Source organism: Ahaetulla prasina, chromosome 4, assembly GCF_028640845.1.
Source record: "Ahaetulla prasina isolate Xishuangbanna chromosome 4, ASM2864084v1, whole genome shotgun sequence".
Classification (NCBI taxonomy): Eukaryota; Metazoa; Chordata; class Lepidosauria; order Squamata; family Colubridae; genus Ahaetulla; species Ahaetulla prasina.
This window is the reverse complement of record NC_080542.1, coordinates 46,181,276-46,406,004: the sequence shown is the minus strand read 5'-3', so window position 1 is coordinate 46,406,004 and position 224,729 is coordinate 46,181,276. Positions and strand designations below refer to the sequence as shown.

Sequence of the window (224,729 nt, the reverse complement as noted above, 5' to 3'; positions counted from 1 at the left end):
ATACCTTAGTAGGCAACAGATAGAGCATCCTTGGTAAAAAGAAACATTTTGTTTCAAAGCCAATTAAAAGAAGGCCCCGGCTATTATCATTTGCTTTATGAGCCTTAATACCAGTCATATTCTGGGGGAGGGGGAACGGGTAGAGGAGCAGCACCAGGTTGAACAAATCACACAAGTTGACAATTCTTGGTCAGCAGCATTGCCCTTTTGATTTGCTGTAAAACATGATGTTCATCTGTGGTCCCACCATCCTTTTTCAGTACCAAGATAAAGTCAAGGGGAAATCTCTTGCTCCATCAATTCAAAGGAGGGCTGCAGTTTCCTGTTTTTTGTATGCTAATCAATCATCTGGATCATGTGAACAAAGTTTTGACAAACAGAACTTGTGGGATCTGAAGGGGAGAGTGGTTGGACAGAGTAATGGATAGCTTCTAGCTAAGAAGGTATAGCGTTCAAGTGGTGCTCAAGTGGAAGAGATGATTTTGCAGAGGATTCATCTGTACATCAACAGTCACTTTCCAGTCATTTATAAGCCTGTTGTTACCTCTGTAGTTAAGTTAGGATGGTAGGTTTATTCTTTTTAAAATCTAAAAATAATCAAAATTGGAAAATCCTTTCAATGCGAAGCTATGCACTATGCCATTGTGATTTCTTTTTGCTTGCGTTTGAGGACTTTCGGATGGAAAATCTTACAATAACCTTAGCACCTACTGTAGTAGTGTAAGCCTAAAAAACACTCCCATATTTGATAACTCTCTTCAGCATTCAACAGTGAAGAGCAATCATGCTCTACTTCTAGAAAGAGTATTGGTCCTTAAGTCCTTTTTCAGAAAAGTATGCCTTGCCTCCATTTACATATTTACTAGTGCTTAAATCGTCCTCTTTCCCAAGCATTGCACACATATTTAAGTGTTCTGAATTCTTTCATCTACCCTCTTTTAGCCATTTTCTTCGATCATAGGTCCCATTTCCCAACTGTATTTTGATTGACTTTGTGTCCTTCTAGGATTCCCAGACGTTTTCCCCCAGATGGTGAAGACCCATGGTGGTTCCAGACCAAAGCCATCTTAAACTGACTGGCTTATGTCTTGTCTTGGTATATAAATATACATATCTAGGGGTTTAAAAGTGTTAAAACATGACATACTGGTTTTGAAGTTCACAAAATGGGGCTTTATTACATAAATTTGCAAGTATAAAAAAGGGACAATGGAGTTTGGAAAACACCATAATTCCCTTTTAAAAGTTTTTTCAGAGATGGGGAAACTGGGAGGGGTGGGTGGGAAGGGCATGAGATCTCCGTATGGTCATCCTAGCTTAGCTACCTGTCTGTAACTGTCCATGTTGTATTTGTGTGTTTTAACAACTGGTTTACACTGACTGTTGCTGTAAAAGTGAATTTGGAAATAAAAAGTCATTATTACAATAATTAAATGTATTGTCTTTGTTGAAGAAAACTTCCCACACAGAAGCAGGGGCAAACTTCTTCCAAACTGCCATTAAGAAAAGCTCCCAGACTCAATGTAATCATCAGAATTAAGCCTGAAAAACTTTTCTTTTATTGAAAGGATGGGATGGTGCTCACGCCAGGCTGATTAAGGCAATTGTGGTTGTCTTTGCACCTTCCATCTTTTGCAGCACTAACTTGCCCATTCCATAAATGGCATTCATTTTCATTCAGATGCTTTACCTATCATAAAAAGTACAATTCTCAAAATCCTGGCTAAGTCACCTGTCTGAAAAAGTAGTATTTCTTTGAAATAGCATCAATAGTATCAATTAAAACTCATTTAAAGATTTTACAATCCAAAAATGAAAACCACTGTGTTTTCCGTTGAAATAGTTTCCGTAATTCTCTAAATGCCTTACAATGTATTTTCCCCACATTATTCCCCAATAAATTATAGCACTTTCCTTAACTTTTAAATTTTTTTAATTTTTTTTATAAGCACACATTGGTGCTTTGGCCAACAGAATCAAGACATTAAACAAAGATCAGCTTCTCTGAAGAAAAGCATTTCTATATAACAAGGACATTACACAGCTTGAAGCAGGAAAAGAAATATTTACAAAATACAAGGTGGGTTTTATTTTTATTTTTTGTAGATTTTTTTCCTTTTCAACGCTAAGATGGTTATTCAGAATTTTCAACTTTATAAATAGAAAAGCACTTAATGCAGAGGGATATAGTAGCATTGGGTTTTTCCTTTTTTCTTAAAAAAAAAAAAAACCAAAACAAAACCAAAAACTTTAGGTAATGTTGAAAATTGTGAAAAAACCCCAACCATTAAGCAGTTTAGCTACTATTTTGTTACGATTACAAAATGAGAAAAAAGTTTTTTTTTCCTTTTTTGGTGATGTGATTAATACAGAAGACAGGTGCAATGCTTAACAACAGGACAGGGACCAACAGCCACACCGCTAAGGTCAGGAAAACATTACAATGGATTGGTGTGCAAAATATGGGAGTGACTAGGGAAGTGAAGTGAGGACAGTGGCCTTAAATTAAATTAAAACTAAAATAAATTCAGATCTGTTCAACTTGGCAAAAATCAATCCAAGCCATTTTTAGGAGGGAAAAAAAAAAGACTTGAGATTTACTTCTCTCTCAAAACTGCTCTTTAAATTAAAACAAGAACAACAGATCATCATGGCAAAAGTCAGCCCAAGCCATTGTGTGTGTGTGTGTGGGGGGGGGAGGTTGGGGGACATGACAGATTCACTTCTCTCTCAAAAGTGCTCTTTAAATAAAAAAAAAATCAGATCTGTTCAACTTGGCAAAAGTCAGCCCAAGTCATTTTCAAAAGGGGGGGGGGCACATTTCTCAAATAAATAAATAAATAAAAATTCAGATCTGTTCGGCTTGGCAAAAGTCAATCTAAGCCATCTGCCGGAAAAAAAAAATGGGCAGATTCATTTCTCAAAATTGCCTCTTTAAATATAAAAAGAGTCAGATCTGTTTAGCTTGGCAAGATTCTGTCCAAACCATTTTCAGGGGGGAAAAAATAACTATGACTGAGATTCAGTTCTCTCAAATCTGCTCTTTAAATTAAACAAAGGAAGAAAAAAAAACAAAAAAACCCCACAGATCTGTTCAGCTTGGCAAGATTCTGTCCAAGCCATTTTTGGAGGGGGGGGGGGGAGGAACATGACTGAGATTCAATTCTCTCTCAAATCTGCTCTTTAAACTAAACTAAACAAAACAAAACCAGATCTGCTCAGCTTGGCAAGATTCAGTCCAAGCCAGTTTCAAGGGGAAAAAAAAAAACTATAACTGAGATTCAGTTCTCTCTCAAATCTGCTCTTTAAATTAAACAAAGGAAGAAAAAAAAAAACCCCCACAGATCTGTTCAGCTTGGCAAGATTCTGTCCAAGCCATTTTTTTTGGGGGGGGGGGAGGAGGAACATGACTGAGATTCAATTCTCTCTCAAATCTGCTCTTTAAATTAAACAAAACAAAAAACAAAACAAATTCAGATCTGTTCAGCTTGGCAAGATTCAGTCCAAGCCAGTTTCAAGGGGAAAAAAAAACTATAACTGAGATTCAGTTCTCTCTCAAATCTGCTCTTTAAATTAAACAAAGGAACAAAAAAACCAAAAAAACAAAAAACCCACAGATTTATTCAGCTTGGCAAGATTCTGTCCAAGCCATTTTCGGGGAGGGGGGGGGAACATGACTGAGATTCAATTCTCTCTCAAATCTGCTCTTTAAATTAAACAAAACAAAACAAAAAACAAATTCAGATCTGTTCAGCTTGGCAAGATTCAGTCCAAGCCAGTTTCCAAGGGAAAAAAAAAAACTATAACTGAGATTCAGTTCTCTCTCAAATCTCCTCTTTAAATTAAACAAAGGAACAAAAAAACAAAAAAAAAAAACCAAAAAAACCCCACACAGATCTGTTCAGCTTGGCAAGATTCTGTCCAAGCCATTTTACGAGGGGGGGGGGCATGACTGAGATTTAATTCTCTCTCAAATCTGCTCTTTAAATTAAACAAAACAAAAAACAAAACAAATTCAGATCTGTTCAGCTTGGCAAGATTCAGTCCAAGCCATTTTCAAGGGGGAAAATAAAACTATAACTGAGATTCAGTTCTCTCTCAAATCTGCTCTTTAAATTAAACAAAGGAACAAAAAACAAAACAAAACACCACAGATCTGTTCAGCTTGGCAAGATTCTGTCCAAGCCATTTTCGGGGGGGCGGGGGGGACATGACTGAGATTTAATTCTCTCTCAAATCTGCTCTTTAAATTAAACAAAACAAAAAACAAAACAAATTCAGATCTGTTCAGCTTGGCAAGATTCAGTCTAAGCCAGTTTCAAGGGGAAAAAAAAACTATAACTGAGATTCAGTTCTCTCTCAAATCTGCTCTTTAAATTAAACAAAGGAACAAAAAACAAAACACCACAGATCTGTTCAGCTTGGCAAGATTCTGTCCAAGCCATTTTCGGGGGGGCGGGGGAGACATGACTGAGATTCAATTCTCTCTCAAATCTGCTCTTTAAATTAAACAAAACAAAAAACAAAACAAATTCAGATCTGTTCAGCTTGGCAAGATTCAGTCTAAGCCAGTTTCAAGGGGAAAAAAAAACTATAACTAAGATTCAGTTCTCTCTCAAATCTGCTCTTTAAATTAAACAAAAGGAAAAAAAAAACCAAAAAACAACAACCAAAAAACCACCACAGATCTGTTCAGCTTGGCAAGATTCTGTCCAAGCCATTTTCGGGGGGGCGGGGGGGAGGGGGACATGACTGAGATTCAATTCTCTCTCAAATCTGCTCTTTAAATTAAACAAAACAAAAAACAAAACAAATTCAGATCTGTTCAGCTTGGCAAGATTCAGTCTAAGCCAGTTTCAAGGGAAAAAAAAACGATAACTGAGATTCAGTTCTCTCTCAAATCTGCTCTTTAAATTAAACAAAAGAAAAAAAAAACCAAAAAAAAAACAAAACCCACCACAGATCTGTTCAGCTTGGCAAGATTCTGTCCAAGCCATTTTCGGGGGGGCAGGGGGGGGGACATGACTGAGATTCAATTCTCTCTCAAATCTGCTCTTTAAATTAAACAAAACAAAAAACAAAACAAATTCAGATCTGTTCAGCTTGGCAAGATTCAGTCTAAGCCAGTTTCAAGGGAAAAAAAAAACTATAACTGAGATTCAGTTCTCTCTCAAATCTGCTCTTTAAATTAAACAAAAGGAAAAAAAAAACAAAAAACAAACAAACCAAAAAACCACCACAGATCTGTTCAGCTTGGCAAGATTCTGTCCAAGCCATTTTCGGGGGGGAGGGGGGGAGGGGGACATGACTGAGATTCAATTCTCTCTCAAATCTGCTCTTTAAATTAAACAAAACAAAAAACAAAACAAATTCAGATCTGTTCAGCTTGGCAAGATTCAGTCTAAGCCAGTTTCAAGGGAAAAAAAAACGATAACTGAGATTCAGTTCTCTCTCAAATCTGCTCTTTAAATTAAACAAAAGAAAAAAAAAACCAAAAAACAAAACAAAAAACCACCACAGATCTGTTCAGCTTGGCAAGATTCTGTCCAAGCCATTTTCGGGGGGGCAGGGGGGGAGACATGACTGAGATTCAATTCTCTCTCAAATCTGCTCTTTAAATTAAACAAAACAAAAAACAAAACAAATTCAGATCTGTTCAGCTTGGCAAGATTCAGTCTAAGCCAGTTTCAAGGGAAAAAAAAAACTATAACTGAGATTCAGTTCTCTCTCAAATCTGCTCTTTAAATTAAACAAAGGAAGAAAAAACAAAAAAACCCACAGATCTGTTCAGCTTGGCAAGATTCAGTCCAAGCCAGTTTCAAGGGGAAAAAAAAAACTATAACTGAGATTCAGTTCTCTCTCAAATCTGCTCTTTAAATTAAACAAAACAAAAAACAAAACAAATTCAGATCTGTTCAGCTTGGCAAGATTCAGTCTAAGCCAGTTTCAAGGGGAAAAAAAAACTATAACTGAGATTCAGTTCTCTCTCAAATCTGCTCTTTAAATTAAACAAAAGAACAAAAAAAAAAAAAACAACCAAAAAAAAAACCACCACAGATCTGTTCAGCTTGGCAAGATTCAGTCAAAGCCAGTTTCAAGGGGAAAAAAAAAAACTATAACTGAGATTCAGTTCTCTCTCAAATCTGCTCTTTAAAATAAACAAAGGAAGAAAAACAAAACAAAAAAACCCCACAGATTTATTCAGCTTGGCAAGATTCTGTCCAAGCCATTTTGGGGGGGGGGGGAAGAGGAACATGACTGAGATTCAATTCTCTCTCAAATCTGCTCTTTAAATTAAACAAAACAAAAAACAAAACAAATTCAGATCTGTTCAGCTTGGCAAGATTCAGTCTAAGCCAGTTTCAAGGGGAAAAAAAAACTATAACTGAGATTCAGTTCTCTCTCAAATCTGCTCTTTAAATTAAACAAAAGAACAAAAAAACAAAACAAAAAAAAAACAAAAAAACCACCACAGATCTGTTCAGCTTGGCAAGATTCAGTCCAAGCCAGTTTCAAGGGGAAAAAAAAAACTATAACTGAGATTCAGTTCTCTCTCAAATCTGCTCTTTAAATTAAACAAAACAAAAAACAAAACAAATTCAGATCTGTTCAGCTTGGCAAGATTCAGTCCAAGCCAGTTTCAAGGGGAAAAACTATAACTGAGATTCAGTTCTCTCAAATCTGCTCTTAAATTAAACAAAAGAACAAAAAACAAAAAACAAAACAAATTCAGATCTGTTCAGCTTGGCAAGATTCAGTCTAAGCCAGTTTCAAGGGGAAAAAAAACTATAACTGAGATTCAGTTCTCTCTCAAATCTGCTCTTTAAATTAAACAAAACAAAAAACAAAACAAATTCAGATCTGTTCAGCTTGGCAAGATTCAGTCCAAGCCAGTTTCAAGGGGAAAAAAAAACTATAACTGAGATTCAGTTCTCTCTCAAATCTGCTCTTTAAATTAAACAAAAGAACAAAAAAACAACAAAAAAAAAACAAAACCCACCACAGATCTGTTCAGCTTGGCAAGATTCTGTCCAAGCCATTTGGGGGAAGAGGAACATGACTGAGATTCAATTCTCTCTCAAATCTGCTCTTTAAATTAAACAAAACAAAAACAAAACAAATTCAGATTTATTCAGCTTGGCAAGATTCTGTCCAAGCCATTTGGGGGAAAAACATGACTGAGATTCAATTCTCTCAAATCTGCTCTTTAAATTAAACAAAAAAAAAAACAACAAAAACAAAACCAGATCTGTTCAGCTTGGCAAGATTCAGTCTAAGCCAGTTTCAAGGGAAAAAAACTATAACTGAGATTCAGTTCTCTCTCAAATCTGCTCTTTAAATTAAACAAAGGAAGAAAAACAAAAACAAAAAAAAAACCACCACAGATTTATTCAGCTTGGCAAGATTCTGTCCAAGCCATTTGGGGGAAAAAAACTATAACTGAGATTCAGTTCTCTCAAATCTGCTCTTTAAATTAAACAAAACAAAAACAAAACAAATTCAGATCTGTTCAGCTTGGCAAGATTCAGTCAAGCCAGTTTCAAGGGAAATAAAACTATAACTGAGATTCAGTTCTCTCTCAAATCTGCTCTTTAAATTAAACAAAGGAACAAAAAACAAAACAAAACACCACAGATCTGTTCAGCTTGGCAAGATTCTGTCCAAGTCATTTTCAAGGGGGGGGGGGAGACATGATTGAGATTCAATTCTCTCTCTAATCTGCTCTTTAAACTAAACTAAACAAAAAACAAAACAAATTCAGATCTGTTCTGCTTGGCAAGATTCAGTCCAAGCCAGTTTTAAGGGGAAAAAAAAACTATAACTGAGATTCAATTCTCTCTCAAATCTGCTCTTTAAATTAAACAAAGGAACAAAAAAAAAAAAAACAACCAAAAAAACAACAACCCCACAGATCTGTTCAGCTTGGCAAGATTCAGTCCAAGCCATTTTCAGGGGGGAAAAAAAACCATGACTGAGATTCAATTCTCTCTCAAATCTGCTCTTTAAACTCAACAAAACAAAAAACAAAACAAAACCAGATCTGTTCAGCTTGGCAAGATTCAGTCCAAGCCATTTTCAGGGGGGAAAAAAAACCATGACTGAGATTCAATTCTCTCTCAAATCTGCTCTTTAAACTCAACAAAACAAAAAACAAAACAAAACCAGATCTGTTCAGCTTGGCAAGATCCAATCCAAGCCATTTTCAGGGGGGGAAAAAAACCATGACTGAGATTCAATTCTCTCTCAAATCTGCTCTTTAAACTCAACAAAACAAAAAACAAAACAAAACCAGATCTGTTCAGCTTGGCAAGATCCAATCCAAGCCATTTTCGGGGGGGGGGGGAAACCATGACTGAGATTCAATTCTCTCTCAAATCTGCTCTTTAAACTAAACAAAACAAAAAGCAAAACAAAACCAGATCTGTTCAGCTTGGCAAGATCCAATCCAAGCCATTTTCAGGGGGGGAAAAAAACCATGACTGAGATTCAATTCCCTCTCAAATCTGCTCTTTAAACTAAACAAAACAAAAAACAAAACAAAACCAGATCTGTTCAGCTTGGCAAGATTCAGTCCAAGCCATTTTCAGGGGGGGAAAAAAACCATGACTGAGATTCAATTCCCTCTCAAATCTGCTCTTTAAACTAAACAAAACAAAAAACAAAACAAAACCAGATCTGTTCAGCTTGGCAAGATCCAGTCCAAGCCATTTTCAGGGGGGGAAAAAACAAACCATGACTGAGATTCAATTCTCTCTCAAATCTGCTCTTTAAACTAAACAAAAGAAAAAGCAAAACAAAACCAGATCTGTTCAGCTTGGCAAGATTCAGTCCAAGCCATTTTCAGGGGGGAAAAAACCATGACTGAGATTCAATTCTCTCTTAAAACTGCTCTTTAAATTAAAGAAAAGGAACAAAAAAACCACAGATCTGTTCAGCTTGGCTAAACTCAACCCAAGCCATTTTTCGGGGGGGGGGGGGGGAACATGACTGAGATTCAGTTCTCTTTCAAATCTGCTCTTTAAACAAAACAAAACAAAACAAAAACAAAAACCAAACAAACAAAAATCAGATCTGTTCAGCTTGGCAAATGTCAGCCCAAATCATTTTCAAGAAAAAAATAGGGGCAGATTCATTTCTCCAAATTGCCTCTTTAAATATATATATTAAAAAAGTCAGATCTCTTCGCTTGGTAAGAATCAGCCCAAGCCATTTTCTGGGGGTGGGTGGGTGGGGCACATGACTGAGATTCATTTCTGCCTCAAAACTTGTAAGTTGCAATTGAGATAAGTAAGAGGTAGAGGTGAAAAACAAAATCCAATTTTTCTCTGGAAAAAACAAATATTTTGGTACTCAAGACATATGTTCAAATTTAAATGCAATCTCAAACAATGCATAGACTACTTCTTTTAAATAGAGAGTGGAAGAAAAGGGAACAATGAGATTATACCACACTCATTATATGGCTTGTGGATCTGGGGTGGCAAATTGTTGAATCCTGTGACATCGCTCCCAGTACTTAAGGCTCAACACTACTGTATTGCAATCAATTAGCTGCAGATGTATAACCTACAGCTTTCAAACTAATGGACAGAATGCAAAATTAAAAGAAAACACAGAAGTGTTAGTAATTAACAGGGAAAGGAAAGAAAGTAACCCTAGATCACATCCAGAAAAAAAAAATGCATGGAAAAAAAGGTTCCTCTTGAAATGAATGGCTGTCAGCCTTCTCCCCACTAATCTGCCATTAAGAAACAAAACACGATATGAATAAAACATCCAAAACATATCCAGCCTGATTATGGAAAATTGCTTTTTCTCGCACAACTGAACTTTTTGTTTAATATGGAGAGACGGTCTCAGAAGCAGCAGAAAACCCCAGAACATATCAAAGGTTGCTGGAGAACAGCTTCTTGTTGGTAGTAGGTGCAATGGGTAGCTATCCCTTAAGGAACCAAGTGATCTTGAGTTTGCATTGCAAGTGCTTTCTAGTGCCAGTGGGCGGTGGGAGGGAGGGAAGGTCTCTTTAAGAAAACATCACTTGTTACCACTAATTTCACTTCACTAAACTTTTAAGGGTGAGGGAGGGCACCGTGATGTTGGCAGGTGAGGAAAACAGACATTAAACAGTAAAAGAAAAAAAACAAAACAAATGAAAAGTATTCTTTTACCAAAGAACTAATTCCAGGGTCAACCAGCCAGCTGCACTCTCCTTTCTGAGGAGTATACACCTACGTCAGGGAGGGAGTGGCAGGCTTTCTCTCCTCATCAGACCACAGCACTGGATAAGGTATGTGTGAGACAAAGAAACGTGGAAAGAAGGGGGGGGGGAGAAGGAGTGAAAGAAAGAAAACAGTTTCTAAACTCCTTAAATTCACTAAAAACTGTGAAAATTCCCGGCAGGATGTTTGAATATCAAACACAGATTTCAGAAACTTTTAATGCCAAGAGTTAATTTGGTGGATTTTTTTTCTTTTTGCTCCGCTTTCCTGTCCCTCTCTTATCTGTGGGCCGGCCGCTGAACTGTGGCTGTGGCCCCCGAATTCCGGCTCTTGAAGCAAGCAAGGGAAGGTGAGATGGAGGCAGTGTCTGGTTCTCGGGAGGGCTTGCTGCCTGATGTGCGCCGTGTGCAACGTGATGACCGGTCCTGTGGGTCTGACTGTTCCTCACACTCAGTCTTGGGATTGTAGGGCAGTGGGAAAGTGCGCCGTTCCCAGGGCTGCACAGTCTGGGAAGAAAAGGCAGAGTGGTTGATAGGCTTCATCACCTCTGTGTCCCATTGCACCTTATCTGGAAGCCCTTGTAATGAAAGACACTGAGCAACTACAGCAATGCTGCAGCGTATGAACACTCAAGACTAATACAAGACACAATCTGAAAACCAGAAATATTCTTTCGGAATAGAACTGCAACTAAAAGTAATTTTGCAGTCTGTATGCAGCTAGTATCCCCCAAATCTGGGGGCAGAAACCTAGAATACTTTCAATCTTTGTAGGTAAAAAGAAACAGGTCAAATTAACAGGAGCAATTCTCACCTACAAGGCCAACAGAGTCATAGATTTTTTCATTAAATGCCAGAAGAGATTCATTCACTCACCTGCTCATCAAGGCCAGAATCAGGTGTGGAACAACGGGTATCCTCTGTTGACAGATGCCGCATGGAGTCTCGAGACAAAGGGGTATGAGGACCAGAGAACAGGTCAGGACTGATGGGGCTGCGTGGAGAGTATAGATGGGAGAAATCTGAATGGGGGCAGCAGTTTCCAACATCAGGTGAGGCTGGCTGTGGAGTAGATGGGTTCCCCAACTGTGGGGTTGCCTGTCCATCTGTAGACCTGTATGACCTGAAATTAAAATAAATATAATACATAAGGATGGCAATTATTAATTAATACAATCTTTCCTCAATCTCCTATTACATTCTCCCATCTTAATCCAGACAAATCATAAGTGAAGCTTAGAAACAGTAAATGACACCAGGAAGTAAACAGTTACTTGCCAATGAAAAGTCCCCTATTCTAAAAAAACCTTGGCATGGTCCTTATCATTTCCCTCCTCTCTTGGATACATCTCTGGCCATGATGGTCATGGTCTCTTCACACAAGGTCCCCTTCTTTCAGAAAAGGCTTACTCTTTTTTTACACTTGAAACTCTCTCAAAACAGCTCTCTTATGTCCTCCCCGCCTTCTGAATCTATCCTTCATCCAAAAGTTTTTGACACAAACTCTATTTACCATTTCAAGAACTCAATTACAGTGGTGCTTTTAAAGTTTATGAACCTTTTCAAGTTCAGTATGTCTATATAAATATGACCTAGAATCTGAACTGTTCTCCACACTTTCTAAAAGTAGATAAAGAGAACCCAATTAAATGAATCAAAGACATTTTATGAAAATAATCCAAAGCTACATGTTTGAGCATGTGTGTGTGCAAATATGAAAAATTTTGCTTTTAATAACTGGTGTGCCTCCCTTAGGTAGCAGTAACTGTAACTGAACGTTTCCATTAACTATTGATCAGTCTGCAATCAGCCTGGAGAAATTTTACCCATCCCTCCTTTCAGAAAGCTTCAACTCAGGGATGTTGGTGGGCTTCAACAACATTTCTATAGGATCAAGATCAGGACTTAGACTTGGCAATTCCAAAACTTTCTTCTATTTTAACCATTCTTTGGTCATGCAACCTGTGTTTTGGGTCATCGTCTTGCTGCATGATGCAGTTGAGCTTTAGGGCACAGATGATAGCCTGAAATTTTTCTATAAAATTTGCTGGTTTAATTCAGAATAGTTCTTTCAACAATGGCAAGCTGTCCTGATCCAGAAATGGCAAAGCAAGCCTAAACCATAATCTGCCATGTTTCAAAGATGAGAACGTTTTCTCTTACTGGAAGGTAGGATTTGCCTTTTACTAAACATTAACACTTTTTATTCCAGTAAAATAAACGTAATTTTGGTATCCACAAAACATTCTTCTAATAGCCTTCAGGCTCATCCAGATAAGATTTTGTGAACTACACATGAACATTTTTTTTCTCTTTTCCCTTTTGGAAAGTACTACTGGCTTTCTCCTTGCAACCTTGCCAGGCACAGCATTGTTCTTCAGTTTCCTCCTGAGGATGGTTTTACGAATATTGGCATTCACCTATGAAAAATTGGCCTCTAGTTTCTTAGATGTTACCCTGGGGTTCTTTGATTTTATTGTGTTCTTGCTTGGCCAACTTCTCATGTGGAAAATAGCAAAAGCATACAAATGGAGGCAATTCAACACATCTGCCTGACAGTGGACTAGTGAAGTCCAAACTCTTTGAAAATAATATGAAAACCACTTCCAGACTACTGAGCATCAACAACTGTTTTTCAGAAGTCCTTAGAATCTTTAAGCCATGACACAATGACACACCTGTTGAGAAGATTGGACTTTGATAATGAATACCCGTAACTATGCTTCTTAAATAAAGCAGGATGTCTCACACTCAAACCTGATTGTCACCTCACTGATTGAAATAAAAAGGTACAGTAAAGTCCTTGTGGATTTTACTCTGCTAGTTTTTGCCAATTAAGAGGGAAGGGGCTCATCTCCGAGCCAGCACTACCAGAAGACATTTCTGTGATCATGAGGCCAGTATTAAGTCACAAAGTGCAGTTACCTTCCAACCAAAGTGATAACTATGTATCTACTCGCATTTGAACCGCTAAGTTGGCAGGAGCTGGGGTTAGGATGGGAGTTCATCCTGTCACGCGGTGCTTGGGTCTTGAACTTGCTGTAGCTTTTCCAGCCAACAAGCCCAGCATTTTAACCACTGAGCCACCGCACTGTTCCTCATTGACTGAAATACCAATTCCAATCTCTCCTTCAAACGAACTGATAATTTTAGAGATTTATATATTTCTGCCAAATACAAATATGTGGCTTTAGATTATTTTCCCTGATTAATAAACTGTTTTTGACTCCATGTTTAATTGGGTTCTCTTTATCTAAATTTAGGACTTATATGGAGAATGCATCTTGTTTTGAGATAGTACCTTTGCATTAATATTGAAAATTCAAGACATAAATTGTTAAAAAGTATCTTCACACATGAAATAAAAGTAGCTGAGAACTCTTTTCTTTATCCCAACTTCCATTTTCCATTCCCCACCCCCACCCCGGTTTCTGCTTCTCTGAAGTTCAAGCTCTAAACTTTTTGTAACAGGGATCTATCATATTATAGTTTGTAGCAGATGTGATTCCCAAGTCATGTAAGACTGTAAAGCTTCTGAACTCTTTCTGGAAAATAATGCCCCAGGTATCAGGAACACTCATACAAATAAAGATCAACTTCTTTTACTGAAGGAAATATTCTCACTAGTGCAAACAACTTTAGCTCCAGGAAATGCTTTTCCGCAAACACCCTCCCCACCATTCATTGGGGCATGAATGAGCTTTGTATCTCAACAGGGATATGGTATTTGCTACAATGCTGCTGAAAAGTTAACAGCAGGTGCTTATAACTGAAGTGCTGAGGTTGCTAAGCACTCTGCTTCTGAAGGAGCAGCCAGTCTTACCTGCTAGCTCGCCGTTGTGGTGGCAAACTTGTGCTCCACAGCCACCTGGCTCGCTCCATTTCCTCACACTTAGCATGGAGAGCAGCAAAGGCTGTATCAGACATATCCTCTATCTGAAAAAGCCATGAAAGAAGGTTAGGATTGGAATAGGACTGAAGCTTTACAAAACTTGTCCTACTGAAGCACTTCATAAAGGGGACAAACAGCTCTCTAAGAATAGTAGCTATTTTTTTCATCACAGGCCTACCTTATTCACTTCTTAAAATAGGTAACTGAAAAGACTCTAAATTATCCAGTTACCAATAAATTATTAAAAGACATAATTTATCTAGCCATAAAGCAAACTTTTCCCCCCTGTAGAATTAATGAAATACAGGGCAAAAAGACTCCTAGCCATATCCTGTGTCTGCTGATAGATGGTCCTTGACATATGACCACTACCAAGCCCAAAATTTGGGTAGTAAGTCATTGCAGTCATTAAGTGAGACACACCCATGACTGCCTTGCTCAACAACCACAATCCCAGCTTCACCTATTACAGTTATTAAGCCACTTGCAGAGGTGCTTCACGGGTGAGGAGGTCCAGGGAGGGCCAATGCAAACTGGTGCATGGAAATTTGTTATTGGCTGGGAGGTCTTAGTCAACAAGACCTGATGGCAGACAGGTCTCCCCAGCCCTTACTACTCATGAGTCTACTTATCTTTCCAATTCATGCAACTGTTGACAAGCCTGCCCAGTCAACAATGAGGTACAGCTTCCTCAGGAAGCTATTTAATGTGATGTTTCAAAAGAGCTTCAGAACACTGCAAGATATTCACCACCCTAGCAATGATTTAAGGTTGTTTCTATCTTTGGAAACTTCACACTGGCTATCTTTCTACAGTAACTGTGCCTTACTTTGATTAGGAATGCGTGTCAGCAGCTGCACTGAAAGAGAAGGTAAGCAGTTGGGTAGGAAGAAGGCCCAAGCCTTCTGGGTGTGATGAAGCAGGGGGAAAGCTGATGGGCCTAACTAGGAAATGCTTCCCTGCCTCTGATGAAGGGGACTTGAATCATTAAGGACAGATGTGCTGTCAAGCATCCCAATTTTTATTGAGACAGCAGGGATGCTGTAAAAGTGGAAACTTTGGGAGGGAGGGTGGTATGTTCTTTCGTTCAGCACCATCATATGTTTGAACGAACAGTGATTAGATCAAAGATTCCCTATATTATACACATGAATTTGCAATCCTGCTTTTACCTGGCACAGGTTACAACTACAAAACATTTTTTCAGGGCTGTGTAATCCTTTGGATTCAACCCAATAGGAATTTTTGCAGCATGCAGAGACATGTGTCTGCAACTTTCTCCAAGGAATTTTGCGATCATAGAAAAAGGCAATGCTGTTTTAAAAAAATGGAAACAGGAGCCACTTTTGTGCTCCCATATACTCTGAAGCATGTTATTTGGAATTTGGGAGTCTTTAAAGGAAGTGTTTCAGTGTATATCCCCTATGAATAACCACATCAAATTTCTTCTACATATATACTCTTTTTAGGTAGGATAGGATAACCAAATTCAGATTTTAGACTTCAATTCTCTATTAGCAGATTGAAAATTCAATCTGGATAAAATCAAACACCTAAGAGAACCCAAGGAGAAGATACTTTATACATTTTTGGTTCAAACATTTCCATGCAACTAGAGCAACCTTCTCCAACCTGGCACATCAACCTATATGGATTTTTAACCCCCATATATTTCAGTGATAGCCAATATGGTTGGGAATCAGTATAATTTCCTGAGGAAGATTCGATTTCTTAAGATGTGGATAAAACGAGTATCTGATGGTATATGAACTGTCAAAGAAAAATGGACACTTTTGTCATCATGATCCATCATGATCATCCTATTATCATACAATCAATTCAGTCACCTTTTGCTAGGGAAAAACTATCATTGTTTGAGAGTGGCTACTTCAGTTATAGTCTGAATTCCAGGTTTGTTTTTCTTCCATTCAATTGTGTCTGATTTTTGGAGACTGCCTGGAAAAAGTCTCTGCAATTTTCTTGGCAAGGTTTTTGAAGTGATTTGCCACTGTCTCCTTCCTAGGACTGAGAGAAAGCAACTGACCCAAGATCATCCAGCTGGTTTCATACCCAAGACAGGACTAGAAGTCACAGTATTCTGCTTTCTAGTCTAATGCCTTAACCCAGGGGTCACCAATCCCCAGCCCACTACTGGACCTTGGCATGTTCAAAACAGGGCCACAAAAGTGATGGGCAAGTGTGCGCAAAGCTCCACTCAAGCGGTGGGCAAGCATGCTCGCGTGAACCTCTACTCGCACAAACAGAGGGTGCTTAAATGGAGGGCGCTTGTGCTCATGAGCGAAGCTCCACTCTTATAAGCACTCTCCACTGATGCAAGTGGAGCTTTGTGTGCGAGAAAAAGCATCCTCCGCACATGACAGTGCAGCTCTGCACACAAGCACAAGTGCCCTCTGCTTGGACAGGTGCCTGCCACTGACACAAGTGCAGCCTTGCGCAAAAGCATTCTCTACTCACAAATGAAGCTCCACTTGCGCGGGTGGGGGATGTATGTGCCCGCCGCTTGGATTAATGGAGCTGAGTGCTCCTGCCACTCACCTGCCTCCCCCCCCCCGCACCGGGTTGCCAAGCTGGGAAGGTTGGAGACCACTGGCTTAACCACAATACCAAACTAGCTCTCCAAATTCCAACTATCTTCTAAGTCGGGGTGTGTAATTAATCTTCCCAAGGGGCCATATGAAAAACTGTGATTTTTGTGGAGGGCTGAACCAATGTATCCTGATTTTATGTCCTCAAAATTCTTTGTATCAGCTCCTCAAGTTGCTCCAGGTGAAGGGAGTACTGCACAGGAGTAGAAAAGCACCTCCTCCCCTCGTCCTCCTGAAGCCAACAGCTGACTAAAAGAGCAGACAGCAATTGTGTAAAGCTGGACCTAACTTGGCTTCTTCTTCTGTCCTCTGGAGCGTGCTTATCTATATTTGATTTCTAATTGCCAACTGTCCTCACATTGGCCCCACAGGTATAGCCAAAAGATCGATGTGACCCAGAGGCCTTAAAATGCCTGAGTTTTCTCTAAGTAATTTTGGAACCAGGATTTCTTCAATAGGGAAGACCCATTAAAATGTAGTAGCGCAAAAAGGGCAACTGGATAAGCTTCCTGAGATCAAGGCACACTACTCTTCAGTAGAAAAGAACAGAAACTTCACATGGAAAGGCTCTGACTACTTTCCCGCCATCTTGATCTAGAGAAGAACTTTCCATAGAATCAGAAGAGCAGATCACAACACAACTCTTAAGAATAGACTTCCTCATATTATTTCTATTTGTTGGAATGTGGAGAGTCTTTTATCTCTAACCTAGTAAGCAGGAATCTCCGATGGGCAATGCTAACTTAGCCTTAAAGATACTAAGTTCCAAAACTTGGGTCTGTCAATCCTTCTCATTAGCTACCTAGATACAGCTCAGTAACAGGCTGAAAAATCCTTCTTGGGGTAATTGATGCAGCAATTTTGTAAGTTTGCTCATTAACTGGAATAGAAAAATTGCCTGCGACAAGAGGATGAGCAAGGAAAAAAAAAACAGATCTCTTCATTGCTTAGCATAAGTAAGGAATCATTGATACATAGTGATCTCAGCTCGTTTGGATTTGTATAAATAAAGCAAATACCCCTTAATGTCACTGATCCATCAGCCTGGAGAATATAAAAATGCTGCTGGGCTCTAAATAAAGATTTCCCCTTCCAAGTGTGAGACTGCCTCCCACCTTGAGATAGTTACTGAGAGATACTGATACTGAGAGTTACTGAGGTGTTGCCTAGGAACCTACTAATATCTATAAAATAGGATGTAGCAGAGAATGAGATTTTCATTTAAAAGCATGGTGAGATGTAACATTAATTAGACAGTTCTTTTATTCTTGTGAATGCATGACAAGCAACAGCTTGTTGCCTTTTCCTTTGACGGTTAGTCCTCTCTCTCAACTCTGGCCTTAGCGGAGAGACAGCTAACATAGGCAAACACAGCATTTTGCTGATGCCACAATCCCGCTTTTGCAAGTATGCCTGGCTGCATGCCTCAGCCTATACAACTCTCTTCGGATAGTACTTTCCAAGAACACAACCATACTTTCTCCAAGCTAAATATTACAAAGTCCAGGGTCTCTCTGCCCTTCCCTCCCCATTGTCAAGCAAGGACTCTACTTTACCCTCTGTACTCCTGTGAGGAATGCCGGGCTGTAAAATGGGCAGAGATTTTGGGTTGGGGAGGGGAGGATAGGCTCTAGAATAAGGTGATTACTGACCCCAATCAAACAGTTATGAAATATTTATAATGTGTGACTGGACATATATATCTCTTTGTTTACTTTTTAAAAATATATATATATGTAAGCCTCCTGGAGGGAATTGAGTAGCCTTTAGTCAATCAGATGAATAATGAACTTTCACAAGGCAGTCTTCCTCAGCCTGAGCTAGCACCTTCTAAGGATATCTAGGCACAATTAGTAACATTGGCTAGGAATGGCAGTTCAGCACAATTACTGGGTGCTAGGCTGGGGAGAGAATCAGTAGGTACTCCAATTTTAGTTTCCTAGTAGTAATCACACTCACTGTGAATTGTAATTCTATTCTGCCCTCCAAAAATGCTCTGTGGGCAGACACTTCCATTTGTTTTTATCAGCCATTCAACAGATAACCAAGAAATGGCTCTAGATTGCTTCAAAAAGAATTCTTCCTTGGAAAAAGTCATGTGTTGATCATATCGTCATTTTAGAATGGAAAGAAAGCCACTCATGGGCAGGTTTTATCATTTTCTTCCAAATATATTTGGAAGTCAACATATGCCAATATTATAGTATCAGAATCTGCTCAGAATTCCATGCATGGAAATTAAGCAGACAACCAAGGAAAGCCATTACAATTACCTCTTCACTCTCTTCATCTGGATTCATCTTCACAGCACCAACATCCACAACACGCCAGCTGCAACAATTGGGTCAAAAAAGAAGAGTCAGTCGGGAAAATACACCCAATTGCCACCTGGATACAACAGCAAAGGGAATTCTGCTGCTTTTGCATTTGGCTTTTCCTCCATGGAGCTTAAGGAGATTTTCATTGATTGATCAAAGCAACTTAAGAATTCAACTTAAGCTGAAGATTGAACTTAATCCTTTCTTGGGAAAGTCAGAGCCATAACAGAGCCTGCGTTTCAGACTATCTGCCCCTTCTAAACCTCAGTACCACAAAAATTGCCTTTGATTTTCCAGCACACCTTTTCTAACTCTTTCCTCTCTCCAGGTAAAGCAAATAAGCTTCAAACATCTTTTTTTAAAGAGATCTCACAAACGTTCTTAACAGTCATATCTCAATCTGCCCTTTTAACATGCAGAGGCATAATTTCAAATCAGATATATTACCAGCTCACACCAACTCATGCCTTCAAGTCTCTGTACATACTAGGCTGCAATTCCAATCGCAATTTGCAAAATATCTTGTGAGATTTGCCATTTTAAAAAATATTTATTTGGAGAGTGTGAGCATTTTTGAAGGAAAATGCCTGTTGATTCCTATATAGCATATTCTATTAATTGCAATAATAACAATAAACGTATGTTGCTCTTGCAAGGATCAACTGGAAGTCTGGTGGAGTGCATTGGTGAGAATGATGAAACGGATCCAAGGGACAGAGCCAGAGATAGATAGCTATTCATCTCCACTATGTAATGTTATAGAGCCCCTAAAAGAGACTACTGTTGCCATGACAGCATGAAAAAGAACACAAAGAAGAAGGGGTGGGAAATATTTCACATTCGCTTTCCATGATTATCACACTCTTGCTCTAATTCAGCTGATATTTTTTCCTCTTCTAATTTCTAATGAAGCAGTAGAGATCATTTAAATTAGTGACTGATGCAGTGGATCTTTTCAATTAAAAGCATGATGAGCTATGACTCTTCCTAGAAAAGTACAGAGCCATGGCCCTGCAGTCACATGACTATGATTTATAATGCTTTTTCTGGAAACAGGTTATTTACTTTTGGTTTCCAGGAAAAAAAACAACACCCTGCTCATAGCAAAAAAAAAAAAAAAGTTTATTCTGCTTAATGATTATGATGAACACTTTATAACCACTGCAGCCCCCCAAAAAAGGGGGGGGATCTAGTCATGTGACTCACTTTACAACTGTCATGACTCAAAGCCAAAACTGTGGATTCAATTTCAGTCATAAGTCGAGTAACCACAGGTAAGAAGAAAGTTCCATCAAGGCCACAACTAAGACCCAGCATTTCTCCTTTCCATCTGTAATACTCTTAAAATCTACAATAAATAAAGTATTTTAGATCAAGCTACCAGAGCTAATGAAACTTCTCTCTCAATAGAAAGATGGCTTCTGTAACGGGAAAACAAAATTTTGTAAGAAGACCAGTGTAAGGAACATACTAACTACATTTCCCTTTCCTGGGAAATCCTTCACCTTCCTAAATTTAATTAGACACCTGTTCTGGAACACATTTAGCAAAATGTTTAACCTGATCTTAAGAAAATTGTTCTGCTTCTAGACAGTTGAGGGAGAAATGGTAGTCTTCTAAATACTATTTAACTTGTTTCAAGTATTTTTTACCACTGGGCATGCTAGCAGCTGAAAAATATAGATCAGCAATATCTTTGGGCTCAGAGGTTCACTCACACATGGATCCTTAGCTATGAAAGATTTTACGTAGTCTAAAAACCACTAGTGGCCTACAAGCTTCATTCAGGTGATCTGCAGAATGGAAAAAGCAAGATTCTAACTTCTTGTGGAACATTTATCAAGTAGTTCCCAGTAATTTTCTACAGAGGGAAGACTGAAAAAACTGAGATATTACATTATTCAACTAGTTTAGATGAACAGGAAGATTGTGGAAGTTTCAGATGCTAACTAAACCTCCAAACATACCTTGGTGTAAGAATTTCTTTGTACTGAAGTTTTTCTACCCTGGTTGTGGCAGCAACAGACATTGGTATGACGATGTTGTTAATGTCAAAAGAGCTTTCTCCTCTTCTCCTCCTTGGCGGTTGCTGCAAAATAATGCAGAAAACAACAGTGAAAATGAGGCAGGGATATGAAGAGGGAACAATTTCAAAACTAATCTACTGAAGAAAGAAATGACAAATGTTCTGGTCTTTTAGTCTAGTGATTAAAATACAATGGAAGTGGATTTATTTAAGTTCCAATTTGCTTATTCCAGGGAACCAACTACTAATGAAAAGATATCCTGATGTAAATTCCAAGTTAAGCAACCGTGTAACTAAAACTAAAGCAAAGCTACACTACCCATTGTATAGTGCAACTAGTTTGTAAAACATATATTCATTCATTGGAAAACCTTCTTCCTGACAGCCCATTTTCCTAAAAATTGCTAAAATGTGCAATATGTTGCTAGTTCTAACATTCATAGATACTCTGCGTATGTAACCCCACCAATATAACATTAAAACAAGTGCTTGTGGCTACTGACTTTTGCCTAAGCTTCTACCAAGCTCTTCATGAACATGGGATTTTTTTTTGACAATATCATCTCTGGCTCAGTGACTGCTATATTGTGTCAGATCTAACTTTTCCTTTTAGCTATTTTATAGTGGTTGTACACAAATTCCTAAATGCAATGTTTCTCAACCTTGGTAGCTTGAAGATGTGTGGATTCCAACTCCCAGGATCCCAGCTCCCAGAATGCTGGCTGGGGAATTCTGAGAATTGAAGTCCACAGATCTTCAAGCTGCTACAGTTAGGAAACCTTATCTTAAGGAGATTCTCAAGCCTCTGGCTCTGTTGACATAGCAATGTATACCAAATTATAATACCTATTTAAGACAGATATTCATTACTTCATTTTTATTGCAACTTTCATAATCAAGCTATTTTCTTTACTGCTTAAAATACTTGGTGCAGAATATACTTAGAACTTTTTTAGTGTCAACAAGCTTAGAAGAAATATTATAACTTATTAAGAGGCATTTAGAAAAAAATAGCTTACTTGGGGAAATTTGAAACTAACCTTATTACATTTCAAACTTTTAAAATGGTGGCCAACTTGGGAAACCTTGAAGTAGAGGAAACCAGACATGAAATATACCACAAACAATACTACCAAAAAATGTTTACAAAAACTGCTTATGATTTACCATTGTCTCAGTGTTCTCCTTTCCCCCCAGTATTAATAAAGAGGATAAAAACCAAGCACATGCATCTACTGCTGTTAAAACTGCACTTTAATCACAAGCTGAGACAAACAATTAGTCAAGAGCACTGCTACAGGGAGACAGACTCAATAGCCTCACTTCAGCTGTTAATGTTGGAAAATAGGATTGTTACACACATACAAATCTTGTCACTGATTGGCTAGCACAAGGCCCCTGTCCTGCATAAATGGACCTAGTATTAGTTAGTTACCTGAGAGGTTCAATGAAGTATGAACCAACAGGAGCTATTTGGGGCAGAGATGCAAATTTCGTGATTCAGTTCTTGCTTGCAAACTCATACAGAGGTACAGAGAGACCAAAGTTATATGTGAGAGATTCCATAAGTATCATAGTAACGCAAGCCAAAAAAGAAATGGAAAAGAAGACCCTCTTATTTGCCTCTGTTTGAATTAGTGACCTTAAAGTTATTCATGAACACATTTAGGTATTTATCCCCAAGATCAGCTTTTCCCAAATTGGTCCTGTAACAAGAGTAGTCAGTGATATTTTTCCCCCTACCCTATTCATCATTCTGGATGGGATTACATTCTCAGTAAAAGAGGATGGTTAGAATTTGGAAGGGCTCCTTGACATCTTCCGTTATCCCTGATTTTCAGGTGACATGAGTGGTAAGGTCAGGCAATTACATCAAATGTATCCCAGTTGCCTAGATCTAGCAATAATTAACTACTTGGTTATACTGCAATGTCAATGTAGTTTTACCCTTGAGGAGTGTATGAAGGCTTCAACTGGTATAAAATGCAAAAAACTAAGTTGCTAATTGGCAGACAATATCAGAAGCATACTTTGCCCATTTTGAAAAACGCAACCCATTGTTACTATCTTACAGACACAATTTTAGGTATTAGTTTTCATCTTTAAAGCCCTGAATGGCTTAGGACCTCACTATCTGATGGACCAGTTGATTAAATCATAAATCAGTAGAAGAGGCTCTTTTACAGGTATCTTCACTTGCTGAAGTCTGTCTACTAGATATCTAAGAGATGGCCTAGTTTCCAAGCTTTGGAGCACTCCCTGAAGAACCATAGTCTGTTCCCACTCTTTCTGCTTTCAGAAAATGGAGCAAAACCACCTTCTAAATTCAGCCCTTTTCTAATTGTGTTAGCTTAATAGTGGTTTTAACAATATTTAGTAAGATTTTTTTGCCACTTTGTAAGTGACCTTGTAGTGGTTGCTATATGTGCAGAAAGACACAAAAATAAATAACTGAAATTTCACCATAACCAACAAAAGCATAGCTACTGTTATGGTTGATGGAAGATGCAATCCAAAATCATCCAGAGAATTTAACTTGGTCCACAACTTCCAAAATAACATCCCAATATATTTGAAATGTTCTAGATAGGAACATGTTTTTATTGAATGTTTTTCTTTCTTTCTGCTCTCATCTACCCAACAAATAAAACATTCAACTAGATTATTTGCGATTACTTCTAATTGTAGGGCCCCCATTTTATGAGTGGAACTGGTTGACTGATCATGTTCCATTATGGCTATTATTAACTCATATTATTTGGCCTTTTCCAGGTGAATGAAATGAATTAACAATTATTATTCAAACTGTTTGTGAAATATTATTTCCCTATTCAACTCAAATTTGGCCAAGAAAGCATGCTTCTTAGACTGACATCCAGCTTTTGTACCGGCATTTAAGGAAATATATGCTATATCTTTTTCTTAAATTTATCCTTTCAATAATTACTCTTTAAGGAAATTAATGTGGCAGATGCAGTTTTATAGCTGAATATGGATTTCAATCCCTGATTTAGCTACTATCCTGCACTACTAAATGACGTTCAGCTGTCCTGATTGTGTCCAACCAAATAAGTATTCAGGTAAGAATTACAATGCTATTTTGAACATCATCTCTAGAGATGTCACTGAAATTCCACTTTTACCTGATACGTGCTACATGTCTTGAAATACTCAAGCTGAATAGCATATAAATTTAATAAATAAAATAAATGACTATTTCAAGCAAGTAAACTTGCTTGGCATAAAGAATGAATATGGGACTAGTGAATCAAAACACAGTGAACTTGTAGGGTGCTCTTAGTGTTCACATGCCAAGAAAATAAATCACAAGAAGGCTCCTGAAAAGTGTTTTCTAAAGTCTAGAAAACCAAATCCCACCAGATGAATAGAAAACCAAATCCCACCAGATGAAGCTTACCTATCACTAGCAATTGCTGAAATGTTTCAAACAAAATTAACTATTCATTACTTTGATTTCTAGAGTCCGGGCACACAAGGTCTTATTCCAATCATCCTATGTATAGGTTATTCCATACATAGGGTGGGAAGTTCTGGCCAGTGGTGCCTGGGTTAGAATATGCAGTTTTTGCCTGTGTCCAAATCATGCACTTTCCAAGCAGACGTGGGAAAGGAGAAAAATCAGAGATGGTAACATGAGGCAACAGCTAAAAGTATACAGAAGAGGAAGGGAGGGAGAGATAACTAATGCTGTTAGTTATGCACAAGGGGAACAGTGGTATGCAATTAAAGAGAAGTAAGGAGAAAGATGGCACAGGTTGGTTACGGAAGGTGGACATATATGTGGGCTGAGTTTCAAAGAGTGGCAGTATACAACTAAGGCAAACCAAACCATGGGAAGACTGAGAGAGGGGAGGGAGAGCAAGCTATATAGAGAGGAGGAAGTACACCAATTTTACCCTACTTTTTTTGTAAAGTCCTTGTCTGGGTCAAAAGAAAAAGAAAAAACTAGCAAGTTTCAATTCAGCTGGACTGAAAAGCCGTAAAGTTCTTTTCCATGCATGAAACTGAAGTTCATTTCTTAACTGCCACCTCTTGCCCCCAACTCTCTCACCCATTCTCCACTAGAATTCACAACTTCCTTGTTCCCAAACCCAGAATATATTGCTCCCCAACTTTTGAAACCTGCTTTTCTTCACTTTTCACTTTTTTCTTCCTCTGCTGCAGGTCTGAGACATTATAGCTAAATCTAATTATTCAGAAGATTAATGAGCATGAAAGCTAGAAATCATCTTTTTCATTGTATCTTTGATGCAATCCCTTGTATCCCATATTATACTCTATAATTGAAACGAAAGAGCACATGCATATCCTTCTGTTCATGTCATTCTTCCTTGCCCTAATTTTTCTTCTAAGTCAAGGTTAGCTCTCAAGCACCTTGAGACATGGAAAGACTGGGGTCATGCAACACACTGCATCCTGAAGCACTGGAGAAATTAAACTGTTGCTACTGTCAGGTAACACCCACCCACACCCACATCCAAAATACTTACAGTTGCACTGGAGCTTGCCAAGGAGCTTGTGGGGACAGGAGGGATGGAATTTTCAGAGGAAGTGGAGAGTTGCCTCATGAAGGAACTGTGAGACGTGGAGGCCATAGCACTCGACAAATAACTTGGCCCTGCCATCTCTGCATGATGCTTCAACACTATGCAAGGAAGAAAGAGAAGGAATAAGGTAGAGAATAATGAGTGAAAACAATGCCTGTATTACACCCACAAGCATTACACCAGACAGGCATCAAACAACTGACACAGAAGAACCAGAGCACATGTAAGCGACAGAAGCTTCCTCTGGCTGGATTGCTTCTCTAGAGGAGGAAGTTGTTAAAGCACACAAGAGAGAGCCCATGGCAGATGATACCACTGCCCCTTTTAAATCCCAGAAACAGAAAGCAATCATCTCGAAAGGGAGATGGGGAGCAGAATGCAGAGCCCAAGCTCCCCGCCCCGCCCCGACAGACCTGGCTGGGGCCAGCCTACCTTCATTTCTCTCGGAGGAGCTGTCCCGCAATCGCTTTCTCTCATGAACTGCCGTCAGGATAAGTGAGCGCTCTGGCGCTCTCTCGGCCTTGGGAGCAGCCCTCACATCGTTTAAGGACTGCCTGTATGCCTTGTCTGGCTCGATTTTGTGATGTGAGCAAGCTGAGGAGTGGAACAGAAAGAGAGCCATGAAAATGCCCTGCTTTCACCTCTCTTTCCTGCCTTTCAGGACCCAGCAGCCATACAAGCATGATTGCCAGAACAACATAAAGAGTCACTGGCAGCAACTGCCTTTGGGTGACAACCCTATTAATTTAGTGGTTGCGGTAAAAATCCATCCATCCATCCTGTTTGCAAGGCCTACTATAGTGCAGAACTTTTGAGCTGCACCCAGCCCTGCCAAGGCTTCTAACATGCTGGCTTCCATTCTGGCCCACATGTTTGTGTGAAATATATTCTGTAAAGAGAGCCAAGGGGCAATTACAGATGGTGCTAGTTGACCACTGCAGAACAATCTCAAAAATCAAGAGCAGCAGTACTTGTCTTTTGTTTTATTTCAAGTATTAAACCTACCTTTGCAGTTTATCAATTATATACTGTAGTGTTCATGATGCTCGAAGCAGACAATCCACTCAAAAAGTATGAATAAACATGTGTCCACGCATGCAAATATATTTTCTCTTGCTTATTTAGGAACATACAATCCATGTTTAATTGTTTTCAGTTCCAGAACAACACATACCATAACCATGAAGCATTCAAGAATGACTGCGTTCTACATATATCATTGTGGTTTTCCCACAGCAGTAGCCAATACTAAATAATCAGCTCCCTCACGCGCCAACACAATTTCCAAATTTCTTGAAAAAATGTTTCCTGGTCAAAGAGTCTATAACATTGTATTTCAGAAACTTAATCTGCTTCTATTTTGTAAGAAAAGGGAAAGGGAGGGGAGGTTGTTAAGCTCAATAGCAAAACTCATGCTTTGTATGCTCAGAATCATAGGTCAATCTTTGGCATCTCCAGATAAAAAAGGCTGTCAAACAGAAGTAGTGTTTTTCATGCCAGAATACACAAAACTCTAGGCTAGATGGAGCAATGACCTGGCTCAGAATAAGGGACACCCTTATCTCTTTAATATTAAACATTACTTTTATTATTCCTCTCTGCAACATAATTTTTCCAAAAGAGTTACATGTTTAATTCCTTCAGTTATTCACACTAGTTTTTTATTTTCAACTAATATGAAGTTAAGTCTTCCTTATCATTAACTCGCTTAGACACTGCAAAAATCAGGATGGAAACAAGAGCCTAAGTTTCATTTCAATAAGCATTGGTGGACCATGGGTACTTGCCTATTTTGTTTTCTTCACTGCTTAATTATTATTTGCACAAATGAATTTTTAGAAGTTTAAATACAAGCGGCTCTTCTTTGAAACTAACCCTCTTTTTTCCTTCTTAAAAGCTAAATTAAATTACTACTAAAAGAGAACTTACTGTTAGAAATTATACCTCCAAAGGGAGAAAGTAGAGCTGAGCCTCTAAGTGGCCTGTAATCCTGGAAGCTCTGCCTAAAGCCAGAGTTTGTGTATTATTATTATGGGAGGCCCAAATACTCAATGTATTCTCACAGGCAGTCTCTTATTTATTGTTTTCCTTTTCCAGGCTGAGCACTAGCATTAATCACATTTCAAAGTGGAATCCTGGTTCACTTTAAGCCATACACATAAATGACTCTGCAGGACCAAATGGATAATTCCTGCCAATTAAAGACTAAAATCAGTGAAGGCACTTACTGGCTGTTGCTAAAAAGGTATTAACCAGTTTGTGACGGTCTTTGCGCATGGAGTCAGACAGACTGCTGGCAGGCACGGTGGATCGGTGCTTCAATGTGAACTTTTTTGGAGGTTTGGTTTTCTCAGAGGGCTTGTACTGCAAGTGGGATTTTGTCATGCCCTGAAGGTGTAAGCCTACTTGCACATCTGCACAAAAACGAATACACACATAGACAAACACAAAACCAAAAGAAGGCATTTATCAGACATTATTCAAAATAAAGATGGCCTATTGTGAATGCAGAACAAAGTTCAAAATCTATCTAAACCTAAATTTGGAGATTTATAGTAACATGGATCAAAAATCCATCCATTAGAGGCAAAAAAGCAATATTTATGGAGTTCTTTATTTTCACCCAGTAATGAAATCACCAATATTTGCTTAACAGCAGCTATCCTAACACTGTGCCCTCCAGATTTCTTGAGTCAACTGGAATTCTGAACTAAGGTAGCCTTCAGCAACAATATATTAGGGGAACATGGGCCTTTACCCCACCTCCGGACAGGTACCAAAAGAAAAGCCACTGGATTATTACATTGTCTCTGTCAAATATTTTATAAAATATTATTCTCACATTCTTAGTTTTATGTTTTGTTCTTTTTATTTATAAACTGCTTAAAGGGATTTCCCATTAGAGACGGAAACAGTAGAAAATAAATACAGGTAATCCTCAGTTTACGATACAATTAATCCCAAAATTTCTGTTGTTAAGTGAGACATAATGTCTCACTGAGTTTTGCTCCGTTTTACAACCTGCCACAGTTGTTAAGTGAATCACTGCAGTTAATAATTTAGGAACATGGTTATTAAGTGAATCTGGCTTCCCCATTGATTTTGCTTGTCAAAAAGGTTGCAAAAGGTGATCAGATGACCCTGGGACAACAGCAATGGTCATAAATATGAAGCAGTTGCTAAGCATCTGAATTTTGATCACAAGATCATGGGGAAGCTACAAAGTCTAACTGAAAAAAAAAAGGCATGAGTCACTTTTTCAGTGCTATTGTAACTTTGAATGGTCAGTAAATGAATTGTTATAAGTCGAGGACTACCTGTAGAGAAAGGAAAAATAATCCTTCTCTTTGAGCCTGCTCCACCTCCAGTTAGGACACAACAGTTTTGTTTGTAGAGGCCCAACAACATCAGCAAAAGCAGCTACTCCAGCTCTCCAACTAAAACTGCTTTCTCTGGAAAAAATTCCAAAGTCCTAAATTTCTATCCCAAGTTGCATTTTACTTGAGAGCAATTAAAACGTTTTGTTAAAATCCAAAATAAGATTTGTTTCTTAAAATAAATAAATATTAAGTGCCCCTTAAATTAAAATGAGGATATTACTAAATAACATAAATGACAGTAAATTTGCCCTACAATAAAATTTTGAAGATGAATTAACATCTCTGAAGAAACAAGAAGTTAAAAGAGCATTTCCGCTTATATGAAGAATTCGATCACTTCTCAAATACAACACTGATTCATCATCTATCCAAACCAAGATCTTTATTTTCACCCAATACACACATAATCCTAGTCTATCCAGTAGCAACCTGAACATACTTCCAATTTGTAATTAGCGCTTTCCTTTTTGTTTGGTAATTTCTGTATGTGGGTAAAATGGACCGATCATGAACAGAGGCAGAAACCAGAAACATCACCTATGGCCTGGAGAAATGTGGCTGGTGGTGCAGGCAACTTGAAAGGCAAGGTATTAGAAAATGTGTGGTAAGTATGTAGGATCCCTTCAACAAGTAAAAGAAAGCATGAAAATGTATGAGTTGTATACACACGCGCACACGCGCACACACACCTAGTTAAAAGCAAAATGTGTACCTTTGTTTAGAGCATTTACACAACTGAAGGATGCATGACCACATCCTATCCACAGATAACCCCTAAACAAAAGCATTCTGAGCATTTCTTGCAGATTAGCTAACAGTGGTTTTTAACATGGTGAAAATTCCATAGTATATGTCTAGGCAGTAATTATGTTTAATGCTTTCTTATTGCAAATGTAAATGAAATAAAATTCATTTTAACTTTTTGCCCTGCCATTGCCTACCATGTTTAGAATGCATCCCTGGCATAATACTTCAAAGTCAAGGACAGTCACAGTATAGAAATAGTTGCAACTCTTGGGTTTGGAAAATAAGTTACCTGCCCAGAGTATTCCATAAATGGGCAACACACAAGTAAATAAAACTAGGAGCGGTGCTTAAGATAGGAAAGGTAGCTGGATACTGAGAAACAGCTGATGAAAGAGGATGAATCCAGATATTAATTAAAAAACAGCCTGGATAACAGGCTAAGAAGCTGAAAAGTAAAACACATTCAGTAGAAAAATTCAAATCAACCTGTCAAGCAAAAATCTCCTGCCTTTACTCTGGCAACTTCTAATATAGTACAAATGATGGAAACCATGAAAATGTATATAAGCTAAGAAGGCTGCACTGTAGTGGTAAAATAATGCTACCTGTGTGCATATATACCGAAGAGAGAAGTGCATTGTTGAAGAAACACGAGCAATTTTTCCATCTGACTACACCATCCAATTGATAATTCAGTTTACTTTTCCTCCTTCTTATTGCTAGCCAACAGCTGACTGCACCAAAACAGCATCGTGACCTGCCAAGACAGCCTTTTCCCTCCCTGACCAAATGCTTCGGAGCAGCAGCTTTCTCTCAAGAACCCCAGATGGCGCTATCTTAGCTGTTTTAAAGACCTGATTAATATCCTTTTCACCAAGGTTGTTATGACGTTATTACGTCATCTGGAAATTTCCAGTCACATATCAAATCATCCAGACGAGGGCAGAACATTCATTAACAACCTCACATATGGAAGCAGGATGAGGGCAAGGGAAAGGAGGGTGGGGGGAAGATGCCCAATTGTTGTTTAAATTCTATCTACTAGTCTCTAGCAGTGCATGTCAGGCAGCCCTTTAGATAATTAGGTCAGGGATGCCTAACATTAGTGCCAAAGTAGCTCTATACCTTAGGAGAGCCAAAGTAAATGCCTTTCCAGATCCTCTCTTATCCAAAATCGTTCAGCCTCTATTATCCCCCTGTGGCTGCCTATCTCTCTCTACGATCTAAGCAAAAAGAAAAAAAGATTTGGTTTCTGCTTCCAAAGGATCATCCTAAAGCCAGCATCCTATGTAAGACAGGATAAAAGTAGAGATCTTACTGTTGCCTAGATATGGCTTCTGAGCTAGCTTGGAATGAGAAGCTGACTTTTGTTTAGCTTCTTATTACTCACATCTGCTAATGGGGTCATTCTTACCATCTGAGAATGAAAGTACAGGGTGGATGCAGGAATCCAACTGTGAGAGACGCTCCATCAAAGGGGCTTCATACTGGATTTCTGAAGGCATTGAGCTTCGAGAGTCACAGAGAACACACAAAGAGTTCACATCACAACCACACCGCTGTGGTTTACGATAAACCTAGACATAGGATGAGATAGGGAAAAGTGCTAGAATCCATCAATCTAGAAGAAGGCATCAACTTGCAGTTTGTTTCAAACTGAGCACGTGGTCTTCAATCATTCACTATTTTCATTCTGTAGAATTACTTAAAGTTTCATGACATGGGCTATCAGGGGTGGTCAGAGACCAATGTTTTTGAGGTACTCTTGGCTGCCGAAAACATAAAACATGCTTAATTGCCACTGCTTGGTAAGGAAGGAAACCTCAGGATGGCTCTGGGTAGTCAGGAAAGGATTAGAGAAATTATCCAGTGAAAATTGAAATTGATTTCATTGTAGAATCAATGGAGTGGAAAGAGAAAGTATATGATTTGGGTTATTGTACATAGTGAACTATACAAAGCCTTCAAGATGAACTGATGGGAGTGGAAAAGGAACAGGATGGATGAGTGAGAGACTGACTCTGTGAATTTGCCTAAGAAGGTCAACTATAGGTATAAAGAATGGGAGGGTTGAGTTTTCTCTGCTGTTTGGGCAAACTATTTGTACTTCAGCTTTTGCAGTTGCCTCTCTTTTCACAGAATTTGTCCAGGATAGAAAACTATTATTTATAGATTATCTAATAACAGAATATTTGCTATTCACAAATTCCAAAGTGTCCACCGAAACATAATTATCAGTATTGGTACTTCATCCTACTAATGTTCCTATTAACAAAACAAAAAACAAGTAAACAAACCTTCTTCAATATCCATAATAATATAGCCTCAAAGTAAGATACGTAAAACTTTTGTTCTTAGGAAAAAAGTGCCTTTTTTCTGCATCAGAGAATTAGCACCATGACACTTTTGTCTTCAATACTGATGTAGCTTAGAGTGATTATATAAAAATTGGTTTTTTTTAGAGGTTTACATTTTGTGTACTGTGTCTTCTATTTAGGTGTACAAATTTAAATTTCTTGAGTATCAATAGCATATTTGCCCTAAACTGTTAGTCTACCAGACTATTCCACTGAAACAGATCAGTCTGGCTGAAAGTGCATATACTTCCTTAAATTCCTAGATTAGCCATTTTTTAAACTATGGGGGAGAGGAGAGGAACGAACAAAAGACCTTTTTAAAAACAACAGTTAATAACTGTAATTCATGAAATGAACTCAAACACAAAAGTTAGAACTGATTCTGAATTTAGCATACTGAACATTGTAGCCATTTAAACATTTTTAAACTAAGAAATCTAAAACTAAACTAAACTGAAATAAAAAGGAGTGTTTAAAAATGTGAATCTTTCCTCTCAAAGCAGTATGCATAGTGGAAGGGAAATTAAACCACCTTCCTCGGCCCACTTCTACAGCCAACTATTCAAGATTTAAAACATAGCTTTCTCCAAAGATTTAAAATGTAACTTTCTCAAGTCTTTCCTACTCAATGCCAAACTCATTTAATTGGGGGGGGGGGTTTCACTGACACGAAGACCAATAAATGCACTTTATTTGAGTATCAGAAAGACTCTAAGCAGATTTTATAATGCTATGTCGCAAAAGAACAATATGTAAAACAATTTGTTAGTAATCTCATATATGTGCAAGATTTCTCTTTCTCCATTTTTTTACTACCTTAACTTATTCATTGACAGACCTTTTTGGATAGTGGAATCAGATTGCTGGGTCGAATAAGCCTCCGCTTCTTGAAGCTGAGAAGAGGGCGTGTGCGAGCTGCCACACAGGTTCCATCAGGAATTGAAGAAATATTTAATCTCTGCTTTTTCCGCAACAGCTCCTCAGCATCTGAGCCATCTCCCTGAGTATGCTCTGTCAAGCCTGGCTGCAAACTGTCCAACAATGGAAATACAGCACATTAGGTATTTCTACTTCTCTATTATTAATCAGGGCCAGATTTTCACTTCCTAAAATCGGCAGCCCATTTGACCAGGCAAACTAATAAATCCATGCATATAATAAAGAGTTAAAACTAAGATTAGTACCCCCAAAATTCTTCTTTGATACCAGGTTAGGCTAGAGTCAGTAAACATAACTTGTCAGCAGCTCTCCAGCTTTTCATTATCTGAAAATGTCAGTTACTGTTTTTTCTTTGTCATTACAGTCTCTCACGTCTTCCTGGCTTACATTTTTCATCCACACTTTTTCCCTATTATTCTATCTCATTCTTCTGCACACAATGCCTGCTCCAGCTTTCCAGTAGATTCATTCCTGTTAACTTTCCATCACTTTTTACTTTCTCATCCCAATGGGTTTTCTAGATTAGCTGGTCTACAGCTTCCTGAGCCAGCTTGCTGAAAGTTATAATTATAGTCTAATACATCTAGAGAACAGCAGATTGAGAAAAGACCTTTCACTTATTTCTGCTCAGAAGTTTCTACATTTTGCTAAATTATTTATTTTTAAGATTTCTAGCAAAGATACAAGTGACATACTGAATAGATACTATCAGAGTTGGCTTGATTTATATACACTTATAAGCCTAAGTACTTTCAAGGGTGGCCATTCAGCAGTACCTTTCTAGAGGTTATATTTTCTTAAGAAGAGGTTTAACAAGGACCTTACGTGTTAATGACTCCGTTGACTGGTCTCGGCACTCCACAAGTTTTGGCAGTTAGAGATTCTTGAGTATTACTAATGGTTATATCAAGGTTCTCTGATGACTGGGAAATATGCACGTGTACCAATGAAAGAAATAGAAAGGGAAAGAAGCAGGGAGGAAAGAAAGAAAATTATTGTTAAATTATATAACTCTCTGATCAATATCTTCTTTTTCTTTAATATGACAAACTCTAAAATCACCAGCAGCATTTGGGAACCAAGAGTACTTCATAATACAAATTGTATGATAGCTGTAACTCAGCAACGAACAGTACAATAGGCTGGAACATAGCGAGATGATTTCAAAGATCCATTAACTCGGAGACAATTAAAGGAACAGCATTTTCTGTATCTTCACAGATGCTCTTCTGATCATCTACTTTAAAACAGTTTTTCCAACCTAGACATAATGATGGGCAAGCACATCTCGTTTTAAAATTCGGTTAAAATTCCATATTTTCATATGGAAATCAGTTTCCACTAGTGGGGACTTTTGTCTATGGAAAACCTTCAAATGTATAGACTGGTGCAGACAGAAATACCCAGACAATGCAAACATACTTTGTACGTTTTCTAAATAATTTACTAAACTTGATACAGAGGCTCTATATTCTTTTACTATTCTTATTCCATATTTAAATTTATACCATTGAAAGTTTATTGAAAGAGTTTTAAAAAAACAAAAACATTTTTCCCCCTTTTTTCCCCCTCCCTCCCAAAAACAAAACAAAACACCCCCCTCCCTCCCCCACCCCCCGGCTTCCCGGGTCAATCACAAGGTAAAGTTATACATAAACCAAACATAGAATAAAATTTTCCCTTCCAATCCAAATAACCACATCCAAAGCTTTTCGTCTCCCAACCCCCTCCCCATTACATAAAATAACTTTCTAATTATTCAAAGGCAATCTGATATTTCTTAATCTGATATCTATTTTGTAGATAATCAATCCATTTTTTCCATTCAATTAAATATCTTTCCTGCGTATATTTGGTATACCATTGAAAGTTTAGTCTTTTATAATTAATCCTAAAACCAAGTTTCTAGTTCTTATACCTGTGAAGAATGTTGAGAAGGGTCCAATAAAACTATCAATCGTAATAGAAAGGCTATTTGAAATACAGCACTGGTTTACACATTTATGATTAATAACATTGTAGCTTATCTTTAACTTTGAGTTAGTATTACAAGGATGTAATAAAAACATTTTATTCAACTCAAAACTCAAAATGAATACACTGAGGGAAGACTGGGGTTTTAAAAGAGACTTTTAGCCCTCCCCAAAAGCATTCTTTAAAGAGGAGAATTTAATTGGACCAAGAAAAAGAGCAAGTCATATTAGGTTCTGCATATAACAAAGAATCTACTGAGACTTTAAAGATGAATGCATTTATCACAAGCACCAATTATACTTTGCTTTATTATGAATTAAATGTTAAACCTGATAAAAATGAAGGGCATTTAAAGCAACTGAAAGCTTGAAAGTTTTAACAAAAACAAATCCGAAACACTCTAAGATGAGAAAAAACTTTTTCCGAGGAGAAGAAAAAGAACCATATGCAATCTACCAACTTATTTTCTATGAACTGAATCTGCTGTTATTTCCTACACAGTATAATGTTATATAGGGGCATTTAGAATGCCTTGCAAAGGCAAGTAAGGAGCAAAAACAAAATTTTGAATTCCTTTAGTGAGCTTTATCTTTTACAGTAATACTGCCAGTCGTAAATCAAATTATATGGCCAAAGGTAAAAGGGACAAGGGGGAAAGACACAGAATTAAGGGTAAATGGACACTGATCCTACCTTTCAGTTCGGTGGGACCAGCAGCCAGACCGCGCTTGCAATGGGAAATTCCCTCTAAGACAGATCTGAAGGGAAGCAGCAGCTCAGATAAAAGCGTCTGTCCCAGTCAGATCGAGTCTGAAAGCTGGGAAGCACCAGGAAGAGGAGGTGCTTAACAGCCGAGCAGACTCGATCCCATTAGTCACAGACAAAGTCAATCCCCACACTGCTGGTCCCACCCTGCTGGAGAAAGGGATGGACAGAGACATAATTTTAATCAAAGCTGTACTGCCCTCTGAGCGGTTTTCATGAACTGCAGACAAGCCTTTTCCTTTATACTCTGGAAAATCAAAACTGATGTCTCGAGACATTTCAGGTATAGACATCTACTACATGATTCATGAAGTATGTAACACAGAGGTGTACAAAACACCCACTACATCTATCGGATATAGATTATATCCAGCTCTCCCAACAAATACAAGTTTTTAGTATTTCCTGTGTGTATTTAGTATCTGTAGTATTTAGACTGGTACTTCAAATGGCAATTAACATGATCTTTCATCTTTAGTTTAGAACCTTTAATTTTGTGTCTTCCCTCTCAACACTTCCACCTTTGGCCCCGTAATTTAGTTCACTGCTGGCAATATCGCCACAAAAGATAAAGCTTTCTCAAGGAATTAAAAAATGAAAATTGGCAGTGTTTGATTAAGAAGCCCAGTCTGCTTTAAACAGAAGGTCTTAGAGCAGAAGGTGTTTTGTACACATCCAAGTGACATATCCAGGTCAGACTAAGGAAACTCTTATCTGAAAGTCTAGAAAGACAGTGCCGGTTCTGATCAAATAGGCCACATAAACAAGTAGGTTTCTGCTTTCCGATGAAAGAAATTTGTGAAAACAATTTTACATGACTGCAATCATGAAACTTGCCTAAATCAGAAGCAATTGACAGACATTATTATACCACCTAAAGCAATTGTAAAAGCTTTACAGAATCAGACCAATTGGGCAAGCATGCATTATCTTTATATGGCACTTACTTGCTTATTTTACTCAGACAGTATGTAACTATTTATTTACTGTTCATGCTTTCAAGTAAATGTCTGCTACCAAAGTAACCATGACTGAACTTGGGACCTTTTGTATGCAAAGCAAATACAGGCATTCCTTTAAAAATCACGAAGAATAACTTCTACTGTATTAACTTCCTAAGCCTTCCTGAGAGATATCAACTCATGAATAGAAAGGTCTCCAGTTCCTAGTCATCTATGAGTAAACCTTAGATGCCAGAACCTAAAAATATTGATATTTCAGTCCACACTAAAAGCACCTGGTGCCCTTGAATCTGAAATGTGGAATGCATTCACCTATGTTCTTCCAGAAATTATAGAGTGAACAACTGTATCTCATCCCTTACGCAATCATTTACTAGGTTTCTGCCAACTTCTAGATCTGGTATTTTCTCTATTCATCCACTTTTAAATTAATTCTGTCTGCAGACGCATCACAAGTACTTGTTTCACAATGTTTTGATTTTTTTTTTTAAAAAAAATTGAAAGTTGGTACTATATTTTGGCAGACCAGTATTTTTAAAAATAAAAATAATTATTTTATTCTAGTGCTCAGGAATTTTGAAACAACTTCTAATAAAGTACGACTCTATAGCCTTCAATAATATGCTATCTTAGAAACATGTCTCTGAGGATGCCAATTTAGGTAAATAGGTGACTTCTGGAAGCATCTACGGGGCAGAAAGCTAACCTTAACCTGGAATTCTTCAAATATTGGGACAAAAGGAAAAACAGCAACAGAAGGACAGTCTTCTTTCTTTATACAACTATGAAATCTGTAATATATAGATTATATTGCTGAATTTTATTTATTTCCTGGTTTCTCTGTACACACACAACTAGGAAATAAATAAAATAAATTCTAAATAAAATAAAATAAAATAAAATACAGCAATATAATATCAGCAGGAAAAGAGGCGATGATAAAAGAAAAGTACCCCAAGGAATACTCCCCCGACTCTTATTACTTACCAGTCTGTCAATTCCAGGTTCCATTTTGCGGTCAACGCTTGAATCACTTAATACAGAGTCAGAAGGCGGCACCTCACCAAGCTGTACCAGTCCCTGCACGGGAAATGGAAAAAGATGATTGCACTTTGTCAGGCCAAATTCTCTTTCAGACTATGCCAAGAATAAAATCTACCATTACATTTAATTCATTATATTTTGTTTCTTTGTACCTATCCTCCCTTTTCTCCTGTAAGATTCTTTCTGTTTTCTTTTCTACTAATTAGCAACTTTATCTTTACTGTGCTGCTTGACTTAAAATTCCTGTTCTGAAAAATTCAAATTAGTGAAGACATCCATTCTAGCATTAATCATATTCAAGAATTATACTGTACGATTGAGGACTGGAAAAGGGAAGGGAAGGAAAAATATAATACATACACCAGCTTGAAAATGTTAGAAAACTAACAGTTTTTGCTCTAACAGGTAATGTATTCCCTGCAAATTACGTGCATATATAGAAATGAATTCATCTATAGCACTAACTGTAAAAAACTTTTAAAAGAGGGATTGAGCTATTAATTTTATGAAAAGCAAGGTGATTCTGAAATCACTGCACATAATACTATTTCTACTACTACTAATAAAAAAATTAAAATGATTCCTTTGAGTAGAGCGTGATTCCATTACACAGATTCCCCCCTGTCATTTTCTTTCAAACAATGTTGTACAGAATTGGTTTGTCATTCCATTCTTCCAAAATATTTTTTTGTCTTCTGAATCCACAGCAGGCAACCTTAAGGTATTCTGATAGTCTCCCATTTAACCATACATAACTGGGATCAGCCTAGTGTACTTAATGCTGACACCTGCTAATAAAGTTAAAAGCCAAAGTCAATGGGATAAGAAAAAGATAATGACAGTCAATGTTTTTGGTCCCCTGGACTGCACCATTTTTCCACTACTTTTTTCAAAAGAGTTCAGCCTGCAAGGGCTGAAGAGGTAATGTCAAAAAGTGTTCCAGCTCCTATTTTCCTAAAACCTCTGATAACTTTGCAGAAATTCAATTCTGCTTTCATGTTGTATGCCTTGGGCTTAAAATATTAAAATTATCTTTTACTCCTCCCTTAAGACCCAGAAAAATGAGAAAATCCAGTTAATCCCAGACGCACCCAATATCTCATGGAAGAAATATAATGGTCTCCACCCAAGGAAAAATAGCCCATGCCTGAACAGATCTTTAGTTAATATATAATTTTCTGAAACTATTTTTGGGTTCTCCCTTACCCCATTTAATCTAGTTATACAGACATTATCAATTGCTTTTTACTATGTCACATTATGAAAACTTTTGGATCTCATTAATCACTTATAGTGTATGTGTGCATGTATATGTACAAAGAGACAAACTATGCACTATAACAACAAACAAATTTTAAACTAATATGCACTAAATATTAGTACTACAAACCTGAATATGAGACATTTTTACATCTCTCAAAAATGATCTTGTAACAATCCTCAGCATTCTAACATAGAAAAATCAAGTTACATGTTATGTAGAAGTTCTTTTACTAAATCTATAATAGTAAGTGCAAATTAAAAAGGATTATATACACATATGATAGCTATGGTAAACTGTAGGTTTGTAGGATGTACCGACTTTTAGATAACTTCTGTATCAAAATCAAATACTTTTGTTATCACAGAATACAAAATACAAAGCTATGGACAATGGCTTTAAAAAAAGTTTTTGTTTATTTTCCAAAAACATCCAAGTTACAGACTCTTCTCATTCAACTAAAGAAACACCATAATTTCTGGAGTACTTTGTAAAAAGTTCTAAACTACCAGTCTTCACCACCACTTCTAGTGCAAGTTTAAGTTTGTAAGTTTAAAGACCAAAAGAATTCAATTATTTATATTATTATTATTTATTAAATGTATTGATTGATGAATTTATTTATCAACTATATGGCAACTGTGGGTAGTTTATAATGTCAAAGCACAGCCTTTAAATACTTTGCATAATCTTTACCACTGTCAATGTGCCCATCCCTCAAAGTGAAAGTATAAGTTTGTTCTTTTTGCTTAGAAGTAGCAACTGCAATTTGGACTGGCAATTCAGTTGTTAAGTGGAAAATCATGTGACCTTGATGTAGGATTTTATGTTAGCTTTCTGTATTAACTCTGCTTGTCACAAGTTGGTTGTGAAGCAAGCAATGACCATGGGACATTGTGATGATCATAAATGCATGCCAGTTGTGAAGTGGCTAAATGGCAATCACATGACACAAGAACACTGTAACAGTCGTAAACATGGTTTTTTTTAAAAAAAGAACACTATTGTTAACTTCAAACCATTGCTAAATGAGACAATCTGTAAGCAAGGACTACCTGTACTTTTATTCTTATATAAAGGACACAAACAAGCAGTAACAATAGCAGTTTGTGGAGCCAGTAGTGGCTGTTTTGTCAAATTATGGGCTTTGCCAATGATGCCAACACCAGGAATCAGCCCTTCCCATTTTATGTATCAGAGGTTAAAAACATTCAGCTCATAAATCTAACTTCTAACTCATTTGCCTATTTGAAGGATAGAGAAATGGGAAACAGACTTTTTTCTCTGTTAATAAGAACAAAACTTTTGCAAGTATTATTCCTGGCAAAGTTCTCATCTACATAATTAAAATCTGTTTGCACTACCTCAGGATGTCATACAAAATGGCAACCAGATCATATGATGTATCTCTGTCTATAATAACTCATTATAGAGAAAGCCCAAATGCTCTACAATGTTCGGTAAACATCAGGATTCCTATCAATGACACTGCACTAGTATGACACTTACAATTTCAAAACAACCATTAATATCTCTAATGCCTGATGTCTCTGCTTATCACCAGCTAACAATGTCCATACATTTCTTTGAAAAATTTTAACACCTCATATCCCACCTTTGACAAATCCTGCTTCTGACCTACGATATATATTTTAGGCAGGATGTTTTGGCTTCAAAACATAAAGGACTTTCAGTGGTTTCATAAACATTTTGATTGGATCTGGAAACTAACTGGAATCCAGTGTACTTAACAAAGCCCAGTCATCATATAAACATTTTATCAGGTTCTGTATAAAACTTATTAACTGCACTTTAGATTAATCAAAACCTCCAAAGCATTTTGAAGGCAGCCCAAGATACAACACAATTTGATAAATTTGTATTAGAAGTTAACAGACCACAGGAAATTAATGCTTTCTAAATAGATTCATATATTAGCTACCACATTTAGCTAACAAAAAGCTTTCTTAATCATCTCCCAAGCAGCCATATGTGATTCCAGTGCCAAGAATGGATCCAGAAGCACTCCAAACTCTGTACCTGACCTTTCACTAGAGTGTTAACAGATGCAACTTACCTGCCCAGATATGCACTCTCTTATCTAGACTAAACAAAACCGATACAAATAAAGTTTGAAGAAAGCAAATTTCACTAAAAAAAATACCCGCCCAGGCCATTTATTACAAATATATGAATGTTTAACAAAGACTTCAAAAATTCTTCCATCCCTATTTTTTCTATGTTGAAATAAGTCTATACTTAATTTGGGACTACTCATATTGGGCTGACAAAAAATATTTTCCCAAAGCAAAAACTTCCAGCTTTTGTTCCATTCAAAGTTCCAGATCTTTTGCCAATCTAATAAAATAATGTAAACTGGAACAGAATCATCAACAGCTTGCAAACCATTTGCATTTGTGGAATTCAACTTCAACGGCACATAATGTATCAATGCCATAGCTACACTTTGGTATATATGGAGCATGTATATTAAAGCCACTATCATACCATTTGAAGGGGAAATGTTCTCTATCAACGCTATATAGTTAGCAGTCAACATGTCTGTTTGTCAATTATTTTTCATACTTGTGTGACCGGTTGACTAATGCCTTTTAATTTGTATAATGTATTGCCTAAAGTGGTGAATTTGGGTAAAGGAAACCCAGCTTCAAGTCCTCAATGATCTCACTAAATGTTTGTGGATCATCCATTTTTCCTCAGGCTAATTGTCCTTTGCTTGTGAAAAGTATGCCTTCCTGAACATTTAGAGAAAAGTTGAGATGTAAATACAATTAATGAGAAAAAAAGTATCATCTATGGGGCCATCACAATAATTAGTCTAAAATACAAAGGAAATCATACACTGGTTCAAATTAGAGATTTGTGAGGACTTAGATTTGGATGTGTGTGTGTGTGTGTAAAGTGCTTAGAAAGGGCTGTAAAACACTATGAAGCAGTAAATAAGTCTAAGTGCTACATTCCTAGATAAATTCCAGCAAAAGAGATGCAATTTCCATCAGCCAGGGTAATCTACAATCAGAATTTGAGATTTGCTTTTCCTGAATGTCTGTTAGTATAACATGTATTAAAATACACTATTGTAGCCTGAAAGATGTATATATTGAAAATAATTCTGGCTAAAATGCATACTGTGATGTATATTTTTACAAAATGTAAAAATTGTAATTCATTGTAAAACTAGGGCGGGTGTCGGCAATCCGCGGCTTCAGAGCCGCATGTGGCATTTTGGGCCCTCTGCTGTGGCTCCCTGTCCCATCACTGGTTGGCCTCACCCCCTGCCCCTTTTTTCTTTTATGGATATTTTTGGAAATCCAGGCTGGCTGAGGAATGATCACCAGCCATGGCAGAGGCTTCCTTTCGGGCGACCCTCCTCCTCCTCCTGAGCTGGGAGCATGCACATACACTGTAAGCCGCCCTGAGTCTTCGGAGAAGGGCGGGGTATAAATGTAAAACAATTAAAATTAAAATAAAAAATGCACGGGGAGACCCTCCTCAAGTCAGCACCAAAGCGCAGGAAAGGTGCATGCAGGGTGGGTGGCCATCGCTTAACAAGGGTTTCCCCACATGTGTGCACACTCCCGGCTCAGCCACAGCTGGTCAGGGGGTCACGAGAGGAAGAGGATTGCCAGAAAGTGCAGGAGCAAAGCGGCCCTGTACTTGCCTTCGTGCCACATTTGCGCATAAGGGAGCCTTTGCTTCCTGCCGCTTTGGGCTGGAGTTCGTACCATCTGTGCTCGGCCAAAAAGCTGCCAGGGGTAGGACAAGGCGATGGCTGGAGCCTCAGTGCAGGAGAGAAGCCGCATCCTGTTAAGACCTTCCTTAAGTGTGTGCGCCTTTGCTGTGCTTTGGCACTTGGTTGCAGAAGGTCTCCCCATGCGTGCGCACACTCCTGGCTCAGCCACAGCTGACCAAGGGGTCACAAGAGGAGAAGGAATGGGGTAACTAGGAGGACGGTTGCTCAAAGGGAAGCCTCCGCTGCTGCTGGTGATCTTTCCTCAGCCAGCCTGGATTTCCAAAAAGAAAAAATAAAAGGAGTAGCGAAGTGCCCCAAGAAGAACTTGCTGGCTTGGCCCAGCCACGGTTTTCCAAGACACACACACACACACACACACACGGGGGGGGGGGGAGACAGATATAGAGACATACATGGAGTGATACACAGAGGGGGAGAGAAAGAGACATGGAGATACACAGAGAGGTGGGAGAGAGACAGACACACACACACACAGAGTGACACACAGAGAGAGGGGAAGATAGGGAGAGGGACAGAGAGATATAGAAAGGGGGAGAGGGGGAAGAGAATGGTTTTATGGCTGGGTAGGCGTGGCTATGGGGTCATGTGACTGGGTGGGAGTGAGTTACATTGAGTTGGCTACACCCAGCCAAGTTTTGTGGCCCCGGTGTGTCTTTTTTTCTGTGGGAAACAGGTCCAAATGGCTCTTTGAGTGTTTAAGGTCGCAGACCCTTGAACTAGGGCATTGCTTAATATATGTCAAACCAGAAATGGACTGATTTGCTCACGCTCAATTCAATCCTATTTAGTGCAATTACACATTTGTCAATGACAGCTTCTTCACCATAAGATTCAAGTATGATCAAATGTAAGCAAACTTCTGAAATCTGGCACGTACTAGGTGTGTTGGGTTTCAATTACTTTCACCTTTAGTCTGATCAGTAGCTAGGAAATCTAACCAGACTGAACACATTTAGAAGACACTAAAGTAGCTAAGACCTAGATACAGATTTAACCTTATGCATACACGAAACAAAATAATGCATATGTCTTCTATAACCATGATGGCGAACCTATGGCACGCGCGCAATTGCCAGTTGCTCTTATGGTTTCCAGCGTGCACTTGTGCGCTGGCGAACTGATCTGAAAAACAGCCCCCAAAAAGGCATGCATGCACCAGCCAGCTGGTCTTCGGGTTTCCGGCGCTCCAGCATGCGCATATGCGCACACATTCCAGTTTGGGGTCTCGGTACTGAAAAGGTTCACCATCACATAAAATGTACATAGCAATTCCATTCACAATAAGACCTTGCTAAAAATTCTATTCTAAGACACATCTCAGAAACTCAACTTCAGACTGTACTATTTGCTTTTGAGTTAAATCTAAATTTTATTCAATACAACTAGGATTAGTAATTTACCTTCCTTTTCACTTACCATAAACATTGCAGTTTTACAAAATTAGCTGCTTGCCTGGTGCTGTTTATCTTTAACATATTCAGTCTCACTAATCTACACAATTACACATAGTCCTCAATTTATAAATATTCATTTAGAGATCATTCAAAGTGAAAAGGCGACTTATGACTGCTCTCCACATGTTGCAACATACCTATGGTTACGTGACCAAAAGACAGATGCTTAGCAACTAGCATGTATTTAAAACTGTTGCAGTGTCCAATGGTCATGTGGTCACCTTTTCTGATAAAAAAATCAATGGAGAAGTTAGATTCAGTTAACAACCATGTTACTAATTTAGTAACTGCACTGATCTTGTCCAGGAAAATACCTTGTAAGAGCTTGGAATGAAAACTCAGTTCATTGACTTCAATGGGCAGATGGTTCTTTATGGTATAAAATCAGTTTCAAGCAGTTATTTGTTGTGGCTACTGTATAAACTTGGCAAAGCAACTTCTTTGGTGGCTACAGCAGTGGTTTCAAAAAAAAAGAAAATGTCAGAGAGGGCAAATTTTCATAATAAAAAATAATTCTCATGTTTTTAAAGCTAACATATTTTTGTAATTTGAATAAACAATGCATAGATCCAACATCTATTTACATGTTTCATGTAAGCATGTGAATATGTAAGCATGTATATTGGGGGTTTTTGGTTTATTAGCCAAAAGACTGGATTACTCCCAGGACAACAACCATTAAAAACTGGAAGATGCCTTCTCAAAGTTTCCCAAAGCTAGATCCATGTGCAAGATTTAAAATGACCTGATTCTAAGAGACAGAAGTTTTGGGAAAGAGAGAGATCTTGCAGTTTACCTCCAACCACAGGACAAAGAGTCTTTGACAACTATAAGCCATGGAAAACTTAATCATCTAGAAAGATTTACAATGGACTGAGATTTATCAGCTAACAGTGACAAAGGAAACTGCATTACATGGAATCAGCTCGGTGGACCTATTAAATACCACTACTGCAGACACTGATGAATAGTCGCTCTCCAGAATTTTAGCCAGAAAATGTCCAGGGCCTGTGTGAAAATACAAGGACAAAACCTGGAACTTTTTATATGTAAAGCACTTGTTCTATGATTGAGTTCAAACTCTTTTTGATATCTGGATTTCAATTTAATATTCCTCCATTATAATACAATTAAAGATTCTGTTTATTCAACAAGAACTCTTCTGCTTGACAATTTTTCTCAAGTTGGGGAAGGATAACTCAGGATTAATGCAAATGAAAGCTACAAAGGTGGCTTAGAAGGTCACTGGTAAAGTACACCTTCTGAACTGGAGTTCTACAAAACTGAGGTGTTTGTTAAGAGGTCCCTAGGAGTTCCATGAGAAACTGGGATTAAAAAATAAATGAACATTGTTTTTTGAAATTTGAATGCTTTTTTTATGCATTACGACTCTTTGCTGCCGTAAAACATGGGCTGTATGTTAGAAATGAATTTTATTGTAAACTTCAGGGGGGAGGGTTGATTTTTATGCAGGGATTCAAATTATCTAAAAACTATTTTAAGGGTTCCTCTGAGGTATAAAGGTTCAGAATGGTATGTGGGCAGTCATTTTCTGTATTTGCTATTTTTTTATGGCACAGATTCATGATAATTTGAAGATATTTCAAGCTTGGTGTTCTGCAGACACATTTGATGTCAGTTCCTGTAACTCCAAGCCAGAAGAGCAAATAGTATTGGACTTCATCTCCCCAGGGCAACAGGTTGTGCAAGAGTGCTACTGCTAACTGTAATGAGTATGGAAGATTCAGACAATGGACAAAATTTCGCCTTAGCACTTTTTCCTACTGAATAGTGTCTGAATCCCATTTATACAGATCATCAGAGAAGTAGGAGAAACATATGTGATAAAGACTAATAAAACATTCTGAAATCAGAATGTTATGGCCTATTTGCGGTAGCTATGTCAGCAAAGATAAAATAATTCTTATCTACTAAGAATAGTCCAAAGGATAGATGTATATTTGTGCCCAACTCAAAACAATGTGATTTTGGCAACACGCAACAAAAATAAACATTAAATGAAAAAAAACAAAAACCTTTGTACAACTTTTAAAAACAACCCAGTATGTAAAACATAAAACAACAATCAAATGTAATAATTAAATAACCAAAACTGACTTTACTGAACTAGATCCAAATGCCTGTGGAAAAAGCTACATCTTAAATACTTATTCCAATGATTGCTATCACTACATCATCTATGCACTGATGCTTTGCAATACTGCTTTATCTTTTCTGAATAAAATTCTTTGCATTTACTTTAACTTGGCTGCCTTTTCTGTCAAAATCCACAGAAAAAACTTAACTTTTTTTATTGGTTGTTGTTAATCAAAGATATGGACAGAGTGCTTGGGTGTTATGTACCACCATATTAAATTGTCATTTTATATTATTATATCTGGCAAGGATTAGAAATAAATTAAATCTCATAATTAATAAATGTAAAAGAGAACAGTACTATTTTTGAAAGAACTGACTGCTAGGACATTTTCCAACAAAGTAAGAATGGTTCCAATTGTCTTATGGGCTAGGTTTAATTATTACATTTTGAGGCAATGTTTTGTTGGCTGAACTTGGTTTTTGGCACAAAAACCCTGTTTACTCTGAATGTCAACTTGTACCAGGGAAAGCAGCACCTGGTTCTCTTTAAATCAAGGGAGGCAACTTCACTATCGCTCATATGGGCTGCAATAGTCAGGAGCTGTAATTATAATTGTAGGAGTACAAGCCTCTTCATTTTATCTAGATTATGCTGCAACATCAGAAACCAGAAGTGCTATAATTCTCACCTTGGAAACCAGCCCATCTGCTCAGTCTCAAGGCCTTATTCCTAGGAGACTTCATAAACCTTGAAATCCAGCTGTTGTTACTTAATGCTAGATCATACTGTAATAAGGTTGCCTGGTCCTTAATCTGATTCTGGATGACAAGACTGACCTCGCATGGATTACCAAAACATGGTCAGGTGTCATGTTGACGCATACGTGAGCCTCCATGCTTGTTATGTATCATTTCTCTGAAATGTGCCCTTCCAAGTTTCAAGAGCAGATGAGTTAAGAGGGCTGCTTGTCTCTCTATGGTCCAGCTATTAAGTTTGCAGTGAAGTAGACCTAGTTTGATGGTCCTGGAGGATTTCAACTTGTTTTCTCTATGCCCATAATCAGAAACTGCTTGGGGGCTTTGACCACTGTGGCATCTATGAACCTCATCCAGATTCATGAGAAGACACCACAACAGAGGTTATATTTGGATCTGATTTTTGTCTTGGGGAAGTGGCAACATGATTTGGGGTTGGGGGATGTTAACAGTTCTACCTTTTGATCTTGCAGTGCTCTCTAACTGCTTTCTGTTACAGAGAAAAAGACCCTATTTGATTACTTAGATGACTGAGTGCCCAGTGGAATTATATTATAGATTCATTATTAATTATATTATAGTTAATATCCAAAGCTCTGATCATGGTTCAGAAGTCTTCATTATGACCTGGAACAACATAGAAGAGCCATGGATCAAATTGTACCCATATGGGATCTCTATGATCATTGATCCTACAGAGCTGTCTGGTCCAGGATATGAAGTGATGAAAAGGACACCTAGAGCACTGATGAAGAAAAACCAAGAACAAATTCAACTAAGCACAGGCAAAGAACCTTTATCAGGACTTTGTGATGATAAGAGTAATGAAGCTTATTTCTCTGTTTTTAATGTACTTGAAGACAGATAGATAGCAACCAACAGATAGTCACATGACCATAGGGATCAGGCTTTGAAACTGGGTTATAATGGACTTTGGGGAGGTCCATTGTAACTTGAAATAGTCACTAAGTTACCAGTCATAAGCTAAGGACTTCCTGTGTGTGTTTCTGCCCACACCGATACTTATTCCTAGTTTTATCTTTCAGTATCCAAAATCTTTCCTGATCCATCCCAATTTAGTGCCACAATCAGTAAGAACTGCTGATAGCAGCAAAATCATAAAAAAATTCACTAGGCTTAATACTATTACAACTCTGACAGCATCAGAACATCACTTTCTAAATGCTGGAAGATCTCCCCAAGTCATTAGGAAGATTGTTAACCTGGTTTTAAAAGAAGGAAATTATTCACAATATAATTTCCTGCCATCAGAAATCATTAGCTCTAACTCTTATTCCTAACATGAAAAAGGGAAACCACTAACCATTTCTGCTGGAATAATTGATAATTAATTCTGTAGCATTCTATAGTGCCATTCAAATGTACTGCCATTACACTATTCTATTTTAAGCAAACAAAAGCAAACCAAAAAATGTCCTAATTTTCTCCTTATATACAGTAATGGATTATGATAGAAATCATAAGTAAAATGGTTATACCCAAGTAAATGTCCAACAGATACAATGCATATAAATTAAATCTATCCTGATTCTTGAGAGGGGAATAATCCAGTATTAACAACTGCAAAGTACATTTTTTAATCAACTGATTTGCCACGAGTTATGTACTACCTTGAGACTTCTGTAGAATTCTTCATCAAGCAGGAAATGAGATGGAGAGACAATGTGATTGAATTAGTCATTTTTAAATACTGCATGTATCAAATTTTACCTAGCACATAGGACAAAGAAGCAAAGGTTGACCTCTGCATTTCTGGATATATACTTAATGATAGCTTAACTCAAATTTCCTTTTCTCTTGCCTTGAGAAAAGTAATTAAACACCTGGAAAGTCAGAGAGCAGAAATAAATGCACAATGATCATTATATTAGCAAGGCCAATGATTCAGGGCTGGTGTACCTGGAAAAAGTCAATTGAAGTCAAATTAATATCTGGTAATTGAAATGAACAGATTAAATTACAAATTAATCACTCAAATTACATGTTTTCCTAGTAGTAGCAAATTCCTATTTGGCCTAATTTGGGGATATTTATTATTTTCTAAGCTTTAAATGACACTTCAAACATAGATGACGCTAAAAGGTATATACTCCAACATGTTAACAAAAAATTAAATCAATTAAAATCAGTAATAAAAGTAGTGGGGTAATAACGAGGTGGGAATTCAACATTCTATGCATCTCCAAAAGCTTTCAAAAATAGTCAGGCTCAAGTGGCTTTACTAAATGCCAGCAGGGTTGGGTTGATCTAATCTCCCGATTTTACTTCTTTCCCTTTCTGTGCCACATATTCCGGGGAATTTGAAGTCTGGCAAGCTAGAGTTACTAATGAAAATAAACTACCAAGTTGCTCTGCAACTTCTGCTAAAATGTACTTCTAACACCATTCATGTTAGTTATATCTGGTGATAAAAATGCTAAGCCAAATGAAGCCATAAAATCCTGTCACCCTCCCAAAATATGCAATGCAAAACATACATGAAGGTATTTACAGTATAGGTTGTCCTCAACTTATGACCAAAATTGGGACCAAAATTTCCATAGCTAAACTAGGTGATTGTTAAATGAGTCACACCTGTTTTTATGACCTTTCTTGCCACAGTTGTTAAGTGAGTCACTACAGTTGCTAAATGAATCATGTGATTGTACATGGCAATCATCTGACTTCAGAATGCTGCAATTGTCAAAAAAATACATGCCAGTTGCCAAATGCCTAAGTTTTGATGAAGTAACCTTGGGGCTTTCTGTGATGGTTGTAGTGTTGAGTACTGGTTGGAAATTCAGTGCCATTGTAATCTGAACACTCACTAAACCAATAGTTGTAAGTTGAGGACTACCTATACTATAATAAATGGTAAAGATCCAAAAGAAGTAACTTTTGCTTTCTTACCTTGTGGGCTCGAATTTGTTTGTATATATCTGTTTGCTGCCGGATTCGGTACTCTAAATCTGAGACATGAGCTTGAAGCCAGTTCCAGCGACTGACAATAGCAGCTCTGTCTGCTGCCCACTGCCATTCTGACCGTCGCCTCCTAGAAAAAGAGAAATGGGCATTCTGTATTGATGACTGCACACATGCTGCCCCAATTTAAGAACCACCCGCCCCGACTGCTTTTGTCCTTTTTAAAAGCCTTTTTTAAAGAAGGGTGGTGGTATAATATTCAATTCTACAAATTTGGAATAAAAAATATGCAAAGAACCTTTAGAGATGAGCATCTAGATTTCTGCTTGATTGTATCCGGCTGAAGTACTCCTGATACATTTGCCTAACCTTTCTCATTAATCTCTAAGTTTGGCAACTTACTGACTCTAAAATATTAGGAGACTTTCCTGTTTCCTACACATATTCTTAAATAAAATAAAACTATAGTTGTTTTGATAAAAATTCTCAATAGAAATGTGATCATGTTGTCCTTGCCTCCTTTCAGCCTTATCAACCCTCTTTATCAATCCTGTATCTCTCCTCCAAAATGGAATGGAAATTTCCAAACTAGAAACATAGAAAAACATTATTCCAAATAAGGTATCATAATATCAAAGAAGAATATTTTTACTAGACAAGCCTTAGAAAGTAGCTAATACTGCTCTAAAACATCCTGGGCCTTTTGTGTAAATACTTTTTAAAAAAGACATCACATTGAAATTAGCTGATAAAAATGATGAAGTAGCTTCTTATTAATATTTTCCCAAACTGCATAATTGTATAGCTTTATCAACATAGGCAAAGAAGTGTTCACAACATTCCTCTTCAACTCTACATAGGACTATGTTTTCTCCTTTGGTATTATAAACATAAATTTAATTAGCTACACAAAGCCATCACTTGGCTACATAATCAGTAACTGACCGGAATAAAAAAATATGTTGTACGTATAGCCAAAAAAAAAAAAAAAAAGAGGTGGGGGGCGGGGAAGAGACTGGATTGTTAGCAGTCTCAAATATATTTCTAGGGAAAATCGGAAAATTCTCACAAAAGAATTTATGAACATATCAGAAGCAGTAATCCAAGTTTTTAAGTATGCAGAAATTATTTATATTTCAATTTCGATGTTCTTTTTGTCCAAAGACTTAAAAAGATATACTCTCTAACATACCAGTGATATACTATTCTCATTCCTAAATAAATTAATCTGTTAATTACTGTCTACTTTAGGATCTTCTATTAAAAAAATTCCCTAATAGAACAGCATCAAAAATAATTTATAGGAAAAGAAGGAGATACTAATTTGATTTTTTTAAAAATTAATAAACTTTCTGCCATATATTTTCAAATATTCACTGAAAATAGAGTAAACTTGTTTATATACAAATACTGCAGATCAGCATTAATCTGTCTTTTTCATTTTCTATCTAACTGTAAACATACATACACCACCCTTATTATAGTATATATCATAGATAAACACATTTCACCAGAGTTTGAAGGAGTCTCAACGATCAACTTACATTATTACCATAGTTTAGGGGTGTCAAACTCAATTTTATTGAGGGCTGCATCAGGGCTGTGGTTGAGGTGGGTGTGGTTGTGCCCAACTGGGTGGGCATGACCAGCTTGATGCCACTCCCCAACCAAGCACTTAAACCAAAATTAAGACTGACAAAAGGTTAAAATGATGCTATTACCTAGAGAGCTAAGAAGTTTCAAGTTATTCATACCAGATTATGTCAGAATTTCAGAGGGTTTCAGAGTTCTGGCTTTACCATCAATAAACCAGGAGGAATCATTAAACTAACTGCTGAGTCTCAGTTTGTGCTTTACAAATGAAATACAAATGACAAGTCCCAGTTCCTGGTTTGCATGTCACACAGCAAATACAGCATGAAAAGAGTACAATCTGTTTATACCGACAACAGAAGCCAACAATGATCACCCATCATGTTCTAACATGCTTTTCGTTAATGGTAAGCCAGAATTCTATAGAATTTCTAAGCAGTAAGTATCTAAAAATCAATCCTTCTGCACTAGAGTAGCAGGAGAATTTCTTACTTCATTCATAATACTGAGTCTCAATTCGATTTCCCCAAAACATCTGAACAATTTTTTGCAATATTGTTTTCTAAAGCCTGGTACTGGAATGAGAATGCTACAGAATGCAGCTGTAGATTTTTTGAGGGGTGGAGTGCCTTTGAGTCAAGTTTTTACTCCTGGCTACTGCCTGGAGGAGTCTTTGAAATTTCCTTGGAAAGATTTTCAGAAAAATCTGCCACTGCCTAGGGGCTGAGAGTGAGTGACTGGGCCAAAGTCATCCAGTCTTTGTTCCTAACAGGGGACTAGAACTCTCAGTCGCCAATTTTCTAGCCTGCTACCTTAACCACTACATCAAGCTGCTACATCAATCTAATTCCCTGTAGAATGGACAGATTATAAATAAGTAATCTGATTTTGAACATTCCCCCATCTTTAAGAACAAAAAGGAAAGCCTTCTCATAGAAAACCAACACATGCCTATCTTCCTAGTGTCCTGGGATGATAGCAGTTTTGTTTTACGTATGTAAATATTATTTCTCTAAACAAGTATTATAATAATTTAAATGCTATCCATTCTGCATTTCTGATATGGAAAGGTTTCATTCTACTACATACTGCATATAGAAACAGAACACAAAACTCCCTTGCAAGGAAAGGATTGTGGGGACGTAATAGGTTCCTGTAATATGACATATTGTTTAGTGGAAGCATACAAAAACAGCACAAAAGAATCTGATGCACTTTGAAAGTAGAACACTTGGATGGTAACAATCCCCTAGAGTAGGGTATTAGACAACAAGACCTCCAAGATCTTTTACAGCCCTATAGATTCTATAGTAAACATGTAAAAGAATTATGCCACAGTGGCCAGAAGTAGTGGATCTGTTACCAGTATGAAGTATAAAATGCCAAGGGAGATATTTCTCCTGAAGATTTCTTTTAAAGAAATTCTCTGAGTCACAATAAACATCTGATAACTCTTGATTTATATTTTGAAATTTTGTTATTTTTAGAACAATCTGAAGATTATTTTAATAGTTATGGCATTATGTATAATAATACTAAGCAAAACCAAGCTCCAAATTCCTGTCTTTATGGGTACTAAATCTTTACAGGTAGTTCTTCTTTAATGGCCGGTTGCTTAATGACTACTCAAAAGTTACAACACACTAAAAGTACTTACAACCCTTTCTCAAAACAATGACTGAGAAACACATGCACAGAAACAATTTTGGATGCTTGCAACTATCAGATATTCTTTAAAATAGTCATCTTAACTATTGTATAGACTCAATTACAGGGCAACCAATGGAAATATAGAAATAAATAAAAGGCAATGAGACATTTCACATGCAAAAAGCAAATGCAACTTCAGAGCAAGCTCTGAAATAAATCAAAGGCCACTTTTGCAGATATAATGGAAGTATGTAACATATGGAAGTATGGAGCAATGCTCTAGGAAAGCACAGGTCCTAAGGACAGTAAGAAATTGTCCTATGTATCTATTAAATATTAAATTCCACAAAATTCCACTTCTACCTTTTGAAAAAGTTAGGGCAATCTAGAAGAAAAAATATCTTGCAAATGTCCCTTATCTTTCTTAAAAGCAGTAAAAATTAGTAGCCTTCCCTTTTTAATATATTATTAATTATTTTAGGATATTTTACTAGCTTTCCTGAATGTGTTTTTATCCTATTAAGTTTTCCAACCAATTATTTAAAAATAAAATTAGTATTTTTCAATTATGTTTCCAAACATTTTCAATTCTATTTTGGCTACCAGCAACATTAGAAGTCCTTGTAAATATCCTTGTTTTTAGACCATTATTGTGAAAATTTAATTCACCTTTCTGTGAAATATTTTTTAAAGCCCTTGTTTACCTTCCCTTTCAATCTGCACAATTGTAGGAGGGAAAGGGTCATGCTGACAAAGTAAAAATCCTTGCAGGCTATGAAAGAAACATGGCATGTCAATTAACAGTTTGGTGACTACTGGCAATGCCTAAGCTGCTGCTGGTGAAGCCTGGAAGGAATTAGAAGCACTTTGCCCCCTCCCCCCATCCAATCTTCTGGTGTGATGGAGCAAATTTAACTCTTTAAAAAATACATGCATGCTTTGCAGATTACACGTGGCCCACAGACTGTATGCTATGCAGGCCTAATCTAAAGTAATTGTTTGTTTTACATAACGTAGTTCAACCTTTTTTACTAGGAAAGAGGGAAAAACTCTAAAAAATATTTGCCAACAGTTGGTCAGGAAGAGTATGAAGAAAACATGAACAAATAAGGAGATGGTACTGTAAGATTGCAAGCCAACTTTTCTAACCCTGAATCTTCAAGTGTACTGAACTGTAACTACCATCACCATCTTGATATTTGGAGTCTATTCCTGTCAGAAGGAATGTGTTTGTAGAAGACTAGCATAAATCTCAGTTAAGCCAATTCACTTACTACTAGGTGCACTTAGATATGACTGCATCTCCCAAACATGGGACCCAGGTGTAATCTTTAAAAAACTATTACAAAGTTGCCTAAAGTAAAATACAGCATGACATTTTATCAACATTTGAAATAAAGAGTTGATTAAGTAGGCAGGATCAAATCTTATTTGTTTTAAGAGATTTCTATGGCAGTCCATTTTAAGAATAAAACTTTGAGCATCTCACAACCATAAACACTAAGAATAATGCATCCAAGTCTTGTTCTATACTTGTTCATCCCACTTTCTTCTCTTCAACAATAATACATATAATAATTTAGAACTCTTGAAATAACCTTTCCCAAACTGGATGCTCTACAAATACGTTGCTATTACTGTTTATTCTATTTTAATTCTACCAGACTCCAAAAAACTTTACGTAACATACAAAATAAATAACATACAAATAAGTAAACTGAAATACAATAAAAAATAATCCAGAAAAGAGATCAAAGATAGATACAAAATGGCAATCCAGTTAACACATCAATCTCAATATCTCAAATTAGGTGTGAGGCAGTGGTGAAATGCTACCAGTTCGCATCGGTTCGGGTGAACTGGTAGTGAGAAAAACTACCAGTTCAGGGGAACTGGTAGTAAAAAAAGCTACCGGTTCCTCTGAACCGGTATTTCCGATGAATCTAAATCATGCAGCACAACTGTTCCCCCCCTTGCTGATCTACTTACCTTTCCAAGCCTCCTTTTTCTGCCTGCAGCGTGTGTTTGGTGCATACTGTGGATGCATAAATTGGCGCACACCGCACATGCGTAGGCAGCGAACCGGTGGCAAACAAGGAAAGATTTCACCACTGGTGTGAGCCATCTCCCAACCACCCTGTTCTAAGGCCTGGAAACAGTATCTGGAGCAGATTCACTCATCTGGATCATAAAATACTAGGCAGTAACCATTGAATATAGGTGGTCCCTCAAATAATTAGGCCAGCAATTCGCAAATGTGAGCTGTAAAACTTCTGCCAGTCTAACTTGTATGAATGAATTCAAGATTTCTAGTTTCTTTAGTAATGTCCATTAAGCAAGGATCTGAATGGTAATTTCTTCTATTGAAGGAAGGTGCTTATGTAGATATGTGCACAGTAGATCAGTTTTACACCATCATAAGATTTGTTTTATGTACATAAATAAAGGACATTATCATTTTTTTGCCTGGGTAATTTAAAATTCTTTCTACAAAAACAATTTCTCCTGTAACTTCAGGATAATGGGGAAAAAAAGGAAAAGGTGGACATCTTAGAATAAAATTGCCCGCATGGTACATATTTGCTGTCAGGGCCTCTGAAGTTTTAAATTTCAGGATGTGGGTGTGCTGCAACATCTATGAAGAAAATGCAGGCAAAACCAAAACAGCGCCAAAACATTTCCAGAGTTTAGAAATCTATTGGAGACCTTAATAAAATTAAAAGTAATCCCTTTTTATACTTCCCGTATGGATCATGTTCTAAAAAGTTGGGTTATTTCTTCAGCCACAAAACATAAGCTTGTTGGCATCTGAACACAGATCAGATTTTATGAGTGATCTTTTTTCACAACCAGGTTTTCTTTATCAGACCCAGAGTTAATACAACTTAATGTCCTTAGACCACAGACATTAGTGCAAGATACTAGAAGACCAAGGAAGCCGAATCAAATGTCAGGGATACTTTTATCACACCCACATCTGTGGTCCTTAGCCACGCCAGCATCACAGGCTCCTTGACTGACAAGGACAACCTCCTGTAAATTTAAGCAGATGGCACTTGTAAAAAGAAAACTGCATGCACATGAGTATAGGAGCTGGTAGTAACTGAAGTTTCACTCCACCTCCTTCTATAGATCAATGTCGCAGCACAGAAAGGAAGAAGGAGGGCAGCAGAGAGAGGAAATAAATAAATCCACGCTGGGAAGGTCTCTGTCCTTTATTTATTTAGAAAGAATGGGAGGATAGAGGGAAAAAAATAAAGAGGACAGAGGAGGAAGAGCCACCACGATGACTGGAATGTATGAGCTAAGCCTCTGAGTTATAAATACTGCAGCAACCAGGCAAGCTAAATAGGATGAACATATATTACTTCCTTTTGTTAAGGGATGGGCGGGCGGTGGTGGTAGGTTTCTTCCTTTCTTCCTCTCCTCTGAAGCACCGTTAGATTCATATATATGCCTCTATACAGAAAAGGTGGTTATTATGTTTTTAAAACCTCTAGAGGGTTAATATCAGTATAGTATGGAATGAAAATGAAAGAAGCAACAGTATCTAGGGCTTCTGCTTTAAGCAGATGCTGGAGTAGAATGTGTATACATGCATATTTAAATCTTCACATGAAAATGGCTAGGGGGGGGGAGAATGAGCATAAGCGCTTGTATTTTTTGCTTCCTGGTGGCAGTAATTAAGGCTTCCCTGTGAGAGAGGGTTGTGCCCTACCTAGCCTTTTAAGAAGGCTGTGGTCTGCTCTCATTTTAAGAAGCTATTGCTAGATTCCACCCTGTTAGATAATTTTTGACCTGTTTCCAATCTTTCTTTTGGGGGAAGGTTGTTGAGAAGATGGTTGTACGGCAGCTCCACAGGTTCCTAGATGAAATTCATTATCTAGACCCCTTCCAGTCAGGGTTCAGAGCCCTGGATATGGGATTAAAAAAAACCTGGTCACACTTTTTAATGATTTCTGGTGGGAGTGGGATGGTGTAGTGCGTCCATTCTTGCTCTATTTGACTTCTCAGCAGCCTTCGATACATTTAACTATGGTATCCTTCTGGAATGGCTTCTGGGGTTGGAATTGAGGGGTTCTTTTTGTCCTGTTCACTTCCTTCCTCAGGCCACTCTTAGTATTGACAGGAAGCAAGAGGGCTCGGTATTCTCCCTGTTTCTGTCTAACATGTTCATGAAACTGCTGAATAAGACCATCTGCCACCATGGACGGAGATACCATCAATACGCAGCTACATGTCTCAGCCCATGGTGAGTTAAGGAATGCTGAGAACTCCCTTTTCATAGTACTTGGGAGGCAGTTAAGAGTCATTAAAATGGGGACCAATGGGCTGAAACTGAACTCTGGCAAGACCAAATAGATCTGGTTTGGGTTCACAACCTAACCACCTCCTGCCTTGACTAGTACAATGGTACATGAAGCTGCCCACAAAAAGTATCAGAAGCTCCACCTGGTTCAAAATACAATGGCATGCCTGGTTTTGTGCAGACCCAGAGATGCTCATGTGTCACCTCTCCTGTGGGAGCTGCATTGGCTTTCACTTTGCTTCCAAGTAAAATTCAAGGTGCTGGTTGTCAAGCCCTACATAACCTGGGACCAAGTTATCAGAAGGATAATCTCTTCCCAGTTACATCCACCCAACCCACCAGAGCAGCAGAGGCAGGAATTGTTGCAGGTCCCACCTCCTATGGAGGTACATCTGGTGGGACCCAGAAGAAGGGATTTTTCTGTGGTGGATCCTTTCCTTTGGAACATCACCACTGTGGAGAATAGATGGGCCCCCACTTTGACACTCATTTACAAGACCTGAAGACCTGGTTTTGCCAACAGGTTTGGGGAATCCAGAATGGGCTGGAGCCCATCAAGTGGCATATCTGATTGTTGTTATCAGAGGGTGGGGGATAATATTATTACTATTTATATATTGGGATTTTTATTTTCTGTAAGCAGCCCAGTGCTACTGAGAGTGAGTGGGTGGCCATATAAATTCTCTTCATAAATAAATGAATATGATATATTCATTATCCTAATAATTTTAGTGGATTATTTTACTTAAAACTCACTTTTTACTTTGAATGAAAAAGTGATTTGTTTTGTAACAGCTCTATGGGGATTGTGGGGTTTTTTTTGGGGGGGGGAGGGGGGGAAATCTTGAGTTTATTTGGAATTAGGAGCTCTAAATCCACTAACCTGATCATCTTTGATAGAACTGCCATCCGAACTCGGTGAGGACTAGAAGATCATGCGCTAATTAGAAATGATAGACATTAGTGGAATATACCCCCAGAGAACAACAGATCAAGGAAGGAGGTGTCCAGTACTTCTAGATCGAGAATACTGTTAGGTGCACAATACAAGTAGTCCTCAACTTACGACCACAATTGAGCCCAAAATTTCTGTTGCTACGTGAAATGTTTGTTAAGTGAGCTTACCCCATTTTATGATTTTTTTTGCCACAGTTGTTCAGTGAATCACTGTAATTATTAAATTAGTCAAATTGTTGTTAAGTAAATTTGCCTTCCCATTGACTTTGCTTGTCAGAAGGTCACAAAAGGGAATCACATGACCCTGGGACACTGCAATCGTCATAAATATGAGTCAATTGCCAAGCAGCTGAATTCTGATCACATGACCATGGGGATGATAAAACAGTCATAAGTGTGAAAACTTTTTTCAGTGTCATTGTAATTTTGAACGGTCACTAATTTTTTTTTATTTTATTTTTTGTTTACATTTATATCCCGCCCTTCTCCGAAGACTCAGGGCGGCTTACAATGTAAGTAATTACAATGTAATGTAATTGAACAGTTGTAAGTTGAGGACTAAATATAACTGGTTTTTGTTTTTGAAAGAAACTGAAAATATTGATGATAATCTTATCGATACAGAATAAGTTACTCTTATTTTAATGTAGGGGGAGGAATTTATCTCTATGTGCAAAACACAGTGGAGAAATGGCATCCGCACCAGATGCACCAACACAGGCAAAATGACAACCATAACATTGCAATCAAAACCTTGCTCATTTGTTTTTATTTCCCCTGCAGAAGCCCCTGTGGAGAAGTGAAAGAAAATGCTTTTCTGGAGTTGTACCTTAGTTGTAGAATCTTGTTCAGGGAAGTCCAACTACTTCTCTTATCTCATGGAGCTATTAACTGATGGCAAAAACTTTCTACTATACAAAATCCCATATTGGTTTATAAGTTTTTCTCACTCTTGGTCTTCTAGCATATAGTCAAAAAATTACTGTTTAGGAAGTCATTTATGCTAATTAAATGTGCAAGGAACTTTAACTTGCTTGGATTGAATTTTATTTTTACAATGATATTATTATAAATTGTATTACTACAGCCTATCATGGACATTTTATGGAAATATAACTAAAATAAATGACACTCCCCCCCCCGCCAAATAACAAATGAACCATTACTTCTGGGAAGATGAATATAAGATATGTTAATTACTCAAAAAACAAGTACACGTACCCATGTAAAATACTGAGAGGATGAGACAGGACAGAAGAGAAACATTTGGAAGTTAGAAAAATTTAAAAACGGTTTTTTATTTATTTTATCTCAATTTTATTATTGCAAATAACTCAAGGCAGTAAACAATATCCAATAAACCTCCCTCCTTCTATTTTCCCCAGAACAACAACCCTGTGAGTTGGGATAAACTGGGAGAGAGTGATTGGCTCGAAGTCATGCATCTGGCTTTCATGGCTGAGATGAGACTTGAATTCATAGTCTCCTGCTTTACTGACAACACAGCCATCTCATTCCAATTTTCTTTATCAGGAGAGGAGACAAGAAGCCATCTTGTACAAATTCAGGTACATTCCTAAGCCTTCTTCCTCTTATACTCGTTTCCACAATGAAATCCCCCTTTTCATTATAAAAATAAAACCCTAAGGATTTAATACTTGCTGACAAAGGGATAAAGTGTTATTAGAATCTATGAAATGTTAGAAAAGAAAAAACCCATTAGGGTTGGACAAGTTCTAATTGCTCGTGTGAGTTTTCAGTCCAGCCAACAGCAATTGAAAAACCGTATCTCAAGGAGCTTATTACAACATGATTCTCCCAGCTACTGCAATAGAGTTAGCATAGTCATATCAGGCTAGGCAGAGTTATTACCTATGGCGATCCCATTCTACTTTAGCTGCTCTTAAGACTAGAACAGAAAGAAGGGAAATTTCCAAGCAATCCTCTCCTCCCCAAAACATACAATATGAATAACTGACTAAAGATGATGGGGGAGAGTGAGGGGAGGGAGAGAAAGGAAAAGGGAGAGGGGAGGGAGGGGGAGGGAAGGGGAGGGAGAGAAACTTATTAATAACCACCCAAAATCCTGTGAAATTTAAGAATAGAAAGAAAATAGTAATGATTTAATTCTTTTTAACTCTTTCTGTATTTATGTGTGTGTGTGTGTGTGTGTGTATGTATCCTCTAGCCTTCCCTAAAAAGCTTTAGGATATTTTCCTTTACTGCTAACCTCAGCCCTAAGATGATTGTAAAGTAACTCAGCATTCCCCTCTGCATGAGCAAATAGTCAAAAGAGATAACATTAAGCAGAAGCAATGGGAGATCTCACTTGCACTTTTTGCTGACAGCATCTGATTAGTTTTCAAACTAAGACTTCAAATTTTTAAAAGTAAAGAATACTACTGAGTCTTCAGAAAAGCCCTTCGATCAAAGTCCAAAACATTTCAAGAATTTAGTCCTAATGACTGTTTTAACCAGAAACTACAAGAGTTTTCCTTGCATAGTTTTTTTTAAATACAGCAATACAAATGGGAGAGAGAGATTGGTAAATACTACCAGCACTTTATCATCACATTATAATGGGAAAGAAATTGTTATCTAGCTCACCAGGGAAGAACTTAGTACCCTCTAGATCAGTGATGGCTAATCTTTTTGCCGTCACATGCCAAAAGCCGGGGGGGGGGGAGAGCGGTGTGTTGTGCACGTGCATGCCCACACCCATAATTCAATGACCCCCAGCGCAACAACCCCCCCCCCAGTGCTCCCCCACGCATGCATGCACGGCCCCCTCCCCAGTGTCATTTTGGTCCTAGAAGGCCTCCTGAAGCCTCTGAAGGCCAGAAATGGCCCATTTCCTGACTTCTGGTGGGCCTGGAAGGCCTGTTTTTCGCCCTCCTCAGGCTCCAAAAGCTTTCTGGGGAGGGTGAAAACGGCCTCCCGCTCCACCCAAGGCCGAAAACACCCTCCCAGAGCTTCCACACGAACTATACTTACCTGGCATCCAAAATGGGCTGTGTGGAGGCTCCTGGGAGGGGTGGCGTGGGCAGGGCCAGCCAAAAAGCAGCTGGCCAGCGCGCATATGCGCTGGAGCTAAGCTAGGGTAACAGCTTGCGTGCCCACAGATATGGCTCCGCGCACCATCACAGCTCTAGATGAAGTGAATCATATTTCAATAAATGTCAGTAAGCAAGTAAAACCATGCCAGCTATAAATTACTGATACCAGAATACCGAGAACATCAATTGAGCAAAGCTCTTATAGCCAGTTCTTAGAAATTATTAACACCCTGGGTTTTAGAAATTATTATTTACTAATTATATGAAAAAAGTGAGAATTAATATCTATTTACATCATATTAGTCATTCTTGTTATTTGCAGTAGTTGTATTATGCGAAATGCCAAGAATTCTAAATTAGTAAATGTTGAAACCACTCTGAGACCACAAGCAATGGGTGGTCTCCAATATTTGCCACTCCGCATGTCTGTCTGTGAATAAGCCTGAGACCCTGGCTTTACAAATAACAAAATTTGCAAATATGAAATTTTTGAATAATGAGGATTGCTTGTAGTAGACACAACAATCCAAAATCACTGATTTATCTCCTCCATTCTCAAGGATAGCAAAAGTGAAAGAAGAAAGGATACTGTGACCTAAAGAATTGGAGGCTCTATCGCTAACATATTTTGCTTTTGCTGAGACCAGTTATGATCTTTGGATCTTTGGCTATACTCTCTGCTACCACAACCAAATAATTTGGCCTGCATCCTATGGGTAAACCAAGTAAGCAATTATCTAGTCAAATTGAGAAAAAAAATTAATCATATCATTATTGCTTATAAAGGAACTAAGCAATTTGTACTGTCAAGCACCAAAGAAATCAGGAGATCCAGGCAGTTCAAATGGATATAAAGATTTATTGTAAGCTTAAACTCTCCATGAAACACTAACGGCCCAAGCAAACTGGCGGTAGGTAAGAGTCATAGGAATTCAAGGTGGGTTGGACTTAGATCTCTTGTGGGCACAAAGGAGACATGATTAATGATGAGTTTGAGCCCTCCCTTGGACTCAGCCTGGTCACTTCCTACATATACAACTGAATTCCTCATTCATTTTGAAGAATGCCTCTGAAGGCATTATTTGTTCAGTGTTTACCAATGAACAATAATGCCACACTCAGTTTTCATGGAAATTTAACTATATTTGCCCTTATCATTTCTCTTTTATAAGTCATGGCTTGATTGGGAGGAAACCCTTCTAAAACTTTGTAACTAATCAGTTTTTTTGCATATTCATTTCTCCATTGAATGATACAGACAAATCGTGGGACTTGTAAGGATATGACTAATTTTGTTCTGCCAATTAAATTATATTTAGTGAATTTTCAAAACAGGCTGATAATATCATACTGAGTCTCCACTACCTTACTTGAAGTTTCACTTTCAGTAAGTCATCACTGAAAGCCATACACATTTATACTAGAAATTATCAGGACTCTTTACATTCTTAAAAATTACTGAGAACTCTAAAGAGCTTCTGTTTATGAGTTATGTCTTTTAGTATCTTTTGTATTAAAAATAAAAGTTGAGACAATATATGTGCATGTGTGTATGTTTATGTTATATATACATAAATGCAATAAACCCATTACATATCCACAAAAAAGCCCAATCCTAAAACTGAATTATTATTTATTTATACACATTTATTATTAAACTTTCTACCATAAAATCTTCTAGGCAACACAAAAATACGTTCTATTGGTCATCAAAATTATGAAATTATCACACATCATGCAGCCTCTGGAAAATTCCACTATACATTCATGACAGAAAAAAAGGCAAGTAATGCCTTAGTATTTATTATGATAATAGCTTGAATGGACTGGAACAGCTAACTGTCATTATTTATACATTAAATATTGTAAATTATAATTTACAAATTATAAATAATTAATTGCCCCAAAACATATCTCTCCTCCAGAATCTGCAATTTTTGGAAATGGCTGAAAACAAAATTAGAAACCAAAATAAACTGCCATGAATAAACATGCATTTCTACAGTTCTCCTCAATGTCCAATGTGCTGGACTATGTATTAGCACATCTTCCTCGGCAATGATATTAACTATCTTAGAACCATGGGAACTGAAGTGGCATGTATTTACAATGGTTGCAGCGGCTGAGGGTTATTTGATCACCACTTGCTATTTTTCCACAGGTTTCCGAAAGCATAGTCAATGAAAGCAGCTGGATTCGTTTAATAACAAAGTGATTTACTTAACAACTGCAGTGGGACTCACTGAACAACTAGCTTCCTTAGCAAGAGAAATTCTCATCATAAATTGATGGCTACCTGTACAGCATATTCTTCTGATCAATTTCAACTGCTGATAATTACAGAGAAACCTTTCTTATATACCTACCAACTTTATGGAAGTGGTTTGTCACTGCTTTCTTCTGAGATGTATTTTCAAACTAATCTTCAGCGCTTGGATTTCTCAGTGGTCTTTTATCCAAATACTAAAAGGACCTATGTTTAGTTTTCTGAGAGCAACCAGTTAAAGTGCTTTTACCCACAATGACAGCTCTATAGCATCAAATTTCTCTCTGTCTCTGTCTCTCTCTCATACACACAGACTTTAGTATCATTCAGTGATAAAAGGTACAATTTAGAATCCCCTAGTGCACTTGTTAATCTGCATTCTGATCAGTACAGTTATGTATTTCTTTACTATTATAAGTCTTCTGAAGATGGATCAAATCATTCCCTGAGCACATATATATTATAGCAGGGGTGTCAAACTGGTGGCCCACGGGTCAGATGTGTCATGTGCAGGCCACGCCCACCCCAGCTCCACAAAGAACGTCACGAAACATCACATGACAGCAACATGGTGCCACAAGTTTGACACCCGTGTATTATAGAACAGATACAATTTATTATAGAACAGATACAATAAATACTTAAGTGTGATGTAACTGCTTACCCTAAGGAACACAGGGTTTTGTAGGAGATGGGGAAGAGAAAAAAGCAGCTTGCAGTTATGGGAGGGGGGGATAGCTCAGTTTAGAAAACTATAGCATATTCCACTTGCTGCCAATTATTCATAGTATTTCAAAAGTATCATTTATTATGTGGCTTATATTCTAAATGGCTACAAGAGAGAAAATTGTAAAGAGTTACAAAAAGTTTGCTCCAAAGCCTGATTATTTCCTTGTACAACTCCATTCTCCCTGAAAGTGCTGAGTCATCTACAGCTAGGAAAAATAAAACAAGCCAAGCACACATGCGCAGACATACACACACAACCACAGCAGACACTAAACATGTCTCCTTTGGGAAAGCATTCCATCAACAGGGCAGCACAATTACACAGAGTTCCTTCAAAGTTACCACCTACTGGGATCACAGAGCAGCTAGAAAAAACTGGAGATCAAGGATATAGGCAGTTCCTGCTAGCATAAGATGTCCTATACATGCTCTCAAACAGTACATACCTTTTAAAAGAGCAAGCACCAGGATTTTTTCTGGAGTGCAATTCAAACACATGCAAGGGAGATTTTCACCACATAATCCCACATAACACCTAGCAGCTGTAATTTGAATGTACTGTTGCTCCTAAGCAATCTTTAAAGGGAACCATAGTTAAAAGATACAATAATCTAATATAAAGGCTATTGAAGCACAGATAATTATAACTGTACTATCTTGTTCAGAAATTGATGCAGCTGATGGAAAGTCACACCACAAAGATTAAATTATCAATTACAAAAACTGAATGAGCATATGTTAAACAGAAGGGTACTTTATATTTAGAGGGTGTGATCTCAACTAGAAGATATTGAATGCAACACCAATATATGATATATATGGATGGATGGATGGATGGATGGAGGATAAACATTGAGGCCCACAAACGTCTATACACATCTTTCTTCAGACAACCAGTTTCTTGCAGCACCAGTCTAGAAACCATGAAACTGAGTTCTAGTCCCACATTGGACAAACAAATTTAATACTAAAAATTAGACACAAAAACCAACTGATTTTGGGACTCTAACTCACCTCACAGGGTTGCTGCTGTGAGAACAAATCAGAACAGGAGGAGGGGTAATTAGGCATGGTTGCTGCCTTGCGTTGTTTATAAAAATAATAAGGGGGTATGGTAAAAAAAATTCCAATAGTTTCTCCATCTCTCCTAGATTAAGCTTCAGTTTATAGACCCTCATCTAGTTCTTTACTGATACTAAAATACTTCTATCACACATAAGAAAAGAATGGAATAATGACAATGAAATATTTACTTATTAGATTTATATTCTAGTTTTCCATCAGAAGCTCAAACACTATCTCAAGGCTCATGAGGCGCCAACCATTTATGTTGAGCAGCACAGCACAGACAAAAACTTCAAAAATCTGCCCTTCAGGAAAAAGCTAGATAATCCAACCAGAATACCACAGTCAACAGCACTCAAAACCTCCTAGAGACTAAATAGACTTATTTTCCCATGTATCTCCAAACAACAGTTAACACTAAGGTAGGGTTTTATCTTTTATTTTCATTGTTTATCAAAGCCAAGATGTAAAACAAACTGAAGTAATCTGAATAGGAAATACTATTTACAAATGTTTGGAACACAACAACTCCTCCCTTAAGACTAATCCCCAAATCATATCTCTATAAGGTCAAATAAAGAGACAGCACGACCGCTGCTGTGCTAACAAAATTCTATTCTGGCTTCTATTTCCAATACAACAATTTGTAACTGGACCAAGAACATTGAACAACCTCGAAGACAACCCATAGCACACTTTTTCCAGCCCAATACTTTTCAAACAATTAATATTTTGATAGCCAGAACTCCCAACCATAAATGAAAATGAGTGTTTGTACTGAAGACTATTTAAGTTGTCCACCTGATTTCATATGCACCAGAACTATAAAAATTTATGCACATTGCCTCCCCAATGCAGATATTATTTATTTTTATTATTTATTTAAAGTTTTATGCCACCCATCTCCCCTACAAGGTGAGTCTGGATGGCATACACCATACATATTTGCTACATGTATGATTATATAACTAGAAAATGGTAAAGTCGTTTAGATGTATTATTTCAGCTATGAAAGACATAACTGATTTGGGAATAAGAGTCAATTTAGCTAAAAATAAACATTACTTTCATATTGAAAAGGACCATATACAAGCTTGCTAATCTTTAAGTGCAAAATGAGAGAAAAATTATTGCACTAGCCAGCACTTTGCCATACTAGTTTAACTCAGGATAGCAACATTAGAAAACTTGCTAATCATTAGAAATGTTGCTATCCTGAAAAAGTAATGTTAATTATTTATCAAATATGTATGGGTCACTTTTTAGGGGAGATGAGTGGCATAAAATTATTACAATAAATAAAAATTAGAAATATATGTAACTGTTCCATTTCTTATAATCTTCTGCACATTTATCTGGCTTTTGTCCTAAAGATCCAGGCCAGTTCCAATACTTAGTTTCTTGCAAGTCCTTTCACAATTTCAATAAATGAAGGAAACTAGTGTCTAACGAACATTTATTGGGGTTTTGAATTTATTCTGGCCATTACAAGTGCTTTCATAACAGAAGTGGAATGTACAAAAATATGTTGCTCACATCTGTTCAACCAGTCATACATTCCAGACATTAAAGCCAGATTGAACAAAGCACTCTTACAAATTTCTGTAGAAACAACCAAGTTTTTATTGTATCTTCAGAGGTAATTTTCATAATAGAAACTATTATTAAAAACTTTAATCCCAGTTAGGAATTTTATGGTAACTTTAAAAAAACTTAATGATATAACAATAGTTTTGCTGGAAACACAGTCTAGTTCAGCCTTGTTTTCTAATGGCTAATTGTATTTGGAAAATTCACAAGCCTGGAATGGAGGATGTCCCTTCCACACTACTTCACAACAGATATATAAAGGATATACTGTCCATGACCCAGGAAGTTATAGTGATAGGTTTTCTTCGAGTATGTTCTTTTATATTTTCGGCAGTTTTTAATAAAGTTAAGTTTAGGAGCTGGGAACTCTACAAATAAAAAAAAAGTTTTCAACAAGCCAATAATATTTATAGTCCAGTCCTCATTTACAACTATCCAAACTGGCTCCCACTGCAATAATTACAAACTAGGTGAAAAAGTATTTCTTTTTCTTGGTCCTAAATCTTCCCACATGTAGTTTTGTTAGATGACTTACATTCTAGCAATGTGATCACAACCCTTACAATTTCTCATTTCAAGCCAGAATCCTAACTGCCACAGTATTTTCTTGTACTGGAGCTGCTCCACCGATCAATCTGTTTTTTCTGGCATCTTTTCTAGGCCTATAATTTATTTTTTAGGGTGCAATGACCAGAACTGTAAATGATTCTCCAAATAGAGCTTCATCATATATTTGTATTAGAATAGATATTGTAATGGCAATTCTATTTTCAGCCAATGATTCCAAGTATGGAATTTGTTTCTTTTACAAAAACTATACATTGGCTTAACATTTTCATTTCCAAGACCCTTTCTTAATCAAACTCTGTATTAATAAAAAGTAGAATTTTTATGCCAACATATATTATTATACTGGTTTACAATCAACTGAATATGCCATAATGATGTACATTCATCAACATAGGATAATTACAGCTGCAGGTAGTTGATTAATAATCATTTGTTTAAGACAGGTCTAATATACCCATGCTTTGGAAAAAGTAACTTCAAGTAATCCTTGAAGTTATGGCTGCTACACCTTCCCCAGAATCAAATGATGACAATTTAGGCACTTGGCAATTAGCTGGCATATACAACTGCAGCATCATGGGGTCAAGTGATCACAATTTGCAACTTTCCCAGCTAGCTTCTGACAAGCAAAGTCCATTGGGGAAGATGGATTTGCTTAATGATCACATGATTTGCTTACTGGCCATGTATTTTGCTTAACATGGTGATTCGCTTGATGACTCACCATAAAATGGTCATAAATCAGATCTGATCACATCGTAATTTGCTGAACAATAATATTGCTTAGTGAGCAAAATTACAGTCCCAATTGTCAAGGACTACTTTAGTCCTTGGTTTAAAATGGCAACTGGGTCAGAACTGCCATCACTAAGCAATGTAGTTACAGTGTGGCATTGCTTAGCAACAGCAATTCCAACAATCCTGGTTGTCAATCACTTGACTAGGACTTCATAGTTCCTGTTAGCTTTCCCACTGATTGCTTGTGGGAAGCCAACAGGGAGCAATGCGTATGATCACAGCTCACTATGGCCTCATGATTTTAAGCACATGACCATTGGGGGTACTACAATGGTCAGAACTCTAAACACTCATAACTATCACTTCAGTCCCACTGTATGAATGGTTGCTGAACAAGTGGGCATAACCCAAAGATCAGCTATACTTCAAGGAAATATTTTTAACTGTATTACACACACACACACACACACGCCAACAAACACTGATCCCTGGAGAAAACTCATTAGTTTGAAAGATGTCTATTTATTTCTATTTCCAGCTACTTTTTTACTAGTTTTTTTTAAATCAAAAACCCCTGGTCCCGTGATACCCGTGGTATCCCATGCTAATTAAATCTTCTAAGAAATACTTTTTGAGGGTCTTTGTCAAAGGCTGCTTGAAAATCTAAGGGTGCAATGTTTATTGGGTCATCCATCTATGTCTTGTTAACGCTCTCATAAAACATTTATTATTGCATGAATTAAAAACACTATGTGGCAAAAGAGTTAAGCCACAGAATGCACTATAGGGACTGAGGAGGCTACTATATTTAGTTCTTACCTTCCCATTTAAAGCAAGTATGAACAAGATGATCATGGGCTGTAGTTTATAGAGAGCACATAGCTTTTCTTAAAACAGATACAGGCTCAATCTGCAACCCAACATATAGATAGATAGATAGATAGATAGATAGATAGATAGATAGATAGATAGATAGATAGATAGATAGATAGATAGATAGATAGATAGATAGATAGATAGATAGATAGATAGATAGATACTATGTTAAACTTTGAGCAATTGCAACTAAACAGAATAACTAATGTAGACGGAATACTGGTTTGACTTAGTACAAAACAGTTTCTTTGTTAAGGCTCCCACAGCTAATTTGAATGCCTAAAATCCATACTTATACTGGAGTTCCTGTTTTTACTCCTTCAAGAAAAAGTGAGTTTCCCTCTGTTTTAACCTATTATATGTAACTGTCAAAACAGTTTCACTTTTCTATTTATTTTAACCATTTGATTATTAGACTACATGTTATATTAAACCAATGATACAGCCAGTTTACAAATAAAACAATGATAGCATATAATTTCAGACCAGGGTATATGTAGTTGTACAGTAACTTTAAAATCTTGTACAAGTAGTTCTCGACTTATAACCACAATTGAATCCAAAATTTTTGTTGCTAAACGAGACATTTGTTGAGTTTTGCCCCATATCATGATCTTTCTTGCCACGGTTGTTAAGTGAATCACTGCAGTTGTTAAGTTAGTAACATGATTGTTAAGTGGATCTGGTTTCCCCCCCTTGGCTTTGCTTGTAAGAAGGTTGCAAAAGGTTATCACATGATCCAGAACACTGCAACCATCATAAATATGAGGTAATTGCTAAGCTTCTGAATTTTGATCATATGATCATGACAATGCTGCAATGGTTGTAAGTGTGAAAAATGTTCAGAAGTCACTTTTTCAGTAACATTATTTATTTATTTATTTATTTATTTATTTATTTATTTATTTATTTATTTATTTACATTTATATCCCGCCCTTCTCCGAAGACTCAGGGCGGCTTACATTGTGTAAGGCAATAGTCTCATCCTATTTGTATATTTATATACAAAGTCAACTTATTGCCCCCCCAACAATCTGGGTCCTCATTTTACCTACCTTATAAAGGATGGAAGGCTGAGTCAACCTTGGGCCTGGTGGGACTCGAGCCTGCAGTAATTGCAAGCAGCTGTGTTTAATAACAGGCTTCTTACAGCCTGAGCCACACCGCGGCCCTTAATGACATTTATAACTTCAAATGGTCACTAAACTAACTGTTGTTAAGTCAAGGACTACCTGTAATGTTGTCAACTTAAATGTCAACTCTCACATTTAAAGAATGGTGCCTCAACTGCAATGGGCAGTGTCCGCTTTTCAGAATATCCATGTCATTAGTTCCTTGTCCCTGTACTTTGCAAACAAGTCAAATGAACTTTGCTTGTCATCTGATAATGGTCATCTTCATTGTGGTCTAAGAATGTTCTCCAATGTATCTTGGAGAAAGGACGCAACTTCCTTAGCCCTTGCATATATCATATGCTGTCACTCTGCCTCTAACACCTATAGTTAGATATAGAAATTATGATCACTGAAGAGAAACGAGTACAAGGAATTAGAACAAGACTTGTCATTAAATTACTTCTGAATAAACACTTTCATTAACTTTCAAAGTATAAGCAAAGCAATTTATAGCACTATACATTACAGAATATGGTATCCATGCCATTTTCGGCCTGCAGCAACTAACAAGACCTGAAAATTTTATTACAGTAAACTGTGAAGCTATCGTTTGGACCTTGTTTGTTTGTTCTGGTGAAGACAACGTGGCAGAAAAGACAGTTCCAACTGCCACTGCATTTATCTACAGGGAACATTTTTCAATTGATTTGCTCTTACCCTAAATAACCTGAAGTCTCTAAAAGAAATGAAGTGTTCAATAGGGCGCCAAGCAGTACTGTTCCTGGGATATTTAAATAAGATATTTACAACATCTTATTTCAAAAGCTGGCCATTTTTACTTTGGAAGAAAAATTAGCAGCTAAAACTGGAACATTTTCAATCTGGATCAGAACTGCACAACAAGTTTCGACTGAAATGGCCTCCCTTCTCACAGTATTTCCATCCATCAAAAGTTCTCTTACAAGTAATACCAGCCTAGGGAGACTTCAAAAGGGATAGTTTTGAAGGGCAAATCTAATATTGGGTCTAGATCCAGACTGGAAATACATTCAAAGCCTATGCTGCTTGTTTAAATTATTGCGATCAGCTTGGTCCCTAAATCCCCATGTTTACTGGAATATTTTGTATTTAAAACCTCATAGGAAGATCATGTAATCTAGCATTCAAAGAAGAGGTTTACATTTTTAAACTCTATATTCTCTGAGTCAGTGGTACTCACTCAGCTACATTACCTGAGCACTTAAGAGTTTGTAGTGATTTGTTAGATCAGGAACAGGCCACCTGATAGTCTCCAAATGATCTGAACTTCAGCTTCACATTCCTAAGGTAAAATGTCCCTATACACAAAGGATTTATCTTGGCAAATCTGAATGAAAATCATGATAATGAAACAGCACTAGAGACAACCATTCACCTAGCTATTCAGTCATGCAAAAATTGCTGCCAAGCAATAAAAAATGCCTTCAGTTATCCCTGTAATATCACACTGGCATTTTAAAGCTTAGATAGAAGCATTCAGCCGCAAAATTCTAGCTTTTTTCCACTGACTGGAAGAAGTATAAGCTATAAGATGTAAGAACTACTGCACAGAATAAGTCACTCAATGTTCTTTAAACCTGATAGAACAGCCGGTACCACTCTTATGAAGGCAGGCAGATGTTCCTTTCTCCATTTGGATAGAAGGGGCCAACCCCACAAAAGACAATTCCAAGCATGACTGAGGAGTTTGACAATGCTGGCCCATTTAGTATCTCAAATCTCTAGTAAAATAGGCTGGAGACTTTAGCAATTTCAATAATGTTGTAAACACTACTGCAAAAATTGAGATTTTTTTTTTTTTTAGAAAGCGAAGGATTACAAACTGGAGTATATTCCTAATAGTTCAAGGAACAATCAAGAGATCTCCAAAGGGCCTATCACTGTGGGAAATTGGCATGCAAGCAGACCAAAGTGAAATTCTTTATTTAAAAATAAATCTCCACAAATTAACCCATATATTTAAATGTGTTGAAACATGGATTTCTTTTTTATTTTGGCACTAGGAACTCGTATATGGTTCACCTGTTGCTCTACCCTTTTCTAAAAACTTGAATCACAATCACAATTTTAGAAACAATACACAATCAGAAATACCACCACAAATTAGAAGTAATGCTCCCTTAGGGGATGAAAGTTTTAAAATTTAGCAGTACAGTAGTTCTAGAATGCATGAACTGGGCTGACATCAAGGTCAACCAAAAGCCTACTCTCATTTTCCAGCACGATGCTCTGAGACTCCAGGCATGGGTATCACTCTTGTCCTATAGCGCTATAGACTGGGTCTAAACTGAAGACACGCCCTCTGCTGATGTTCCTCAGTTTCAGCTCAATCTATAGCTCTGTATAGACATGGCAGAATTTATTTATTTATTTATTTTTATTTATTTATCAAACTTCTATACCGCCCTTCTCCCGAAGGACTCAGGGCGGAATGAGCTCTGCTAAAAACAACATTTGGTTCAGCACAGTGAATTGGAAGAACAGTGCAGGAAAGAGAAAGAAGATTACAGCATGAAGAGCCCTGGGCTCGAGGCCACTGTTGTTGGAGGAATTGGTACTGCAGAAAAGTGGAAGCCAGAAAAGGCTCCACTAACTTTGGCAGCCATTTTCAGGGACCAGCGTGATGAGCCATTGGCTCGAGCCCACAACCCCGCAATGAGAGAAGATTAGAATCGTGGTGTCGCTGGAAGGAAAGATTGGCTCAGGCGCATTTTGAGCTCTTCATGGCTGCTAGTGCCATTTGGCACGTTCTGAAGGTTCTGCCGGCTTTTTTCTTGCTTGGCGCGAAACAGCAAGAGGCCAGGCACCATTTTGATTGTGGAGTAGCATGGGGGGAGTGAGCTAGAACATGCTATTCCAAAAGGCCATTAGTGGGTATTCAGGAGAGGGCTTAGGAGAGGGCTCTCTTGGCTGCCTACCCAGTACAGAGTACAGTTTTGGAGATATTGCCGGCCCCAGACCACATGGAGGTTCCTAGGCTGCCTGCCCGATTGGGAAGTAGACGGGGACCTACAGCATTGGCTATACAAAGAACTTCTGAGGCTCTTTGGCTGCCTGCCCGATAGGGAGGTAGACCAGGACCTAAAACTGTTGCAACAGAGACAGACCTGAGGCTTTTGGGCTGCTTGCTCAGTTGGGAGGTAAACCAGGATCTCCTAAGTATTGCAGCCTCCTGGGACTTGCTGAGAGTGATGGTGATCTGGAGTGGTGAGATAACTGAGGCCTTTGGAGCCATTTTTCTTTTGGGACTTTTCCTGCAGGAAGCTTTTGGGGGTGGGGAAACAGGCTAGTAGACTAGGTATTACATCAGTGTCTGCAGTTCTTCATGTGCACATAGGGAGATGGCTGAAAGAGCTCAGGTGAGCAGAGCTACCAGTCGCAGCTCCAAGTATGGATCCTCTAAATCTAAGGGGGGGTGGCAGGGGAACAGCAGCCATGACAAAATCCAAGGCTGTTCCCAACAAGAAGCCTTCTAAAGCCTTGGAGGAGGTGGAGCAAAGACTTCAAAAGGCCTTGGGGAAGCAGGTGGAAAAAGGGGCAAAAGCAGCAGAGAAAAGGAAGCACCTAAGCCCCCTTATAGAGAAGGATGTTATGGTTGGCCCTGCTTTCAGCCAGATATCGGAGTCTGATAATCTCACCACTGCAGGAGGCTTAATTATACAAGAAGAATTGTATACTTGAATTCCGTCTCTATACCAGATCCTGGACCATCAACAGGTGGCATGTGGCCTCAACAGGGCCTCTCACCTTTACCACAGAAGGGGGGGGGTGAGTCAGAGAAGGCATCCACCCAAGGCTTTCTTCACTCCCATGGCAGCGGGGCTCTGCCCGCTGGGGAAGGGTGACCCAGAAATGCCTCCCTTAGTCCAACAATGGATTTCTAAGGCAGTTAAGAGAGGTTTTGAAGCTGGCAGTCAGCATTTTCACCAAACAGCAGGAGTGGAACAGAAATTGCAGGTGCAGAGAGATCCCTAGGGAGTTACTGAGTTATTAGGTTTCCTGTTCTCCAGACTCTTCCTCGAGGAGTGAAGACTCTGTATCTGAGGAAGAAGTCCTGACTTATCAAGAGTTATCATAAGATGAGGGGATGGTGCCTGAACAACCTACCTTCAAAGGTTTGTTCCAGCCTCATTTGTTTAAGGCACAACTTTTTAGGGCTAAAAGTTCGACCCAGCTGGGGACGGACTCGTCAAAGCCTGAGGCGTCTCAGGAGACTTCGGATCCCATTGATCTCCTTTTTTCGGAGCCCATGACTGAAACAGACGCCATTTCAGAACCAAGATTATTTATGTACGTAATTCAGAGGCAATGGATTTCTCCTGGGGCTTATCCCAATTCCACATCCTTTGACAAATAATTCTACAATGTCACCCCAGATCTCTCTGAGCTTCTACAGATCCCAGAGGTAGATGAGCCAGTGATGGCGTAGGCATTCCCTTCAGCTACTCTCACTGATGCGAGGACATTCTTAAGCCAGATGAGAAGGTGCAGCTTATACTTCGCAAGGCCCACCAAGCGGCTGCCTGGGCGGTCAAGACTGCCACGGCCACTTCCTTTTTCACCAGAGCATCTTTGCTTTGGTTGAAGCAGATACAGGAAAGAGTACCACCAGTGATTTGTGGACTCACCAAGATTTCAACAAGGTTGTAGCTGCAGCAGAATTCATGGCGGATGCCACATTGAATTCTGCAAAATTCGGAGCTAGGGCCATTGCTTTTTCTGTCGCAGCAAGGCGTTTCCTATGGCTAAAACACTGGCAGGTAGACACTAAGAGGAGATGGAAGTTGGCTTCAGCACCCTTTAAAGCAGGAAAGCTATTTGGTGCATCCCTGGATCCAGTTTTGGTGGAATCTAGGGACAAGAGGAGAGTTTTGCCATCGATCTCCAGGAGGTTTGATCGCAGACCCAACCCTCCCTTCCGTAAGCCTTATTTTCGTCCATATGCAGGGTCAGGGTTTCAGCGACAACAGAGGGGATTTCACCCAGACAGTATAACCAGTCAGGGCAGGGGTTTGTGGATAAGACCAAGCCGCAGCCCCAGAACAGGCAATCCTTTCCGGGGGGGGGGGACTGGTCTTTTCGTCGCTCTCAATAACTCCAGGGCATTGACTCCCATTGGTGGCCAACTAGGGCTCTTTGCTCACCAATGGGAAGAAACAACAACGGACGCTTGGGTCAGGGAGACCATAAGATCGAGTCTTATTTACCTCCCTACCCCAGGTTTTTTATCCATTGTTTCATCTCTAGAGATGTGACCTAGAGAAAGAACATGGAAGCCACCTAGGGGTGAAATCTAAAAATTTTCCCTATCAGTTCTGTGGGCATGGCTTAATTGGTGGGCGTGGCTTGGTGGTCAGATGACTGGGTGGCCGTGGTCAATAACAATAAGTAATAAAAATAATAACCAAAGTATACAAAACAATAAGAGGTACCAAAAACCAACTTTCACACTTTACACACACACAACACAACACAACTGACTCACACACAATGTAAAAGCAGCTGCACTTCTCCCAAAATGGTCCCTGCAACAAGCAGGAACCTCACACAGCCACCTAAAGCTCAAAAACCAACTTTACACACACACAACACAACACAACTGACTCACACACAATGTAAAAGCAGCTGCACTTCACTCAAAATAGCCCCTGCAACATGCAATAATCTCACACAGCCACAAAAAGCTCAAAAACCAACTTTCACACTTTATACACACAGAACACAACACAACTGACTCACACACACAAAATGCCACATACAGCTTTGTGAGATTTTGTGTGTTTGTGTAGTTAGAGTGAAACACGACAGAAACACACCAAATCTCAGCTGCACAAATATTTTATTTTATTTATCTTTTTTACATCAGGGGTCTCCAACCTTAGTAACTTTAAGGTTTGTGGACTTCAATTCCCAGAGTTCCTCAGCCAGCAAAGCAGGCAGATTGAATTGCTCACTGAGGAAATGGATTCCACGCGGGCAGATTCAGTTGAGGCTGGACCCTGAGTGGTGCCCAAGATCAACTATTTCATAGAGCACAGGAGTTGACTTTGCCAGATTTCTGTCCCAATCCATCTTACTCCAGAGAAAGGGAATGGCACACTCTAGATGTGAGGAGAGCCTTACGTATCTATATAAAACGGACACAGACATTCTGGAAGACTGAGGCACTTTTTATATCATTCCATCTGGCTATGATGGGGCGGAAAATTACAACATTGACAGTAGGTAGGTAGGTGGCTTCGGGCAACCTTTGCCAAGGCATATGACTTGCAGGCCCTTCCGAGACCCAGGGCGCTCACAGCACATTCTACCAGGAGTGCTGCCATGATGGTAGCTTGGGCAACTCAGGTTTCGGTGGAAGAGATTTGTAGGGCGGAAACCTGGTCTTTGCAGTCGTCTTTCATGAGACACTACTGACTGGATTCTTTCATCTTTGCCGAGGCCGCCTTTGACAGGAGAGTTCTTCAGCGAGTACTGGGAACGACCGGTAAGCTGGACCAGACAGGTACCCTCCCATGAGGACAGCCAGCTTTGGTATGTCCCATGCCTGGAGTCTCGGAGCACCATATTGGAAAAGGGGCTTTAGTCCTACCTGGACGCCCATTTTACAGACGGTGCGAAGACTCCAGACCCATCCTAAGAGTCTGGTCCGAGGTATCTTTGGGGTGTTATTGCAGGTACTACGTCATGAGACATTGCTGTCACATCGTCAAAACTGGGGGGCATCAGCAGAGGGTGTGTCTTCAGTTTAGACCCAGTCTATAGAGCTATAGGACATGAGTGATACCCATGCCTGGAGTCTCTTCACACCATCTGAAAATGGGCCTATCAGGTAGGACCAATACCCCTTCTGTCTCCAAGGAGTAGATTTTGTTCCTGAATCCTTGCTACATTGCAAAGCATAGCTCAAGAACTAACCTTTACTCATACAATTAGCTAAGGACTTTAATAAAGCCCTAATAGAGAGGGCTGTAAAGCACTGTGAAGCTGTATATACGTCTAAGTGCTATTGCTATTACTGGATATAAACTATTCTTTACCTACTTTCCCAACAATGAACAAGAAGGCAGGGAACATCTGAAATTTGGAAATTAGAGTAGGACAGCAAACAGCATCACTTTCCTCTGTGCAACGGACAAAGATTTATAGGGGCCTTTTGCCTGTTTGATACTCAGAGCACTTTAATTAACACAAAATGCAACAAATGTAATTATGTTAAGTTCCAGAACCTGGACAAAGGGGTATAGCTGGAAAAGATATAAGGACTACCATAATTTTGAGTTTGAGAAAACATGTGCATTCCTTCTCTATACTCTCAATTGTTCTGCTTCACCTTTTATCAACTTGTTTAGCTATAGCTTCCAGAAGCTCCAACTATCTGCCCTTTGAGTTATGCAGAAAGATTTATCTCATAATTATTTCATAATTCTGGGTCAACTATAACAAAGGCTTCTGTACTGTCATTAATCCTTGAACTTGCATAGATTAACTCAAATTGTTCCCTCTAACGTACACAAAAAAAAGGCACTATGGCATATCGTTGCCATACTCCTTACAGGCCTATTAATATTGTTAGTGGTAGAATCCTGCATATGATTAAACTGTTAAGTAAGCATTAGGGATTACAACCTTAAGAACAAATGCAATGAATTTTCTTTTAAACATATAAAATAATTTAGAAATTGGGAAATTCATATACAAATAAATATATACAGCAGACAAAAAAGTACTTTTTAAATATTTCGTACCAAAAGCTAAAACTGAAAATATAAATCACAGAAGAATTAAAACTAGTCTCTCTCTCAGTTTTAGTAATACTATATAAACTGCTTCTATTAGGGAAGATCAATGGTATATTAGCAACCAAGTTCAACTTGAGTGTATTGTAGATTATTCTTTCAAAAAAATTGATTAAACAATGCATACACGTTACAAGCAAGCATGTACATTAATAATACTAGTTTCTCACACATAATTAAAGCAAGAAAACATAGCAAGTAAGCAAAAAACTGTTCAACATTTGCACACTTACCGGTCAAAATAGCTATTTCAGTATTTAGCTATTTACTATGAAAAAAATGGTTATTTTATTAAAGCTTTCTTTAAGAACAGTCTCCAAGGTTGCAATTTGTGCACACATATCTAGCATAAGGCCCACTGAATACATTGACTTCACCCAAGAGCACTGTGCTGTAAAACTGGTTCCTTTATATAGACTAACTGATTGCTTAAGAAGTGTATGTACAAATGGTTATAGTGAGTTATTCAGAGAACCACAGCATGGACAGTCTTTCTGGAAATTTGACACAAGCACAATCCCCCAAAATAAAACAATATCATACTGTTGTACAAAAAATAATTTAGGCAGAGCCATTCACTTCAGGCCCTATTCTTACTACTGTATGCCTCAATGCTCAAAACCTACTGAATTAGAAAGAAGGCAGAACAAGTTAGAAAAGGCAGGTGGTAATACAGATCTTACTACTCAAAAATCAAGTCATATAGCCTCCTGGTAAGACATGTCATGAACTTCTTTCTAGTACTTTCAATGTGATCACTGAAACTAGGTTATAAAGATATTTATCGGCAACTTTTATCTTAGAACATTCACCACTTACTGCACTATTTTATTTATGAATTCTTACATATACTATTTATCTACATTAAGGACAGATTTTTAAAAGCTGAGGGTACATAAAACATTAATTCTGAAATCTCATGGAGCATGATGCAAATCCTAAGCTAGTTGGGAGAATTCTATCACTAAGAGTAGATATTCAGTCTTCTCTAGTCTCCAGAAAAAGTGAATGTCAGCATTATTTGGGAAATGCTAAAATATTATTCAGAAGTTAGAGGTCAATATAGAACTCCAAACAATAGCTAGAAGATTGTGGTAAGGTAGAAACAAAAACAATCTATCAGTTTAATGATGAAACAAGCCTGGTTGAATTTTCAGATATGTACAGAAGCTTTAAAAATCTAGCTTGCCATGAGAACAAAAATATATCAAATTAACCAAGAGGCTCTTACTGGACATGAGAAACTCAAGTTAGAGTGATTGAATAGTATACTTTCACAAATGTGTTCAAATACATTATTAGTTTATTCACAATGGATGGAGGGAGGGAGGGAGGGAGGGAGGGAGGACTTAGTTCAGTATCCATTTCTAAAGTACAATCCCCAGTGACTGGATAGTCAATGAACTTCAGAAATATGGGCTTTGTAATGACAATTCAGTTATTTCTACAGAACCACAGTTTCCCCAGTTTAGAGCAGACCCCATCTTATAAAAAGTTAGATTATAATAAATTTGTTCATCATTACTGCACAATAGATTTATTACTGTTGTTTTAGCACAGAGGCAGTCATCTCTTTCTGAGCATTCCACCATGAGATGATCATAAAAATTGGAAGGAATGAACTATGATAAGATTTATGAAGTTATATAGTTGTATACAGCCATCTCAAATTATCCAAATAATAAAAGATGGAATCTGTATGGTTAAGGGGAAAAAAGCTTCAGAAATTTGTTCTAAATAAAAATATGGTGAAAATGGTGTGCTACCTTAAGCTGTCTTAAGGTTTAAAAGGAGCCCAACCCATACTGAGAAATGCAAAGGAGTGAGATAAACCCAGCAGCAATTTATTAGGACACATGCAGTTAACCCTGGACAGTATTTTTTTTTAGGCACTGAAATAAAATGCCTACAAAGGAAAACATCAATATTTTAACCCTAACCAGGAACCACCTGAACAGTTCTAATAGGATGAAGGAGTAGAGAAAGGCCCCAATTTAGGCTATTTGGTTTAGATTAGGAAGAGATAGCCAGAAAATGTTTATACCTCAAAGCTGTTTCATTAAATCCTGTTAAAAAAGTAAAAAGTAAAAAAAAATAAAATATGAAGTACAATAGAAACCAGTGATATTTCTGGCAAAGGTGAAAAAGAAACAACAGATTCAAATCACCCTTGGCTATTGTAGATGCTACAGTAGAATTTCTGCACCTAAATAATTGTTTAATATTTGAAACTTATTGAAAAATCCTGAAGTGGCCTTGGTCTAATTATTTTACATCTCAAGAGTCTGGCATTTTAACAGAGGTGTGTAGACTTTCTTTATCCATCATATATAAGCTAACCTCACATATATTGCAAAACAAAAATAACAATAATTAGGCACAGAAACAAATGAAATGCATGCTTTCATTCAGAGATGACTAATGAAGAAAGGAAGGGCCAGTTTAGGGTTTTGGTTTTTTAAAAATTAATTAATTAATTAATTAATTACAACAGTATATATAAGCATAAGCATGAAATAACTATACGATATAAGCATAAATATAATCATAAGTATGTAATAACTATATGAAATTGGATACAAGCAAAGGGAACATTAGGACAGGAACAGTAAGCACCTATTACACATATCCAACATTCTATGCAATCTCTGCTTGAAAATTGTCTGCAATATTCAGCAAAGCCTAAGTAAGGCAGAAAGTTGTAATTATAAAATCAGATACTACAGCTGAATTGTTTGAACTCTCCAGGATTCATGCTAAAACTGAACAACTAAAGAACAAAGAAGAAACAAAAGGACTTCAAATGCACAGCAGGTGCCATTGTTTACAAGCACTTACTGGATTTAGCCTAGCTATACAATGCAAAGTACCCAAGAACCAATTTTGAATACTGCCAAGTGTTATCCAGGTTGGGGTTCTTCCCAGTTTTATTCATAGTGGCTTGGGATTCTGGAATTTATAATGCAAATATAAATAAAAGACATTGAGTCTGGTTGGTTTTAATTGATTTTATGATTATCTACTGCCGAGGATCACTTGTTTGAGATGGGTGCCTACATAAACTCCATGGATGGATGAACTGAAAATTATGGAACATACACAACAAACACGTCTCCCTTACATTTACAGTGTAATTAAAGAACACTGTATTACAAGCTTAACTTCTTGATGGAGCATCTGAGGCAATGAGTTCTGGGATGCTAAAAAATAAAATTCCAGATGAGTGTAATAATGGAATTATTTCCCCACAATTCCTTCAAACGTGTGATTCTAATCTTCCGTTTTCATGTTATATAATTTATCACAGCTGATTAGAAGCACAATTCCATATCCATATTCCAATATAGAAAAATGTTTTAAATTTCCATGCCCTGGTATGAAATTCCTAAAAATCCAGCTCTCCAGTCCTATTTATGCAGCGCAAAAGACCTTAGCATGTAAACAAAAAGACTATGAAAGGATAGTGAATATCCTTTTCATTTGTCTTGCAGTGAAAAATTTACCATATCCATTTGTAGTTTTCATTCTGCCTTGTACTGCTAACATTCTTAAATACCATTAACAAATTAAATACAAAATTTAATAATAATTAATAATAATTTATTACACATGTATACTTCCCAACTTTTAATTATTTTTGGAAGCTTATATCAATCAAACAAGGAAATTGCAACAAAAACAATTAAAGATGGCAAACATAATAAATCATAATAAACATAATTCTCTCCGTCTCCCTCTCAGCAGAAGTATGGGTAAAGAGCCAGGCCTCCCAACAATTCTGAACAACCACAACATGAGAAACCCAAACAATATCATTTTAAAAAATGTATTTGAAGGAGGGGCAAATATAAATTTCTTAAATATTGCATATTTATTTATATTTCCAAGGGAGTACTTCCCATTTTTTCACTTAGAAAAGTGGTACAAGTCTTCACTTGCATTAATACAGATAGCAAGAGCCATTGTTCAAACTTTTATTAGCTCAGCAATAAGAAGCCTCCCTTCAAAATTTAAAATGTTTGAAATGTTAACTATGTCTCAGAGGCAACTGGCTAAGTACTAAACTGAGTTACAGTATAAATCCCTCTCAATTCTATTAACCTCTTCCCAGAGTTGATGTTACCAGCCTCCAAAAAAGAAGACTGCACACATACCTCACAGTCATGTTTTGTGTGTTTGGCAACCAGTCCACATTTATGGCCTTAATGGTGACAGGAAGAGTGAAACCCCTTGTATTGTTATGTTTGCCATCTTTCATTGCAGAATCACATGATCATGATTGTGATTTGCAATATTGGGAGGGGAGGACATACCAGAATTTAGTTCCTGTTTCTGGGGAGAAATTACCATTGCAGACAATGGATTTGCTTAACATCCACAGTGACTCACTTAATGACTGCAGTACAAAAGGCTACTTAATGACTGGCACAACTAACAACCATAATTCCAGACTCAATTAAGCTCGTAAATTGAGGGCTGGCTATATAAACATGGAGATTCAAGCCAAACCATTTAATCTCTCATTCTTTGTCAAATCAAACAAGTCATATACTAGCAGATACAGCTATTCCTGTGTTTTGAAGGATGGAAACTCAGAAACAGTTACTGAAGAGACAATGGTGAGAATTCCCTTATGATGCCAAGTGAAAATCTTTTTCTCAGGCTTTTTAATAAGCATTCTTTTAAATCTGAATTTGCCAATACCCTAGTTTGTACTATGTTTTCATTTTGCAGTTTATTTTATTGTAAATGTTTTTAGTAACTTTGTATGTTTTAATATGTTTTACTGCTGAGCACTCAAAACAGTTCTGAGTGCCTTTAAATTTCAAATAAATAAAGCTATTTTGGTTTTTTTTTCTATTTAGACTATTAGAACTATTTGCAATGTCAGTCCCATCCCAAGACTGGCAGCAGTAATGAGCTGGATCAGATGAGCAGGACACAACAACCACTATCACAAGGAAAGGTCAAATGGAAGGCCCTTGAATTGTTAGTGCTGAGGGGTTGATTTACTGATATGAGGGGCCATGAAATGTTTTCTTTCTTTAAGGGTAGTAGCAGAAGTAGAGGTCAGGAAGGCTTCAGGAAGAAAAATGCACAGAGAGACACTTTAGAAAGAGAGAAATTACTGTTTCTATGATAAAAAAGCAGTGGAGAAACTGAGTATATCATGTAGCTCAGATGTCCCCAATCTTTTGGGCACCAGGGACCGGTTCCGTAGAGAGAGGTTTTTCCACGGACCAGAGGGGGGGATGTGGTTCCCTGTGCTGTCTGTATCCTGCAGATGGGGCTTCACTTATTTGCACAGCCTGTTTGCTGGCATGTCATAGCCCGGTGCTGGTCCACAGACCAGGGGTTGGGGACCCGATGTAGTTGATTTCCATTCTGTATTCTGCCTCAGCCATCAAACTCTCTGAAGAAGTTGCAATAGACCAGTGATGGTGAATCTTTTAGAGACCGAGTGCTCAAACTGCAACCCAAAACCCACTTATTTATGGCAAAGTACCAACACAATAATTTAACCTGATACTGAGGTTTTAATTTAGAAAACAACAACTCATATGTTAACATCTTTTGTCTTAAAAGAAAAACACAGTAACAGAGGTTTCAATGATACAAATAACTTTTCATTGAAAGGTAAAAGTTTGCATTTGGCATGCTTTTGAACTTGGGAAAGTTAAAAGATTCAAGGTTTCTGAGTTATAGGTGTGGTATATGTAAGATAACACAGCGAACCCTAGACTTTTAGAGACAAGTTATGAACAGTTTTAATTCAGGCTTTACAGATAACTTTTAGGACAGGCTTATAAGTAGGAGGGGGGAAAACCAAGTTATTGATCAGGAGGGTATTTCAGCTAACCAATAACTGGGACTCCTCCACACAACCCTATTGGATAACACAAGAGCCAAGCCGGGCACATAGAGAGATGGTGAGGGAAGAAGAGTTGTTATTTCTCCCCCCCCCCCAAAAAAAAAAAAAAAAAAACCAGAGGGGAAATGGAGGATTCATCTTCTTTCTCCAAAAGCTTTCAGAGGCTTCCCGGCTGATCCCAAGGGCTGCGAACAGTGGCACGGGAGAGGAAAGCCCAGGCAAACTCTTCCCAATTTGCCAGCCAAAGTGCTTCCGCTGGTTTCTTCAGGAAAGCTGCGCCACAGTATTGACTTGAAAGCGAAAGGGAACCTTGAGGTGACTTCTACGTGAATCCTTCGGGCGGCACTTTCTCCTCCACACCAGGACGATGGAAAGGACCTTAGCGTGTAAAAGGCATGCGCTGGAGGGGACGGGGGAGAGCAGCATGCAAAATCCCTCGAGAAGGGTGAAAGAAATGGCCGTTCCCGGCAAGTGTCGCTTGGGTGTTGGGCCAACACTCAATACCCTCCCCTCGGACACTGGCCGGCATCGAGAGCTCGTTTTTTTCTTTTTGCAGGAAGGTGAGCGAGATAGTCTAGCAGCTAGCATGCCCATGGAGACGGCTCCAAGTGCCCCCTCTGGCACGCATGCCATAGGTTCGCCATCACTGCAATAGACCATCTAGCAGTCAGCAACTATAACAGTTAAACATGTTAATAGAAACCAGACCCCAGGGTTTGGTCTCAGTTTCATGGAGATTATATACTATGGCCTATCCCTAGACAATGAATTATAGTCACCATTCTTGCTTATCATGTCATGTTTGCAAAAAATCACATAGAAATTTTTAAAAACATGGTGATATTGCATATTCTCCCTTTTAAGACACTCTTTTTTCTTAGGTTTATGTTCTTCAGAATTAAGCAATGCTATTCCCCCAATGATATTTCTAGAGCAGTGTTTGTCAACCTCATCAATTTTAAGATGGGTGGATTCCAACCTCCAGAATTTCTCCACTGCATGCAAGAGGGACTCTGGGAACTGAAGTCCACATATCTTAAAAGTTGCTGAGTCTGATAAATACTACTTTAGAGAAGCTAACTGAATTTCTTGCCATTACCAAACTCTATTTTAGTTTGGAAAGTTTTTTTTTTCCTTTATATGTCTCTAAGGTAACATGAAACACAGAGGATAAAACTAACAGCACAGTGACTCTCTAAAATTCTTTCTTTAGATCAGTTATCCCATCTGGAGTATAACACAGAGCTGGACTACAATACTGATTGCCCTGAGCCAAGATTCCTTCCAGCTGAGCAAGTATGAATCTCTATTGAAGTTTTCTGGAAAATATAGAAATAGGTTGCTTTCTTCCATTATTTTTTCAATTTCCTAAAAAAATCACCAAATTCTAGTACCTAGGATTTGATATCTCCACAATAAAGCGTCAGACTTGCATGGATTCCACATATATTTTCAGAATCCAAATCATAATCCATTCTATTATGCTTGATTTCTAGCATTGCTGACTAGGGATAGAACTTCAGAGCTGAAGATCATTTTAACAGCTAGTGGCTCCTACTACTGGGAATAAAAATTCCTGTCACAGTCAATTTAATCTAATTAGCAACCCTTGTCATGACGAAGCCCAAATCTGATGGAACTAGTCCTGGAAAACATAATTCAGTATTATTAGAGAAGTCAAGGATAACATTTATTAGCATGACTAAAATTCCTTATTGCTGAACTGTAATTGTGAAGACCATAAACTGAGCCAAAAATTACTACTATAGGATGGGTAGTATGTATTAGAATATAACTAAGAAGAGCAAATGTTATAAACATTAAGTTAAAAGTTGCAAGTCCTATTGCATACTCTTTACTCTCTTTTCCAAGTATTTATCACAACTAACTTAATTCTCTAGTTGTTATACTATGAAATATAGTGGATGTAGACAATGAGTCTTTCTAATTTTATAATGTGAGTTAGCATATCCAGATTTTGGTGGTGATAGAAATAAAAGGAAGGGAAGGTTTATAAGAAATTTTGAAAATCAACCAATTGGTTGTCATGTCTCCAATTAAGAAACTACTTCTCCCATAAAACCTTTTCCAACACTTTCAGTTTCTAGGAATGTTAAGATCACAAGTCTCATAATTCGGTACTGTAACAGTACAATAACTTCTACTACTATATGTGAGAACATTGAGAGTGGTAGTTCTAACACATTTAGAGACTGCCAGATTGGAAAACTACTATTGTTCAAATTTAAATTTAATTATTAAAACTGTCACCTTATGCATTCAAGCAATATCCAGTTTCAGTTTCAGAAAGCTTTATATTTTCATCAAAAGATTATTCAATAGAAAGTCAGCATGATACAAGATTTGGCAGAATTAAACAAAAAACAGAATTATTACAAAAATAAACATGGTGTTGCAAAAGGAGTGACTCTTAGGCTGTTACAGCACAGTGCCACAAGGTTGCCTCGAGGGGAGCAGACAGAGCTGAATCTCTCTCTCTCTCTCTCTCGCTGCCCGACTGCAGCAGGAAACGGCAGGCAGCCCATTCTGTCTCTCAACTCTCTCTTTCTCTCATCTTTCTCTTTCTCCCTCTCTCGTTTGTATGTGTGTGCGTACATGCGTACATATTCCCCTCTACTTACCTCTTTTTCCAGTCCTTGCTGGGAGACGCACAACTTTTATCAGTGCTTAGATACTGTCCAAGTATCTGCAGCAAGCAGCCACAGAGGTGGCAAGAGAAATATGGGGAGACGCGCCCCAGCCAGCGTCTCAGGGTGGAGAAAGTCCCCATATTTTTCTCTCCACCTCCATGGCTGCTTGCTGCTTTTGCACTTAAACGTAACTTGCTGCACAATGGGGGAGACGACGTCCCCTCCTCCTTCTCCTGGAGCCCATTACGACGTGGAACATTTGCTGTAGCTGGGCAGCCCAGCCAATGTCTCAGCATGGAGAAAAGTTGCGCGTCTCCCAACAAGGGCTGGAAAAAGAGGGAAGTAGAGGGGCGCTTCACTTCCGCTCTGGAAGCATGGCAGGGCTGCAGGCTGTGGACTGGTTCAGGGGCGTGGCCAACCAGCGATTGCTACCGGTTCAGCGAACCAGCCCCAATCTCCGCTCCCGGTTCTCTCGAACCGGTCCAAATCAGTAGCATTTCACCCCGATTATATTCCTATATACATATTCCAGGGTGCTATTGTTATATGAACTTTTAAAACCTGGAAGGCAATTCTTTACATTCTTCTGTAACTCCACCTCCATTATTGGACAGAATACTTCCAATTCCACCACCTCCCTTTTGTTGGGAGTCCACTTTTGCCTCTGCTTCTTTCAATTACACTATCTTTAGCCACCAAACTTTTTAAATACAAATCTACATTAGTAGATAATCTGTTATTTTCATATCTATGCCAACCTCACAGTCACAGTATTTGTCTTTTTTTAATGTCTGATAAACATATTTTTGAAAACTCAAGAATTTCCACTCTACTCTACTAAAGTCTTTTTAAAACATACTGCCAAACTATAGAACTGTAGATCTCCCACTGATTGGAACACTTTTTTCTGTGCCTTTTTGTCTAAATATTTTCCTCCTCTGTTCAACAGTCTCTGATTCTCCGAGACTGCCTGGTCAAGTTCCTGCAGTTTTCTTGGCAAGATTTTTCAGAAGTGGTTTGCCATTGCCTCCTTCCTATATGGTTGAGAGGAAGTGACTGGCTCAAGGTCACCCAGCTGGATTCATGACCAAGGCAGGACCAGAACTTATAGTCTCCCCAGTTTCTAACTGATACCTTTACCACTACACCAAATTAGCTCTTCTGCCTAACTATAAAAATATCTACTTTGGAAGTACTAATAATTCCCCAACTAACTCCTCTCCAAACATGGATGGATTCCATATTGTCAGACCATTACAACCTTGAAACCTAACATTATCCAAAGGAGATTCCTTCTCTAAGCTTCATCAACCATGCCAGTCTAAAAAAACAACAGATAGCAACAGGGTTAAGAAATATCTCTCCATTAAAACACCTGGGAATTCCAGCAGCACTAGATGAAACCCTGTTGTTTCCTACTCCCATTTACGGGTAAGATCAATTAGCCTTCCCCACCTTGCACCCTCCAGGGTTATTGAAAGAAACTTGGAATTCCATGCTTGAATGCACAGTAACCATTCTGAGATTTGTATCTCCAGGATATAATCTGGCTGCAAAATGTGGTTATATACTGGTTAGATCCAGATCTCATTGTATTTTAAGTTTCTCATTTCGCCTTAAAAACATTTTTTCATCTTAAATTTAAGAATAAAACCATTCCTCAAATCCACATTTAGCTTGGGCTAAGTAAATCCATACTCTGAAATAAAATTGATTACAGTCAGAGAATAAAGTTTCTATATTATAATAGAAAGTTCTTTTCAAGTACTGGGCCAATTCCCATATTAACTACCAGGTATATACCAGCTAGACATGTACAATGTTTTAAATAAAAAAATCTGGAGTCTCAGATAACAAACAAGTTAACCTAAAGAGTTTCAAGAATGCACATTTTATCACTATTAATATCACTATATTATTACTATATTTTATTATTATTTTTTTACTTATGTTTCATTTCTTTCAGAACTTTTCCAGCTTATTTTTTCACTTTGGGGGTGTGGGGCAGAAAGACAGGAATCAGTACTAGATATGACTCACCCAAAATTTTGCTTTTGCAGGTAGCAAAATCTGCATCACACCTTTAAGCTGGTGCTTCTTCAAAATGCTCCCCAGCAGTCTAAAACTCTACAATACTTCCAAACAGTCTTCCTAAGAAACTCAAGGTAAGTTTTTTTTCCCCCTTCTCCGCCAAATTTAAACTTCCTGCTTCCTATGCAACCACAGTTCCACCAATACTCTAGCTCAGGGGTCTCCAACCTTGGCAACTTTAAGATTTGTGGACTTCAACTCCCAGAATTCCTCAAAGCAAAGCTGGTTGAGCAAAACTGGCTGAGGAATTCTGGGAGTTGAAGTCCACAAGTCTTAAAGTTGCCAAGGTTGGAGACCCTTGCTCTAGCTCTTCTCTCAGTGATTTATGCTTTGCATAAAGAGTGTAACAGCTCAGCCACTGCAATGAACATACAACCCATAATGAAAAGTTTTTTAGAAATATTTCTGACCTGTTCCTATAGCCCATATTTTAAACTAGCCTGCTTAGAGCAACTCTTCTTGTAGTCCTAGTTTTCTGTTCCCAATTTAGATAAATAAGATGTTTTGATTAGCTTTTCAATTTTAATCTTATTAGCAACACAAGCCTGAATGCTCCATATGCCTTGTACAGAACTCCCTGAGAAGCAGTGAAAAACATCTTCGTGGCCGATTAAATCTCCGTCATCTTTGCCAATTCCAAATAATTAATTTGGACATCTTAGCTTCACTCTGGGAAATACATTTTCTAGTCTTGCTTAGCACATATATACCTAACAGTAAAATGTATCATTTCACTGTTGAGAAATCCTTCACATTATTGTGATTGCATGGATATTCCATTCTGGATTGGAAAGAGAACAACATAATCAATCAGTTTGTAAGCTTCAAAACTGTAAAACAGCACATCGAAGGGGTGTCAGTCTTACCTAACATGCTCCTTCTCGGTGTGCTGAGAGAGATTCCAAGGAATGGGTTAACTCTGCCTTGCTGCTCATTAGACTGAGTCTGTCAATCTTCTGTGGTCATGCCTCTCGTCTGTATTTTTAATGAAGGCGTAGTGATTGATTTGACATGTTTTGTTCTGATTTGGTTACTTCTGGGCTCTGGACCAGACGGTCTCAAGGGTGGGGTTGGATTCTCTCTCACCAAGAAAAAGCATGTCAGGTAAGACCAATACCCCTTTCTCCAGTGTGCTGAGGAGAATCCAAGGAATGGGACATACCAAAGCTGGCTCATCCTAAAGGTGGGCAGTGGTCTGGTCCAGAGTCCCCAAGGCTGTGGGAGCGAGGTGGCTCTTCTTGCAATTGATTGAGAATCTGTGATCTTGAAGGACCCGGATTGTGACTCGCAGATCCTATGTCACCCGAAGGCGAGAGAAGCACTGGATCAATATGTTGTCCAGGTAACATTGGACGCGAATAGTAATAGTCCTGAGTTGAGCCAACAGTGTCACCCGAATCTTGATGAATGTCCTGGGTGCTGAAAACAGGCCAAATAGTAAGGCCTTGTATTGATAGTGATGGTCCGCATAGACCAAAAGATCCAGTACAGAGATAGGAACAGACAGCAGTTCCAGGCCAAATGGCCATTTTGTGGAAACGGAAGTCACCCCTTTTGCCGGGTGCCAGCTCCAGATAACTGCAAGTCCAACCCTCCCATTGATGGCTATCTAAGTCTCTTTGCCGATCAATGGGAAGAAGCTACCACAGATGCATGGGTCCTGAACACGGTAAGAATAGGTCTCACCCTCGAATTTCTCTCCATTCCCCCAAGGTTCTTCACTTGTTGCTCCATCTCAAGCAACAAAAGAAACCTCATGGAGGACACAATCCAACATCTGTTGAACATTCAAACCATCCAACCAGTCCCAGAGGACCGGCAGGGGCAGGTTTTAGTCCATCTTATTCATAGTCCCAAAGACTTTGGGGGAGGGGTGGAGAGCAATTCTGGACTTAAAGAGGTTAAACAAGAATCTGGTTTACAGAAGGTTCAAAATGCATTCCCTCCAGTCCATATTGGAGAGCATCAGAGAGAGTAACTTCTTGGAACCTGGTTTGCTGGATGTTGCCCTTGGTGCACGGAGATATCAGATGCCACAGAGGCTGATTGATGGCTTTGCTGCATGACTGCAGCAATCCCTTGTGCAATGGCCTCTGAAATCAAGAGCCTCATTTGAGAGATTTCAAAGAACCTCATTTGAGAGATTTCTTGATTTTCCCTTGGGCTGAGTCCTGCCACTGTGGGTAAAGGTGGCCTCTGGGGCAGGCCTCATCCTTTTCAAAGATGGTTCCCAATGTCCTTCTGCTGGAAGCAGATTTGACAGGACATTAAAAAAGGCCTCATTGCTGTCTGGCATTGAAAAGTGTGGCTGAGAGGATTGCCATCTGGAGACCAAGCCTGGCAAGCTCAGGCTGTTTACTTACCTTGTCTCACACAGAGGCTCTAACGGCTGAGGCTGGAAAGCACGGAAAATGAGTTTTCCCCCTGGGGGAATTTACCTGTCTCTGCCGCTCTGCCTCTCTCTCCTCTTTGGCAGTCTCTTTATCCAGGGCCTTTTGATGCCTCCATGTGTCGTTTTCCTCGGCCTTAGAGGCCTTTTTGGAGGAAAGGACTTTTGCCCTGATCTGGGCAGCCACACCTTTAATGGCCGATCTCAGCACTGAGGAGCTTTCTTAGGGGCCTGGGTTTTGGCTGCAAAGCTCTGTTCTTCCCCACTTACTATTTCTTTGCGGCAGCCTCCAAGAAGGCAGGCTTGTTCCGAGTGGGATACTGCTGCCGCAGCTGATTCCTTTGCTGCTAGAGAATTTGCACTGGAGACTGGGAAGTGACTCTAGTCCCCTCTGCCGATAGCAGGAAGCTTAAGAGAGACCTCGGCTTTGTCAGGGTGAGCTGGATAATGGCGGCTATGCCGGTCAAACCAGGGATCCAGCCAGTCCATTTGCTCTCCTTGCGAATACTTGGAGGAGCCGAATGCCTCCTGTCAGTTGAATTGAGAATCCAAGGAAAGGAGCTCTGTATTTGCTCTTTATAAATTTCGAAGGTTGGAGCTAGTTTTGGAAACTATTTGAGCGAAAGACTGAGTCAAAACTGGGGACGCAGACAAGAGAGGCGTAACCACAGAAGATTGACAGACTCAATCTACTGAGCAGCAAGGCAGAATTAACCGATTCTTTGGATTCTCCTCAGCACACTGGAGAATATGTGGTTCCACAGAATCACTGTACTGTGATCTCCAATGTTGACTTTGCCAATCAACACGGGCATCTTCTTGCAACAGATTTGGTGTTCAATACACAATTTCCATCACAACTAAGTTACATTATTTTTATTCTATGACTCAACCCAGTGGTGGGTTCTAACAGGTGTTACCACCGATTCGCTTTGTGCATGCACTTTGTGTGCGATCTAGTGGCAAATTTTGTCTAACAAAGCCCAGTTGTATTTTCATAGAGAATATGAAATTTTCAAAGGGGTCAGGAATCCTTCGAATACTTTGGGACAACTCTCACTGTAAAACTCTCAATCACTGGAAGCCTGTAAGTTTAAGGAAACTGCCATACACAACACAACTTTATCATAAAAATGACTCCAAATATCACCCAATTCTACACATGTAACGAAATAGCTATTTATATCTTCCATAAAATATTTGAACATTTGTTTTTCTATCTTAATGCTCTGTGCACCATACTGAAAGAACTACATGTGAATCCTTGATTTACAAATACAATTGTGACTTCCATTGCTAAAGCAGTGAGTTGTACCTGATTTTACAGAACTTTTGGCTGTAATTTAGGTAAAATCACAAAATCATTAAGTAATCTAACTTTTCCCATTACTTTGCTTCTCAGAAGCTCCCAGGAAAATCACAAGTGATGATCATGTGGCTTTGGGACACTGCAACTATCATGAATACATGCTGGCTGCCAACTGACTGAATTCTGGTCACGACACCAATCATAAGGATGTTGTAATAGGGATTAAGAATGAGGACCAATCACTGTTTTCAGCACTGCTGTAACTTTGAACTGTCATTAAACAAACCTTTTAAACAAACCATCTGCAACTTCTTGAGAGTTCTCAGGTTTATTTTTTTCATTATCATTGCACTTCTCCCTCAATTGATCACCATTAATTGTTGCACCATTAATTGTTGTACCCCAGAAACACTTCCAGATGAGTTTCTTTCAGATGCACTAACCCTAACCCCAAGTCTAAACCTGAGAAGCTTGATTGATATAGTCTTCCTGTGGAGATCAGTAAAATGAGAACCCAGATACGCAATATGCAATATACTGAAGTTGTAAACAGCCCAGAGAGTGCTGCAAAGCACCATGGGGCACTATATAAGTGTTGTTGTTGTTACTGTATTCTTCAGAGTTCTTTTGTTTGCACTGTGTTAGGCAGCTACATACAGCATTTCAAAATTACTCAGTATCCACAATAAAGGTGACTACTATGGAGGTAACGACAGAAGTCTCATTCCATATTTTGTACAGCATAAAAAAATCAACTATGAATGTACAAAATTTACTGAAACGTGAAGAATTTGATCACCTGAAAATCTTGGCATTTTCCCCTCCCCCCAAAAGCAAAGTTTCAATTCTTATTACTACATTTCCTAAAATTGGAAGCATATAAGAACAGAACACTGAAGTATTAAAAATTTGACAAGTTGGGGAAATAAAAATAATTAAGAGGTTATGTCCAGGCCTCTCAAGGTGGCCAGAAAAAGTAAATGATTCCAATTAACCAAGATGAAAAGATAATCACTTCAATACAGACATCTATTAGCCCTAAATGTAATATTTTAAGTTTTCCTGACTTACTAATGTTGACTATGCACCATCAATCCTACACATCTTGATCATAAATAATAAAATCCTATATTTTATTTGGTATATTTGAAGATATATTCTTTTCTGAACATAAACATCTATATGAAGCCGCTGGGTGAGATCATCAGTGGTTTCGGTGTGAGGTACCAGCTGTACGCTAACGACACTCAGCTGTACTTTCCCACACCGGACCACCCCAGCAAAGCTATCGAGGTGTTGTCCCGGTGTCTGGAAGCCGTACGGGTCTGGATGGGGAGAAACAGGCTCAAGCTCAAGCTCAATCCCTCCAAGACGGAGTGGCTGTGGATGCCGGCATCCCGGTACAGTCAGCTGCAGCCTCGGCTGACTGTTGGGGGCGAGTCATTGGCCCCAATGGAGAGGGTACGCAACTTGGGCGTTCTCCTGGATGGACGGCTGTCTTTCGAAGATCATTTGACGGCCGTCTCCAGGAGAGCTTTTCACCAGGTTCGCCTGGTTCGCCAGTTGCGCCCCTTTCTAGACCGGGATGCCTTATGCACGGTCACTCATGCTCTCGTGACATCTCGTCTGGACTACTGCAATGCTCTCTACATGGGGCTCCCCTTGAGGAGCACCTGGAGACTCCAGGTAGTTCAGAATGCGGCTGCGCGGGTGATAGAGGGAGCCCCTCGTGGCTCCCATGTAACACCTCTCCTGCGCAGACTGCACTGGCTGCCTGTGGTTTTCCGGGTGCGCTTCAAGGTTTTGGTAATGATCTTTAAAGCGCTCCATGGCATAGGGCCAGGTTACTTACGGGACCGTCTGCTGCCTCTGAATGCCTCCCACCGGCCCGTGCGCTCTCACAGGGAGGGACTCCTCAGGGTGCCGTCAGCTAGGCAGTGCCGACTGGCGACGCCCAGGGGAAGGGCCTTTTCTGTGGGGGCTCCCACCCTCTGGAACGAGCTTCCCCCAGGACTTCGTCAACTTCCTGACCTTCGGACCTTCCGCCGCGAGCTTAAGACACATCTATTTATTTGTGAAGGACTGGACTAGATTTTTAAATTTTAATTGTTTAAATTTTAGATTTGGTTTTAAATTGGGTTTTATTATTTATATGTCTATTTTAAATATTTGGCCTATTTAATAAGTTTTTTAGATTAATGTTTTACTTTGTATATTTATGTTGCTTTTATATGGCTGTACACCGCCCTGAGTCCCTAGGGAGATAGGGCAGTATAAAAATATGAATGAATGAATGAATGAATGAATGAATGAATGAATGAATGAATGAATGAATGAATAAATAAATAAATTAAGTGTAACCAGAAGAGCAGGAAGATACCCGGATCCAAACAGCAGTTTCTTCAAATAAAGTCCTCACCACCACTTTTTTTACTTTGGTTTTATTTTTTGCAAGGGGGAAAAAAAGAAATAATCTGGCCACAAATAATTTCTTTGCATTTTTAGTATTTGCATAAAATAGAGCCAATGTGAGCTTCTAAATATTATCCAAGTTTCAAGAGGTAAATGCTTGCAAAGCAAAGTTAGATCTTGACATGCCTAGCAGGGGTGGGTTCTAAATTTTTTTTACTACCGGTTCTGTGGGCGTGGCTTGTTTTGTGGGCGTGGCTGGGCGGTCATGTAACTGGGTTGGAGTGGCTTGGCAGTCATGTGACTGGGTGGGCGTGGCCAATAACAATAAATAATAAACATAATAAACATAATTATTTTGTTTAATAACGTATACGAAACAATAAGAGGTACCAAAAACCAACTTTTATACTTTACACCCACACAACACAAAATAACTGACACACACAATGTAAAAGCAGCTGCACTTCACCCAAAATGCCCCCTACAACAAGCAGGAATCTCACACAGCCACAAAAAGCACAAAAACCAACTTTCACACTTTACACACATACACAACACAACACAACACAATTGATACACACAACATAAAAGCAGCTGCACCTCACCCAAAATGGCCCCTGCAACAAGCAGGAACTTCACACAGCCACAAAAAGCTCAAAAACCAACTTTCATACTTTACCCACACACACAACACAACTGACTCACACACACACACAAAATGCCACATACAGCTTTAGAGTGAAACACTACAGAAACACACCAAATCTCAGAAAGCTGCACAAATATTTCATTTTATTATTTTATTTTATTTATATTTTTTAGATCAGGGATCTCCAACCTTAGTAACTTTAAGGTTTGTGGACTTCAACTCCCAGTATTCCTCAGCCAGGAAAGCTGGCTGAGGAACTCTGGGAATTTAAGTCCACAAGCCTTATAAGTTACTAAGGTTGGAGACCCCTGTTTTAGATAAAAGCAGCTAAATTTAAAACTTCCTTAACTTTTAATTGCTGTCTAAAAACCGAACTCCTTAAAAAAAACCAATTAACTGTTGTGAGGTCATCAGTGGCTTCGGGGTGAGTTATCAACTGTACGCTGATGACACTCAGCTGTACTTTTCCACCCCGGGCCACCCCAACGAAGCTGTTGAACTGCTGTCTCGTTGCCTGGAGGCCGTACGGGTCTGGATGGGGAGAAACAGACTCAGACTCAATCCATCCAAGACGGAGTGGCTGTGGATGCCGGCACCCCAGTTCAGTCAGCTGCAACCGCAGCTGTCTGTTGGGGGCGAGTCACTGGCCCCAACAGAGAGGGTACGCAACTTGGGTGTTCTCCTGGATGGACGGCTGTCGTTTGAAGATCATTTGACGGCCGTCTCCAGGAGAGCCTTTTACCAGGTTCGCCTGGTCCGCCAGTTGCGTCCCTTTCTGGACCGGGATGCCTTATGCACGGTCACTCATGCTCTCGTCACTTCCCGCCTGGATTATTGCAATGCTCTCTACATGGGGCTACCCCTGAAGTGCACTCGGAGACTCCAGTTAGTCCAGAATGCAGCTGCGCGGGTGATCGAGGGAGCTCCTCGTTGCTCCCGGGTAACACCGCTCCTGCGCAGTTTGCACTGGCTACCTGTGGTCTTTCGGGTGCGCTTCAAGGTTTTGTTTACCACTTTTAAAGCGCTCCATGGCTTAGGGCCTGGGTACTTACAGGACCGCCTGCTGGTACCTTATGCCTCCCATCGACCCGTACGCTCTCACAGAGAGGGTCTCCTCAGGGTGCCGTCCGCCAAGCAATGCCAGCTGGCGGCCCCCAGGGGGAGGGCCTTCTCTGTTGGAGCACCTACGCTCTGGAACGACCTTCCCCCCAGTTTACGCCAAATATCTGACCTTCGGACCTTTCGCCAGGAATTAAAAACTCATTTATTTATTCAAGCGGGATTGGACTGATTTTTTAAATTCTAAATTTTAAAGTTTTAATCCTTTGTAATTTTATATGGGGTATTTTAGGTTAGGTCAATCTGACGGTTTTAATTCGGCCATTATGGAATAGGTATTTTAAATTGATATTTTAACTTTGTATACTTGCTGTTTTTATTTTTGGCTGTACACCGCCCTGAGTCCTTTGGGAGAAGGGCGGTATAAAAATTTAAATAAATAAATAAATAAATAAATAATAGTTTACTTATTCAACTGAGGCAGGCAGATTGAGTTGCTCACTGAGGAGATGGATTACAGGCAGGCAGATTCACCTGCTAGCTGATGCAACTGATTGCAGAAGCCATGGCTTTGCAAGCCCGAAAGGAGCAGTAATTAGGTAAGTTGGGGAGGAGGCGATTGGGTGGGCATGGGTGGTTGTAAGTGTAAAAAAGTGATTTTAAAAGTCTTTGATGATCAGGAAACTCATCTGGGATTGCCAGAGGAAAGAAAGATTTTAAAAGGCTCCTCTGACGATCCCAGCTGAAGTTGCCTCATGGCAGCCCAGATGATCACAACCTCTTAAAAGGATTTTTTTTACATGTTTTTTAAAGGTTCTGGTAATCAGGTAGGTAATTCAGCTGGGATCGCCAAAGGAGCCTTTTAAAACCTTTTTTTTTTTTTTGCAACCTTTTTGGCCAAGGGAACCGGTTCGGGGGCGTGGCCAGCTGGGCATCGTTACCGGTTCTGTGAACTTGGCCAGATTTTTGTCAGTGGTTCTTAAGAACCGGTCAGAACCAGTAGGAACCCACCACTGATGCCTAGAGGCCAGCAACTTTTACATAAAATAATTTCCCACAGAAATATAGAAACAGAAAATTGATAACAGAAAAAGACCAAGTAGTCCATCAAAAATCTGCCCTTTGGATTGATTTGTTTTTTGTCTTCTTTTTAATGTATTTATTAATGTTTAATTATTTTTAATACTTTTATTATTATTTTTCTTTATCTTTATTTTTGTTGGATGATGACACATGTTTTTCCCAAGCAGTTTAAACTCACTTATTGATGACTGACCCACTGCGCTGGAAGTTGGTTCCAAGCTTCCACTACTCTAACATTATTTTTGAACTTCCCTCCTATCAACCTAAGATTATGTCCCAGTGTACTTGATTTTTGCTTAATATTGAAAATACTGTCTTCTAGAACCTTGTTCGCATCCTTAATATATTTAAAGGATTCAATCATATCATCCCTTTACTTTCTGTTTTCCAGTTCTGTACATACTCAGTTTCTCCAATTTATGAGGTTTTATTCCTCAGATCTTGCACCATTTTGTTGCCACTCTCTGGACTTACTCAAATTTATCAATACCTTTTTTTTAAAGTGTGGTCTCCAGAACTGGATACAGTATTCCAAATGGGATCTGAGTAAAGCCATGTATTAAGAACCTCCTTTTTTCATCTACAACATATTCCATTTTTTTAAAAAACAGACCATTTCCCAAGTTAATCAATCCAAAAAGATTACTTATCTCCCTTTCTCTGGTAGCAAGTTAAAGGGAAGCATTGTGGGGTGGTTGTTTTTTTTCACGTTCACTCTCTTATACACAGACACACCTACTTCTGCTGTTTTCCTCCTTTTACATGCTTATAATACACCAGTTAAATGCTCCAGGTACTGAATATCACATTAACAAAATTTATTCTTATGCTTCCCTAAAAGAAGAGACAGGTGTATGAAAGCAATCTCTGAAGTAAAAGCAGCAAACAGATTGATATTTGAGACATTTATTTTCCATCTGTTCCTGCTATACTACTAAACAGCATACAACTAGGAGGCTAATTATCAGACTGCCCACATGCGCTGGTTTCTGAGGAGCAGAAGTATGATACATGTGCACATCCAAGCACCAAATAATTATACTCCTAAGGCATCTAGACTTTTCCTATGACTGATCAACATGCTTAATCAGCACTCTTTATTGACATATAACTAGTATTAGCTGTTATTTTCCATTCTGATGCCACTTTTTATGCATGGCTGAACTGTGTTACAACAGAAATGAAATAGTTCCGGAGAAAACTGTCATTTCAGTTGCCTTTGTGTGTACAGGAACTATCCTCTACTACTTGGGCAACTCATGAAAGTTAACACAGGTACTCCCAGGTTATGACCTAACTGGGAATGAAATTGCCATTGCTAAGCAAAGCAGTTGTTAAGCAAAACTTCACGTGACTATGCTGCTAAGTGATGGCAATCCAGATTATGGTTATTAAGCAAGAACTTCACCTTTCTCCTACTCTGAAAGAACTGCTTCTGCTTCAACTTCCCCTCCCACCACCCCTGTTCTTTTGGCCATCCTGCACTTGGCCGCCTGTTCGTCTTCTTCCTCTGTTGCTGGCTAGAGATCCAAATTTCTAGCAATGATGCAGCCCCAGGACATGCACAGCTACTTGTGGAATCTGCCAAAGAGACCTTGCCAAATCCAATCAGATAGGAGGATACAGAATGCAGCCAATAGAGAAGTCCTGTCTTCTGCCACCAATATGAGGAATGATAGCTTGCAGAGGTAGGAGAGGTAGCGATGACTCCCCAGGTGAAGAAGGCAGCTGTACAGGAAGCACTGTTTGGAATGGCAGCAAAACTGGAAAAAGCAGGACTTCAGTGAGGGGTGGAGGCGACTCCAGCAACAACGGAGCCTGCTTGCAAGCCTTCTCTTGTTTGACCTAGGGTTGCTCCTGCAAAGTCTCCTCCAGCCTTCTGCAGGAACTGTAGAACATGTCCTGAAAGTCTCTTAGAAAACAGGTCTGTGGACTTCAGCACACTGGAATCTGCTATTTCTTTGCAGAAGCCTGCAGGTCTATTCTCTAGGTATGGTGGACAGAGATCAGGGCAGTTAAAAGGACAGAAATGTTGGGAGTAAGAAAGAAGTTGTTGAGCCTTTGGCAGACAAGGCTCTGCCACTCTGTTGCACTTGCCTTTGGGCCGTGCCCTTGCCTCATATCTGGATCCCTAACCAGCAGCAGGAGAAAGAAGATAGCACCAAGGAGAAGAGGGGCATGAAGTCAGCAAGGGTAGGTGGCCAAAAGAGCAGAGATTGATGTGGGATTGTTAAGAGAGAAACGGTGGAGAGAAACGAAGAAAGGAAGTTTGTACAAGATAGGAGAACATGACTGGCAAATGCTGTGACTGATTGTAACTGTGAGCTAGTCACCAAGCTCCCCAAAATTGATCACATGACCAAGGGAGTACTGCAACAGCCAAAATTTTGATGACTGGTATTAACAACCATTTATTCAGCACTAGTATAATTTTAAAGTTGTTGAGCAAATGCTGATAACCCAATAACTATTTGTACCACATGTGATATTAAGAATGAAATGGCTACAATGACAAGTTGCATTCTTATGCTCTTTAATGAACATAAGAAAAAAGGGACATAAGAAAAAAGGCTCATGTGTATAAGGGTCAATACTCTTCAGCTTTTACATGTTTACGAGTAATATTTATATTTAATGATGAGATAATAATAATGAGTTTTGATGAAAAAGGAAGCATAATTTTATATATGCAAAATTATGTTCACAAAGTGTGAATGTGAATAGCAATAATTAATTCTCAGCTATCAAAAATTATTAAAAAATGCTAGAAGGTAGAAGAATAATTGAGGAAAATGTGTTAGGACAATTATAAAAGACAAAAGTTCTAAGATGTTTTAAGTCGATCTATGTCCTCCAAGATTTCTTTGACTATAATTTACATCATCCCTCAATCAATCTATCTAAGGATAAAATTGTTGCATTTCATATATCTGCAGACATCAAGATGGGTAGAGGAATTATCTAATAATAAATAAATAATAATAATAATAATAATATTTTAATTTTTATACCGCCCTTCTCCCGAAGGACTCAGGGCGGTGAACAGCCAAGTAAAAACAATACAATATATTACAATAAAAACTATTTAAAAAACTTATTCAATGTGGCCTAAATTTAGATATAAAATACATAATATAAAATAACCCCATTTAAAACCGAATTAAAAACCCCTATCAAGCCAGTCCTGCTCGGAAAAATAGGTACGTCTTCAGCTCGCGGCGAAAAGTCCGGAGGTCAGGAAGTTGTCGAAGTCCTGGGACAAGCTCGTTCCAGAGGGTAGGTGCCCCCACAGGGAAGGCTCTCCCCTTGGGGGTCGCCAGCCGACACTGTTTGACTGACGGCACCCTGAGGAGACCCTCTCTATGGGAGCGTACCAGTCGGTGGGAGGCATGTGGTAGCAGAAGGCGGTCCCGAAGATATCCCGGTCCTATGCCATGGAGCGCTTTAAAGGTGATAACCAACACCTTGAAGTGCACCCGGAAGACCACAGGTAGCCAGTGCAGCCTGCGCAGGATTGGTGTTACATGGGAGCCACTCGCGCAGCTGCATTCTGGACCAACTGAAGCCTCTGGGTGCTCCTCAAGGGGAGCCCCATGTAGAGAGCATTGAAGTAGCCCAGGCGAGAAGTGACGAGGGCATAAGTGACCGTGCATAAGGCATCCCGGTCTAGAAAGGGGTGCAACTGGTGCACCAGGCAAACCTGGTAAAAAGCTCTCCTGGAGACGGTCGCCAAATCATCTTCAAAAAACAACCGTTCATCCAGGAGAACACTCAGATTGCGCACCCTCTCCATTGGGGCCAATAATTTGCCTCCAACAGTCAGCCGCGGTTGCAGCTGGCTGTACCGGGATGCCGGCATCCACAGCCACTCAGTCTTGGAGGGGTTGAGCTTGAGCCTGTTTCTCCCCATCCAGACCCGCACGGCCTCCAAACACCGAGACAGCATTTCAACAGCTTCATTGGGGTGGTCAGGAGTGGAAATGTACAGCTGGGTGTCATCCGCGTACAGTTGGTAACTCACCCCAAAACCACTGATGACCTCCCCCAACGGCTTCATATAGATGCTGAACAGGAGAGGCGAGAGAATCGACCCCTGTGGCACCCCACAAAGGAGGCGCCTCGTGGTCGATCTCTGCCCCCCTGCCAACACCGTCTGCGATCGGTCGGAGAGATAGGACGAGAACCACCGAAACACGGTGCCTCCCATTCCTAAACTCCCCAACCGTCGCAGCAGGATACCATGGTCGATGGTATCAAAAGCCGCTGAGAGATCTAGGAGAACCAGGGCAGAGGAATTACCCCTATCCCGGGCCCTCCAGAGGTCATCCACCAACGTGACCAAAGCTGTCTCCGTGCTGTATCCGGGTCGGAAACCAGACTGGAACGGGTCTAGATAGACAGATTCATCCAGGTACTGGGGTAGCTGATGTGCCACCACACTCTCAACAACCTTCGCCACAAAGCGAAGGTTGGAAACTGGACGATAGTTACCTAAAACAGCTGGGTCCAGGGAGGGCTTCTTGAGGAGGGGCCTCACCACCACCTCTTTCAAGGCGGTGGGAACAACACCCTCCCCCAAGGAAGCGTTGACAATTCCCTGGAGCCAGCCTCATGTCACCTCCCGGGTGGCCAGCACCAACCAGGAGGGACACGGGTCCAATAAACATGTGGTGGCATTCAGCCGTCCCAGCAACCTGTCCATGTCCTCGGGAGCCACAGGCTCAAACTCCTCCCAGATGGTCTCAACAAGACTAGCCTCCGTCATCTCGCCCGGAACTACCCAATTTTGGTCCAGACCGTCCCGAAGCTGAGCGATTTTGTCAAACAGATACCTGCTGAATTCCTCAGCACAACCCTGTAAGGGATCATCGCACCCCCCCCCCCGATGTAGGAGGGAGCGAGTCACCCTAAACAGGGAGGCTGGGCGGTTCTCTGCTGACGCAATGAGGGTAGAAACATAGGCCCGCTTGGCCTCCCTCAATGCCACTAGATAGGTCTGGGTGAAAGACCTAACGTACGGTCAGCTTCGGAACGGCTGGACCTCCAAGCGCTCTCTAGGCGTCTTCTCCGGCGCTTCATCTCCCTCAGCTCCTCGGAGAACCAAGGAGCTGGTTGAGACCTACGCCAGGTCAGAGGCCGCATAGGCACGACACGGTCCAAGGCTCCCGCCACGGCCTGTTCCCAGGCCGCAACAAGTTCCTCGGCCGAGCCGTGGGCCAGATCGCCAGGGAACGGCCCAAGCTCCATCAGGAACCTCTCCGGGTCCATCAGTCGCCTGGGACGGAACCAACGCATTGGTCCCGTCTCCCTGCGGTGCTGATACCAACTACACTGTAAAACAGGAGTCAGGATAATGTAATGAAGTGTAAAATGAATACCACTGTTGAAACACAAAATTCTACAGTGGTGATACAATTGCCGTAGTTAAAGTCATAATTAAAGGAAATAATTAAAGTGGAAGGTATCAAGAAATAGGTTCTTTATGGAAAAAAAAAAGTTTGTCTTCAGCTAGGACTGAGACAAAAGCTGGGGACCATTGGTGTAAGCGTGTCCTCGCAGCTTTGACAGTCTCAGTCCTATTGGCTAGCAGACGAGGACAACCCATTACTGGATGCTGCCTCTACTACAAGGGAGAAGTATTGTATTTTTCTGAGTATACGGCACACCTTAGTTTTTGGGGAGGAAAATAAGAAAAAAGCCTATTGGCAGGTGGATCAGCCTCCGGAATACTCCAATCAGCTGTTCCCAGAGATGAATTTTAGCAACAGGTTTGTTGGTTTTGAACTCTGTGCCTTGCTATTTTTTTCTGCCTCTGAAACACTGTTTCATAAAAACTTTTTTTTTCTGTCTCTGAAAGCCTCCAAAACAGAGGAGGCTTTTTTTTTCCAGGAAAAAAAGGCTTTTTTTCCTGAAGCTTCTTTCAGAGGCTTTTCTTTCTGAAGCTTCTTTTAGGGGTTTTTTTCAGCCTCTGAAATCTCCATTTGCAAGGCTGGATGGAGCTACATTCGGAGTATAAGACGCACCCATTTTTTCACCCTCTTTTTTGGGGGAGAAAGGTGCATCTTATACTCTGAAAAATATGGTAATTGTTTACTACAATTAATGCTGCAGCATCCCCATGGTCACATGATCAAAGTTCTAGCACTTGGCAACTTGAATGTATTTATAATGTTACATCCATAGTCATGTGATCACCATTTGCAACTTTTCCAAATGACTTCCAAAAGCAAAGCTATGGGAAAAGGTGGATTCACTTAATGACTGTCTGATTCACTTAACAAAAAAGGTCGTAAAATTAGGCACTTTACAACTCTTAGCAACAAAAATTCTTGTCCCAATTGTCGCCTTAAGATGAGAACTACTTATATTTTCATACCAAGGTACCAAAAATACATGAGGCCACATCACAGCAGCAAAGTCTTCTGCACTGTGCTGGAGTCTGGTGTGATGTTAGGCCAAGGCAATTATTAAAATCAGTTCACTCAGGGATTATTTTAAAAAGACAGAATCTAAGCATGCTTACGCGTTATTGCAAGATAAAGACAAAAGTAGATAGTAATGTTTAACAACATTAATTAGAATGGGAAACCCTTTCGCTAAGCAATGTGGTCATAACTCAAAAAAACACTTAGTAGTGCTTGCTTAGCAATAAAAGTTCTGGCAGTCCTAGATGATATCATTAAATGAGGACAAAGAGATAGTAAAGTGAGGACTTCATATGGTCATGACTTGTGACTTCCTGCTGGCTTCCCCACTGACACTGTTTATGGGTAGTCAGCAGAAAAAGATGCAAATTGCAATGACCATGGGCCCTCAATGGTAATAAATAAGAAGTCTTATTCAGAAACATTTTAAATTTGAATGGTCGCTGAACAAGGTCATTTAACAAGATACACCCGAAATAGATAAAATGAAAGTCAGACTAAGTATAAAATAACCTAATTTATAAACTTAGGACAAATATAATTATGATCATCAAAATTCTTACAAAGCTGTTCCTGGAGTTTCTCACTTAAAATGTTGGTATCAGTTCCTAATAAATTGAGGGCAGAAGAGTTTGAAAAATTTCATCAATTTTAACAGTTTTATTTTTTTTAAAAAAGATTAAATAGGAAATCAGATATGATAATTTAGGTCCAATCAAATAAAACCAATTCAACAATAAATGCAACAAACTAATAAAAAGATCTTACAAAGGTGCTTATTTAAAGTTATTTTCAATTTCTCCTGGTTCATAAAGGAATTCTTATTATTTCCTCGGCTTATATAGCCCTTTAATTCTCAATTAATTATCTTCATTAAAAGTAATTCAAATACATACCATACAAGCTTTAATTATTATATAATATCTGTAAAAGAAGCTGCTAATAGCTCCAAATAGTTGAGCTTAAATATGGGACAGGAAAAAATACCAGAAAAATATTTGGATCAACCAAACACATATGAAAGTTGCATCTGGGAATTGACTTTCCGGGTTTTTTTTAAGGTATGATAGTAAGTCTTACCAAAGTCAAAGGTAAAAAAGACTTGCATTTCTTTTAGGATTTTATTTATTGATGGCAGCTGATATGGGAGATAACCCCTAATTTCAGACCAACCATCATCCCCTAAAGCCCCTTTTCCATGAAATAATGCCTCACAAATTTTATTATTTTTAATTAGATAGTTACACTATCAAAAGATGAATAGATGATTTCCCACAATTTAATGAACATAAGGAATATGACCACTGCTGTTCAACTCAGCCCAATGCTTCAATATTTGCACAAGACACTGGGCTGGCCAGTAGTTGCAAGATCAAGAAAAACAAATGCAGAATCCTATAAAGAAGATCTGATGGTTTCCAGTTTTAACCTATCTTGTATCATGAATAAGGTAATATTATAAAAGAGTGGAGTTTGGAAGGCATTTAAAACCCCAAAGCTTCACATATTATAATAATATGAAGTCAAAGAAGTGTGCAATAGAAACTGAGAAATAATACAACACTGTATTATAGTTGTAGATTTACCATCACAACTGGGACCAGAATTTCCATTATCAATTGATGAGGTTACAAAGAAAATCATCATATAACGGGATACAATCACTTTTGCTCTAGTTATTAAATAAATCCTGCTTCCCCAATTGAGTCTATATGTTAGAAGCTGGCTGATGAGATGACAATCGCAACTGTATGACCCCTCCCCCCAAGACGCTGCAGCCATTGTAAATGCAAGCTGGTTGTCAAGGGCCTGAATTGCAATCAAAAGGCCAAGGGATGGCGTGACATTTAGAACAAGATGTAAATCACTTTTTCCAAGGCTGTTGTAACTTTAAACTGTGATTAAACAAATGGTCCTAAGTCAAGGACTATTTTTTTTTTTTTACATTTCAAAATACAGAGCAAAATACATTCTTACCACTGGAACTCTGTGGTAGGAAATCAAACAAGTACAAGTCAATTTCTGCCAGTTTTTCTCTGTATGCCTCCAGACAGATCTAGACACAGGTTGTGAAAACTCAATCAAAATGCTATATATACAAAACTCAACCAAATGCTACATATGATGTGCAAAATTATTAGGCAAGTGAGTATTTTGACCATATCATTATTTTTATGTATATTTTCTACCTCCAAGCTCTATAAATTTTAATGCTTAGTGGATTTAAACATATCAGGTGATGTATATTTGTGTAATGAGGGAAATCAATACCTTGTTATCAATATTCTATAGGTTGGCCATCATCTATGGCCAACCTATAGATGGCATGCCAACCCAAGGTGGTGAACCTATGGTCGCCCCAGCTGTTTCGGGTCTCTGCTGCACATGTGTGTGCACCTCCCGCTGGCCAGCTGCTCTTCAGATTTCAGCTGCTCAAGTGCAGGATGCACGTGTACATGCGCCCACATCTTGCAATTTGGGTGGGGCCGATGCATGCGCCCGCGCCTTGCAGTTTGGGCACACAGGTGTACTTTGGGCACTCAATATCTAAAAGGTTTGCCATCAATGCCCTATATCAGGATGTACATACTTATCAGGCAGCTTCTTTTCCTTAGGCAAAATGGGCCAAAAAAAGAGATTCTCAAAACTCAAAAATTGTAAGAAAGTCTTTCAGAGGGATGCAGCACACTTGAAATGATTACAGAACCAAATGTTTTGTTGCAAATAGTTAATGGGGTCGCAAGAAACATGTTAAGAAAAAAAGACACAGATTTGAGAAGAATCAAATGTGAAGTTACCAGGAACTCATTATCCCCCAATGCTGTCATATTCCAGAACTACAACCTACCTGGAGTGCCCAGAAGTACAAGGTGTTCAGTGCTTAGAGACATGGCCAAGGTAAGGAAGGTTGAAACCCAACCACCACTGAATAAGACACGAAAGTTGAACGTCAACTGGGCCAAGAAAGATATGAAGGCAAATTTTTGGAAGTTTTATGGACTGATGAGAGTAACTCATAATAGACCAGATGTATGGGCCCATGGCTGGATCAGTAACAGGCACAGAGTTCCACTTTGACTCAGATGCCAGCAGGGTGGAGGTGGGGTACTAGTATGGGCTGGTATTATTAAACATGAGATAGTTGGACCTTTTCGGGTTGAAGATGGATTCAAAATCAATTCCCAAACCTACTGCCAGTTTTTAGAAGACATTTTCATCAAGCAGTGGTACAATAAAAAGTCTGCATCTTTCAAGAAAAATTTATGATCATGATTTTATGCAGGACAGTGTTCCATCGCATCGATCGAAGTACTCCACTGCATGGCTAGCCAGTAAAGCCCTTAAAGATGAAAGAATAATTACATAGCCTCCTTCCTCACTTGACCTAAACCTTGAGAACTTATGGGTCCTTCTTAAAACGGGAGATTTCAAGTGAAGGAAAACAATACACCTGTTGTGTCTTGCCCGCCCTCAGAGCAGCCGGGGCCTTCTTACCTGCTCCCCAACACTGAGGAATGTATGCCTTCCGGCCCAAGTCCTGGCTCCATGCCCCCACAAACTGCAGAAGAAGGAGCATCTCCCTGCCCCAGCCCTGACTCCATGCCCAGGCAAACGGAGCAGCTAGACCCCTCCCCCTCCTCCACAGCAGGTGAGCCTGAGGAGGGTTTACTCCCAAGAACAGCTGATTGGAGTGACCCTTGCATCAGAAGATTGGAGAGGCGGAGGCAACAGAGGGAAGGGAGGGGCAGGCCTTAATGAGTGCTGAGTCATGGAGCCACACCCCATGGCCTATATAAAGGAGCTACTTTCTGGCAGTCTCTGAGTCAGGCAAAAGTCAAACTTATCTTGCTGAAGTCACTTACTGGTCTCCTGCCTGCTCTGAGGACTTTGCTAGGACTTTGGGCAGAGCTGCAGAGGCAAGCCTGATTCAGATTTCCCGGACCCAGCCGTCAGCGGAGGAGTGGGACACGACAACACCTCTCTGAACAGTGTGGTTGCTGCTGCACAAAAATCTGATCGTCAACAGATTAGAAATTGACAGATTTCATGAATGGAAGTCTTATTATGACTGTTATTGAAAAGAAGGGTAGCTATATTGGTCACTGATTTTATATATATATATATAAATATTTCATTTGAAATATGACATTTCAAATATAATATAATATTTTATATATATATATATATATATATATATATATATATATATATATATGTATGTATGTATGTATGTATGTGTGTGTGTGTATGTATGTATGTATGTATGTATATGTATATTTGAAATGTCAGAAATGTTGATTTGTACATTATTTGTACGTTTTGAGTAGTTTGTTTATTATTCTTACTTTAACAGATGCAAATAAATGAGTGCAGTGGCAAATAATAATTTTGCACATTAATAGTTGCCCAATATATTTCCATCTGATCAACAATTTTAGGCCCTTTACTCTCCTGTGGGTTAAGTCCTGCTGCTGTGGGTGTAAAGGTGACCTCTGATGCAGCTTTCACCTCTTTGGAGGTGGGTCAGCAAAAATATCATTGCACACCGCACATGCGTAGGCAGCAAACCGGTGGCAATCCAAGGATTTCACCACTGGATTTTCCCCACTCCTTCGCTCCACTTCCCTCTCAGCCATGGCAATTCTTTTGTCAATCGCCTTCTTCATGACAAGGGCGGCTATGCTGGACAGACCGGGGGAGCCAGATGATCAGAAGGGGTGAGGCAGCTATACCAGACAGACAGTCTAGCCATTCACTGTCTGCGAAGGCTTACGTGGAGCTGGGACCTTACTGTAAGTTTCCAGAATCCAAGGAGTAACTCTGTTCTAAGAGCACTCTTCTGCATGTCTCCTCTGAGCAAAAACTGAGTCAAAACTGGGTATGTGCAGGCAAAGGAGGCATGACCAAAAGATTGATTGACTCAGTCTCCAAACAAGCATTCCTTGGATTCTCTGCTCAGCACACTGGAGAATGTGCAGTCATGTGGCCTTGGGGGCATGACTGAATTGGGTTACTGAAAATTGGAAAAAACCAATTATTGCCCTTTCCCTCTCCCTAACTCTATTATTATTATTATTATTATTATTATTATTATTATTATTATTATTATTATTATTCCAATTTCTATACCGCCCTTCTCCCGAAGGACTCAGGGCAGTTTACAGCCAACTAAGGACAATCAATACAAAAATTAAAAACAGATTTAAAAGATTAATTTAAATAGGCTAAAAATTCTAAAAACTATTAAAAACCCCCATTAAAAACTATTAAAAAACTATTAGGCCAATCCTGCACGATGAAATAAAAGAGTCTTAAACTCACGCCGGAAGGCCCAGAGGTCAGGGAGTTGGCGTAACCCTGGGGGTAGCTCGTTCCAGAGGGCTGGAGCCCCCACAGAGAAGGCCCTCCCCCTGGGGGTCGCCAGTCGACATTGTCTGGCCGATGGCACCCTGAGAAGACCCTCTCTGTGGGAGCGCTCTGGTCGATGGGAGGCCACCGGTAGCAGCAGGCGGTCCCGTAAGTAACCCGGTCCTAAGCCATGGAGCGCTTTAAAGGTGAGAACCAACACCTTGAATTGCACCCGGAAGGCAATCGGAAGCCAGTGTAGTCTGCGCAGGATAGGTGTTATATGGGAGCTTCGAGCCGCTCCCTCAATCACCCGCGCGGCCGCATTCTGGACCAGTTGAAGCCTCCGGGTACTCTTCAAGGGGAGCCCCATGTAGAGAGCGTTGCAGTAATCCAGGCGGGAAGTGACGAGGGCATGAGTGACTGTGCATAGGGAATCCCAGTCCAAGAAGGGACATAACTGGTGTATCAGGCGAACCTGATAAAAAGCTCCTCTGGCAACGGCTGTCATTCTTCTAACGACAGCTGTGCATCCAGAAGGACACCTAGATTACGAACCTTCTCCGTGGAGGCCAAAGACTCGCCCCCCATGGTCAGCGATGGCCTCAGCTGATTATACCGGGATGCCGGCATCCACAGCCACTTAGTCTTGGCTGGGTTGAGCTGGAGCCTGTTTTTCCCCATCCAGACCCATACGGCCTCCAGGCACGGGACATCACTTCAACGGCTTCACTGGAGTGGTTGGGGTGGAAATGTACAGCTGCGTATCGTCAGCGTACAGATGACACCTCACCCCAAAACCACAGATGATCTCACCCAGCGGCTTCATATAGATGTTGAACAAGAGGGGCGAGAGAACTGACCCCTGTGGCACCCCACATAAGAGGCGCCTCGCGGTCGATCTCTGCCCCCCCGCCAACACCATCTGCGACCGGTCAGAGAGGAAGGAGGAGAACCACCGAAAAACGGTGCCCCCCACTCCTAACCCCTCCAGCCGTCGCAGCAAGATACCAGGTCGATGGTATCAAAAGCCGCTGAGAGATCTAACAGGACCAGGGCAGAGGAACAACCCCTGTCCCGGGCCCTCCAGAGATCATCAACCAGCGCGACCAACACTGTCTCCATGCTGTACCCAGGCCGGAAAACGGACTGGCACGGGTCTAGATAGACAGTTTCATCCAGGTACCGAGGAAGCTGATGCGCCACCACACTCTCAACAACCTTTGCCAGAAAGCGAAGGTTGGAGACCGGACGATAATTTGCTAAAACAGTTGGGTCCAGGGAAGGCTTCTTGAGGAGGGGCCTCACCAGGTAGGGAAGACACCCTCCCTCAAAGAAGCATTAACAATTCCCTGGAGCCAACCTCATGTAACCTCCTCTGTGGCCAGCACCAACCAGGAGAGACACGGGTCCAATAAACATGTGGTTGCGTTCAACCTCCTCAGTATCCTGTCCAAGTTCTCAGGAACCACAGTGTCAAACCCATCCCAGACAATATCTCCAAGATCTGCCTCCATCTTCCTGTCTGGATCTACCCAAACTGCGTCCAGCCCGTCCCGCATCTGAGCGACTTTATCGTGCAGATATTTTCCAAAGTCCTCAGCATGTCCCTGCAAGGGATCCTCCCTGGCTCCCTGAACAAGAAGGGAGCGGGTCACCCGAAACAGAGCGGCTGGGTGATTATCTGCCGATGCAATAAGGACGGCGAAATACTCACGTTTCGCTGTTCTTATCGCCACTAGATAGGTCTGAATATAAGACCTAACTAATGTTTGATCCCATTCAGAACAGCTGGTCCTCCAGGCACTCTCTAGGCGTCTTTTCCGGTGCTTCATCTCTCTCAGCTCCTCAGAGTACCAAGGGGCTGGTCAAGATCGGTGCCGGGTCAGAGGCCGCAAAGGCACGACTCGGTCTAAGGCCCCCGCCGCCGCCCATTCCCAGGCGTCACAAATTCCTCAGCCGTGCCATGAGCCAGGTCCTCAGGAAATGACCCAAGCTCCGTCAGAAACCTCTCTGGGTCCATCAGGCGCCTGGGATGGAACCAGCGACTCGATTCCATCTCCCTGCGGTGTGGGTTGGAGGTTCGAAAGTCCAAATGAAGGAGAGAATGATCAGACCATGACAATAGCTAAATATTGAATATATATATATTCAATATTTATATTCATATATAAATATATGAATATTTATATTGAATATTTGAATAAATATTCAATATTTATTTGAATAGCTAAATCCCCTAATTCAAGATCATTCAGCCACTATCCAAAGACAAAAATCAAGTCCAGCATGTTTCCCCCGGTGTGCATGGGACCATCAATTAACTGGGTCAGGTCCAAGGCCGTCATGGAAGCCATGAACTCCCGAGCCGCAACAGATGCTTCACCGGTCGATGGCAGGTTGAAATCCCCCATGTCTGCGGGTATCAACTGCCACCCCAGCTATCACCTCCAACAGCTCGGGCAGGGCTGGCCAGTGATCAGCCAACCCACCTGTATCCCATGACCCCACTTCACACAGAGGGATTCACATCCAGCTATCTGTGGTACAGTGACGTCCCTCGGTCTCAGAACCTCATTAATAACAACCGCTACCCCTCCACCTCTACCCTGGCCCCTCGGCTGATGAAATGCACGGAAGCTTGGTGGGCACATTTCAACAAGGGGTGCCCCCCCCTTCTGTGTCCAACCAGGTTTCTGAAATGCCCATCAGGTCCATACCCCCCTCTTGGATAAGGTCGAAAATGAACTCTGACTTAGCTATACATTAAAACAAACATTACAGCATTTCTTGGAAGTCATACTCTGATCATTTCAAGTGTTGATAAACTATAGTTGGTAAAGTATATTTTTTCTAATTTATTTTTGTAACTTAATGTTGTAGGATCCCTCTGTAAGCTATGTTAGTAAAAGATTCTAAAGGATTTAAAAAAAAAACAGATTGAAAATTGTTTGCTGTTAAAAATCTTGTTTTTAGCTTGGGTCTTTTCTCTTACCTGCTCCTGGGCTTATATATTTCATTATTAGATATACATTTCATCAAGCAAAACAAAAGAAACTCTGGATGGAGGCCTATCTTTAACCTTTGAATCACCGTTCAATCACTATTCTGTCAAGAATTAATAGATTAGAACAGAAAGAGCATCCGTTTTTTCCTTGTAGAATTGCAGATGCAGGCAGAAATATGCTATTTTGAGATGGCTGGTCTAGTTATAAAATAACTGTATCCTGATTACTAGGAAGTAACTTTCCAGAAAAGCTTCTCTTGTACCACGAACCCATTTTCTCTATCCATGCTAGATGGTCATTTTTGTAATTTATTTTCTAATTTTGAGGTGATAATAAAAGCATATTGTCTTCTAATAAATCAAGCTAGGAATTGCTGGTTGACTTTCTCAACATTGAGGAAGGCTACTTTTCGACTTGTCTAAAGCACTACTTTTTGCTGCTTAACTAGAAGACAGTATGAAAAATGTTTTGATTTACATTTCTGGTTCTTAAATCTTTTGTGCTAAAAATGGTAGCTGTTAAACCTATTTGTTTATTTTACTTCCACATCAATCCTAATCTAAAGTTACAAAAGTTTTATATAATTGTTTTCACTAATAAACTCTATTTTCTTCTATTGAGGGGGTTATGCTTATGCATCAATCAATGTTAAAGTGTCTTGTTTCTGAAATAGTGTGTTGTGCAATTCCGTAAGTGTGGTTATTATACTGGTAGTACTCATTTTGCAACCACAATTGGGACTGGCAACTTGGTTGTTAAGCAAAAGGATTGCTAAGTGAAACCGATTGTGCTTATGATATAGTTTTCTTTGCTTTACAGACCTGACAACATTGTTCTTATATGCAAGGATTGGTTGCAAAGTTACTTTTTCATCACCATTGTAACCGAATGGTTGCTGTATGAGGCACTTGCTAAGTGGGGACTAGCTCTAATGGTTTAACATATTGCAGCTATTGTAGTGTTTCAGATTATAATTAAAATAAACAATGGCTTAATGGGAAGAATGATTCGATGTGAATAATGAGGTACAGCTAATATTCCTTTAAGATCTAGAAAGTTAGGATTTATTTTGGATTTTTAGCACTAGTTATACAATAAATAATTTCATGGAAAAGATCTCTATCCTTACTGTCCAGTTGACTATGTTTAAGATAAGAATAAGAATATTCTGTCTGTGATGTTTGCAGAACATAACCATCTCATCATCTTTGACAATTTCTTGAGGAAGTATTTTAGTTTTCAGAAAAGCACCCAGAGAGATGGTGGAGATGAATGTGGTGTTTCTATTGCTATCACTTGCACAGATGTAATATGACCACTTTCTTTAGTCAGAATTTTAACTCCTTCAATTGCATAGATATTTTTGTGCTATTTTTTCTATTAAATCCTCATTCTCTATTTCATTGTAGGCCGCATCAGGGTTGTATTTGACCTCAGGGGGCTGGGGTGGGCATGGCCAGCTCAACATCACTCATGTCGGGGATGCCTATGGTAGCCTGAGTGCTCTGCCAGCGAAAACAGGCTTCTGAGCTCCATTTACAGCAGTGATGGCCTCCTGCAACTCTCTTGCCAGCAAAAATGGAGCTCAGGAGGGCAGCACATAGCTCTCCCAAGCTCCGTTTTCGCTGGCAGAGGCACTGTGGGCTGGTTTGCTGTGTCCAGGGCAGCCCCGCGCGCCAGATCTAAGCACCCCGTGGGCCGGATCCAGCCCCCAGGCCTTGAGTTTGACATCCCTGTCCTAACTGAATGAAAGGCAGAATATATTTGAATGTAATAATATTAAAAATTTTAGATTAATTTCTAATCTAGTTGTATTTAAACCTGTTATCGTGTTGCCTTTAAATTCAGCTGAATTTATACTATGTGCACAATTATTAGGCAAGTTATATTTTAGAGGATTAATTGGAGGATTAATTTTAACTATTGAACAACTACAGTGCTCTCTGTCAATCCAAAATGTTAATAAACCTCAAACCTATATAAAAAAGTAAAAGTAAAATTTTGACTTTCTTAGGAGAATTATGATTTCAGAGGCAATAGCCCAGGGCATCGCTGCAGACCTGCAGCAGGGACAGCAGGCTGTTCCTGTTGCACCTGAATCTCCCCTACATCAAGACCAATATATTGCGTCTCAGCATCAAAGAGATTTGGCGACTTTCCAAAGGTCTCACTCACCCCCTTCTTTCATGTAGAGTGGGGTATCACTCTCAGGAGATGAGGATCAAAAAGAGATGGAACTCTGAGGATGAGGGGATGGCTCCAAACCTCCTGGCCTTCACAGGGCTCTTTTGCCCAATGGTCTTTAAATCATTATTTAAGGCCAAAGCTACAGCTCACCTGGGAGATGACCCAGCTACAACTGAGTCAGCATTAGACTTAGAGGACCCGAGTGAGTTGCTCTTTTCAGAGCCAACCGCAGAGAGCAAGGAAATCCCATCACTTAAACTATTCCAGGACATGATCCTAAAACAATGGGCCCAACCGGGAGTATATCCTCCCACAAGCAGAAATGACAAGAGATTTTATAATGTGGCTCCAGACTTATCCAAGACACTGCAGCCACCAACTATAGATGGCCCTGTGGTGCCTTAACATCCCCCATCATCCTGTCTAACAACACTGAGGATGTTCTGACAGAGGATAAGAAGGCAGAACTGACCTTTCACAAGATACACCAGGTGATTGCCTGGGCGGTCAAAGCAACTACAGCCATCTCATTCTTCAACAGGGCTTCTTGGTCTGGCTCCGCAAGATGCAAGCAAAGGCTCCCCCGGTGAACTCTGCTTCCACCAGGACATTAACAAACTAGTAGCAGCCATGGAATTCTCAGCAGATGCCACCTTGAATGCCGCCAAATTTGCTTTCAGGGCCATTGCTTCTTTGGTGGTGGCCCGTTGCTTACTATAGCTCCGCCATTGGCAGGCTGACGTGAAGTAGAAGCTAGCCTCTGCTCCCTTTAAGGGTAGCAAGCTGTTTGGAGAGTCCCTAGATCCCATTCTAGTGGAGACTATAAGGACAGAAGAAAGGTCCTGCCTCCTCTATACAGACAAACTGACCACTGCACCTCACCTTATTCCTGTAGACCTTCCTTTTGGCCCACAGACATGGGGTTTGACACGTCTCAACTCCAGACGGTATACGCCCACAGACAAGACTGACAACCAGATAGATTTGAGTTCAGAATCAAAAATAGACAACACTTCAGAGGCAAGTGATCATTTTGTGACACAGGCTGTTGTCTCTTCAGCCGTGCCAAGTGATGGCAGATCCAACCCTCCCCCATTGGCGGGAGATTCAAAAGACTGAACAGACATCTAATTTACTGGAGATTCAAGATGCAGTCCCTCCAATCAATCCTGGAGAGCATTCGAGAGGGCGACTTCCTAACATCCCTAGGTCTGTCGGCGGCATACCTCCACGTACCTATCCTGCCATCCCACCAGGGGTTCCTGTTGTTTCACTATACGGGCCAACATTATCAGTACAAGGTACCATTCGGGGTATACTCAGCGCCCAGGGCTTTCACCAAGATGCTGGCATCCCTGTTGACACATCAATATATTGTCCAAGTCCTCTCACCTCTGGGCAACAGAGGACTTCTGAGTCATAATCAGAGTCCTCCAGGATCATGGATTCTCCGTCAAGAGCCACCTGGCGCCTTCAAACCGACTGCTACACCTGGGGGCAGTCATAGATACCAGGTCGTGCAAGGTCTTCCTATCCCAGGAGTGTCAGGTCAGTATAAAGAAATTGGCGAGTCGGATCCAGGCGGACCAAACAGTATCCCTGGCCCTCCTCTCGCAACTCCTGGGCAAAATAGTATCCTGCATAGCAATCGTACCTTGGGCATACCAGAACCTTACAGTGGTTCCTTCTGCCCTACCAAAGGTCCAGCAGGAGCAACTCAAATATCAGGGTTCAGGTCCCACCAAATGTACCTCAATCCTTCTAGTGGTGGATGTCCCAGGCCATAACCAAGGGGTGTGTTTTCAAAGAATCCAGCCGAATGACCATGATGACAGTCCAACCACAGATGACAGTCACTTTGACTTGGGTGCCCAATTCTAGTCCCGGGTGGCCCAAGGGCAGTGGTCCTAGGCAGATCTGAGGAACAACATCAACTGGCTGGAGCTCAAGGCAACCCACTTGGCCCTCAGTCAGTTCCAGGACACAATCAATGGATACCATGTGCTCATTCTGACGAACAATGTGGTTACCAATGCCCATATCAACCACCAAGGGGGCACCCACTCCAGATCTCTAATGTAAATAGTCAAACAAATGGGCTTCTGGGCAGAGAGACATCTTCTCTTCATCAGAATGGAACACATCTTGGGGACATCAAATGTACATGTGGATTGGCTCACGAGAACCATGGTTGACCACTCAGAGTGGCACCTACACCCAGAGCTATTCAGGGAGCTGTCAGAAAGGTTCGGCCCTCCAAACCTGGATCTGTTCACCTCCCCATCAAATACCCAGTTACCCAGATTTTACACCAGGTGTTGTGCCTCGTCCTCCCTCCTTTCCTCAGCTGGGCCCCTCCCATCTCCACCCAGGCCTGTTATCAGACTCCGAGTCTGATAATGAAGATGAACGGCCTATCATGCTTCTAGCCCTTGGCCCTGGCCCCATGCCTGGAGGGGATTCCAGGAATGAACAGACAAGCCTGATAAATGTCACTCCTACAGCATGTGAGCAGGAAGCCAGCCACGTGCTGGAATTACTGACAGCAGATCCAGCTGAAGAGAATTCAAAGTGGGAGGATCCTCACTTCCGGAGATCTGAGAGGCGACGCCAGCAGAAGGGAGGGAGGGGCAGGTCTGGATAAATGCTGAGTCATGGAACCACACCCCACAGCCTATATAAAGGACCTCCTTGTGGCATTCCAACCTTGAGTCAAGCAAAGTCTCATCTAGTTTGCTGCTATCGGACTCTATCGCTGAAGTCACAACTTGGACTCCTGCCTGCCCTGAGAAAACTCAAAGGAATTTGACAAGCTGAAGAAGGCTTCATTGCCACATTTGATACGGACTTCCTAGACCCGGTCGTTGGAGGGGGACACGACATCAGGTTTGCAACACCGGGGGTGGAGGCGGTCAATGCACTCCACAGTCCATGCCCCAAGGGCTACTACATGCCTTTCCTCTTTCCCCCCTCATTCCAGGGATAATCAGGAGGGTGCTGAGAGGGGAGAGGTCCTACTCCTGGCTCCTCATTGGCCCAGACGTTCATGGTACGCAGATTTGGTCAATCTGTCGGTACCAAGACACTAGAGGATCCCCCAAGACAGAATCTCCCTCAGTCAGGGGGCCTTAGTTGATCCAGATCCACAAACAATCTTGCCAGACTTCTGTCCAGGACCAACCCATTCCCTGGAGAAATAATGGCACAGCTTGAAGTTAGGAGGGCCCTTCGCACCTACATCAAGAGGACACTCTTTCTTAGAAAGACAGAATCCCTGTTGGTATCTTTCTAGCCCTCCACGCTGGGTAACAAGGTGACACCATCGACCACAGGCCGGTGAATACGAGCATGCATAGCCAAAGCCTATGAGCTTCAGTCTCTCCAAGTGCCTAGGCAAGCGATAGCTCATTCCACCAGAAACAGAGCCACGATTGCTGCGTGAGCAACACAGGCTTCTATCGAGGACATCTGCAGGGCAGCGACATGGTCTTCTCCATTCCCATAAAATAGTATAAACTGGACACCTTCACTAAATGAAGCAGACGAGCCAAAATTAGAAAAAAGTATCTGTTCTTTCCTAACCATCCATTTTATACTCTTTCTGAAGTATTAGTCTGTCTATCTGAATTAATTCACTGATGGGGTATTGTTCGTTTCTTCATTGTTGGTTTAAGATTTAGTGTTAATCTCTGCTTATCTGGGTGTTGATTGCTGCTGGGAAGGGTTTTTTTTGTTTCCCTTTTGGATTTTTGATTGTCTCTTTTGACTGTAGATGTTGTTTACCTCTATGTGCCAGTTGATAGTTGAATTATAAAAATACCAGGTTTCCAGGAATTCTCTGGCATGTTCTAGTCTTGGTTTGATCTAGGACGCTCCAGTTCCCAACTGAAACTATGGTTAAATCTGTCCATGCCTTGTAAAATTAAAAGGATTTTTATCATGTCTTCTGATGGCTAGTTGATGTTCATGGACACAATCCATTACTCTTCTACCTATTTGTTCTATGTAGTAGCTGTTAGTTCTTACAGCAGATGTTGTAGATGATTCCTCATTTTTTAAAATAGTTTATTGATGGTTTCTGAATGTTTAAGATTCTGACATCTAGTTTGATAATGAAACATTTGCAAGAAAACCACCAAGCTCAAAAAGCACCAAGGATCCCACTGTTCAACCCTGATCAACAAGCATTCTTTTCACTATGTATCTTATTAAAGTCCATCTTCTTTGATTAAAAGGTAATTTTTATTAAAAAGAACAATTAAACTATGAATCCAAACTTTACTTATAGTTCTCTGAAACTTTCTATCCCAAGAGATAAGGATGGTCCCAATCTTACTAGCATTTCATTAAACCTAAAGACCTAGGACCCCCAACTGTGTGAAGAGATCCATCTCCTTGCTATGTTTACCATTGTTGTATTTTTCTCAGTTACTATGCATTTTAATTTTTATAATTATTGTTATTCTTTTCATGTTTTAACATTTTCTGTCCAAAATTACCCCGAGAGGGCAACTACACAAACTGACTGAATAAATAAAACTTACAACTCTTTTTAAAATGTTAGCAATACCAAACTAATTAGGAATAATATATATGAATTGTTTATAAAAGTTTTCAATCAAACCAGTCAGATGAAAACAAATCGATAATTGGATGCTTGTGCCGAGAATTTAACAAACCTCTCTCCTAAATGCCAATAAAAATAATCAGTATGCAAGCTTGACCCATATATTTCAATGAAAAAAAGAGGAAAATTAAAAGGGAAAGCCCTACCTAATGCTCTGGAGTATTTACCAAAGAAAAGATCCCTTGGTCTCTGCTAGGTTCCATGGCCTCTCTTGATATGTTTTTGATTCTTTTAAATTAAAATTAAATTAAAATGGGTAGCAAAGCACAATCTCAAGCTTCATATTTATTAAGCATCCTTCTGAATCCCATATGGACTCCACATACATTCTTAGGAAATAAAAATTTTAGGTGGTTGCAAATAAGTACTTTGTCTGGAATGTACTCATTTATTCAGGAAAAGAGAAATGTCTTGATGAACTAAAATGGATGGCAGAAAATTTGCCTTTTGATAAGGGAATGCCATACTCTCCAGAGCAGCAAGTGCTATTAGAATGACTACGACAAATTTAAAATGGATAAAACTTCTCCTCTCCAAAGTTCTGAAATAAGCAAACCTGAATATGTATTTTAAAGACATTTAACTGGGATCAGGCAGATACAACTGAAAATAAGTTACACAAAATCAAAATAGTGGCTAAAAAATGGGGGAAAAGATATTTATTTGTAAGAAGCATACGTTTATATTTTAGCCAATTAGTGTATTTTAATGCTGTGATCTGAAGTGAATCTGGCCTTTGCTCAATGACTCCTGAAAACAAGCATACAGGGAAGCCCATTAATTGAGCACTTTAAAAATACAGGACCACAATCAAATTAAATAAATTTAATTTTTTATCTCAAAGAATAAAAAAGAAAGCACAGTAGAATTATAGAACAGTCTATTATTAATTTAGTTGTCAAAATGTTTATTTATTAACAGAAAGAGGCACAGGTCTCCAGGTTAGACAAGAAATTGATTCTGAGGGCAATTGAACAATTTTCCTTGTCTTTTTGCATGGATATAATGATCAATGTAAGGTAAGAGATTAGACACAACTGCTACATTTGTTTAGACCTATTCAAATTTAAACATAATCAATTGTTTATTCTTTTCCCAACCTGCCTCAGCAAAAAACTGCTATGCAATATGAAGTAGCCTACTCCCATACTAAGTAATAAAGATCAGCACAAAACAAATACTATCCATTGTTTACTAAGTTTGTATTTCCTGAATTTAATATGATTTTATGTACATCTAAATATGCCCACGTGCACTGAAATTCATGTCAATTAAAATTTTCAGCCTAACACTTACGACACTGTATTTAAATTATATTAAGCTGATTTATAATACCATCACATTGTGTGACTATGTTATTCCTTTATAACAATGAGGATTTCTAGATCTTAATCTATGCATGTATAGTTTTTTCTATAAGCCACAGCTTATGGCATCAGAGGCTTCTTTCTGACCAACACTCCATGACTATCTCACTATCTAAGCTGCCATATTTTGTAGCTCTAACTAGTGAATTCTGGAGCTAAAGCAAACTGGAACTGTTTTAAGATTTTATTTTTTGCCATCTCTCACAGAAGATATTTTTCAGTATATAAATAAATGCACACCTAAAGGCAGATTAGTTCTCAAAATCCCTGTCCTTGTGACAAGACAAAACATAAAAGCAAGAGTATAGCTTTTTTAAATCAATCTGCAGTTCTAGTACAGCTCATTCACATCCAAATGTATTACGGTACTTACTGTGGCTGATCCAGAGCTTTGATATTTACTAACCTGACTGAAGGGTTACAATAAGGCTTCTTATCAGACATCTTTGAAGCCATTGCACTGGAATAAGTACCAGATGGCCCTCTATTTACAGATTCGTTAGTGGGGAGGGAATCCCAAACCAAACTTATTTAACTTCACCTCATTAATTCAATAGTCTGTACTATTTCTGTTGGTTTTAGTCCTACCTCTTGAATTTTTCTTTCTTTTTTTACCAAGGCAATTATCATATTTTCTCCCTTTCCTGCATGGCCCATCTTTTCTATTTCTGCACAAAAAGTATTGTGAATATTTGAACCTCTAGCTAAATATTTATCAAATACAACATAGATTATGAGGACATTACTGGGCATGTTTTCACACATTAAAACCATTCAGGTGTTATTTAACATGCCAAACAATGGTCTCAATATTTTATCACCTCAAATATTATATATGTATCAAATGTTATCTATCAGGAGTCAGAACCTGATAACCCCCTGCCCGCCCCACCCAACCAATGCAAATCAGCATCTTCAAATTGTCTTCTCATGCTGACACTACTGCAATCTGGAAATCAAAAACATTTGTACAGCATCACACATGTCCATCTCTGTTAAGATACTCACAGAAGTTTAGATTTATAGAGAAATATGAACAATTTCAATGCAACAATTTCTGCATGGTCTGAAATCATTTATTTGTAGGTAATTCTTTTCTATTACCCATAGTCCCATTATAGAATAGAAGTACGGGTTGGATTCTCTTTCTTAAAAAACAATAAAGATGCTAGGCCATTCTCAGCCACATTAATAGCTAAGACAAGTTATTCTCTTCAACAAATATTACCTAATTTATGTATGATACTGTTGATCACTAATAAATAGCCTTCAATTGCAGAAAACCTACATTAACATTTCACACATTTTAAAAGCAAGCCAACTTTCCTCTTCTAAAACTAATTTCTGTTACTGCAGCTTGCTTGCTCCTGATTTTAATTGTACCTTAAACAATACTGATGTGAGACAAAACGTGTCTGAAAAACAAAATATTAAAAACTGTAAAAGAAACTAACACTTAATGTTACTCACAGGGGTACATGATACTGTTCTGTGTCTGCTTTGGCCAGTTCTTCTTCTTCAATATCAGATTCTCCACCCGAGCTGCTGTCTGTGGCATCAGAATCAAATGCTTGCTCACAAGAGCGCAGGTTAGCCATTCCACTGGCAGTAAACCTTTCTAGTTCTTCTGAGACAGAGTCATTTTTTAGGAAGTTGCTCAGTCCTTCTGAGGTACTTGTCTCATTTGTAGCTTTTCTTAAAGCTGCTTCTGCCTTGCGGGTCAGCATTAGCTGATTCCGGTGTCTCAAGGAGTCCAAAGCAGGTAACTTGCTTAGCGTTTTCTGTAAAAATCCACCAAGCTGCTGCTGAATGTGCCGCTCTACCTGCTTGGCCTGTACCACTTGCAGTCGCTTTTGCAGCCTACGAGCACGATTCTCAATGTCTACCTGCCTCCGCAATAACACCTTTGTCCTTATATCTGAATCTAGAGTGCTAAAGGAACTGTTTGGCTGAGAGGTCTTCTGTTCCTCTGGCTTACTGCTTCCCAGCTCAGAACAAACAGGCATTCCAGATAACAAAAGCAACTGGTTCTCTCCATCCCCTTCGAGTCCACACTGCTGCTCTGGGGAACTGTGGTCATGTTTATTTGCCATGCCATTATTGCTAAGTGGGACACCATCCTCTGCATCTGGGCCTTTATGTGGTAGAGTGCAATTGCTCAAACCAGACTTCAGGTCCTCCAAATCAGAACCCCCAGGTCTATTTGAATCAACTTCCTGGAGGGTCACAGAAGAAGGTGCACTCTTCCCACCATTAAGTGAAACAGAACTTTCATGGTCAGAGCTATTAGTTTTAGCTATTTTTTTAGCCAAACCATTGACAGGTGTTTGTGGCAAAGGTGTCTGATTACTTGTACTCATGGTTTTTAGATTTTCCAAGGAAATCTCCAACACTGGTGGCCTTCCCAACAGATCACTAGTTTTCAAGAAAGGATGAGTCAACAGAGAATGAGATTTAAGGACCGCCTGCTTGTTGAAGACCCCTTGCAGTTTCAAGGACTCCTTTGGAGGAACAGATGTTACATCTGAACAGAGATAAGATGCTACCAATGGCTGCAGCTTTCCCAGCTCTTCTTTTGTAGAATTATTTCGGAAATCTAGACTGGAATCCTCAGCTTTTCTTTTGGTGACGTTACTGGCAACAAGGATGTTGTTGGCGCTGCCGTTCTTCTCAGCACCGCCAGGAGACAGGGAGGAGGATGGGGGAGCCAGTTTGAACCGGATGTGGTGAGCTTCAGTTGCTGCGTCAGTGAGAGCGGGCGCCATAGTAGCCATTCAGCACAGAAAGTTGGGACGTCCAGCCTCTCCCGTTGCAGAGGCCAGCTCTGCTGTGTTTTTCTGCCTCGCCAAAGGGCAGCCTAATTAAAAAAAAAAATCAGATATAATTTAGAAATGTAGAATGAGCAAAAGAGAAGTAAGTTACTTGTATATACATTTTTATCAGATACAGAAGTCTACCAGTATATACACCTATTCATCAAATACAATGGATTATTTCCTATCCAAATTAGTCAGTATAATATCCAATGGAAAGAAGGCATAAAGCAGAACATGAAAATCTGAAATGCCAAAATGGTGAAAAACCAAAGGATTTGAAGCAGAAACTAAAGTGAAATCACAAAACAAGGGATAAGCATCAAATGTTGGACAAGTACAGTAAGAAAGCTTTCTTCAACACGGTGCCCTTCAAGCGGCTTTTCACTTTGTTGCTAGGACATGTGAAAGGTTGAGGGAAAACTGTTTTTTGCCAAACAGTTGAAAAATGTACAATATGAAAAGCAGGTTCTGAATAAAATAGAAAACAAAGCTGCATATGACAGCCACTGTGGTATATAGGTAGTCCTCAACTTATGACCACAACTAAGACCAAAATTTCTGTTGCTAATTGAGACTTTAGTTAAGTAGTTTTGCCTCATTTTACGACTTTTCTTCCCAGTTAAGTGAAGCACTGCAATTGTTAAGTTAGCAAAATGTGTTATTCAGTGAATCTAGCTTCCCCCTTGACTTTGCTTATCAGAAGATAGCAAAAAGGGATTGCATGACCTATGACGCAGCAACCATCATAAATATGAGTCAGTTGCCAAATGTCCAAATTCTGATCATATAACACGGAGATGCTGCAATGGTCTTAAGTTTGAAAAACGAATTTAAGTCACATTTTTCAGTGCCAATGTAACTTCGAATGGTCAATGAACTGTTTTGTCAAGGACTACCTGTAATGATTAAGATGCTGGACAAAGGACAGAGAAACAGGATTCAAGACTAAACTCAACTCTGAAAACTTTCCAGATAACTTCGAGAAATCACTATCTCTAAGCCCTATCTTAATCACACTATAGTTACTGTGAGGAAGAACTAGTGCCAGTGGTATGCATATCATCTTCAACCATTCCTTAATGATTGGAAAAATATCAAGCTAACAAGTGAAATATATTTCTTTATTAAATATTGTTCAGCTCAGGCATTTCCCAATCATGGTATCTTCAAGTATGTTTCAAATCCCAGAACTTGCAACAAAGGTTATGCTGGAAGAACCCAGGAAAGCTAGTAGGTATCATATATGGTATGATAGGCATTTTCATAGGCAAAATGCAAAAACCAGCATGCTCTTACCAGGGGTGGTAGAAAGCCAAACTAAATACAAAACCAGTTCAGAAAGGTATTTTCCATCAGTGAATCAAAACTGAACTTACCTAAATTCCCTCAACCGTCATGATCATGAATCAAATCCCTAGCATAAAGAGGAATCATTTATTTAGAAAAAGAAGGGACTTCTTTTGTATTTAAAGAAAAGAGCCTTTCCTTTTCCACTGTTAAAGGTCAAAAATCTTAATTCTTAGGATTCACAAAAAGGAATTTCCACCTGCACTTGACTTGATCCTAAATACAAACCATTGCTTTTCCCAAATAGTTAAAAAACTTTATTTTCTAATTAGATGAGTGAATTAATTTTAAATATATATTTTAAAGATATTAAAGAATTTTCTTAACTTAAATCAGAACTGAGCAAGCAGTTGAGACCCTGCCCTTTACACCTTTGTTACAATCTCAGAATGCTAAGAAAGATGCAAAATGCCAGAGGTGACTAAAGATGTATTGGTCTAAATCTCAGTAGTTTAATACCAGGCAATAGTAAAATAGCGCCCTTCCCAGTCTGTTGAATAACTTTCATTAGTCCCAGTCAGTACAGGCAATGGCAAGATCTGAGAAAACTGTGATCAAACCATGTGCAAAGCACCTTTACCATTTTCTCTAAGTGTTCCATTAATTAATAAGCCTGTAAATTGTAAAGCTTTTCTGGGTGAAAAGTTCAACACTCTTCTGCCATCTCAGTATCTTTTTCAGTTCTATTGTTTAAATTGGAGACAAGCTTGTATGCAGTATATAGTTATACCACAGATTTATATAAGGGCATTACACTTGCTCTTCTTTACTAGAGACAAAGTAAGACAAAATAGCGTCCTTTGTTCCCATTTCTCTTTCTACTGTTTCATATAGAAACAGTAAGCCCAATCCAACTAAAGTTGTGAACAAAAGAGCAAATGTAATTCCTTAAGATTGAACAAAGCAGCCAACCAGCTCAACCACATTCAAGATGAGCAAAACAGCTTTTGTTCTCATGTGCAATTTTTGGCACATATTTGCTTATTGGATTGAGATAAATAATTGGTTACTTATTCTGTTCTCTCAGAATATTCTGAACCAGAATATTCATGCCCATGAAAGCATGATAAATATATACTGAGGGGGATTCTCCAGCATCTCATTATAATGGAAGCCGCTATCATGGTATGTGTTATCTGTTCCATCACCTTATTCAGTTTTCACATAACCACTTCTTCCTACACAGGAAAGATCAATCAATGAGATTATTCAACATCAGTTCAAGCCAGTGCTGTCCAAAGACGTCTCCATGGTCATGTGGCCGACATGACAAAACGGCTTTTAGCGCTGTTATCTTCCCACCAAAGTGGTCCCTATTTTTCTACTTGCATTTTTTACGTGCTTTTTAACTGCTAGGTTGGCAAAAGCTGGGACAAGTAACGGGAGCTCACTCCATTATGCGGCACTAGGGATTCAAACCGCTGAACTGTTGATCTTCTGATTGACATGCTACGGTTACCAGGAGTCAAAAACTGACTTGAAGGCATATACACAGACACTAGACCTGCACATTTTTACATAGGAAAGCATGATTTCAACAAATATCCTATTTGTTTGGAAGACCAAACAAAATACAAGCAATTAAAGTATTTTCTTTGATTAGTTATGGATCTTTTAGTGTCAATTGCCATCCCACAACCAAATATGGTGTGCTGACTGGAGAGCATGAAAAGTGTAGTCAACAAATTTAGAGGATTGGAATTTGGAGAAGCATTATGAAGAAATTATGCTTTCCACTTAGTGCATTTAGTTGTTAAAAGCAGATAAAGGTTAAAAAAATTACAGTTTTAATCCTTCCTAGTTTCAAGAGTCTAAATCCTTTTTATTCTTTTTTCAAGAAAAGAATAGGACAACAGTCTTGAAGAACCACTGTTTTGTTTTCCTCATCCACCAATAAATGGACAATATGATATATTGGTTTCAGCAATATGAACAGAGAGCCAGGCTCAAATCCTTCAACTTTGAGCCATCACTTTCCCACAATTTCCCTTACGTATCTGATGATACAATCTATTCAGAAATCAAAGAGGCCTCAAACCATAGCTCTTAGCTCCTATTCTTATCCACTGTTTAAGTTTCCATTTGCTTTTAACTTGTTGAATAGAAACACATCAAAGACTCCAACTGCTAATAAGCACTAAAGTATTTAATGCAAATATGTTAAAAGACTAATATTGATCTATTTGTTTCATTCATCTCCTGCACAAGAATCATATAGCATTAATAAGTAATCATAAATAAGTCATTTTTTTCATTCTGAGGCTACAGAAATCTACAATCCTGAAGTAATTATTTGAATCATGGTGCTTTCTGCATCAAGTATATGACTTTACTCTCATCAATGCACATTTCTCTTGTATGCTTTCCTTAACTCCTCCCACAACACAGAAAAAAACAATGCATTTGAAAGCTTATTTTATTTTTTATTAGAAAAGGGGTTGCTTTTCAAAAACCAAGGGTGGTCCACATTTCCCCTTTTAACAGCGGCCCTCTTGTAAGGAGACAGTTCTGGCTAAATGCTTCAGCATTACATATTTCCAGGTAAAGGGGGAGGGAGTGTTTCACAGGAAGAAAAACAATTAAAGCTTTAGCTAATTTATTGAGCAGTAAATTATTTGGTAAAGCAAACAAGTCATTTCATTAATCACACAATTTATTTTCCTCTCTTCAAAATAGCATATTTCAAGGCAGTTTAGGAACAGCAGCAAATACTACTGAATCCAAACAAACCCAACTACCAGTAATACAGTTAAATGAATTTGAGAGAGAGAGAGAGAGGTCTGCTAATAGAAAGTTTCATCTGGAGTTTAAAAGAACAACATCAAAGCATTTTTTTTTCATTGAACTACATATTTCTTTTTATATGCCACAAGCAGTCAGGAAGATTTTGGAAAATTTTAACCTGGATAGACTTTGAAACTGAGAACAGCAAAGCTAACCCTGTCCTAACAGAAAGAAAGATATTGCATATGTTTAAAATCTATCTAGTAAGAAATGTGGTTTCCAGTAAGAATAGGTAGGACTTTTTTGACCTGTGGGCACATTTGAAATTTTGAGAGCATATTTTAAGCAGCCCCACAAAATATTTGTCCAGACATGTCTTGGTGGTCACAGAAACCCTTTTATCAGAAGACAAGACAGTGGACATTGCTTACTACTACAGCTTTCCAGTCCTTTGAGTGACAAAGATACATAATTCCAATTAAATCCCCACAGGCAATCCTAAAAATAAGGATGACATTCCAATTTCATTTTTAAAATGATATATTTTAAGGAAATAAATTAGATAGCGAAGAAACAGCAATATTTAGAAAAAATGTGGCATAACACTATCCCAGGAATTATTGCTTCTGAAGAGTTTACTAGATCACTGCAATTGTTCTGAACAGACTATTGCTGGTGCACCAGTCTTACCTTTAAACAGTCTATGCAAGAGGTTAATTAGGAACAAAAGAAAGGTTTAGGAACACTTCAAAGTACATACCTAATGTTTCAGAGTGGGATACAACTTGACCATAAGATTTAATCTTTGCTTTCCTAAACAGAGTTCCTCTGTCTTCTCCACCATCCTTCAGTTTATTGAACCTGATTATTATTGAATTTTCTTACCCTTTCAAAGATTTATCAGCCAAAAAATAAGGGAGCCTTATCAACATATTGGTAAAACCCAACCCCAAAAATTGAATGACCTGTCTCTGGATTTTGAAACAGAATTATTTAAAAATGACAAAGGAACCACGCAGAATACTGCAGTATATGGGCAAAAAAAGGAAAATGAATTTTCGAAAATAGCTATTCAGTGCTAGTGAAATGCTTCCAAACCTCTTTCAGAAACAAATCTTGATAACACTGAAAATCAAAAAATCCTGAGAATTCAGATCTCACTTTAGGTATCATTTTACCCATCAGGGCCATAAAGAATTTTTTCTTTTTAAAAATTTATATCTGAACACATACACCAAACATTAATACTACCAAGGTATTTTGTTTAGAAAAGTAAACCTAAAACAGCAATGCAAATAATCAGTCTCATAAACTGTAGAGTTGTAAGGCAATTAATTCAGGAATGGAATCATGCTTAACTGGCCAACTGCAATGATAATCTTCCTGATTTTAACTACTTTCAGAAGTAGCCAGTTAATATCAGTTGTATCAGCCTATTCCAGGGCCGTCAAACTCCCAGCCTGCAGATGCATCACATGATGGCCACGCCCATGCCCAGTTTAGCAAAGGGGAAAGAAGTCCTGATACTTCATGCTGCTGTGACAACATGAGTTTGACACCCCTGGCCTATCGGATTATAAAATAATTAATATGCTGGGAGTCACAAGAAAAAAAATAGGGCAATCATGAAAATAAATACTAGTCACCACAATTTTATAGTTTTTTACTTTTATTATCTCTTATTTTTTTTTAAATTAAAAATAGTATTTTTTTTCTGATTTACTGCCAAATTTTCACTGATCTTTTTTTTGTGGCACATTCTATATTAAAGAGCCAAAAACTATTAATACATGTAATTTATGTATGAAGTATCCTTTGTTCACTGTAACAAAATTTAGTAAATTCTCGCAGAGCTGCTAGTCTAACTGTAACGCTATTCTAGTAGCAAAAGACTAAGTTGTACAACAAAAGCTAAAAGCCTGATCCAGAACTAGTCATTCATACATAAACTGTCTTGTTATTAAGATCCATTGTTCTGGGAATGCAGAATCTTAGTATTTCAGACACAAAAGAGTACTTTGTATTAGCTATAGCAGCTGATAAGTATGAAAGCTATTTGGGTATAAGGCCAACAATCCTAAACTTATAGGATTCCAATAATTACAAAACTATGCTCAAGGTTACTATACCTTCTTGATCTTTGTCTCTCCTTCCAACTCCCCCAGCATAGTAAATTATTGCATTCTTCCCTACTACTATATGCTATTTGAATTCAGTTGCTTTCATTTGGAAAAAACATGGTTAATGCTGATAGGCGAAACCTCAAAATGATTTCACTTATTTCAAATAAGATCTATTTTAATAGATACATTATCAGCGAAATCAATATCCCAGATGTTTAAAAGTTATGGTCTTTTTCTCAAACGTACCGTACTTTTCGGCGTATAAAACGCACCTTACGTTTTTGGGGAGGAAAATAAGAAAAAAGCTGATCTGCAGGTGGATTGGCCTCCTGGAACCAGCTGTTCCCAGAGGTGAATTTTAGCAAAAGGTTACTTAGTTGTGAGCTCTGAACCTTGCTTTTTTGGGGTTTTTTTCTGCCTCTGAAACTGTTTCAGAAAAAAACTTTTTTCTGCCTCTGAAAGCCTCCAAAACAAGCCTCTGAAGCTCTTTTTGGAAACTTCTTTTCTGAAGTTCTGTTTGGGGGCTTCTTTTCTGAAGCTTCTTTCAGCCTCTGAAACCTCCATTTGAGAAGCTGGGTGGGATGCACCCAGATTCACCCTTTTTTGGGGGGAAAGGTGTGTCTTATACTCCAAAAAAATATGGTACCTTTTAAACAGCTTCTATCATTCCCATGCAGCAATCTGTAAAATTCCAGCCCTTAAAAACTTATCTCCTCCAAATGACACCATTGAATATCAATGGCAAGAGGTCAATATTTAATATTTGTGAAAATAAACTACAGGAACATCCATTAGGCATTCAAAAGTCTTAACACAGCTATTTTACTTTTAAAATGCCAAGTCCACAAGCAATTTCATAGAGTCCCCAATTTCAGTTTCATCTCTTCAAGGGGTATTTCTAGTGATACAAGCTCTATCACTGTAGTCAAAAGTTGTCAGAATCTACCAGATCTTTTTTGGTTTTATGACAACTGTAACTTAATGAAAACTCAGAATTTTAAAACAATAGTATATGAAAAAGCATACATGCTAATTATTTTCACATTTTAACCAAGGCTCTAAACATGTATTTTATTTTTAAAAAAACAATCTTGTTAACATAGCAATAGGAAATTAAATTCATACGACACTTATGATTAAATCAACCTCTTATAAAATAAGATGAATAGAAACAGCAGTTGAACATCAGATATAATAGAATTTCGTGAGTATTTCTGTATAATTTTGTAGCTATTTTATTCTTCTGCACTTTGACTAACTTTGTTAATACGATATAAATTATTATATCAGTATCTTCAATGTTTTCAAATCCTAATTCAACAAAGGCTCATTTGGAGTATAAGTCAGGTATGATTTCTATCTTTCTGTCAAAATATTTATCCCCTATAATTTTTTTTGTAACTTTTCTATAACTTGTTTTTTAACCTATGACCTTAAACAACTAATTAGAGCTCCCTTTCCTTAATTAGTAAGTACATGAAATATCTTTATACCCAGTAGCAAAGAAATTCACAGTATCAAATAAACTATGCCTTAACATTTCTATTTATGAGCATAAACACAAACACATCTAAATGAAATAACCAGCTTCCCTATCTGAAAAGAATGTTGGTCTTACCCGATATGCTTCTCATTGTACTGGAAGGATTGACTTAAGCCGGGCTTACAGTTTGTTGAATTCACTTTCCTTTGCACCAGCACCCACACACATCTCCTTCACTGGGTGACTGAGTCAAATTCTGGACATGGTCAGTAGGAGAAGGAAGGATCAAGGATCTGATTGACTCAATCTCCAAAGCAGAAGAGAAGTCTACAACCCACACAATTGGTTTAGCCTTTCAGTACACTGGAGAATAGCAGGTTCCCAGCCAAAAGCGTTGGGCTACAATTCCCAACCATGGCTAAAATCTAAAGATATGCTCTCATATATAGTTTTTAAAGCTTATTTCTACTTTACATCATCAAAATGATTTGAGATAGCTATATTCAGAAGCAAAACCCAAAAAAAAACCTCTAAATAGGTAAATATATCTGGTTTGTCCTATGAACGGGATAGTCTCTTTATCCCTAATAGCAAAACCTCACCTGTGATTATGAGAACTGCAGCCCAAAGCATCCAAAACGGGAAAAGAAGACCAAATTAAAAAGAACACTGAACATTCCATAACTAAGTTGGAAATGATGAGAATCATTGTTTAGAAAACTAGCCTGAACAAAATGCTGATCAGTCTTTCTATCCTACTGAAAGGGTAAAAGAGACTGCACCTGCTTCTCATGAAAAAGCATAATATTTATATCCACTTGCAATTAACGGGTTGGCTGTACTCATAATACTTAGATGGGGTGTCAAACTCATGCTGTCAAGGTGGCGATATTAGATGTCTTTGCTGAACTGGGCAGGGCCAACATGTATTGCATCCAGCCTTGAGTTTGACACCCCGACTTAGACAAACCAAACCTAGACAGTTCATTTCCCACAGCTATTGGTGAACCAGCAGGCATATTTGCCACTTTTAGCCATTTTACAGCTTAGTTTTATCTTCTCTAAGTCAGAAAGGAGTTACAAATTATTTCAAATGATTTCTCCCGGTTTGTTTTTCTTACTGTGCTAACACAATCACATAAAAGTAGCGTATATAGCTCTCCTTTCTATATTCTCCACAACTATGAGATAGGTGATTAGAGAATGACTAGCCCAAAGCCACTCACTGAGCTTCTGTAACCTATATTTCTTGTTCCTAGTCCAGCAGCACCTTAACCCATGATAGTAAAATGGTTCTGCAAGTAAGGATAATTTTATGTTTTAGATGTTAATAAAGAGTGATTCCTTGAAAGACAGTATTAAATTGATTTTAAAAAATCAAATATTAAACATTGGGCATCAAGCTTTAAATCTCAGGAGATATGGCATTCAGAAATTCCAGCTATAAAGTTGTTATAACTTTAAATTATATGTAAGTTTTGTGAAGAAACATTTGAGAAAATGGGATCTTATTCACAATTATCCAATTGTGTAAACATGCATAATGTTTCACTATGTTAAGGAACTGACTTCAATGTCAGTTAGTTATGTTTTATAACTGAATCGAATACACAGGTTTAACTTATATCTAAAAAGAATCATCATTCACCAACAGTAGGCACTTATACAGCAGAATCTCATGTAACTTTATTTAGAAGTCACATTCAGTTAATATATGAATCCAATTAACTATTTTATTCAAGTTAAACATAATTTACTGTAAAGTTTAAAGACAGCAACTTGATTAGAAGTGAAGCCTTCATGTTGAATCTGCTAGTGCAGTAATACTTGAACAATTCAAAGTGTTGGCTTGAACAATTCAAAAAAGTAGTTTCAAACAGGTTCTAGAGTTTGTGACAACCAGAAGTACTTTTTACAACGTTTAATTCCTGCAGAAGTTTTTTACCTGTTTTATTTTTAGAATTATGCATCATAGGTAAGAGTATATACCGTATGAGCCATCATGCAATTGAAAGTGAGAAAGAAACAATTTTCTAATGCTTAGAATACAAACACCAAGTTAATGTTCTCATATTAAAGTGGCAGCAAACAATTATGCAACACTGAACAGGTTTTAAATCAAAGGATTGAAAATGCCATTTCCCTTTCCAAACTAAGGTTCATCTTATTTTAACAATTGTATCTCTTTTCTGAACTGATCTAAAAGGTCAAAGAGTGAGACAGAATTTTCAATTTTAAGAAAAAAACTGAGAATTACATTTGCTAGTTTACTTTAAGATCTAAGTAATTAATTCTAAATTATTGGTGGAAAATACAGAGAGCATAACATGTTTAACTAGGGGAAATTCACTAGAGTAAGCAAGACAACTATAAATCTAATTAAGGAGGGGGGGAAGCATGTTCATAAGTACAAATGAGTAAGTATACTTGATAGTAAAATGTCATTAAGAACCACCTTCCTAGCACACCTTCTATGCTACTTATTACATTGATCCAAGTCTATACTCCAAACAGCAATTTCAGATTCTATTACAATAAAAAGGGAAATCTCACACAATAGACATTAAGCAAAACAAGTATAATTTAGGTAAGGCTTCCCCAAAACTGTATTAAAAGTTTGGTTGGTTAGAATTTATAAATAAGCCCCATAATAACATAAAAGTTACTTTAGAAAGTACCATGAGAGAAGAGATGGAAAAAGAAGCAAATTCATTGTTGATTGTAGAAGCTATAGCTATAAGGATACAGCATGCAGTCTCCACAAGGCGCACACAAAAATGACTGCCAACCAGCCACGTGACGACAAAATCTCCAATACAGGCGCGCTCACGGGGGCGCGCGCACACACAAGATGTTTGAGAATGGAAATTGGGGGTAGATTTGGACGGATGTGATGGAACTTTGGGAACGCCGGAGTTCGAATGTTACCGAGAAGTATACTGGAAAGCAGCATGTTTATGAAAGGGGGAGGAGACAAGGAGATCAAGCTACTAATACAAAGAAAATAAACATCTTCCAATTGGGAAGCTTTCTGCGTTAACAGACGAGCAAAGCCTTCAAGTTAAAGTGTCGCCATAAGAAACCAGCTTTTCTTCTTCCCCTCCCCCAATTTGCACTGAAAACGCAATACTTCGCATAAGCGCGCACGTACATGGCTAATTTTTTTAATGCCGCTTTAACAATAACAGTAACAACAGCAGCAACCGAGGGACAGGCCCGTTACAGAAGACGTTATCGTGTTGCGTTGAATGAGGGAAGTACTTTACAAGTGCTATTGTAAAAAGGCCAGCGGGAGTGGTCGCCTCAATTCCAAACATTAAACAAAGTCAATCTTTTCCAGTTCCCTCTCTTCTCCACCCCCTAGGATAGACGACCGGCTGCAGAGCTTATTCCCTCCCACCCCCACCTCCGTCCCACACTTAACTGTTAAGGGAAACTAAAAGCTCTTTTGTAACCCTGTAAAAGCGCGACTACCCCCAACTGCACAGCTTTATGGCTTTCCCTTAAAGGTAATGAGGTAGAGAAGAGATCGCATTGTAGTTGCAGGACAGCGCAAACGCCTGAGAGTGTTGCAAACACATAACAGGTAAGAACGGGAAAGTAGCAAGGAAAAGGGGAAAAAACATATCATGAAGCATTAAGAACGTGGCAGTACCTTACACTTCAAATAAAGAACCGGACAGGTAAGTTTCATTACGATTACGGCTTTAAAAAAAAATAAAAATCTCTCCGCAAAAATAAAATGCACATCTTAGAACCAGAAATTAAAAGGCAAACGAGTCGGAAATCGAAGTCGGGGGAGAGGAAAAAATAAGGGTCATAGAAGTTGTTTTCTGGCCGCTGCGGGCTCGTGCGGGGTACAGGCAGCCAGTAGCGCTAACAAAGACAGCGACAGAAGGGCCGAGCAAGGGCAACGGGAAAGCCAAGCAAGCAATCGAGTAAAGCAGGCAAAAGCAAAGCAAGCAGGCGGCGACACCTACCACGTGACGGAGCTGAGAGCAGAGTCCGGGCGGATCCGGCCCGACGCAAAAAATATATATATGTATGTAGTAATAATAAAAAAGGGCGCAGTTTGCAAACAAGGCGAATGCGAGTAGCAGAGTCTTCTTCCTTCGCTCCCGCCACCACAAATCGTCTTCTCGCCGTTGCTGTTCTCTCTCGGTCGCTACCCTCTCTCCCCCTTCCTTCCAGCCCCAACTCCCCCTTTCCCTGCCCGCCTGCTCCCTGCTCTTCTGCGGGCAAGGAGGGCGGGCGGGCAGGAAAAGGGCTGGGGAAGGAAGGGACTTGGGGAGGTGGGGGGGGCGGGAAGGTTGCCTTCTCTTTTGCAACCACCCCCACCCCACGCACCCAAGAGGAGGGAGAGAGGCGGCAGCAGCGATTGGGGGGGTGAGAAAAAAAGGTGCTCCTGGCTTTCTCCCCCCGGCGGCGGCGGCTGTTGCGGTGCCTCCTCCTCCTCCTACTGCAAAGGAGGGTCTCCCGCTCTTCTTCAAAGTGGGGCACAATGTGCAACAGTCTCTGCGGCGTTTCCTCCTCTCCGCCTTCGCCCCCCCTTTTTGCCTTCGTACCCGACCCTCCACCCGCGTACAACAGAAGGCAGCCGCAGCAACCGCGGAGGTGGCGCTACTGCTGTTTTTCTGCTGCTAGATAATGTTCGGGGGAAAAATGGCGGCTGAGCTCCTTCTCTGCTCTACCCTCCTCCTCCTCTCCTCCTCCCTTTAATCGGAGAATGCACCGGGCAGGCAAGGCAGGGGGAAGGGAAAGCAAAAAGAAGTGGGGGGGGGGACGAAACACAAAAACGGAGGCGCTAGCGCCACCGTCGGTTTCCGATGCGCACTGCGGGGTTAAACTACAGCTTTGCAGCTAAAAACCTGCCTTGCGCGCGAGCCAGACAGCTACCAAAGCAAGTTAAAAAGGCGCGTGCACCTAGCTCAGACGGAAAAATGAATGGCCCGACGGCTAATAGAAAATGATCAATCAGTAGAGGAGCAGCAATCAGCTGCATACTCCGGAAAATCTGTGGAATTAAGAGCTATGAAAACTATTAAAATACTCAAAGGCTTGATAAAACTGACTCTAATGCATGTCTTTAGGAACAAAATTATGTTTGTGATATTCACAATATACGTAATACTTTAAAACTGTGTGCCAAAGCACCTACCACCAGTCTTTCCCAGTAATGGGGCATATTACTCAGTAATGAGGCACATTAGAAGGGTAGAATATTTTCAGAATCTATTAATCTTATCTTTTCCAGGGAAGAAAAGAAACCAAACAATAAAAAATATGATAGGATCAAACTGATTATTGAAAGTTCTTTATAGGAAGTACAAATTATTAACTATCAAGTAGTCAAAATGGGGTTTTTATTATATTGTAATCTTCCAAATTAAGCAAGTTGGCTATTTGGCAATGTATTAAATATTGTATACTTTCTCTGAAAACATCTTGCAGACTCACACTAACTCTTCCCCGTTCATTTTAATAATAGAACTCTGGGATTTTCAATTATAGTGCATAAAAAGAGGAACATTTCTTTCTAACTATGCTGAAGTATGTTGAATTACACTGAGGTAGTCCAAATGCACTAAAAACAATGTATAATTGCTATGTAGACATTCAGCCAATTGGGTTCAGCAGGCTTTAACATATCCAAATACAACTAATAAAGTATATTGCTTTTTGTTTGTTTTACAGACGGAGAATTTTTTTGAGATCTAGAAAATTCCAATAGAAGAGAACTCCATATATGCAAAGCAGTAACAACAGGTCTTATGCAGGTCTCTGTAGGCCTTTTCCAGCCTAAAAACTTTCCAGATGTTGACTAAATTTTTCCCTATGTTGGGAATTATGGGAAAGGCACTGAATTGAAGTAAGTTCAATAGTTTTCCACCTAGCATATTTGTCTGCACAAATATCCTAAATACTGGAACATCGCATGAAGACCAAATGCTTTTTGTCTTAACTACATAAATCTTAGATGTTCTTTCATCTTGCAATGCTGGTTTAAAAAAAAAAACAATTCCAGATGTGCCACACACAATTATAAATGCTGTGCTGGCTAACCAGCATAATAAAGCATCACAATGCCACTGTTATACATTTTGCAGATCCTAATTATTTCAATAAATAAAAATACGAACTCTCAGTTTTTACTTTCAGCTACTGGTTTCTCTACCTATGTAATATAATTTCTTGGCAAAGAGTTTAACAATTAAAAAAACCTTTCACTTTTGAAGTGGTAGATTTACTATTAGAAATGCTAACAGTTCAGTACACTAACATAAATGAATTGTAATCAGATTCCTTAAGGCAGGAACTTACATTTCCCACCAGCACCACCAAGTGTCTGATAAGTTTTTTCTCTTCTGTTTTGCTTAATTTGCAGCCTTATAACCAACAATCTAGATTACTTTAGGTATTCATGCAACGGCAAATATTTCCTTCATCCTTCCAGATATGATTCCAAAGAATCATACATTATAGTAACCCACTGTTTGCATATAAAAACTACAATTGCATGTTCACATAAAATACTAAGCTAAAGATTCTCAAATTTTGTGATATTAAGACTCCCTAAAATGTTGAATTGTTTCTTGTTACAAAAAATTCCACCATTAATCAAAGTAATAACTTGAGATGAAATAAATCTATCGCTTATTTAGGGCAGCCATATTTTCATCTTGATATCATATAAAAAATGTAACTGCAGAGAAAAAATAAAAATAAACGAAACAGACTTGCACAGATTCCAAAAGCTATGAATGTATTAAACTGAAGACACAAAAATAAAATCCAAGAGAAGCCAATTCAATAACTGGTGGTAATGTCAATGGATTACCAATATCCAATAATAGTTTGTCACATGATCAATAGGTATCAATTGCAATAGTCTGCAGACATGAGATTTTTATTAATCCCGATCCATAAAGAACCCTATAGTCAGGGCAAATTATAGAAACACAATCAACAGCAGACAAGAATACATTGAATCAGTTTGTAAATTAGCTATACAATTTTTTTCATTTCAAAATAATATTCTGTAAGAAATAAATCTTAAAGTCCAAACTCAAAGAAGGAAGTACCATCAAGGAAATCAACATCTGAGCAATTCCAGTCACACAGCTGGACTCTGGCAGAACTAAAAGCCATGGATAGAAAGATAAGAAAAATAATGACAATGAATCATGCCTTTCATCCTCCCAGCAACATAGGCAGACTGTACCTACCAAGGAAATTAGGTGGGCATCTATGTTGCAAATACATCAGATGGTTAAAGGGAAAAAAAGAGCATTAGAAGAATATCTGAAGGCCAGTAAAGAAGATGCACTGAAAGCAGTATACCAGGAAGCCTTACTGACTATTAGCAAGACTAAACTGGCCTACAAGAAGGACCAAATGAGAAAGAGAATGGAGGCATGGGAAGACAAAACATTATATGACCAATACATTTAACAAATAGCAGGGAAAACAAGACCTGGCAATGACTAAGAACTGGAAATTTGAAGAAAGAGACAAGGGGGCTAGTTCTGGCTGCACAAGAGGAAGCCTTAAGAACAAATGCATATACATGAATACAAAGACAGCAACAGACAGCAAATGTCACCTATGCAAAGAAGCTGAAGAAACAGTAGATCACCTGGTTAGCAGCTGCAATAAGATTGCTCAGACTGACTACAAGCAAAAGCATAACAATGGTGCATTGGAAGTTCTGCAAGAAATATCATTTGCCTACAAGCAAGAACTGGTGGGACCATAAAATAGAGAAAGATATAGAAAATGAAGAAGTTAAATTGCTCTGGGACTCTAGAATTCAAACAGATGGGCACCTGCCACGTAACACCCCAGATTTAACAACTATTGATTTAAAAAAAGACAAAAAAGTCTGGATAATGGACATGGCAACACCTAGAGACAGCAGAATAGTAGAGAAAGAACTGGAGAAGATCACAAAATACAGAGGCCTGCAAATAGAAACAGACCGACTATGGCAGAAGCAAGCAAAGGTAGTCCCAATAGTAATAGGTGCCTTGGATGCAATCCCAAAACAACTGGGGCACCACTTGAACACTACTGGCATTGACAAATTCACTGTCAGTCAATTGTAAAAGGCAGCTTTACTCAGAAGTGCTTACATTCTGCGAGGATATCCCAGGTCCTTGGAAAGGATTTCATAGACAAAAATGCCAAATCCAGTCTGAACATCTGGTTGACTGGTGCGACAAACAACAATGCCAATAATAATAGTTTCTCTCTTACAGGTAAAACAAAACTGTGGAAGAGGAAAAACACGGCTTAAATGACTACATGAAAGAAGAAAAAGCCTCTGCTGAAGGAGAACAAGGGAAATCTCTTGAAAATAATGAGATTGAAAGAATATCAAAAGGAAACAATTGAGCATCGAGTTTCTAACTGGAAAAGGAAGTCTATGTACAGTCAATACCTGAAGGATATTGAAGGAAAAACTGATACAAAGTTAACCTGGAGATGGTTGACATCAGGGGTGCTGAAGAAAGAAAGTGAAAGCTTCTTTTTGGCTGCCCAAGAACAAGCCCTGCAACCAATTCCATGAAAACAAAAACTCAACATTTCAGTGACAACAGCAAACATTGCTTATGCAACAAGAAAGATAATTTCTCATTGCAGTGGATCACCTTAACAGTAGCAGCAACAAAATCTCACAAACTGATTATCTACAATATCATGATCGAGTTGCCAAAATCATACATTGGAAGCTTTGCTAGAAATTTGGATTCAAATGCACAAAAATTACTGGGAACACCAAATTGACAAAGTTCTTGAAAATCAACAGGTCAAAATCTTGTGGGACTCTCCAATCCAGACAGACAGACATCTGGCTACAACACAGTTGACATCACTATTGTAGAAAAGAAAAATCGTCTGGTTTATTGATATGGCAATATCAGCTAATGCACAAATTGAAGGGAAACCGCTAGGAAAAAAAAATACAGTAGTACCTCTGGTCACGAACGCTTCTGGCCACAACCAAATCTGGTTCTGACCAAAAAATTCACACTTTTTTTTCCGCGGCCGATCTCCCCTTCTGCACCATTTTTTTTTGTAAGTGCCAAATTTCCCAAATTAAGTTCAGGTCATGACCAAATCAGTTTACACCAAAGTTATGCAACAAATTATGGTCGTGACCAGAGGTTCTACTGTACTGCGATCTGCAAATTGAAGTTGAGCGACCATAAAGGGAGAAATGGTAGAGGATGGTAGAGGATAGCAAGACCTGGAAGAACGCTGTCCATGGGGTCATGATGGGTCAGACACGACTTTGCAAGTAACAACAACAACAACAAAAAGGGAGAAATCAATGGTTGTACCAATAGTAATAGAAGCCCTTGGAGCAACACCCAAAGGGCTGCCTAGATACATGGAATTTTTGAACTTATTAGACCTGAATATTCTGAATTTGCAAAAAGAACCCTTACTTGGAACTCCTATATACTCAGATGTTACCTTAACAGCTCTTAAGTTCTTGTTTAGGACTTGAACTGTTACGTTTTTACCAGTCCTAGAGTGTGAATCAAATTGAAGATTAAATCTAATCATCATCATCATCATCATCATCATCATCCTAAAGCTATACGGAAAATCAGAAATTGAAATCCAGTCACTGACCAATACAGTTTGAGTTTTCAGCATTGACTTCAGCAGGGAGTGGCCTGGACAAATGTGCCACAGTGGCACTGAAGAAAGGGAAGATCGTAGAAAGTGCTGGAATTGAAATGCCCAATGGACAAACCATCAAGTGCAACCAACCCGAAGCCTACAAATACCTGGGCATACTGCAGCTAGACAATATCAAGCATGGGCAAGGGAAAAATGTGGTCAGCAAAGACTACATGCAAAGGGTCAGGAAACTACTAAAAAATAAACTGAATGGCGGTAACACCATCAAGGCTATAAACAGCTGGGCCATACCCATTATGAGATATACTGCTGGAATTTTAAACTGGACACAGGCAGAGCTGGACAACCTGGATAGGAAAACAAGAAAACTGATGACCATACACTATGCGCTGCACCTACGTAGTGACATTGACAGGCTATATTTGCCCAGAAAGGTAAGCGGCAGAGGACTTTTGCAAGTGAAGCAGACAGTTGAAGAAGAGAAACATGGTCTGGCAGATTATGTGAAAGACAGTGTTGAACCAGCTTTGATGGAGGTCAATAAGAAGAAGCTGTTAAAAGTACAGCAAACCAAGTATCAACATAGGAAAACAGCGATGCAAACTTGAGCTGACAGCTAATGTAACAAAGCACTGCATGGACAGTTCCTTGAAAAGATCCAAGGAAAAGTAGATAAGGAAAAGACCTGGTTATGGCTGACCAACGGAACATTGAAGAAAGAAACAAAGGGCCTGATTCTTGCGGCCCAAGAACAAGCCATTAGAACAAATGTAATCAAAGCCAGAATAGAAAAATCTGCTGATGATCCCAAATGCAGACTCTGCAAAGCAGCAGATGAAACCATTGATCACATACTGAGCTGTTGTAAGACAATAGCTCAGACCGACTACAAACAACGTCACAACACAGTTGCTCAGATGGTCCACTGGAACTTGTGTCACAGCTACCATCTGCCTGTAGCAAAGAACTGGTGGGATCATAAGTGTTGTGCCTCGCCCGCCTTCCTCTCCTAAGCCGGGCCCCTCCCATCTCCTGCTATCTGAGTCAGAGTCTGATAATGAAGAGGAACGGCCTGGCATGAATCCAGCCCCCAGCCCTGGCACCATGCCCAGACAGAATGTCAGGAATGAGCAAACAAACCTCCCTTCTACAGCGTGTGAGCACGAAGCCAGCCACATGCTAGAATTGCCAGCAGCAGATCAGGAGGACGGAAAGTCACAGTGGATGGATCCCCGCTTCCGGAGAATGGAGAGGCGATGTCAGCAAAAGGAAGGGGGGGGGCCAGGCCTGGATAAGTGCTGAGTCATGGAGCCACACCCCATGGCTTATATAAAGGATCTGCTTTTTGGCATTCCTTGACTCAAGCAAAGTCTCATCTGGTTTGCTGAAGTCACCTCTTGGATTCCTGCCTGCCCTGAGAACTCTGACAGGAATTTGGCAAAGCTGCAGAGGCTTCGCGGCCACACTTGATACAGACTTCCCAGACCCGGCCATCGGAGGGGGAGGGGGACATGTCAATAAGCCTGAAAAAGTGACTGAAAATGAGCATGTGAAACTACTTTGGGATTTCCGAATACAGACTGATAAAGTTTTAGAACACAATACCCCGGATATCATGATTGTGGAAAAGAAAAAAGTGTGGATAGTTGACATTGCTATACCTGGTGATAGCAGAATTGATGAGAAACAACTTGAAAAACTCACCAGATATCAAGATTTGAGAATCGAATTGCAAAGACTCTGGCATAAACCAGTGCAGGTGGTTCCAGTGGTACTCGGCACACTGGGAGCTGTGCCTAAAGACATAGGCAAGCACTTAAAAGCGATTGGCGCTGACAAGTTCACCATTGGTCAGCTGCAGAAGGCCACCTTACTGGGATCTGCTCGCATAATTCGCCAATACATAACACAGTCCTAAACGCTTGGGAATGTTCAACTAGTGATCTTTGATACGAAATCCAGCATAGTTATCTCGTTTGCTGTGTATATTGTCATTTTGTATAAATAAAATAATAATAATTCCGTATTCAATCATCTGATGGAAAACAGTTTGTATCCAGTAGAACAAAAAGGAAGTTGTAAAAAATCAAGAGGACCAAAAGATCAGCTGCTCATTGACAAAATGGTATTTAAAAAATGCAAAACGAAGAAAAGCAAATTTAAACATGGCATGGATTGATTACAAGAAGGCATTTGACTCATTACCCCACAGCTGGATTAACACCTGTCTGGAAAACTTTGGAATCAGCAAAAATATTTGTACATTTTTGAAAGCAAATATGCAAAAATGGAAAACAGTTTCAGCAGCAAATGGGCAAAACATTGGTGAAGTCAACATCAGACGAGGAATCTTCCAGGGGGATTCACTTTCACCATTACTGTTCAACATCGCATTAATATCATTGACAATAATCCTATGAAACACAAAACTGGGATACCAAATCTTAAGCCAACATGGCAAGATAAACCATCTACTATATATGGATGACTTAAAAATGTATACGAAAAGCCCCACTGATCTTAAATCAACACAGTTCAACTGTTCAGCAGCAACATCAAAATGAACTTTGGACATGAAAAATGTGCTATATTATCCATGCAGCAAGGAAAAATGAAAAGAATAGAAGGAATAGAACTGGGAAATGGAAACATAGTAAAAGCATTAGCAAAGGATGATGGCTACAGATACCTAGGCATATTGGAAGCAGATAACATCTTGAATGGAAAAGTCAAAGAGTCAACTTAAAAGGAATACATCAGGAGGGTCCGCAAAATATGAAAATCAAAGCTGAATGCTGGAAACATAATTAAAGGCATTAATATATGGGCAGTTCCAGTGATACACTACTCAGCTGGAATCATCAACTGGACTTTGGCTGAACTAGAAAACTTGGACCGGAAAACATGCAAACTTTTGAATATGTACCACGCTTTACATCCACGAAGTGACATCAACAGGTTGCACCTGCCAAGAAAAATAGGGGGCAGAGGGCTATTGCAAATCCATCAAACTGTGGAAAAAGAAAAACGAAGTGTGAATGATTATGTGAACCAAAGTACAGAAAAATTGCTGCAGGCTGTAAAAACAGAGAATATTATAAAAACAACAGAAACAAAGGCAGAATATAAGGAAAAACAGCTGGATGACAGATTAAATAGATGGAAAACCAAAGCTTTGCATGGACAGCACTTGAAAAACATTGAAGGAAAATGTGATGACAACTTGACATGGGAATGGCTTAAGATGGGAGCCCTCAAGAAAGAAACGGAAGGTTTAATACTCGCTGCTCAAGAACAAGCACTACAAACTAATGCCATGAAAGCAAAGATACAAAAATCCATCGACAATCCAAACTGCCGACTTTGCAATAACAAAGTCGAAACTGTTTCACATTTAATATGTGAATGCAGCAAAATCGCACAAACTGATTACAAAGCTAGACACGACTGAGTTGCTAAATTAATCCACTGGTCATCCTGTAAAAAATACGACTTGCCTGTATCCCAAAAATCATGGGAACGTAAAGTGAAAAAAGTTATAGAAAATGAGAAGGTGAAGATCTTGTGGGACTTTCAAATACAGATGGATCGTCACTTGGAACACAACACACCAAATATCACAGTTGTGGAAAACCGAAACGTACAATTTATTGACATTGCGGTACCAGGAGATGCCGAAGTTGAAGAAAAAGAACTGGAAAAAATCATGAAATATTGTGATCTGGCCATCGAAACTGCATGGCTATGGATGAAACATGTAAGTGATACCCATTGTCATCGGGGCACTTGGTACCATGTCCAAGAATTTTATAAGATACATCAACAAATTACAGCTTCCTGCAATAACACCAGCAGAACTGCAAAAAACTGCGCTACTTGGAACATCATACATCTTAAGAAGGTACTTGGTTGATACCTAGGACGCTGACAGCAACCCGTATCAACCATTGGTACCAGTCCATGGTATTTGTGATGCATTTTTGAATGTTCAGTTGACTGTTTCATGTTTAATGAATAAAGTAAAAAATAATAATAACAATAACAACAAGAACATTTGTGAAGTTAAAACTTGTTTCATGAGTGAAATAATTCAATTACATTGAAAATATAGTTTGAAACAGAGGAAATATAATTTGAATTCAGGATATTTTGCGAATTGCTACATTACAGCTTTTGTACAACCAGGAAGTGCAATAGAAAGATAAAATTATACACAATTCACAGTGCCACAACTGCCTAGTTTAAAATACCATGTTTCTCTGAAAATAAGCCCTACTTAAAGAGCCTGAACAGCTGCCCAGCCACCCATTCTGTCTGGTTGCTTGCGGTGCCGCAGCCACAAGGTGAGGTGGGGTGGTGATAGAGCTGCCTCATGTGTCCCACACCAGTTTACCTCAGGGGCCATCCACGCCCCGACAGCTTCCTTGTGGTGGCAGCACCAACACCCATGCCTGCCCCGTCGCGAGCAAGCAGAAGAGCAGCTCCCTTACATGAGGAAAAAAAGAAGACATCCCCCGAAAATAAGTCCTAGTGCTTACTTGGGGCCCAAAAGAAAATAAGATCTGGTCTTATTTTCGGGGAAATATGGTATATTAAATCTCTATTCACCTTCTATTTTTCCTTATTTCCCAAAACTAAAATTTGGCAGCAGCTCCAATGTCAAGACCAAGAAAGAGGAATGCTAGGTATTGTATTTCAGCAATGCTTAGACAACTCAAGTTTCCCAACCTCTTACCTTGCTCCCACCTTGGTATTAACCCCTTGATCTAACCAGCTGCATTGTTTGTTTTTTTGCATAACTTTCCACCAATATTATACTGAGGGACACAGTTTTTGAGTAATACTTTCAATACTATATAAAGAATATTAGCTTTTAAACTATAATGGTATTTTATTGAGTATTGTTGAAAAACTATGCTTTTTGCTGCTTATCACTTCACATAATACTTTTAATTTGTCAAACCCATTACAATAGTAAACCTCCAGATAACACTGAATTCTGACTTCAAGCAACCTCAAGTATAATGCAATTTGTGATCAGGGATGACAGTTGGAGTCCAACATATGGACAGCCACGTTTTATTAATCTTGCCATTGCTCTGTCTCATAGAGCACTACTGTTCCAATAATGAATACACAATAGATACTGGACATCCATTCTAATTCCCCATCCACTGAAATACAATATATTGACTTTCCTTCGTTTACCCAAAAGAAAGGGTCAGAACAAGTACTTTCCCTTTGCATCCTACCAGAATATTTCAAAATGGCAACACTTTCTGGAAATTATGTTACTTATCATAATTTCAATCGGATGCTCATAAGCAGAAGCTCTTTTACTGTCTCTGCCTGAGGTGCATGCATGCACTTTTCATAAGGGCTCAGGTATCCAATACCTGGGTAACAGTAACCCAAGGTACTTTCTGTATCTATGGGCTACTTTTGAGGATTACAGGTAATCCTTTCTTACCGACCACTTGTTCAGTGACCATTCAAAGTTATCAAGGCATTGAATAACAACCCATCCCTTGTCACAGCATTCCCACAGTCATGAGATCACAATTCAGGCACCTGGCAAGCAACAGACATTTACAATGGTTACAGTATTTCAGTCACATGATCTTCATTTGCAACATTCACAGCCAGCTTCAACAAGCAAAGGCAATGAGGAAGACAAAAGAAAGTCAGGGTCACATGATGTCATACTTAACAACTACAGATGATTCACTTAATGACCGCAGCCAATACAGACAGGTTGTTGGGACAGTCACATAATATTTCACTTTACAACCATCCCACAGTGACAGAATTGCTGATCCCAAACGTGGTCAATAAGCAAAAACTACTTCTACACTAAACTGAAATTATTCCAAACTGCAATAATATTGATTGGGGTCACCATTTTTTAAAGAATACTCTTATGTTTTTAAGAAGAGATTGGACAACCATTTGTCTGAAATGGTACAGTTTCCTGCTTGAGCAGTGGTTTGGACTAGAAGACCTCCAAAGTCTTTTCCAACTCTGTTATTCTAATCTGATACCTTGATAAACGACCTGCTTTTAACCAAATATCAGATCCAATATGTAACTTTTCTTCCTTTGCATATGTTCTTAAATATGACTGATGCATTTCTGCGCATGACAAAGATGGAGTTCTGACCGAGTCTCGGAGCGGCAGGCGGAGTTGTAGCCGGGCCGTAGATGCAGCCAGCGGACGACCTGGGCTGCCTGGGTAGCCTGGCTGGAAAGACGATCTTCTTGGCAGCTGTGAGAGGGGCTTTTCGCCCGAGAGCTTCGCAGCTGCCGAGTGCTGAGCCAGGGCCGAACGGCGGCGAAATGGCGGCGGCCATCTTGGTACGGGGCGGGGCGGCGTCCGGCCTACCTCCGGCGCCGTTTTGGCGGCGTCCGGTCTGTTTCCCATGCAGCATTTTCGAACTTGTGCTGCATGGAGGGCGACGGTGTGACAAGAGCTTCGAGAGCCCTCTGCTCCGGATGGGAGAGCCCCGACGAGGCCCCTCGTGGAACGGGGGTGAAGCGGCGGTGGCCATCTTGGTGTGGGGTGGGGCGGTGTCCGGCCTACTCCTGGCGGCGTTTTGATGGCGTCCGGCTTATTCCCCTGCAGCATTGCCGAGCTTGTGTTGCAGGGAGGGCGACGGACATGGTGAGAGCCCCGAAAGTTTTTTGCCCCGGACGGGAGAGTCCCGAAGAGGTCCCCCACGGAACGGGGTGTGTGGAAGGGGGGGCATGTCCGTGGCTGCGGTGGGGATGGCAAGGACGTCTGTCCTGGATAAGGGCAACGTTTGGAGCCCCCTAGCGGCAGTGGCGGCAGCATGCTCTCTCCCTTTTCTCCCTCCTTTCCCTTGGATTTTTTTTTCATCCTTTCATCTTGCCCTGATAAGATCTGAGGAGGCTGCTTTAGAGCTGGTCGTTTTCGCTTTGGATGGACATGGACTTAGGCATGGAGGCCTTTTTTTCTCCCTCTAGACTTCGGAGTTGTAAATGGGGAGTTTTGACTTGGGAGCTTAGGCTCCCCCCCCCCCGGACTTCGGAGCATTCGCAACATCTGTCTGTTATGACTTTTACCATCTGGAACGGGATCTCCTTGCGAGAATGTCCACCATCTTTTATCATCAGTGGGACCTATGTCAGCGGTTCTGAATATGACTGCTTTATCATCATCTACGGTTACGGACAAACTCATTTTTGCGCCAATTATGCCTGTTGCGAGATATGATTTATTCTTCGTTAGAACTTCATCGTCTGCGAGGATCCTCCGCCTCGCAGAAATGGCCCTCTACGTTATCGAGGGCCTATCTCAATGATGGGTTTTGGGACCCAGAGAGATGGCATGCGTTAAGAAAGAATCTTTGGGGTTTTTTAGACAAACAATTTTTAAGGGGTGGGAGGGTAAAGGCGGGTATCGGGGGAAACCCGTCGGGGAGGGAGCCAGTCCCTGCGTTTGCTCGCGGCGATACTCTATTAAGTTCGGAGGTTAAGGGGAAGCCTTGTTCTCCAATTCCAGAGGATTGTTCCATCAGTACGGTAAGTGGGAGAGGCAGATATGGCGGAAGTGGGGGGCCATATCATGTTCAGGGGGTGCGCACTCGCTGTTTGAGAGCGATTGCGCGCTCCGGCCCCTCAGACTTTTCCCGTTCCCCGAGTGGCCAGTATCCCCAGGGTTTGGACCTTAGGCTGATGTTGTGCAATGCTAGGTCCGTAGTGAATAAAGCCCCCCTGATCTACGATCTTATACAGGAAGGGGCTGCGGACCTTGTGGGCATTTCGGAGACTTGGTTGGGCATTGAAGGGGGGGTTCCCCTGGTGGAGATGTGCCCACCGGGTTTCCGGGCATTTCATCAGCCGAGGGCCCAAGGTAGGGGTGGAGGGGTGGCGGTGGTTATTAGAGAGAGTCTGGAGCCGATGGAGGCCACTGTTCCTCAGATAGCCGGTTGTGAATCCCTTTACGTGAAGTGGGGGCGTAGGATGCAGGTGGGCTTGTTGATCACGTACCTGGCTCCTTGCTGCGTGGCAACAGCCCTGCCCGAGTTGCTGGAGTTGATAGCCGGGATGGCAGTTGATACCCCCAGGCTTATGGTCATGGGGATTTCAACTGCCATCAGCCGTGTGTCGTCAACAGCGGCTCGGGAGTTCATGGCTCCATGACGCCATGGACCTGACACAATTAATTGATGCCCCCACCCACGTCGGGGGAAGCACACTGGATCTGATTTTTGTCTCTGGACAGTGGTTGAGTGGTCTGGAAGTACGAGAATTAGCCATTGAACCTCTGTCATGGTCAGACCACTCCCTCCTTCGTCTGGACTTTCGGACCGCTGCTCCTCACCGCAGGGAGACGGGACCAATACGCTGGTTCCGTCCCAGGCGACTGATGGACCCGGAGAGGTTCCTGATGGAGCTTGGGCCGCTCCCTGGCGATCTGGCCCACGGCTCGGCCGAGGAGCTTGTTGCGGCCTGGGATCAGGCCGCGGTGGGTGCCTTGGACCGTGTCGTGCCTTTGCGGCGTCTGACCCGGCGTAGATCTCAACCAGCTCCTTGGTTCTCCGAGGAGCTGAGGAGATGAACGCCGGAGAAGACGCCTAGAGAGCGTGGAGGTCCGGCCGTTCGAAGCTGACCGAATACTAGTTAGGTCTTTACTCAGACCTATCTAGTGGCATTGAGGAGGCCAAGCGGCCTATGTTTCTACCTCATTGCGTCAGCAGAGAACCGCCCAGCCGCCCTGTTTAGGGTGACTCGCTCCTCCTTAACCAGGAGGGTTGCGATGACCCTTACAGGGTTGTGCTGAGGATTTCAGCAGGTATCTGTTTGACAAAATCGCTCAGCTTCGACGGTCTGGACCAAAACTGGGTAGTTTCGGGCGAGGTGACGGAGGCTAGTCTTGTTGAGACCATCTGGGAGGAGTTTGACCCTGTGGCTCCGAGGACATGGACAGGTTGCTGGGGCGGCTGAATGCCACCACATGTTTATTGGACCCGTGTCCCTCCTGGTTGGTGCTGGCCACCCGGGAGGTTACGAGGCTGGCTCAGGGATTGTTAACGCTTCTCTAAGGGAGGGTGTTGTTCCCACCGCCTTGAAAGAGGCGGTGGTGTGACCCCTCCTCAACAAGCCTTCCCTGGACCCAGCTGTTTTGAGTCACTATCGTCAGTCTCCAACCTTCGCTTTGTGGCGAAGGTTGTTGAGAGTGTGGTGGCACACCAGTTACCCCAGTACCTGGATGAATCTGTCTATCTAGACCCGTTCCAGTCCGGTTTCCGACCCGGATACAGCACTGAGACAGCTTTGGTCGCATTGGTGGATGACCTCTGGAGGGCCCGGGATAGAGGTTATTCCTCTGCCCTGGTTCTCCTTGATCTCTCAGCGGCTTTTGATACCATCGACCATGGTATCCTGCTGCGACGGTTGGGGGGATTGGGTGTGGGAGGCACCGTACTTCGGTGGTTCTCATCCTATCTCTCCGACCGATCGCAGACGGTGTTGGCAGGGGGGCAGAGGTCGACCTCGAGGCGCCTCCTTTGTGGGGTGCCACAGGGGTCGGTTCTCTCGCCCCTCCTGTTCAACATCTATATGAAGCCGCTGGGCGAGGTCATCAGTGGTTTTGGGGTGAGTTATCAACTGTACGCGGATGACACCCAGCTGTACATTTCCACCCCTGACCACCCCAATGAAGCTGTTGAAGTGTTGTCTCGGTGTGGAGGCCGACGGGTCTGGATGGGGAGAAACAGGCTCAAGCTCAACCTCGACGACTGAGTGGCTGTGGATGCCGGCATCCCGGTACAGTCAGCTGCAACCGCGGCTGACTGTTGGAGGCGAATCATTGGCCCCAATGGAGAGGGTGCGCAATTTGGGGGTTCTCCTGGATGGACGGTTGTCCTTTGAAGATCATTTGGCGACCGTCTCCAGGAGAGCTTTTTACCAGGTTCGCCTGGTCCGCCAGTTGCGCCCCTTTCTAGACCGGGATGCCTTATGCACGGTCACTCATGCCCTCGTCACTTCTTGCCTGGACTACTGTAACGCCTCACATGGGGCTCCCTTGAGGTGCACCCGGAGACTTCAGTTAGTTCAGAATGCAGCCGCGCGGGTGATAGAGGGAGCCACTCGTGGCTCCCATATAACACCGATCCTGCGCAGGCTGCACTGGCTACCTGTGGTTTTCCGAGTGCACTTCAAGGTGTTGGTTACCACCTTTAAAGCGCTCCATGGCATAGGACCGGGATATCTTCGGGACCGCCTTCTGTTACCACATGCCTCCCACCGACCGGTACGCTCTCATAGAGAGGGCCTCCTCAGGGTGCCGTCAGCCAGGCAATGCAGGCTGGCGACCCCCAGGGGGAGAGCCTTCTCTGTGGGGGCACCTACCCTCTGGAATGAGCTTCCCCCAGGACTTCGACAACTTCCAGACCTCCGGACTTTTCGCCGCGAGCTTAAAACATATCTATTCTTTCGAGCAGGACTGGCTTAATAGGGTTTTAAATATGGATTTTATTGGGGTTTATTTTATATTTTGTATTGTATTTTAAATTTAGGCTATTGGAATAAGTTTTTTATAATATTGTTTTTATTGAATGTATTGTCTTTATTTTATCTGCCTGTTCACCGCCCTGAGTCCTCCGGGAGAAGGGCGGTATACAAATTAAATTATTATTATTATTATTATTATTAAGGCAGGGGTGTCAAACTCAAGGCCTGGGGGCCAGATTTGGCCCACAGGGTGCTTAGATCTGACCCTTAGGGCCACCCTGGAAACAGTGAAGGATTGCCCCAGGTCATTTGCCCACTGCAATCATGAAACCATTCCCTCCCCCCTCCCCCAGTCAATCTGCAAAGCCGAGAAAGTTGAGGAACACTGTTCAATTACATAGGAAGACGGCTGTGAAAAAGCCAAGAGAATGTGTTCAGAGAAGGTGCAGAATATAGAACAAGCACACAGAGGGGAAAAAATAAATATATGTTGTAATGCTGGGAAAAACTTTGGATTCATTGAGAGAAATGTGATTTAGATAGTGATGCAATCAGAAATCTCAGTGAAACACACACAAGCATATTTTTCCTGTAATCATGTAGGACTTATGGAGGGCAGGTACACAAATTGAAGAAAAATGCAGCTACTTTTTATAAGTGTACGTGCTTTGAAGGCCAATTTTCCTTCTGAATCTGAAGCCCTGCACATACAGGTTCCATTAGTGCCCTGAAGGAGATATCCTATTTTTAAAGGCAAACAAATGAAGCGAACTTTCTTAAACAAGATCCTAGTGAAAAAGTGTGCCGTGAAAAATGAAGTACTACCACTAAAATGGTGAAGAAATGATGAAGAAAAACCCATAGTTCATTGGTTACAACAGCTGTTACACAAATCACAAGTACAATACAATTCGTAGGAATCCTAGGTTGCCTCCTATCTGAATCTTGGAAAGCTTGCAGAATCCAGTCTAGTCAATACTGATGAAGATGAAGAAATATTATAATAATTTGATATAATTCAACCTTTTATTTTTAATTTCATTGGAATGTGTAGAAAATGGTCCCATCCAATTATTTGGCTTGAACAGTACTGCTATACAGTGCCCAATTTCTCAATTGGAATGTAATATTTGTTGATGTTGAAATAAACCTATGTTTTGGGGACCCACCAAACTTAAAACTATTAATTGTCTTTTAAATACATAAAATGATCAACTTCATTATGCAACAGATTTAGATGTAATAACAAACACTAATATTTTCCAGACCTTGCTTATTTTGCTTTAAGCAACCAAATAATAGAGAAAGCAGGACGCCACCTAGAGGTTTAATCCAAACCATCTACAGAGTATCAAATTCAGAAACGCCAGCCTCAAAGTAATAGCAGTAATAAGCAATGTAATCGGCAACTGCTTTTAAATGCTGCAGATTAAACAGTTTCAGATAACCACAAGACAGAATAGTTTCTCTTGAATGCCTCCCATCCTTCTCCTAAAACATCAGCATTAGTGAATCAAATTAGCAAGCAGCAACCACTCTGTAACTAAAATGGAAAAGAAAAGCAGTGCAGTTCCTGCAAGCCTGCTGGGAATTGTAGTCTACTGCTTAGGCTGCAGGATATCACCTATCTGCACAAACAATATCGCCATCCATAGGCCATTACAGTTAGTTACATACATACACAGCAGGGACATCTAAAATGTCCTCCTGCTTAATTAAATTTAAAGGGCCTGGTACTTTCCACCCCACTTTTTTAAATTGCTGAAATCTGGGAAGACTCTAATTACTAAAAACTTGTTTTTGCTATAAATAAGACAGATACCTACCACATATTCCTCCTTTTTCCATATGCAGAAGAGAAACTTTCTTTTCTTAAAAAAAAAAGCAGTATCTATTGAAGCTTTTTTCTCTTGCAATATTAGCCATTACAGAAACTTTGTCCTACTATAAATAAATCCATAAAATTACATTAATTCTGCAACTCGGACAATTGTTTAGATAGATTGCTAGTTGATTTTTTGCAGCAAAAACAGGTAAAGACTTGTGCCATCTTAAAGAACACCCATTTATTATTGCCGGAGCTTTCTGGGATTGTAGCAGGGGTGAAATCCAGCAGGTTCTGACAGGTTCTGAAGAACCAGTAGCGGAAAATTTGAGAAGTTCAGAGAACTGGCACATATCACCTCTGGCTGGCCCCACAGTAGGGTGGGAATGGGGATTTTGCAGTATACTTCCCCTGGAGTGGGGTGAGAATAGAGATTTTGCAGTATCCTTCCCCTGCCATGTCCACCAAGCCACACCATGTCCACCAAGCTATGCCTACAAAACCGGTAGTAAAAAATTTGGATTTCACCACTGGATTGTAGTCCACTTAATCAGGTGCACAGAGCATAGCTTGTCAGTAATGTGTACAGGCATATGTATGTGTATATACACAGTTACACAGAGATGGTTGGGGACGGAGGGAGGAATATAGAATGTCAAAGTTAGGAGTTACATAGATATTTATGAGAGTGCTCTCAATTTTCTTCAGATATTGTATCCTATGATATCTGTCAGCTAATTATTAATTTTTCATAGAGAGGATTAGAAGAGAAAAGACAGCAGAATACAATATATCCCAGGTATGGTACAAAGAGACTGCAACCCTAACCCTTAGCAACTTGAAGATTTGTGGACTTCAACTTCCAGAACGATTGGCTGGGGAATTCTGGGAGTTAAAGTCCACAAGTCTTCAGGTTAGACATCCTTGTGCCATATTATAAAGAGGAGGAAAGAGCTCCTTCCAAAAGGCAAAGTGAGCAAAAGGTAATTGTTGCCTAGAAACATAGCAATTTGACTAGCACTGTATTGTTACCATCAATAAATGGTCTAAGGCAGGGATACTCAACCTTTTTATACCTACCGCCCACTTTTGTATCTCTTTTAGTAGTAAAATTTTCTAACCGCCCACCAGTTCCACAGTAATGATGATTTATAAAGTGTATTGTTGTCTGCGCATGCCTCTCGCACATTGTAGATTGGGTTTGGGGGGGGGCTACCAGCTCTGCTTGTCTGTTACAGCTGGGTGGTGTGGTGTGAGATACGTGAGCTATTCTGTGACGAGGTTCTTTTGTTTGCGGTCGCACTATAGCGCCATTTAGTTTTACTTACGTAACGTGAACTAAACTTATGCACGGGCGATACAAATAGTATATTTTCAGAAATTTAAATTGTTACGGGGAATTATAGAAAAAATTAATGAAAATGTTTTTAAATAATGCTATGAAATTTTTTTTAAAAGTCAATTAAATTTTAAAAAAAGAAAGTGCTTCAGTATCGGACAAAACCCCTACCGCCCACCATGAAAGCTGGAATGTCCAGTAGTGGGCAGTAGGGACCAGGTTGACTACCAATGGTCTAAGGTCTGGTTTTGATATGATACATCTTGACTACCGGGAAGTGTGTCTCGAGGTGGGGTAGTAGCCTTAAGGCCACAAAGTACTTGATTCTGTTTTAGCATCAAGCAATATTTGATAATCTCAGGAGATGGGGAGAATCATAGATCTGCCCTTAAGGGGAGAAAAGTGACCACATTTGGAAAACATTCAACCAGCAAAATTCTGGCTTAGATGTGACTTTATTTTCTCAGGTAGCTTAGTTTCTACATTTAGGGTTGCAAGTTCTAACAGATTTGCACTCTAAATAGAGCTGCACTGCTTTTGTGACCAAGCAACAGATAAACCAACAACTGGAATTAAACTGAATGGTGTTAAAGTCTCCTAAGAAGCAGTTACTTAATAAGTAACTTACACTTCTCTTGAGGCATAACAAACTGTTTTTCTAAAATCATCTTAAGCAATGAGTTAGCATATACCTGTGATGGCGAACCTATGGTACACATGCCACAGGTGGCACACATAGCCATATTGGTGGGCATGTGAGCTCAGCTCCAGCGCACATATGCGCACTGGCCAGCTGATTTTTGAGCCTGCTGGGCCTACCTGCAATAGGGAAATAGGCTGTTTCCTACCTCTGGAGGGCCAGATGGGGGTGGGGAAGGCCCATTTTTTGCTCTCCTCATGCTCCAGAGCCTTTCTAAGAGCCGGGGGGGGGCAAAATGGCTTTCCCCACCCATCCAGAGGCCGAAAACGGCCCATTTGCCAACTTCCGATCCCACAGGAAGTTGGCAAATGGGCCATTTCCTGCCTCCAGAGGACCTTCGGGGGTGTGGGGCAGGCCATTTTGCTGAGGAGAGCAAAAAACGGGCTTTCCGGTGCCACTGGAAGTTGACAAATGGACAGTTTTTGGCATCCGGAGGGCTTCCGAGGGGTAGGGAAGGCCGTTTTCACTCACCCTCCAGGCTCCTAAAAAGCTAGTGAGAGCAAAAACCAGGCCTACCAGGCCCACCATGCCAAAAGCGGGGGGGGGGGGGGCACATGGGGGGGTGTCGTATGCTTGGGGCACATAAAATTATGGGTGTGGGTATGCACGTGACACCTCCCACTCCCCCCGCTTTTGGCACGCAATGGCACTATCACTGGCATATACCATATTTTTGGATCTAGAATGATAGATACTCTTTAATGTAGCAGCTTTAGCTTTTGGTTACTTTCATACAGTCTTGTTCTCTTTTATTCTGTAAATCTGGCTATGCTAGCAAACAAGACAGGACTTCGGAGTATCTGTTCCATATCACTAAAAAATTTTACAACGTATTGGCACATAGGATTTCATCTTTCACTACAGCATATAAAAACAAATTTAACTAGCACTTGAGAACTTACACATTTCATTTGCAAATGTGACTATAAACTAAAATCTATTTCAGCTGTTCTGCTTCCACATAGGGATAATTTAACAAATGCTCTTCTATTATGACATCTTGAATATAGAATGTGGTGCAGAAATCTATTAAAATGAAATATTTATATTGTTTTTTACAGAAACTCTCTGGATTCAAATTTTTATCAATTTTTCAAAATATGAAATACAAAAATACAAAAAAATGGATTTCATCAGAAAATAGGGAAGGAGAAGGGAAAGAGGAAAAAGTGAGGGTAAAGGGGAAAAGAAAAGCATTGACTTCGAAGTTTATTTTTGGGGTTTTTTTGTGCAGTAGAGTAAGGTAGTAACATACAACGTCAACTTTTTACTTTTACATAATAATATATACTAGACAGTTCTATAACAACAAACCTATCTAATCAGCAAGCTTTTTCCAGAAACTTTAATAGCTTATCTCACTATGCATAGAACCCCAAACCACAGTATAAAAATTTTAACCTAGAGCAATATCTCCCAATTTTCTAACAATAATTACAATCATAAGTGTATTGCTTTGTGAGCTTCCAGTAATTGGATTGTTAGAAATGGTTTATTTATTTTTAGATTTTACGTAAATATGATTTATGGTATTGTGAATATGCAGACTAATATTGTTATTACTAGAGAAACCATGATTTGATATATTATGTGAACCATGTCTGCATGTGGTTTCTTTATTAAGTACAGAAATAAAAATCTAGGCTGGCTTAATATGACCTGAAAGGATAAAATCATTCAGATTCCATTATTGTTCAATCTGAGATTCTCAAACCCATTGGTACCCTTTCACTGGGGTTAGATTTGGGAAATAAATATACAAGTCATAATAAATACATTTTACTTCATATATCAGTTTTAAAAAATCTTATAGAGGTGGGTGCCAATAAATGTAGGAGTAAGAGGAACCTTGCAACTTTATAACAGTCACTGGAAATAAACAATGAAAAAAACCTCTATATAATAGGAAGAATAAATTCCTTTAGTTTGGTATAATTCCTAACATCTGGGTTTTAATTTTGAGCCAACAATCTCATTTCTTGCTCCACATTTATTTCTAATCAAATTTTCATATTAGAGCAACAATTATAGAATATTTTGACTTTGCTGTGAGCTTGTTCAACAGAGCAGAACAAAGTTCAGATACCAATTCAGAATTGAAAATATAGTTATGTTAAAGCCAGAGCTGTCAACTTGTTGAGGTATAGTGAGAGTGAGTTAGCAGAATCCTTCTCAGTCAGGACAAACCCACCCAAAACTAAACCCATCGTTAAATTTTCCTTATGACTATTTACCAGTGTAGTTGCAAACTATACTTCGAATATCCCTAGTTTAATCCAATACTGAACAAACATTCTTATTTTTGTGTTCTAAACTATATGAATGTCTATTAATTTTTTCTATTCATTGTAATAGGAAAAAAAATCAATCATAATCTACAGATCAAAAAATTTATCCCTGAAACATCAGAATCATAAAGGCATATTTTCATTGGATAGATAAATAGTAGCAAAATTAATACTAAACAGCCAAGATTAGAAATATCTGTGTTCCAAAATCTGAAAAATATTAATACACAATTCTTATTATCCAGGTTCCCCTGAAAATAAGACCCGATTTTATTTATTTATTTATTTTTGCTCCAAAAATATGCATTAGAGCTTATTTTGGGGGAAACATGTTATCAGGGTGATCAGCCCGGCCTGGTGTCCCACCCACCCCTGGCCTGCCTACTCTATTCAACCATCTGTCTTTGCTTGCCCACAGCTGAGTCTCCAGGCCCGGCCCAGCAGTCACAGCACTCGGACTCAGTTGCGTTGCACAGGCTGTGTAGCCCCAGAATGTGCAGGCCAATGGGCTTGTGGCCTGCAGCTGTGCTTGCCACTTCCAGTGCTGGCCACGTGTCCCCCCCCCCTCCAGGGCTGATGATCTTAATTGGGGTTTATTTGGGAGGTAAGACTTGTATTATGAGCATCCTAAAAAATCATGCTGGGGCTTATTTTCTGGTTATTATTTTTGGGGAAACGCAGTACCATAATTCCACAAAGTCACTTCTGCTTAAATCAAATTCCACAAAGTATCTTTTTAAAATGTGAGTAGCTGCAATTTCTGGAACAGTTTTCAATTTCTCCGATGGAAATGATCTTCTAATACAATCCCCGCTACTTGTAGATATCAACTTGCAATGTCAACATATTTATAAGGGTAAGCAGTTGGGGCAAGGTGCACAATAACATAAATGTTAATGCAAACATGTATAATTATTATGCCAGATTTTTGATGTGGTAATTGATCTTTAAAAGGTCACAATAAGGATCAGTAAAAATCCAGAGTAACTGAACTAAAATGGAACCACAATTTAAAAGTATTCCAGCTATCTAAACACAGGGAGAAAGGAATTCCCAAAACACAATCAACTTCTGAAACTTTCATTATATTTCCCTGATTAAAAGATGTATTTTATACTGAAATTAAGCCCTACCAAGAGTACAGATACTAACTGTTAACCACAAGATTCATTATTTTAAAATAAATTCTCCCTTCAACGGTTAATTTAAAACAACTCAGGGACAAAGTCGTGATTCAAATTAACTTTCTGCTAGATAACACTTTAGTTACTAATAAACAGGAAAAGCATTACAAACTTACGTTAGAGAACACTGCTGCAAAATCCATTTTGTTCAAAATGTCCAAGCAATTCCAGAAAGAAAAGTTTAACCGCTAAAAGTGTGAATATCTCTGTAGATGTCTCCAATTTTGAGAAGGAATTTTTTTTCCTCTGTAAGAGAAAACATTTTGTCAGTGGAAGTATATGGACTGTACAGAGCATACATTGCAGAGTTGTTATCTTTTATACAATTTTTTTAAAATGGCAAAATTGTGAAATGAATTGACAAATATGCATTTGTTTGGTCCATACATGCTAAACCAAAACATAATATATTTGTGGCTTAACGTGTTGTCCAAACTCAGCTAGTGTGGCAATTAAAATTATAGTATACAATTTAATGTATTTTGCAAATTCAGTTGTAATTTATCCCCTAAATCAACTATAAACAAATTGTGGCTTATTATATAAACACAGCTACCTCTGTTAAAATAATCCTTATAGCACACACATATATGCCTGCATCATTTATTCCTGGAAGAGGACAAAGGTAAAGAACAAAATAGCTGCCCCTCCATTCTATATAATTGGTAATAACTGATGAGGTTAGCAGCTCAATCTTATTTAACAGTTGGTAATAGCTTCCACAACTGAGGATGTTTGTACACTTCATATGGTAATCATAACTCTAATCATTTTTGTTCCACGTCACCCAACAGTTCTCATTTTGCCTAATGATAGAGCCAACTCTGATCTCACAATTTTTCCATATTCTTTCTGCCAAATAATCACTATTGTTGTGTCAGACACAAAACCCATCCCAATTGTTCAAGATCAAACTTTATGCAGCCTTCTTCTTCGAGTTATTTTCATACCCCAGATACATCTTAAATTCACTGTGCATTTAGTGCATCTCCCTTTTGATCAAATACACAGAATACAGCTATAACTTGCTAGTGATTTGAGATTAAAGAACTATTATTTATTATAAGAAATTGGAGTAAGAAATCAGATACCTGGTTTTCATGCTGTAGTTTGGAAACTGATTTTAACATTAAGTATGTTTTAGGGAAGATTGTGTTATCTAACATACATCTAGAAAGACACAGTAGAAACATGAGTCTGCATCCCTACGTTCACATTGCCCCTTCTATACCTCAAGAGCCTGCAGTGCTTAATAGTGTAAGACACAAAAGATTACACATGGAATATTCACTCTTGGATCCATTGCAAGTTTCGGTATTCATACAATCTGCATAGAGAAGTCTGATTTTCTCCAACTAGTTATATTGTCTTGAAAGAAGAGGCTATAATTTCAAATAAGAAATCCAGTTAAAATAATTTAAATCTATGCTAAACTATATTTCGCTTTGAGAAATTTGCTCTTTAGCTACATCTAGATATTCTTGTTCCACAAATTCCTTTACATCTTTTTTTTATTTATTAGAGATGAAATGTTTCATAACATTAGAACCTTAATAAAATTAAGCGTTAGGCATCATTTTTCCCCACTATCAATAACTTGACAGAAAGTGACAACAGAACATTTTTGGTGGCTAGCCATTTCACACCCTCCATTGGCAGAGCAACAGTTCTTCCTTTTCTGCAAATTCAAATTTTGTATTTCCAATCTGGAAGCTCTCTCAATAATTTGTATTAGAAATTATGGAAGTCAGTTAAATATATTGAAGGGTTCCAGGTGGGAAAATTGCAATAGATGAGTTTACTTTTCAACTGTATCCAAGATTAGTATATAATTTGTTTGAATAATGAATCTACTTGTGTGCTTTTCTTCAAACAGTAAGAATTACATATAGAAAGTACTATTTTTTCAGCAAAATCAATGTCAGTACAATAATATCCTTAATCTTTTGCTAATGCATGTAATTTATTCTTGATAGTTGTTTTATATTTTAGAAAGTTGTTTTTATTCTAAGATGAAAATGGAAGCAGAAATGTTAATGTCCAAATAACTTGGCAAAATAACTTTTACTAACGGTAGACTGTATCATATAAAATTAACATCCTTAATGAAAGTATGAGACCAAAATATATGAAATACAGTAAAAATATTAACTAAACTAAAATTATAAAATATGTAATGAATGTATAGCCCTGATATTTATATTTCTTGCATTCCCTGCTTTATTTAATAAATATTTTTAAATGAGAAATAAAATATCCAAGGACATTTATAAGAAACTAGTATCAACTACATTATTAGTATTTCATAAGATTATACTAACATAATCAAAGATACCCATAACCATGTGAGAAAGATACACCAAGAATTCAGTCCTGGTTTATAGTCTTCTTATAAATTTCTATCCTCTATATAATTTTTTTCTAATTTCTATACATGTACATGTAACAATTTGTAAGTATTTAAAAATATTTTGATACTTTTTTCATTTACTACTATTATACGTCTAGTCATGTATATTTGTTCAAAATACTTGTGCATTTGTTGCCCTTTTCTCCTAATGTGCAGTAAATCCAAAAAAAATTCACCCCAATTCCCTTGGATATTACTAAATTACTTTCTGTCAGAAGCAGATATGTAATAAAAGAGAAAGGTTTGTTTCTACAAATCAGTACTTTTAAATTGCAATCTTATGCACTTTTATTAAATAAGTTCTATAACACTAGCAGTAAATGGACTGTTCTTTTAGCTGTTCTTTTAATGTTAGGGTTAGGGTTATAGAGCTGAATTTTCATTTGACTAATATTTTCATTGTTTTCCAACAAATCTCTTTAAAAACATGCATTGTCATTTTCTTCAAAAATTGTTTACATATATACACAATTAGCGAAGTAATGCAAATATGAGGAACTGATAACACACTTAAAGCAATCAAATTTATCTCATTTTAAACATATGGGATATTTCTATTTTTGGTGATATTTCAATACAGCCCAATTACAACAGAAAGATAACAGCTGATCCCATCTTTTCATAGTAGTTCTATACCTTTCTCTATCTGGACATTTATCATCTCCAGCCGATTTATGAATGTTAGGAGTCATAAGTCTAATACAAGACCCAGGTTTTCTCTGCTTTCCTTCTTGCTCCTGGCATGAAATAAAGAGTTTAAGCATCATCTTCTCTAAATAATAACTTCAGTCAGAACACTTGTTTAAATCCCCACAAATATGACTTTTTGAAAAGCTTAGTATTCCAGAAATACCACCAGCGAGAGTCGGATTCTGAGGCCCTATCCCTACAAAAGGGATTTCTGCACTTGGTCAGTAGAGAAGGAAATTTACCACAATCCCATATCTTTTAACTAATACCAAGCCCCACATAACTTATATTTCTGAGGGAATATGTACAAAGGAATGCTGTCACTCTGTATATGGCTCTTATGACAAAAGTGATGGGCACTGATGTGGCAAGGGGGGAAAAAAATCTGGGCTGTAGTCTTGACTGAAAACAAGCTCAGCCCAAAAATCCAGGGAGGCCACAGGCAGCATTGCCTTTAGATAATCCTCGCTTCTAGAGATTCCCTGAGGAGGACTGCGGGGCCTTGCTTGACTCGCCATCATTTTCAGTTGCCCGTACCAATATTGTAGACGGTATATGTGGGTGGGCGGAAGGACAGAGGCTGTTCCGATTGTTTTGCTTTTCGCAAATCAGCGAGAACAACTTCCAAAGTTCCGATCCCTTGGATTTTTGACAGGCCAAATTCACTTCTGAGATGTTCTACGGAGATGTCCTTCTAACCATAATAACCTTAATTCGGTCGTCGTCGTCCCCAACTCCGATTCTCCTCCCTCCCTCCCTCCCGTTCCTGGCCTGTCCAGACGATCTCTGCTACAGCAGTTGCAAAAGCTCGGCTGGGCAGCGTCGCCCCTTCTTTCCCCATTTTCCTCCCGCTCAATCAAAGTTGAAGGAACGGGGCTACCCAGTTAACTCGGCCTGCAATCTATTGCAGGAAAGGAGTGTACATGTGTGTGCGTGGATGGGATACGGTGGGGTGGGGGGGCGCCTCCGTTTTCCAGCCACATTCCACCTCGGCAGCATGCATCTGCAACGTTACGCCCCTACCCCATTTTCCCCCATTCCCACCTCTTCACCTGCCTCCCCCCCCCCCACTCACCCCTTGAATCGCCCCTCTGTTTTTGCTCCCTCCTATTTGCACCAGCTGGAGAAGCTACTCCCATACCCCCAACACCTACCTGCACAGCTCAACCAGCCTTGAAGTGGGTGTGGGATGTCTTCCGCCCTCCTCCCTCCTCATTGGCTTCGCAGAGGACAGGATCAGACGTGGTTGGACGAAAAATTGTCGGTCACAGATAAGGGGAGTGGCCGAAGGACGGTTGGATGCTGATACCTCGGGTTTATCCCTCCCTTTGCTTGTGTTACCCGAAGGTTGGGGTGGGGGGGGGAAGCGTAAAATTGTGTGAATACCTCGCAAGGCAGGGCCCTTGACCCGAGCCTCTAATACAGTATTTCTTCAAATCATACCTACCACTTAGCCTTTTGATTGTAAGCAGTTCAGGAGCCACTGAAGTGCAACAGTGCCAGGAAAGCATTCCAATAGGATACTCCCTCAGATAGATGGGGAAGGGGAAGAAGATGACTTTTGGACAGGAAGAAGGGAAGTGCAACGCGTTTCACACACATACACAATCCACCACTCTTAAAAAAAAAGGGGGGAAAGATTGCTTGTTCAACTTTACCAGTTAGACAGCGTTTGCTTGCAGTGAGGAAAGAAGGCAGAATGGGGTTTTTATAGGATTTGCAAGTAAAGGTACAGATCCAGTCTGGTGAGAGAATGCACAGGGATGTTAGCTGCTGTCACTGGCAAGGATTTTTTATCTTATTTATTTTATTTTATTATTGTATTTTAGGCAGGCCCGTGGTCCTTTGTTATAGAAAAAATATAGAAGAAAGTAGCCTAAGAAATGTGATGGATAACCCTACTTTATTTTTTGTTGCTACATACATATCCATTGTGCTATTCTCTTTTTAGATGAGCAACATAATGCAAAGGACAGGAAAAAAAATAGGAAATAGTGAGAGGTAGAAATTAAAAAAGAAAAAAAGGGGGGGGAAATGGATTATTTATCAACATTGTTCATTTTCCATAACTCATTTTTGCATCCAACATATTCATACATTACTTCATAGTTCCCCCTCCTTCCACTCTTCTTTCATAGATTTGTTTTGAAATTGGATTGTTTTTTTCTCCCTGTATGGCCAAACTGCCTCAACCTACTTCTTTCTTGGTAGTTTTTCATTTTCAAGCCACATTCAGCCAGAAACTAATAATTTCTGCTTCCATCGCTTTTCCCCACACACACTTAAGAATCCCATTCCCACTTCATTCATTTGTAATAATTTCTCAAATTTATGGTTTCTTGAATATAGAATGTGTAAAATTTACAGATATTAAACCAGAATGGAGCAATAGCAGGATACATGCATATTGTATGAATAAGTGTTCCCTTGCCTATTCTATGCTGCCTGTCAGGGACGGGTTCCAAATGCTGTCACTACTGCTTTGCTCATGCGCAGAAGCGTCCAGGTGGGTGGCCAGAGCCTCCCACCACCTCTACCGGTTCACCCGATCTGGTGCGAACCGGTAGCAACCCACCACTGTCATCTGTGTAATATTGACAGTCCTTTTTTAAAAATCTACTAAGGTGTTTAATAAATGTGTAAAAGTACTTTTGAATTAATCATCATCATATCATAAGAAACAGATTTCATATTTTTCAAACTCTTAACCCATTAACAGTAGAGACCTTCAAATTTCTAGACTCTACCATATCGCAAGATCTAAAATGGACAGCTAACATAAAAAATGTCATCAAAAAAGCACAACAAAGAATGTTCTTTCTGCGCCAACTCAGAAAGCTCAAAATGCCCAAGGAGCTACTGATACAGTTCTACAGAGGAATTATTGAGTCTGCCATCTGCATCTCTATAACTGTCTGGTTTGGTTCTGCAACCCAACAAGACAGACACAGACTTCAGAAGATAATTAGAACTGCAGAAAAAACAATGCCTACCAACCAGAGGTGGGTTTCAGCAGGTTCTGACCAATTCTGGAGAATCGGTAGCAGAAATTTTCAGTAGTTTGGAGAACTGGTAGTAAAAATTCTGACTGGCCCCGCCCCCATCTATTCTCTGCCTTCCAACTCCCAGCTGATTGGGAGGAAATGGGGATTTTGCAGTAACCTTCCCCTGCCATGCCCACCAAGCCATGCCACACCTACCAAGCCACACCCACAGAACTGGTAGTAAAAATTTTTGAAACCCACCACTGCTACCAACCTGCCTTCCATTGAGGACCTGTATACTGCACAAGTCAAAAAGAGGGCTGTGAAAATATTTACAGACCCTCACATCCTGGACATAAACGGTTTCAATTCCTAACCTCAAAACGATGCTACAGAGCACTGCACACCAGAACAACTAGACACAAGAACAATTTCTTCCCAAACGCCATCACTCTGCTAAAAAAATAATTCCCTCAACACTGTCAAACTATTGACTAAATCTGCACTACTATTAATCTCATTGTTTCTATCACCCATCTCCTTCCACTTATGCCTGTATGACTGTGACTTTGTTGCTTGTATCCTTACGATTTATATTGATATTGATTGTTTCCTGATTGCTTATTTTTACCCTATGACTATCTTTTTTTTAAAATTTGAATTTATATCCCGCCCTTCTCCGAAGACTCAGGGCGGCTTACATTGTGTAAGGCAATAGTCTCATTCTATTTGTATATTTATATACAAAGTCAACTTATTTAAGTGTTGTACCTTAGAATTCTTGATGAACGTATCTTTTCTTTTATGTACACTGAGAGCATATGCACCAAGACAAATTCCTTGTGTGTCCAATCACACTTGGCCAATAAAAAATTCTATTCTATTCTATTCTATTCTATTCTATTCTATTCTATTCTATTAATTTGTTAATACGAAATATTCCAACCCCCCCTTTCAGAATTATTGCATCTAGTGACATTCAAAAGCAGTACTCTATTTACTAAAAGTGTTGTAAAATCATTCAAAATACATACCATTATTCACAATTCATGAATTTTAAATGCTAATGCATCTGAATCAAATTGCAAACAGAACTATTTTAATTTAATATACTGTGATATTGTAGTTTGAGCCAATCTACATTCCTCCAGTAGTAACTCAATTTAAAACTTGATTAGCTAATCCTAGATACTGACACCTGTATTTGCTCATAACTTCTGGGAGAAATATCTGCAGGTTTTAGACTGGGATCATTGAGTGTAAGTTTATCATGTGATCGTGATATCATTTATGATTTTATTCAAAAAAGTCTTTAATTCAAAAACTAAATAGTATTCCCAGTTGTTTTTGTTGTTTTTTAAAACTTTATTTGATTGAACAGACAAAGAAAAAAAAGAGAAAAAGAAAAGAAAAATCTTTCTATATGGTTTTTTCTTATATACTTTATTTGATTTGATTAAATCCTACAGCTGCCTATTTTAGATAGTCAAGTAGGTATACTGTTTTGCATTTTACATAACAGTTTCAGTGGTAGGATTCAGCCAGTTCTCTCCAGATTGTGCAAATTGGTAGCTGCAACTGCTGGAGGCTCCACCCACCCACCCAGACGTAATGCACGACTACTGCGCATGTGCAGAATGCTGCGCATGTGCAGATGTGCAGAGGTGGTGCAAGCAACTGAAGAAAGCACACGCGCCCATTTGCAAACTGGTAGAGAAGATAAGTGAATCCCACCTCTGAACAGTTTCAATAATTACCATATTTTGTTACAACCATTCATTTATGTTAAGTAATATCAGAATTTTAATTCACTGAATAATTGGGACCATAAATTAGCAAGAGAAAGGACGTGAATTCATTTTGATTATCCAATTATCATTTGTCATATAATAGGTAAGTAGATTAAAATAATATGGAAGTCTAACATTAAACCATAAACCATATCTCAATTGAATAATATGTATAGTAATTTGTGTATTTGTATGTGTTAAAAATTTTAGGACATTGCAAAAACAATGTTTTAACAAAGCATTATTCTCCCTATTTTTTGATGCAGACTTTTACAGGATATGCACTTGGTAAAATATTGTAGGTTCATCTATTTTGCACAACAGATTGAGACAAACCAAACCAAGTGAGAATGTCAATGTGTGAAAGCCAGAATTTAATAGTTAAGACATATTACTAGCATCATGCCATCAAATTAAAATTGGTTATTAAAAGGTACTTAAATAAGCTGCCAGGTTACAATATGCAAAGTCGAGCCAATCAGATCAACTCTTTGCCTAAAACTTGAAAACTAGTTTCACATGCTTAAGATCAGGGAGGCAATGCCGAAGTTGTTAAGAACTGGAATTGCCTAGCCTTCCAGGGACTATAAGAAGCCATTTAGTGAATGTCATTGGAAGGGGAATAAAGGCCATTTTCTTGGACTCTTTTTTATGGTGTAGTGGTTAAAGTGCTGGCCTAGAAACCAGGAGGCTTGTGAGTTCTAGGCATGAAATCAGCTGGATAACTTTAGGCCATTCACCCTTGCTCAGGCCAACTCACAGCATAGGGTTGTTGTTGGTGAAAGAGGAGGAAGGAATATTACCTATATTCATCACCTTGTATTACTTATAAAGTAATAAAGGTGGGATAAAAAATTAATGAATAAATGCATCTAGAGAAGAGTTAGGATGGAAAGGGGAAACAAGATGATTATGGAAATTCACCGTTCTTATCCCCATTCTTTAATGCATAATCACATTACAAAAAGCTCACATTAACTGTACCTGCCCTAAGGAGATGAAGATAACATTGAAGGAACTTACTTTTGTTAAAGGTCAGAGAGACAAGATTGGTTCTTTTGGATCATACCAGATTGGTTTGCCAGATATGCCCAAACAAAAACAACTAGGCAAAAGGCAAAAGTGGCAAGACAATGAGAGACAAAGACTCCTTAAATATAAGCAAAGAATTCCAGATATTTCGATACTGACAAAATTTCACCTTGATGCATTATAGGCTGGTCCTCATTGTCTAGGTCCTTTCCATGTATTCTCAATTATTTTACTAGTTTAATCATACTATTAAACATGATGCAAAAAGATTATCCTAAATTCCATAACCATAGATCACTTTAATTGCTGGTTATCTCTAATTTAGATTGGCAGAAGCTCAAGGAGACTACAGAACAGAAATGGTGATATTAGGAAGACTAGCTTTTTCTCCCACATTAAACTAAAATTTATTTTACAGATTAGTAGCCTGATTCACATATCCTCCCAGATTTGCTTAACAGTGGTGTGTTGAATTAAATTCTGATTTGCTAGACTCTTATTAGAGGCAATACATCATCCAAGTTTAATACACTGATGGATCAGTGTCACATATAAGTAGAAATATGTAGTTATTGTTTCTTGAACCAGCACCCCGAGCTATCAAATGCTTTGAGTATGATGAAGAGAAATACAACAGATTGTCTATTTGGAAGGCAAAGTCATAAATACTGAGACTGATGCTACTTAACATTTTATTTTTTTTATTTTTTATTTTTTATTAAACTTTATTAAACTTTTTTACATTAAAAGCATAAAAAAAGGAAAAAAAGGCTTATATCATTTAACAGCTTATTTGTGGTGTTCTTCATCTAATAATAATCCATGCAATAATGACAAACATTAAATTATACATATTTGTGTTCTCTACTTAACATTTTAATATGTATTTTGAAATGTTCCTATAACCGCTGAGATAAACAACAAATGCAACAATGCTTTAAACATATTACCCCTCTCTATTTGCTGTTTCTTTAGTTTGTTTAAATCTTCAAGCCAATAATCCAGGAACGAAACTAAAAATAGGCAGATATTAGATAGCACTGACTTCAATAATAACATTGTTCACTTCAGAATGAGGAATGGTAAAATCCAGTAATGCTGGTTATGTGTGTGGACATGAACAGATAGCATGGTATAGCAATTAGATTGCTATATGTGGGAATCCATAGTTCAATTTCCCTCAGGCCATAAAGCTCATCAGATGATAACTGGAGGATAATTGTTCCTGCAGAACAATTGTGAGCTAACACACTTTGCAAAATTGTTATGAAAAGAAAAGGAAAATTAACTGTGCCTTCTAAGCGTTTAAAAGTAAATCAAGATATGACTATATTAAAGTAGAAGTAAATTCCTTTTCTGTAATCACATCAGTAGTGGAGAGGTTTTTGTTTTTTTTAGTGAAGAGTTGAATAATCAGCAACAACAGTAGGCACAGTATATCAGAATTTCGTAAGAACCCATGATCTCCTGTGTCATTCTTTCATAGATATTTCTTATCAGATTCCTCAATGCCTTCAACAATGACAGAACTCTAATGCAGGGGTCTCCCACCTTGGTCCCTTTAAGACATGTGGACTTCAACTTCCAGAGTTCCTCAGCCAGCTTTGCTGGCTGAGGGACTCTGGGAGTTGAAGTCCACAAATCTTAAAGAGACCAAGGTTGGAGACCCCTGCTCTAATATATTACCTTCATTGGAAAAACTCTCAAAAATTCAGGGAGATATTCAGAGAGATCTTTACCTTGAAAAAAGCCCATGTTGAATTGTGTAGAACCATCACACGTGAGGAGTTGACCACAAAAAATGTTTTTATGATATTTTGTATTATGTCATAAAATGCTTTATAAAATTCCCCAAATTTCAGTTCTATAGGAATCATGAGTTCCAGATTTTGGATGCATTCTGTAAATTACTCCATTTTAGTTATCTTATTTGACATGTTTTGCTGTATGATGCATTGTTTCACTCAGTTAAAAGTTAGTCACAAAAGTGTTAGTAGTGTATAAATACTATCTTCATCTTTGAAAAGCTGCTAAAACGCAGCCATCACAACATAGGAAGTCAAATTCCCCTATGTGTTTTCAGAAAACAAAACTTTCCTAATATCTATTATACCAAAATGTGAAGTAGCAAATGAATAGCATACATAATTTACAATAAATTATGAGTAGGATACTTATTATCTTGTGTAAAAGTAACCATTATGTACTGATCTCTAAATCTCTATGTAAATAATATATCATTTTATATATATGTGATGCTAACTCAACAGACTTGATTTCCTAGAATTTATATCAAAGGTGTGATGTTTCTAATTTACAATCTCTTCAGCAAATGCTTGGGCATAGTGGAAGTCAGGGATTGGTGGGGCTGAGGCAGAAACATGTCACAAGCATCTCATTCTCTTCCCTGGCTGCAAAATAATTTAAAACAAAACCAACTAAGCAGCTAACTATTTAATGTTCTTCTAAGCCACTTAAAAGTGGCTGCAGGGGCTATCTTATAGCTACATTTAGACCTAATAGTAAGAACAAATGGAATAGCTACATATGACATACTACTGAAACATTCTCATCCATTAAAACATTCCTTGAACTAAAAAATTCAAGGAATCAAGATGTCATAAAATGTAGATTATTGAATGAAGTACAATTGGCTGAGTATACACAATATCCAACCAAAACCAAACAAACTATATTATTGCTTATGGTTGAACCTGGTTAGTGAATGGCCTAACTGCTCAGGTTATCAGTGTCTATTCCAATGCTAGCTATATTGTGTCACTAGATTTCTACTGCTAAAAAAACAATATTGTAAAATTGTACACATTCTCCTTTCATCTAATATCATGGATTTCTGACTCTGATCACAAGAAAATTCTACTAAGCTATCCTGCACAGCAAGTTCTCCAAAATTTTAGTTTGCATAATTGACATGCTTTCATTCCCCTTTTGATAACTATCAAAAGAAAATCTCTCCCCATTTTTGAAACATTGAGCTTAAATTGTAAAAATCTGTATTGAAGATTACATATCACAACTGAAGTTCAGGAGCTGTGGGGATATTAGAAAGAAACAGGGTAGTTTTCAATTCAATAACATCATATGACGTATTTCTTAAGCCAAGATCCTGTCTCCTTTCCTGTTTACACTTCTGAGAATTCACATTCTTTAATAAGAACACCTTGGAGCTTCCTGAATACTATAAGAGAGAGAGAGAATTATACCTAGGGAAGGCTCTGCTTGTAATGGAAATTTACCTGAATCACAACTTTCATCCACTTGAGCCAGGCCTTGACTTCACATTTTCTCTGGAGACAAAGGCATTCACAGCTAACCACGATTCAAAATGAGGAAAATATATAATACACACACACATGCACGCACACTTTTTGTGTCACATGCAAATAAATAAGGAGTGCATTTTATGTCATGTCATGGAAGAATCATAAGCTTGGGACCTGCAACTATGCAGGATGTGCTTGTCTATATTAGTGTATTACTGTATTAGTATTTGCTTCTCGACTGCTTTGTATTTTAACTTTTGTATTATTTGCAAAATTTTGTATTTTTATTCTGTTCGCTATCCAGAGTCATTTGCCGAGTTGAAAACTGTATGAATTTGATAAATAGATAAATAATGAAATCTTCCCATCCAAAGTTGTCCCTGGATGCCAGTTTCTGAAAAACAGCATCTCTGACTGTCATGGATTCAATTTTTCTTGTTTCTTCCCATGCTGGCCCTAGCAACAATGGGTAAAAATTCCGAGTCCATCCCCAGTGGCATTATATATCATCAGCATATTGATCTTACCATATTCTAAACCAATGACCTATCCCAGCAACTTCTTGGTGATGTTAAATAATAAGAGATAAACCCTGCAATATACCAAATTAGTAAACATTTGGATGATTTTTATTTCCTCCATTATCACCTAACTGGGAATGCCAATATGTTGTAGTGGTGAAGACATCAGGCTAGAAATTGGCATGAAAGTAGTTAGATGATCTTGTTCAGTCAGTTTCTCTCAGCCCTAGAAAGAAGGCAATAGCAAATCACTTCTAAAAAATGTGTCAAGAAAACCTTAGGGACTTGTCAAGGCAGTTTCCAAGAATTGAACATAATTGAAAGGAAAAATAGTAACACCGTAAAGGAACATATGAGAGATTACGTAACTACAGTGAGCCAACAGCAATCTAGAAAAATATAATTATTGAATTAACTGACAAGTATCAAAAACGACCAGGAAAGATACATTTCCCAATCTATGTCTCAATGCAGGTAATCCATGAAGGAAGCTTCTGTCCTAATCATTGATTTTGAATCCTGACTGAAAAGGATTTGGATAATCCATTCCACCTAGGATAGTCTATAATTGTAGTTCCACTACATTATCAGAAATCAAAAAGGAAAGGTTGGCTGTCACAATTTGCTGGATCTGAAGAGAGCCTTGTTTCAGATTACATAGCATCCGCTTATACATTATGTGGCATCTTTTTGCTGGAAACAGCAAAAAAAATTGCAAATTGTAGACATGTGACTGCAGGACATGGAACTGGTCATAAATTTTGGACACCTGGAATGCAAACACACGACCATTGGAGGGGGAAGCAGTAATCATAAAAGTACAATTACAGTCAAATATAAGGTTTTTCTCAAAATAACAGTGTTGGAAGGGGAGGCTTCTAGTACAACCTCCTGCTCAATCAGCAAATCCTATACCATTTCAGACAATCTCTTCTTAAAAACTTCCGGTGTCAGAGTACCCACAACTTCTAGAGGCAAGTTGTTCCATAAATTAGTTGTTCTGTCAGGAAATTTCGCCTAGTTGGTTCTCTCCTTGATTAGTTTCCATCCATCGCTTCTTGTCCTGTCTTAAATTGTTTTGGAGAATAGCTATTGGAACACTGCTGTCATGTCCCCATAGTCCTTCTTTTCATTAAACTAGACATACTCAATTTCTGCAACCAATTTGTGATATTTTAGCTTCATCCCCTAATAATCTTTTGTTGCTCTTTCTGCACTTTTTCTAGAGTTTCAACATTTTTTTTTATATTGTGGTGACCAAAACTGAATGCAATATTCCAAGTGCAGTTTTACCAAGATATTATAAAATGGTACCAACGCTTCACATGATCTTGATTCCAACCCTCTGTTAATGCAGCCTAGGACTCTATTGGCCTTTGTAGGCTGCATTAACAAAGGGAATGAAAGGTGAAATAGTCACTGTCTGATTTTCAAGTCTTTTCATTCTTTTTCATGTTACCACTCTTCAGATGGCATATTAAACTTCCTTAGCCTGGATTTTGGGTAAGTTGTACTGACCCCTTTAAAAAAAAACATGCAGAAGCCCTGACTTTTCTACAACTCTGCTCTTACCCCTTCTAGCATGTGACTTTTGCATTTTAGCTACCAAAGAGCTGGTATTTAATTGTGTCTGTATTAATATGTATTAATGAAGGCCTTATAAAAATAGACTAAAATAAAATTTTCAAAAACTTACCACAATACAATTTTATGAAATTTAAACCATTTTATTGTGCATAATTTTCTCTTTAGAACTGTAAGGTTATCATACACTTTCTTGATGGTCACTGCACAAAAGCCAACCACCTTTGTTGCAGGAATGCTACAAAGGAGGAGAAAACTGGCTCTGTTAATACAGCCTAGCTTCTTTTCTCAGAGAAATAGCCATCTGGGGGTCTATATTCCTACAAGACATTATAGAGGAAGTACTCAAAACTTACAGGATAAAAAAACCCTAACCCACCCACCCCCCTCCCAAAAGACAGATAATTGCACAATTTTTTTGCATCTGTTATTCAGACAACACTTTACAAAATAATTTTTGAAGGGGTCACTGCTGTGGGATGAACCACCATTGTAAGGTTTGATTGGATTAAGGCTTCCATTGTCATCTTGGCATTCTGTTATTGTGAATTTATTTCATTGCATTTTTCAACACTGCAAATCTACACATTTATTTCTTTTCTAGGAATTAATAACTGCAACAGCATTTTGATTTATTTTTTTTGAACTGTCAGGTGCAATTGCAAGGAGCACATGATGAGCAACATCATGTTATTGAGCTGAATGGTATACAAATACAAACAACTGATGCTTTGGAAGTTAGCCTGATGAAGTTAACTTCTTGGTGGAATACTAATGTATTCTGTGGAAGTCTCTATTCTGGCAAGTTGATAAATCTAAAAGAGGGACATTGGATTTTATATTTTCTGTAAAGCGTTCACAAGAGAAAAATTCATTTTAAGGTCATTTATATTTTCGGGCATTTAATTTACACTCATATAATATTCAGAAATGTCTTCAACACATTCCAGTCCTGTACTTCCACAATTATCTCTGAAGAGTGTGGAATGGAGAAGCGCAGGTCTCTGCTTCTTGGAAAGAGCCAAACTAAGACTCCTTTGGGGACAGAGTAAGTAACTGCTTCATCAGTTACTTTCCCATATTCCCAGTTCCTGTACAGCAAATTTCATCTTCCATGATAGGTTTGTCAACAAAAAGGAGATTTTAGAAAAAGTATTTCCTCCTTGAAGAATCATGTTTACAAAGATGAAGTCAATAATTCAGACTGAAATAATGACCCCAAATACACTGCCATTAATTCAGAATTAATTAAAATCTGATGAATGATGCGCCTGGGGTATCAGTGGAGCATTAAAACAATGCTGGCTCTGTGGCAGGAAGGGAAAGGAAGAATCCAATAGAATGAGTCAGTCAAACATCCAAACTCAGAATCCACTTGGGAGTTAAAATTCATCACTTTCTACTGCATGGAGCTGTGTGTCATCTGCGTCAGTCATGCTACTGGTCTGAGACTCATCTGTGCCAACTTTTGGGAAAAAAAATACACAAGAATAAGATTTATTTATATTATTTGCATATTTCACAAGCTATAAGGATGACATTCTATGATGGGAAAACTCATTTTCCATTATATTTTTTATATCTTATTTATACATTGTTCCAACCCGGTTTTTGGAGAATTATATATAATCATGCATTTAAAATGTACTCTTTTCTTTCAAGGCTCAAATACTATGCAATTCCCAAAATCATGTGCAAAATCTTAGAACCTGAATTGTGTTTGAGTGAGCTGGTCCTATTTGAATTCAATCTACATAGACAGCTTCAGGTCCAATTCTATAATGCAGTTTTTCAAATAGTTTTGATATATGTAGTAATTAGACCAGGCATTTAACATTTAGGCAGCACAGGAATTGTAAATGATTTTCACCATAAACTATTTTTGTTATAAACTACACAATCAACCTTAAAGCTGGTTAGATTCATAATCCCCACAATGTGAACTTTGTGGTGGGTGAGCTAATAGCTTGCTTAAGGCTACCTGAATGGTTAACTTATTACAGTTTTATCCTTTCCTTTTTTCCGTTTCTTCCCAATATAACTTTACACTAGCACATTTAGAAAGTAGCATTAGATTTGTATTGGAATTACTCTAAGCTTTTCTTGCCCTAAACCAAGACTCTGGACATTATATTACATCCCACCAGAGAAGCCAAATTCTAATTAGTATTTCTGGATTCATAGCTGATTTTCTGGACCTTTTAATGTGCCAGGGGAAGAAAGCCCATCAACTATAGGTTTTTTTTTTCTATACCTCTTACATAAAGTGAAAAAAAAAACAGTCTGGTAGTTACATATGATCTACCATCATCCCTTTTGTACCACCAGAATCCCTCCCAAGTGAAAAAAGCCAAGCATTGCAAACTATTTTTATTTTCCATTTTTAAAGTCAAGAGTTTAAACAGCAAAAAGGTATTTTAATATTTGCAAATCTTAGGGTACCTATCTCATGCTTTTAAACTCTTCCACTCTCTTTCCAAGTGAATCCTCACCAAGTCCACTTTCAAAATGCCTCAGCAAGCCACACAAAATCTTATGTAGCTATCAGATTGACATAAGTTACATATCTCCATCTTAAATGATCATCCCCTAAATTTTTAAAGATGCCAATTTTTAAAGGAGAAGCACTAGTGGTTCTAACTTTTCCAAACTTGGTGGTATTGTGCTTGAATATTATGTATTATGTAGTAAAGATTTATGCAAAAACCTAAGATAGGAGTTCCTTTTGGCGATTGATACTTCAGACAGCTCTGGTGCTGCTCTTATTTGATAGGTTCCTATTAAGCAATGATCAGATTGCTTTACTAGTCCAAAGTATTATAATTTGCATGCCCAGCTACATAGCTATACCCAGCTAAACCTGACTGATCTCAAAAAGCAAAAACAAAGCTGATCCTAGTTAATACATGAAGAGAAGACCAAAGAAAACACCAGAGCTATAGGCTAGACTGGAAAGTAAAAAAACATTCATTCCAGTGGCAACGGTTTCTGTAACATTTCCAAGATGACTTCACGGATACATCCATGAAATCAACAAGAATTGAGCTTTATTCAAGGAACTTTCATTTTTATCATTTGCTTAAATAAATTTTACTTTACAATTGTTTTTATTAAGAGTGGAAAAGAGAAGAATAACAAGAAAAAGGATGTTATTATACTCAATTAAATTTGCCTGCTATAGATAGGATGGGGACGTTTAATGTTCAAAACTTCTTTTCAGACTTAGAAAAAAAATAAGGAAGTCATGAGATACAGTGACCATAAGAAACCTGCACAAGACTAGGGTCTATGCTATATAAAATAGCAGCAGTGGTAAACTTCAGGATAGTTGCTATGACAGTATTTTTAAATTATCCAAATAGAAGGTATCTCTTTTTATCGCAAGAGAAGAACAAATAAAACAGCCAATATAAAAAAACAACCTGACTCATATGGACAGCATTCACTGATTTGTTCTTCTTGTGTTACAGGCTCTTCATCATCGGGCAGGTACCGCTTGTCAATGGCCTCTTTGATCTGGTTGTTGGCGCCTTTGGGATCCAAGTCCATTGCCCAGGAAAAGTTCATCAGTGCAAGATGGGTCTGCCCCAACTTTTTATAAACCTAAAAAAAAAAAGGTATACTTAACTTGGTATGAATTTTTACTTCATATGCGTTGGTTCCGTCGCAGGTGCCTGATGGACCCTGAGCGGTTCCTGACGGAGCTTGGGCCGTTTCCTGAGGATCTGGCCCACGGCACGGCTGAAGAACTAGTCATGGCCTGGGGCTTTGGACCATGTCGCGCCTTTGCGGCCTCTGACCCGGCGTAGGTCTCAACCAGCCCCTTGGTTTTCCGAGGGGCTGAGGGAGATGAAACGCCGGCGAAGACGCCTAGAGAGTGCCTGGAGGTCCAGCCGTTCCGAAGCTGACTGGACACTAGTTAGGTCTTATTCTAAGACCTACTTAGTGGCAATGAGGGAGGCGAGGCGTTCTTACGTTTCCACCCTCATTGCGTCGGCAGATAATCGCCCGGCCACCCTGTTTCGGGTGATCCGCTCTCTCCTTCATCAGGAGGTGAAGGATGACCCCTTACAGGGACATGCCGAGGAGTTTAGTGGTTATCTATACGATAAAATCGTTCAGCTCCGGGATGGTTTGGACCAAAATTGGGATGATTCAGGTGAGAGGGCGGAGCCGCGTCTTGTCGAGATTGTTTGGGATGAGTTTGACCCTGTGGCTCTCGAGGACGTGGACAGGTTGTTGGGGAGGCTGCATGCCACCACGTGTTTACTGGACCTGTGCCCTTCCTGGTTGGTGCTGGCCACACAGGAGGTGACACGAGGCTGGCTCCGGGGGATCATTAATGCTTCTTTGCAGGAAGGGGTCTTTCCTGCCGCCTTGAAAGAGGCGGTGGTGAGACCCCTCCTCAAGAAGCCTTCCCTGGACCCAGCTATTTTGGGAAATTATCGTCCAGTCTCCAACCTTCGCTTTGTTGCGAAGGTTGTAGAGAGTGTAGTGGCATGGCAGCTTCCCCAATACCTGGATGAAACTGTCTATCTAGACCCGTTCCAGTCCGGCTTCCGGCCCGGATATAGTACAGAGACAGCTTTGGTCGCGTTGGTGGATGATCTCTGGAGGGCCAGAGACAGGGGTTGTTCCTCTGCCCTGGTCCTATTAGATCTCTCAGCGGCTTTTGATACCATCGACCATGGTATCTTGCTGCCGGTTGGAGGGGTTGGGAGTGGGAGGCACCGTTTATCGGTGGTTCTCCTCCTATCTCTCTGACCGGTCACAGATGGTGTTGACAGGGGGGCAGAGATCGACCGTGAGGCGCCTCACTTGTGGGGTGCCGCAGGGGTCGATTCTCTCGCCTCTTCTGTTCAACATCTATATGAAGCCGCTGGGCGAGATCATCAGTGGCTTTGGGGTGAGATACCAACTGTACGCTGATGATACGCAGCTGTACTTCTCCATCCCAGGCCACCCCAACGAAGCTGTTGAAGTGCTGTCCCGGTGCTTGGAAGCCGTATGGGTCTGGATGGGGAGAAACAGGCTCAAGCTCAATCCCTCCAAGACGGAGTGGCTGTGGATGCCGGCACCCTGGTACAGTCAGCTGCAGTTGCAGCTGATTGCTGGGGGCGAGTCATTGGCCCCAGTGGAAAGGGTGCGCAACTTGGGTGTTCTCCTGGATGGACGGCTGTCGTTTGAAGATCATTTGACGGCCGTCTCCAGGAGAGCTTTTCACCAGGTTCGCCTGGTTCGCCAGTTGCGCCCCTTCCTCAACCGGGATGCCTTATGCACGGTCACTCATGCTCGTTACCTCTCGCTTGGATTATTGCAATGCTCTCTACATGGGGCTCCCCCTGAAGTGCACTTGGAGGCTTCAGTTAGTCCAGAATGCAGCTGCGTGGGTTATTGAGGGAGCCACACGCGGCGCCCGTGTAACACCATTCCTGCGCAGACTGCACTGGCTACCTGTGGTCTTTCGGGTGCACTTTAAGGTGTTGGTTACTACCTTTAAAGCGCTCCATGGCTTAGGGCCTGGGTACTTACGGGACCGCCTGCTGTTACCTCATGCCTCCCACCGACCCGTACGCTCACACAGAAAGGGACTTCTCAGGGTGCCGTCCGCCAAGCAATGTCGGCTGGCGGCCCCCAGGGGAACAGCCTTCTCTGTGGGGGCTCCTACTCTCTGGAACGAACTTCCCCCTGGCTTGCGCCAATTGCCCGACCTTTGGACCTTTCGCCGCGAGCTGAAGACATATTTATTTACTCGCGCGGGGTTGGCTTAAATTTTAAATTTTTGGATGTATTTTAATTGGGTTTTAAATTTTAATATGTTTTAAATTTTTGGCCAATTTTATAATAAGTTTTTTAATTGTTTATTTTAATTGTATTTTGTTACTGTTTTTATTTTGGCTGTACACCGCCCTGAGTCCTTCGGGAGAAGGGTGGTATAAAAATCTAATAAATAATAATAATAATAATAATATATCTGATAATGCTCATTGTAGGCAGTTTTTACTTAGTTTGTAGGCAGATATCTACCAGGATATTTGTCATACCCCCAAATGGCACTTATTCCCCTCAAAGATTATAAACAATAAAAATATTTTTAAAAATCAAACATGCCAAAAATGGAGAGAGATTGCTATATCTAGTGAAGAATACTAATATACACTGGTACCCAATACCAGTCAATTCTGGATGAGGTTACACTCCCCACCAACCCACTAAAATAAGAAAGAACCTAGCATACATTGTATATGAATAATCATGAATATTAAAACTATTTTTATCACAGGGTTATAGTAACAGAATCTTGCAAGTCTGAATATGCCATTCTCCTTCCTGTCTTTATCCTAAAGAGAATTAGTGAGTGTCCAAACTGACATACTTTCTCAAATTCCATTCCTGCCTGGGCTGAGGTTTATCTTATTAATAAATGTCCCAATGTCCCTTGACTTGATTGTGGCTCTTTCTCCTCTTCTTCAAGATTATTTTCATAGTTCACTATAGGTCCTTGAATAACATCACTGTGTTCTAGTCTATTTTTGGGTTCAATTTAAAACATCAAGGTTTGTTTTTACAAGTCTTTCCAACTTGAAGGAATCAGGCTGTCTCAAGAATTGCCCATTACCTATTATGTAATGGGTAATTACATAATAGGTAACCTTCTCAGGGTGCCGTCGACCAAACAATGTAGGTCGGCGGCCCCTAGGGGGAGGGCCTTCTCTGTGGCGGCACCAGCCCTATGGAACGAGCTATCTCCGGGGTTACGCCAACTCCCTGACCTCCGGACCTTCAAACGTGAACTGAAGACTTTACTATTTCACTGAGCGGGACTAGCCTAAGACATATTTTAGCGAAATTTTAAGGGGTTTTAATCGGTCTTTGACCGTTTTAGTGATTCGGCCAGTAAATATTTGTTCTTAATTGTTTTTAAATATTGTTATTTATTATATTTATATTGTATTGTAAATGTTGTACCTTGATGAACGTATCTTTTCTTTTATGTACACTGAGAGCATATGCACCAAGACAAATTCCTTGTGTGTCCAATCACACTTGGCCAATAAAATTCTATTCTATTCTATTCTATTCTATTGGTGTGGGTATTTTAACATTGGCTGTAAACCGCCCTGAGTCCTCCAGGAGATGGTGCGGTATAGAAATGTAATTATAAATAAATAAATTAAATAAATAAATAAATAAAATGTGATCCCAACTGAAAAATCAATCGTGTCAATTTTCCAAATAAACTTCACTTCCCAGTCTTTTGTTTTGTAAAGCAATGCCATAACAAGCCTATACAATCAGCCTTCAGAATCAGATAGGCAGTGTAAATGCTGAACCATTCCCATACTTTCTCCACAACTGTACATGGGACCGAGAGGTGATTTCAAAGCTAGGAGGTGAACTGATTGCTCACCACAGTGGACAATATAGTATGATACATTTGGTGAACATTGCATAATATTATTATCAACATTAATCTTTTATGTTTTTACAGCAATCATTCAGAAAATAATACTCAAAATTGTTTTTACCTTTCCTATCAAAAAGTAAACAAGAGACTCTTTGGGAACAATTTGCTTCAGTTCTTCAAGTTCTTGCAAAGCATACTGAAAGGAAGAAAAAAAACAGTAACTTTTTCAAGGGTAATATAATTTAAATATAGGTATCAATGAATGAATCAATCAATGAAAAGGTCTATTCGATACAATAAAGTCAATTGTAATGTCCATGTCTAATGCTTCGTTATTGTTTGACAAATATATTAGTTGTGGTACACAAGTAGACTTTGCTTACTGACTGCCTTGTTTAGTGAATTTACAATGGTGTAAAAAAGAGTTGAGACAATTCACATGTTTATGACACATTACTAAACATGACTGCTATTTAGGTACTTTACTTCGCACATTTACAACCATCACCACATCCCACAATCGTATAATTGCCATTTAGGTGCTCTGCAACTGGTTTATGACATCTAAAGTTAATAGGGAATGTGGAATTAAAATAATAAGGGACAGTTATGTGATGTTTCACTTTATGATTCACTTAATGACCAACGAGAAAATGATATCTTAAGCCCATCAGGGTAATGTGATTTTTTGCTTAACAATTGCAGTGTTTAGTGATAGAGTTGTCCATTCCAATTGTACTTGCTAAGTGAAGACTTCCTGTACAATTTGAAAAGTTACAATGGGCCTAGAAAACCAAGAGTTTAGTCTACTGTTCACTCCAATATCAGAGATATAATAATGGATCAAGGAATTCAGGAAATTCTTGAATAGAAGATATATTCCATTTCTCTATCATTTAGAGAAATCTAGAAGAAGTTGTAAAAATATTCAAAAAATGAAGTGGCAACACAGAAAATCATAATGATTATAACTAAGATAGAAATAATGAACTGCTGGAAAAGTTTCAGATACTTGGTCAGGTGACTAAAATCCTAATAGAATAAAAAAAAATCATTATCTTATTATATTTTGATTGCAGGGATTTAAAATGATTCCTATGAAACTACTTTTTCATTTAGGAACATTATAGTAGAATTCCCTTTCTCAAATTAGGAATAATGTTTAACCATAAATCAATATGGTATCGAGCAACATTCCTTTTGACCGAGCAAGTAACTCTCCTGAAGCAGTGGAACAGTTTTGAATCACCAGCAGAAAAATAGTGTTCTTACAGTTCTCAAAATCTAAGGCTGCAAAGAATGTTCTGTGGAATAAATCTTACTAAACTATGTGAAATATATTTACGATTGTTCTGTATGCATTTTACAATTGGCTTAAATGGATATTGCTAATATTCAGTTTTCCCAAAGGAAAAAACAGTTGCTTTCCAAAAAAAATTCAAGTATAGTTCCTTTCAAATTCATTACTCACTTTGTACTTCTCATTTGCAAATAATACTGAGGCTCTGTGGAATTTGCAGAGAGGGTTCTTGGGATCAATGTTAATGGCTTTGTTCAGTGTATCCAAAGCTTTCTCAGATTTCTTCAGAGCATGCTGAACCTGAAAAAAAGAAGAACGTCATTTTCTATATATATATAACCCCATGCTGGTCAACGTTCATATTATAATCAAATCTGTATTAGATGTGATTTACTTACAACTCCAATGTGGCACAACAAGACAGAACTCTGAGGATTAATTTGAAGTGCTTTTTGGAAATGCATTTCTGCAAGGCTGAATTTCTCTTGCTTGTAGTAAATCATCCCCAATCCATACCTAGCATTGAAAACAAAAACAAACAACAACAAAAACCAACAATTTATATAATATTACTACTGAAGATCAAAGAGAAACACTCAGCTTTCTAGACAAATTGACATATTTTAACATTTAGGAAAGCTTAATGACTTATTTCACAAAATGTCCACTATGATAGATATGGTTAATTACAAAACATCAATTTCATGAAAGATAAATTGTCAAGGCAAAAATTTAAATACAAACCAAGAATGTAATCCAAACTCTATGCAGATAAGTAGTGATACATGAAAGATATATTAAAAACATTACTAATATATCCATAGAACCAATACATCAAGTGAAAAATACAAGTATCACAGAGACCTATAATTTTCTAGACTTCAGGATACTTTTTCTCCTCATCTCAATTTACTTTTTCTTATTTATACAGTAATATTGTCACAGTATACATAACACCAAACTTTCTTTAATTTTTTAATTAGAAAAAATAAAATTAGGAGGGACTGCATGCCTTATAATCAAAAAGGTAATGTTTATGTTGACAGCAGCAGGAATCTTATATGCATAAAGATGAAAAGACACATTAATTCCTACAATGGAAGACTGAATGGTAATGGTGATGGAATTAGTAAAGATGGCAAAACTGTTTTAATTAAAGAGAATTTAGAGTTCATTAGAATTTTGTTTCTACTTGGAAACTGCTTCTGGACTTTTTGCTTGAAACTGAAAAAAAAATGAAAATTTGATTTTAGGTTTTGATGTTTAAAAAGATTTGTTATTATAGAAATGACCTGAAATGTGAAATGTAAAGCAAAAGATTGAGGGCAACCTTTTTGTGTGTATACATGTTTTACTGCACTGAAAAAATGTGAAGTCCTCACTTTTTCTCTTTCTCTGCACTTTTCTCTTTGTCTTAGTTTTCTAATTTTTGTTTTTCTGTATTTTATTTTATTATGAAACTTAATAAAATTGTATTCAAAAAAGGAATTTTGCAGATGTAGATATATCTTAATAAGATTGTAAAATATGGGGCAGATAACACAATTATTTGGATGAAGATGTTGAAAGGAGATTTATCACATTTACAAATAACACAAAACTGGGAAGTGTATGCAATACTTCCAAAGTATAAAAGGAAGTATATTAAAGAAAATCTAGACAATCTTGAGTAGCACTAAAATTAATAGAAGAATTTAAAGGAAGTTCTACATCTGGATTGGAAAACTGAGAGGCACAAATACAGGATAGGAGAACAATAATACATGTGGAAAGGATCTAGATATCCTTACTGACCACAAGCTAGAAAAACAAACAACAACAAAAACCAACAATTTATATAATATTACTACTGAAGATCAAAGAGAAACACTCAGCTTTCTAGACAAATTGACATATTTTAACATTTAGGAAAGCTTAATGACTTATTTCACAAAATGTCCACTATGATAGATATGGTTAATTACAAAACATCAATTTCATGAAAGATAAATTGTCAAGGCAAAAATTTAAATACAAACCAAGAATGTAATCCAAACTCTATGCAGATAAGTAGTGATACATGAAAGATATATTAAAAACATTACTAATATATCCATAGAACCAATACATCAAGTGAAAAATACAAGTATCACAGAGACCTATAATTTTCTAGACTTCAGGATACTTTTTCTCCTCATCTCAATTTACTTTTTCTTATTTATACAGTAATATTGTCACAGTATACATAACACCAAACTTTCTTTAATTTTTTAATTAGAAAAAATAAAATTAGGAGGGACTGCATGCCTTATAATCAAAAAGGTAATGTTTATGTTGACAGCAGCAGGAATCTTATATGCATAAAGATGAAAAGACACATTAATTCCTACAATGGAAGACTGAATGGTAATGGTGATGGAATTAGTAAAGATGGCAAAACTGTTTTAATTAAAGAGAATTTAGAGTTCATTAGAATTTTGTTTCTACTTGGAAACTGCTTCTGGACTTTTTGCTTGAAACTGAAAAAAAAATGAAAATTTGATTTTAGGTTTTGATGTTTAAAAAGATTTGTTATTATAGAAATGACCTGAAATGTGAAATGTAAAGCAAAAGATTGAGGGCAACCTTTTTGTGTGTATACATGTTTTACTGCACTGAAAAAATGTGAAGTCCTCACTTTTTCTCTTTCTCTGCACTTTTCTCTTTGTCTTAGTTTTCTAATTTTTGTTTTTCTGTATTTTATTTTATTATGAAACTTAATAAAATTGTATTCAAAAAAGGAATTTTGCAGATGTAGATATATCTTAATAAGATTGTAAAATATGGGGCAGATAACACAATTATTTGGATGAAGATGTTGAAAGGAGATTTATCACATTTACAAATAACACAAAACTGGGAAGTGTATGCAATACTTCCAAAGTATAAAAGGAAGTATATTAAAGAAAATCTAGACAATCTTGAGTAGCGCACTAAAATTAATAGAAGAATTTAAAGGAAGTTCTACATCTGGATTGGAAAACTGAGAGGCACAAATACAGGATAGGAGAACAATAATACATGTGGAAAGGATCTAGATATCCTTACTGACCACAAGCTAGAAAAACAAACACCATCTTAAGGTATCTTAGAATTCTACTGCTTAAAAATCTAGGAGATGTCCTTGAAGGAAATGGCCAAAGACTGTTATATAAACAAAGATGATTGAAACACTGCTTAAATTCTGGAAAAATTAGATAATATTTGGAAAAGACTCAGGCAAATTCTTCCCTGTTTATTGAGGTATAAGAGGGAGGGGAGGTAAGACATAATCAGGCCTGTGAGATACATGTTAGCCCTTTTGGGCAGACCAGTTCAGGAAATAGCTCTATAGAAACTCTTTATTATGTATTATTTTACTGTGAAAGGCTATAGTAACAGAAGCTATATATAAATATATTAATATACTACTTCTCTCTTCATGAGTTATTAAACATCTTATTAGATGTTTAACATGCAGACATTTCTTGATATGATCAGGGTGTCAAAATGTCCAAGATTACATATGAAATATATATATAGCATTCCTATATAATTAAGAAATTATTACCTCTTACATTAAAAGATAATGAAATGCAACTGCAATGGTATTTACCTGTCACCCCTAATTCTTACTGACTACACTCAGTCTCAACAGCCCTACAGCCCTAGTCCTCTGACAGTCTTATAAGTGATTTTATGTTGACACTGAAGAGAGAATGAAGCCCTAAAAGAGCTCATATAATAGCTCTCATTTAAGGTACAACTGTTCCTGATGGACCCATATGAAGTTTACTAGCAAAACAGAATGAAGTCACTACAAAGGTCTGTTTCCTATTTTCAAATCTCTAGAATACCACAATTGACTGATGGTGTTGAAAGCTGTTGAAAGTAATGCTCCATCAATCTTTCTAAAACTATTCATTAGGCTACTCTTAACTATGATGCCCACCATGAAATTGGTTTAAAATGGGTCAAGATAATCTGCTTCTACTAGTACTGAGAAGAGAGCACTGCCTCAAAACCTTTGCCAAAGCATGGAAAATTAGATAGTAATCTATAATGTCATTAATTGCCTCTCTTAAATAAAAATGGAAGATATTTGTAATCATCTTCTATATGGCATAACTGAAATGGACAAATGATGGTACCTACCAGTACAATCAGTCTCCATGTCAACAAATGTACAAATAGAAAGAGAAGTAATCAAATTGCCCCATAATTAATTTATTGGAAAAAATACTGCACAGTAAATGTTTAATCACAACAAATCAACGAGAGTTCTATAATCAAACTCTGAGATGTAGTAGTGGAGATAAGAATACTCCTTAGAATCTGAAACAGTTTATCTGCAGATATGAATCTCCAGATACTTCAAGTAGCATCATCTCCAGAAATGCAATGTAGATGTGGAGATATTTCAAGCAATATTTTTGAAAAAGTTTGTTTAAGTGCTGATCCTAATATGAGGAAGGGTCACCTAACACTTTAGGAGAGTAGATGATGCCATCTTCGGTTTACCTCTAGGCTTTAGAGAGAAAATAATGTTTTTCCTTATCTGATGCAAACAGGTAGCCTGGTCTGCCTGCTGTGCTTTATTTCATATTGTGCAAATATTATTATTTCAATTAGCTGATATATACTGTATATTGGTGAGCAACCCCCTCCCTCCAGAAGTCCCTCTCCTAAGCCTCCATTCTCTGATGACCATTTCGTGCTGGGCCACCTGCCATGAATGACTGTATTTTTAATTGTTTTTACTGAATTCAGTATGTCCCTTCTTCAATCCAATCAATAAGAAGTGAAATGTCTTCAAAAATATCAAGAAAATTCAATTGCCTTTTTAAAGTACCTTTGGGTCAACAATGACCTGGATGAGTGAGAACCTCCATAGACATCTAAGTTCAATAGTAGAATAGTGAAATATAGTACTGACAATTTGTTTGCATATTTAATATATTCAGTAGAGAAAAGTCAAACACTGACTCTTTCTTTATCTATATTGGTGAAATTGACATGAGTTCTGCCACATTTCACCCTCGAAGGATTAGAAGAGCCATTAGACTATTGGTTTCTGTCAATCAAAGATTGCTGTAGCTGAAGTAAACCATGGCTTTGCCAGCCTGAAAGGAGCAGAAATTAGATAAGTGGGGAGGGCAATTGAGTGGGCATGGGTGGGGGCTGTTGTAAGACGTTGTTAAATGATTTTAAAAGCCTGTGATGATCAGGAATCGCCAGAGAATCGCCAGAGGATCTGGGATCGCGAGAGGAAAAAAAGATTTTAAAAGCTCCTCTGACGATCCCAGCTGAAGATGCCTCATTGCAGCCCAGAACCTCTTAAAAGATTTGTTTTAACAACCTCTTCAGCCGAAGAGCTTGTAGAAAACATGTTTTTTAAGGTTCTGGTGATCAGGCAACTCAGGTGGGATCGCCAGAGAAGCCTTTTAAAACCTTTTTTTTTTACAACCTCTTCTGCCGAAGAGGTTGTTAAAAAAAGAGTTTAAAGGGTTCTGATGATCCCAGCTGAGCCGCAGGATCATCAAAGGCTTTTTTTTAACCTTTAAAGTCATGTTTTCAGCTGAAGAAAAAATGCTTTTAAAAGTTTTTTTAAAAAAAACCTCTGATGATGGCGTGGCTCAGCAGAGGCAGGGGGCGGGGCCAGGGATTTTTGCTACCGGTTCTCCGAACCACCAGCCGCCCCCACTACCGGATCAGGCGAGCCGGTCCATACCGGGAGAATTTCACCCCTGAATAAAAGATAACTCACGTAACTCAAAAGATATGTTAATTGAATAGGTAATTGGGTAGGAATGGTAATTGAAAAATAGTACAAAAGCAATCAACAAAGGTAAAAAAAACACTCCTGAACCAGATGAACTCTATGACTTTTGGCTAGTTACTGTCAAATCTATACTAAGAATTGATAAGGCAAATAAACAAAATTTTGGGAGCACCAAAAATGTAGAATAGTTAACACTTGGAAGACCTTTCTAATTTAGAAGGAAAATGAACCTAGAAAAATTCAGATGCATAACCTGATGCCAATAGCCTCCGAGCCATTTGCAGGCATAATTGCAAATCTAATGATAATATCTGAGAATGAATGATTTACAGAAGGAGGAGGAGGAGGAGGAGGAGGAGGAGGAGGAGGAGGAGGAGGAGGAGGAGGAGGAGGAGGAGGAGGAAAAAAAACAACTTTGTCTACAGCTTGCATATATTATAAAAAAGCATTTGATTTTGTTCTAGATAACCAGATTGAGAAATATCTCAAAATTTGGAATCAGTATAGATAGACATATTCATCAGTCTATGAATAATTCAATGAACTTTTGACAAACAATACTGAGGCTAATGAAGAAGAATTAGAAACAGCTAAAACTACCTGTTATTTTTTTTCAAATGACTTATTACAATTTTTCCTCTTTATACTATCAATATTGAACAAAACAAATTTTAGATATCAGTTGGCTATAAAAGCAATGAATCTTTTTCATTTACTCTATATGAATTATTTAAAATTATTTGGAAAAATGAAGACTGAATTGGATTTCCTACTAAAAACAGTAAAAGAATTCCACAAAGATACTCGGATGCAATTTGGCATTGATAACTGTGCAACTTTAGTCACAAAAGCAAATAAAATTGTTGTAAATAATTTGAAAATTTGATAAAGACAATAGCAACAAAAGAAGGCTAAAGTGTTTGGATATTTGGACAATTTTGATTCATTGCAGAGAACTAAGTCACAGAAAGCACTTCTACCGGATATAACAAATGAGTTTGCAAAATTTTGAAATCAAAACTAAATGGTGGAAATAACACCATTTAAAACAATTAAAGTCCCTGTTATTCAATATACAGTGGGAATAATTGATTGGACCCAGATGAAACTTGGTAACTTGGATCAGAAAGAAGAAAATTGATGACAACGTGCCATGCTTTATATCTCAAAAGTGATATCAATTACCTGTATTGGCTAAGAACCAATGGGATAGAAGACTTTCATAGATGAAACAAATTGGAGAAAGAAAAATATAGCTTGAAAGACTACATAAAGAAAAGTCAAGGAAATTCCTGAAAGAAATCAATCAAGGACAACTCTTGAAAACAAAGATGAAGATGAGTATTGAAAAGAAATAATTTCAAGCCAATGCAGAATCAATACTTGAAGAATATAGAAGAGGAAACTGGTAAAAATCCCTCATGGAACCAGTTAAGATCAGGAGTGTTAAAAAAAGAAACTGAAGACTTTATTTTAGCAATTAAAGAACAAACTTTCCCAACTAATTGCATGAAAGCAAAAAATTCAGCATGTAATAAGCAACAGCAAACGTTACCTTTTAGAAAAAAGGATGAACCATTTCATCAGTGGCTGCAGCAAAATTTCGCAAACTGAATATAAACACTATCACAACTGAGTTGCCAAAATTATTCATTAGAAACTTTAGCAGAGGTTTAGATTTTAGTAGTAAAGACTGAAAACATCATATTTGGAAAATGAGTGGGTTAAGATTCTATGGGACATTAAAATTCAAACATTCATTCAAACTTCATGACATGCTTAAGATAGCAATTACTGAAAATAATCTGCTTCATTGATATTGCTATACTAGGTGATGCTAGATTAAGGAAAAGCAATTGGGGAAAAAACAAGATATTAAGACTTGCAGATTGTATTTTAATGTTTATAGAAAAAGAAATCCTCTGTTATACCAATCATGATTGAAACTACTAGAATAATACCCAAAGGATTTCCTCAGTATTTGGAAATCTAGAATTTATCAGACCTGAACACCCTAATTTTACAAATCAAACTCCATTTTGCTTGGAATGTCTATATCCTTAAGCATTACCTTGGTTATTCTTAGGCCCTTGGTTAGGACTTGAATTATTAGGTTTCCATCAGCCTTAGACCATAATTCTAACTGTAGATACCTACACATTATAATAACAGACAAGTATACACCTGTGCATCTATGAGAACTAGACTGAAATTATCAATAGAAAATTAGAGAGAACAATAAATATTTTTTTACTCCAGAACTAAGTTATATCAGGGAGGGAAATTAGATTGTTAACTACCTTGAGGGGTAAATATATTCCCAACTGTCACCCTTTTTATTAATCAAAAATATTTCTCACCAAGCATTGTAGTGCCTTGGATTCATTCGGATTGCATTCCTAAAGCAGGATAATGCTCTCTCAAGTTCCTCTGTCAGCACAAATTCATGTCCCAGGAGTGTATAGGCATAAGCATAATTTGGATCAACTTGAATAGCTCTCTGGAAAAACTTGATAGCAATGTCATGTTCCCTTTGCAAACTGAAACAATTTCCTGCAGCACACCATGCCTGGAAGAAAGAAAAAGTAGAAGATATACCACAAAACTATGATTTCTCCCTCTTTCTACTTTTAAGTGATATAATAAGAGGAAGAAGAAAATATTAATGAACTACTATTAACTAATAGTTACCATTTAAGTGCTCAGTCACATAAAAGTTTGCAAAGTAAAATTAAGTAATTTCAACCTCAAATTTGTTCATTTAAAATTGAAGGAAAGAATCAGAGGGTAGTAAAAAAAAAAAGCCTGCCTCAAAATAGCCAGAAATGATACCTCTGGTGAATTTTTATCCATCTCAGTCAAGTCTTTTGAAAGAACTGAAAGAGCTACATCTTTCTGCAGATGCCACAATGTGGTTGAATAGATTTCCATGCCTTCTACTCTGTAGTTTTCAATCCTTCTTACTTCAGAGAATATTCTCTCAGCCTATGACAGTAATGAACAAATGCTATTTAATCAACATGATCCATTTTTGACATAACATGGGTACATTTAGTTATATAGCTTTAAATGAAACTGTTGGTTTTGATACAAGGGAATAATTTGCTTAATAAATTAAATGTTTTATCTTAAGAGAAGTGTGATTCATTCTCAGCAAATTTTATTTAATAAAATGAGAATATCCATTTCCCCCCCTTTACATAGAACCATGTAGCCAGAAATTGTTTCTGTATTAATTGACTCATCTAAAGAGTATCTAAAAGGAATTCATAAGGTACCAGAAAGTAGGGCATGGTAGGAAATGAAATAAAAAGCAGCAGCACATATAAACAGCCATTTAATTATTGTTTTTTTTGCAATGCCACAAAGTGATATTCTGGTAAATGCTTTGAAACTTGTAGGATACTGAAATTGGTGGCCAGTCAGTAATAACTAGATGGCCAACTGTCCAGCCCTGTTCTGAATAGCATTGATACTGGATTAGAACGACAGTGTGTGTGCGTGTATCGCTGTGATGGGGGCCAATATACTAAGCATAGAACGTCTCATTAGGATTGCTAAAAGGTGATAGAGAAAAGGAAATTTGAACTATTTTAAGTTTATTTTGGGGGGTAAATTTTTGTACAATTCATTGCAAATATAGAATGTAGTATCCCCCAAAATTCTTCTATGGCCTTTTTACCTGCATATATTCTGCAAGTTCAAAGTAAGCTCTTCCAATATGGCATAGCACCCAGCCCGTGTTGTAGTGATGAGAAGGCAAATGACTCAGTATATGAATGGCTTCTTTACAATTGTAGGAACACAAGGCTAAATATCCTTTCCCCATATCACGAAGAAGGCTCATCAAACCTTCTAGGAAAAAAATGCAATAAATACACAGGAGAACAAAGAGATATACTTGCTTAAAACTGCCACTGGTGATAAATGTGGCACATAATCTCAAGAAACCTAGATGAAATTCCAATAGTTTGAGTTAACAGAACATAACTGTGTTCTTCCAGTGAATAAGGTGCTGAATAGAACTAAAGAGATCTGGTCCAAATCCAAACTTTGAGAAATACACAAATATCCTCTGGATCACTCCATGTATCTGTAAAAATTCATGGTTATTACCCACTACTGTTGAATTTTCTTTCAATTAAGAAAGAAATTAAGATTGTGAACATCATGGCAACTTAATTAGAAAGAACAAGAATTTTAGAGGAACTTGCACTCAATCTTAACTCGATTCCAACAGGTATTTTCTATGTTTTTCTTGCTTTTGAATTTTACACTACCACTGCCTTTTGGGTTTGGTGCAAGTTTACTACTCTGAAGGAATTCTCAGAAATATTCTACACACCTGCTGCAGCTTTCTGTAATGTAAATGCCTGGATTTGTGGCGTTACTGAGGTAATCTTTCCTTCTGAAATAATGGACGAATCAAGTTTGGTGATTTCCAAACTGTCATTTATGTTTGGCTGTGTGATCCCTCCTTTACTGGTTTTACATTTTGTCTTTCGGTTTGCAATTTTTGTTGGAAACTTCATTTTTAACTTTTTACTATTTTCCTATGAAAGAAGAAAAAACATTTTAAAGAATCTTTCCTGGCAGCCAAATAGCAAAGTATACCATTCAAAACAGAAATTTGCAAAACAATTCACGGTAGAAATTTAGAGGAACTTCATTTTGGAAGGGGAACCTCAGCCCAATTTAACCTATGGTTTCATTTAATTTCATGTAGTATGGTACTGAAATATGTACTACATAATCCTATTAACTGCACTCGTTTTGGCTTTTGCCTGACTAATTTTTCCAAGGCTTTGTGATTTTTGATGAAATTTTATAGCTTTGAACTAATTATGTGATTTTATACAACATATATAATAGAATCAGACACATATTACATATTACAAAACACATATTACCCACTTTCTATAATAGCATTACTTAAGCTTATAGAATAAAAGATGTCCATGATATCTTTCCATCCAGTTTTTAATATTATAGACTCTCAATTCTACTCAAGAAAACTGAACTAGAGCTGTTCTACAGTGCAACAATATAATTTGGTATGGACTGAGTGATTATACTCATGTGAGGGAGATGGATGGCTCAAAAGCAGAGGATGAAATGTTACCGAATAAAATTTCTTCATGTTTGCAATTACAGCTTTTGTTGTTGTTGTTGTTAGTTGCGAAGTCGTGTCCGACCCATCATGACCCCATGGACAATGTTCCTCCAGGCCTTCCTGTCTTCTATCATCCAATTGCAGCTTTATTACACTTCATTATTGATTTAATGGATTTTGATATTATTTTTACCAATGATTTCAATATGAAAGATGCTTTGAAAGGATGATAGTTCTTCACTGTCTTTAGAAATATATCTAAAACATGTACAATTTCATTTAGAATACTTCTCTACCTCTGAAGTGAAGGATAATCTGTAACACTATCATATAAAACATTTGTAATGGGGTTGCATTGCCCTCATGTCGAAAGCACTGAGGCACTTCCAGATTGAAAGGATTAGCTGGTGACATCATCTTTGCCCAGGGGATGCCCAGTTAGGGGCTCCTTTCATGTCCCTCGGCAGGAACTGAAGCAAAGGATGGGAGCTCACCCTGTCCCAGGGCATCACACAAGTCTCAAATGCAGGCTTTTTGCTTGTCAATCCAGCGCCCTAATCACAAGAGCCACTATGCTCCATTGAAATAGAGTAAAAATAATTGTTTGTTTTACAATGAAAACAAGGAGTTAAATTAATTTGTTGTGATATATGTTTTCACAGCAAGGGTGTCAAACTCAGATTCTAGGGATTTTCGTCTCCGACTCTTCCTTCTCAGGCATTTCTCCTCAGGTGAAATTAGAATTTAGTTCTGAGCAAACTTATTTCTGAGTATACCAACTGTTCCTCCCTGTATTGGTTGGAGGGGGGGGGAGGAGGCTGGGGGGTGGGAAGAGAGAGAGGGGGAGAAAGGAAGGCATTTTGGAAAATTCTTTTACATCTCTCTCCTTTCGCTGGATTTTTATTACACCCCCTCTAGCCGATTGGTTGGGGGCTAACTGTCACGGGGGTGGGGGCGCGGAACACCCAGGACAAACTCTCTTTCTGTTAATAGGCCCTGTCAAAGGATGTGGGATGCAGGGGCCAGTGGCCCATTGCCCAGGGCAAATGGGTGGAGGTGTGCCAGCTGAGGAGATAAGTTGGGGGAGAATCACCCGAGGAGAAATGGCTGAGAAGGAACAGTTGGAGATGAAAAGTCCCATTCCGCAAACTCGCCGCGTCACATTGCCATCACATGATTGTGAAGTTTTTCCCATTCGTGGAGCTGGGGTAGGCATGGCCTGCATATGACACATCTGGCCTGTGGGCTGCCAGTTTCACATTCCTGGCCTAAGGCAATGCTCCTTTAACATATGTGGACTTCAACTTTCAGAATTCCCCAGTCAGGGAATTCTGTTCAAGCCACACATCTAAGTTGACGAGATTGATAAATACTATTTTAGAACATACTTGAAATCAATTCTGCTCAGAAAAATTCAATATCAATATAAAGGCGACAGTCCTGTTTTAATTATATCTGTAGTCCCATTAAATATGTCTGCTGCTGCCCATTTAGGCTCTGAATTTCCTGAAAAATATTAATCAATGAGAGGGCACCAACCTTCCTGGCCTTCTGGAAAAGCCTAAAGACCTACCTCTGCCAGTTAGGTTGGAGCACCAATTGGGGATGAGAGTATCACAATGGAGATGGTTGGTCAATTAACAACAGATCCCACCACATCCTGCTCCCACCCTCTTTTAAATGGGACATGGTCTTCTGGATTTTATATTTTTAGTTTATATAGGCTTCATTTTGTATGATTGTAAGCCACCCAGTTTTACCTTGAAGTAAGATAGGTAGGAAATAAGTAAGTAAGTATGTGCAGAATTCCCATTTACCTTGGCTGTAGAACTATCACTGGAGAACAAACGTGAACTTCTTCGAGGCAGCACATTAGGGGGAGCAGCAATAGTTGGGCTCAATACCTGAGGAGTTGTACTGGAGAGAGAAATCAAATTTCTTAACATAATTTATGTGGTTAGGGTTTCAACTGTGTTTCTTAACCAGAAATACAGGAAACATGACAACAGCAGATGCAGCCTAGGAAGGAAAACATATATCTCAGAATAGGAAGAAAAATTACACACCAGGTTAGGAAAACATTGCGTACCTCGTCTGTGCACCTGAACTTTGGGTCTGGGCAACAAGGATTGGTGTTACTTCCCGACTATTACCACTTTGTGAGAAGACCGACTTTGTTCCAGCTTGATTTATTCTGGTAACAGTCTATACAAAAATGTATCATAATGTTAATTATGTATTATATTTATAACAATTGCAGACTATGACATGACTTTCACTGGCAGAGATAGGGGACAATCTGCTAAATATATTTATTTTATTAGTTCATTATATTGCCTAGAGAGAAGAATGTTAAGTAGAAAGTGATATGCATTTTATTGCATGGTTTACACCATAAAATAACCCATTAGATTTGACAAACATCACACTGTTAGAAATGTTCTTTTCTTCTTATAGAATCACAACTATGGCAGAGCAATGACAGATAATTAAATTCTGCAGTACACTCACAAGAACAGGGCAAGCCAATACAATCCTACATACTGTCAATTTCAGTAAAAATCCTAAAGGAATAACTGTATGAAGCTGATTTTGTTATTAACTTAACCGGTCTATATATATAATAGAAGCATCCATTTTATGGAGCAGGAAAAATTAAAAGAGAAAATAATTTTGGTTTTACAATAATTCTGCCACATGTTTTTATTTTATTTATTTATTTATTTGATTTCTATACCGCCCTTCTCCCGAAGGACTCAGGGCGGTGTACAGGCAAGAATAAAACAGATGGTACAATATACAAATTTAAAATGCAGTTAAAAAACTTATTTTAAAATTGGCCTGAGAAGTAAAATATATAATAAGCTAAAAAACCCCATTTAAAATTAATTTCTAAGAATTTAAAAATTTGTTAAAATCAATTTAAGCCAGCCCCGCGCGAATAAAAAGATGTGTCTTCAGTTCGCGACGGAATGTCCGAAGGTCAGGTATTTGGCGTTTGTTGAATAGTTTTCTCTACCAGATTTTGAATACTTGCTCTGAATTCCTTTTATGAGCTAGCATTTTAAAAAAGCAGTGTAAACATGAAAATTTACAAGATTCTGCGATTTGTAAAGATAAGCATCTTAATGTAATTTAAAAATAAAAATCCAGTTTCTACAGCCTGAAAAAACATATATTAAAATATTTCCAGATTATCTATATAAGGTGTCTGCATATTTTTCTCTAATATTATGTTTACTAGGAAAATAATAGAGGGGAAATACACAGAAACTAAATATCACAAAGTGGTTTAGACATTTTTTTTTTTTTTTTGGCAAGGAACAATTAGCCAAAATTTTACATTTCCTTGAGCAATCTTAGATGCACATGCATTGGCACAAGATACCTTCTTGGAAGGGGCTCCTTGAGGTGGTACATCAATTACGGAAGAAGAATTTGTGCAGTTTTGTAAATAAGTTCCATCTCCGGGGCTAGGAGTTTCCAATGGCAATATTCCAAAACTGAGGAAACATACAAGAGCATTTCAATATATATATGTTCCTAAAGAAAGAGGAGGCAGGAAAAGAGCATTTTTGAAAACAAGAAAAATTTGCAGCCTAAGGCTTGTACATGCACTGTGAAGTATCTTTCTTTTAAGAATAAGAATTTACAAGTTCCAGTTATATATGCATTAAAAAATATAACTCCAAGATGATACTATATTCAAGTATAAGAATTAGCTCCATTTTTTGTTTGTTATCAAAAGGGCATTTGTCCTTTTTGGATTAACGTTTAAGGCTATAGAATATTTTGTAGGAAAACAACCATTCTAATTAAAATGATGAGAGCAAGTCTGGTGTAGTATAGTGGTCTAGGCATCAGGCTAGAAACCAGAAGACTATGAGTTCTAGTCTTGCCTTAGACAAAAAGCCATCTGGGTGAACTTAGGCTAGTCATTTTCTTTCAGCCTGAGAAGAATGCAATGACAAACCACTTCTGAAAAATCTTGCCAAGAAATTGTAGATACTTGTCCAGGCAAGCTCCAAAAAGTTGAACAGATTGAACAGAAGATTGAATAGAAGAAAAAAATGAAAAAAATGTAACATACTCATTTTAAATAAATGAAATACCGTATATACTCGAATATAAGCCGATCCGAGTATAAGCCGAGGTCCCCAATTTTACCCCAAAAACTGGGGTAAACTGGGGACTCGAGTATAAGCCGAGGGTGGGAAATGAGGCACCTACCGGTTGGGGAAACCCTCCCTCCCTCAGCTGAGAAGGCTGGCGGCTCCCCCGCCCCGCCCTCTCACTGCACCGGCAGGGCTTCAGTCCGGTAAAATGTGAAAAAAAGAAAAAAAAAAACTCGAGTATAAGCCGTATATACTCGAGTATAAGCCGAGGGGCTTAAAAAAAAAAAAAACTTGAGTATAAGCCGTATAGACCCGAGTATAAGCCGAGGGGACGTTTTTCAGCACAAAAAATGTGCTGAAAAACTCGGCTTATACTCGAGTATATACGGTATTTAAAAATGAAAATTATTCCAGCGCTTCAGGTTAAGAACAGAATTCAGTTAAATAGCTAATTTATTATAATTTATCTTCAAAATAATCATATTAAATAATTCAGCTGTGGGGAAAAGCAAAATCGAAATCTGCAAGTAGTCTCTGGGTGATTATGAAGCTTGTCAGTAAGAGTTTCTGATTTCCACATTTAATCACAGCAACAACAAAAATATTTTCCCACCTAAATTAGGTTGCTGAAATGAAGAAAGCTTGGGGGAATCAGGAATGGGCTATGTGTTCAATTCAGCTCTGGTTCTGAAAACAAATTTGAAGGCTTAGAATGCTATAATTTTAAAAATATATCCAAAAATTAGGTTTTAGTTAATAGGCTAATTCAAGTGAATACTTGGAGGTGGTGAATATACCTGGGTAAATTTGAATTGGGTCACACAACTATTTTGACATTTATTTTTGTGTACTAGAGCCCATATTAACAAATCATTAAACACATTCATAAAGGTTCTTTTCAGACAATCATCTGTTTGTCATATGCAGGAGAACAACAATAATTAAAAAAAACTGACTTTAAATGACAATTTAGAAAGTAGCTGAAGTATATTTTACAACTCTCTAAATATTTTACTGCTTAGCTCCCAAGACTCATAGGAGAACTCCAAAAGGAATTTATTTTATTAGTAAATTTGATCCTATTCATTCAGGTCTCAATTGAATCCTTACATTCATTATTCATTCTGAGTAAAAGATGTACATATCAAATATAAGATTATTTAATCAATTTACTACTGTTGCAAATGGATGGTGTTCTTGTGCACATTTTAATTTTGCACACAGAGTTTTACTGGATTGCTTACATTTCATATTCTAAAATATAAAGGTGCCTCCGATATACTTGCACATGCATTTATGCATCTCATAAAGTAAGTAACTCTCTATTATAAAAGCGTATGCCAATCTATATTTATTAGTGCACAGATCCCCTCCCCATCAGGTCTCTACTGTTAATTCTTCTAGCAATGCTTCTTAAAAGAAAATGAAGAAAAACTTTCAAATTCTTTACCTTGGTGTTAAAGGACTCAGGGCAGCTGGTCCACCTAGAAGACTCCTGCCAGTTTTTGGTTTGTTCTGAGCCTGTTTTGTTAAAAAGGCAGTTCCTGATCCAAGAGATACAGCATCTGGTGAAATTACAGCCGAGTCAATATAAGAAATGGAGGAATCTGTGTTGGAGGAATATTTAGAGTTGGAGGATTCCAGGTTGAGTCTGTTTAATTCCTGAAATAGAAAACCATTTCTTAAAGACAATACATTTTTCCAAAGAGCATGAACAGTATAAACTATAAAGATAGTGGTGATTAAGTATGACTAGTATAAACATACAAGTGTGTCCTGGGGTGTTTCCATAAGAACGGTTTCTGGCTGTCTGTGAATTATGTTGTGATTAGACACCACTGTTGTGCATGTGTTAGGCAAGCAGCTGCTGAAGTTCTGTATAGAAGTTAACTTGAAAGTTTGGTCAGGGTCTGGCTTCTCACCTGTAATGAAAATGAAAGGGATTGGGAGGCACGGGAAGATACAAAAAAGAAAAGAGGAATGTTTTAAACTGATCCTACTTAATCCCATAGCATGGAATGTGTATGTGAAACCTATTGCTACTAAACATTGTAATAATCAATAGTTAAAATAAGAGAAGGTAAATATAGCACCAATCAGACACTTTGAACATAGTTCATATTACCACTCCATTTTTGTGCATTCTAGCAGATGAGGAGCAATGAAGCGCACCAGGTTGTTTACTTTTTGCCATACATATCCAATTCAGCCAAAGGTGACACAATTTTAGTACAGTTTCAAATGTCTGATCCATGGTAGGTTTATCACTGATAAGTAAATGTATGACTAAAAAGTTTTTAACATAATGGCCTAGTACTCAGTAAAGGGAATGGCTAGATTTGCAGCATTTACAGTATATTCTGCCCATTCAAATAATAGATAATAAATAACTACAAACAATAATATAAATTAATGTATTCAAAAACTAATATAGTCAAAATAGTTTAAAACATATAGTATCGGCAATATAACATAAAGAAGAAAAATTTAATTAAAATTAAATTAAGCTAACAGAAAAAAGTGAAATGCAATTAGAATTAAGATAAAGCAGAGTTAAAACCAGCAGGACTCATTAGATCACATACTCCAAATACCCTGCAGAAGAGGCAAGGTTTTACCCTGCCTTTATTATTTTTATAAATAGCTCGGGGCAGTGAACATATTTAGTGTGCCTTTCTCTTCCTATTTTCTCCACAACAACAACACTATGAGGTGAATTGGGGAAGACAGTTGGCTCTTATGCCTAGAATTCACACTTCCCTTGTTTCTAGCTTTGTGCCTTAACCACTACACCAAACTGGCTCTATTTATATTCAAAAAGTTTTGGAAATTTGTACAATTCATTCCCTTTACTAAATAGTAGGCCATTATTTTAAAAAGTTCTATTCTAATCAGATATCTACTTATTTTAGGTTCTCAAATAGAAATCTTTAAATGATGACGTTTATTTTAAATCTATGGCTAGAATCCTGTACTGAAAAATATACTAGCTCCAAGTAAAGATATCTGGCTACAATGATTGGTACTAGTAGATAATCTGGGAGTGAGGAGGTGGGTATAGTGTGGCAGTACTTGATGTGTATTTAATCAAATCAATAGCACAATACTACCTATAGTTTGGGGATGCCAAACATTTTTCCACCTTAATCACAAGGTCATCAAGGTGGAAGAGTGTTTCTTCAAGAAAGTAACTAAGGCGGATCCTTTACTATTTCCCTTTCTTTTCATAACCTATGATATTAGCAATGGAATTTATCAATAATCATGATATAGTTGCTGCAAATTTAACTGTGAATCCCATTTATTTATACTTAAGTGCAATTAGATTGCAAAAGCAAAAATAAAAAATACTTAAGCACATATAAATGTACAGTACATATATGATATAAGACAGCCTGTGGACCACCAGTGGCCATGACAAAATTTGGTGGTCCGCAGAAAAATTATTTGCATTTTTTATATTGCACTAAATACTATTTATCTTTTAAAAAAATGCATATTAGTGGTCCGCGGGATTTTAAATTATGAATTTAGTGGTCCCTGAGGTCTGAAAGGTTGGTGATCCGATATAAGAAGTTGCAAAATATAGGCATGCCAAGGCAACATTGCTAGTCGAATCACTGACTCTGCCACGACAGGTAGTTCTCAAGTTACAACCACAATTGAGCCCAAAATTTCTGTTAAGTGAGACATTTGCTAAGTTAGTTTTGCCCCATTTTACGACCTTTCTTACCACAGTTATTAAATGAATCACTGCAGTTGTTAAGTGAATATGGTTTACCCATTGACTTTGCTTATCAGAAGATTGTAAAAGATGATTACATGACTGTGGCACACAGCAACGGTCATAAATATGAACTAGTTGCCAAGCATCTGGATTTTAATCACACGATCATGGGGATGCTGCAAAGGTCATAACTGTGAAAAACCATCGTAAGTCACTTTTTTCAGTACTGTTATAACTTTGAACGGTCCCTAAATGAATTGTTGTAAATCGAGGACTACCTGTAGTCAATTCTAAAGTAATAGAAAACCAAGAGACCTACATACAGCAAATGATGGAACAGTAGCAAATTATAACATGCATGTATATATATATACATATATATATATATATATATATACATGAAACACAAAATGACCAAGAACTGAGCATTGGCTTAATTCTAGATTCTAAATCAGTATTTCCAACTTGGCAAGTATTTTCTATCTAAGGCACTTTAACTTTTGAATTTGACACCTGAAACATCAAACTGCTTCTGCACATTTAATTATAAAACTTTGGTCTTGGAAAGTGATCAGTGAAGTTGTACTTATTAAGAACAATTTCTGAATCTGGAATACAGCATTAATTTTTAGGATAAAAAATTCTAATGTAAAAATGGTAAAATTTTAATACTAACCAAGGAAAGCAATATGCCCATATAAAACCCAGAAGGCCTGCTCCTCTCCAAAATTTTAAGCTGTATCTTGCTGCTATAAATTGTCCTAACAATCAAAGGTTTTTTTGGGGTTTTTTTATTATTATTTTGGCCTTTGCCCTGTTTTTTCCTATTTTGTTATTTTAAAATAGTTTTACTTTATTTTCCTGGTGTCCATGAACCCTCCCCTCCCCAATTTGCAGTATGCAAATTGTCTGCAAAATGTTTTCATCTGCTTTTTAGAATATATTGCAGCATATATTTATGTCCACATTATAGATTTTTTTAACATATTATCTATCTGAAATAGGATACAATGAGATTCTAAGCTGCTGTGATCATCTTCAATCCTGAAAATAAATTTTGAAAGGGACAGCATCTAAAATCAAGACCCATACAGGCCAGCATGAATCTTATTAATAAAAACAACTGAATGAGCTTTCATAAAAAAGGAAACCATCCAAAACAATAACTCACATTTCTATTCAATTTTAGTTTCAAGTAAGGCAAATCTCAAAGTAAAATATTTATAAACATTTGCATTTTTTCCAAATGTTTATAAATTTCATAACAGAAGACATGACATTCTCTGCCTCCCATTCCTAATCAGAATAATTAATACAGAGATGATTAAAAAACTGAAGAATTGAACAATACCTACCTATTTCACATAGTGATTCAAAAGGGGACCAGAGGAAGGGATTTAAACTAAGGCTCTTTTGGTAACATTCAGATCCTTTGGCAAGCCGATCTGTCTTACTGTTAATAAAAAAGAGAAGACAGATAACACAGAGGGAAGAGTTCAGTAGAAAAGTAAGAATTACTAGCCATTTTCCATAGACGATATATTATTAATTTTAGACTTCTCCCTTGCACTTTGGGTAGCTAGATTTTGGAGAGTTAATTAGATATACAAAAATCTGTACATTTCTTACTTACTAACTTGCATATGTTATATAAACTTTATGCAAACTATATCCCTAAAAAAAAGTGAGGACAGTCAGCTAAGTGGCTATAACAGAATGCTTAGTACAATGACATTGGCAATTTTATAAGATGCGGTCCCCAACCCCCGCTCTGTGGACCAGTACTTGTCTGTAGCATGCCAGAAACAGGGCTGCGCAAAAAAGGGAAAGCCCTGTACACGGGATGCAGGCAGCACATGAAACCACAATTCTTCCAGTCTGCAGAAAAATCTCTCTCCACGAAACTGGTCTCTGATGCCAAAAAGGTTGGGGGCCACTATTATAAGACATTCTATTATAGCGCCCAAACATTTTTGGAAGAGGTTTTGTATATTAGGAAAGGTAGGAATTACAAAGAATTGTACTGAAATTTAAGGGATACAAACTCTTTAGAAATGGATCCATGAACATACATGCTAGTGATGAGTTAAGTGAGAGCTGATCTTTTAATTCATGCTAAAGATTGAGGCATTTTTAAGATTTTCATAGAGCTTTTAAATAGAAATGCAAAACAAATCTGTTTCTCCTAATTTAGGTACAGCAGTAGGGAGATAAGTGCATTGGAAGTCAGCCACAGATTATGAATACCAACCAAAATGCATGGATTCCTGTCTTATCAGAGTCAAAAAATCTTGAGATGATAGAGAAAATGTACAACCACAATTAAGCCCAAAATTTATGTTGTTGAGAAATTTGTTAAGTGAATCAGTGCCCCATTTTATGACTTTTCTTGCCACATTTGTTAAGTGAATCGCTGCAGTTGTTAAATTAGTAACACCATTTTTGTGAACCTGGTTTCCCCATTGACTTTGCTTGTCAGATCACAAAAGATGATCCCAGGACAATGCAACCATCATAAATATGAACCTGTTGACAAGCATTTGAATGTAAATTACGTGACCATGGGGAAGCTGCAATGGTCATAAGTATGAAAAATGGTCACAAGTCATTTCTTTTAATGCCATTGTAACTTCAAACAGTCACTAAATGAACTATTGTAAGTCGAGGACTACCTGTATTATGTATACATCGGTACACATACACATGTACATACTGTATAATGTTGTTGGTCAGTAATTCTTATTTTTGGAATGACTAGAAAGTTCCTACATGAGGAATGCATGTCCACAGAATTTGGAAATGATGATGCTCCAATAAAGGAGAACATCTGTAATTTAGAGTTGAAATTAGGGGTCTTGGTGCTTTCTGAGCCTGATTGTTTTCTCACAGACATTTCATTACCCAAACTATGTACTATAATATCATCAATGCTAGTTTGGGTAATGAAACATCTGCGAGAAAACAACCAAGTTCAGAGAGCACCAGGGACTGCTCAATAATAAAGTTCTAAGAGAAACATTTCCGTATTACTTTTATATATCTAGATCGCTGAAAAATATGTTGAATATTTCTTGCATAAATGGATAGAAGGAAGTATCTATATCTGAAGTTTTACAACAGAAGTAGAGGTGATTACTTATAAGTAAAGATCCTTCTTTTTGCTAAACAAACTGTGTGTCTATAATCCAAAGAATAAAAGTGAGACAAAATATAATAATAAACCCCACTGGCACTGACAAATTCACTATCTGTCGACTGCAAAAGGCAGTCTTACATCTTACAACCTATGACAATATCTCTATAACCATTAAAAACCAAATCCAGTATGAACATCTAACTGTGCAATGAAACATAATAAAACAAAGATTGCACCAATAGTAATAAGCAACTTGGGTGTAATCTCAACACATTTGACGCATCACTCGAATACATTGACAAAATCACCATCAATCAATTGCAAATGGCAGCTTTAAGTGGAACAGCTTACAAAGAACAACATCTGTCTACCTCAGGTCATTGGGAAGAACTCAGTAGGTGGATAAAAATGCCCAATCCACACTAATCTGTTTGGCTGACTATGCAACAAGCCATAATAATATATCTACACACTTGTAAGTTCTCCATATTGGGTGAGGATAGTGAAACAACAGTTTATCCCAAAAAAGTAGAGAAGCCATACCAGTACACATGGCCCAGAAGGGATAGTGTGAAACATGCAGAATCTCCAAACTCAGTTACAATGTCCTCATGACTTTTCTGTTTGTTAAAAACTCCACCAGACAGAATCTGTTCTCCTTCTGCGAGTCTGCTTAAAGATAATAAAATAGAAATTAAGAAAAATAAACAGAAGAGCAAAATGGGATAAGAGCAATGAAAATGAGATGGATAAAGGTTTACTTCTTAGTTTTCTTATTCACCACAAGGAATCATCAGCTATGGGGTTCCACATTTACTGGAAAGGAACAAATCCTCTCTCATGCAGTTGTTATAAGTTTATTGTTTTACATTTAAATAAATATTTTGTTTATCCTGTATTGAGCTTGCAGAACACAACTTCTCTATGCATTCCTTGTTAAACTGTATCAGTAAGCTATTCTCTATTAATGCAACATTCATTTCAAGAAGGCAATAAAGCAGCTCGGTGGTAACAGAAATTTGCTGATAATTAGATATCAAAACATAATCATTACACTTCTTCTAGGCTTAATACTAGGGTTATCAATGCTTTGGAGCAAGTGGAAGGGCTCAGACATTTGTCGGCAACTGCTTAGACTAGTTTTATTTTTTCTTAGCACTATGCTGCTATGCTTCACAACTCCACAGAATAGAGCTGCTCCACTTCTCCCTGGAGTTGTCAATAGGTGCTGCGTGAGTTATCTCACTTTTTTTCCCCTTAAAATCTGAACCACTCCATAGGCTACTTAATATTTATAGCTCACCTAAAGCAGCATTGTAGAAATATGAGATGTATATTTTAAGATTATATCATATTAGTTTTAAGAGAATATTTCTATTTCTTCACTTTTTCTTTTACAAGACTTTTGTACTTTGCTTTTACACTTCAAAGTAAATGCATTCCATAATCTGAATAATCCATAACTGAAAAGCCACAAAATGGTGACACATATTTTACAAAGTGAAATGCATATTACATACTGCTAACAAACATAGGGACAACTTACTTGCCAAGATCAATGCAGCACTTGGCAAGCAAATATTTGCACTGTGGGGTGGTACAACTATGTCCTTTAAGGAGCCTGTATGCCTTGTAAGCTTTTCCTGAGCGATAATAACAGGTTGCCAATAGGAAGAGTGCATCTTCTGAATGTACTGAAGAAATAAAGAGAAAAGAAAAAAGTATCAGTTCCATGCCCCTGAACTTCTGGATGCACAGTGTTTTGTGGCAACATTCATGCCAAACTACTTTAACGGTCTACTTAATTTTTTTTTACATAATAATTACAATAATTTTGTTGGCAAGCATCAAGAGTTCTCCATAATTTAGCAATTTATGAGAATAATATGAGGTTGTAGGATGAATAATCATGAATTTACTCTATTCTGTTTGATGTTAGATCTTTGTCCACTGTTCTTGAAATGCTAGCCACCCATCTCTAAGTTGCAGAAAACTATGCCAGTAGAGGTTGCCTTTTCCGTTTTCCCAGCCCTATCCTATAGCCTTTGTTTAAAATCATAGCAGTTAACTGACACCCAGCTAATAGGTGTCAGAGTAAAACACATTTTAATACTTGGAGGCTATCTTTGAGCAATAATAGGAAAAATACTAATACTAGCACAGCTAAAAATGACAAGTTTATATCATCCATGAACAACATCATGGGTTCAGGAATAACAGTAACAAAAAATGCTGCTAGGATGTATTTGTGCTGTGCATAGATGGAAGTGAGGAAAAGCTTTAAAAACTGTATATTAATATTGATCAATGTCATAAGTATAGAAGGAAAATATTTTTAGGCCAGCATCTTTCCCTATGTTTATTGAGCATCATCCTTTATCTGTGTACATGCTCTATTTTTTATTATATAAATATGAAATAATGTAACACAATAAAGTATGATTCAGCATATGACAGTACTTTCTGCAGCTTTAAAATATTGCCCAGTTTTCACACATTTAGATTACAGAGTATGACCTCCTTCCAACTGAGAGCTGATCTGTCAAAGAAGCCTATATTTTGGCTTTAAAAAAATGTTTTTACTATCACTGACTATGTACTCAGAATGCTATCTACTAAAACTATTTTTTCAAGCTTATAGGAATACTTCTATACACTACTCTGTTCTATACAGATGCCATCTTTGCTATTGATCAAACCACAATACCATTCAGATTTCATGGATAATGCTAGAAAAAAGCTTCAAAATATTTTAACAATTCTGTAAATAGTGCAAATATTTATACCAGAGTAGGTTCATACCTTCTGCATACAGTCTCTCTGCTAAAAACACAGCATCCCTATAAGCATAGTGGTTAAGTGCTTGCCATATAGCAGCCTATGAGAAAGGGAAGAGAAGAGAAGTATTATTTATTGTTACTGGATGCAAGCAAAAGGTGATGTATTTCCAAATATATTTACATGCCAACATATTTATTTACCTGAAATTATATTTAACCTGATTTTAAAATTAATTCTATAATATTTTTTGAAATGCATGGTAACTAATAATTAACTAATTAACCTATTCTAATTTTGTTACTTTAAGCCACCTTGAAGACTGATTTGGATGACAAGCACTTTGGAAAGAAAGTAAAATTAAATTATTTTCTGAATACAGAAAAACATTTCAACCAGTAAACTTAATATGAAACACAGTTGTTTTATGGGTAAGACTAAACATGGCTAAAACCATGGGTTTGTTTTGACTGCAGCCTTACAAATCTGGCCATATACAGGAAACTTGAACAAAAGCTGTTATGATTTTGTCCCACTTTTTTTCCAAGTGGCAGAAAAGTGCCAAGTGGGAGTAACTAATTCTCTAGACCATTGCACCATATTTTCTCTGACTCCACAAATAAAATTATACTAGCAAATAGATAAATCTTAAATCCTGAAGCCTATTTTTTGCTCAAGTGAGAGTATTTTCCTGTATTGCTTTTAAACTATGGAATGTACTCTTGAGAAGGTATGTTTCTCCACTTTTAGGAAAGCATTCGTTCCTCTTACCTGGGCTTTTGAAGTGTATTTATAAAGATTTTATTATTGAGCTTTAATTCCAATTATTTATATTTTATTTTAAATTTATATTCATCAAACATACTGAAGATAGAAATGCAGGTTATAAACTGAGTAATTAGTCAGTGAAAAGAACATGTATGATTACGGAAAAAATGTACATTTATCTAATAAAGGTAGGCTAAATAAATGTCTGCTGATATAAAACTAGGGGAAAAAAAGCTTTATTAGTAGTTTGCTTACTTTCCCTAAAAACAGAGTTGGCTGGTTTTCAAATATTCACTACTAATTATAAACTAACATATAGTCAGAAAATATTACATCCTTTTTAATAACATTGAAATTTATAAAAGATGACTAAAAGCTAAAAATACTAATACAATAGTTTAGTAGTTTTAACCATTCCGTCGTGTCAGATTTTTGGCAACTTTATAGCAATGGTGAAATGCTCTGAAGTCTGCTACTGGTTCACTGCGCGCGCGCATGCCCGGTGCGCGCCAAATGCGTGCTTCACACGCATGCACACCCCATGCGCTACCACACAGTGCTGAATAAAGAGGGTTAAGAAGCCTTTTCTAAGGTAAGTAGAACAGCAAGGGGTGGGAACAGCTGTACCATGTGATTTAGATTCACTAGAAAGCAGGATTTCTTGCAAATATAAATGCTTTCTAGCAAATATAAATCGCGTGGCACAGCTGATCGTTGGAATTACCAGTTCTTCTGAACCAGTAGCATTTTTTTTACTACTGGATTGCCCGAGCCAATCCAAACCAGTAGCCAATCCAAACCGATTGGCTCGGGCAATCCAGTAGTAAAAAAAATGCTTTATAGGAACGTGGTCTCCATGCTACCGTGTCAAGCACAGGTTCTTTCAGTTAGTGGATATTCATCTTTGTATCAAGCCAGCAAGCTCTTTGCTTGCTCCTTCTTCTTGACCAACTAACCATTCATAGAATCACTGACTTCTCCAATGAATTTGCATGCATGACATGCCCAAAGTAAATCAGACGTGGTCTTGTGATTTTGGCTTCTAGTGATGTTTCTGGTTTTATATGATTTAGCACCTCTCTATAGGTTGTTCTGGCATGCAGTAGTATACACAATATTTTATGCCAGCACCACAGTTCAAAGGGAATAATTTTTCTCTGATCAGCCATTTTTAGTGTTCAACACTCAAACCCATACATCATTATAGGGAAGACTATGGTTCTAACTAGCCTGCTTTTTGTATTTACATTAATATTTCTGCTTTTCCAAATCTTATTCATGTTAATCATTGCAGTGTGGCCTAAGGTTATCCAGTATTTGATAGCAGATGTAGAACTGTCATTGTGAACTATTTTTGATCCAAGAAAGATAAATTTTCAAATTACTTTAATTTTCTCCTTGTTGCTTTTAAACATCTCATGTCCATTTGCAGCTGTTGTCATTATCTTTAATATACTAATATTAATATAATGCAATAACATAAAACAATACTATAATATTAAAACCCTCTCTATAAACATTCTTAATATTAATGCTAAAAGTAAGATTACTTAGTCCTTTGGACTAAGACTACGCTGGGGTGAGGATAAGGGGGTGGGGTTTTGAAGGCCACAAAAAAGGATTCCAGGACAGATAAATATTAAAAAATAAAAGAGGTATTTCCTCTTTTTAAGGAGAAATCTTTAAATTTACTCATAAACAATACCATTTTCTGTTTACAAATTTTAATTTATATCAAGCAAAATCTATTAACATTATATATAATAAATGGTTCCTTATCTGAGAGGAGAAAATAAAGAAGAAAACTTTATGTAACTTTTTGCTACATAAAGAAAGAACAATACTTTTTCAATTATACTAGTAGCCTTTAATTCATGTCAGCATGTTTCTTCTGACTTTATTATGGACAAAATGGGATAGGATTTAAACTATATATAATCACAATGAGTCTCAGTAGTCCATTCTTGCTGTAATAGTACATTTTTAAAAAATTAAGAAACTGCACATTTGGAATATGTGTAAATTTTTAGCTGCAAAACAAAAGTTCACCAAGTTGTAGAATATATAGAGAATAAGAAAAGCTGAAACACAGACAAATATTTCATCTTTATTAATTTCATGAATATTTCCCCTCTTCTGATAATAAAAATTGTTTTTTTCTTTAAAGAAAAATATAGTACAGGTTCTGCAAGAACTACCATATTTTGTAATTATGTAAACAATAATACAGTTACACTAGTTAAAAGCAAAAAAAGGAGATTTTAAGAGTTATATTATGGTGCCAAAGTGATATTTGCATAATGCCATTGTGCAAATACCACAATTATGCATTACAACAAATGACAAAATAACTAAGACATGATATTTGTGCAATGATATCATCAGGCATCTATCATCATTTGCCATCCCTTGTTGGTCCTGAAAATACTCATGTTGGGCTGACTTGGCTGGAAGTGAGTGAGTTAGAAAAATGTTAAACAAATAAATATTGCACAAGAACTGTTAATTCAGTAATTGATTACTATTACTATGTCTGCAATATCAGTGGATATTCAGTCAAAACATAGAGAAATTTTAATTAAGATTGGACGATAAAGAGATAAAGTCAAATTATTTATAGTCTACTCCCACAAAATAAGGAGGAAAGGTTTGAGGAAAGCTTGTATAAAAACTATATTCATTAATAGTATTCTTGCAATATTTTAAAAATAATGTTGCCCACTTTAAATGGAGCCCTGAAACTTCCTTATTTCCATTTCATTCCTCCTCTTAGTGTAACTGGATAAATAAAATAGCAATAGCTCATTTAGTGTGACTGGAATTGAATTGATATCAAAAAAATTGGTTTGTAATTGTTCCAACTGATGGATTTCAGTTATTTTGGCTTGTCTGCTGAGTCCTATCAGGTATAGCACCTGGTTCACTTTCTTTGGGCTCCATACTAAATAAGGTTGGATGTGGTTAGAATTTGGATGCAAGACCTGTAGGGAATACCATGGCTGCAAGCTAACCTTGAAAAAACACCCCAGGAAACCACTTCACCACTTTTGCCAAACGTGATCTATCACAGAGAGAAAAGAGGGAGGAAAGAGAAGGTATAACAGGAGCTATTAAGAGAAATGGGTAAAACAAACCCAGGTAAAAAAGTGAAATTATTTGTAGCCAGGGAAATTACATTCTTATATAACAAAGCACTAAAACTCTTTGCTACAAGCATCAATAAGTAAAGACTGTTCAGTTGTGCCAAACTCCCAGTAGCTACAAGGACACACCTACACAGTTTTTGTGACAGGAGTATGGAAATGGTTTGCCATTGCCTTCTTCCTTTGTGGTTCCTATTCCAAAACAATTTAACTAATGTTTTGTCTATTGCTCCACAAGCCTAGAATCAACAGAGTTTGAAACAGTATCTTGAAATTTCAGCCTACAGACATTACCACTGAAAATAATTACTGAGTTTGAAAAAAACAGATAAAGGATTAATAGAGGAAATCTGATTTACTGATAGACAAGAAAATCTAGTCCTATTCTGTTGCAAAGTCCATCAAATCTTTCTGATGGACTTTCTGATGGGTCTGCAAATATAATTTAAATGCACAACTACTGGAAAATCACATAAGTTTGATAGAGACATATGCATACTACCAACCCTTCTAAATATTTAAGGGAAATTTAGTGTTAGGATGTGAACCTCTTATTTCAAGAGAGATAATATACATTACAGACAATCTCCCTCTCAGCCCAACCTACCTCACAGGGTTGTTATTATGGGGAAATAGGAGGAGGATGGTGTATTGGATATATTTGCCACCTTGAGTTATTTATAAAAATAATAAAGGTAGGATAAAAACAAACAAATAAATATATTATATCAACAAGAACAATATTAAGAAAGCCATTTTAAGTATGTAAATCACAATAAGAAAAATGCTTATAATTGTAAAACAACCACCAAAAAATAGAATACAGCTAGTCTTTGATTTACGACCAAAACTGAGCCCATAATTTCCACTGCTAAGCAAGACAATTATTAAGTGAATCATACACCATTTTACAACTTTTTTACCATGGTTGTTAAGAGTAAAACTATTTGTTAAGTGACTCAAGGGGTTGTTAAGTGCATCTGTCTTCCCCAATTGATTTTTCTTATCAGAAACTGCAAATGGCAATCCTAAGACTCCAGGAAACTGCAACCATTGCAAATACATGCCAGTTGCTAAGCACCCAAAGTATGATAATTTGACTATATGGATGATGCAATGGTCATAAGTATAAGAACTACTCATACATCACTTCTTTCAGTGCTGTCGTAATTAATCAAAATTAATCAAATGGTTATAAAGCTGAGGACTACTTGTATTATTTGGCTGACAAATTGATCTTACTGAATATTCCTGGTCTTGGGACAAATAGCAAAGGTATTTTCTATTTTGTTCTGATCAAAAGTTGTACTACTTTTTCAATATCCATGATACCTAGGTCTCTTAACCAGTAATTTATGTATGACTGTCAAATAATACAGTCATTGATAGGTGAAATGTTCATATATATTTCTAGTCCATGTATGATATGCTATATGCTAAATAAATACAGTCATGTATTTACAATTTGCTATAAAATTCCAATAAGGAAAACATGGATACTGGAAATATTTTGAAAAAAAAGCATCTACTACTTTTTGCTTTTCCTATCATAGTGGAAAATAGGAAAATAAGATTTTCTAGAGAGAATTCCCCAAAACTTGTATTGGATATTAGCTAACGTGAGTTAGAAGTATCAGTCTAGGAACTTATCAGTCAAGGACAAAATATGAGTAACTGCCCTGTTATTGTCTAATGTGATAAAATCTGGTTCCTTCAGCAGAGAGCCACTACTATTTTCTAACTAAATAATATAAGCAATAATCACCTCAATCAAGTGGGCAATTTCAATTATTATTTTAGTTAATCAAGAAGGACAACGTTCAAATTCACAACTGTCCAGCCTTATACTTCCAAGAATGATGTTCACATTTTCATTCAAAACTGAAAACAATCCATAAAATGGAACAATTGCCAAGTGTATTAATTGGTTCTTCTAAGGTAAATTCTAAATCAGTATTAATGCAAGCAGTTTACCTCCAAGCGCCTTATAAACTAGCTAGAAATTATAAAGCTAATCCTACAAAAGTTTAAAAATCTTAAAATTAGAAGTAAATTCAGTGAAAATTTAACAATTCTGAAAGAAACATGACATTTTTTTAAAAAGTCAATATATCAGTCATGTAAAAATAAAGTGGAATCCTTTAAAACTAACCAAAAAAATTGGTTAGTTTTAAAGCATTCCACAATCTGTTAGCTGTTTTGCCTGCAATACATTATATATATATATATATATATATATTATATATTACATATTAATATGTGTATGTGTGTGTGTGTGTGTGTGTGTGTGTGTGTGTGTGTTTTCTGAGGTTTTCGCGGGTGTTTGTATGTAGGTCTTTGGTTATTCGGGTTTTCTCCCGCGTAAAATTGGAAGTGTCTTGGCGACGTTTCGACGAAGTCTCATTCGTCATCTTCAGGCTTCAGCTTCGTGCTTCTGGGAGCAATGTGTGATTGCAGCTGTTTCTTCCTTTTTAACTGCTAGTGGGGGTTTGAACTGATTGGGTGGGAGCTGGCTGTGCTCTGATTGGATGGGTGTTTTTTGTGCTCTGATTGGCTGGGGGTGTGTTGTGTTGGTGGGGGGTTTGGTTGTGCTCAGATTAGTCTGAGTTCCAGGGGGATTTGAGCTGGTGAGCTGCATTGCTGTTGTTTGGCTTCGTGTTTGTGGTCGTGCTACATCTTCATAGTGGGTGTCAGTCTGCTGCATGTATGGATTGGAGGGGTTTGAAATGGCTAATGTTGCAGCTGCGGTCTGGCTTCTGGTCCTTGGTCGTGCTTCCTGATCAGTGTGGGTTTGGGTCTGCTTTCTGGGTGGATGTGTGGTGGTGACATCCTGTGTGGACCTCGTGAGTGTGGGTCTGGTGTCATTCCTCATGTTAGGGACTCGTTTGTCAATAAGGGTGGGTTTCCAAATGGCTGGTAGGCGGGAGGTATCATCTCGTTTGTTCATGCTGTGTGGGCGTTTTTCTATCTCGATGGCTTCTCTGATTATTCTGTTGTTAAAGTGTTCAGTTTTGGCGATAGTTCTGGTCTTTTTAAAGTCAATATCATGTCCTGTGGCTTTAAGGTGTTGGACCAGGGAAGAAGTTGGTTCCTCTGTTTTGACTGAGTTCTTGTGTTCTTCAGTGCGTGCACTTATTCTTCTGTTGGTTTGTCCAATGTATGTGGTGAGGCAGGCGGTGCATGGGATTTCATATACTCCTTGATTTTCTAACTCAATTTTGTCTTTGGGGTTTCTTAGGATGGTGGATATTTTTTGGTTTGTGCAGAATGCTGTCTTGATGTTATGTTTGTGGAGGATCTTGCTGATTCTGTCTGTGGTGCCTTTTATATACGGGAGGAGGACTGTGCCGTTTTCTTGTTCTCTGTCTTGGATTTTAGTGGGGGGTTCTTTTTGGATTAGTTTGGTAATCTTATTTCTCTGGAATCCATTGGATGTTAGTACGTTTGTGAGAGTGTGTAGTTCGGTTTTTAGGTGTTGTTTGTCAGCTAAGCGTTTTGTTCTAGAGATGAGTGTCTTGGCTACAGAGTTGATCTGTGCTGGGTGGTGGTGTGAGAGTGCGTGCAGATAGCGGTTGGTGTGTGTTTTCTTCCGGTAGATGGTGTGTCCTAGGGAGCCATTGGGTTTCTTATAGACTAAGACATCTAGGAAGGGAAGTTGGTTGTTAACTTCTGTTTCCATGGTGAACTGTATTTTGGGGTGTAGGCTATTGAGGTGTGTGTGGAAGTTGTCAAGTTTTTCTTTCCCGTGTGGCCAGATTATGAAGGTGTCGTCTACGTATCTGAGGCAGAGTTTGGGTTTGTGATCAGATTTTTCTAGTGCTTGGGTTTCAAAATGTTCCATGTAGAGGTTGGCAATGACAGGTGAGAGGGGTGATCCCATGGGTGCTCCTTCTATTTGTTTGTATTTTTGTCCATTATAGATGAAGTATGTGTTGGATAGGCAGTGGTTGGTCAGATCTAGGATGTGCTTGGGGGGGTTATATTTGTTTTGGATAGCTGTCAAGGCTTCTTTGATTGGCACGGGTGAAGAGGGATATGACATCAAAGCTCACGAGTAGGTCACTGGGCTGTAAGTTTTATTTCTTTATGATCTCTATGAACTGGAATGAGTTTTTTATGTGTGAGGCGATGGATTCTGCATAGGGCTGTAGTTGTTTGGCGAGAAATTTGGCTAGGTTTTGTAGAGGTGAGCCTATGGAGCTGACTATGGGTCTGAGTGGGGTTCCTTCTTTGTGTATCTTGGGGACGCCATAGAGTTTAGGGCATCTGGATGATTTCTCTCTGGGAATGATTCTTTGTTGGATTTCTTCGCTGATGGGGGAGGCTTTTATTTTGGATCTAGTGGTTTTTTCTAGGTAGGTGGTGGGGTCTGTTTTTAGGGGCTTGTATGCAGGGTCTTGGAGTAGATTGGTTAATTTGGTTTGGTAGTCAGATGTGTTCATAACCACCATGGCGTTGCCGTTGTCTGCTGGTAGGATTATTATGTTGGTGTCTTTTTTCAGGTTAAGTAGTGCTGTCTGTTCCTCTTTGGCTAAGTTACTTTTGGATGGCTTGCTGCTGCAGAGGATGTTGGTGATTTCGAATCTGATTTTGTTAGCGTCATCGGGGTTGATTTTGATCAGGCTGGTTTCAACTCCGCATATAATAGTTTCAGTGGGAATGTATTTGGGAGTGACTGCAAAGTTGAATCCTTTGGAAAGGACATCGGTTTCAGCTTTGGTGAGGATCCTATCTGAGATGTTATGCACTGTTTGTTTCATGTGTGGCTGTGAGGGAGGAGGGGTTTGTTTCTGGCGTTCTTGTAGTCTTCGGAGTTTGTTGGTATGTGTGTCTGTCTTGAGGGTGGTCTGTGTTCGGCTCTCCAGACGGTGAGTTGTTTAGATTTGTCCCAAAGTGCAGGGTGGATCTTGTTGCTGAGTTTGAGGTGAAGTGTGAGGAGATCTTTGTTGATTTGATCTAGGAGGAATCTTTTTGTGTGAAGTTCATTTCCGATTAGGGCCAATTCTGTTCTTTTTAGGATGCGTTTGGCGGCTGCAGAGTTGGAGTGGAATTTCAATTGGAAGCATGTGGGGATTAAATTTTGATCTCGGCAGTTTCGTAGGAATGCAAGGTCACATAAAATGGAAGCTCTTTGGACTTCTAGTTTTTCATAGGTCCTGGTCAGATGGTGGATTTCCTCCCCGTAGAGGTGCAATATTTGTTTTCTGAGGTTTTTGCGGGTGTTTGTATGTAGGTCTTTGGTTATTCGGGGTTTCTCCTGCGTAAAATTGGAAGTGTCTTGGCGACGTTTCGACGAAGTCTCATTCGTCATCTTCAGGCTTCAGCTTCGTGCTTCTGGGAGCAATGTGTGATTGCAGCTGTTTCTTCCTTTTTAACTGCTAGTGGGGGTTTGAACTCTCACCCAATCAGTTCAAACCCCCACTAGCAGTTAAAAAGGAAGAAACAGCTGCAATCACACATTGCTCCCAGGAGCACGAAGCTGGAGCCTGGAGGTGACGAATGGGACTTCATCAAAACGTCGCCAAGACACTTCCAATTTACCATGCATGCATGCATGCATGCATGCATGCATGCATGCATGCATGCATACATACATACATACATACATACATATATATATATATATATATAATATATTATATATATAATATATTATATATATCCCTCAACACTGTCAAACTATTTACTAAATCTGCACTACTATTAATCTTCTCATCGTTCCCATCACCAATCTCTTTCCACTTATGACTGTAACTTTGTTGCTGGCAATCCTTATGATTTATATTGATATATTGACCATCATTTGTGTTGTAAATGTTGTACCTTGATGAGGGTATCTTTTCTTTTATGTACACTGAGACATATGCACCAAGACAAATTCCTTGTGTGTCCAATCACACTTGGCCAATAAAAATTCTATTCTGTTCTATTCTATATATTGACACATACTGGAAAAAGTAATGGAAAAGTAAAAATGTTTCACCATTATTTGTACCATAGAATAAATATTACAATTATTTCAAGCACATGTTGCTTAAGTTCAGTTAGATGCATCTCAGGTTTTCTCCACTGTCATTATAGTTGTCTTCTCCCTTGTTTTGTTGTCTTTAATTTCCTAAAGATCAGAGATTCATCTGATTCTATGATCTGAAAATGGACACCATGAAATTTGTGTTCACTGCTTAAGTCATTATTTACTCCAGTTGTCAATCAGGATAAAAGATGAGGTGGGCACCAAATGACTGAATACTGAAACTTTTAGATGGTGCCTACAATTCTCCATGGGGAAAAATAGAACCCCTCAACAGAATGTTATGATTCGATTTGCTGGTCCTGGCATTACACATCAACGGATTTTCTTTTTGTTTGCAATTTTTAAGAAGCTTTAAGTTTGCCTTTGAGAAAAAGTTGACAGTGAACTTTAAACAAATGAAAATGGTTGAACAATCAGTAAGCACAGTGGAGAAAATAAATAGTAAGTTGTAGAGCACAAATCCATGATATTGTAAAATACACAAGTTGAGAATATTTAGGAGGCTAAAAATAAAAATATGGTTTGAAAAGAATTGGGTGAAGAACACAGAAAACTGCATTGTAATATTAAAGAAATAGAAAGCAACAATAATAAATGCTGGGATATTGCAGTTGTCTGATCTGCTAGGCCCTTAAAAACATTTTTTGACACTTGTAAATTTTGCAAAACTCTTCAGTTCAATGCAGGGATGGCATTTGAAAAACTAATACTGGTTTCTAGATCTGATCCAGCACTAGCCAATCTTTCTACAACCAGGCAGAAACTAAAAATATGGGGCTTCCTCAGATAGAGCCCCAAATATAATGGAGAATCAGAAGGACTATAGAGGGCCTTCTTAGCAATGAGAGAAAAATCAGATAGCATATAATGCCTTGAAGTGGCAGAATGGACAATACAAGACACAATCAGATTATATATAAACAGGCAATGCAAATGTAAGTCCTTCATGGAAAAGGAAAAGCTGACAGGAATTATTCTACATTATAGAATATCCAGTGGTGCTTAACAGGCATAGATTTATTTAGTACCACGGACTGGACTGAAACTAGCAGACAATCGTTATGCTGTAAAAGCCAAGTATTAATTTAAGTGACTATTTGGTTTGGTGCTTGTATATGTGTGTATTTAAGGGAGTAATAAAAAAGGAAGCTTGCCATGGGAGAGATGGGACAGGGATTTAAGAGGGTTCAGGTAGGTAAGACTCCTACACTACAGGTGTCTAAAAGAGGACGAAAACCAAAGTGTAATCCTTGGTGGTCCAAGAGGTCTTTGAGAGTTGAGAGAATGTGTTTAAGTTAGTCCAGAAAAGGGGGGAGCAGAAGGGAGAATTAAAAACACGAAATGCACAAGGCGATTTAAAAAAAAAAAAAAAAGACACACCGTCCCTTCCAGAGAAGAGAACTGAACTGATTTACTGGGGCAGGGAGAATCCAAGCGCGGACGCGGCATTAAACAAAAAGCAAAATAACATGCTGGAAACTAAGAAAGTGAGATTACAGAAGATTCTCTTGCACCGCCATCCTCCATCCCCCCATTCCCTGTAAGGAGCAAAGGGAGTTTGGTGAAGGAGCCCTGTCTTATCAGGAGAAAAAGAAGAGGAGCAGGAATCGTTCTTTCTCCCGAGGCTCCCTTCCTCTTTTTCTCCTGCTTTCGTTTCTCCCCTCCCCGGTACAGGCCTTTCGCCACCCGGTGTCCGTACCTGGACGGGTTCCTGCAGCACCGTCATCCTGCCCCGGCTCCCCACTCAGGAACAGGACCCGGATGAGAGAGGTGGGGGGGAGGGCGCCCCCTTCTCTCTTTCCTCTCTCCTCCCTCCTCCTGCTGTTCCTGACAGACTCAGACACCGCCTCAGGGTGTGGCGCGACAACGACCCGGATCCCGTCTCATTTAAACTGGCAGCGACCGTTAACCGGGCCGTGAAGGAGGTAAGGAAAAGGAAAGGAAGGCCCCAGTCCGTCAGGACCCGAGTGCTGCCGAACAGTCGACGGAAAGTGACGAAAAGATCCGAAGGCAAGACCTCTTCCGCTGCTCCTTCCCGAGCGGAGACGGAAAGGACGCGAACGAACTTGAAGGCCAAGCATCTTCGTTCTTGACGGAAAGTGCCGAAAGAAAGCGAAAGCGGGTCGGACTTGGACTGCTCACTTCACTGAAGTCACCGAAGCGTCGTCCCGTCTCGGCTTTATAGTGACGGAAAGAGCCGAAGTGATCCGGAAAACCATATTGATCAGAAGTAAATTGCGTCTCCATCTTATGTGTGTGTAGTGTACATACCATATATAACTCATGCGAATAACATGCTGGGGGAGATTGGAATATTAAAAATTCACCGGGGAGGTTTGCCTCTTATTTCGGAAATAGAAGAATGGTAGCCGGAAATACCCACGCTGCCGAAGAGGGAGGAGGGTTTCGATAAGTTTTTGCGTCCCGATTGAGAGAAATGCTCAATCAATCAGAATAGAGCTGGAAGGGACCTTGGAGTCTTCTAGTCGAGCCCGCTGCTCAAGCAGGCGACCCTATACCATTTCAGACAGGTGGCTGTCCAGTGTCTTCTTAAAAGCTTCCAGTGATGAAGCACCCACAACTTTTGAAGGCAAGCTGTTCCAGTGGTTAATTGTCCTCACTGTTAGGAAGTTTCTCCTCAATTCCAGTTGCTTCTCTCCTTGGGGTGGAGATGTAGAAGAGTACTCTGTACATACTCAGGAACTTTCTTGAGGGGAGAGTATCTGATGAAAGATACCCTGTTTTTTATTCATTAAACTTGAGTGAGTGCAGGAAGACATCTAGAATTAAATATCCAGAATTAAATACAGAGCACTGCACACCAGAACAACTAAACACAAGAACAGTTTCTTCCTGTCTGAACGTCATCAAGGTACTAAACAAATAATTCCCTTAACATTGTCAAACTATTGACTAAATTTGCGCTACTATTAATCTTCTCATCGTTCCCATCACCCATCTCCTTCCAATTATGACTGTATAGACTGTAACTTTGTTGCTTGTATCCTGATGATTTATATTGATATTGATTGCTTCCTGATTGCTTATTTGTACCCTATGACTATCATTAAGTGTTGTACCTTAGAATTGTTGATGAACACTTCTTTTATGTACACTGAGAGCCTATGCACCAAGACAAATTCCTTGTGTGTCCAATCACACTTGGCCAATAAAAAATTCTATTCTATTCTGTATGGCATCTAGAACTAAATGGGAAAACTCATAAATTGGACCAGTTTTACTTAGGTCATTAGGAGAGAGATAAGTATGATCCAGATTCAATATGTTTGTTTATTTAAAGGATTTATAGAGCCACCCATGTCATAAGATTAAAACCATCACGGCAGTTTAAGCTAACAACTGCATGGTTAAACAGTAACCCAAAACCCATCACTAGCCAACCGAAAATCACATCACTAAGGAAATCACTTAACTGCCTGGCCCAAAAGCCGGGAACATTGTTTCTCAACCTTGGTAACTTGGAGATGTGTGAACTTCCAGAGTTTCTCAGCCCTAGGGAATTATAGGAGTTGAAGTCCCAGGGGCAGGCCCATCCAATTCTCAGAGGTGGGGGTGGGGGGAATGCTATTCGACAGAGCAGCCACAGAGAAAGCACATATCCAGGGTACAACAAAATGTCATTGTTTAATAGAGGGGTGTCAGAGCATGCCCTCCATGCTAGACCTACAGTAATCCAAGCAGGAAGTGAGTAAGACATAAATCATGAGGAATGGGCACAATTGGTTCACAAAATGAACCTGTGCAAAGGCAGAAGCTGTGAGCTCAAGAAGACCTCCAAATTGTGCTCCAGTCTGATTAGGCAAGTACATCCCATCATCATCGTCATCAACCATTCAGTTGTGTTCAACCGTTGGCCACTTTATGGAGCATGCAAGGAGCATGGATAGGAGCACTATCCATGCTCCTTGCACTGCCTCCTTCAGATTTGCCGTGGTCATTCTGTCATCCTTTATGGTGTCTAGCCAGCGGGTACTGGGCCAGCCCCTTCTCCTTTTTCTGCTGATCACTCCCAGCATGATTGACTTTTGAAATGAGTCAGCTCTCATGACGTGACCAAAGTATGATAGCCTCTGTTTGGTGATCTTGGCTTCAAGTGATATTTTTGGTGAGGTTCGATCTTTTTGTTATTATTGAGCCCATAGAATATGTAATAGTTGTCTGTAGCACCACAAAAATGGGCCACGCGGAGGTGGCGATAGGCAGAAGCAGCGATAGACGGTGACAGTGGCAATGGGTGGTGGCAATCCCCATAGCCTGGAGCAGCTGATATGCAGTATTCTGGGAAGCCGATCCAACCACCAGTCAGCTGCTCGTACTAAAACAGACTGTGCTGAAGCTGACCAGGCTGTTTGGTGTTTGCTGCAAGGAGGAAAATTGTTGAGAGGGAGAGGCAGGTTTTTTTTTCTTGTTTTCCTCCCCAAAAGGTAGGTGCATCTTATAGTCTGGAGCATCTTATAGTCCAAAAAATACAGTAGATATATCTTTCTTCCTCTAGATCAGGGGTGTCAAATTCAAGGCCCACGGGCTGGATCTGGTCCAAAGGGCCTTCCTGGAAATAGCAAAGGACCAGTCTGCGGTGCCTGTGCCAGCAAAAACAGAGCAGAGAAAGGCCCTATGCAACCCTCCCAAGCTCCATTTTTGGCTGCGACAGCCTCCTGCAACTCTCTGCCAGCGAAAACAGAGCTCAGGAGAGCTGCGTATGGACCTCCCAAGCCCTGTTTTCAGCTGCGACAGTTTCCTGCAACCCTCTGCCAGCAAAAATGGAGCCTTCCCGAGCTCCGTTTTCACTGGCAGAGTACTCGGGCCACCACAGCCACCCCCAACACGAATGAGCTGGCCACACCCATCAGGCCCACCGAGTCAAACATAACCTGATGCAGCCCTCAATGAAATCGAGTTTGACACCCCTACTCTAGATGTTGCTGAAATCCTCCAATTCTCCCATTTACACAGACAATGGATAAGGAACTTTGGGATGTTGGAAAATGTATATTAATAACAGCAGGAAAGGAGAGTTTCCTCTAAACTCCTCCTAGATCTAGATATGAGAAGTTGGTAATGATTCCATTCTGGGTATGTTCAGAAATGTCACAAGCTCCAGGACAGAACACATTCAATGATCAAATCTTGTTGCACCTTGATTGAAAGTTTGTTTGTTTGTTTGTTTACATTTATACCCCGCCCTTCTCCGAAGACTCAGGGCGGCTTACAATGTATAAGGCAATAGTCTCATTCTATTTGTATATTTACAAAGTCAACTTATTGCCCCCCCAACAATCTGGGTCCTCATTTTACCTACCTTATAAAGGTGGAAGGCTGAGTCAACCTTGGGCCGGGCTCAAACCTGCAGTAATTGCAGGCTTTGTGTTCTAATAACAGGCTTCTCTATTGCCTGAGCTATCCCGGCCCCTTTAGCTATTCCCTAAAGAAAGGATGTCTTTATTGGGAATGTGCGGGATTGCTCGTGCAAATGAATGACTTGTTGATCTAAGGGAATGATTGGCTATATCAGGTATCAATGCTTATACTCTGGGTTTCCCATTTAATATTTAATAGTCCTGGCTTAGGCAAAGAAGCCAGCTGGATGATTTTGTGCTAGTCACTCTCTCAATCCTAAATAAACCATTTTGAAAATATTGCTAAGAACACACCAGGGGTTTGTCCATTTACTCACCATGACTCAAGACTAAGTCAAAGCACATACACAAAAAAAATATTGTAGAATTTTTTTTAAAAAAAGTTTTGATGAAACACGCTTTAATCTACTTCCATCAGAAAAGCTGGAATTGTAGCCCTATGGTAAAATGTTTGAAAATCAATTCCATAATTATTGATAATCAATAATTCAAAATGAGATCAATATATACTGTAACAAAGATAACTTGGCGTTCTAGATGGTTAAATCACACTGTCTATCATTGGGGACAACTTCTTTGGGCATGGGATGGCAAAGGAAGTATTACATCTAATGTTAAACTCTATATCCGCAAACGTTACAGAATATCCAAATTTCTAATCCTAACCCTAACCCTCTTCTGATGAGAAGGTAATAAATGCCAGAAGATATAATTGACTTTTTGAAAAAAGCTAAGCAATTGAATTTCAGATAGCATAAGTTTAAGTCTTGCTTCAGCCATGAAAGCTAGCTGGGTGACTTTGGACCAGTCACACTCTCAAGTCCAACCACTTCACAGGGTTGTTGTTATAGGGAAAACAGAAGGAGGAAGGTGTGCAGCCAGTGGTGGGATTCAGCTGGTTTGCATCGGTTTGGGCAAACTAGTAATTAACTTTCGAGCAGTTTGGTGAACCGGCTGTTGGAAGAAATCTCAGTCCAACAGCCTTTTGTTTTTCCCACCTTATGGTTTTAATCCTGTCAGGAAGGCAGGAAGGAGGTGTTCTGGTTTGCCTGTGTGTGTTGTTTCTAGCCTGCTTAAATGTTTTCCGAAATTGCCTCTGGGTTAAGCCTTGTTACATTGCAGCATCCCCATGGTCATGAAATACCAGGTGAGGCGAAGCGCCCCTTTGACTTGAGTGACGTCAAGTTGGCCATGACCATTCAGTCACATGACCACCCAGCCCCCCCTACCGATTAGGGCAGAAAACCAGTTGTTAACTTATTTGAATCCCACCACTCTATGCGGGATATGTTTGCCGTGTTGAATTATTTGTAAAAATAATAAAGATGGGATATAAATAAATAAGGAAAAAAATAATTTAAGTGAGAAAATTGGTCTGTTGTGTTATTGTCAGCACAGTCTGGCCTGGTGCTTTTTTTAAAAGAAGGGTTTTAACTCTCGTAGTGATCTGTTCCACTCTTGAATAACTTTTACTAATGGGATTTTTTTTCTGATTTTCAATCAAAATGTATTTCCTTGTAATTTAAAGCCATGTTTTAAAATTACACTGATATCTACAACAACTCTGAAAAATGTTTGCCCAATCATCTGTGTGAAGCCCTTCACATAGTTGGAGACAGCAAATATCTCCCTATAGCCATCTCAAATTCCAAGACTTGTATCAAGATAACATGTCAGAAAGAAAGGGTTAAAAGCCAACCCAACTCTGACTCAGTTGTTTAGTAGGCATGTAATTTAAAAGGGATTTTGCAAATAAAAATGGATCACTTGATATAGATACAACTAGTACTGTATTCAAAATCTTAGATCACTATTAAATGATTATCTAGTGAGTGTCAGGTGAAAAACAATGTAAAAAGCCTAGCTTTAACTGTTGGAAAGACAACAATATGCTGAATCTGCATAACATTGAAACTTCAGTATTTGCTCGCTTGTTTTCCTGTCATTTTACAGACACATTTTATTTTATTTATTTATTAAATTTGTTTGCTGCCCACTGCAAAATGATTCTGGGCAGCTTACAACATCAAAATAAAACCATACATACATACATACATACATACATACATACATACATACATACAAATATATGTTTTCTGAGGTTTTCGCGGGTGTTTGTATGTAGGTCTTTGGTTATTTGGGTTTTCTCCCGCGTAAAATTGGAAGTGTCTTGGCGACGTTTCGACGAAGTCTCATTCGTCATCTTCAGGCTTCAGCTTCGTGCTTCTGGGAGCAATGTGTGATTGCAGCTGTTTCTTCCTTTTTAACTGCTAGTGGGGGTTTGAACTGATTGGGTGGGAGCTTGGCTGTGCTCTGATTGGATGGGGTTTTTTTGTGCTCTGATTGCTGGGGGTGTCCTGTTTGGGTCCCACTGGGGTCCCGACCCACAGGTTGAGAACCGCTGTATTAGTCGATCAATCACATCCAGTGTGGTACTCCCCCACTAGGGCTCCAAATCAACTTGCAGAGCCAGGTCTTCAGGCTCTTGCAGAATATCTGGAGGGTGAGAAAGCCAATCTCACCTCGGGGCAAGTTGTTCCAAAGAGCTGGTGATCACAGCAGAAAAGGCTCTCCTGGATATCATCAGTGAGAATTCCTTGATTGACAGGTTCTGCAGCATGCCTCCTCTGCCAGCCCAGGTGGGGCAGCCCTGTCCCATAGGAGTGAGAAGGTTCCTTAAGTCAGGGGTCCCCAACCTTTTGGACCTCAGGGACCACTAAATTCATAATTTTAAATCCCGCGGAAAACTAATATGATCTACCTAATGACTGGCTGGGTGGGCATGGCAACGTGGTCATGTGACTGGGTGGGCATGACCAACTTGATGTCATTCACATCGAGGGGTGCCTTGCCAGCCTCTATTCGCCACTTCTCGGCTGCCTGCCTGGGCTGTTTAGGCCCCA

At 38.7% G+C, this 224,729-nt stretch overlaps 2 protein-coding genes across 6 annotated transcripts; both read right to left on the bottom strand.

Moving 5' to 3' along the window:
• Positions 1-8,985: 8,985 nt before the first annotated feature.
• KANSL1 (KAT8 regulatory NSL complex subunit 1) lies at positions 8,986-162,064 on the bottom strand. Of its 2 annotated transcripts, XM_058181970.1 has the most exons (19): positions 161,899-162,064; positions 158,969-159,098; positions 122,364-123,750; positions 50,054-50,195; positions 48,775-48,794; positions 39,188-39,245; positions 37,741-37,833; positions 33,878-33,975; positions 32,952-33,144; positions 31,171-31,333; positions 27,858-28,043; positions 26,062-26,223; positions 25,573-25,727; positions 22,102-22,146; positions 21,003-21,124; positions 18,991-19,048; positions 14,043-14,155; positions 11,096-11,342; positions 8,986-10,726 (listed from the first exon to the last, which is right to left on the bottom strand). In XM_058181970.1, the coding sequence occupies exons 3-19, from the start codon at positions 123,665-123,667 to the stop codon at positions 10,499-10,501; spliced, it is 3,387 nt and encodes a 1,128-aa protein (XP_058037953.1). In that variant the 5' UTR covers positions 123,668-123,750; positions 158,969-159,098; positions 161,899-162,064; the 3' UTR covers positions 8,986-10,498. The 2 variants fall into 2 exon arrangements, with proteins under 2 accessions (XP_058037953.1, XP_058037954.1); XM_058181971.1 differs by lacking the exons at positions 22,102-22,146; positions 39,188-39,245; positions 48,775-48,794; positions 158,969-159,098; positions 161,899-162,064 and adding an exon at positions 135,367-136,087.
• Positions 162,065-173,269: 11,205 nt separating this feature from the next.
• On the bottom strand, positions 173,270-219,425 carry CDC27 (cell division cycle 27). Of its 4 annotated transcripts, none has more exons than XM_058179662.1 (19): positions 218,148-219,425; positions 206,528-206,603; positions 205,272-205,419; positions 204,269-204,397; positions 201,945-202,042; positions 198,630-198,784; positions 198,313-198,524; positions 196,136-196,250; positions 194,837-194,952; positions 194,565-194,664; positions 191,980-192,187; positions 191,317-191,489; positions 190,467-190,619; positions 189,995-190,203; positions 182,254-182,371; positions 182,027-182,155; positions 180,677-180,751; positions 176,570-176,750; positions 173,270-174,612 (listed from the first exon to the last, which is right to left on the bottom strand). In XM_058179662.1, exons 1-19 carry the CDS (start codon positions 218,172-218,174, stop codon positions 174,530-174,532), a joined length of 2,505 nt encoding a protein of 834 aa, XP_058035645.1. In that variant the 5' UTR covers positions 218,175-219,425; the 3' UTR covers positions 173,270-174,529. The 4 variants fall into 4 exon arrangements, with proteins under 4 accessions (XP_058035645.1, XP_058035646.1, XP_058035648.1 ...); XM_058179663.1 differs by having other exon boundaries at positions 204,269-204,394; positions 218,148-219,419; XM_058179665.1 differs by having other exon boundaries at positions 191,317-191,486; positions 204,269-204,394; positions 218,148-219,419.
• Positions 219,426-224,729: the final 5,304 nt, after the last annotated feature.

Coding starts and splice junctions, on each gene's coding strand:
- KANSL1 (XM_058181970.1), bottom strand. CDS start 123,667: ATGGCTACTATGGCGCCCGCTCTCACTGACGCAGCAACTGAAGCTCAC. Junction 11,343..14,042: donor CCACAACGGCGAGCTAGCAG/GTAAGACTGGCT, acceptor TTTTAATTTCAG/GTCATACAGGTCTACAGATG. Junction 10,727..11,095: donor ATTCTGGCCTTGATGAGCAG/GTGAGTGAATGA, acceptor TTTTCTTCCCAG/ACTGTGCAGCCCTGGGAACG.
- CDC27 (XM_058179662.1), bottom strand. CDS start 218,174: ATGACGGTGCTGCAGGAACCCGTCCAG. Junction 182,372..189,994: donor CCAAGGCACTACAATGCTTG/GTGAGAAATATT, acceptor TTTCAATGCTAG/GTATGGATTGGGGATGATTT. Junction 176,751..180,676: donor TTTACTTTTTGATAGGAAAG/GTAAAAACAATT, acceptor TTTTTTTTTTAG/GTTTATAAAAAGTTGGGGCA.